The sequence below is a fragment of the Megalobrama amblycephala genome, linkage group LG18 (assembly GCF_018812025.1).
Source record: "Megalobrama amblycephala isolate DHTTF-2021 linkage group LG18, ASM1881202v1, whole genome shotgun sequence".
NCBI classification, from domain to species: Eukaryota; Metazoa; Chordata; class Actinopteri; order Cypriniformes; family Xenocyprididae; genus Megalobrama; species Megalobrama amblycephala.
Window position 1 is genome coordinate 3252373 of NC_063061.1, and position 288358 is coordinate 3540730.

General features: G+C 36.7%; 4 protein-coding genes across 11 annotated transcripts in view; 1 reads left to right on the forward strand and 3 right to left on the reverse strand.

Moving 5' to 3' along the window:
- Positions 1–5129: 5129 nt before the first annotated feature.
- fgf1b (fibroblast growth factor 1b) lies at positions 5130–9376 on the reverse strand. The gene is made up of 4 exons (XM_048167564.1): positions 8962–9376; positions 6130–6342; positions 5655–5758; positions 5130–5465 (listed from the first exon to the last, which is right to left on the reverse strand). The coding sequence occupies exons 2-4, from the start codon at positions 6296–6298 to the stop codon at positions 5262–5264; spliced, it is 477 nt and encodes a 158-aa protein (XP_048023521.1). The 5' UTR covers positions 6299–6342; positions 8962–9376; the 3' UTR covers positions 5130–5261.
- Positions 9377–16612: 7236 nt separating this feature from the next.
- Positions 16613–143340, forward strand: LOC125252902 (rho GTPase-activating protein 26-like). Of its 5 annotated transcripts, XM_048166562.1 has the most exons (25): positions 16613–17161; positions 66502–66597; positions 70927–70988; positions 74145–74216; positions 77600–77701; positions 77991–78101; positions 78322–78426; positions 78618–78747; positions 82388–82488; positions 86810–86904; positions 91182–91260; positions 93795–93831; positions 93973–94038; positions 94127–94201; positions 96194–96278; positions 102193–102251; positions 106349–106454; positions 111788–111947; positions 113764–113914; positions 120592–120745; positions 132097–132132; positions 132257–132323; positions 132708–132818; positions 140401–140492; positions 140961–143340. In XM_048166562.1, exons 1-24 carry the CDS (start codon positions 17008–17010, stop codon positions 140443–140445), a joined length of 2259 nt encoding a protein of 752 aa, XP_048022519.1. In that variant the 5' UTR covers positions 16613–17007; the 3' UTR covers positions 140446–140492; positions 140961–143340. The 5 variants fall into 5 exon arrangements, with proteins under 5 accessions (XP_048022519.1, XP_048022517.1, XP_048022518.1 ...); XM_048166560.1 differs by lacking the exon at positions 132257–132323 and having other exon boundaries at positions 16615–17161; XM_048166561.1 differs by lacking the exon at positions 132257–132323 and having other exon boundaries at positions 16616–17161; positions 120595–120745.
- Positions 143341–144869: 1529 nt separating this feature from the next.
- LOC125253381 (glucocorticoid receptor-like) lies at positions 144870–218070 on the reverse strand. Of its 4 annotated transcripts, none has more exons than XM_048167327.1 (11): positions 217020–218069; positions 214970–216027; positions 191537–191623; positions 170164–170330; positions 164943–164969; positions 159063–159179; positions 155315–155593; positions 154314–154458; positions 152571–152701; positions 148599–148756; positions 144870–146063 (listed from the first exon to the last, which is right to left on the reverse strand). In XM_048167327.1, the coding sequence occupies exons 2-11, from the start codon at positions 216016–216018 to the stop codon at positions 145911–145913; spliced, it is 2313 nt and encodes a 770-aa protein (XP_048023284.1). In that variant the 5' UTR covers positions 216019–216027; positions 217020–218069; the 3' UTR covers positions 144870–145910. The 4 variants fall into 4 exon arrangements, with proteins under 4 accessions (XP_048023284.1, XP_048023285.1, XP_048023286.1 ...); XM_048167328.1 differs by lacking the exon at positions 217020–218069 and adding an exon at positions 216262–216899; XM_048167329.1 differs by lacking the exon at positions 164943–164969 and having other exon boundaries at positions 217020–218070.
- Positions 218071–285840: 67770 nt separating this feature from the next.
- The window catches only part of yipf5 (Yip1 domain family, member 5), a 15459-nt gene continuing 12941 nt past the window's right edge, over positions 285841–288358 (reverse strand). The window contains exon 6 of the mRNA XM_048166011.1: positions 285841–287288. Coding sequence (XP_048021968.1) covers positions 287126–287288 — 163 coding nt within the window. The 3' untranslated portion in view covers positions 285841–287125. The remainder of the gene's footprint in view (positions 287289–288358) is intronic.

Below are 288358 nucleotides of genomic sequence, written 5' to 3' on the forward strand. Positions count from 1 at the left end.
TTAATTGAGTATTGTGAAACAAAGACAAAAGGTGTCATAATATTCAGACGCATATTTCGTGATTTAAATATACTGTATGTGTATGCGCTATAGAGTCTAATCAACTTATCAACTTTTTTCATGCATTTACTTTACGATGCAATCATCAATAATTAGATCACATTGAAACTGTTTAAATAAAGGAATATTTCCAGCCTATACACGATTATTCAATAATAATTGGTTTGATCATCTTAAAGGATCATATCCTCCATGTTTGAGTACAATGATTGGATAAGTGGTAATTTAATGCACAAATAAACAAAATAAAATTTAAATCAGTCCGATTATTCCTCTCTAACTTGAGCTGCACGCCCGTTAATCTCAGTCTAAGTAGGTAAAAAAAAAAAAAAAAATTGTTGTTAGCAACATTTTCTTCTAACAAATGTTAAAATAGCATGAATAAAGATTATTTGGGATGAGTCAGTTTATTATCTTGAGTTAACTAAGAAACATGTAGCTAACAAAAGTTGTTTTGTTGACCTTACTTAGATTCTAATGTATTTGTCCAAAACTTGTCCAAACTTTGTCTCAACTATCCAAATTGAGTTATCTGAACAAACAACTTTACATTCAACAATGCTGTGCCAGTTCCCAGCATGCATTGCAGCTTGAAAAAAAATTATCTAGTAACTATTATATAAAAATGATTATTGCTTTGCATTAACCGGCTTGATTTATGATGCTTCTGTTGTTGTCACTATTATTTATCTGTCATATGGTTCAGAGTTCATATTTTTATTGAATTACAATTGTTGATCATCACCATTGAGATTTCAGGCGTAACATCATGACCACCTTCCTAATATTGTGTTGGTCCCCCTTTTGCTGCAAAAACAGCCCTGACCTGTCAAGGCATGGACTCCTCTAGACCCCTGAAGGTGTGCTGTGGTATCTGCACAAAGATGTTGAGATAAAGCATTGAAATAAAGCTGAAATAAAATAAATATAAAAATTAAACTGGCAACTAACTGATGTACTAAAATGTACTGAAACTTAAATTAAAATATTACTTAAACTATTCATAGTATATAAACCATAAAGTAGACCATAACAGTAAATAAATAATGTTAAAATAACACTGTTTGTCTGATAACATGCAACCTAGCAGGATTGATAATCATATGAGAAACAATAGAAGAAGTTTCATCAATCTCAAAGAGCTCATTAATTTTTTTTTTTTTTTTTTTTATAATTTAAATCAATGTTATTTTCAACATTACCCTAGGCCAAAGAAAAATTATTTTGTTTTCCTTGGTTCATTTTGTGTTCTCATACTCCTACTTAAAATACATTCTAATTGATGGTGGAAACGATACAAAACCACTGTAAGGTGGGACGCACAATGCCAAAATAATTGGTAAAATTCCCAAAATTGTGCTGTTATTACATACCAAAAACTCATCAAAAGGAGCCATTGACAGGTCTAGTATTAAATGTATTGTTCAGTTGTCTAATACAGTCGGATGTTTTCCTTAAAAGTGTAATTTCACCTAATAATTGTAGTCTACATAACTGAACCTTTGCTCCAGGCCTGGTTTAAATATACAGTGCACAGCATAAATGAGTACACCCCCTCTGAACAAATACAAAAGATGTATTTTCTTTATGATCACTAATACAATTCATGGAAAGATGGCAAAACTAAAATGTATTATACATATACATAATATAAACTGAGAAATATATGTCATTAATAGCCATAAAATAAGTAAATTAGCCAATTTTGATTAAATAAAGGATTGCAGAAATGAGTACACCCTAGATTTAATTCAACAAATGTATAATATTCTAGTACTTCGTATGCCCTCCATAATTTTGAATATACTGCTCTGACCCCTCTTGGCACGGAGTGTACAAGTTCATGACGAATTGTCACATCTGTCCTCTTTAACTCCTGGATGATGAGCTCCTTAAATGCCCTGATCTTTAATGGGGAGTGTTGCTCAACTCGTCTCTGCAGAATCCCCCACAGGCGCTCAAGAGTGTTAAGATTGAGTGCAATACATGTCCACAGAAGGTTTTTCACCTTGGAAGAATGCATATCCACATTGTCTCATGTTGAAAAAAATGCCCAACAATGCAGGGAATGAGGAAAGGGTAACATCTTCTGTTTCAAGTTTGTGTATTAACTTACACAGTGGTGTGTGAATTCATGACAGCATTGATAAAGCACAACTCCCTCACACCTTCAGCACTCATACATCCCTATATAAGAGCTTTACTACCACTGAACTTTACTGTGGGAACCAGGGGCTTCTCACTGTACTCCTCCTCTAGCAACACCATAACATTTTGAATGCTGTTAGACCCAAATTGATTGATTTGGTCTCATGAGACCAGAGTATTGATTCCCAGAATCTATAGGTGCTGGTCATATAATTAGAATATCATCAAAAAGTTGATTTATTTCACTAATTCCATTCAAAAAGTGAAACTTGTATATTATATTCATTCATTACACACAGACTGATATATTTCAAATGTTTATTTCTTTTAATTTTGATGATTATAACTGACAACTAAGGGAAATCCCAAATTCAGTATCTCAGAAAATTAGAATACTGTGAAAAGGTTCAGTATTGAAGACACCTGGTGCCACACTCTAATCAGCTAATTAACTCAAAACACCTGCAAAGGCCTTTAAATGGTCTCTCAGTCTAGTTCTGTAGGCTACACAATCATGGGGAAGACTGCTGACTTGACAGTTGTCCAAAAGATGACCATTGACACCTTGCACAAGAAGGGCAAGACACAAAAGGTCATTGCAAAAGAGTCCAAGCACATTAATAGAGAGGCGAAGGGAAGGAAAAGATGTGGTAGAAAAAAGTGTACAAGCAATAGGGATAACTGCACCCTGGAGAGGATTGTGAAACAAAACCCATTCAAAAATGGAGATTCACAAAGAGTGGACTGCAGCTGGAGTCAGTGCTTCAAGAACCACTACGCACAGACGTATGCAAGACATGGGTTTCTGCTGTTGCATTCCTTGTGTCAAGCCACTATTGAACAACAGACAGCGTCAGAAGCGTCTTGACAAAAAGGACTGGACTGCTGCTGAGTGGTCCAAAGTTATGTTCTCTGATGAAAGTAAACATTTTGCATTTCCTTTGGAAATCAGGGTCCCAGAGTCTGGAGGAAGAGAGGAGAGGCACACAATCCACGTTGCTTGAGGTCCAGTGTAAAATTTCCACAGTCAGTGATGGTTTGGGGTGCCATGTCATCTGCTGGTGTTGGTCCACTGTGTTTTCTGAGGTCCAAGGTCAACGCAGCCGTATACCAGGAAGTTTTAGAGCACTTCATGCTTCCTGCTGCTGACCAACTTTATAGAGATGCAGATTTCATTTTCCAACAGGACTTGGCACCTGCACACAGTACCTGGTTTAAGGACCATGGTATCCCTGTTCTTAATTTGCCAGCAAACTCACCTGACCTTAACCCCATAGAAAATCTATGGGGTATTGTGAAGAGGAAGATGCGATATGCCAGACCCAACAATGCAGAAGAGCTGAAGGCCACTATCAGAGCAACCTGGGCTCTCATAACACCTGAGCAGTGCCACAGACTGATCGACTCCATGCCACACCGCATTGCTGCAGTAATTCATGCAAAAGGAGCCCCAACTAAGTATTGAGTGCTGTACATGCTCATACTTTTCATGTTCATACTTTTCAGTTGGCCAAGATTTCTAAAAATCCTTTCTTTGTATTGGTCTTAAGTAATATTCTAATTTTCTGAGATACTGAATTTGGGATTTTCCTTAGTTGTCAGTTATAATCATCAAAATTAAAAGAAATAAACATTTGAAATATATCAGTCTGTGTGTAATGAATGAATATAATATACAAGTTTCACTTTTCTGAATGGAATTAGTGAAATAAATCAACTTTTTGATGATATTCTAATTATATGACCAGCACCTGTATATTTTGTAAATATGGGCTTTGGAAATGGCTAACTGACTTTAGTTCCAGAGAGAACAACAACCATGAATGTCATTTCTGCAGGGTGCATCTTACTCTATGAGATAAACAGTCACTCTTTTCATAGCTTTTGCTGGCTCTGAGACACTCGCTTGGTATTTCTCCTGCTCTTTGTCTAGCAAAACAAACAAACAAACAAACAAACAAACAAAAAAATCCCTCATCACTAAATGAAAGCTTAAAATGAAGGCCTGATTATTTTCAGGTGCCTTTCAGGTGCCATTGTTTTTGAATTTCTGTCTTACTTTTACTACATTTTCACACATAAAACAATGATTTGGTAATCCTCTTGTACCACTGTCCTCTTTTGTGCTAAGAAATAAGTCTCCTGACAGTTCTCTCCCAGGTACTTCCATGATTCAGTGGGCTATATAACACTTTTAATTGTCAAGAAATGGCTTCTCTTTAAATGTTTTGGTTCAACATACTTACATTGCCTTAAACGTACACCAGAATATTTTTATTTTGTTTTATTTAGTAACTTTTAGGAGGGTGTACTCATTTTTGCTAAACAACATTTTATCACCTTTATAAGAAAATCTTATTTTCCTGAATAATATTGACTTTGGCTTCTTTGGTAATTGATTAAGCAGACTTGTTGGAACATTATATCTCTAAAGAACCCTAATATGTCTGACTTTCAGATGTTTCAGAGGGGGTGTTCTCATTTATGCTGTGCACTATACATGTATATATGCATGTATGTATTTTAATCATTTAAATATATGAGTTAACAGCGTGGAGTGAGGATATAATTTAAAATTCACAATTATTCTAAATAATAAAACCATTTGTTTCTAACGTGTTAACAAAAATATCAGTTTTATTGCCTTTTATTTGATGTTAAATGGTTAAAATGATTTATTGTTGCACTATTGAAAGTACTTTTCACAGTGACAGTGAAGCTAGAGATATATTTCAATCCCTTTGTAGAGCCTAAATATACAGTAGCCTATTTACACAGGAAAGGATCAGACATTATATTTTTTAAAACATTTCTATATCAAAGGCTCCAATGATATCAAAATACTTGTACTGGTTGAAAACAATACAATAGTAATATTTAAAAAAACGTTCTTTACATTCACCTGTACAGACAAAAGAATATAAATATAAAAAATAAATATGACTTTTATTTTTATATATAGTGATATTATAAATATATAATGGCTATCTAAGCATTGTCTTATAATTCTTAGAGTGCTCGGGTTGTTTTGAGGGCCTCGACAAGCCAAAACGTTACTGCATGCTGCCATCCACTGGAATAGGCAGGAAGTAGACTGCATTTTGGCCCTTGTGCGTTTTGGAGCCATTTTTTGTCCGTCCGTTCTTTTTGATCCCCACGTACCAGTCTCCATTCTCCTGATACCTCTGTGAACGGTATGTGTTGTAGTGGTTCTCCTCCATCTTCTCAATGAAGTAACACTCATCGTTCAGCATGGCCTGACACACACCGGACAGAGATCAGAGGGGTGTTACACAGTTCCTTACAAGCATCATTTTAATGAATCAGAGATCAGGAATTTAACAAGTTTAAACATCATGCTCCCGTTTAAAGAACTCCTATCAATAGAGGTGTTAGGAATGGAAATATTAGTTTTAAAAGTTATATGTGAATTTGTTCAGACTTACAGTGCCATAAAGTTTTCCACATTTATCCATTGCCAGGTATAGTCCAGTCTCGTGACCCCTGATGGCCACCAATCCTGCTTTCACAGCTTTTACCTTCAAAAGAGCTGTCATAAAACAATAGTAAAACATTTATATTGCTGTTACATTATGTGATTATTTTTACTGTATATGGTAAGGTAGCAATATGTATCGCAATTCACAGGCAGGCCTAACATTTTTCTATTCTTTTCCGTGAAATTAATTAGCCTACATTTTATCTGTTTAGTAATAGGTAGCTATTACATAAGTTCGCCTGAATTACACGCGTTTTTATCATTATTTCATAGATATTTTAGTCTTGAGTCTTCAGTGAACTCAGTATGCGGCCAGCTACCTTTTCTGATATTTATTACATTTTGCTCTGTGTTAGAAAATACGCAAGAGAATCTCAGGTAGTCAAGTATGCTTCAAACAGATATGTATACTGCATACTAACTGTAAACGTCGTTATCTTGTCGACTTGCGTCCACAGTCCCGTTGGGTTGGATCCGGAGATGGTATCCTCCATTCCTGCAGTAGAGTTTTTGCAGAGAATTGTGTTTAGGATCTTTCTGGTCGGTGGTCGTCGGTAGCAGTGTGAAAGCGGTGATATCCCGCTCGGTCATGGCGCAGAGTGCTGCTCTGAGACGCGCTGTGCGCGTGAACACCCCTGTGAATGAAATGGATCCGTCTTCCGAGCTCAACTACCACTTATAACGAGTATGTGTCATGCAACCTCCTTCACACGGTCTTATTATAAACAGCCAAAAAGGTTCTGCTATTCTGAAACATAATTATAATTATAGTCCTTATAATTTTGGTCCATAAGAAGTATTTTACAAATTTGTGTGTGTGTATATGTGTATAAATACATATTACAATATTATGTTACTTTTACGCAAGAGAATCCTTCGACAACAGAACGCTGAAACTGAAATCTACAAAAGATACATATATATATATATACAAAAGTTTCTTATAATAGAACAAACAGACATCATTTATATTTATGGGCCTTTCAACAACTTTGCTTAAAGGGATAGTTCACCCAAAAATGAAAATCATGTTGTTCCAAATCTATAAGACTTTTATTAACCATCGAAACACAAATTAAGATATTTTTAATATCTTACTTTCCACTGAAAGCCCAGGGATCCAAAACTGTTATAAAAATGTTATAAAAGGCATCATAAAATGAATCCATATGAATCTTGTTGAGATATATGATAACTTTATATGATGAACAGATTGAATTTAGGCTTTTATTCACATAAACACAACATATTCTATAAAATTGATGCAAACTGCTGTCCCACAACCAAAAAACACATTTAAAAAGCATTTAAGTATTTAAATTTTAGATGTTTACTAAGATCCTTCTATTATCTGTTGAATTACACTATAATATTTAAATATATATATTTAAATAATATATATATATATATATATATATATATATATATATATATATATATATATATATTTATATTTATAGGGTTGCATTGTTTAAAAAAAAATTAGATTTTATATATATATATATATATATATATATATATATATATATATTAAATCAGGAAACTGTAAATTGTAAAAAAAAGAAAAACAAAAAAAAGAAAGAAAGTGTCTCGTATTTTCATATCACTACCAAAACAGTGTATGTTTTATCCATTGTCTGAGACTGATTTTAACCACACCCCTACATTTTTGATCAGGAAATATTCTTGTGTCACTCCCTCTCATAGCCTCTCGTTCATAGTAGATAGGACCATCATTTTGAGTTAAATGTGTTCAAAAAGTCTGAAAATCTGTGTGTAACTTTAAGGAACGTCACTACCAAACACCTTTTTTTTTTCTGCAATTAAGCAAACTTTTTTGGGTGTTATTCCATGAAATTTAGTTTTTATGTGTACAACTGTTCAGACCTGTGGTAGCTAACCATGTGCTGATTATCATCTTTGAGCTAGGCTCAGAAGTATCGAAAATGGTCACTACCGAAACAGTCATGACCGAAACATGTGGTGAAGTTTCGGTAGTGACACTATTGTTTTTTTGAGTGTCACTACCGAAACAGTCATGACCGAAACGTGGTGAAGTTTTTTTGAGTGTTATTTGATAAAATTTAGTTTGTTTTCTGTGTAGAACTGTTCAGAACTGTTCTAGCTAACCTAGGCTCAAAAGTATCTAAAATTGTCACTACCATACGGAAACAGTCATGACCGAAACATGTCATCATTGTTTTGGTAGTGACAAAAGGGAACACATAATCATTTATTTGGGGGAAATAAACACAATTTTAGTACAGTTATGCAAATCATTAGTATTTTAGTATGTTTTAGTAGCGTTTTAGTATGTGAGTTAAAACAACACATTACTGTCACTACCGAAAATTATATTTTGTCAAAAATAAAGTATATTGAATTATCAACTAAGATGTTATTGTAGTGTTTGGTTCAATGTATATTCAAACTAATGAATCCTTAACTTTGAAATCTGTATGATTAACTTTATATGCCTTTTACAAAGCAAGAATGGGTTAAAAAAAAAACCCTCATAAATTACACTTGAAATATTGTTAAAATTGTAATTGTTAATGATTTACCTGTGAAAACTTTATTTTAAAAAATAGCAAAAAACATATTTACAAGGCAGATGTAAACAAAATCTTAATAGGTCAATGTAACCCTTGTTATTACATAATTTATTATTGTGTTTCGGTAGTGACATTTGGAGAGAGGAAAAATATTCCAAAACTTTATGAAAATACAATATGAGAATTAACTGCACAATTACTAGAAATGTATACCTTTGATATTATATAATTTGCATGCATACTAAATTTGTGGAAAAAGACGTTTCCAACTCTGACTTTGAACCAATTCTGTAGAATGGCCCGTATCTAAAACCACATCACATACGGTAAACATGGAGGCTACAATATGTGATGTGCTCTATGTATGCAATTTTTTTTTTTTTTTTGGGGTGAACTATCCCTTTAAGGCCAAGAGGTAGTTTGGTTTTTATTCACATCAAAAGGCCTCAGCCAGACAGCACATCTGAAGTGGTTTGGAAAGCTATCAGAGACATGTTCGGAAAGCAAGAGAGAACAAACAGCACAGGAATGTGTTCGGCCTACACCGAGCCTATTTTCCAAGCAGCCACTCCGTGGATACATTGTATTTATTGGAAATAGAGCTTTAGTGCCAGACAGTTTGTCGAGAACACCAGTGTGAATGACGGCCCTCAATGAAGTGCTAATGAACCGGGCTGACCAGCAACGTTTGAGACTTACCTGTGACTTTGTTTCAGAGCTGCAAAGAAACTCTGGAACAGAGTTTGTCCTTTTGGTGTTTTGACTCTGGATAACAAAGTTCTTCTTCTGTGGCCCGCAGTCTGTGGGCAGGTTTCTTCAAGTTCTGTTAAAGGATGACTAGTACGATATACTTCCCAGGGCAAAAAAGGCAGCTTTCGCAGTCTATCCAGGGGCATGCGTGTGACACGGACCCACGATATGCTCGGAAATGATGCCTGTGTAACATCATCTGTTCATCAACTGACCTGAACTCTGAACATCATGCGTTTTCACCGAGGCATTTAGTCAGTTTCTGTAACCAATCACCCAAAAATGATGAGGTCAGATCTGTTAGAAGATATGTGACCTCATCTGGCCCAGACAGTGAACCGTGTTCATTTCAGGACACTCTATATTTAGGTCTGTCTGTATCATTTCTATTTGTTGCACATTTGTTTACACACCCAGTTTTGCTGAACTTTTGACATATAGTAATTGTATAATTGTGTAACTGTGTAGTTACTAAATGTACGGATAAGTGACAAAGGTTCCCACACCATTTGACTTTTCATTACTTTTCCATTTATATGTTTCCATATGTGATTATTGGATAAGATATAATAATCATTTAGTAAAATAATTAGATTAAAAATGCAGTAAAAGCAGTAATATTGTGAAAAAAACAATGTAATCGTGGCGTGCACAGACCTCCGGTTGCCTATGTCAACTACCTGATTCTCAAATACGTGTTCTCAAATATGCTATTATTATTATTATATGTTATTATTATTCTCACGCTTCTACTCCTTCACTAAACTGAACAGCCAATCAGAGTTCTCTCTCTTGTCCGACGGCGATTCTACTCGGCCCAAAAAACCTTGACGGCGTCCAACTAGAGCCAATGGTGCAGAACTCACCGGGAGAATTTAGTCAGCCAGCGCTTATAAATGGTCCAATGTTGCCCGACGGCTTGGTGTTTCCTGGGCTTACGTGAATGTGTTTTGTCGTTTAAAAAAAGAGACCTTTATAATGATGATTTTAGTTGATCTGTAATGCGCGAGGGGCGCCGCCGCCATGTTAGTTTGCGCCGCAATTCAGAGAATTGTGTAGGTACAACGGGGCTAAAGGCACCTTTGATTTTATTTTCCTCTAAACCACTAGGTGGCACAAAAACTTGCCGTAGCACTTTCCTAAATATCCGCTTTTCAAAATGAACGTGCAAATTTGTCTGGTGGTCCTTGACTCGATCGCGGGCAGCAATGCAAAGTTGATTTTGAGGTAGTTTGATCTACTATTTGATGTTTTTTAAAATGTTGTTGATTTAAGTAGCAAATGAGAATCTATTTAATTAATGTTTATATTTTCAGACAAAGGTCTTCTTACTGATTTTCAGTTTTGTTCAAGGTAATTCAAGCAACAGATTTTCAATAACAGAAGAATATGTAAAAGTATGGTATTTGGGGTAAAAAGTGCATCTGCTGTTGAGGCAAAAACACAATAATTAACACGATAATAATGAATAGCTGGCTGACTTTTCCATTTGTTGACATGATATGGTTAGATTCAGATGCTAAATATCATATATATCAAATTGTGTATCCACCTTAGAGATAATACCCATATTTATAATGAAGCATTTAAAAATATATTAATCATATCATAATAAAATATCACTTGTTGTTACTACTGTAAATCTATATTAGTAAATATTATGGGATCTCCTTCAATGCTTTCAGAATCTTAACTTTTTAAAATAATTTTGTTTCTGTATTTTTAAAATATTTTTATATTAACATATTTTAATGACAGTAGCCTATAATTATTGAACGAAAATTAATTATTTTATTTATAAAAATAAACAGAAAATAGTACAAACTTTGCTAAAGTGATTCTTTTGAACAAGTATTAACCTAGACATTATTAAAAACATAATATTTTAGCTAAAGTATACTGTGTGTCTTTTACCCCGTGTGTGGGGTAAAAGGCCCCCTTGCCACCTTATACATTTATTATAAAGATTTTTAAACAAAATAAACCACTTTTATGAATTATTTTCTCACAAAATCTGTTTCTCCATCAATGTTCGATACAAACATACAGTACAGTCCAAAAGTTTGGAACCACTAAGATTTTTAATGTTTTTAAAAGAAGTTTCGTCTGCTCACCAAGGCTACATTTATTTTATTAAAAATACAGTAAAAAACAGTAATATTGTGAAATATTATTACAATTTAAAATAACTGTGTACTATTTAAATATATTTGACAAAGTAATTTATTCCTGTGATGCAAAGCTGAATTTTCAGCATCGTTACTCCAGTCTTCAGTGTCACATGATCCTTCAGAAATCATTCTAATATGCTGATCTGCTGCTCAATAAACATTTATGATTATTTTCAATGTTGAAAACAGTTGTGTACTTTTTTTTCAGGATTCCTTGATGAATAGAAAGTTCAAAAGAACAGCATTTATCTGAAATACAAAGCTTCTGTAGCATTATACACTACCGTTCAAAAGTTTGGGGTCAGTAAGAATTTTTATTTTTATTTTTTTGAAAAGAAATTAAAGAAATGAAAACTTTTATTCAGCAAGGATGCATTAAATCAATCAAAAGTGGCAGTAAAGACATTTATAATGTTACAAAAGATTCGATTTCAGATAAACACTGTTCTTTTGAACTTTCTATTCATCAAATAATCCTGAAAAAAAATATTGTACACAAATATTTTGTACAATTGTACACATTAAATGTTTCTTGAGCAGCAGATCAGCATATTAGAATGATTTCTGAAGGATCATGTGACACTGAAGACTGGAGTAATGATGCTGAAAATTCAGCTTTGCCATCACAGGAATAAATTACTTTGTGAAATATATTAAAATAGAAAACAGTTATTTTAAATTGTAATAATATTTCACAATATTACTGTTTTTTACTGTATTTTTAATTAAATAAATGTAGCCTTGGTGAGCAGACGAAACTTCTATTAAAACCATTAAAAATCTTAGTGGTTCCAAACTTTTGGACTGTACTGTATATATATATATATATATATATATATATATATATATATATATATATATATATATATATATATATATTCTGCAATCATATACTTTGAGAGTAGAGAAAAGCATATTTTTCTTCAGATTTACAACACATAAATTCATCCACTTTTCCCGAAATACATGAAAGTAAGTGGCCGGTGAAGTGGGAGAAGAATAGAGTCAACTATATAGTGAACTACACAATGTGTATCTGATATGAATAAAACACGTTGTCAATTTATAATTGAAAGGATTGTTATTGCCGCTTCCACAGACATCAGTGTGTATTTTACAATCTATAAACGTATTATAGTATTTATGTCTAAAAAAAACATTATGTGGTTGAAAACATAATGAACTGAACTAAAGCTATTTGGCATCTCTCTAGAGTTACTAATTTTGCAACTTTAAATAGATGATTCATTTGTAAACATTTTCTTTGAATCCAACCGCCAGCCAGCCACCAACAATGATTGAGTAACTTTCGGTAACTGTGTTGTAAACACACCATTGTGTTGACACCCCTCCTTTAAGATCAGCAATATAATAAAATATGCATAAATATAATAGAATATGCATAGAAATATGTAATATAATATTGCATAAACATATAATAAAATATGCATCTTTACCAACACATCTGTCAGTCATTACAAGAAGTGGCCCATGCAGTGCTGTTATTCAATCAGAGAAGCTTCAACAAAAAATAAATTGGGGGGATTTAAGACTTCCTTATATGTAATGTTTATTTTATATATTATTAATTATATTCATGTTATACTTATCTTGCTCATTTTCATGAAGGATGTCATTAATCCTGGAGCTGACATTAACAGTTCAAAAATCCTTCACAAAATTTAATGGACTGGGAAATGTTCTCATAGACATTTATTATTAGTACACTTAGGCTATGCGATTATATGGCAGTATTATAATCAATCTATATATATATATATATATATATATATATATATATATATATATATATATATATACCTGAATAATTTTTACACCACATATCCATGAATGCAAACACATTGGGTTGTTTTATGGGGACTTTCCATAGACATAATGATTTTTATACTGTACAGACTGTATCTTCTATCCCTTAACACTGAACCTACTGATCACAGAAATTTTTTGCATTTTTACATTTTCAAAAAATATCACTTAGTATGATTTATAATATCATATAATGTCCCCACAAGGACAATTACTTCAGCTATTACCATCTTTGTGGAGACATTCTGTCCCCATATATACCAAGCTCTGTCATGAAACTCTAGATGGCACAGGCTGATGGGTCTTTAATGCAACCCGATGATATTTATATCGTTAACTGCTGGCATAACCTGATTTGTGAATTTTCAGCATCATTACTCCAGTCTTCAGTGTCACATGATCCTTCAGAAATCACTCTAATATGATGATTTGCTGCTCAAGAAACATTTATTGTTATTATCAATTATTATGTTGAAAACAGTTTTTTTTTTTTTTTTTCAATTTTTTTTTCAGGATTCTTTTGATTAATAGAAAGTTCAAAAGAACAGCATTTAGTCTATCTGAAATACAAAGTAACGTATAACATTATACACTACTGTTCAAAAGTTTGGGGTCAGTAAGATTTTATTTATTTATTTATTTATTTGAAAGAAATTAATACTTTTATTCAGCAAGGATGCATTAAATTGATCAAAAGTGACAGTAAAGACATTTTAAATGTTACAAAAACTTTCTATTTCAGATAAATGCTGTTCTTTTGAACTTTCTATTCATCAAAGAATCCTGAAAAATTGTACACTAGTTTTCAACATTGATAATAAGAGTAAATGTTTCTTGAGCAGCAAATCATCATATTAGAATGATTTCTGAAGGATCATGTGACACTGAAGACTGGAGTAATGATGCTGAAAATTCAGCTTTGATCACAGGAATAAATTACATTTTAACATAAATTCAAATAGAAAACAGTTATTTTCAATTATAATAATATTTCACAATAATAAAAAAGGATGATAAAAATGGCCAGATGCTCATACTTTACAATATAATTTATGTCCCTTTTTGGTCACATGGTGGCAGTATACTCCACATCAGAGATGCAGACAGCTGTGTTGGACCAATACAATCATGATTAACAAGATCAGCAGGTATGAAAATGACATGAGGCAGTTCTTATGACACTGAGATACTCGTGCCCAGAGCAAAGTGTTCGTGTGATGCCTGAGTGAGTGATCCTGTGGAACCTTGAACATTTATCAGCCATAGAGACTCTTGAAACACAAAATTCAACAAGTTTCCTTTCTTTCTTAAAAAATATGTTCATACTTTCGGTATCTTCTGCATTGCTTTTCACTTGTTTAGACTTTTTTGAGGATGGCAATTGCTTAAGGACCCAGTGCAAACAAATGTCAAGTGTGTCTCATCTAAGCATGGAAATCCACATTGAATGTTCTCAGTACAAAATTGCTTCATTGTGCAGCCCTGTTTTGTGCAATTTCAACATTTAATTAGGCTATTAATGCAACCGTATCTTTCAGTTCCTCTGCAAATATAGCAACCCAAAAGTGAACTTCCTCAGCAGTGATGGCAATATGGTATCTGTTCTTCTTTCAGTTGATGTTATAAATATCTGTGCTTTTCATTAACATTTCCTCATATGGCTTCAGGAGACGCTGACAGGTTTGAACAAGATTCTGACTGAAATATATTTACAGCAAAAATCGGACAAACCCTGGAGCAAACTGGGAGCAAGGAATTCAGGGTGGTAAAAAAAAAAGAAAGAAAAAAAAAAGTGTTTCTAAACTGTCCTGGTGCTCATTAATTAATCTGTGCACTCTAATAATAATATTTTTTTTTATTTCTTTTTTTTTTTGAAGTTTGTTTTAACCTGTATGGTTACCTAAATTATTTCTGCAGATGCACTAAAGGGTTATAAATTAATAAAAAAAATTAACAATGGTGCATTTTTGGTCCTACATTTATCATTTATGGTGGGTATATTTTGTCAGTTTGGTTGTCATTTTTACCCCTGGATAGATAGATAGATAGATAGATAGATAGATAGATAGATAGATAGATAGATAGATAGATAGATAGATAGATAGATAGATAGATAGATCAAAAAAAAATGTCTTCCAGACATAAACACGCGCATCAAATATATGTCTCAGTGTGCTATCAGGATAGATAGATAGATAGATAGATAGCATACGTACGTCTGCAAGATGTCTGTTAAAGATCTCTTCATCTGGAAAGCATCTGCTGTTTAAAACATCTGATAGACGTCTTTAAGATGTCAGTTTAACATACATTCTAAATCATAAAGATCTTAAAGACATTTTCTAAAGGTCTATTTGACATCTGATAGGAAACGTCCGATACGTATTGCAGATGAGCAAACACTCTAAAAAAATACATCTTCCAGATATAAACACGCATCAAATATATGTCTGAGAGATGTACGTGTGCTATCAGGATAGATAGATAGATAGATAGATAGATAGCACACATAGATAGATAGACATTTTCTAAATGTCTATTTGACATCTGACAGTAAACGTCAGACGTATTGCAGATGAGCAATCACTCTAAAAATACGTCTAACAGATATAAACACGTGCATCAAATAGACGTCTCTGAGATGTACGTATGCTATCAGATCTATCTATCTATTTATCTTGCTATCTATCTGATAGCACACGGACATCTCAGAGACGTCTATTTGATGTGTGTGTTTACATCTGGAAGACGTATTTTTAGAGTGTTAGGTAGGTAGGTAGATAGATAGATAGATAGATAGATAGATAGATAGATAGATAGATAGATAGATAGCACACATACGTATGCAAGATGTTAAAGATGTCTTCATCTGGAAAACATCTTCTGTTTAAAAAACATCCGATAGATGTCTTTAAGATGCCAGTTTTATATACATTCTAAACCATAAACATCTTAAAGACATCTTCAAAACGTCTATTTGACATCTGACAGGAAATGTCAGATGTATTGCAGATGAGCAAACACTCTAAAAAACGTCTCTGAGATATGTGTGCTCTCAGATCTATCTATCTATCTATCTATCTATCAGCACGTACATCTCAGAGACGTCTATTTAATGTGCGTTTACATCTGTTAGACTTATTTTTGCTCATCTGCAATAGGTCTGACGTTTCCTCAACTAGACCTTTAGAAAATGTCTTTAAGATGTTTATGGTTTAGAATGTATGTAAAACTGACATCTTAAAGACGTCTATCAGATGATTGTAAACACCATGTTTCCAGATGAACTTGTGATCTTTAACAGACATATTGCAGACGTACATGCAAGATCGATCTATCTATCTATCTATCTATCTATCTATCTATCTATCTATCTATCTATCTATCTATCTATCTATCTATCCCCACTTTATAACCTATATTGTAAAATTCTATCTATCTATACAATAGGTTATAGAGAGAAATATGTGTGAACTGAACTAATATGAAATCCCCGCATCGTTGTGACATCATCGCTCTTGACCATCCAACCAATCACGTTGTTCTCCTGTCGCATACAAAGCGTGCGTACCGCGTTCACAGCCCGTTTCGGAATCCCGCGACACTATTGGCCGAAAGACATGACAATCACAGGATTATCCGCTTCATGGTAGGTTGGTACAAACGCGTTTAAAAACGCCCAAGCAGGAGTCCGCAATTACCGCGTTTTGTTTTATCATCACCCCACAGCGGAACATCATGACGTCGCCATGAGAAGCGCACGGGTATTCCGCGGATTCCCTTGATAGACAGATCGCTCCAAATATTTTACTTTTATTTTTTTCCAGCAGCGGATTTGTAGAAGAGATGCACTTGTGATTTTTGTCAGACAGCATCCGTTTCCGACTACAGCTATGTAGTTTCCACTTCTGTGCCTTTTATTATTAGTTAAAGTTGCGTTTAACTTGCATCTGCATCGCATTACACGATTGTCCTGGGCTGTGGAGCTGGAGCAAGTATGGGATTGCCTGCGTTAGAGTTCAGCGACTGCTATTTGGACAGCCCGCAATTCCGAGAGAGGCTGAAGTCTCACGAAATGGAATTAGAGAAGACCAATAAGTTCATCAAGGAGCTGATTAAGGATGGGAAAGCTTTAATTCAAGCCCTGAAAAGTAAGATGTTTGCTTGCATATTAATGTGTGGGGCATGTACTTTGCTTATTAACCTGTAACAGTTCGTTTATTACACAAGACAACGAAGCAAAGTTCGATTAATATGTAAGTAAGTCCTTAAAGAGTCAGTTATTGTTACTTTATGCCAAGACATTGCTAGTTAGAGAGCCTAACATTAGTAAACTACTTTTAAGTGTGTTTGGAGAAGTCATTTCCTTTGAATAATCTGCCACTTTTAAGACAATTGAATTAAAATCACATCCAGTGGCCCCAAAATGTATTTAGATTCTTAAGTCACACTAAAAAAATGTTCTCAAACCTTTTTTCCCCCAGAGCTTTGTTTTTTTCCAATTATTTTAATTACAATTAAGTGATTTCCCTTCAGGTTTACACTTGTTCTAGCACACTAGTACTTCATTACATTAACTTTGAACAGGTTCAGCTAACACTTCAGAAGTGAATCACACTGTCACACTGATCTCCCACAATCACATATCCGCCTGAAATTTCCACTCCACTCCCCATTACCTTTCAAAACAAACACACTGACCCTGCAGAACCAGCGCTTTCTAGAACTTACATCCAGTTGGAATTGATACCAAACCAGCTCTCTGTGTTGACCCAAGAGACATGTCCTAAGACGTAAGGTGTGGAATACAATGCTGAGGCGTGTCACAGCTCCAAAATTTGACAGCTGTAAATTCCTGAGGGTTTGTTATATAAAGTTGTATAGCTGAAAAAAGCCTCATTTTTGATGTGGTTTCTAATACTGGAATCATCAGTTTTAGTGACATTTGTCAGGGAAAATCCTGATTAAAGATGGAAAAAGTTTGCTTTCAAGCCCAGGAAATTAAGATGTTTGCATGTTAAGTTTCTCTTTTTTCTCTATTAATGCTTTTGCTAAAAATCAGCAATTTATTTGTAAAATAAGTCAGCTTGATATTTTACCAACCTGATCTCACAAGAAAATGCAATTTCGTACAAATTCAGAGAATGTATGAAAACCTATAATTAGGGATGCATCGATTAAAAAAAAAATAAAAAAAAATGGTACTTTATTTTACAGTGTTACGCATGTTTCTTGTAGTTACTGTAGTAATAATTATAAATTATGCATAATTACAATGCAATTAACCCTAAACCAAATCCTCACTCTAACCCTAAACCTATAGTAAGTACATGCAGTTAATTATTATTACTCAGTACTTAAATGTATAATCACACTGCAATACTGACACCTTAAAATAAAGTGTAACCGGAAATTTTGGCCAATATTGATAACCGATAATTCTTTATATTTGAAAGCTGATAACCGATATATCTGAAAACCGAAAATCCGAAATCCAAATTTTTATATGATGTTTGAGAGCCTGATTACAAGGACAAAAATTTCATCATTAAAAGCCATGTCCCAAACACACAATTATAATGTTCTCATTATAATTTTAATGTAGCTTTTATGACAGACTTGCGCTGCACATGTTGTACTGTATTTTCCTTTTTGAAGTGATTTCAGTCAAATTTCAAGCAATTCAAAACCATCATGGCAAACAGTGCACATCTGAAGTGTCTCAGCTGAATGAAATAATGCATTATTTATCGGCTTTAATATATCAGCCAAATTTTCTTATTGGGCTGAAAATGATAACTTTAAAAATGAACATCGGCCGATCCCTACCTATAATTTGTCGCTGGGGTGTGAGTTGGTTGTATGAAAATGTACTAATGACATTTGAGCGAATTTGCCATCAATTTGCCAAAACGTAAAATAATTACAAATTGTCAGTGTGTTGGATTCCACATGAGACCAATCCCCTCCTGTCCTCTTTATCCATTGCTGATGTTTTGACAGAGCCCTGATCCACTCAATAGCTTATGCCATGTGTGACCTGTCACTTGCTTTATAAATACTTAGCGCACTAACTTCATATTTTGTGTCAACATAGAGCTTCTTCCCACAGTCTGAGACCTGAAATCATGTTCAATACCCCACAAACACTAATTACAGGTCTTGTACTCCACACAGATGTATTTTGATATCCTAATTGACATTAAAAGACAGATGGTGAGTTGAGGTAGAGAATTTAAAGGTTATAAGCAAATGTTCTCACGACTCATGTTTTGGCAACACCCAAATAATGGCATGAGGAAGGACTGTTTCATAGGGGAAGCATGTCATTTTTTGACATGTATGGTATAGGGTAACAGTAATTGTTATTTGTCATTTTTTTTTTTTTTTTTTTTTTTTGCAGTTACTCTAAGTATGTTGTCTTTTGCTTGAAGTGTATATATATATATATAAGGTGCTGTGCATGGTGAAAACACTGCACCACATCTGCAGTGATGTGGATTGGTGCTTGAGCCTTGTTATGCAGAGGTGCTCTGATTGGTTGCTAGGATGTTCTTTTGGTTGTTAGGTGCTTCATTACGGTAACACTTTTCAATAAGGTTCTTTGTTACATTAAAGGGGACCTATTATGCAAAATTCACTTTTACATGATGGTGTGAACATAAATGTGTGTCAGCAGTGTGTGTACACAACCACCCTATAATTAAAAAAATTCACCAACTCCTCTTTTTAATCCTCATAAATCCTCAACAGTCTCATAGAACAAGCCTTTTTAATTTTCTGAGCAATATGACGTCACATTGTACAGGCACCGTCCACGACAGTTGATGGGCGCACTGCTGTATTAGCATAGACTCCGCCCTGAGCAAGTTGTACACAGTCCGCCATTTTCCCGACGCCGGAGCTGCTGTAGCAACAAGAATGTCTGGTAAGCGATTGAGGTGTTTTGTTGTTGGATGTAAGAGTGAACATAACAGTCTTCATTTTTTATTCCCGACATCTAAGAGACACAGTGGATTAGTTTTATTTTTGAAGGGAATGCGCCACAGATCTAATTTACACATGCGATTTCTGTCTCTGCTGTTTATGTTCACAGACATAACCGACTGGGTTTATGCGAACTGTGTGTATTTGATGGTTTAAACACAATAAAACATGAAAGAGAAGTTAGTTTAATACTCATGAGACGTGCGTCTGTGTGTGTGCTTCAGATGTGTAAAAAAACAATAAATTAGTAGTTTAAACTGATATAGCTTTAAAACGCATGCAGATAATACACTTTCATGATGAAGAACTGCACTGTCCGTGAGCGTGATCGCGATATATGTGATAATCTAAACCAAGCAAATGTCTTTTTAGTATTTGGCAGAGTATCTGATGCAGGCAGGAGCTGTGATCGTGGAAAGGGGGCGGGAGCAGCAGCTCATTTGCATTTAAAGGCACATGCACGAAAACAGCATGTTTTTGCTATAGCATTCGAAAATGGGTATTTACAACATGGTATAATAAATTATCTTTGGGGTATTTTGAGCTCTGTGGACACCTGAGACTTAAATTACATCTTGTATAAAGAGGCATTTAGGTCCCCTTTAAGTACTAACCCAATCAAAAGAGCCCAAAGTCACTAGAATATTCTGGTCTCTATGACTCAGGTCATAAGGCTATGAGATTTAAATACAATTGTGAAGCCAGTCAATAAACATAAAGTTAACTGTGTACGAATATCACTGAAGTCACATTTCTTCTGAATGATTATGGCTTGTAAAGTTGTGAACTGGAGTTTAATCACAATTGTTTGGATGCTACGTCCAAAGGGTAGATTCACACTTTTCATAACTTTGTTACACAGTACTCAGCATATCACAATTCCTGAATTCTCTGTCGGTCTGCCCTTCCTGTTTTTTTCACGTAAGTAAATGTGTGAATGAGATTGCCTTGCTTCATTCCACCAGTGACTCATTTGTGATTTCTCTTCACTTTTCTGCTTCTGTCCTGAGAGGGCCGATCACCTCTGAACCTCTGTAGAGCAGTGTGAATGGCTGCTCCATATCACTGCGTCACCGCTGTCAGCTGTCCTTGATCGATGAGCCCAGAGCTGCAGTACGTTTTGAGCTGTGACTAATTCACAGACATCAGGACACCATAACCTTTAATGGGCTTGTGCATTGCCGTCATACAGTTTTTAGCATGAAAATGTGGCCTTTCCCTGGAATCATTTTTATGTTTTTTTTTCTTCTTCTCGGAGTGACTAACATGAGATTGTGGCTCATGGATTGTTGGAAAGTCAGGGTGCAAATTTACTGTGGGGTCTGACCCCACAAATAAGATTTGAAGGAGTTATAAATAGTAGTTTTCAAATCAGTTTAGATCTCCAAAGCATTCTGCAAAGCTAGGACGCTCAAAGTTCAATGGAGAGGGAGATATTTTCTTTTACAGAATTCTCTTTTTAAGGACTAAAACAAACGGCTGGTAGGGACTACAACATGCTTCTTCCCAGGCTGGTGACATCACAAACCCCAAAATTTACATAAACCCTGCCCCCGAGAACACACAACAAAGGCCATGTTGGGCTGCTTTAGAGAAGAGGAGGAGTTGTTGTAGAGTGTTGTTGTCATGCCGTCATTTTACGCCGGACTGCTTCACAAACGAGGGTCAATTCAACACTGGATTTGAACAAAAGATTAACATGACGGCACATGCTAGTGGATGAGTTGAATCAACTCCACAGCAACTACATAAATTTATCCACTAACCATTCAGAAACGTTCAGTTTCATTCTAAAAGTTGTAACTTCTTCCTGAGTCTCTCCATCAGTGTCGACTTTGGTTTGAACAATGTAAGGCTGCATTTTGGCTGCGTGAGATTCTCCAGTTTTGTTGTTGTTGAGCTGTTAAAGCTCCGCCCTCTTCTGGAAAGGGGGCCGGGAGCAGCAGCTCATTTGCATTTAAAAGGACACACACAAAAACGGTGTGTTTTTGCTCACACCCAAATAGGGTCAAATTTGACAAGCTATAATAAATGATCTGTGGGGTATTTCACAGACATTCTGGGAACACCAGAGACTTATATTAGCGTACATCTTGTGAAAAAGGGCATAATATGTCCCCTTTAAAATAGCTTGAATGTAACTCTACACCCTTGCTTCATTTAGTATATGCGGATCCATGAATATGCAAATTAGTCCCCATGTATACTCAATCACACCAGCTCAGACTAACTGATCCACTCGGTCAACTGTAGTAAAAGTTACATAATGGCAAGTGGAAATATTGGTTTAATTCTACCATACTATAAACAAAAACTGATTCAGAAAAAGCCTGTTGTACAGGCAGGCCTGGTTCTAAGCTGGTGCTAAGCACCCTCAAACGAAAGCAAGAGCACACTCATTTAATACTGTAATAATATCATATTGACGAAACAGATTTGGTAAACGCTCCAGTGTGTATTTGTGTTTGTGTTCTGGAGAAATCTTTCTATTCACTGCATGTTTTTGCAGTGGTGAGCAATGTAGCCAATTACAGACATATCTGTTGATCTTTTGAACACAGTGACCAATCGGACGTGTTTAAGTTAGAATCCACTCACCGGTCGAAACACCAGAGTTTTTGTTCTGCTGTGATTTCTGCATGCTCATGAATCCTCTCATTAACAAAGTGTGGATGTATTGCGAGATTCATTGTGCAGTGTAGACAGCTTCATTGATTATAATGGAACTTTGTGAGATCACAATGAACTGAGTGACAGCTTTTTAGTCATTATAAAAGGGAGATGTCTTTGCTTGTTTTCCAGGCTATATATAATAAATTCAGAATTTGAATAAAAGTCGACATAACGGTAATTGATATGATTAGCCTTTGGCTTAACTACGTTATCAGACAGCTAAAAATGTGTTGATAATGTTACTCAAACCATGTTCCCGTTCACCATCTCAGAGTCAGACAGCTGCCTTATGAAAATCAGCATCTTTAGAAATAATGATAGGAAAAGCCCTGCCATTGATGGGATTGGTTACAAGTTTGTGACGGCAGGAGAGAAGGGCACGTTTTTGAGACTGCCTTTTGGTACACTGCAGTCTTAATGAGAAAGTACTGCATGCACACAGGCATATAAACAACATTAAAAACTTGATTTTCAATCACGGGGGGTCTTTACAAAGTTGAGTCACTGTTTCACACACTGCAGAGAGTTTCCACAGATTATGAACAGAAAGAGAACATATTACCTCCCGATGGATGAGGCTGTTTTCACACCGCACAGCTGTGAAAGGGGAGAAGATACATTCAGTAGTGCTTCCCTACAGAGATCAGGGCACATCCACGGATTAACGCATGAGAGGAGAACAAAGAAACAGCGTGTGTGTTTTGCTTGGTTTGTGCTCATTGAGGAGTGGGCTGGAAGGGAAATTAGGGCAGCCTCCTCTTGAAAATTACTGTCGCTCTATAATCTCAGCCCTCCGTGTCTGGAGGCAACCAGCGATAGCTGACGTGGGTTCAGTCTGTCGCGTTGAGCTTGAGTGAAGCAGGATTATCGTTAGTAGGATTATCCTCTTTAATAAAGTAACTCAGATATACTATGAGATTATAATTGCATGAGGTGTGCTTTTAAACTCAGGATTACATTCACTCATTATAAGTGATGGTGTTGCCTCCAGATGCATTAATAATGTATGGTTGGCATGTTCCTTCTCTTAAATGAATTTGTCCTCTGGTAATTGGAATACATAGTCATTTGCCTTAAAGGGATAGTTCACTATGAAAATTCTGTCATTAATTACTCTCCCTCATGTCGTTCCACACCTGTAAGACCTTCAGAACATAAATTAAAGGGGTCATGAACTGCGTTGTTTTATTGTTTTATAATGTTTCCTGGGGTGCACTTATGATGTTAGTATGTTTTTTACATCCAAAATTGTCATAATTCATGAATAAAAGGCATTTTTCCTACCCTGATTTTAGCCTCTGATTTGAACACTCCATTTTAAGGGGCGTGTCTGCTGTGAGACTTCAGTTTCAATCAGTGTGATTGGCTGACATATTTGCATATAAAAATATCCTATTTTTACTATTACAGCTCTAAGATGAACTAATCATGAAAAGTGTTGCATTACATTCAGATCTATGGCATTATATTTAGATCGTGGCATGAAAGGTTGCAGAGATGAACATTGTAGCCGATCACTGACATGTTGAGCGCATGAAAGCAGTGATCTCGTCATTGCAACTCAATTTCTGCACACTAACAAATGCTTAAATCTTCACTAGCAGTGAAAACGCGATATAACTAAAAGATTTGTTGAATAAAACGGGAGTTTTGCGCGTCAGTCAGTGATAAACTCGCGCTGTTTGATTGACAGCTTCAGCGTGCGCTGCTCCAGTGATTACAAAGGGGGCTTTCTTTATATAATTTAATCACCGTTAAATAACTGATTATTTTCATCCTACTAAGAGAAACAACGTGAAGTTCACTGTTTAGTCACTGGTTTGATTTTCTGACACAGGACAAAGATCATCTGACTGTACATGAATCATTAAAGGTCCCGTTCTTCGTGATCCCATGTTTCAAACTTTAGTTAGTGTGTAATGTTGTTGTTAGAGTATAAATAAAATCTGTAAAATTTTAAAGCTCAAAGTTCAATGCCAAGCGAGATATTTTATTTAACAGAAGTCGCCTACATCGAACGGCCAGTTTGGACTACATCCCTCTACTTCCTTCTTTAATGACGTCACTAAAACAGTTTTTTGACTAACTTCCGCCCACAGGAATACACAAGAGTTGCGTTTGTAGAGTGTGTTTGTCGCCATGTCGTCGAAACGCTGTTATTTTCATCCCGCGGTCCAATCACCGGGTCTGATTCCGGCTCAAATTGTTAGGGTAAAATTAAAGACATGTTTACAATAACACTGAGCGCGTGCATCTCCACGTTATGGTAAGAGGCGTGACCTTTCCGGGCAAGGTTCGCTAAGCTGCTGTCGAATCACAACACAGGAACTGCTGGCACAATCAGAACTCGTTACGTATTTCTGAAGGAGGGACTTCATAGAACAAGGAAGTCATCAGCCCGTTTTTATGACAGTGGAAACAGCGGTATACAGATAAGTAAATTATGTGAAAAATACTGTGTTTTTTTACACGCGAAACATGAACACATGTTATATTGCACACTATAAACACAATCAAAGCTTCAAAAAACCACGAAAAACAGGACCTTTAATATCAGATCAGGCATTAGAATTAACACAGTTACTTACATGTTGTTGCATTACTGTCGAGTCCAGGCACTGCACAATGTTTTGTAATCCTCAACGGCATGTTTATTGCTTGGTAGCTTGATCTGGTTTAGCACCACATAGGCCTATGTTACTATTGCATGTCATGCGTGAATCAGTGGGCGGGGCTAAACAGGCAAGGATGAAGTAGGCGTTGACCTTCTTCTGCGGAGGCGGTGCTTGCTGCCCTTTGACGTCATAGATCCCCACTTTGTAAATCCTGTCGTTTGCTGGGTCTGGTGTCAATTAAAGCTTTTATTGGACTGACAAGGAAGTTTTCAGCTCTAAAACTTACAGGATATTCTTATAGTATGATGACATCTTGTATGTCAAAAGCTCAAGGAAAATTTGATTTCTCATGTCATGACCCCTTTAAGATATTTTCTGAGAGATTTCTGTCCCTCCTTAGACAGCTACACAACTACCACTTTGACGCTTCAAAAAGACCATAAAGAGATTGTAAAACGAATCCATATGAATTGAGCAGTTTAGTCCAAATTTTCTGAAGAGACTCAATCGCTTTATATGATGAACAGATTGAATTTAGGCTTTTATTCACATGAATAATACATGTCAGTTGTGTAGCTGTCTATGGAGTGACAGAAATCTCTCAAATTTAATCAAAAAGATCTTAATTTGTGTTCTGAAGATGAATGAAGGTCGTACGGGTGTAGAACGACATGAGGGTGTGTAATTTTCACTTTTGGGTGAACTATCCCTTTAAATTGTATTGAAGCAGGAGCATTCCTGAATGTTTCGGCCTGATTCTCGGACAGAATTTAGCCTTTTATGTTCTGTAGAGTAGCAAAAAAAATTCATTCTTCTCTCAGCTTCTTTGAAGTGTCAAGAGGCATAAATTTGTGGAGTGGAGGCAATATATCGACTCATGGCTACTTGTAGTTTTAGGCCGTCTGCTCTGGGATAAGCAGTTTTTTCTTGTATTCTGTGAAGTACGAGGCCTTTAGCTAATGGGCGGTAATTCAGGAACGCTCATAAAGAGGAACCATTCCACACTTTTGATGCATTGGACTCGCACACACATTCTCATTGGTTTAGACTTCCTGTTTAGTTCAATGCTCCACAATTGAGTGGCCTCTGACCAAAACATCCTTCATGAATTCATAGCATGTGTCACAATCTCTCCACACTACAAATTGAGCTACCAATCTTGTCATGTCTGTCTTACATTTTAACATTTTTTTTTTTTTTTTTGCCTAACGAAATGGAATAGTCATACAAAGATAAAAAAATAAATAAAAATTACTCACTCTCGTTCCAAAAACCCAACCTGACTTTCTTTCTTCTGTCAAACACAAAAGGAGATATTTTGGAGAACGTTAAAGCTGTTAAAGTGATAGTTTACCCGAAAATGAAAATTAAGTCATCATTTACTAGGGGTGTGATGAGACAGCTCATGAGACGAGACGTGAAACGAGATTGAATTCACAAGAACGAGACGAGACAAGATTTTTACACAGGATTTTTAAGAAATCCTCAATGACGAAATACATGACTTGAAATATAGTCTGCAGGTGCACTTGAAATATTTTTAACTAATCATTTCAGAATGAATGTCATTTCAGTTCTACTTTCCGAGTATGAATTATCATATGCAGTAAAGGACAACAATGCTCAAGCACTGTAAAAGGCTTAACCACAAACTCAAATGACTGGATTCTCTTCTGTATGATTTCACATGAGTCTCTTAGAACTGTACATGATTTATGAGCTTCTACAACTCCTTTCCACAAATTGATGACAGAAATAATAAAAAAATATATATATATAAATAAAAATGAATATCAGTTTTCTCTTAGTCTCATTGTGCAAACAATAAGTGCAACAATAATCAAAGTACTCTCTCAATATTCAAAGTGCAAACAGAGACCACATTTTTCTTTAAGCATGATGCAGATCTAAGAGATGGTTACAACTTACAACTACACAGCCCAGCCTAAGATAGCTTTCATACTGGGAGATATTTGCATGCATCAGGGAGCTGCTTTCAAAATGCAGGGTATTGAAATCGCGTTTGAACGCGCGCTCGTGTTTTACTTTCTCTTTCAATTTCACGGTCATGCTCACTCTGTGAATAGGCAGTGGAGGTGCTGATCACAAATTCTACAAGATAAGACATTTATCAGACACTTAGGCTCTGTTGTGCATCTAATCCTCCACCACGGTCTTGTCAGTCATCTCGTCACATGATCAGTTAACTCTGATTCCTGCTGCACTTCGTATGACTCTGCAGCTTGTCTTGGATGGAAATGACTGTTATCCAACTGAATTAAATGGTTTTTATTTCTATAAAAAGCAAAACGACAGTGGAGGAGTAATGTAAACGTAGCGGTGGCATATTCTATCCTAATTTCACCCTCACACTCGGTCATGGCAATTTTGTGAGACAGCTTTTCACGTCGACGAGAAATCTTGTCACATTTTAATCTCGTCACACCCCATCATTTACTCACCCTGGTGTTGTTTTAAAGGTCCCCTAGAACTTTTTTTAAAAAGATGTAATATAATTCTAAGGTGTCCCTTGAATGTGTCTGTGAAGTTTCAGCTCAAAATACCCCATAGATGTTTTTAATTCATTTTTTTAACCGCCTATTTTGGGGCATTATTATAAATGAGCCGATTCAGGGCTACTGGCCCTTTAATTCTCGTGCTCCACGCCCACGGAGCTTGCGCTTGCCTTGAACAGTGCATAAACAAAGTTTACACAGCTAATATAACCCTCAAATGGATCTTTACAAAGTGTTCGTCATGCATGCGGCATGCATGCTTCGGATTATGTGAGTATTGTATACTGTTATATTGTTTACATTTGATTCTGAATGAGTTTGAGGCTGTGCTCCGTGGCTAACGGCTAATGCTACACTGTTGGAGAGATTTATAAAGAATGAAGTTGTGCTTATGCATTATACAGACTACAAGTGTTTAATAATGAAAATAGCGACGGCTCTTGTCTCCGTGAATACAGTAATAAATGATGGTAACTTTAACCACATTTAACAGTACATTAGCAACATGCTAATGAAACATTTAGAAAGACAGTTTACAAATATCACTAAAAATATCATGATATCAGGGATCATGTCAGTTATTATTGCTCCATCTGCCATTTTTCGCTATTGTTCTTGCTTTCTTGCCTAGTCTGTTGATTCAGCTGTGCAGATCCAGACGTTACTGGCTGCCCTTGTCTAATGCCTTTCATAATGTTGGGAACATGGGCTGGCATATGCAAATATTGGGGGCGTACATATTAATGATCCCGACTGTTACGTAACAGTCAGTGTTATGTTGAAATTCGCCTGTTCTTCGGAGGTCTTTTAAACAAATGAGATTTATATAAGAAGGAGGAAACAATGGAGTTTGAGACTCACTGTATGTCATTTCCATGTACTGAACTCTTGAACCATTGTTATTTGACTATGCCCAGATAAATTCAATTTTTCATTCGAGGGCACCTTTAATGCAGTATGCTGCAGCTCTAATAGAGTCTCACAAACACACAGTTGAGCATGAAAAAAAAAGGTCAGGATTTGCATTAAGTAATACATTAAATTTTACTTTGTTTTTCACTAAACCCTATTGTATACCCCCAAAACACTTGGAATATGTGTATTTTTTAAAAAGCGCGATCTGAAAAAGAAAGAAGGTCATAAGGCATTAGAACAACACCAGGGTGAGTAAATAATGACTTTATTAATGATTTTAGGGTGAACTATCCCTTTAATTTTCATACAATGACAAAAGTGCTGTCAAGCTGAAATAGATTTGTTAGATAAATAAACAATAAATAGAAATATTTATTAAATTTAAAAAAAAAAATCTATGTAAAATGTGAACTTATTCCTAAATGACAATGATTCAGCTATGTCTGTTAAACCTTTGACAAAATCAGAGCGAAACATTCAAACTGTCTCCGCTGAGCCGGAGAGAGCTGTTGTCATGTGATTCACAGTCTTTTCAACCACACAATATCATTATTTCTGTGTTACAAATATTAAAGTGATAACAGAAGTACTAGGATAGAATTTTGTATTTCGGATATAAACACTGATGCGATCAAAATAGAGCAAATCTCCTTTTGAATGTAACTTGGCGCTTCAATTAACGATTATCAGTTACATTGTTACACCAGTAGTTGGCGATAAGTGACTGTTGAAAATGTTTTTGTCATAAAATCATTCATTCAAGAGAGTTTGTTCAAAAACACTGGTTAATCCAGTAATGAAACAAGTGAAGTATTAATGAATGAGTCATTGAATCATTCATTCAAGAGACTTGTTCAAAAATGCTAATTCATCCAGTAATGAAACAAGTGAAGTCCTTATGAATGACTCATTGAATCATTCATTCAAACCAAAATTCTATAATTATAATTCTATAATTCTAACATTTTTAAATATACTGCATAATTAATATTTTGTCAGAATTACATGCTATTTTATTTTTTATTTTATTTTTTAGCTGTCTGTTCAGAATCGTGGGAGAATCGTGCAGCTCTATTAAAAAAAACAAAAACATTTATAACTCTACTTATGCTCTTCATTATAATGTTTAATAATGAGCAGCTTCAGCATTTTTCAAAATATCTTCTTTATGCTTCATGAAAGAAAGAAAGCCATACAGGTTTATAACAACATGAGAGTAAAGGATGACAGATTTTTTTTTGTTTTTGGATGAACTAATCCTTTAATGTTGAAACAGAACCCCAACAAAGGTAAATTGATTCAGGAGCTCTAGATTTATTGTTTTGAACCTGCTCTGTGGACTTAGATGAACTTTTGCTTGAACATGACCTGTGTTGACTCAGAGGCTTCTGCAGGTTTCATTAGTGAGCTTTGCCAGGGCTTTTTAATTAGAGAGCCACAGCACTCAGGGGTCGAGGAACCCAGTGTGGTTTGGAAACTAGCTCAGCTTGTGTGAGATTTTGTGAGCGTGTGCCACAGCTTATGTTCTGTTACACATTAAATTGATCTTATTTTAACATTCTCCTGCTGTACCATAAAAGTTAATGAGTTGGAGGGCAGAGAGAGGACACAGGAGATGTTTTCTTGGATTGCTTCATGAATGTGTCCTCATTGCTGTCCAGCTGGTTGTGAAATGCATTTAGGTACCTGCACAGGAAATTATTCCTGCAGTTCAGTGAGTTTAAAGGAATAAAAGAGCCAAAAGAAACTCTGGAAGCCTTTATATGAGAGATTCCTTTAAAAAAATCTCATATTCTACTATAATTCTAGTACTGCTAATATAATAGTAATGCTAAAACTTTAATTATAAAATGGATAGTCCCGGTCCCCTGATTGGTTGAGCCACATTCACAGTGAAGCCGTGGTTTACAGTGAATTTAGAACAGCTTGGTTAGGCACAAGTTGGGGCTTATTGTGGCTCATTTCTTTATTAATCAAATTTATTCAATAAACAGCACTCAAAAAAGAAAAAAAAGTTTTTTTTTCAACTTGTTCAACTTGTTGTTGAAATATAGACATTTAAACTGTGGCTGCAATAAAACTTCATGGCAGATTTATTCAAAGAAACATTAAACAATGAAGACAACAGGTTCAAAATATAATGAATATGTAATATATAGTGCATATTATCAAAATGCTCCTCTCTAGAGTTATTTTTTCTAAATGGGCAATGGACTTTGAATGGCTTCCCTAAGGTAAATGTTGCGTTACATATTGTTTACAAGCTGCTCTATTGACGTCTTTCCATGGTTGAAACACTGATTGAGTCATTAAGTGTTGTACTGTTTATTTCAACATACCTTCTGATGTTCATTTATGTTTATTTTGTGTGCTATAACTATGGGTGTGTGTCAATCAGCTCACTAGCTTCCAAGGTCGTGAATCAGTAGGCATATAATTAAATAATGGTTTGTATTATAAAAAAATCTATCGTGTGTCATTATGTGTAGTGAGTTGGCTCCTTAACTTCCGTTAAGGAAACATAGTGAGCATCGATGCTCCCTGGTTTTCACAGTGCATTTTGGGAATTTTTAGGGAGTGAATGTTTCAGTGCACTGATAGGATTTTGCTACTGAGACTCCCTGATCAGTGTCTACTGACTTAATATATGTTACTGTTCTTATTGTAATTGATTCATTGATTGTGCATACTTTTTAGTAACATTTGTTTGACCTTGCAATTTTTGATTAAACTTTTTTCTTGTAATATGACTCAGTCCTCTGATGTGCAATGCCATACTGCAGTAAATAGAATCACATTCAGATCTACCTTCAGTATACAACACTCCCTTTCCACATTCCAATCAACAACTGATTAATGAAACTCTTGAACATGAATCTGGCAATGTTTTATTATGTATACTGTATATTGCAACAGTTCGGAAATGAAATGTCCAGTGAGTGGCTCTAAAAGGTTAAAGGATTAGTTCACCTCAGAATTAAAATTTCAGAATTAATTTACTCACCTCCATGTCATCCAAGATGTTCATGTCTTTCTTTCTTCAGTCAAAAAGAAATTAAGATTTTTGAGGAAAACATTCTGGGGTTCAATGGGTTGAAGGTCCAAATTGCAGTTTCAGTGGAGCTTCAAAGGGCTCTACATGAACCTCACGGTCAAACGTCCTTTAAAAAAAAGTAAAACAATGATGTCGGACGATTTTGAATTTTAAGAAGAAAATGAGAGTTTTTCGCCTACCACTTTACTTCGACCTACGTCACATGTGACCTTTCCAATGTGATTACATAATGCATGGTGCACTGCAGAGCAGTGCAAGATGAGCATTTGTGGTTAAAAAGTATATCAATTTGTATTATTTTTAGAAAATGACCAATCGTTTTACTAGATAAGACCCTTATTCCTCGTCCGGGATCGTGTAGAGCCCCTTGAAGCTGCACTGAAACTGACCAATCTTCAACATGTTGGTAGCTGTTGAAGTCCACTATATGGAGAACAATCCTAGAATGTTTTCCTCAAAAACCTTAATTCCTTTTCGACTGAAGAAAACAAGACATAAACATCTTGGATGACATGGGGGTGAGTAAATTATCAGGAAATTTTAATTTGAAAGTGAACTAATCCTTTAATGCACTATCACGTTTAAACCCTACCCTAAACGTAAGCAATAGTGTTAGATAAAAAACACATTTGCTGAAACAGCCATGCCATTTTAGCTTTCTTCTACATTCGTCTTTGAGCTCTTTTATTGTGACGTGTTTCATACCTGAGCGCTCTGCATGCAAGCTCAATACTGAGCTACCGAGCAAGTTTACTACATCAGCAAACCATGTGCTGTGGTAAAGCGTTTTGATATCATAACATAGTATTGTTCAAGGAAAGTGTGAAAATAAGTCTTTATTTGATAATCTGCTCCATAATCATAATTTGTTTTTGAAAAGGAATAAAAGTTGTTGCCTTTTTACTGCCTCTAGTGTTCATTTCAACTATAAATTGCGGTCAATTGTGTGTATATATATATATAGGTGCGTTTTTGGAGTTCTGCAAACATGTAGGTAGAAGCATGTTTTTCCAAAGGGCCCGGGTTGTGGAAAAGAGTGTGTTGAAAATAAGCTTCCCTCAATGTACAGTTTACCAACACAATGGAAATTTAAAACCCAGGTTTTGGCCTCAAGCGGAACATATAATTCCATTCCATGAACTCTGACTTGATGAGTAACCACAGTAACTAATAGCATGGTATCATTATACCACAGGCTCTTTTTAAAATAACAAGTATCCAAATGGTTAAATGTTCTCTTATATGTAGAGCTGCAACAAGGCGTAGAACAAAAAAATCAGTTGGCAAAAGCACTTCTGTATTTTGCTCACAGCTCTAATTGCAACCTGCCGCATTTGAGCTTAATTAGCGTGTTGCTGAGACTTGCTGTAGGTGTCACGTTCAGCATTTTCCAGTATTTGCTGTCTCATCTGGAGAGGAAAGCAAAACGCAGGTGTTTTTTGACATGTAGGAAATTCAGACAGATGTTGTTAATAATGAATTTTCCCAGTCATTGAGCCAAATGCTCCACAGTCAGCCCCTTCACTGTCTGTTATACAGTAAAAACCTCTCTTTGGCCTGTTGACGGCACAGGAACAAAGGGGAAGTGGGCGTTCAGGCATGAGACAGTACTGAGTATTGCTAAGAACACAGGCCTTTGTTCCATCTGACAATCCCAGAAATTGCTGTAAGCACTTTGGAATTTCAGAACATATCTCTCAGAATTCTGCAGAACTTTGATAGAACTTTACTGTTTGTTCTGACTGTGATTTTTGCCTGCGTAATGTGTATATTCTTTCTCTTACTCATCAGTCATCCACTACAGTCACCATCCCAAATTCCTCTTTCCAAATCTGTAAAATGTGTGGGCTTCGGGTAAAGTCCCCTTTGGTTACTTAACTCTCTCTGTCTCTTTCTGAATGCTGATCATTGTGGCCAGGGGCTGCTCTCCCATGTCCTAACTCAATGTGTAGAACCAGTGAGTCCCCAGGAGGAGCGCAGTAAGACAATGGGCCAGTGTTCACAGGGCCTGGCTGGGCCGGACAGAACCGTTGAGGTCCAGATACTTGTTAGCAGGGACTTGAAATGTCCTGCTAACGTTCGATCGGTGATCAAGTTCTTCTCATGAACTTTTCAAATGAATGCTTGATATTTTCGTTCACCATAGACTGCAGGCTCAACCGTTAAAGCTACACTTTGAAAGCTAAATCTGAAAAGCTGCTGATGTTAGAAGAACTGTTTCAAACGGGTTCCAACTTGGTTAATTAGAGAGAGAGAGAGAGAAAAAAAGAATGTTTGAGAAATGTGTCTGTATCATTATAGCTTTTATATCAGATTGAAGCACTGTTTTCAAGTAGTTTATTGTCTTTTGATAGGTGCCTGAAAGTTTTCAGTTCTCACTAGAAGAGTTTCATTAATGAACTGCTGGCCCCTTTATTCTTACATTTTGCAGCCTTTGTATTGATATTGGGTGGATTTTTTTTAATGATAATTATAATATAGCGATATTCACATTTATATTTAGAGCATTAGCTTAGCCACAAAAACAGTAGGTTAGCCATAGCCCAAACTGCCTTGATGAAGGCAGACATTCCAGACGGCAAAAGTTATTTTGTCTACTTATGTTCCTTTCCAAAAATTTACCATGCTAATCACATACCCTGTTTCCACCTGGTATTGAGATGCATTTTGGTCGTTCGGATCACAAGTGGACGACGCTGAATACAGGTGTAAACAGGGTCTAAAGCCCTGGGTATACTTTGTTTTTTTTATGCGTAAGCGCACAGTGGAACACACAGCCTTGCAAAGTATACTTCACTTGACTCGTACCCGTACACAGGCGTTTGATGCATACGCAGTTTTGAGCAATCTCTCGCCATGAGTTACAACCCATGTAAATACATTTAAATTCTTTCATGCTAGAGTTGTACAAATGAGGGTACTTTCTAACCTCTAATCTGTCGTCTGTATAGGCCTCCATTGTCGCTGTAGCTTGCATGCGTTCCGGTCTGTTCAGTTTATGCAGTTTTTCTTTGACTACATTGTGAATCGGTTGCCACCTTGTGGATAAACTAATTACTGCAAAAAAATGAAATGCGCATGTGCGTACAAAATTTGCATCATGCACTGTACGCTTAAAAAGGGAAGTATACTTTGGGCTTAAAATGCTTGTCCTCTTTCAACCACTTTCAGAGGTAGTCGAAAACGCATTCGACTGGATTGCTTCCGTAGTGTAAACGCTCATGTGGTTGAATGCGTCAAACAGCCGCAAACGACCGCCTACTCTCCTCCTACTGACCTAATGCATAAACATGGGAAGTGTGCTAGCCAGATGGGATTTAAAGGTGCCCAAGAACGTTTTTTCACAAGATGTAATATAAGTCTAAGGTGTCCACTGAATGTGTCTGTGAAGTTTCAGCTCAAAATACCCCATAGATTTTTTTAAATTAATTTTTTTAACTGCCTATTTTGGGGCATCATTAACAATGCACTGATTTACACTCGGCGCCGCCCCTTTAAATGCTCACGCTCCCTGCCAAACGAGCTCTCGACTATATTACAGCGCATTTACAAAGTTCACACAGCTAATATAACCCTCAAATGGATCTTTACAAGATGTTCGTCATGCATGCTGCATGCATGCTTCGAATTATGTGAGTAAAGTATTTATTTGGATGTTAAAGTTTTATTCTGAGTGAATTTGAGGCTGTCCTCCGTGGCTAACGGCTAATGCTACACTGTTGGAGAGATTTATAAAGAATGAAGTTGTGTTTGTGCATTATACAGACTGCACGTGTTTAAAAAATGAAAATAGCAACCGCTCTTGTCTCCGTGAATACAGTAAGAAACGATGGTAACTTTAACCTCATTTAACAGTACATTAGCAACATGCTAACGAAACTTTTAGAAAGACAATTTACAAATATCAGTAAAAATATCATGCTATCATGGATTATGTCAGTTATTATTGCTCCATCTGACATTTTTCACTGTTGTTCTTGCTTACCTAGTCTGATGATTCGGCTGTGTGCAGCTCCAGACGTTAATACTGGCTGCCCTTGTCTAATGCCTTTTATAATGTTGGGAACATCATGGGCTGGCATTATGCAAATATTGGGGGTGTACACCCCGACTGTTACGTAACAGTCGTTGTTATGTTGAGATTCGCCTGTTCTTTGGAGGTTGTTTAAACAAATGAGATTTATATAAGAAGGAGGAAACAATGGGGTTTGAGACTCACTGTATGTCTTTTCCATGTACTGAACTCTTGTTATTTAACTATGCCAAGGTAAATTCAATTTTTGAATCAAGGGCACCTTTAAACTTTGTCGGCTGAAGGCCCAAGTTTGGTTTGAAGACGAAAAACATACCAAGCACAATGCTCTCTCGCCATTCTTGATTTCTAACATACACTTGCCACGTTCGGCCAGTCTTGCGGCTATCAGAGCTAACCGCTGCTCTCCGTATGTTTTCCGTCATCTCTGTGCGTGTTCATATGTAAATTGCGCAAGCTTGTTTTGTCCATTAGACTGAAAGTTCTGAAAAAAACCCATACATTTACCCGTCTGTAGATAGGGTTGGGAATCGAAAATCAATTCCAATTCTGGAATCGGATACTTAAGGTCAGGAATCAGATACGTGTTCCTCTTATTGATTCCTTTTGTGCATTTAAATATTAATTTAAACCGTTCAAGCACAAGAAGACCTGTGCGCTGATTTCTGTGCTGCACACACATCCAAAATGTGTCTCGTCTCGTCTACTTGTGATCCGATCGACCAAAACTCAGGTGTAAACAGGGCCATAGTTTACTCCATAATGCCATAGATATTACAGTTATTAGTAGTACCAAAATATATATTTAAAAAAAAACTTACTTGTGTTTTAAAAAGTGCTCTTTGTAATATTGCCAAATTAAAAGTTTTTACTTTTAAATCATTGTTTTAATAATCTTTAATAATCTTCTGTTGTGCTTTAAATACACTTATTTTGATGTGCTGACTAACATGCTAAAGCACATGTAAAGTGCTTGGTTATAATTTTAACTTTAGTTTGTTATTTTATATTACATTTAAAGGTAATATATTTTAAAAGTACCAAATTGCGACTTTATTACAATCATGTAATTACAAATATACATGACAAACAAGTTTCACTAGAAATTACACTGAAGTTTAGTTTAGTTTACCATAAATGCTTGTCAGTAGATTCAAAAGGACACTTAAAGCTAACCATATTTCAAAGAAAATAAGTGTCCAAAATCATTACATTTAGTTTGTGCCTAAATATATTCTTTCAAAACATATTATTTCCACAATAAGTACTCTTTTTAAAAGTATGCTAACATGCACTTCTTTATCACAAGGGTTCTCCTTGTCTCAGGTAAAAATTAATCCTGTTTTATAGTGAAGGAATTGATGATTTGCTGGACTGAGGCAGTGTGAAAAGGAATTCACTCTGCAGGTCATTCTGTGAGGGAAACGGATGAATAATTAACCAGGATCGTTGACTGGGCTGCAGAGGGTCTGTCATCGGCTCTTATCTTCTCTTACAGACTTTTACTGGCCAGGCCATCAGTTTGAACAAAAGCGCTGTGTCAGCAAGCAGTCACAAGGGCCGGCGATCAGATACCTGATCCCATTCAGCCACATCGCAACTGTCATTACTGTACAGACTAAAAGAATGCTTTCTATATTATATATTCAACATAGGTCAAAGGTCAGCTGTCCAAGGTATTTTCTACAAAGGAGTCTTTCTTGCTCAGAATCATACTGTAGGCAGCACCTAACTAAAATGGAATATATATATATATATATATATATATATATATATATATATATACATGTGTGTGTGTGTGTGTGTGTATATTTTATATATATATATATATATATATATATATATATATATATATATATAAAATATACACACACACACGCACACAAGGTAAAAAAAAAATCTAAATATCATTATGATTTTGGGTGCTTGCAACCACATGACATTTTACAAACTTGCTTTGTCATAAAAACTTAAAATTATCTGATATTCTTACGAAAAAGTGTGCTTAATTGTATTGAATGTGCTCTTGTAGTGTACTTCTAATCGTATAAGTGTATATATTTTTTTAAAAACTGTACATGCATATAATACAATATTAATGAAATAAAAGGCCTTTTAAGTGTAATGAAAGAAAGAATAATTTCATGACCAAGTTTAAAGTCTACTTTACACTTTAACCATATTTCAAAGACAATAGAAGTAATTATGAAATTACATATAACAATGTCCTTGTGTCCTACATAAGTGAGTCAAAAAAGCACTCAGTTCAACTAATTGCATTTAATATACATTTAAGCTTGAATACATTTCATTATAGATGGCATGCAATGATGTGTCCGAAAACATTACTTTCAGTTTGCACATAAGTATATATATTTTTTAATTATATTATTTCAATAATAAGTATTATTTTTAAAAGTATAAGTATGCTAAAGTGCACTTCTTTCTCCACAAGGGAAGATTACACTAGGTTTTAAAGAATTTCTATTTTAATTAGGCTTCTTTTCTTTGTTATTGTATCAGGGCAGCTAGTGTTACCCTGACATTTTTTGATTGGCTAAAAAGATAATTCAAATAATTATTTGCATTACACCTTGCTTTTTTAACGTCGCTCTAATCTAAAGCCAGAGATGACAGATGGGTGCCACCCCCACATTATCCCGGTGGTCTCTGGAGGAGGCAGACGAGCCCAGCTCTCTGGACTGTGAGCAGGGAGGCCCCAGGCTGCTGCTGGCACTCCACATGCCAACTCAAACAAACCACAACACACTGGCAATGAGAGGGAGAGCGCAGGCAAGCTCCTGGGCCATTTCCCTCTCGTGCAGCTCCAAAAATAACGCCTGCTGACAGTTTTTAATCTCCACACAACCCCCTCTAGGGGTTCGATGAATACTGTTGGGCAGAGAGATTTTCAAAATTCAACCCTTGTGCTTGCTTTTGAAAGAATCGGTGAGCTGCGAGTGAAATCTGGCAGCGATTTGTGGATCAGCACAGAGCACAGATTTGGTGATTAGCACCTGTGCTCTGATCCAAAACCTCAACAGCCAAGGCTGTAGTCTGAGACCGTGCCTAAGCTCAGTATTGACGGAGCTCCTCTTGATGCATAACCTTATTAAACAGTTTACAAGATGAGATACATTCTCAGATGCTTCATCTCGGTCAATTCACAGTATAAATAAACCAAAGCCAATTCATTGTATAAAAATTCAAAAATTTGAAGAATGTGCTGATATAAATCTTTGTTTAAAAGATCTAGTCAAATGTCAGTCTCCCGTGTATTATTGTCTCATAAACTTCATGGGATCATATGATTTTCACCTTATATAATTTCATTGTGAATACAATGAACAAAGGTTGAAACAGACAATGCCCATCACTACGGAAGAGGATTAGGGCCAAGCAATAATAAAAAAATAAAACCATCTCGAGATTAAAGTTGTTAAATTTCAAGAAAAAAGTCGAAATAAAATGTTGAGAATAAACTTGTTATATTACGAAAAAAAAACGTGTTAAATTTCGAGAAAAAAGTCGAGATAAAATGTTGAGAATAAAGTCATTAAATTATGAGAAAAAAGTTGTTAAATTACGAGAACAAATTCATTAAATTATGAGAAAAATGTTAAATTTCGAGAAAAAAGTCGAGATAAAATGTTGAGAATAAACTCATTAAATTATGAGAAAAAAATTGTTAAATTGAATTTGTTCTCATAATCTAACGACTTTTTTCTCGTAATTTAATGACTTTATTCTCAACATTATATCTCAACTTTTTTCTCGAAATTTAACGAGTTTTTTCTCGTAATTTAACGAGTTTATTCTCAACATTTTATCTCAACTTTTTTCTTGAAATTTAGCGAGTTTTTTCTCGTAATTTAATGAGTTTATTCTCAACATTCTATTTCGACTTTTTTCTTGAAATTTAACAAGTTTTTTCTCTAAATTTAACAACTTTAATCTCAAGATGGTTTTATTTTTTTATTATTGCTTGGCCCTAATCCTCTTCCGTACATCACAGCAATATTGACATAGCCAATGGCATGACTTTGTGGAGGGCCTACCTGATTGTTTGACTAATGCCAGCAGGATAAGTATGTAAGGGTATGTTTACATGACAAATGTGTATTAAAAATGGAAAAGATATCCTTTGCATTTTTCGCCTACAGACAACAATGTTTGTCAAAACCTATTAAGACCTATTATGCCCCTTTTCACAAGATGTAATATAAGTCTCTGGTGTTCCCAGAATATGTCTGTGAAGTTTCAGCTCAAAATACCCCACAGATAATTTATTATAGCTTGTCAAATTTGCCACTATTTGGGTGTGAGCAAAAACACACCGTTTTTGTGTGTGTCCCTTTAAATGCAAATGAGCTGCTGCTCAAAAGAGGGTGGAGCTTTAACAGCTCAACAACAACAAAGCTGGAGAATCTCACGCAGCCAAAATGAGGATTGTCAGTAACGGTGTTCAGCCTTACATTGTTCAAACCGGAGTCGACACTGATGGAGAGACTCAGGAAGAAGTTACAACTTTTAGAATGAAACTGGACGTTTCTGAACGGTTAGTGGATACATTTATGTAGTTGCCGTGGAGTTGATTCAACTCATCCACTAGCATGTGCCGTCATGTTAATGTTTTGTGCAAATCCAGCGTTGAATTGACCCTCATTTATGAAGCAGTCTGGCGTAAAATGACATCACATTAGTAACATTAGTCTAAGCTGTTTTGTGGGCGAGTCATAAGTAACACAGATACATTTCTGTCAAACACAACTAATGTTTGTGCTAGCATCTATAAGTAATAGAGCGCATGGAGGCTAAGGGAAAGCACACGGAAAGTGGAGCTGCCTGAAACAAAGAAACACATTGCATTACTTAAAAATACTTAAATTTTCTACATCTGCAGCTTTGCCTCACTTGCGAAAACAAAATGGCGGCGCAGTGGGTGGAAACGTGCAGATTAAGCGGCAAATATTATAATAAGATCCCCTTCCTATGTCACTAGGGGAGCGAAATCCGGACGGCTCGTTTTTTCACATGCTTGCAGAGAGAGGCTTACCAAAAGAAAGTTACTGGGTTGTCCTTTTTCACGTTTTCTGGGTTGGTAGATGCACCGGAGACCCAATTATAGCTCTTAAACATGGAAAAAGTCAGATTTTTATATGTCCCTTTTCATATGTTTTTAAATTATAAGTGTTTTTAATATGAACTTTAAGGAGCAATAGATGACGGTAAATGTAATCTTAAAAGTTTTTTTTAATAACGTGATGCTGCAGTTTCTGCATTTTTCTTTTCTTAATTTAAATATCTCAATATAAAAATGAAGTATATTTATTGGTTATTCAACATAATTATGGCCAATTATTCTAACGTATAGAGATGCTGCTTCTATACTTTTTGTTCATTTTAATAGCTCAGTATAAAAATGAAATATGTTCATTGATTTGCCGTACAGCAAACTTCTAAATATGGCCAAATCTTCTTATTATTATTCTAACGTATTTGAGAGATGCTTTCCAAAGCAATTTGGGACTCCAGTGAGGCATGAAGACAGCAGCTGACCTACTAAACCTTGTCTTCATTCATTATGTCATAAATGGTCTTATATGACCCAGAACAGAAGATGTTAAAAGTAAAAAATGAATGTAGATGCTTTTTGAAAAGAGTTTTGAAAGTGAGTTTCCAGTTATTTTCTTCATGTGACAGCAGCAGGCTCTGAAGGAGCCAGTGAAGTTACTGAAGCATGTGAGTTTGCTCTTCCGGCCTATTATTCCTGTGAACCATAGAGTGCCAACAACAGCACAACTCCAAGAGGATACAGTCCGTTTACCCTTGAACTTGAGCGCTTAGTCAGAAATTGCTGCTCTCACGTATATAATTATAAATGAGGAAGTGCAGGGTATTGCAGTGATCTCAGAGGTATATATTTCTCAGAAAGGAGAAGAAGCAACTTAGTTGTTAAATAGTTGCTATAAATGTAACTGTTTGTTCAGTGGCGTGACAATGGCTCAGCTGTTTCAAAATAGTGTGCCGCTGCAACCTTTCTAGTGAAGAAGTGCTATAGCAGGATAAAATATTGCATTGTTGTTAAAATTTTGCATTTTGCTGTTTTATATTAATGTGCGCAAGCCAGATGTTTTGATAATGAAACACTCTTTTAGAATGTCTTTCATTTTGAAGCAGTGTTGAGAGATGTTTGATTCATTTTAACCATACTGGTTCATTTTGTAAAAAAAAAGAAAAAAAAAAAAAAAAAAGGTCTGGGTTAGAGTTCCTGTAGTTCCTACAGTTAAATACATTTAGTTAAACACTAAAGATGACATATGATACTGTTATCAGTCAATATTAGAGATTATTTATTGGAATTAGATGTTATCAGTTGATAATGGATTATCAGAATTGAATATTGTGCAAGCTCATTTCCTCTATTTTTACATTTAAATACCTCTGCTTTCATTTAATGCTCAAAATTAATAAATAATAATAATAATAAATATAATCTTTATCAAATCTCAAAATGAATATCCACTTGTAGTACATATTATAGTCCTATGATGTCTTGCAGCATATATAGATTTTCGTATTTTTTTTTTATTATTATTTAGTTAAAATATTAGAATCATAATATTGGCTATCAACCATAATCTGCCAGAATGTTAATATTGGTGCATTCCGTTTAAATACTCCTCTTAGGGATGCACAATATATCAGCCACAATATCGGCATCGGCCGATGTATGTTCATTTTTAATGTCATCGTAATCAGCCCAATAAGAAAATTTGGCCAATATATTAAAGGGTTAGTTCACCCAAAAATGAAAATAATGTCATTTATTACTCACCCTCATGTCGTTCCACACCCGTAAGACCTTCGGAACACAAATTATGATATTTTTGTTGAAATCCAATGGCTCAGTGAGGCCTGCATAGCCAGCAATGACATTTCCTCTGGAAATGGGTGAGTAATAAATGACAGAATTTTCATTTTTGGGTGAACTTACCCTTTAAAGCCGATAAATAAGGGATTATTTCCTTCAGCTGAGACACTTCAGATATGCACTAGTGTTCACCATGATGGTTTTGAATTGCTTGAAATATGATTGAAATCACTTCACAAAGGAAAATACAGTTAAGTGCAACATGTACAGCACAAGTCTATCATATAGGCTACATAAAGTTATAATGGACATTATAATTGTGTGCTTGGTACATGCTTTTTTTGTAATCAGGCTTTCAAAAATTATATAAAAATTTGGATTTAGATTTTTTGGTCAATATGTTGGTTATCGGCTTTCAAATATAAAGAATTACCGGTTATCGGTATAAATACAAAGTTCTGGTATGAAACTCTAATGGACAGGCTAGTATGTCCTTTAACTCAACCTGGTCATATCACATCATTATCTATAGGACACAGATGATTGGTTCCTGCTGTATTAGTAGCCAATGAGCTGTGTGCTCAATCTTTAGTTTAAGCAGTTGCAGTATAGATTTTATGTTTTCACGATAAGTGAGAACTGTATTGTTTTTGAGAAAGTTTATGCTCTGATTTTATGATGTGATACATATGTAGTTATAACTAGATTTTATTTTTTTTACATTTTATAATGGAAATGTAAGTCATGTGACTCACAAAACTCACCACCATGATATAGCTGTTGTGGGTAGTTGCTAGGGCATTGCTATGCAGTTGCTAAGGTGTTGTTAGGGTGGTTGCTTACTGGTGCAAATCAGAATAGCCCACCATGAAGTCTATTCATTCTATTCTATTTTCTAGTGGGTCTACGAATGCTTGGAAAAGTAATAACATACCTCTCCATTTTATAAGTTACTTGTATCTTACTATTTCCCTGTAGTTGTACTACAAGTAGCTTGGAAACAGTTTAAAAGCAGTTTCCCCAGGACTTAATTTCAGGTCTCATAGCCTTTCATTGCATTCTCCTCAAATAGACAGACATTTGGGTTTCATGCAACCTTCCAAGTCCTTAGGTTTTTTCTTTTGGGGTGTCTGTTTGGCACAGTCACCTTCCCCAAGCCCTTCTGCCTCGTCCAGATAACAGCGATCACCCGCCGCCTGCTTACTGACTGGCAATCAATGCCAGCACATCCGTTGGACAGCACCAAGACAGGTGTTTTTTTTTACATTCTGATCAAGGATAAAGCAGCTCATGCAAACAAACATTCAGCCCCTGATGAACACAATTAAACACACTCTTCGAAGTGTTTGAACAGCACAAAGGCACACTAATACAAGTAAGCGCAAAAGCATATGCATGTAGGCTTAAAGTTATCCGTCACGGCTTTCCGTAATAATGGGATTTCCCTGCTGACCTAGAATCCTCTTCCTGGTGAGCAGAAGCGGAGATCCCAATGCCCCCGCCAGCATACACTGATCTCGAGACGTGGGCTGTCGGTTTTTGCCCTCCCTTCCTCCCTCAAACTTCACACACACACAAGTTCAGCATGTTGGCAAGCCGATCTCATGAATAATTTGAATGATTAATTTCTGCTTGGGGAAAGCAAGCGATGCTTGAAGGAGTTCTAAGAGGATCAAAGTGAATATTGATTATCCACTCCACTTTTTTGTATCATTATCTTCTTAGAGTCTAGTTTGTTGTTGTATCAATTAAAAGAACACAGAATGGGCCTGACTGATCATTAGCATAAACACTGTTTTCAAATTAAATAAAAATGACAAGCCAAACAATTACTTGCATTAAGCTGTAAACATGTAAAAGTCGACATGAAATCAAAAGTTCCTTATTTCTAAAATGTTACAATTTAAAAATATATATATATATATTTATTATTATTATTATTATTATTTATTTTATTTTTTTTTACAATTTTTTACTTCATCTAAATGATACGGAACTTGCTATGTGAACACAAAAAAAGGAGAAAAAAAATCATGGACATGATTCGAAAAATATAGTCACACGTGTGCTTGTGCATTGACAATGAATGGGAGATGAATTTCTTCTAGTGGAAACGTTTGGTACTGCGCCCAAACAAAATCTTACTGAAAGCTAATTTTTTGAGATATCAACCTCCAATTTGGAGCTCAACTTCTTTAGATTTATGGCTTTGATTTTTTTAGAGTAAAACATGTTTTGGAAGATAAATATATATTTAATATAAAATTGAAAATAGTATTTTAGAGCAATTTTCATACTAATAAACTTCTATAACCTTTTTGTTCAGGTATGTGTCTTTTTGCTGTGAAATCTTTACTGTTTTTTTTTTATTTTTTATGAAGTAAACATAAGAATACATTTTATATTGTTGGAAATATTTCAAGATGAACACTTTCTGGTCTGAAATAACTTAGGTTTATCCATAATTTTTTTGAAAAATCATGTTAAAATGTGAGTATCAAATATGGTACATCAGGCTTTTGAGGAACATTTATTTGTTCATTTCTCAATCATTGCATTGCATTATATTGTTTTGCACCCCATACAAAAACTTTGATCATAACACTAAGCATTTAAATATCATCTTACTAAGACACATTTTTGGCAGATATTGCATGACAGCTGATATTTATATACATTTTATGTAAGTAGTTTGCTACAAATATATCATTGAGTAACATTACAAACTATCAGAAATGTATGTTATTTTTCAGCCATATAAACATTTTTTTTACGATGTTCATGTTATTCTAATATTTCATCAAAGTATATCCTCATATGCATTTAAAAAGGAGTCAAACGTGAATATCCAGACATCCTTCAACTGCCTCTGTTTGCGAAGTTTACTCGGGCATATCCACAGTGCATTCATTGTTCACATGTAACGCTAAACTACTAACTGAAAATACTCCATGCGCATTTATGTTGAGCTCCTTTTCTGAAATTCGACACAGTTTCCCCATTCATAATGGGAGCTGAAGGAAAGAGGTCACCTCAGTAACCTGTCAGCCGGAATAACGGATGCAGTTAGTTCAGGTCAAGTGTCATACAGCTGTTTACACCCAATCATTTTATTGGATTAAATGACTCGTTTTAAATAGTTCATAATGGCTCTTTTGTAATCCAGCTGGGCCTGAATACTCTCCTGCCCTGTTGCAAACGCTGCCATAATGAGGTTACAGCAACGTTAGTTAGCAACATATGATGAGATTACACGCCTGCAGAAGCATAACTGATCTATATCACGTGTCAGAGAAATGATACGATGGTTCATTTAGCACTTCATTCAACATTTATCAACTGGGAAAACCAGCAGTTTGCATGCTTGTTTGTTGCTGCTTAGTGTTGTCCTACAGTTGAATCCATGTACATTTCTATTTATTTGTTTAATTCATTCAATATATTTACTTGAATCTTATATTAGATATTTACCCATAAAGGAAAAACATTGAGAAGTGAGAACAGACCTTGTAAACTTTTTAATGAAATCTGAGAGATTTCTGTCCCACCATTGATTGTCCACTCCACTACCACTTTGACGCTTCAAAAAGTTCATAAAGAGGTAATAGAGAGAGAACTAATCCGTACGAATTGAGTGGTTTAGTCCAAATTTTCTAAAGAGACTCGATCGCTTTATATGATGAACAGATGGAATTTAGGCTTTTATTCACACATAAACATTCATCAACGAACACATCATCTTCACAGGAACCAATGAGGTTCATTCTCGTGTTACGCATCACGTTTGAGCTTCCGCAAGAACCAATGAGGTTGATTCTCGTGTTACGCAGCACATTTGAGCTTCAGCAAGAACCAATGAGGTTCATTCTCGTGTTACGCAGCACGTTTGAGCTTCAGCAAGAACCAATGAGGTTCATTCTCGTGTTACGCAGCACTTCCGCAAGAACCAATAAGATTCATTCATGTGTGTTATGCAGGACGTTTGAGCTTCAGCAGGAGCCAGTGAGGTTTATTGTGATGTTTAATTTCCACAAGGCAACTTTAAATATCCCATGAACAGAATAATCTAGCTGTTCGATTATTATTCATGTGACAAATTTTTTTGCTATGTGTGTGATTAATCTGTTAGTGTGTGCTATATATGTGAGAATGGTGCTTAGAGACAGTACACTTTCATGACTATGTTTCTTAACACACTTAAGGTCAAGCAATGTCAAAACACTTTGATATTCTGGTCTCTATATATGGCTAATTTAATGTAAGTTAACAAGATTTTTATTGTTTATTGTTTCACAAGTTTTCCTCCACAAGCTGCATGATTTTATGTACAGTATCATTAACGTCCATAGGGTATAGTAATAGTTGCTAGTTGGCAACAGTGCTGTTAAATGATGTTTTATTAACAAAGTTCGGGAGGAGCACGTTCAAATGATCTATCCAATCAGCATAAGAGGAGGCCTATATATACGGAGCTGACTCACCTATGTTCCTCGACTGTTTTTTCTGCATCCCTCCACCACCTCGTCTCCGCACACTTGCCTGGTTACTATCCTAACCAAAGATACACTCGGTTCGGGCCACATTCAGAGTTTGGAGCCCTCCCCCAGACAGGACGCCAAATACGCATACTCTTTTACTCTTTTTTTTAAATACTTTTAAGATTTGATGTACAATTTGATACAATTAAGTGTACTTCTTTTTCACAGGGGTAAGATCATTTTAAATAAACTTTACTCGGTAAACCATGCATACATAACCAACTGATGCTCATGCTGTTTTGTGCACTTTATGGTTTTCCTGTTGCAGACCTGCATTCAGTTTCATTGTTGCAGCAGCGTGTTAAAAATGGCAGAAGTCAAAGCAGCATGCTGCACTACTGTACAGAACTTAGGAGTGCTTTCATTTTTTTTTTTTTTAGTGTGATCTTCCAAACCTCCTTGCAACTCTCTGGGTGCTGTGTCAGCATCAGCCATGGCAAAAGCCTGAATCCCTAAAGTAGGATTCCGTCAGAGGGGGGAAACAAGGAAGAAAGAAATCTTCCTGACTTTGTTTGAAACTTCTTTGTCGGGGTTGCTAGGAGACTGGAGCTATGTGGCCGAACACTGCAGCTAGAACAGGATGGGGAGGGTGGAGAAAAGAAAAGATATGGGACAGGCCGAAGGACAGAAGAGTAAAAAGAATGAAAAGATGGGGTGAAGGCTTGAAAGAAGAGACGCCATTGAGTCCAAACTCCTTATTTATTTGTTTTTGCGTCTTAACACAAAGAAAAGTTCTTTTAATGGCTCTTAAATGTCTTTTCTGCCAGAGACTGGACATGAATGCGTCCTCCTCTCTGCCATCATGCTTGAAGCATCAGGCTTCTGATAGGCCTTAGAAATGTCTGATGTGCTTAACTGTATTGAATGTACACTTATAGTGGACTTCAAATCTTAAAAGTTTGCTTTTTAAAAAACTGTACTTGCATTAATGAAATAAAAGGACATTTAAGTATACTTAAATATTACACACAGTCATGACTATTTTCTAATCACACTTAAGTGCACTTACATTCTTTTTAAATCGTTTTAATCTTTTGTTGTACTTTAAAGCAGTACATTTATTTTGATTTTGCTGACTAACATACTAAAGCACAAAGTGCTTGATTATAATTTCAGCTGTAGTGTTTTTTGATATTACATTTAAAGTTTATTTACACTTGGCCACTTCTAAGGCACACTTTGCTAGTACTGGGTTGGACCCACTTTTTCCTTCAAAACTGCCTTAAAGGGTTAGTTCACCCAAAAATGAATTTATTACATTTATTATACATTTATTACAAAAATATTCTCGTCGCTTTATAATATTAATATTGAACCACTGTACTCATATGTTTTAGTACCTTTATGGATCTTGAGAGAGGAAGTGTCATTGCTCCCTATGGAGGCCTCACGGAGCCATCAGATTTCAACTAAAATATCTTAATTTGTGTAAGTAATAAGTAAGGTAAGTAATAAATGACATTATTTTCATTTTTGGGTGAACTAACCCTTTAAATCTTAATGGCATAGACTCAACAAGGTGCTGGAAACATTCTTCAGAGATTTTGGTCCTCATTGACATGATCACATCACGCATGAGGCACATCCATGATGCGAATCTCTCATTCCACCACATCCCAAAGGCGCTCTATTGGATTGAGTTCCGGTGAATGTGGAGGCCGTTTGAGTATAGTGAACTCATTGACATGTTCAAGAAACTAGTTTGAGATGATTTGAGCTTTGTGACATCGAGACTCATCAGACCAGGCAACATTTTTCCAATCTTCTATTGTCCAATTTTGGTGAGCCTGTGTGAATTGTAGCCTCATATTGCTGTTCTCATGTAAACGGTCCCTAAATTCGTTGAATTCCTGCCATGTGATTGGCTGATTAGATACCTATTAGGCCCTGTCCACACGAACATGGGTATTTTGAAAACCGCAGCTTTTTCTATGCGGTTTGGCCGTTCGTCCACATGCAGACGCGGTATCAGGTCACTGAAACCGAACCTTTTTGAAAACTCCTGCCAGGGTGAAGATTTTCAGAAACTCTGGCTGCAGTGTTGTCGTGTAGCCGGTAAAACCGGAGATTTTGGCTTGTGACGTCAGAGTGCGCGCAGTTATCTCCTTTGTTTACATGAGGCGAGTCTGTGTAATGGCAGACGAAGGCTTCTGATTGGCGAACTTGGCTTTACGGTTGGTTTGGCATGCTCTTGACAGCGCTTCATAGCGTGTTTTTGCGCTTTCATGTGGACGAGATTATTTTTTTAATGGAGGAAAAACAGTTTATAAAAAATACCCATATACGTGTGGACTAGGCCTAGAATTGCAACTTTTTGTGATGTAAAAATTAAACAAAAATCATATCAGAATGTTTGCACGTTTAATGTGAAAAATGCAACCTAAGCAATGCTACTGAAAACCAAAGTGACACAGAGTCTTCAGGTCTCCCAACAGATGTTCTAAAGATTCAGGTCTGGGCTCTGGCTGGGCCATTCCAAAACATTGAACTTTCTTTGTTGAAGCCATTCTTCTGTTGATTTAGATGTGTGTTTTGGATCATCATTGTCATGTTGAAAAGGTGAAAGTTCTCTTTATCATGAACTGTTATTAATGATTTCCTCCACATTCACTAAAGCCCCAGTTCCAGTTGAAGAAAAACGTGATGCTGCCACCATGCTTTACCGTGGGTATGTTGTTCTTTTGCTGATGTGCTGTGTTGCGCCAAACTAAACCTTTACAATTTTGGACAAAAAAATTCAATCTTGGTCTCATCAGACCATAACACATTTTCTACATTTTCTTTAGAAAGACTGGATATGTTTTTGCAAAGTTTAGCCAGGCTTGGATGTTAGTCTTCCTTTAGTCAGAAAAGGCTTGTGTTTTGCCACCCTGCCCTATACCCCAGACAGATGGAGAATATGGGAAACAGCTCACTGAACACCTTTCTCTTCTGTTACAGATAGTTCCACCCCAAATGCATTTCTTTTTTTTTTGTGTAAAAGTGCATGACAGTCATGGCAACAGTAAATTCTATTTTAGACTGTCCAATGTCGTTCACATACAATTTGCTTTAGTTTTTTCATGCACACACAAACACACCTGCTCTCTGCTTTTCATGCTGACACTTGCTGGTTGAATGAAAAGCAGCTTTAGCCGAGACAAAGGGTGTGTATCCAGCACATGTTCGACTGCTCTCTTTTGTACACCACAAATGGATCCATGTCACGAGAACCCTCCTGTTTACCTATCCAGCACAAGCAAAAAGTGATGTTGTCTGTGTCCTCACTTATCACACTTTGAATACACAAAGCAGCTACATCTGTTTCATATACTGTTTTGTTTTGCTTCTTTATACTAATACGAAGAGCACAATTGCCAGATTTGACCTTAGAGCTTTACTCATTCTCCTTATCATACACATTTGTCCACTATGTTGAGGCTGTTTTATTTACTACACCTTTAAGACTAATATATGTAAATGGTCACTGTTATGATGTGCAATGTGGTGCAGTTCATCAGTGGCTCAATCTGAATAGCACTTGATTTATTAATGTGCACAGGTGTTTGTTAATGTTCATGGTTCTGATGTCATAAAATGAAGATTTTTGCAACTTGGTTCTAATAAATGATCATTTTAGATGAGCTCGGAGTAACAGACATTACATAGACAATAGACAGTTCTTTTGTTCAAAAGAGCAAGAAAATCCTGTTTTTCTTGATATGCCAAATTTAATCCCCATCTTTGTTCATTGTTTTCTCCATGTTTTTCACTCTTCTCTTCTCACAATTCACTGTTTATACAAGTGAAAGTAATTAACAGGATATTGAGGTATATAGAAAGTGTTGAGGTTACAGCCTTTTTCATTGTGTACAGTGGTGACGCCTGATGTTTATTTTTTCTGTATTTATTTACCTTTTTGGCCTCAGCTGCTGTGCATCTTTTTTTAAATGACGTACTGCCTGCATGCAATCCGGTGGGCCAATGTTTGGGTCTTAACATTTTCAGCCATATTGTTTGCCAATAAATGCATAATTTTTTCCCCCTATGACAGTCATGGCCAATCTTACAGACTTGTAACCCAAAGGTCGTGGATTTGAATCTCAATAACGGCAGGAAACAACTGAGGTGCCTTTGAGCTAGACCCAATAACGTGTTATTTAGTCCCTGGAATGCTATATTTACCAGGGGAACCTCACCAAAAAAACGCAGATTTTACCCCACAGGGCATGATTTTTACCAGAAGACCTTAATCAAAAAAGACATACTACAGTCGTTTTTGACTTAGATGAAGGTGGAGCCAGAGGAACGGAGGTTCAGAGTGACAGCATAGGCTCGGAGGACCAGTGTGGAGATGGAGGATTGGAGGAACGAGGTGAAGCCGGTGGGAGTGAGGACAGTGGTGGAGCAGAAGGGGATGAGGGCCCAAGTGCAGCCAAACGCCAGAAGTCCATGGTGGAGCCAGGGGGAGAACAGACCATTGCGGAGACAGTCGGACAAGGGAGCCTGGTGGAGCAAGAGGAAAGACGGACTACAGTGGAGCCGAGGGATCAACAAGCAGTCGAGCCGCAGGATCGGAGGGAGTCATGGGCTTGGGGTACCGAGGTGTAGTCAGAGGGTCAGATCTGTTCCCAATGCCACAACCCCCAAGACCGTGGTAGCCGGTAGAGCAGGAGAATGAGCCAGGGAACTGGACGGAACCAGGGAGTTCACATGGCTGGCAGAACCAGTGGAGGAGGAAGGGCCAAGGAACTGGACGAAATCACTCTAACAAGCCAGACTGGGCTGGCGGAGGAAGAAGATCTTAAGGGGGTGGTTCAGGGTAGGAACTAACTCCTGGGAGGACAGGTCAATGAGTGCTGGCTCCAAGACAGACATGGCGGCTGGCTGAAGTTTCATGGTTCACAGGTGTGGGCGAATTCCCGAATTCTCCTCCTTACCTACTGTGAAAGATCCACATTGAAAGAATACCCACTCGCGAAAGATCCCTTGAGGACATTCCTTGGGCAGTCATGCCTTTGTCGGTGGTTTGAGTTCAGCACAAAAAAAAACACACACAGAGGCAATCACTGGGGATCCTCGAGGGAACAATCTCCCTGGGTGAGGAGGAGGAGTTGCACCACTGCTAGATCCATTTTGTTTGGTTATTCTGTCATGTGTAGGCAGGAACAGTTGAGGTGAGGATCTAATAGAAAAAATAAGGCCTTTAAAAAGATGTCATGAACTGAGAAATCAAATTTTCTTTGATCTTTTGATATATAGGAGGTCATTGTGCTATAAAAATATCCTGTAAGTTTCAGAACGCAAAACTTCCTCTTTAGTCAAAAAACAGCTTTTATCAAAACCAATCTACCAAAATGAATCATTTTGGATTTTTCTCAGAATGATGTAATAGTACAAAGAAAGACTGCCACTTCAGAAGAAGACCAATGCCTTATTCTACATCAGTGCCTCTGTAGCCCCGCCCACCAATTTGCTCATTTTTTGTAGTAGTAAATACGAGAGAGACGCAAACACCGTATTACTTGAGCAACAAGAAATAAGAGAGATGCCAGATCGAGTTTGTTCTGTTTGTTCTGTGGATTAGATTCAAGACACAGTTCATCACAGGCTTTTCAGAGAGACTGAAAATAAAAGATCATACAGTGCTGAAATTGGATTCGACAGTAATTAATTAATTAAATAAACTTCTTTTTCAAAATGAGTCTCAGCTACCATTATGTTACCAACGTATGGTAGCATAACACACAAATCCTCCATATGAGCATTTGAAGTCTTCTTTGAATGTTTTCTTTCTGCTTTGGCTTCTTTTGTAACTTTTTTAATTTGTGGAGCAAAAATTAACCAAATAGCTAGCCATATTTTATCTAAAATCCAGGTTACTTAATTGTTGTATTGTCAAATTTGCTATTGTGTTGTATATGCATGTATTTTTAGAAATATGCTATACGCTATGTATATGCTATATACTGTAACTCCTTGGACATGTCATGTAAACCACTATTTCATGAGTAGACAGTTTATCTGCAGATCATCTGTCCACAGAGATTAAACAAAGAGGGCAAAAGAATGACACAGGACCAATAGGACCAAAGACAACCCAGAGACAGAGTTACTTGCTCTTGCTTTGCTAATTGGAATAATAATTTCCTTATGTATAATTTTGACTTGATGTTTGATCATATCTGATTACTGCCTTCTGAACAGTCATAATCTCTCCACTATGTGCTCTGTGCTGATTACAGTTTCATTTTAATACCATGAATTATTAATGTTGCACCAGCCATTCAGTGTTTGGTGGACAAAGGGATTATGCAAATGTAGGTTCATAATGTATGGCATGCAGAATAAAATGGTGAATCTGACTGTTCTGACTTTTGTGTGCAGATAACAAAAGGCTCATTGGAAAAACATGCTACCTACATTTTTGCAAAACTCCAAAAACATACATACAATTTGCTGCAGTTTCTGAAATGAACACTAGGAACAGTAAAACATGAACAGCGTTTGTTTGTTTTCATCCAAATTAAGATTACAGGGACAGATTACAGATTATTAAAGACTTAATTCTGCACTGTTCCTTGTACAATACTATGTTACACTTTTATCATAGTGCATGAAAACGAAGAAATTTTGAATATATTTTGCATCACATAAACAGCACCATCTGTATGGCTTTTCTGATGTAGTAAACTTGTACTCACAATGTGGAGTGATCAGGTACGAGTTCCGTGAAACACGAGTCACAAATAAAGTATGCAATAAAGTATGAACATTTTAGCGCCACTCATCAGACATTTCATTTTCAAACTGCCACTTTTAGCGCCACTCAGTGAAAGTGTTGAAAAAAAGTGCAAGAATTTAGGCTTTCGTTTGCAGAAATGTTGTTACAGGCAGATTTTTCCAACCAGCCTTACATTTTAGTATTTACCTCATTCTCTTCACTGACTGATACTACTTTTGAGATTTCTACATTTCTAGTGTAATTCTACTTCTATGATGTCACAATATTATTAATGGATAATTATGAATTATAAATAAATATTGCTTGTTCCTTTGTCACGTGTTCACAGTTCACTTGAGTAGATCAAAGTTATTTTCTTAAAGAGGACTTTTTCCATGTTTAAGTGCTAAAATCGGGTCCCCGGTGCATCTACCAACCCAGAAAATGTGAAAAAGGACAACCCAGTAACTTTGTTTTGGTAAGCCTTTCTCTGCAAGCATGTGAAAAAAATGACCCACTCAGATTTCGCTCCCCTAGTAACTTAAGAACGGGATCTTATTATAATATTACCGCCCCTTAATCTGCACGTATCCACTCATGGCACAGCCATTTTTATTTTTTCGCAAGCGACAACAGTGTATATCAGTTCTAAGGCCATTGCAAAAGTTTGAGAAAAGCATACTAAGTTTTCTCTTGTTGGCTGCACAGACGAGCACAGAACACTATTTAGAGTCTCGTTAACTTGGATAGCCTGCAAGTTGACCCTGGCAATCTTGATTGCTAAAAAGGTTTGCGTTGCGTTGATTGCGTTTCTGTCCGAGCGATGTTTGGGGAAAATATTAGACCATTCACAGCATTTAATAGCAATCATAAATGTTAGCCTGGTGTGTATGGCTCTGTTTAGCAAACAGGCACGCTATGTACAGTGGACGTCCATATCGGTTTTTCACAAAAGATGAACATGACGACAAATGCTAGTGGATGAGTTGAATCAACTCCACAGCAACTACATAAATTTATCCACTAACCATTCAGAAACGTCCAGTTTCATTCTAATAGTTGTAACTTCTTCCTGAGTCTCTCCATCAGTGTCGACTCCGGTTTGAACAATGTAAGGCTGAACACCGTTACTGACAATCCTCATTTTGGCTGCGTGAGATTCTCCAGCTTTGTTGTTGTTCGGCAACTGAAGCGTGAGCTGTTAAAGCTCCACCCTCTTCTGAAAAGGGGGCCGGGAGCAGCAGCTCATTTGCATTTAAAGGGACACAAAAATGGCATGTTTTTGCTCACACCCAAAAGGGGCAGATTTGACAAGCTATATATGATCTGTATAATAATAATAATAAATGTTTAATAATAAATGATCTGTGGGGTATTTTGAGCTGAAACTTCACAGACACATTCTGGAGACACCAGAGACTGATATTATAGGGGCATAATAGGTCCCCTTTAAAGTTCTTCTGGTATAGGAATAACTGCACTTCCAGTTAAACTAACAGAACACCTCATTTTGCACTTAACATACAAAAAAATAAACATATACAATGTACAAATAGTGTTGGTTTGAATTAATCTACTAGTGGGACGTTGCTTTTAATGAGTTTGTTGTAGTGAATAATATGTATTTGCTGACATTACAGGGATTAAGTATCCGGTTGTAACTCACTTCCTACCATATTACTCATTTCCTTTTCCTGTGGCATACCATCATCCTCCTCTCTGAAGGACGTGTGCATCAGTGTCGGAAATCCACTTTCATGGCTGATCGGTACTCCATCAAAATCCACTTCCTCTTTGCATGTTACTACAGCAGAGAACACACAAGCTTTCATTTCACTGGTATTTAAATGTTCTGACAATTTCACTTTTTTTTTGCCTTGAGGGCTGCAAATGGAGGAAATGTATTCCAGCGGCCGTTTCTGGAAGGTTAACAAGTCATTTCATGCTCATTGAGTTGCTAACACTGCTGTAACTGTACTTCAGCTGCAAGCACCAGCAGTGTCAGTCAGCACAGCCACCACACAAATCCCAGCTGGCTGCAGCTTTCATCTTATCTTGCTGACTAAACTAAATGAGCAGAAATTGTAGTGCCCTGAAATTGACCCAAAAACAACAAGAGTCAGTTCCACAGAGGTCAATTAGAGGATGTGGAGTGAAACTGCAGGCCTTCATTCCTTGTCTCCATCTGTCTCCTTCATGTTTGTTGACTGTGTTGTCAGCAAAGGTGTTGATCTTAAAAATGCATAATTGACCTTGTTTCAAAAAGATATGCCATTTTGTGTGCTAAAACAATAAAACATACAAAAGCTAAAACTGTATAATCTTTGTATCAACCCTCTACAATGGGAGTAAATCACTCGTATATGCAACTAAATTTTCATGCTAGGCAACTAAAAAGTGTCTATCATTAGCCATTGGCTAATAAAGTGTTAGATTTCACTGGCCAGTTTTTGAGTTAGATAAGTACCGTATTAGCACAATTCATTTCACAATTCATTCATTTCACTTCATCTCAATGGATGTGCAGAGTATTTGACGTACTGTAAACTCTAGTGTGAAGATGCACGACTTCCTGTCACTTAGAGAGCGCTTCACAGAGTCTTACATACTACGTAGAATTGACACTCTACATGTAAATGATATTCTCTGTTGTATTTGTCAAAAAAACTGAGTTCATTTGGAATTATTCAGAGTTTAAGAACAAGCAGAAGCCATTGCCGGTTTCTCTTGTTGTGGGTGGAACTAATGCGCAAATGGCAATCTGATTGGCTAGCGTTCACCTGTTATCGTCCCTGTTTTGATTTCAGCAAATCAGTTCAAGCGAATGCAGATAACATGATTAATATTCATTAACCCAGAGGCTCATCAAGCCTTAGTGTGTTTTATACTGTTATTAGTAGTAGAATTAGTAGTATTATCTTATTAGTATTATTGTTGCCAGGTTTTCACAACAAAATCCACCAAGTTGCTCCTCAAAACTAGCCCAATCGTGTTTCCCCCAGTAAAAATGGCACTCCGGGGGTAAAATCCGCATTTCTGGAAGGGTTTCCCTGGTAAAATTCGCATTCCATGTTATTTAGGGTCGCTTTAACCTGCAGACATGAAAAACAACCCGCAGCAACAGTGTTAAAATAGCCCAATTCTGCTGGAAAACCATGGACTTGGCAATACTGACACTGACCAACAATGTCTCAAGAACCACCACCAGTTCTAAGTTCAGTTAAAATGATAAATATGCATTCATTTACATTTTCATTCATAATGGTTACCACATTTTAGTTCTAATTTCTGAAGTTCTATAAAAAATGCTTGATTGACTGACATAAATATGTACTTTCTGATCATATCAGATATATATGTATCTTAATGGAAAAAGATGGGCCATTTTACAAGGATAAGCTGTTTTGGTGGAATCATTCATATATATTTTGGCGAGTAAACTAGAAAATTTACTAGCCAATGGTGATTCTGTTGCCAAGGTGTGCAAAGAGGGTTGAATGTGCACACTGAGGAGGCCAGTGTCTCATGAAAACTGTCAATAAATATTTTTTCACCTTAAAAGCAAAAGAAAAATCCCCTTAATTCTCAATAGCCCTCTGTAAAAAATGACATATGTTGGTAATTCTTTATTTCAGGGTTCAATTCTCACTTTTAACTAGTTGCCTATTAGCTTGCATATTACTAGAATATAGGCTGTTTATTAGTATTTATAAAGCTCATACTAATGCCTTATTCTGCATGACCATATTCTACATCCCTAATTCTACCCAATACCTAAACACATTCTAAAAAAAGCTGGGTTTAAAACAACCCAAGTTGGGTTGAAAATGGACAAACCCAGTGGTTGGGTTTTAATGTTTGCCCAACTTGCTGGGCAGTTTTATTTAACTCAACTATTGCTTAAAAAATAGGTAACACTTTATTTTAAGGTCTTTTAACTAGTTGCTATTTAGCATGCATATTACTAGAATATTGGCTGTTTATTAGTACTTATAAAGCACATATAAATGCCTTATTTTGCATGACCTTATTCTACATTCTTAATCCTACCCAATACCTTAACAACTACCTTACTAACTATTAAAAAGCAGTAATTAAGAGTTTATTGAGGACAGTGGATATTTGTTCCCCACACTGAAGTGTTACCCAATTGTTGTTGCAAGATCTTATGCTGTCGGGTTTTTTTGTTGTTGTTGTTTTGTAGATTTGAAATATAAATGTATTTTTATATGTATACACCCTGCCTTATCAGTGTGATCTATCGCAATGACATCATTATAAGTATGACAATGTTTATTTCTCCATAGTTTATGCGAATTCCCATTCGTATGTGCAACATGTTTGGTCAACCCTGTTATGGCCCATATGTCAGAAAGTGTTTGTTTTGTTTTGAATGAATGAACTTGAATGCATATCTTCATCTTCTTCTAATTATATCTTAATTGATTTGCACCTACCAGCGTTCCAAGTAAAATGTCTCACTGGACATTATAATGTATGTGTCCAACAGTGATGCGGTTGTGTTTTGCTGAGTAGACTTTGGCTTCTGACTAGCTCTTACTGTGTGGCCCTGTACAGCTTCCTGCTGGTAAAGTGCTGTGGTAATGGAAGCTCTGCCGTTTGGACCATCTGGAGAGATATGTCTTCCAGGTCTTCACTGGCATCCATCGCAAAGGCTTTTATCAGCTGTACTGCTCTAGATGTGACTTTTTACCTCTATAATGAGTATCAGAAAGAATGCAGAAAAATAGGTGGAAAAAAAAAAATACCCACAAAATTAAATTGTATATTATTATATGAAAAGAGTTCACTCAAAAATGAAAATTCTGTCATCATTTACCCTCATGTCATGCTCTGTAAAGAGAAGGCTGAGAAGTTAAAAATAACAATAATTAAAAAAAAAATAATTCCGCCATCTGTATTTATACAATAGTGTTACAACATATAGACAGATCTCCTTCAGACAGTTTGTGATTTTTTAGGTTTGTGATGCATAACACTCATAGAGTATGTTTAACAGTTCTAATGGGTTGTACAAAGTGACTGCTAAGTGTCTTTGGTAATCATCTTTAGAAACAAATTACACTCCTTCACTTGGCTGAGGCTGAGTTATGTGCTCCTGGACTTCAACCAATGGCTCTGCTCATGACATCTTTCTGTTAGCATTCCAAAACACTTCCAGGTTACGATGCAGACTGTTGCTTTGCAGAAATTTTGGGTTGCATGAGAAATACTGTATGTTGGGAAGAAACTGCAGTTCACTGAGCTACAAGATACTCATAATTTAATGTATTTAAACCACAAGCTAGTAAGCTACCCTTTTGATAAAGCACTACTAGCAAAAACCTAGCCACACTGAAGCTAACGGCAGAAGGTCTGGATTCCATCGTAGTTTTGATTGGCCAAGGGCCGCCCAAGAGGAGGTCTGACTGACATGTAAAGCAACCAATCACAGTTGGTTTTGTTCATGTTTAGGGGCGTGAAAATGTAAAGTCGATGTCCCTACGATAACAGACCAGAGTGCTAAGTTTACTGCAACAATGGTGCCTCGAACTTTCCATACTTTTGAACATCCAGTGTTCAGTTGACACACACGACTCCAGGAAATCCTGTAGAATTCAACCAATCAGATGACAACTTCAAAACTCCCGAAGTGTTTCCCATTTTGTGTGCCATATGTGTCAGATGTTCAACCAATGGTTTGTCTGAGGCTGAGACTACACTGAAGCGAGTTAATGGTGGGAAAAACAAAGAAACCAAATGATTCAGTAAAATGGATCACACCTCCATACACTACAGGAGAGAGATTCTTGGGAAGCTAAGTTTTGTCAGCTATATGGGATGCAGCATTTTTCCAGGCACTACTACTTGTTTGACAAAGTTCTTACTGGGAAAAAAATATATATTTTATAACAGCCAAGCTTCTGTCATGGTGCTTAAAGGTGCCCAAGAATGCTTTTTCACAAGATGTAATATAAGTCTAAGGTGTCTCCTGAATGTGTCTGTGAAGTTTTAGCTCAAAATACCCCATATTTTGGGGCATCATTAACAATGCACTGATTTTTTTCAGCGCGCCGCCCCTTTAATTCGCGTGCTCCCTGCCACACGAGCTCTCGATTATATTACAGCACATTTACAAAGTTCACACAGCTGATATAACCCTCAAATGGATCTTTACAAGATGTTCATCATGCATGCTGTATGCATGCTTCGAATTATGTGAGTAAAGTATTTATATTTGATTCTCTATGAGTTTGAGGCTATATACTCTGTGGCTAACGGCTAATGCTACACTGTTGGAGAGATTTATAAAGAATGAAGTTGTGTTTGTGCATTATACAGACTGCAAGTGTTTAAAAAATGAAAATAGCGACGGCTCTTGTCTCCGTGAATTCAGTAAGAAACGATGGTAACTTCAACCACATTTAACAGTACATTAGCAACATGCTAACGAAACATTTAGAAAGACAATTTACAAATATCACTAAAAATATCATGTTATCATGGATCATGTCAGTTATTATTGCTCCATCTGCCATTTTTCGCTGTTGTTCTTGCTTGCTTACCTAGTCTGTTGATTCACCTGTGCAGATCCAGACGTTAACTGGCTGCCCTTGTCTAATGCCTTTCATAATGTTGGGAACATGGGCTAGCATATGCAAATATTGGGGCGTACACCCCGACTGTTACGCGTGTTTTCCAGAAGTCTTTTAAACAAATGAGATTTACATAAGAAAGAGAAAGCAATGGAGTTTGAAACTCAATGTATGTCTTTTCCATGTACTGAACTCTTGTTATTCAACTATGCCAAGGTAAATTCAAATTTTGAATCTAGGGCACCTTTAAAGGGGATAGTTCACCCCAAAATGAAAATTATCCCATAATTTACTCACCCTCAAGCCATCCTAGGTGTATATGACTTTCTTCTTTCAGTCAAACACAATCAGAGTTATATATAAAAAATATCATGTTTCTTCCAAGCTTTATAATGGTAGTGAAGCCCATATATATATATATATATATATATATATATATAAAACTATAATCACTGGCTTCCGGTAACAGCCGTACGCATTGAGTTACGGTGGAAGAGTGACCTCTGACCCGACCATGACGTAGGATGTAGGAGTATCGTAAGCTTGTGGTTCAAACAAATAGGGCTGTGCAAACTCAAGTTCCTCTTCTCTTATATTGAAATCCTCTGATATTTCTGTTTAAAAAGTCTTATTTTAGACTTCTAATTCGTGACCGGTGTTTTGCTTTGCTCTATCCTCTGTTCTTCTGTGTTCAGCAATATGTCATGCATCGGGTCAGAGGTCACTCTTCTGCCGGGTCAGAGGTCACTCTTCACTCTTCCCGCCCCCTCCTACACTATAAACAGACACTGAAGCTGCAGCTAAAATCAGTCATTTATTCACACATTTACTAGTTTCTACATGGTGAATGGCACATAGTGCACTATATAGAGAATAGGGAACAATTCAGACAGTGTAAATATGCTTTTGAACCGTCGCAGCGGGAGCACAGTCTGAAAAAAAAAGGGGCGAGGCTGTTTCAGTTGAAGTTACGTCAAACATTGAATAATGCTGCACGTTCCAAGACACTTCAGTGGGCCTTTAAAAATGTTGATCCTTTTGTACTGTCGCTGGTTTTAGTCAGATACCGTGAGCTCGTCTGTCTTTGCACGATTTATTCAATAGCAAAAGTGCCGATACCGAAATTGGATCTCATTTGAGCCGTTGAGCCAAAAAAAATGTACATGTTCAGGAACATCCGAAAAAGTTGATGAATGATGATGAAGTATTTGGGAGGGCCGATCCTCCCTCACATAAATGGGAGCTCCCTGCAGACAGCAGCTGGTATCCGTTCCACACCAGCAGTGCTCCGTCTCATCCCAGAGCAGGAAACTTTCGAAACAAGGCCATTACATACTTCAAGTGTTTCCATTTTCTCACTTCACTATCAAAGTTTTAGGGGTGACAACCCATTTAAATGCATGTTATTTTTCTTTGTGTGTACAGTATACAGGAATCACTCCAACTATTTTTTTTTATTATTATTATTATTACAAAGAATGCAATTCAGGAAAATAAAATTTTTGTTTGGAGTAATCTATTAATAATATTTAGAGAAAAAAAATAGCAGTTTTGTTAAAGGGATAGTTCACCCAAAAATGAACATTCTGTCATCATTTGCTCACCCTCAAGCTGTTCAAAACCTGTATGAGTTTCTTTCTTCTGTTGAGCACAAAAGAAGATATTTTGAAGAATGTTGGTAACCAGACAGTTGATGGACCCCATTGACTTCCATAGTAGTCAGTGGGATCCATCAATATTCCATATTCCTCAAAACATCTTCTTCTGTGTTGAACAGAAGAAAGAAACTCAGACAGGTTTGGAACAACTTGAAGGTGAGTAAATGATGACAGAATTTTCATTTTTGGGTGAAATATTTGAAAAACTTTAATGTGGTGTGACCAAAAAAGCCATGTGGTGCACCAAACATGAAGGGAAAAAAACAGAAAAAGGTTTCATTGAGAGGACTAAGAAGTCTCATAATATCAGAAAATGAAACTGAAAATGGCATGGTTGGTTTAGATTAAAAATGCCCCTAAAACGTAGAGGAAATTTACTGTGCAAGCAAGCAGCATGTTAACTAAAGTTTTCGGGTGCACTCAGACGTCACATAATGGAGCGTCAGCAGCATTCCACTGGAAACAAAAATCCTGCATCTTTTTATTTGATTTCCTGTCTTGTTGGTTTGTATTTGTGAGTGTTTGAGCACACATACACAAATGTATGTGTACATTCCTTCCGGGCGCTTGGACGGCACCATTGTGTCGCTGGGCAGAAGGCAGGAAGCAGGGCACACTGGAGGAGAAAAATTGTGGGGAATTCTGTGTTTTTAGAGGACATGTGGAGGACAAAGCTTGTGGATGTCAATTCAAGCTGATTATTTTTAGTGCTGGTTGTTAGTTAACAATCCATTCTTAGATTCCAGACTGCTAAAATAACTGTGATTTAGTCTTCAGACAAAAATTCTCCTTAGTCTTAGTCACATTTTAGTCATTTTAGTCTTTCATATTTTAGTCTAGTTTTAGTCGACGAAAAGTCATCACATTTTTGTCAATTACTTTTAGTCAAACTACAGTTACCAACATTAATTTTGATAGCTATTTTATATGTAGTCTTTAGTAGACAAAATAGTCATTATAATTTTTTCTCTTTAGACCAATTCATATAAGCGTATGAAAAATTTGAATCAAGGTAACAGGCTGTATTGACATTGCACTCTTGGCAGTAACACTTGTGCAATTGTACAGCTTTCAGTGGCTCTCAAACTTTTTAGAATGTCGTACCGCCTGTGGGATTTAACATTCTTCTGTGTACCCTCTCTTTTCCACTTAGACTGCAGTTACACTTTTCCATTAAGGGACAATATTTTTACCTTTATAAATACCTTTGTAAAATAAATAATGCCTTAAATCAAATTTAAAAATAAATAAATACAATAATGATAAAAATGAAATGATACTTTTAAATATTACATTAAAAATGCCAGTAGGTGGCGGTAAATCACTGTTTTTATGAGTGAATCATCGAGTCATTCATTCTTTCAGTATCAAAGCAAGCGGCTGTATTTATGAATGGATCACTGAATCATTGACGATTCGTTCAAAACCACAGATTCATTCACGAAACACAGCTTGTGTGCTGCAGTTCTGCTGTGGCTTTCGTTGCAAAATAGAACAAAAATACTGACAATACTGTTAATCACTTAATATCACCCTTTTGTTTGTTGAACTGTTGTATAAAATCAATATTCGGGATATTATATATTATATTCGGGCAATATGATCAACATTAAAAACAGTAACTCACAGAAGGGTATGTTTTTGTATCGAAGAGAGTTTTAATCTTAAATCTACATGCAGTCTAAGTGCTAAATCCCCACTTTCACAAATGTAACGTTATATTGTCGAGAACAGCACTAATGTAGCGCGATGCTGGCTTGTGTGGGTGCAGTCAGTTTTGACCGCAAAAGATGAGGTAATTTGATTGAATGTCGTGTATTTACGATATTTTACCTCCTAGAAATACATGTTCAGTTTTCATGTTATTTAACGGTGGAGTAGAATAAAATGAATGGCACTTTTCGCGTACGTCAGTTTGAGAGCCACTGCTGGATATCAGCCTGCACTTTGGTCCCAGATTTAGTCAGTAAACGAGCAGCGCAATATAGAGCTCTGATAGGGGTTTAAATTCTGGAAATCTGGCAACTGTAAGTGGACCGCTAGTAAAGACAGTCTGTAATGTTTTGTCTCCTTTATTCGACAAAAACAAAAAGTGATTTCAAAAAAGTGATTTTGTTAAAGTGTTTAGTCTTTTAGCCACATTTCAGTCTAGTCTTTTTTCGTCAACGATATTGCACATGTAGTTTTAGTCACATTATCGTTAAATGACATTGGTGTCGTCTCTCATCGCCTCGTCTTAGTCATGGAAAAAAAGGTCGTCAACGAACATTTTTCGTCATAGTTTTCGTTAATGAAATTAACACTGGTCCGTAGATACCAAGTGGAAAGTAGTGTTGTCACTTTACCAAAATATCAGCAGTTAATCCCAATACTAGTAAAATTAAATGATTATTGATGCCACAGCAAAAACTACTATGCTTTTGAACATACCCATGAGATGGTTGTTGTATTTTCTCTGTCATAACTGCACTGGTAATTGGTGTGAATTTTGTTAGTAGAGATGGATGCAGATTTAACAATTTCACAGTTTTGTTCATGCATTTTAAAACGTCTTGTAACCTTGGTAAGCCAAAGCAAGCCATTGCCAAACAGAGTGGTATTTCTTTCCGTGAAGAACTGGGTCAGTTTGTTTCACAAGAAGTTAAATGCATGTCCTAATGAATTTGTATGCTGGCAAACTTTCCACTGAGTTGATTATCACTTGTGTCATTTGAATTCAAGAGAGATTACACACACAGTTTGGGCAAATTTAAGTTTGCCCAAAATGTGCTTTTGATTTTGACACTTTGACAATCACATACAGAATGTTTGGCTCATATCGATCCATTCTTTTGAAAAGCGCTGCCATGCCAAATCCCATAGCGGAGCTCTGGGAATTTTATTTATTTTTTATTTTTATTGGCTTGGAACCACAAGCAAATAGTACATATTCAAAAATGTTATTACTAATCTCAGAACTATGGAAAGCCCATTCCCACCACTAAATAAAAAAATAAATAAAAATAAAAACAGTAATTGCGACTTTTTATCTCACAATTCTGACTTTTTTTCTCACAATTCTGACTTTATAACTCGCAATTGTGAGAAAAAAACTGTCAGAATTCTGAGATATAAACTCGCAGTTGTGATATAAAGTCACAATTCTGAATTTTTTCTTGCAATTCTGACTTTTTTCTCACAATCGCGAGTTATAAAGTCACAATTCTGATATAAACACAATTCACAATTGTGAGTTTATATCTCACAATTGTGAGAAAAAAAGTCAGAATTGCAAGAAAAAAATTCAGAATTGTGAATTTATATCACACAATTGAGTTTATATCTCACAATTCTGACTTTATAACTTGCAATTGTGAGAAAAAAAACAGAATTCTGAGACATAAACTTGCAATTGTGTGATATAGTCACAATTCAGAATTTTTTTCTTGCAATTCTGACTTTTTTTCTCGCAATTCTGACTATTTTTCTTGCAATTGCGAGTTTATATCTCAGAATTGTGACTTTATAACTCGCAATTGCGAGATAAAAAGTCATAATTTTGAGATAAAAAGTCACAATCACTGTTTTTAATTTTTTTATTTAGTGGCAATGTTTTACAAACATTTCAGCATATTTTCAGTTGTTAGTATGATACACAAAATCCTTTTCTCTAAAATATGTTTCATCTATATAAACATTTCATAGTGTTAATACTATCAACATTTTTATTTGCATCTCTTCTTGTTCAGTTTAATACATTTGTCTGTCATTTAATTCAAGTGATTAATCTTAATGATTAGTGGAACATCTATAGATTATAGATCTGGTCTGAAATTTCTAAAACAGATAACCAAACATAATGAACTACTGTTAAAGCATATGGAATTTACCTCAAGTGATATCTAAAAAGTGCTACTGAGGTTAACGTCTAGCTCGGCTTATTTGCGTGCAAGTTTTTCATTTGTTTGCTATTTTGAAGAAGAATTTTTCCATAGTTATGACAATCTAAAACCAAGGGGCCTGTCTTCGATTTATAAGCTGATCTGACCAGCCAAATTCTCATTCCATGACAAACACTATTTATTTTTAGGGTCTTTTGGGCTCATTCTCTCTCTTCTTGGCTTTCTTTTTTGGACATTTTCCGCTTGTAGTCTCTTTTTCTTATTCCCTCACCAAACTCTCACTCACTTTGTCAGTCTTATGTCTTGAAAAACCCAGACACCACAAAGTTTCCAAAGTGCAGTGCATGTTCTAAGTCTCTCAGTTTCTGACTGACAATTTGTGGTTTTGTCACCTTGTGTTATTCTCGCCTCGTGTACTTTTAACACATCTTGTCACATCTTTTACAGATTTGTCCACTGCAAAAAGAAAGTTTGCAGAGTCGCTGAACGAGTTTAAATTCCAGTGCATTGGCGATGCGGAAACAGATGATGAGATATGCATTGGTAAGATCACACTTTACCAACTTTACTTCTTTTGAATGTTTGATGTTAAAGTCAGTGTAATGAAAGAAAACTTCAGCACGAAACCAAAGTATCATCAGGATTATACTTCAGTTTTAACCCCAAAAATATTTTTCAATGTATACAAAGCATATGAGATCTATGAACACAACCTTAAAAACACCAGCTTCATTATTGTTACTTTGAAGAGAGAACAAATTGATCCACGGCCATCTGAATCCACTCCAGTTCTTACACAATGTACATTACAAGCTTTTAACTCAGATAGACAGATTTTACTGAGCACCGTCCACATGGCCATTTCATTGAGCATCTACTATGCCGCAATTAAACTAAGGTTTCAACTCAGCTTTTATGTATTTGCCATGATTCCTCTTGACAGTGTGGCATCAAGTGTTGGAACCTGTGGGAATTTTTGTGGCTTTCTGTAAGTCCTGGCACCTTACATGGAAACTTGCTGAAATCCTGCTTGGCTGAATCCGAAGAAGGAACAAGTATTGACTTGCCTTTCTTCTGATCTCATCTTCAATTGCAGCCTTGCAGTCTCTTACTTTCTGTTGACATTGTTCTTTATGAAGTTGAACATTAAAACCATAGGCCACAGCAGAGCCCGCTTTATTATATCTGGACTATGGAGTTTCTTAGTAAATGCATCCAGTGCATGTCTGAGGTTGAGTATCGGGAGAGATTTGATGAGTTAGCTGCTTTAGTTGTGATTATACTAGTGCCAAGCAGTGAAAGGCAAGCAACACTGTTACTTTTGCACATTGTTAGACATACGTGCACATGTTTGCTGCAGACATGAATGGCATATAATGCATCAGTTCTATATGGAGGTGTTTTATAACAATTTGATTTATGTTTTGCCTGGTGGACAATTAAAACAGGCAAAAAAAAGAAAGAAAAAATCCTCAAGACTTGCACTAAATAAAGACCTATCTAGGGACCACAATATCATTTTGATGATGGGTTTTCTTTTTGACTTAGCATAGCAAATACCATCCTAAAACCTTAGCAACACCCTGGCAACAGTCCAACCCTTGTGAAAAAGAAGTGCACTTAATCGTATCGAATGTGCAAATGCAATGTACTTCAGATCTTAAAAAAAAAAAAAAAACTACTTGAAGATAATATAATATTCATGAAATAAAAAGCCACAGACTACACTTTCATAAGCAGACTTTTAAAAACTGCACAGTAATAATGTCATATTAAATGTTTTACTATAAAGTAGGGCTGGGTATTGACACTCGAAATTTCATGATTCGATTTGATTACGATTCACAAGATTGTGATTCGATTATGATTCAATTTGATTTGATTATTTTAGATATATATCAGGTACTGTACATGGCAAATTTTCTCAACTTATCCTGTAAACTATCCAGGGGAGTCAGCTGGTACTACATTACTATAATATTGAAGGTTAAAATTAACTGATTTGTATACAAACTCTTAAATTACACTCAAGAAAGTTTTTAATAATAATAAAGTTATAACACTAACTATACAATTACATAATTATATTTCTACTCCGATTCATTTTTTGAAATATAAACATGGGGGCTGTCGTAAAAACTTGACGGACATTAAAAATTACAATGAATATGGTACACATATTTAACAATATGCTTGAGTTTTCTAGCTGACTAATGAGTTTATGGTCAATGAATATGGTTTTCCTGAGGTAGGCCTAAATGTGACGTTACGTGACATTGTTTACAAGCTGTTTTATTGACGTCTTCCCACGGTTGAAACACTGATTACATGAGCGATTACATGAGAATCAGATATTATATGGATTTCGGTAAATTGAAAAGTTACTCTATCATCTTTTAAAATACTTTCAGATGTTCATTCATATTTATTTCACGCTATAACTGGTATTAAAGCAGAGGAGATGATCAGTTACTGATATGTAACTGAAGCGCTACAGCGATCGTCAGGCCACATTAAACAGCGCCAAAACGGTTAATTTTTTAAAATTTCGTAATAAAATGAAACTTTGTTTCATATTAAAAGTATCAAAGCACAAAGCTTATTGCGATGTATTGGATGGGAGGCACATTACATCAATTATTCAACTGAAAACATAATCTTTTCTTGGGATTTAAGAATCGATATAGGTTCGTAAAAATGAGAATCGATTAAAATCAAGAAATCAATATTTTTTTTTTATTTTTATCCAGCCATACTTTAAAGTACATTTTAATTCATAGTTTTAATAAAGAAGTACACTTATTTTGATGTGTTGACTAACATACCAAAGCACATGTAAAGTAGGGGAGAGTGGGGTAAGATGAGCCACTGGGTAAATTGACCCACCCCTGTATCTTGGCAACCGTACCATTTTATTGTAATGCAACCATATATTTTAGAACCACCCATCATTTCTGCCAGACTGTGAAAAGGATAAGCACATGGGAGGAGTGGAAGTCGCTTATTTACTTTAAAAACTTTTTTTTTTTTGGCTTGTCAAAGCAAAATTTTAACATAACAGATGTAATGGCTGTTTCATCAATGCAAATTTATCCAGGTCTAAAAATATTTATGATGCATATTAGTGATTTAACAACGTATAAAACCATCCAAGTCATTTAGCTAAATATTATTCTGAATTGGTAAGCTAGCTAGCTTTTCCTAAAATGGCAGCTATGGGGCAAAGTGAGCCAAATGCTGTGGGGTAAATTGAGCCAGCGTTTTAACTGACCCCACGATAAGGCAATGAATTTAAGCTAAATCTGAAGTAAATACTGGTGTCATTTCAATGTAATATTACACAACTGGTTTAGTTTATCTTTATTTTCGAGTTTATTTGATAGGAACAGTGTACAAGTACACCAAATCCTTCTTCGATACGAACCAGAGGATGTTTAATCATATATATCTTTCCACCTGTAGTCCCTAATGGCCTAACATGGTCGACATTGTAGAAAAACTACCATGTCAAGAACCTTTTGATTAAAATGTTTATTAGTTTCAGTGACATTTATTCATTCTTATATAGTTTGTATTGAATTTTACTCAACAAACTCTCTGTTTAGTCTGTTTATGGGAAGGTTACAACTTTGATGTTCAACATATTGTTTCAGAAATGCAAACAATTAAACATACTGAAATTTCAACTTCATTTGGTTGGTTTTATGTTGTTTAATTTAGCTTTAAACAAAATAAATATTTTTACAAAGAATTTTGTAAAAAAAGGAAATTTGATTATTAAATTAGTTTTTAAAATAGGTACATTATCTTTAAAATTTCACATGGGTTTGATTCAGATTCAGTTAGATGGTCAGTTTACACCCACCTACTGACTCGGCTCAACTTACCCCTAACCTGGGGTAAGTTGAGCCATAGGAACACTTTTTTATAAGAAGCCATATTTTTAGAACCCTTTGACATAGATGTATTCTGATCATTTAAAATGATAGGAAACATCCTGAAATTACTTTAAATACTTTCATTGTACTTCTACCTCATTTTCCCTTATCTTGAGGACCACTTAAGTAAAAAATGGCTCATCTTACCCCACTCTCCCCTAGTTGATTATATTTTTAACTAGTGTGTTCTTTGATATTACGTTTATAGTTTATAGATTTTAAATCTGCTAAATTGCAACATCTTCATTACAAATCTGTAATTACAAATATATTCAGATACACGAAATTAAGTATATTTTAGTTTACCATAAATGCCTGTAGCTACATTCGGCTGTACACTTTAACCATATTTAAAAGAGAATAGTAGTAATTATAAACTGACACATAAAGATGTACTCTAAAAGTATGTTGAAGTGTAAGGGACAACACATTATCGTTGTGTTTTACATGGGCAAGCACATTTTCTTCAGAAAAAATACAGAATCTAGTTGTATTTTTTAAAACCATAGGCACGGATACAAACATTTGGTTAATTTTAGTTTTTTTTTTTTTTTCTCCCCTTTGTTTTTCTAGTCATATGTGTTAAACACAGTCTATGTAGAAGTTGGTATTTGGCCACTGGTATTTTGTAACAGCACTAAACACATGGTAGATCTGTGCTGTCACCTTCTCATGGTTGTCACACGGACATATTATGCTTGTTGAACAAACATGAAGTCTGGGTTTCCGTGGTGAATTATAAAATGACAAATGTCTGACTTCAGTGCTTGTAGATGCAAATTTTAAGTGACGTGAAGGCCGAGTATGGTACTCAGAATTTGTCCTCTGTATTTAAGTTAGTGCACACACATTAGGAGCAGTGACACACACAAATTAAAGTAATATGGTTAAGATGTTGTGTGTGACCACAAGTCTCATATTTTTTCTTTCTAAGCTAAATCACTTCAGGAGTTTGCTGGAGTCTTACAGAACCTGGAAGATGAGAGGACACGAATGGTGAGTTGGTTTCTTCTTCATCATCATTATCATTATGTGTATCACTAACAGTTTAAAGGAAGAGTTCACTCAAAAATGAAACTTATTGTTCCAAACCTGTATGACTTCCATAAAGAACCTGTTGGACAGTATGATATATACTTTGGAAATCTGTCAGCTGGTAGAGATTCTGCTATAGCATTAATACCATGGTGCTACTGACAAAATCAAGCAGAAAACCACTGCTAACTGTCACATTGTAGGGCTTTGTGAGCTCATGAGTGTGATTTTGTTTTTCACACTTGTCCGGTGTAGATACTGTGTAACTGCAGGTGGTTAATATATGCAAAGATGCAACTTGCTGCAACTTGCTGATGCACGCTCACGCCATCAGATATATCAGGTATCAATATCTATATCCAACAGTCCAGGATTTATGTATGTGTAACGCATTATAAGTAATGCGAGTTACGTAATCAGATTACTTTTTTAAAGTAACTGGTAAAGTAACACTCATGCATTACTTTTAAATTTACAAATATCTGAGTTACTTTTTCAATTACGTTACTTAGTTTTCCCATTTATTGACTGATAGCTATTCTGTCCTCTTGTTGAGAGAAATAGGAGTAAGTGCAGAGACGTTGTGTGCGCTGTGTGAACATGATGGGTATTGAAGTGTCTTTGCTGCTGTCTTTTGATGGCAAGGCAAGGCAATTTTATTTGTATAGCACATTTCATACACAATGGTAATTCAAAGTGCTTTACATAAAGAAGAAGAATAAAAATAGAACATAAGGAATAGAAATAACAGTAAAAACAGAGAATTTTACTATCTGGATGGATGAGCTAGGAAGTCTTAGGGAGTTTTTGTTGTTGTTGTTGTTGTCCGTCAGAGTGGATCTAAACAGATCTATCCATCAGAGCAGATCTAAATGGATCTTCCTCACACGACAGGACTGCTATGGTCTTTTCTGCTATAGGCTGTCTTATGGTCTTTTTGGGAAGACCAGTGAGGAGCCCATTACAATAATCCACCTCTGCTGGTGATGAAAGCATGAACAAGTTTCTCTAAGTCTTGACTGGAGACAAAACATCTAATTCTTGTAATATTTTTGAGATGATAATATGCTGATTTAGTTATTGTCTTTACATGGCTACTGAAACTCAGGTCTGACTACAAAATCACACCAAGATTCCTGACTTGATTTTTAGCTGTTTGACCCCTAGAGTGAAGGTACATGTTCACTTTGAGAACTTCATCTTCGTTTCCAAACACAATGACTTCAGTTTTGTCTTTGTTTAAAGGTGCCATTGAACGTTTTATTATAAGATGTAATATAAGTCTAAGGTGTCCCCTGAATGTGTCTGTGAAGTTTCAACTCAAAATACCCCATAGATTTTTTTTTTAATACATTTTAACTGCCTATTTTGGGGCATCATTAGAAATGCACCGATTTAGGCTGCGGCCCCTTTAATTCCTCACGCTCCCCGCCCCCGGAGCTCGCGCTTGCCTTAAACAGCATAAACAAAGTTCACACAGCTAATATAACCCTCAAAATGGATCTTTGCAAAGTGTTCGTCATGCATGCTGCATGCATACATCAGATCATGTGAGTATAGTATTTATTTGGATGTTTACATTTGATTCTGAATGAGTTTGATAGTGCTCCGTGGCTAAAGCTAACATTACACACTGTTGGAGAGATTTATAAAGAATGAAGTTGTGTTTATGAATTATACAGACTGCAAGTGTTTAAAAATGAAAATAGCGATGGCTCTTGTCTCCGTGAATACAGTAAGCAAATGATGGTAACTTTAACCACATTTAACAGTACATTATCAACATGCTAACGAAACATTTAGAAAGACAAATTACAATTATCACTAAAAATATCATGATATCATGGATCATGTCAGTTATTATTGCTCCATCTGCCATTTTTCACTATTGTTCTTGCTTGCTTACCTAGTCTGATGATTCAGCTGTGCACATGCAGACGTTTTGCCCTTGTGTAATGCCTTGAACATGAGCTGGCATATGCAAATATTGGGGGTGTACATATTAATGATCCCGACTGTTACGTAACAGTCGGTGTTATGTTGAGATTCGCCTGTTCCTCTGAGGTCTTTTAACAAATGAGATTTACATAAGAAGGAGGAAATAATGGTGTTTGAGACTCACTGTATGTCATTTCCATGTACTGAACTCTTGTTATTCAACTATGCCAAGGTAAATTCAAATTTTCCATTCGATGGCACCTTTAACTGAAGGAAGTTTAGGCACATCCAATTTTTAATTTCGTCAATGCACTGGCACAGGGAGTCAATGGGGCTGTAGTCATTAGGTGATAGGGCTAGGTAAATTTGGGTGTCATCTGCATAGCTGTGAAATGCAATTTGTTTTTTCTCATTATTTGGCTCAGTGGCAGCATATATAGGTTGAACAGGAGGGGTGCAAGTATTGAACCTTGAGGGACTAATAACCTCTCCCTTCTCCCTTCCCTTCTCCCTTCTTGATAATCCAATTCAACCATTCACTAAAAATGCTGGGTTAAAAACAACCCAAGTTGGGTTGAAAATGGACAAACCCAAGTGATTGGGTTGTTTTAACCCAGCGGTTGGGTTAAATGTTTGACCAACGTGCTGGGCAGTTTTATTAACCCAGCTATTGTTTAAACATTACTAAATGGCTGGATGCCATAAAATGAACCCAAAAATAGGTTGGAAATTAAAAATCAGACACATAATTACTAGAGGCAACAATAATAATCAAAAGGTGAACATTTATTAATAAGAAATTTAATAAATGTTTATTGTTTAATTATTATTCATTAAACTTATTATAAATGTTAATTTATTAAACATATTTTGGGTTCATTTTAAGCAAGCAATACAGTAATTTTTAAACAATAGTTGCGATAAATAAAACTACCCAGCAGGTTAAACCACTGGGTTAAAACAACCCAGTTGCTGGGTTTGTCCATTTTCCACCCAACTTCATCATTTTTCAGTGTACGAATAAGCAAAAATGACTTAGATAAACATCACATTTGTGTTTCAGTTTTATTTTTATTGCTATTTATGGACCATATAATAACTGTGATTACACAGTTTTGTCAGTTTTGTCAGTTTTGGATCTAAGTAATTAAAGGAACTCTGCGACTTTTGTCTCCTCAGATAGAAAATGCCAGTGATGTGTTGATCACACCGCTGGAGCGCTTCAGGAAGGAGCAGATTGCCGCTGCGAAGGTGAGTAGAAGTTCCTGTTTAAACCGCTTTATGCTGTTATGGTATTCATAGTAGAAAGAGGCCTCCAGGCATCACGTAACAGTTTTCAGTTATCAGTGGCATTGAAGAAGTACCCTGTTCAAAGGCAAATTTGTCTCTATTGATTAATGTTACAGAGTCAAAATGTGCAGATTCCATATATGCAGAGCAATTACAGATCAAAGTGTTTCTAAGAAACTGCCTTAACTTTTTGAACAGCACTGCCATCTGTTGGTTATGTTGTGTAAGCACTCGTGTGTTCATTATAAAAATAAACAGATGTAATTAATCTGCTAACTTGATACAGTACATATAACAGGTTGTGCATTTATTAAAGAAAAAAAAAAAAAAAAGATTAAAATTTAATGCCAAACAGTGTTGAAATTTTACAGCTCATTCACTGCTTGCAGGTGATTGATTCCTGAGTGACAAATCTGATTCTTGCACACCCTAATGGCATTTGTCTATTGCTGCGGATGTGCATCTGGTTATTAGGCTATTACGGGTGTCTGGAGTTCAGACAAGGCCCTTAAGAGTTTTTAAAGTACATAGCAACAAATAAAAAGAATGAGCCCTTGTTCCTATTCTATATTGTGCCCTTGTGAACAATCAGTACACTTTAGCATACTTTTAAAAAGAGTACTTATTATGGACATAATATATTTTTTAAAAAAGAACTTAAATGTAAACTGAATATAATTTTTTAGACACTTAAAGGGGACCTACTGTGCTATTTTAATTTGAACTTTTCTTTTAAAGAGTTAGTTCATTCTGTTAAAACTTTCATTCATCTTTGAACACAAATGAAGATATTTTTAATGAAATCTGAGATATTTCTGTCCCTCTATTAACAGACATCGCAACTACCACTTTGATGCTTCAAAAAGTTCATAAAGAGATCTTAAAGGTCCCGTTTTTCGTGGTTTTTTGAAGCTTTGATTGTGTTTATAGTGTGCAATATAACATGTGTTCCTGTTTCGCGTGTAAAAAAACACAGTATTTTTCACATAATTTACTTATCTGTATACCGCTGTTTCCACTGTCATAAAAACGGGCTGATGACTTCCTTGTTCTATGAAGTCTCTCCTTCAGAAATACATAACGAGTTCTGATTGTGCCAGCGGTTCCTGTGTTGTGATTCGACAGCAGCTTAGCGAACCTTGCCCGGAAAGGTCACGCCTCTTACCATAACGTGGAGATGCACGCGCTCAGTGTTATTGTAAACATGTCTTTAATTTTACCCTATCAATTTGAGCCGGAATCAGACCCGGTGATTGGACTGCGGGATGAAAATAACAGCGTTTCGACGACATGGCGACAAACACACTCTACAAACGCAACTCTTGTGTATTCCTGTGGGCGGAGGTTAGTCAAAAAACTGTTTTAGTGACGTCATTAAAGAAGGAAGTAGAGGGATGTAGTCCAAACTGGCCGTTCGATGTAGGCGACTTCTGTTAAATAAAATATCTCGCTTGGCATTGAACTTTGAGCTTTAAAATTTTACAGATTTTATTTATACTCTAACAACAACATTACACACTAACTAAAGTTTGAAACATGGGATCACGAAGAACGGGACCTTTAAAACGAATCCATATGAATTGAGTGGTTTAGTCCACATTTTCTGAAAAGACACGATTGCTTTATATGATGAAGAGTTAATTTAGGCTTATATTCACCTACAAAAATGATCAGTGCACACATCAGTTATGGCAAACAGAAGCTCGAGCATGATGTGCGAGAACCAATGAGGTTCATTCTCGTGTTACGCAGCACGTTTGAGCTTCAGCAAGAACCAATGAGGTTCATTCTCGTGTTATGCAGCACGTTCGAGCTTCAGCAAGAACCAATGAGGTTCATTCTCGTGTTACGCAACACGTTTGAGCTTCAGCAAGAACCAATGAGGTTCCATTCTCGTGTTACACAACACGTTTGAGCTTCAGCAAGAACCAATGACTTTAATTCTCATGTTATGCAGCACGTTTGAGCTTCAGCAAGAAATAATGAGGTTCATTCTCGTGTTACATAGCATGTTTGAGCTTCAGCAAGAACCAATGAGGTTCATTCTTGTGTTATGCAGCACGTTCGAGTTTCAGCAAGAACCAATGAGGTTCATTCTCGTGTTACACAGCACGTTTGAGCTTCAGCAAGAAATAATGAGGTTCATTCCCGTGTTACATAGCATCTTTGAGCTTCAGCAAGAACCAATGAGGTTCATTCTCGTGTTACGCAGCACGTTTGAGCTTCAGCAAGAACCAATGAGATTCATTCTCGTGTTACGCAGGACGTTTGAGCTTCCGCGAGATCTGATGAGATTTGTTCTTGTGTGTCAAGCTGTACATTTGAGGTTTTGTTTATGTTCACTGATTAATGTTTATATGTTTTTCTTAACCTGCTTGAAATGACCATAAACATTACAGATAATGTCCGAAGTAACAATTAATTTACATACAGTACATATATCATAAAAAACGAATCCTGTCCCACTAATGCAAATCAGGTAATTTTAGGTCAAGGTTTTGGCTGTAAGTCAATGATGTCCTCTGTCGGTTGGGAATAGCAATATGGCCGCTAAAAACCTCTGGTGGTCTTCACCACCTGCTGGTAGTTTAACACAATGAGCAATCCATTCATTTATACAGACCAGTGCTCTCAATGCTTTTTCCAGTCTGCTGTCAATCCCACAAATCACTGTATGAGCGTCAAGCTCAACTCCCATAGAAATGAACTGAAAATGCTTGCTCTGCTCTGCTCACTCCGTGTCAGTAGACAAGCACTGTTTGGAAAAAGGAGTATGTCCCAAAGCTTGTTTACTATTCTGCTACACACTCAAAGGTACTTTTTCTTCTCAAAAAATTGGGATTTGGGATGCAGCTATGGTTTTCTTTGTCACTGTTTTGCCTGTGTTTTATTCTAGTTCATCATTAGTTGTCATGGTTTCTGATTAGATACACACCTGTTTCTTGTTCTGTTGATCATTCCCTCTGTGTGTTTAAGCTTTCAGTTTTCTCAGTTCTGTGTTTCGAGTTAACATTAATGGTTCTCCATCACGCATATCTCTGGTGGATTTAATATACGCTCACCAAAAGAGTATTTAAACATAATGATTTAAAATGTTAAAAAGTAAACCATTTAATTTTATATTAAATGCACATTAGTGCACATTCACTGCAAGCACACTTTGTTTCCACAAGGGTGGAATAACAGACATTTAGATGTTTCATTCAAAATGTAAAATATATTCAATTTAAAATTGAATTTACATGCACCCATACAGTACATACATGGCAAGTCTCCTCACATAGGCTAACTTCATGGCTGTTGTCTGTTTGAGTTGACTCAGAGTTTGCATTTTTATCCCATAGGAGGCCAAAAAGAAATATGATAAAGAGACGGAGAAGTACTGTACAGTGTTGGAGAAACATCTCAGTCTGTCCGCCAAGAAGAAGGAAGCACACCTTCATGAAGTATGTTCTGCTCTCTGTGCCAATTCATGTTGACATAATGACTATTTTGCATGCTGTGGTACTTAAAGACTGGCAATTGTTTGATTTGACAAATGTTATGTTGATGCACAATATTTCTTATTAAAACACGAAACTGGGGGGGCAGACATATCATAAGGCTTGTCTTAATTTGTAATAGCCAATGCCTTTGGTTTACACACTGCCATTTTACACAGGGACTAAAAGCCACAAACCCCAAATTTGATCTCATGTGGATTGTTGCTTGATTTTCTAAACAAATTTCCCCCAGGCGGATAACCAGGTGGACCATGTGAGGCAACACTTCTATGAGGTCTCGCTGGAATATGTCTTCAAAGTGCAGGAAGTTCAGGAAAGGAAAATGTTCGAATTTGTGGAGCCGGTAAAACCTCATCACATTTTATTGCAGTGGTTCTTCAAAAATACAATAGCACTACCAAAAAACATGGTATCCCATGGTAGTGTCTGGTACTTTTTTGTTAAAGTGCTTATAATTTTCAATGAAATTAAATTTACTAAATATAATTACAATTATACATCTTTAAAATGATATTGTGTTTCCTCTTCACAACAGCTGCTTTCCTCTTTGTTGTTGTGTGTAGTTGCTGGCTTTTCTACAGGGTCTATTTACATATTACCATCATGGGTACGAACTCGCCAAAGACTTCAACCATTTCAAGACAGACCTCACTATCAGCATTCAAAATGTGAGTCTATTTCTTACAACAGACCCTCACAGATATCGATGCTTCATTTCTAATGAAGTCATATACAGCTACGAGTACGAGCACACGTAAGAATTTTGCAGTGTAGAATTTTTTTTTTTACAGTAAGCGGCAAGTTTTCACAAGCATTGTCCAATCATCCTTCTCCTTAAATTGTCTTTGCGGTCTTTCAGACGCGGAACCGGTTTGAGAGCACGCGTTCAGAGGTGGAATGTTTGATGAAGAAGATGAAGGAAAACCCACACGAACACAAGAGCATCAGTCCACACACAATGGAGGGATACCTGTTTGTGCAGGAGAAACGTAAGTGAAAAGTGTGGAGCTTCTCTCTTGTTTCAAGACAAGAGAGTTTCATTTCCAGTTACTAATACTAATAGAGCCCCAACATTCAGAGACATATCTGTTTGCATGGACACAGAAATTGCGGCAAAACAGCTCTACTATGAAGCATTGCGAATGATGTCATTAAAGGGTTAGTTCATCCAAAAATTAAACTTCTGTCATTAATTACTCACCCTCATGTCATTCTTTTGAAAACAAATGAAGATCTTTTTATAACTTCCACTTTGATGCTTCAAAAAGTTCATAAAGAGATCATAAAACTAATTCATATGAATTGAGCAGTTTAGTCTAAATTTTCTGAAGCGACTCGATCGCTTTATATAATGAATAGATTTAATTTAGGCTTTTATTCACAATTAGGGCTGCACAACGATTAATCGCGATTAATCGTTTGCAAAATAAAAGTCTGTGTTAACGTAATAAATGTGTGTGTCCTGTGTATAATAATTATGTATATATAAATACACACACATACATATGTATATTTAAGAAAAATTTTATATTTATATCTAAAATATTTATATTTATATATAATATAAAATATATTTAATATATATATATTTATTTATACATGCATATATTTCTTACATTTATACATGTATGTGTGTGTATTTACATAATTATTATACACAGGACACACACATTTTTACGTAAACAGACTTTTATTTTTCAAATGATTAATCGCGATTAATCGTTGTGCAGCCCTATTCACAATAAACATTGATCAGCGAACAAACAGAAGCTCAATCGTGCTGCGTTACACCAGAATGAACCTCATTGGTTCTCGAACATGCTTGAGTTTCCGTTTACCACGACTGATGTGTGAGTTGATGAATGTTTATATGGTAAATATTAGGGCTGGGTAAAAAATATCGATTTCTTGATTTTAATCGATTCTTATTTTTACGAAGCAATATCGATTCTTAAATCCCAAGAATGGATTAGTCTAGTATGTTTTCAGTTGATGAATGAACAGAACATGTAGCGCCTCCCATACAATAAATCACAATAATCTTTATGCTTGTTACTTTTTATATGAAGCAAAGTCTCCGATTTCAAATCACATCCATCTTTGTTATGAAATTAAAAAAATAAATACCGTTTTGGCGCTGTTTAATGTGGCGTGACAGATCGATTAAAGAGTTAGTTAAAGAGAAGCGGCAGCACGAAGTGCATGTGAACATCCTCTCCTCCACTTAATTAATACCAGTAACAGCGCGAAATAAACATGCATGAACATCTGAAAGTATGTTAAAAGATACAGTACAACTTACCGAAATCTGTATCATGTCCCGTGTAATTGCTCAATCAGTGTTTCAACCGCAGAAAGACGTCAGTAAAACAGCTTATAAACAATGTCACATAACGTCACATTTACCTCAGAAAAACATTCAGTGACCATAAACTCATTAGTCAGATAGAAAAATGAACTCTAGAGAGGAGCATTCTGATAAATATATGCACCGTTACATATTCATTATATTTTTTAATGTTCTTCAATATTTAATGCATGTTTGAATAAATCAGTTATGACAGCCACGATTTAAATGTTTAAATGTGTAATTTAAGTGTTTGTATATAAATAAGTTACTTTTAACCTTCAATATTATAATAAAGACTCCCATGTATAGTTTACAGCATTAGTTGAGAGATTTATTTTTCCTCTAGAACATTTGCCATGTATTGTATCTGATACATCCAAAATAATTGAATTGAATCGCAAGCATGTGAATAGAAATCGAACTGAATAGTGAAATTGTGTCAATACCCAGCCCTAGTAAATATACAGTAATTAGGTTTTTCATCTGAGATATATATTTTATTTATTTATATTTATTCAGTAACTGAAAACATTTGTTTAAAGGGCAAGTAACAGAATTGATGATGCAAACATAAGACTTAAAAGTTCTGCTGTACAGCAGCTGTAGCAAAATAATAATTTTAGCTGAAGTTCATTAAATATTAAACCAGTTCAAGAGTCGTTATACTCAGTTCAACTCAAGGTTTGTTCTCACCCTATTGCGTCAGTGCAGTTAAATCAGAAATATTGCTTAATATTAAGGGTACGCTTACACGACAATGATGTACTAAAAACAGAAAAGCTTTTCTTGGTAAAAATAAGTTAGTCCCTAATCCTGTCCTTCGGCTCAATTTGGCCCGTCATAGGAAATGAATAGGAAGTACAAAAGAATTCTATTTATTTGCTCTATTTAGAATCTTCATAGAGTCCCTATTGGCCACAATGACTAAATAAATACATGATCCATTATGATGTTTTCATTAGAATTGGACTGAAAGGATGTCCTTTTTTTGTGAAATAATGTACAATGCATTTGAAGAGCTGATTTGCAAAAACAGATAAATCCATTTTTATTAATTCTCACAAATCATGTTTTTTTTTATTTATTTTTTTTTTATTGTGCATTTCAAGTAATATCAATCAAGCTGCAGTTGGGTTGTTTTGATTAAGTAATAACTTCAAAGTACAGGTAACTTACAAAATTAAAGTTCATTGAAAGTATGTTATATATATATATATATATATATATATATATATATATATATATATATATATATATATATATATATATATAAGTTTGTTTCTTAGCAAAAGCAGATAACTCCACATTTCATGTTTAAAAAAAAACAAAACAAGTAATTGCTTTGTAATTGCATTTAAAACACTCAAATACATGTGTGCACACAAACGCACTAACAGATCGGCACACGAGCAGGCACACACACACACACACACACACACACGCACAAGGACAACCAAGGGTTCAGCATGTAAGAAGTGTATGGTGTACAAGGACTTGCAGGAGTCAAAATTCTAAATCCTCGATTACTTTTAGTCAGCTTTGACGAAACTTCCTTCAGCTAGCGCGTCTTTTTGAAGTGACTAGACCTGAATACTGCACGCTGATTCGCTAAAGCTGACTTATCGGTTTCTGTACACAAACAACAAGGGCGCTTGTCGGTTTCTGCTGTAAAACGTGAACTCGCAATGCCTTGACAGTGGACAATACCGGCTTTTCTGACAAAATGTATCTAGGGTTCAGAATGTGCTATATGTGGAGAATAACGTTCAGCAGTCCATTAATTTTTTTTGTTTTTTTTATCGTTTTTGCAAATTAACTTTAACTCTTCATAAGTGAAAGCGATGTGACGTGTAGCCAAGTATGGTGTTTCATACTCAGAATTTGTGCTTTGCATTTCACCCATCCAAGTGCACACACACACCGTGAACACACAGCCAGAGCAGTGGCAGCCATTTTTGCTGCGCCGCCCGGTGAATGATTGGGGCTTAGGTTGCTTGCTCAAGGGCACCTCGCTACTGAGACTCAAACCCACGACCTTCGGTTTACAAGTCCTTTCTAACCATTAGGCCACAACTGCATGAATATAAAGCTAAAATTTTATCATAATAGACTGATAAAAAGATTTTAAAAAATAAAATTTTTAGGCTCCGGGTCATTTTGACCCCCTCAAGGAGATGTTTTGTTACCCTCTGGGGAGGAGAGCTTTGTGATTTACTGTACTGTATCTTGTGGTCTAACTGTCTTTTTCTCACGTGGCTCCCTGCTTTATACCAAATCAGGTTCCTTCGTGTCCACATGGGTGAAGTACTACTGCTCCTATCACCGAGAGCCCAAACGTATGACCTTGATGCTGTTCGATCAGAAGTCTGGGGGCAAAGTTGTAAGTTGTTTTTTTTCTCTCTCTCTCTTTCTCTCTCTCACTCTCTCTCATACAAACACTCTTGCACCACTTTCACTCAACAGCATGTGTAACCTTTGGATTGGAGAGTGAGTTCTGGCACAGGCCACGTGCTTGTTCCCCATGCTGGCACTGACACGACTCTTAGCCTGCACAAAAAGCTGTGTATCGCATGGTTGAGCTGGCACTAGTGTCTGCACCTGGTGCTGTGCCCGTCCCACTCTCCCCTGCCACACACACAGGGTCAATAGCACGAATCTCACACCAGGGACTGCATGCGGCCTGATTACATTCTGACCACACACAAACAAGCTAAACACACAGACTTGCCAACTGCAAGAGAAAAACAAACAGAAAACTTGTTTTATTGTGATTATAAATTCAATACAGAATCAGATTGTCTCTTGATTTATATGGTTTGTGTTACTGCTGACATATTTACTTAGAAATGCATGAAATTTGTCTACGTTCAATTGAAAGGTTTCTGTCTGTTGCACCATGTAAACGCCCATGTGTGTGTGTGTGTATATATATATATATATATATAGTACAGTCCAAAAGTTTGGAACCTCTAAGATTTTTAATGTTTTTAAAAGAAGTTTCGTCTGCTCACCAATGCTACATTTATTTAATTAAAAATACAGTAAAAACAGTAATATTGTGAAATATTAATACAATTTAAAATAACTGTGTACTATTTAAATATATTTGACAAAGTAATTTATTCCTGTGATGGCAAAGCTGAATTTTCAGCATCGTTACTCCAGTCTTCAGTGTCACATGATCCTTCAGAAATCATTCTAATATGCTGATTTGCTGCTCAATAAACATTTATGATTATTTTCAATGTTGAAAACAGTTGTGTACTTTTTTTTCAGGATTCCTTGATGAATAGAAAGTTCAAAAGAACAGCATTTATCTGAAATACAAAGCTTCTGTAGCATTATACACTACCGTTCAAAAGTTTGGGGTCAGTAAGAATTTTTATTTTTATTTTTTTTTAAAGAAATTAAAGAAATGAATACTTTTATTCAGCAAGGATGCATTAAATCAATCAAAAGTGGCAGTAAAGACATTTATAATGTTACAAAAGATTAGATTTCAGATAAGCACTGTTCTTTTGAACTTTCTATTCATCAAATAATCCTGAAAAAAAATATTGTACACAAATATTTTGTACAATTGTACACATTAAATGTTTCTTGAGCAGCAGATCAGCATATTAGAATGATTTCTGAAGGATCATGTGACACTGAAGACTGGAGTAATGATGCTGAAAATTCAGCTTTGCATCACAGGAATAAATTACTTTGTGAAATATATTCAAATAGTCAAACAGTTATTTTAAATTGTAATAATATTTCACAATATAACTGTTTTTTACTGTATTTTTAATTAAATAAATGTAGCCTTGGTGAGCAGACGAAACTTCTTTTAAAAACATTAAAAATCTTAGTGGTTCCAAACTTTTGGACTGTACTGTATATATATATATATATATATATATATATATGTATATGTATATATGTATGTATGTATATATGTGTGTGTGTGTGTGTATATATATATATATATATATATAATATAATATAATATAATATTCTGTATATATGGTCACATTTTAGTTTAGGGTCAAATTCTCACTATTAACTAACTATTAACTATGATTTTTGCCTCAATAAACTAAAAGTTTATAGTTCGGATATAAACACTGATGTCTACGGTATTGATCATAATAGAGCAAATCCCCTTTTGAAAGTAACTTGGCTCTTCAAATAACGATTGTATCAATTACATTGTTATTGTTTTGAATAAACAACCTCTAGCAGTGAAATTACGTAACAGGCATAGCTTGATGATGCCATGAATGAGTGTGGAATCATGGGAGTTGTCATTGTCACCTCCACAGCCGACGGAAAGCAATCCAACGGGACTCAATGCAGAAATCGTGATCATGGATGAGTTAATGGATTAGTTCACTTTAAAACTAAAATGACCAGATAATTTACTTGCCCTCAAGCCATCCTAGGTGTAAATGACTTTCGTCTTTCAGACGAATACAGTTGCTTGCAAGCTTTATAATGGCAATGAACGGGATGAAGCTCAAGAAAGTGCATCCATCCATCATTAACATACTCCTTATGGCTCGGGGGGTTAATAAATGCCTTCTGAAGCGAAGCGATGCGTTTGTGTAAGAAAAAATATCCACGTTTAAAGGGTTAGTTCACCCAAAAATGAAAATAATGTCATTTATTACTTACCCTCCTGCCGTTCCACACCCGTAAGACCTTTGTTAAACACAAATTAAGATATTTTAGTTGAAATCCGGTGGCTCAGTGAGGCCTCCATAGGGAGCAATGACATTTCCTCTCTCAAGATCCATTAATGTACTAAAAACATATTTAAATCAGTTCATGTGAGTACAGTGGTTCAATATTAATATTATAAAGTGACGAGAATATTTTTGGTGCGGCAAAAAAAAAAAACAAAACAAAAAAACGACTTCTATAGTGATTGCCGATTTCAAAACACTGCTTCAGGAAGCTTCGGAGAGGTATGAATCTTTTGTGTCGAATCATGATTCGGATCGCGTGTCAATCCGCCAAACTGCTGAAATCACGTGACTTTGGCGCTCCGAACCGCTGATTCGACACGCTGATTCATAACACTCCGAAGCTTCATGAAAGCTTTGTTAAAGCTATATTTAAAATGCTTATTTTAAATATAGATTAAATATACCAATCTATAGCTGACATTTCAAACATTGATCTTTAATATCATCTAATATACATCATGTTGTGTATATAATAACATATTTATGGGTATTTCATACTGAATATAATAATAATAAATAAATAAAAATGTTATTAAAACACAGTTACAGCAGATACTTTACTTTTTTCAAGTTTCCTTCTATTTTAATTGAATTTGAAGTTGAATTATGTTTGCTGTATCAGTTCAATATAGCTCATATTCAGTACACATTACAGAAGCTTGTGTAGCCTTTATCTTTCACGCCAACACCAAATATAAATAGAATTAAATGACTGAAATTGTAATGAATGTAGATTCAATGTATATTCCAGTAAATAATAGAGTAATGTTTATGTATTGCATCTGCGACGGTGACATTTACAACAATCATTGCAGCTAATCCTTCAGTTGGTTAAAACGAACATGTTTACAGTAAGTATACTTATAATGGAGGCTTAGCAGGCAAAACAGCCAGAGGGATTACAAGCAGGAATTACAAACTCATATTTTTAAGCACTTTGTGTGGAAACCAGCTGACTGCCTGTCCGCTAATCGTCAACATATTTGGCATGATATTTTAGTACGCTATAATGAAAAAATTGTTTTAGAAGAGAAGTCAAGACTGGCAAAAAACATATATTGAATTAAACATGCAATGTGATGAGATAAAAATATTACTTTACACAGTCAAAGGTTGGTAAGCAGTTCTGTCACACTAGTGACAGGATGTTTTGCTAAGGTGTTGTGGGTGGTTACTAGGGAGTTGCTAGGGTGTTCGGTGGCTACTTACCGGTCCAAGTCAAGTATTTCTGTAATGAAAATCGTAAAATGTTATCAATTCTAGTAGTAATAGCACACTGCAGCTCAACGAGCCACAGAATTTGATAATGAATGTTTGCAGCACGAACGGTGTGGTTGAATTATGGACCAAAGTGTAATACTTTAGGTTAAGGGTTCAAATACTAATGCTTGCCATAGGAAACACAATAACCTAGAATGACTTTGTCCCTAATTGTGCACTTAAAGTCTTGCAGACTTATTGTAGACTAGACCGCAAAGTGTCCCATTTGTCATTTTTAGTTTCAGATGTTTCACCTCTCCATTACATCCTCAGTTTGTTTAGTCTGCAGTCGTTACGCTAGCATTACCTTGGCACCTTTTCCGGTATGAGATGAGAGAAAGAAAACTAAAGAGAAGTCATTCAGTAGAGTGGACTGGTAGAAACAATTAGACTGTAAGTGGAGAGGTCACTGAAAAAGAGAGCATCAGCGGCATGTGTGTAATGTGTCGCTAGTCTCTACAGGAGTTGTGAAGTGTTGGAATAAAAATAGCTCACCACATTTAAACACCCATTCCTTGGCCAGACTTTGCAAGAAGATACTGAGTAACCTTACACTTTATCATACATTTATATAATCATTTTTGTGATGACAGTGTTGTCTGTAAATATAGAACATCTGCTCACATTTTCCTGTCAACTGTCCAGGCTCACATAAAATTCAAAGTCAAATAGTGAAAAATTATATTTAACCATATGTGTCTCTTTCAGGGAGATGAGGACAGCTTTACGCTCAAATCTTGCACCAGAAGGAAAACAGACTCCATCGAGAAGAGGTTCTGCTTTGACATTGAAGCCGTAGACCGGTGAGTTGATGGCCCACATACCCGCCACCAGATGGCGCTTTAGTCCACATAACACCCAGTGGGAGTCATACTTCCTGAAAGGGGGTGGAGAGTATAAAAAGAGTACACTGCAGATAGCTTCAACCTGTCATAACTGTTGCAGTAACTAGGAATGGAGAGTTAAAGTGGCCATCTAGGAAGGAGATTACTTTACATTTAACCTTTAGGCCAAACGATGTCCTCAGCCCTCCTCAAAGTGGTGACACAATGTTGGACTGTTGGGAAGTAGCCCACACCATTATTTGCACACTCATTTTCTTAATATTTTAGTCTTGTTTCCCAGCAAAATCGTGTCAGATAATAAGATTTATTTCCACAGAATATACACCGATCAGGCATAACATTATGACCACCTTCCTAATATTGTGTTGGTCCCACTTTTCCTGCCAAAACAGCCCTGACCCATCAAGGCATGGACTCCTCTAGACCCCTGAAGGTGTGCTGTGGTATCTGCACCAAGATGTTAGCAGAAGATCCTTTAAGTCCTGTAAGTTGTGAGGTGGAGCCTCCATGGATCGGACTTGTTTGTTCAGCACATCCCACAGATGCTCGGTTGGATTGAGATCTGGGGAATTTGGAGGCCAAGTCAACACCTCAAACTCGTTGTTGTGCTCCTCAAACCATTCCTGAACCATTTTTGCTTTGCGGCAGGGCACATTATCCTGCTGAAAGAGCCACAGCCACCAGGGAATACCGTTTCTATGAAAGGGTGTACATGGTCTCAACAATGCTTAGGTATGTGGTATGTGTCAAAGGAACATCCGCATGGACGGCAGGACCCAAGGTTTCCCAGCAGAACATTACCCAAAGCATCACACTGCCTCCGCCGGCTTGCCTTCTTCCCATAGTGCATCCTGGTGCCATGTGTTTCCCAGGTAAGCGACGCACACGCACCCGTCCATCCACGTGATGTAAAAGAAAATGTGATTCATCAGACCAGGCCACCTTCTTCCATTGCTTCGTGGTCCAGTTCTGATGCTCACGTGTCCACTGTTGGTGCTTTCGACAGTGGACAGGGGTCAGCATGGTCACCCTGACTGGTTTGCGGCTATGCAGCTCCATACACAACAAACTGTGATGCACTGTGTATTCTGACACCTTTCTATCAGAACCAGCATTAACTTCTTGAGCAATTTGAGCTACAGTAGCTCATCTGTTGGATCGGACCACACGGGCCAGTCTTCGCTCTCCACGTGCATCAATGAGCCTTGGCCGCCCATGACCCTGTTGCCGGTTCACCACTGTTCCTTCCTTGGACACTTTTGATAGATACTGACCACTGCAGACCGGGAACACCCCACGTCTAGCCATCACAATTTGGCCCTTGTCAAACTCACTCAAATCCTTACGCTTGCCCATTTTTCCTCCTTCTAACACAGAGGGCTTGACATTAACTTTTTTGCTCACCAGCCACTGTGGCTAATGGTTTTCCAAAGTTATTATCCACTCAGCATGTTCACTGGCCACAATTTTGACATCAATAGCATGGGGAAAAACTGCCATATAGATTAGAGCTGCAACAATAAATCGATGCTTCGCGATTCGTGGATCGTTTCTGAGATTTTCCGAATGCATCACGATTCTTTCTCGAATAGATTCTGAGATTAGTTTTTAACAGCAGATGGCACTCTAGGCTAGTTTTTAACCACATGCTCAAATGCTCATGAAGAATTCATCGTTTCTACGGTGCAGACATGGACGATCCTGCATCGTTGCAGTAATTAGACCATAATCGATTATAGCTCAATCCAATAGAGCAGCTTTGGGATGTGGTGGAATGGGAGATTCTCATCATGGATGTGCAGCTGACAAATCTGCAGCAACTGTGTGATACGATCATGTCAATATGAACCAAAATCTCTGAGGAATGTTTCCAGCACCTTGTTGAGTCTATGCCACAAAGTGGAAAAGTGGGTCCAACCTGGTACTAGCAAGGTCTGCCTAATAAAGTGGCTCTTACTGTGGCCATTTAGTAAGCAAACACACAGTCTGTGCATGAATGTGTATATTACAGTAATGCCTTTGTGCTGAATCATAAAGTAACGTAAGCAGAAGTGTCGATGTGTCATTTTCCATCTTCTCTTTCCACACCGACTGCTACTGGAAAAAAATAAAATCTCATTACTATGGTAACCAATATAGCTATCACGGATATTGACAACATTATTTGGACAAACAGATCAGATTTGAGGATTTGCAAAATCAGAGTACGAACAGTCCTTTTACAAGTCCAACCAGTGCCTTGATAATGTTCTTTTGCCAAGAGAAAACCTTTCTCTGATTTAGCATACGACAGTAAAAGTAAAAGCCAGTGTACTGTGCCATGTGCTGGAAAACCTCTTAATATTTCAGTATGGCAGCTCTATCAGTAAATCAGTAGCGCACACACTCACACACCATTAACCCATGTGACAACTGAAGGTTAGGTCATGTCAGGTCAGGCAGAGTTATGGTTATAGAAGTGGGCCTGTTTAAACGAGTTTGTGGGCAGAAGCCCCTAGATTTACAATGTGTTAGTGCAGTGGTGGTGTGGAAAACAAGGACTTTTTGTGTATGTGATGATCTTTTTTTTTTTATTAGCTTGAGCCGACATATAGGAAGGTGTTTGAATAGTGTTTTTGTGGGTTTGCAATCAGAAAAGCAGGAGGATTTTGAAAAATTGCAATGTGGTTTGTATAAAATACATTTGTGAATAGTTAACGGATGTTTCTTCAACTATCAATGCTTTTGTCCTTGTGAAAAAGTACACTTTAGCATTCATTTAAAAAGAAATAATAGACTTTAAAAGAATATACTACATATGAATTTAATATTTTATGTAAATGAAAATGTATTATAGTTTAAATTATGTTCAATGCATTTAATTGAACTTAAGAGGGCTTTTTTGACCCACTTAAGTACATCTTTATATGCAATTTAATAATTACTTGTGTTTGAAATATGGTTAAAGTGTACTGTCAAATGTGCTGACAAGCATTTACAACTTGTCATGTATTTAAATATATTTGTAATTACATTTCTGAAGATGCCGTTACTCCATTTAAAATATTTTTACTTTAAAGGTGCAGTAAACGATTTCTGAGAAATGCTGTTGAAAATTTGAATCAACACCTAAACAAATAAGTTTGCCAATGTTTGCTAGATGTCTGTTCTGTGTGTGTGTGTGTGTGTGTGTGTGTACTGTCCTGGCTGTGTAAATATGAGAAAAACAAAGTGGATCGGACCAAAACACTCTTGTAGTCAACACAGAGATTGCTTTGTTTCTGCTCGATACGTGAGTAACATTGGTTTTCGCTGTTTCACAGAACCAGCGTTTGCTGTCGTTGTAGCTGAATCACAGCTGATTCATCCATACTTGCACCAGCTGTCTGATGCGATTAGTCGTCGCCTGAGCGTCTTCGTTATTTTGGGGGTGGATCAGTGAAGGGGGAGGGCTGTTTCTTTTGGGTAGGGGTGTTTGTGTGTCCATTTCAACAGTGTTTCTCAGAAATCGCTTACTGCACCTTTAAATATAATATCAGATAACACACTATTAATTTACGTATGATATCGAACCCATTAAAATAAGTGTACTTATTTAAAGCATGACCGATTATTAAAACACAATGATTTAAAATGTACTCTAAACTTCTCTTTAAGTACACTTAAGTGGCTTTTATTTCATTAATATTATATTATCTGCAAGTACAGATTTTTTAAAAATATACTTTTAATATTTGATGTACACTACAAGTGCACATTTACTACAATTAAGCGCACTTCTTTTTTTTTTACAAGGGTTGCCGTGTATACTTTTAAGAAAACAAATTGTCATAGAACACGCACGTTCACTAGTTTATTTTACTTGTCTACTAACAGTGTCCAACTGTAATAAATATACATGCATCACATACATGTGGTTATCCCCACAAAGATATTATTCGAAATCCTTGTCCTTGTGGGGACATTTTTTTAGTCCCCATGAGGAAAACAGCTTATAAATTATACTGAGTTATGTTTTTTGAAAGTCTAATAATGCAGAAAGTTTTCTGTGCTGGGTAGGTTTGGGGTTAGAGGATAAAATATACAGCTTGTACAGTTCAAAAAAAAAAAAAAGTTTATGGAAAGTCCCCATAAAATAAGAAAACCCAACGTGTGTGTGTGTGTGTGTGTGTGTGTGTGTGTGTGTGTGTGTGCGTGCATGCATGTGGACTGTACCCCTGTGCATGCCTACGTGTGGACCTGTGTGCATGTTTCAGGCCTGGCGTGATCACCATGCAGGCGCTGTCAGAAGAAGACCGCAGACTCTGGATGGAAGCCATGGACGGAAGAGAACCGGTACTATATCTGAGAGATCGTAAATTTGTTTCACTCACAAATCTGATAGGCTTCATCTTAAGAGTGTTTCACATGCTTGGCACTGCTGTGCATCAGATAAAGTGTATTCTCGTTTTGAATGCATATTCATGGGACTCATTGAGTCTCATAAATATGCATTGTTAAGGCCTTTCGCCTGTTCTTTTTGGATCTGAATTCAGATACAGTGGTTTAGTTGAGTGTTGGCTTCATAATTGAATCCGCAATGTATTGTAGGATGTTTTATGCTCTTGTTTTATTATCTAGTGAGCTACCTTGCTAGTCTGCTACCTACATAGACTGCTATCCTTAAAGGGTTATTTCACCCAAAAATGAAAATTCTGTAATTTATTACTCACCCTCATGTCGTTCCACACCCGTAAAACCTTCGTTAATCTTCGGAACACAAATTAAGATATTTTAATTGAAATCCGATGGCTCAGTGAGGCCTCCATAGGAAGCAATGACACTTCCTCTCTCAAGATCCATAAAGGTACTAAAAACATATTTAAATCAGTTCATGTGAGTACAGTGGTTCAATATTAATATTATAAAGTGACGAGAATATTTTTGGTGTGCCAAAAAAAACAAACAAAATAACAACTTATTTAGTGATGGCCGATTTCAAAACACTGCTTCATGAAGATTCGGAGCACAAATGAATCAGTGTATCGAATCATGATTCAGATCGCGTGTCAAACTGCCAACGGCTGAAATCACGTGACTTTGGCACTCCGAACAGCCGATTCGATACACTGATTCATTTGTGCTCCAAATCTTCCTGAAGCAGTGTTTTGAAATCGGCCGTCACTATATAAGTCGTTATTTTGGGTTTTTTTGGCGCTCCAAAAATATTCTCGTCACTTTATAATATTAATATTGAACCACTGTACTCACATGAACTGATTTAAATATGTTTTTAGTACCTTTATGGATCTTGAGAGAGGAAGTGTCATTGCTTCCTATGCAGGCCTCACTGAGCCATCGGATTTCAACTAAAATATCTTAATTTGTGTTCCGAAGATTAACGAAGGTCTTACGGGTGTGGAACGACATGAGGGTGAGTAATAGATGACATAATTTTAATTTTTGGGTGAACTAACCCTTTAAGGGCAGCATGCTAACTTGAACAGAACCAGAATCAGTGACTGACGAAACACTCTTTAGGCAACAATTCAAATAGTGCTTATCACACACATACGCATACACACACACACACACACACACACACACACACACACAAATATAAAACAATAAATAAAAATACACACAGGACAAAAAACATTCGACAGTTAATTTTAATAGAGTTAGCTGTCCCAGATAGCACAGATAGCATATCTCTAATATGTCTGCTAAAGAGATTTTCACCTGGAAAGCATCTGCTGTGTACAAACATCTGATAAACATCTCAGAAAAAGCAGTTTTACATACATTCTAGGGGCCCTATCATACACCCGGCGCAATGCAATGCCAGGCGCGACACAAGTGTTTTTTGCTAGTTTCAGCCCGACACAGTTATCATTTTTATGTCCTGCGGCACGTTGTTTAAATAGCAAATGCACTCACGCCTGTCTGTTCGCCCTTGAGCGTGCTGGTCTGAAAACAAGGAGTGTTTAGGTGCATTGTTGGCGTGTTGCTATTTTGAGGCAACTGAAAACGACTGCGCCATTGACCAACTGAAACCTGCTCTAATGGTGCAATATTTGTTTTGTTATTTAAAGAGCGCGTTAGTTATATGAGCCTATAGGCGGGGGTGCACAACACGCATACAAATGAAATTGGCTAATTATTTGACCAATCGTGGTCAAAATGTATTTAAACTGATTCCGCCATAAATCGTCATGGTGGTCGCACCTGACTTTTAAAGGGTGTCTATATTCCGCCATTAAGAGAATATAAATTTTGGACGATGCGCCTGGTGCACCAACCATTTATTCTGTCCTTAAACTAGCAAAAGTGGATTCAGACACGCCCTAAGTGCTTAGATCGTTAAAATAGGGCCCTAAATCATAAACATCTTAAAGACAAAAATGTCTATTTAACGTCTGACAGGAAATGTCATTGCAGATGAGCAAACACTCCAAAAAATACAATATGTAAATGCAGATATCAAATAGACGTCTCCGTGACGTACATGTGCTATCACGGGTTAGCATGCTGCTAAGCTAAGCAGTATGAAAATTAAACTTTGTATTTATTTTTATCAATATTGTTTGTTTTTGAATTAATTATACATTTATAATCCACGTGTCAGTCGTCCTCCATGCCTATGCAGGCGGCTCACTAGGTTTTGAAACAGATAATGTGTTAGCATGCTAAATGACTCGAAGCCTGCTTTCAAAAGCACTCAACAAAGAGATTATGCATGTAAAATAGTGCAAATGAGCTGTCTGTACTGTGTGCTACAGTATGAAGGCTTCTCAACTGATAGCACAAAATTGTACTTGCTGAGCAGGAGATGATTTTTGCTGCTTTGTGTTGACAGCCACAAACCTAACCACAATGTCTTCTCACAGGTGTACACCCTGAATCGTGATAGCCAGAATGAAGGCAGTAAGTAAATTTGAAAATCATAATTCAGTTGAATTACAGAGTTGTTGCACACTCTTGTTGTATATTACTAAAAGTGGTAGGTTTGTTTTACCATGAAGTTGTACTGGTGTTTAATTTGCCCTAATGTACTTTCTATTTAAGTGGCCCAATTAGATGTCATCGGCTTCAACGTTGTCAAAAAATTCATCTATGCCGTAGAGACCAGAGGTACGCCTCTTTTATTTCTCCTGTTTAGATGTAAAGGTCAGATGGTGACCAGAACATAAGTGTGACAGTCTGTGGTTTTCTATAACAGGGATTGATGAGCAGGGGCTATACAGGATCGTTGGTGTCAACTCCAGAGTGCAGAAACTACTCAGCCTGGCCATGGGTGAGAATCAGCATCCCGCTGCTGGTCATTTTGCTTTAGTGAATTCTGGAGATTAAAATGAAATGAATTTGAGTCATAAATGCCACCTATGCAATTTCTCAGCCTTAAAATGGTTTTGAGTAACACATAATTCTCTGGTACGAGCAGTTATATCATAAATCATAACGCTCTGTTGGAGCTGCTTACAGTAAGAGTCACTGTTTTTATTTATTTATTTATTTATTTATTTATTTATGTTTTTGGCCTTTTTGTGACTTTATTAGATAGAACAGTGCAGATGAGACAGGAAAGCATGGGGCAGAGAGAGAGGAGAACGGGATTGGCAAAGGACCTTGAGCCGGTTATCGAACTCTGGTCGCTGGAGGTGCTACATACAAGGCTATTGGCTCACTTTTTAGTAGTTTTTCCTATGCAAACATATGCTAGACAGGCGTCTGACCCTCTTTAGACCCTGCCTTCTTGTCCATTCATCAGCACTGCCGCTCTGCTGTTACTATTGTGTACTATAGTAACTATAGTGTTACGCCTGTCACTCAGAAGCAGTGTTGGGGAAGTAATGCATCACAATATTGCGTTTCTCCCTGAAAAAGTAACTAATTGTGTTACTTTTTATGAAAAGTAATGTGTTACATTACTTTTGTGTTCCTTTTTCTTACCTGGGCTGGGCTTGCTTATTTGTTTTTTAATAACAACAAAAAAAGTTCTATTTTTGGTTAATGTAAAGGCCCTTTCACACCAAAAGTGAAATGAATAAGCCTCAGGCTGAAGGAAATGCAAATTTACACCTGTACAGTAGAGGGCGCAGCTCAAACAAACCTTTCAGCTGTGCTGCCATTCTGGATTAATGAAGAATAGGATACAAGAAAAGAAAGTTCAACGTTCTTATTTCTAAATCCAATCAAAGTAATTTTTGCTTATTAGTATGGTTAATTTAGATCATTGAAGGTCAGTAGTAATAAAGTGAGATTAAATACATAAAGTATATTTGTGTCATTTAATATATATAATTATTACAGGTTTGCGTTAAATTCTGAGATTGCATTTCACTGTTTTTATTCATTTTGAGGAATACTGAATGTTTTCGTGCAAGTGACTAGATACCATTGACCGTGGAATCTAGTTTTATCGCAACGCTCACTTGTAGTTTTTAGACAGTTTTGTTTAATTGTAACACGAGTGGTCTAGTTGTCACGTTGCGTCATTGATTTACACTGTAGACAGCTTTGTTGATTATAATGGAACATATCTAGGTTTACCGCATTACTCCCTTGCAGTGTAGACAGATGTATTGATTACAAAGTGTGCGCCCTAGTTTCTTCATGATGCATTGCTCTTGTACAGACAGATATGCTAATTACAATAGTGATGATTTTTCTTGTGGAGTTGGACCTTTTGCATATTAGAGACATTTTTTTTTTGCAATTCATCTAGTCGAATTGAATGAAAATTAGTATAATAGCGTATTTAAATCCTAACCTGCAGTGTCAAATGCATTGACCTTGTTCTTTGCCACCATGCTGAAATCCATGTTTGTGTCCCTCCCATATTACAGTATTTTTTACTGTACTTTCAAAGCACATCTGCTTCATTTGTGTATAAAGCTTCACTTAGCAAGGAACTATAATTATCATCTGCTTAAGAACAAATGCACTCTTCACACGCAAAAGTAATAGGAATCCCGTCACACCCTGTGGTGAAAGGAGGATGAACAGACTTTCATGTTGTTGTGATAATCACTAGATCACCATTCTTTAACTGCCTGGTTCAGAGGTAATGATATACTTTGACAGTTTTGCTTAAGGAAATGGCTTGCGATTTTGATACTAATTAACCCTCACGCATATGCATAGTTTACTGGCACACACAGTACATGTGCTGGCACAATGGTTGTGCTGAGTTGGTATGCATTTTTTTTTTTTTTTTTTTGCAGTTGGTAATTCCATACAAATGTTGAGCCAAAGTAATCATAAGATACTTTAATCCCTCTTCTAGACCCTAAAACCTGTGCAGATGTGGAACTGGACAGCACAGAATGGGAGATCAAGACCATCACCAGTGCAATAAAGCACTACCTCAGGTACCAACCTACCCCATCACACAATGACCAGAGGTGCATCAGTCCAATTTTAACAGTCTTTAGCCTGACCTGTTGCTGTTTGTGTTTCCATCACGGTCCAAATTACAGTGAAGATTAAGCAAAATAGCTTAAAGGGTTAGTTCACCCAAAAATGTTATTTATTACTCACCCTCATGTCGTTCCACACCCGTAAGACCTTCGTTAATCTTCGGAACGCAAATTAAGATATTTTTGTTGAAATCCGATGGCTCCGTGAGGCCTGCATAACCAGCAATGACATTTCCTCTCTCAAAATCCATAAAGGTACTAAAAACATATATAAATCAGTTCAAGTGAGTACAGTGGTTCAATATTAATATTATAAAGTTACGAGAATATTTTTGGTGCGCCAAAAAAAACAAAATAATGACTTATATAGTGATGGCTGATTTCAAAACACTGCTTTAGGAAGCTTTGGAGTGTTATGAATCAGCGTGTCGAATCAGCGAATTCGAATCGCCAAAGTCAGGTGATTTCAGCAGTTTGGCGGTTTGACACACGATCCGAATCATGATTCGAAACGCTGATTCATAACACTCCGAAGCTTCCTGAAGCAGTGTTTTGAAATCGGCCATCACTATATAAGTCGTTATTTTGGTTTTTTTGGTGCACCAAAAATATTCTCGTAACTTTATAATTTTAATATTGAACCACTGTACTCACATGAACTGATTTAAATATGTTTTTAGTACGTTAATGGATCTTGAGACAGGAAATGTCATTGCTGGCTATGGAGGCCTCACGGAGCCATCGGATTTCAACTAAAATATCTTAATTTGTGTTCTGAAGATTAACGAAGTTCTTACGGGTGTGGAACTTCATAGGGGTTAGTAATAAATGACATTATTTTCATTTTTGGGTGAACTGACCCTTTAATAAAGCCTGAACCTCGTAGTTTGTCCAATCTGTCATATTTTTTTTAAACTTCATTGTTGATTTCAAACTCTTACTACACGCACCTCAATAGACTTTTAAAAATGGTGGTTGAAATAAAATTCTCAACCAATCAGCATGTTCAGCGCCCAAGTCCCACCACCGAAAGTTCCTGAACTTTGAAAACGTATTACCTCACGAGCAGGGACTTTCTGAGGGGGAAATTTTTACCCAGAACTTCATTTAGACCCTGGTCCCTGCGGTCGAAAGTCACCGAGTACCACCCCAAAGTCCCTCGTTCCTGGGGAAAGTTCCTGCGGTGGAAATGCAAATAATGCAACACAAAATGTATTTTACCTACCTCGATTTGACTAGCCCCTGTAAAACACCCTGGCAAATACAAAACAAGGAAATACACTAGAAAACTAGAAAATACAATAGAGGATAGCTCTCTGTAATTGTATGGCTTAGTATGCTGTCAGTTCTGTTACAGCCTGATGGACTATACAACAGGTGATCTTATTAAACATATTTTAAATTAAGTATAATAATTTAAAATATTGAACTATATAAAAACTTTGTTTAATTATTTACATGTTATTAAAGGGATAGTTCACCCAAAAATGAAAATTTGCTGTTAAAGGTGCCATAGAATTGAAAATTTGAATTTATCTTGGCACAGTTGAATAACAAGAGTTCAGTACATGGAAATGACATACAGTGAGTCTCAAACACCATCGTTTCCTCCTTCTTATGTAAATCTCATTTGTTTAAAAGACCTCAGAACGAACAGGCAAATCTCAACATAACACTGACTGTTATGTAACAGTCGGGATCATTAATATGTATGACCCCAATATTTGCATATGCCAGCTCATGTTCAAGGCATTAGACAAGGGCAGGCCAGTATTAACGTCTGGATGTGCACAGCTGAATCATCAGACTAGGTAAGCAAGCAAGGAACAATAGTGAAAAATGGCAGATGGAGCAATAATAACTGACATGATCCATGATATCATGATATTTTTAGTGATATTTGTAAATTGTCTTTATAAATGTTTCATTAGCATGTTGCTAATGTACTGTTAAATGCGGTTAAAGTTACCATCGTTTCTTACTGTATTCACGGAGACCAAGAGCCATCGTTATTTTCATTATTAAACACTTGCAGTCTGTATAATTCATAAACACAACTTCATTCTTTATAAATCTCTCCAACAGTGTGTAATGTTAGCTTTAGCCACGGAGCACCATCAAACTCATTCAGAATCAAATGTAAACATCCAAATAAATACTATACTCACATGATCCTGAAGCATGCATGCAGCATGCATGAAGAACATTTTGTAAAGATCCATTTGAGGGTTATATTAGCTGTGTGAACTTTGTTTATGCACTGTTTTATAGTCAAGAGCTCGGGGGCAGGGAGCGCAAGGATTTAAAGGGGCCGCAGCCTGAATCGGCGCATATTTAATGATGCCCCAAAATTAATTAAAAAAAATCTATGGGGTATTTTGAGCTGAAACTTCACAGACACATTCAGGGGACACCTTAGACTTATACATCTTGTGAAAAAACGTTCTAGGGCACCTTTAATTTAGCTTCAGGCCATCCAAGATGTAGATCTAGACTTTTTTTCTTCAGTAGAGCAGTAAAGAAGATCTTTAGCTGAAACTGTGATCCTCTATGATTCATATAATGAAAGTCAACGGGTGCCGTCACTTTGGGATTAAAAAAAAAACACGCAGACAAAACAAAACTTAATACCCGCGGATTCCTGATGGTACATTGAACGTCTCAAGAAGCAAAACAATTGGTCTGTGCAGGAAACTGCAAGAAACATTATTTACAATATTATTACCTCTAATCCACAGCCTTGGCAAAAGGTCCTGAGCACATTCACAAGCAGTCTGCAGCGCGATCTTCCTGTCGCATAATGACATATGCACGGGAGCTCAAACGTTGAGAATCTATGAAAAGTCAATCTTCCCAATTGAGATCACGCATATACAGGTTGCGGCATCCAGAGTAAAAACAAGTAAGTACGATTTTGATGTACAATACGACACGCGTGTCTTCCCTCTCTGTTGTAAACAAACACAGCATCAGCTCACATGTGAGATTCTCTTTCACATACGTCATTATGCCAAGGCTGTGGATTAGAGGTAAAAAAAAAAATGTTGTAAATAATGTTCAGTTTCTTGCACAGACCGATCGTTTCACTTCTAAAGACCTCAATGTATCGTCAGGAGCTGCGGGTATTCATTTTGTTTTGTCTGCATGTGTTTTTTTGAATATCAAAGTGACGGCACCCATTGACTTCCATTATATGAATCACAGAGGACCACAGTTTCAGCTTAAAGGTGCCCTAGAACCAGTTTTTACAAGTTGTAATATAAGTCTAAGGTGTCCCCTGAATGTGTCTGTGAGGTTTCAGCTCAAAATACCCCATAGATTTTTTTTTTTTTTATTAATTTTTTTAACTGCCTATTTTGGGGCATCATTAACTATGCACCGATTCAGCGTGTGGCCCCTTTAAATCACACGCTCCCTGACCCCGAGCTCTCGACTATAATACAGTGCATTTACAAAGTTCACACAGCTAATATAACCCTCAAATGGACCTTTACAAGATGTTCGTCATGCAAGCTGCATGCATGCTTCGGATCATGTGAGTATAGTATTTATTTGGATGTTTACATTTGATTCTGAATGAGTTTGATGGTGCTTAGTGGCTAAAGCTAACATTACACACTGTTGGAGAGATTTATAAAGAATGAAGTTGTGTTTATGAATTATACAGACTGCAAGTGTTTAAAAAATGAAAATAGCGACGGCTCTTGTCTCCGTGAATACAGTAAGAAACGATGGTAACTTTAACCACATTTAACAGTACATTAGCAACATGCTAACGAAACATTTAGAAAGAAAATTTTACAAATATCACTAAAAATATCATGTAATCATGGATCATGTCAGTTATTATTGCTCCATCTGCCAATTTTTGCTATTGTTCTTGCTTGCTTACCTAGTCTGATGATTCAGCTGTGCACATCCAGACGTCCTGCCCTTGTTTAATGCCTTGAACATGAGCTGGCATATGGAAATATTGGGGGCGTACATATTAATGATCCCGACTGTTACGTAACAGTCGGTGTTATGTTGAGATTCGCCTGTTCTTTGGAGGTCTTTTAAACAAATGAGATTTATATAAGAAGGAGGAAACAATAGAGTTTGAGACTCACTGTATGTCATTTCCATGTACTGAACTCTTGTTATTCAACTATGCCAAGGTAAATTTAAAATATTCACCTTTAAAATATTCTTAACTGTTCTACTGAAGAAAAAGTCACCTACTTCTTGGATTGCCTGAGGATCAGTAAATGTAAAATGTAAAAATCAATAAACTTTCCCTTTAACTTGCATTTATGCAAGTTTTCTCTTTAAAGCGTGACAAAATATTATTTAAACAATGATTTTAAAGTACTTTAACTAAAACTTTTTATTTGTCATCATTTTAAAGTGCATTTAAAGGGTTAGTGTCATTAATTACTCACCCTCATGTCGTTCCACACCCATAAGACCTTCGTTCATCTTCAGAACACATTAAGATATTTTAAGATATTTAAGATATTTTTGATGAAATACAAGAGATTTCTGACTCCTCCATAGACAGTAATTTAATGACCACTTTCAAGGCCCAGAAAGGTAGTAAAGACATTGTTAAAATAGTCCATGTGACTACAGTGTTTCAACCTTAATTTTATGAAGCATAGGAGAGAAGAAATTGTTGAATAAAGTCATTATTTTTGGTTCCTGTGTTGTGATTCGACAGCAGCTTAGCGCACCTTGCCCGGAAAGGTCACGCCTCTTACCATAACGTGGAGATGCACGCGCTCAGTGTTATTGTAAACATGTCTTTAATTTTACCCTATCAATTTGAGCCGGAATCAGACCCGGTGATTGGACTGCGGGATGAAAATAACAGCGTTTCGACGACATGGCGACAAACACACTCTACAAACGCAACTCTTGTGTATTCCTGTGGGCGGAGGTTAGTCAAAAAACTGTTTTAGTGACGTCATTAAAGAAGGAAGTAGAGGGATGTAGTCCAAACTGGCCGTTCGATGTAGGCGACTTCTGTTAAATAAAATATCTCGCTTGGCATTGAACTTTGAGCTTTAAAATTTTACAGATTTTATTTATACTCTAACAACAACATTACACACTAACTAAAGTTTGAAACATGGGATCACGAAGAACGGGACCTTTAACAATGTCTTTACTACCTTTCCGGGCCTTGACAATGGTGATTATATTTCTGTCGATGGAGGAGTCAGAGAGCTCTCAGATTTTATCAAAAATATCTTAATTTGTGTTCCGAAGATTAACAAAGGTCTTACAGGTGTGGAACGACATGAGGGTGAGTAATTAATGACAGAATTTTCATTTTTGGGTGAACTAACCCTTTAAGTGGCCTTTTATTTCATTAATATAATATTATCTGCAAGTACAGAAAACTTTTAAGATTTGAAGTACACTACAAGTTTTTACAACAAACGTTTTTAGTAGGAGGAACATGGGGGACCTATTTGTTCATGACACCGGCCTGGAACCACCCACAACATGCCAGCACCGTGGCATCAAGTTTTGCATGGGCAATTACCACTCATATTTTTGTTGGAAAGTGTAAAAAAAATATAGTCAGTAATGTTCTAAACATTAAAATATTTTCTAACAAACCATTTGATCATTCATATTATTCAACAGCATTGTTATTACACTACAAATTAGCCTGCAGTCTAAAAATAAAACCTCCGGAAGTTAGTGAATAAGTAGTGTACAACTTTAAAAACGGTAAAGGAAGACATATCACCCTCATGTCTCCAAACACTCTCTGTTTATTCTCTCTGGACGGCATGATTCCTTTTGTCTTTGAGTCTCACAGTCTATTCGGTCTGTTATCTAATCGCTAATCTTTTCTGTTCTTCTCTGCTATCAGGATGCTGCCGGCCCCTCTCATGACATACCAGTACCAGAGGAGCTTCATCAAAGCAGCCAGTGAGTTTCTTTCCATCTGTCTGGTTGGACCGGTCTGGCTTTATTTCCACTGATCTATTTTGATTGCGTGATACTATTTGACTACAGTTCGACAATTTGATAAGACACAGTACAGAGCAGGAGTGCTCAGGCTAGTAAGACTCAGTCCAAAGCAGGAAACCGGGGTGTAGAGAGGAAAGAAAATGGATTTACAGTGTGGCGGCTGTTGTCTGAGACCTCAAGGGATGATGTCCCTCCTCCAGATCTTCTTTTTGTAGACCATAAACTTCAATTTTCACACTGCAAAAAAGTGAATTCAATCAGAAATGTCATACTTTAGCTTTAAACACAAACGTTAACATTTTGTTTGATTTTTGCTTTATTTTCTTGATCAGTTTTTTTTGTGTGTAAGATAATAAGACTGGTTTTCAGACAATATAATCTTGTCTTAAGCATAAGTGTACAACATTTAGTGAAGTTTGTTCTTAAAAAAACACATATAAAACATATTTAAATATAATATAATATAGTATAATATAATTTAAAATCAGTGCTGTCAAACAATTAATCGCGATTAATCGCATCCAAAATAAAAGCTTGTGTTTACATATGTATATTTAAATACACCCACATATGTATTTATTTAAGAAATATTTATATGTATACATGTATATTTATATATTTATATTTATAAATAATTTATATTATATACAAATATAAATATTTTATATATAAATATAATATATTTTTTTTTAAATGTAAACACAAACCTTTATTTTGGATGCGATTAATCGGTTGATAGCAATATAAAATCAGTGCTGTCAAACAATTAATCGCGATTAATCGCATCCAAAATAAAAGTTTGTGTTTACATATGTATATTTAAATACACCCACATATGTATTTATTTAAGAAATATTTATATGTATACATGTATATTTATATATTTATATTTATAAATAATTTATATTATATAATATATATATAATATATTTTTTTTAAATGTAAACACAAACCTTTATTTTGGATGCGATTAATCGGTTGATAGCAATAATATAATATAATATAATATAATATAATATAATATAATATAATATAATATAATATAATATAAAATCAGTGCTGTCAAACAATTAATCGCGATTAATCGCATCCAAAATAAAAGTTTGTGTTTACATATGTATATATAAATACACCCACATATGTATTTATTTAAGAAATATTTATATGTATACATGTATATTTGTATATTTATATTTATAAATAATTTATATTATATACAAATATAAATATTTTACGTATAAATATAATATATTTTTGTTAAATGTAAACACAAACCTTTATTTTGGATGCGATTAATCGGTTGATAGCATTAAATGTAATGTAATGTAATGTAATATAATATAATATAATATAATATAATATAATATAATATAATATAATATAATATAATATAATATAATATAATATAATATAATATAAACACATTTATAATTAAATACTTTTTATTCTATTTTATAATTAAATAAAGCTGTGGTGTTTTTGAATTTGGGTTGTGCCAATTCCTATAAAGCAATGAAGTTTAAGCTACAGAAATATAATATATTATAAATACAATATGAAGAGTTTGGTTCCAAAACGCAATAACTCCATTTTGATTATTTTGAGTAAAAAGGTGTTTTCTTTACCAAAAAATTGGCAAGATGAAAACCCCTATTTTCTGTTTCAAACTTTCACATAGCATCTTTTGGATATAAAAACATTAAAAATTCAAATCTACATTTTGATTTTAAAAAGTTTATTATAAAAACGTATTATTTTTTTCCCAAAATGCAATTAATCCATCAATATAAAAGTTATTTTTCAAACTGAAAATACACAACAAAGTAAGTTGATTCACATATATGACAGAGTCTAAACTTTGCCAATATTTATCTTATATTCAGCCATTTTACTAAAAATACATTCAGCCGTCACTCCCAAAATGGTCATCTTGTTAATGTTATGAATTATTTGTCATTACCGATTAAAGAGTATCTGGCGCCACCGCACGGTTAAATAAACACATTTGCCGAGTACATTGGTATTAAAAACGGCTTTTGTAAAAGGCTTTAATGTTTACAGTGTGTGGAATGGTGCGCTGTGATTGGTTGAGAGCGGATATATCGCGTTCTGCAGAAAAAGGAGACTGGCGTTTGTCGCGTTTTGGGAAGAAAGGGAGAAAACATGACAGAATAACACGACGGATATCTCATTTTGCGCAAAATTAATAAATGACTTTTCAATACCGACCGACAGATACAATACTGATTTTGGTGGAAACTCAATTTTTTTGAAAATGGCGTTTATCGCGTTTTGGAACCAAACTCTTCATATATTTTCCCCCCTTGTCATGTCTAAAACATCCTCTTTTATACCTCTCCTCTCTCACTATATTCTTGTTACTGAGGATTATTAGTTTATCATGGCAGCCAGACAGATTAATATTTTAGTGACCTTCAGTCAGAAATTTCACACTTCAACTTTAAGCACCAACTTCATTCAATTTTATTAGATTTTTTATTAATACAACTGTTTGCTAAAATTATTGTAGTTATTATGTAAAATATGATTCATTAATTAAAGTAATTTTTTTTGTATATAATTATATACAAAATAATTATAAATATATTAAAGTATGTATGCTCTGAAAAAAAATATTTAAATGTAAGTTTGCTTCTCAAGTAAATTTATCTTGATCTTTGAATATTTTTGTACCGTAAAACAACACACACACACACACACACACAAAAACTGATTAACAAGATATTTTTTTTTAATTTGTATCTCATCTTATCTCATTTTGCTCTCTATCATTGTTCCCTTTTTAGTCTCTGTTTTTCTCTCTGCTCTTTTTTTCCAGCCCTTAAGGGTGACGTTAGGCCCTTGTCCTCATATGAACTCGTTTTTTGGAGTGCTCCGCCCCTCCCTTTCAGCCTTTCATATTCTCTCTTTTTTCCACCCCTCCCCTCGTTCATTCCTGTCTATGTGAGCCGTTTATGTGATAAAGAGCAAGGTACCATCTGGAGTTTGCCCTTCATCAGAGAGAGAGAGAGAGAGATGGGAATATGGGAGTGAGAGATGATGTGAATGTGTATGTAACTGGAGAAGACTAAATCAAGAGAGACAAGAAAGTGTGAAAATGTTTGTGTACAGTCTAGTGCTTGAATTTCTGTTCAACACAAAGAAATACGTGTCTGGTCTGGTCATGTGCTATCCATAAAACTGGGACTTGCAGTTTAATATACGGTTTGTTTTTGCAGGAAATGCTATTCTTTATCTGTATTTTGTGTGTAAAACAACCTTTGGCTAAAACGATTAAAACAATTTCTTAAATTATTAACTAATTAAAAGCATTTTTAAAAAAATAATAATGATAGATATACAGTATTAAATATACAATCTCTGAAAACATTACTAATTGCTTTGTTATACTATTTTATACATGCATAAAGCTGCGGTGCTCACGCAGGCGTTGTGTGTTCGAATCCAGGTTGCAGCATAAAGCAATGAATGTGAGGCTGCAGAAATATTATAATCAACAATATACTTTTCTCCCTTGTTATATCTTTTATACCTCACATATACTCTTGTTACTGCGGATTATTAGGATATCGAGGCAGCCGGATAGATTACTCTAATATTTCAGTGACCTTTAAGAGCCTGTGTCTGGTGGCTTAGCCTTGCCCTTAATGGACACTGCTGCAGCCGTCACCTACACTAGGTGGCAGAGTTCCTTGCTTTTTTACAGCCAGACAGACACAAACACACAAACACGTGAGCATTAATGTCATTTTAATTGGAATAATGTGTCTGTGTTGGTGCAGGTCGTGTCAGGAAGTGATCTCAGAGAGTGGGGGACATGATTTTTGTTCAGCGGCAACAGATGCAATTTTTCAGAGCTGAAATGTGTCTGTTGAAACTATGCATCAAGACTTAATGAGTCTGGGCTCTATCATAATGCACTCCAGTTAAATACAACAATAAAACGGCTACAGTTCATGCGGAACAAAAGGAAATGTGCGTGTTTTCCTTTGCAGCCGCTCACTCTCTCGCTTCCTCTTTCTCTGTCTTCCTAGAACTGGACAATCCCGAGGCGAGGGTGGCGGAGATCCACTCCATAGTGCACCGTCTCCCGGAGAAGAACCGCCAGATGCTGGAACTTCTTATGAAACATTTGGCCAAGTAAGTTTTGGTGTTGACGCCCATTTATACTGGGTTACAAATCCAGCAGAGCTAAAGACCTAAGAGGATTGCCATTGTAAAAACCTCAACCCTGCTGATGGCAATAAAGGCCTTAACTTCCCCTTTGTGTTTGTCTAGCTGAAAAGAGCGGCTTGTTTTCCTTCACCTGTCCTTTCCTCGGTCTCCTTCCCTCCCTTTCCCAGCTCCGTTTTCTTTTGTGCGAGTCTAATTTGACACCCTGACTGCTGAGCTCCGCAGAGCCGTTTCTCAGTGATGCCGGCAGACTGGGGAGTATTTGAGTTTTACGTAAAACTTCTAAGGGAAAATATAGAAGAAAAGGTTTTGTAGAAGAAATGATTCTGTTGACACACACACACACACTCCACCCTACAGCTGTTTGATTAATTTGTCACAATCCAGTGTTTCCCATACATTGATTTAATTTTGGCCGTCTGCCACAATATCAACATTGCCCCTAGAGCAGGGGTCGGGAACCTTTTTTGACCAAAGAGCCAATTTTTTTTTTTTTTTTTTTTTTTTTTTGTTAATGAATTTTTCTAAAAGAGTCAAAGTAATAATAATAATATAGTCTAATATTATATATATAAAAAAAAAAAAGAAAATTCAATAACATTTTAATAATAGTAACTTTATTAGGTCCATATACAACTAAAATACACAAATATGCAACAAACAATAAAAAACAATATACAATTAAAGGTGCAATATGTAAGAATTTTGCAGTAAAATTTCCAAAAACCACTAGGCCAGTGTTATATATTTTGTTCACTTGAGTATTTACAATATCCAAAATGTTTCCAACTATTTGTAAATCGTGAGAAAATTGCAATTTTAATCAAGGCTCCGGGACGTGTGAGGAGTCGCCTGTCAATTGCGTCATACCCGCGTTATCTTCAGTTTCCAAAACCATGGAAACACCAAAGATGCTTTAATATTTACATGTTTTAATAGACAAGGGAACAACTATTTTGATACATTTATAGACAGAAAATGAATTATTGTTATATAGCTCAACACGTTTAGTCTTATTGTTTAAATGTAATTTTCTTGATTTTTTTGCGAGTACCATGCTTTACCATGGTAAAACACTATTTTGTGAAGTAGCTAACATAGCATAATCAGATGCAGCTCTATTTTTAGTAACAGTAATACAGCATTTTAGCCATCATACAATACGTTTTAAAATGAATTGCATGCCATTTATCAACACAAGCCATCCAGTATTTAATGTGATATTGTAAAATCGATCTATCTTACTGCAGTGTGCAACAGTGTCTCACAGCAGCCGCCGAGCGAACGCACAGAGTAACTTTATAACATCATTTTCAACACACTCAAATGTATCTAATATGATAAACAGAGCTGCGTTACCTCATACTCATGACCGGAATAACGGAAGTCCCGCTGCTCGCGGCGTGTGTTGCACAATCGCTCCAGCTCCTCGTTCAGCTCCACAACACTCACTCCTGCTCTGCTTCATACTACAGTAACGTTAATAATCACATCCATGAACATGATTTCTTCCCGAGTCCTATCCCAATTCTTTTGCACCATTCGCTGAGGTGAAGACCACATGTCCCAAGATTCTGTGCTCAAACTTGGCGTCATCAAGCAACGCCTTTGTTTTGAATAGGCCTCTAGCGACCTCTAGCGGACAGAATTCTTACATACTGCACCTTTAATTGCGCTGGGCTTTCACTATGAGGTTGATTTACCACCTGAGGAGCATAAATTCTCATAAGTTCTCTCTGTGTGTGTATAAGTGAGTGAGTGAAGAACAATGCAGACACACAGTGATTACATCGACTTGTTTATGTGAATACTCACCAATGCGGGCATTTTGACAATGTGTGTATTTGACTGTTTCGGCGCGCAACCGAAGACCAAGGCTGCTATACTAGTCCGTGTTCCACCCGGAGCGTGCGCACAGAAACATCCTGTCAGTAGCGGATTCAGTTCTCTTTCGCAGCTTTGAGTTTCCTTTTTAATATCAAGCACATCCTCCTTTTTACTTTCTCAATTATTCATGTTTCTTTATTAATAACGCCAACAGTCCCGCCCACTGAAAGCTGTGCGGATTATCATACAGATAAAGGTCTTTGCAGCAAAAGCGAAAGTAACTGGTGAAATGTTTCAAAATGTCAAATTTTTTATCGATCGTTAAAGGGTGAGAGCCACATGATTTTTGTGAGCCATAGGTTCCTGACCACTGCCCTAGATGGAACGAGGTCCACCCACCACAGTTTCACAAAATCCTGTGGGAAACATTGCAATCAGTAGAAAAACAAGCAAAACACCCATATTACTCAACAAAACAATATCAAATTTAGTTATAACTGTGTAACTACAAGGGTGATAAATGGGCTATGATATGCAATGGTAAAAGGTCATTTTTTGCATTGGTTTTTCAAGAACGTGAACACGCTTTAATTTTCAAAAAACGCAATTTTTTACATTATGTACATTATTGCAGCTCCTCTATTCCCAGTCTGTCGGAAAATACATTGACGTCTACAAAGCCCCTCCTTCTGAAAAGCCCAGATGGTTCTGATTGGCTAGCTGACCATAATTGCGAGTTTCATCTTCCAAAGCTTCTAAAGTTAATAATGTTGTCGGCTTTAGCATGTCAGTTCAAGGCCGAGCCAAACTCTGGAAAATGCAGATTATCACGTAGATGTCACAGTGCTGTGTAATCCAATAACAATGACTCAGAATGACAAAAGAAATAGTCTTTAATCCACAAAATCCAAAACACACAGGGGAATCTTCAGGAACTACTAATGTACACAACACATCTAACAAAGACAAGAACTGACTAGCAACAAAACCAAACAGGGAACAGATTGTTCAGTTTTGCATATTTGAACCCTTTCCAGCAGTGACTGTATGATTTTGAGATTCATCTTTTCACACTGAGGACAACTGAGGGACTCAAACTCAACTATTAAAAAAGGTTCAAACATTCACTGATGCTCCAGAAGGAGCAGATGCATTAAGGGCTGGGGGTGAAAACTTTTGGAATTTGAAGATCAAGGTAAATTGTACTTAATTTGTCTTCCGGGAAACATGTAAGTATCTTCTGTTGCTTCCGAAAGGCAGTACTAAATGAAAAAAAAAAAAATGATATTTAAACCAAATAAGAAAAACTGGACATCTTCATCCTTTTCAAAAGTTTTCACCCCCCGGCCCTTAATGCATCGTGTTTCCTTCTGGAGCATCAGTGAATGTTTGAACCTTTTTTAATAGTTGTGTTTGAGTCCCTCAGTCATCCTCAGTGTGAAAAGATGGATCTCAAAATCATACAGTCACTGCTGGAAAGGGTTCAAATATGCAGAAGATGCTGGAAAACTGATGAATCTGCAGGAGCTGGAGGATTTTTCTGAAGAACAGAGCTCAGTTTAACTGCTCAGGACAAACAAGAGACTCATGAACAACCATCACAAAACAAACAAAAAAAAAAAAAAACAGTCGTGGATCATCCAGGTAACCACACACAGTATTGAGAATCAATGGTTCACAAACTTTTGAATAGGGTCATTTTAATAAAATTCAGCTATTATTTTGTCTTGTGGACTATATGTAAACATATTTATGTAAAATATCTTACTCAGGACAGTACTAAATAAAAAATAACATGCATTTTGTATGATCCCTCTTATTAAAATTATTCACATTTTCAAAGATTCTGCAACTGTATATATATATATATATATATATATATATATATATATATATATATATATATATATATATATATATATATATATATATATATAGGGAAAACTAAATGAGACATACATAGGGCCAATCAGAAACCAAGGCAACTAACACAGTCCAATTAAGTTCAACCTGAACTGAAAAAAAAAGACGCAGGAAACAAAAGATTTTATCCATGCAAAATGGGGAACAAAAATGCAATTTGGTGCAGTTTCATATATATATATGTATATGGCCAAAAAGTAAGATGGAATTCTGATAGCTTGTAGTGTAAATCAATGAGATCTTTGGAACAGTAGCAGATATTTTTGGAGAATATAAATATTAGCTATCTCTCTATATCTCCAAATAATATGTCTTAGATGATATTTAAATGCTTAGTTTTATTATCAAAGCTCTGTAGATTTTATTGTGGGGGGCAAAACATTTAATGCAATGCAATACAATGATGATTGAGAGATGAACAAATAAGCATTCCTCAAAAAACATATTTGATACATTGTATTGATTTTTTTTTTTTTTTCTAAAACATGATGTATGGATAATCAAGTGAACCTTAAGTTGCTTCAGTCCAGTAAGAGTTCATCTTGAAATATTACCAGCAATATAAAATGTATTTTTATGTTTACTTTACACATTAAAAATACATCACAACTTGAAGGGTTGTATTAATGTTGTTGTAATGTTTTAGGAATTATAAAAAATAAAAAACGTTTTTGCTTGCTAAAAAGTATCAGATTAAAGAAGACAGTAGATTTAGTACAGGTTTTAATCATGTTGATAATTTAGAGGACTTTTGCATATCAGGAAATTTGCATATAAAATGTAATAAAATAGGCTTTATAGGGTTAAGTGAAATCTTGGGTAAAAGCCAAGACAAACTGCACGTCATCAATGGTCTTGTATGTCAGTTATTGTGTGTGTGTGTGTGTGTGTGTGTGTGTGTGTGTGTGTGTGTGTGTGTGTGTGTGCTTGTGTGTGTGTGTTAAGATTTCAGTAAATAACATAAATTTAATGTTTAGGAATGAGTAATATTACATCAAGTTTAAAAACAACGGAAACATTTACTTGTGCTGTTTTGTAGAATGACAGCATCAGATCCCATTATAAGAATAAAAGAGTAAGGTAACACTTTAGTATGGGTAACGCATTTAAACTATTAACTACAATTCTTACTCTTTACTGCTTATTAATAGTTAGTAAGGCAGTTGTTAAGTTTAGGTATTGGGTAGGGTTAAGAATGTAGAATAAGGTCATGCAGAATAAGGCATTAATATGTGCTTAATAAGTACTAATAAACAGACAATATTCTAGTAATATCCATGCTAATAAGCAACTAGTTAAAAGACCCTAAAATAAAGTGTTACTATGAGTAAATAATAAGTAAATATTTTTTTCTTACGTTAAATGGCATCATGAAATAAATTTTTTTATTAAAATTTGTATTTTTCCATAACACATTTTTATTGATTTTATTGTTTAGTTATTGCAGCAAAATCGTTTGTTATACTGTAAATAAAGCTAAACACCAGAGAAAAGCACTACACTAAAATAAGGAATACATGACTGAAGGAGATATTTTACTCTCTCAACAGAGTGGCCAGTCACCACCAGCAGAATTTGATGACGGTTGCTAACCTTGGCGTAGTGTTCGGCCCTACGCTGTTGAGGCCTCAGGAAGAGACTGTTGCAGCGATCATGGACATCAAGTTCCAGAATATTGTGGTAGAAATCCTGATCGAGAACCACGAACGGGTATGTTTCTATTGCTTGTAAGAAATCCTAGATGCGTTTCCCTAAAGCAACTGTGGTCGCAAGTTCTGTTGTTATCAGCATCGTTCAACGAGTCTGTGTTTCCTGAAACCATAGTTCCAGCGAACATTCACAAACGGCATCGCTCTCGACCTGTGGTTAGAAGGTCTCTAGTTTCTTGTTTGCATGACATGACTTAATAAATCCTTATCTTGGAGCAAAATAAGCAAGGTCATCATATAATCAGGGTCATCTTATATTCGGAACAATACGGTACTAAAGTTGTTTTTTTCCCTTTTCCTGATGATCTGCACAGCTGATGAGTTAAATGCCTCATTAAGTTGTTTTTGTCAATTGGTCACTTTGTTTCAGGCCATATTCACCCTAAAAGCACACAATCTGTGTTGCTTACGACAAGGTGTAAATTGAAGGATGTAATTCCTCTATTAAAGGGGGCGACACTGATTCAGCAGCTTATCCAGCAGCGAGACCCTTTTTAAGGGACACACTCAGCCCATGTTTGCTGTAACAGGTAACTTCAAAGCCAGCAGGAGCTTATGGGTAAAGCAGCTTAGAGTAGTTACCATGGTAACATGCAAATCGGCTCAAGGCTGATTCCTCAAGCTGACCCCACTGTCACATGACAAATAGCCACTCCCTCCTGCATGAAGGGGTGAAGTGGGCTGGGTAAGTTTTAAGATCAAGGCTGTCACTACGTCCTGTACAATTAACCTACCCGTGTCTCATCCCCGTAAAGATGTACGTTATGTTACTCTGTGAATGAGGTTAACCTGGAATCAATCCTTCAAGTTCAGCTCAAAGGCATTGTAGTCTGGCTACCTATCCTATATCTGTTAGCATATACGCACCGTTATGTACAGCAGTAAACTGACTGTAACATAAACCTGAAAGAAGCTTCTTATTTACAAACACGTAATAGACTCTTTGCATAGAGACTTGTGACCTCCATACATTTTGTCACAAGAGAAAGTCCCCCCCCAGCACTCTTAAAGGGATAGTTCACCCAGTTCAGCAAAAAATGAATATTTAGCCTCTTTTACTTAATCTCATGCTGTTCCACACTCCAGTGACCCATAAAAGAAAAATTGTACAGAATGATGTCCAAAAAAAAATGTTGTGTTTTGGTTAATCTTGCTTTCTCACAACTTGTGTGCTTTTGCAGATGTTCCCACCCTGCCCGTGCCTAGATCCTGCCACGATTGATAATAATTATTTAGTTTGAAGTCACCATTGTTATCAGAGTTATTTTAAGTTGGGAACTTCATCCTTTTGTAATTATAATTAAGTCTCGTTCAGCTATCAAGCAAACTTGGCAGAGTAAAATAAGGTTATTGGCTGAGTTTTACTCAACTTCCAATTCATGATTAATATGACAGTGTTGAATAACTGTCACAATTAACAATTTTCTATTTTAAATTTCTGACTGTTTGCAAATGGAGCCCTGACAATAGTTCAGAAAGGACACTGAAACACAAATCACATCTTTGAAGGATGTGATGATATCTTGCAACATAGAACCCTGTGTTTTAAGACATTATCTAGTCATTCACAGACATCAACACTTGAACACAAAACTGCTAAATCACAATAATTGCATAGTCAGTTTCTCCAAATTCATATTTTAATGCTTTAGTAGTATTTTGACCGAATTTTCATATTTTATGTCCAGACACAGGTTATATTCTCCTAGGATAAGTATGAGCATTTCAGTCTGTTCTATTTTTGTGCAGACACTCATCCCATCATTGTGGCACTCTGACATCTTCATGCTGATTTGAATTTCCTCTTGGCTCTGCAGATATTCAAAGACATGCCAGTGTCTGGAGGAGGGCAGGGCAACTCCCAGCTCAACCTGCCCAGGCGGAGAAGTGCAGACAGCAAGGCCCCGTCCTGCAGCGAGAGACCCCTCACTCTTTTCCACACCCCCACATTCTCAGAAAAAGACAAAGGTAAGTGCTAAGTGCTTTCTTTAAAATATTTAGTTTTTTATGACTGAAAGTAATGCTGAAATACAAACTCCCTAACTGTGTCCTTCATGACTCTGTAGCCAGTTCTATTTCAGCATGGTCAACATGCCACCATATGGGTCATCCTCGCCAGAGGGCGAGCTGTCAGGAGACTGTATTTCAAATTAAACGCACTCCACCTGTGTGCAGTAAATACTAAAAATATATTCTTGAAAATTTAAAATAGAAATCCACATTGAATGCAAAAACGGTGCCTTCAAAGTTTAGGTGTCCGTCAGGTAGCCTTATCAGTGGTGCATGAGATGTGATGATGATGATGTAAGACATTGTTGATGATGATGATGTAGACATTGTTGCATTTTATTGTTTTTGTTAACCTATCCAGTTGAACTCACTAGATGTGGCGCTGATGCGTGCTTTTTTCAAAATATTTGCAGAAACATTGAAACTTAATGCAAACTTAATCTTGGTTACATCAAAACTGAAACCAAGCCTTTCATTGTTCACACATAATGCATATTCTGTGCTGCTTTTGAATAAACAAGTTTAATGCAGTGCATTACAATTTTGCTCATTTGCACCCTCTTGGCCATCCAGTGATAGAAACAGAGGATCTTTCAGATTCTGAGCTGGATAAAGATGCTTCCAGGCCTCAGATCCAGCACCTCTTGATCCATCAGATAAAGCTTTGATTTGCAGGGGAACTGAGCGAGCTCAAGTGCCATTTCGGCAGTACCAACGACATCTGTTTTTGATAGAGGCTTCCATTGTCAGAAATCTGAAGGACTTCACATCCTTTCTGGTTTTGTGGCAGAGCTACAGTCTTCCTGGAAAGCACCACTAGCGCTAGAACCTTACCCAAGACACAGTTAGTTAATATGTCGGGGGTGGACAGCTGTGGCCTTGCCGCAGTGCCTCTAGTGTGGCCTACATTTGCTGTGTTTGCTGGAGCAACAGCAAGAGCAGGTAGAGATGCAAACAAGCGTGGCAGGGCTGTGGATGTTCACCTTAGTAAATCTTATCAGGCATCGGATGTGGCAGCAAAGCTTTCTGGAATGTTTCCTCTTGTTGGTCTATTAACAGGGCTTGTTACAGGATGTGCTGAGAGTGGTTGACATGCTGATTTGGGGGGCTTGTGCACATACTCCGGGCTGGGTCAGTCTATAGCTTCAGTGGTCCAAGCACGCCGCCAGGTTTGATTATCAGAACCAAATGTTTCTGACCATGATTGTGCAGCATTGGTAGCTGCCCCAGTTGTACCAGGGGAGGTTTTTGGCCCGTCATCAGAAGCAGCCCTGGAACAGACATGCAAGGTAAGGGAGCTAACTTGTACAGTGCAACAGACGGGCTGAATGGGAGGGTCTTTGCTGTCAAGGGCTGGGGTGGTTCACAACGTACTTGACCCAGAGTTCCTTGGCAAACCTGAATCAGGGCAATCATCACTCCTTTCGCCAGCAGCAGCAGCAGCAGCAGCAGCAGCAGCCAACAAAGCAGACAGGCATGTGATTGTCAGGACCCCAGGGTACACAATACCTTAAAATCAAGATACAGGAAAAGAGCAATAACACTCCTGCCCTCAAAATGAGTTGGGCAAGGGTTTTATTCGACTTACTTTCTAATTCCAAAGAAGGATGGGGGCTGGCGTTCCATCTTTAATCTGAAAAGGTATAGTTGGTCTTTAAAATGTCTGCCTTTTCGAATGTTGAACCTGTCAACCCTCTTCATGAGCATAAGGCACGGGGACTGATTAACTATAGTGGACATTCCTGTTGCATATTTTCACATTCCCATCCACAGAGATCACAGAAAGAACCTCCATTTTTTCTTTCAAGACAGCATTTAAGAGTACAAGTTTCTTCCCTTTGGCCTGTCTCTGGATCCTCAAACTTTTATCAAGTACATGGATGCATCACTTATTCCTCTCCATCAACAGGGAATTCGCATCATGAATTACATGGACAATTGGCTGTTATGTGCCCCAACCAAACAACAAGTGAGGAGCAATACAGAGGACGTGTTGTTGCACCTTCTCAGTCTAGGCTTGATGTTGAACAAGGAGAAAAGCTGCCTTACTCCATGCAGAATGGTATTGTATCTGGGCTTGGTTCTTGACTCAATGGCCATGAGAGCCTGTCTTAACCCCCAGAGGATTCTGATGCTGAGGGAGCAGAAATCCTATTTGATGGGAAAATCTCAGATATCAGTGAAGTGTGGACACTCCTCAGTCCGATGGCAGCAGCCTCTCAGGTTGTGCCACTAGGTTTACTTCACATGCGGTGGTTACAGCAGTGGTTAATCCACACAAGGACAGTCAGATAATTTTGTCAGTGGATCCAGAGTGTGTCCCATCCATGAGGTGGTGGTTATCAATGCTAGGCCGCCAGCAAGGGTTCCCTCTGGGTCAGGTTTCTTCAAGGGAAACAATAACTACTGATGCATACAAACCCGGCTGGGGTGACATGTGGAAAAACTGTCCAGTTCGAGACAGCTGGCAGTTCATATAACCCGCTGGAAATGGAGGCTGTGCATCAAGCTTGGAAGCATTTTCTCCCGGACTTGGGGAGAAAACATGTCATTGTGTGGCATTGTGTGAGACAGTTCCAAGATGGTGTACTACATAAACCACCAGGGGGGACCATCTCCATCTCTTCATGGCAAGGCCCGAGAGCTCCTCTTATGGATGCATGCACATGGTCTTTCCCCTTACATCTTCCAGGGGTGGACAATGTGGCAGTCGATCTCCTATCTTGCCTTCATTTCCAGCAGCCAATCTCCTAGGTTGAGGAACTAAGCCAGGAGAATGGTAGCTGCACCCAGAGATTGTGCAAGTCATTCGGGCTTGATTCGGAAGGGCTGAGGTGGACCTCTTCGCCTTTCAGGAGACTACTCACTGTCCCTTATGGTACTCAATGGTGGAACCGAAAGGGGATGCTGGGGTTAGATGCCCTAGCACACGAGTGGCCTCAGGGCCTTCTATACTTTTTTCACCCTTTTCCTCTTTTACCAGTAGTATTGACCAAGATTCAAGACTCACCAGCCATAGCCCTGCGCAATGCTTTCAATTGGACCAACCAGATATGGATGCCAGATCCGGTTGCATTGCTCAGGGGGGCCCCATGGCATCTCCTATTCAGGCAGGATATGCTCTCTCAGGCTCAGGGGCAGCTTTGGAACCCCATCCCTGAGCTATTCAACATGCATGTTTGGCCTCTGGATGGGAGCCGTCAGGGATTCTGGGGCAAGGGGTCCTGACAACATTGCAAGCAGCTAGAGCCCCTTCCACAGTAGTGATCTATCAATCTAAATGTATCAACCCAGTTTCATGTGATGTCCTCAGTCTAATCTTTTTTTTTCCAGTTCCTTTTGGAAGGGGGGCTTAAGGAATCAACTTTGAGGGGGTATGTGGCAGCCATCTCTGATTGCCATGACCACACTGAGGGCTTGTCAGCAAGCTGGACCTTCTTACTTACATTTGGTTGGTTTTGCCTGAATGCGGCTTCTTCTTTAGCTACATCTGTCCTGCAAGCAGGGGAAATATAAGTCCCTAAACACTTTTTTTTACATGCTGGCTTGGTTTACTGCTTAACCTTTAGTTTCAAAGACATGGTATACATGTTGGAATATCATAATGTTAGACTGTTTAATAAAACAATTTAACTCAAGTCAGTCTCCTGTGGTTATAGCCCCACCACATTTATCTCCTGACTTTATTCAGTATATTGTTAACCGTATGGTGGGGTGTTGACCAGGATGAAATAGAACGGGGGTTATGTAGGTAACCGAGGTTCTATGAGTAAGGACAAAATGGCACCCAACATGGTCACTCTGGGACTAGGTGGTGCCAGTTGGCAAAATAAGAGAATGTGTTACGTTTTATGTTAAAGCCTGTTTAGATTAATTGTTTTGGTTTTGTTTTCATTCTGTTTTCAGTTATGTTTGTTAGTTAGTTTCCTTAGTGACTGATTACTTTCACCTGAGGTTCGTTTAGTTCCCTTATTAACTGTGTATTTAAGCCCTTAGTTTCCTCAGTTCTTGGTCCAGTATCATTTATGCTTGTGTGGTAATTTTATACGAGTTTGATTTCTGTATTCTACTGCATGTTTCCAAGTAAATAATTTCCTGCATCGTTCATTCATTGCAGCCACCAATGACGCTGGTGGTATTGCACCTATATTTTTAGAGGATGATTGTGTGCAGGTAGAGCACGTTTAATTTGAAATACAATCTCCTGACAGCTCACCCTCTAGCGAGGCTGACCAATATGGTGGCATGTTGACCTTATTTGTAGGACCTTGGTTACCTACGTAACCCCCTGTTTTTGTCATGTTTGTTCTCTTAATAGGACATTTGTTTGGAATTTTTCTGAGACCATACATGACCATTTTGATGTATCTTAAAAAGGATTAGAGATTGTGGATGTTTGGGGGTTAGGTAGAGTCAACTTCCTATGTTTCTTTTTTTTTTCACAAACTTAAAAGGTTAAGTTTAGGCTATAAACTAAAATGAATGTCTAAGAAAAATAAACCAAAATATATTCTCTGAAAACAAATTATTTTACACAGTTTGAAATAAATCCTGTTTTAATCATGTTTAGATTTTTACTGGGAACAAGACAAAAAATAAATAATAAAAAATAATAAATAATATTTTTGCTGTACATGCAAAATTTAGGGAGTTTTCAAATTAGAGAGATTTATTTGTTAATAAAAACATAACGGTAACACTTTACAATATGGTCTTGTTTTTTTAACATTAATTAATGGATTAAGTAACATGAACTAACAATGGGCAAAATATTCCAACAGAATTGATAACCTTTGTTAATATTAATAAAATGTTCATGTTAGTTAACAGTGCATTAGCTAATGTCACAGATAAAACTTGATTTTAAAAATGTTTTGGTAAATGTTGAGATTTACATTAACTAAGATGAATAAATGCTGTAGAATTATTGTTCATGTTAACTAGTGTAGTTAAATAACGTTAACAAGTGAAACCTTATTGTAAAAAAGAAATCCCAAAGATTGTTTTGCATTCTCCCAGTGTCAGGGTTGGAGGCTGTAATAAAGCGCACGATGAAGGAGATATCTTCTGGAGACTTTTAATACAGTAATTCAAACAATAAACAGGAGAATAAACCAGGAGAAACACACTACATAACACTTGACATTAACAAAGCTAGACCAAGAACAGACAGAAACAGAGGGCTTATATTCAAGGTGAACAGAGGACTAAACGAGACTAATTAACTAGGCACACCTGAACTGAGGACACTAATCGAATCGGTAACCTAAGATACAAACAAGTGGAGAACGGAGGAGAACTGAACAAATAAACCTAGATGGTTCCCAACTATGTTCCTGGAGGCCCCACAACACTGCATATTTTGTATCTCTCCTTTGTCTGACACACCCATTTCAGTTCTTGGAGTCTCTACTAATGAGCTGATGATCTGAATCAGGTGTGTTTGATAAAGGAGACATGGAAAACATGCAGTGTTGGGGGGCGTCCAGGAATGTGGTAGGGAACCACTCATCTAGATGATTAACAAAGAACACTAAAGCCTGGGATACACTGCACGATTTTTGGCTGCCCCAGACGAAAGATTGCCATTGTGAAACAATCGTGGCGATTTCTGTGATCGTGGCTCGTAATCGGTGGTCCTATGTCATACAATGAGAATGGTACAAAGATGGGCGTTTTCCCGGTCTTGCGACCAAAGATAGTCTACGATCATTTTCTGACAGTGTCAGAAATTCAGCATGATCATCGCACAGTGTGTTTGCTGCTACGACCTACGTATACTGACCAGCCAATAAAAATGCGACACGAAATCAACGCGATATGGCGCTAAAATTTAAAACTGCTTACCTCAAGCTCTTTTCCCTTCTTCTTTCACCGCTTCCTTTTTTTCAGCAAAACAATTCAACATGGTCTTTTTGTTAACCAACAGCGCATGCTGATGATGTTTTATTCTTCTATAGAAACTTGCATCGTAGCTCACGAGTCAACAGGTGTCATCATCGTACAGTCTACATGCATGTCGTACCCAAGTTTAATAGATCCGTGTCACACAGTGTGATTTGTAATGATCTTATAGGATTGCTAAAATCATGAGGTGTATCCTGGGCTTAACACATGAACTGAACAGAGAAATAAGTAGCAGAAAGATCAAAAAACAAACTCTAAACATGAACAAGTAAACCAAACATGTGACACCCAGGAGATTGTCTACATGTGAACAGTTTTACATTGCTAAGCTCTGTGCTTCCTGTCAAGGAAATTTAGTTTCAGGTCTATCAATTGTTGTGCTACTAATAACAATGGAATTAATTATTAAAATAGTTTAAGGTTTCAAGTTGGCACACCTACATTATGACCAGACACCACCCTGTTCCTAATTACTATAAAAATATTTTGCTGCCATCCCCTTCTGGGCATGTGACGAATGAACTAGTCACCAATATTAGATGCCATTTAGTTATTGTCTAAAGACAGGAGTCACTAAAAGTGTGACTTGAATTGTTCATTGAAATACAAACCACTATTCAAAAAAGATTGAGATCCATTCAGACCATGGTTTAGCCACAGGCTGGAGTAATTACATTAGCATACCATTAACTCTTCATTAGGATAGCAACATTTTGCTTTTCCATCAGCAGTGGAGAAGAGGAACAGCGTAGTTGTAAACTCCAGTGCAGACTCAGTAAATTGCAACAGCACACACAACTGGACTCGACTCAACAACCTGCCCACTGGAGACGGAGACCATGATGGGCTTCAGCTGGCCAAACTGAGTCAGCCTAATTCACTGTAAGTATACAGTACATGCTTTAAAGCTAAAGTTTGTTAAAATACTGTCTCCCATTCTCCGTGTTGCCTCTGTTTATACAACAGCAGTTAGCGGGAGTGTTCAAGAAACTTATTTAAAAACCATTTTCTATCACCAAACCAAGCAGCGTTTTGTTGGTCAGTGCTTGTGACCAACTTGAGCATGAGTGAAATCTGTGTGTGGAACTTTTTCGCCCTCGTGCAAAACTCCAGATTGTGCGGATTCCTTTTGGAATGACTGGATTTCGATAAACTAATTCATAATTGGTTTTCAACTTGATTTTCCTGTGTAGACAAAAAGAATATGCTGTTTCTCCACACACAAACACATTTTTAATGCATTCTGTTTATCAACATCATTATTCCAGTATCAGGGGCAATAATCGACAATAATGATTTTGTCATAATATTGCAGCCCTAGCTTTTAATGAGCTTCTGTTTTTACTTATTATTTAGGATATTAAAAATTGCATTCTGTGCAACCTTGTATGCACACAGTGTAAAGATGTCTTTTGTTGATGTTGATCAAATTTTGTTGTTGACAGACTATAGTATTCTGATTGAATTAATTGGCTAAATTTTAATATTTTACACAAAAAAACAACACAGATACATTTAATAAGGTAATTATAAAACAATACCCTTACAAAGTTAAAAATGCCCCAGAAAATCACTTGCCCCTTAATAGACAAGTTAATTTCTGACCCTGGTACATGGTTTCTTACACCAAAAAGTTGCTTTTCTCTCTGTACCTTTAAGACTTCTTTATGTAGATGACTTAACTTCTTCACAATGAGGTGCAGCTAAAATGCAGAATGTCAATGTGCAAAACATAACTGAGATGTATTTTCTGAGTAGATTTGGCACAAGTTGCAGGCCAGACTTAAACCTCTGTTGCCCCTATTTAAGCGCGGTAGCTCGTGTCTAAAGCGTATGTACTAATTGCTTTGTGGTTGATTCAATATTAGAGCATATCTACAAAATAGATAAAACATAATAGATCATCTTTTATTTCCAAAGTTCAAGAATAATCCTGTTTTCCATGATACATCTCCTTCAAAGCAAACACAAACAGAAATACACCCTCTCACATGGCCTGCAGTAATGATTTTCCCTGTAACCTTTCCAATCTCCTACAGCCCTTTTCCGCCGTTTTTTAAGACACACTGTTTGATGTACACATCTCACATGTCTCTGATAGGCAATGGGCTGGTAATGGATTTTTGAACCACTATCCTGGTCCCATTTTGAGAGCTCTTAGCTGTGCACAGCTATGGGATAAGATGAGGGTAGATTTTTGATGCTATTTCTCTACAGCATAAGTAGCAGACAGAGCAGATGTTTACTTCCCTCCGAATGACAGAGACAAACATACAAAATGGCCACCCAGTCCCCATGTTCTCAGTGAAACACACTTATTGCTTTACTTTTTCTCTCTTTCTTTTTGGAAACCTATTAGAAATCTGAATGCAAGCCATTTTCTCAAAAAATGTACTCTGCTGACCATGCTGAGGTCAGTTTAAACTTTTTAAAAAGTTTGTATTTTGTTAGTGGTGTTTAATAAGGAAAGCATTTTTATTACTAATGCACATTTTTTGGATTTGAACAAATCCTTAATTCTAAGTATTACATTTTGGTGCGTATCTTATACTGCACTGTTTGTGCTACAGAAATATCACAAAATCATGTGGCTTGTTGGCGAAAGGTTTGCCATTTTCTAAGCAATGAGACTTGTGATTATTATTATTATTATTATTATTAGATTTTTTATGGATATAAGACAGGTGAAAAAAATCCCCAAGACTGACATTGAAGGAGGGTTTCGAGCCATAACTACAGACTAGAATGTCATATGACCAGAAACTCATATTTAGAGTCTTGAAAGCAGTGAAAGATGGCAAGGTTCTCTTATCAAAGTACTGAAATGGGTGTTCCTCAAGGGTCAATATTGGAACCACTTCTTTTTACATTATATATTATGTTATAGTTTTGAAAATTATATACATTTTTGCCCCTAAGGTTATTTGTCATTTAAATACAAAACAAAAAGAAAGTATCAGCACTGGTTGAAAGGCTGGATTTATTCGCAAGCAGTGAATGTTTAAAGGTGCCATTGAATGTAATATAAGTCTAAGGTGTCCCCTGAATGTGTCTGTGAAGTTTCAGCTCAAAATACCCCATAGATTTTTTTTAATTCATTTTTTTAACTGCCTATTTTGGGGCATCATTAAATATGCGCCGATTCAGCGTGCTTCCCCTTTAAATCCTCGCACTCCCCGCCCCCGAGCTCGCGACTATAATACACTGCATAAACAAAGTTAACACAGCTAATATAACCCTAAAAATAGATCTTTACAATGTGTTCGTCATGCAGCATACCCGATTATGTAATTATGGTATTTATTTTGATGTTTATATTTGATTCTGAATGAGTTTGAGGCTGTGCTCCGTGGCTATCGGGCTACAGCTAACATTACACACTGTTGGAGAGATTTATAAAGAATGAAGTTGTGTTTATGAATTATACAGACTGCAAGTGTTTAATAATGAACATAACGACGGCTCTTGTCTCCGTGAATACAGTAAGAAACGATGGTAACTTTAACCACATTTAACAGTACATTAGCAACATGCTAACGAAACATTTAGAAAGACAATTTACATGATGATCATGTCAGTTATTATCGCTCCATCTGCCATTTTTCGCTATTGTTCTTGCTTGCTTACCTAGTCTGATGATTTGGTTGTGCACAGATCCAGATGTTAATACTGGCTGCCCTTGTGTAATGCCTTGAACATGAGCTGGCATATGCAAATATTGGGGGCGTACATATTAATGATCCCGACTGTTACGTAACAGTTGGTGTTATGTTGAGATTCGTCTGTTTTTTGGAGGTCTTTTAAATAAATGAGATTTATATAAGAAGGAGGAAACGATGTTGTTTGAGACTCACTGTATGTCATTTCCATGTACTGAACTCTTGTTATTCAACTATGCCAAGGTAAATTCAATTTTCAATTCTATGGCACCTTTAATGAAAACAAACTTAAAGTAACACTTCTTAGAATACAGAATAAACCAATAAAAAAAAACAAAAACACCCAACATAATGTAGACAAGAAAGCACAGTGAACTGAACAAACTCAGGGTTTAAATAACACCTGAAATAAAGTCAAACTAATCAATGAAATAGAGAACAGATCAATCAATGAAAAACCAAGGAAACCTAACTCAAACACAGGAAACTGAATTAAAACAAGTGCAGATCCCACCCAAAACAGACATTAAACCTTTGCATAATTGTTTAAATTATTATTCTTCTTATTATTATTTTTCACATACATTATATTGTATTAATGTGTTTGGAATTTGGTTGTTGGCTGTTACATTTCTTAAGTGCTGCAAATCATCAACATTTGTTGCTCAACACAGTGCAATAATGTTATATGTATTGTACTTGTCAAATAAACAATCAAATATAATAAATAGAAAAATAGAGACATCATAAAGCAACCACCAAGAGCATCCTAGCAACCACATAAAGTAGCAATGCCCTAGCAACCTCATAACAATACATTAGCAAGAACAAGAACATAAAAACAGCACCCTTGCTACCATCATCTGTTTTATCAGTTTGAATTAGTGTGTGGAGGAGAACAATGATTTCGCTTTGAAGTAGACAGCATCTTTATTACATTTCAGAGATCTTTGTCTTGCACATAGTTTTTAGTTTTTGCTTCTTTTTTTTTTCAGGGTCAAAAGGGCAGATTGTTTTATCAGACTGAGCAATGTTTTGATACAATCTGTGTTTCATTTCATTACCTTGCATTGGCTTCAGTCTTTGCTTGCTTTGAGGTTTTATTATGTGAACGGAAATTATGAAAACCAGCACAGCCCTCAGATTCTCGAAATTTCCTGCCAACATATTTACCGTTGAGAGCCATGACTGCCGACGTCTTGCTTTTAACCGGTGCTCCCCAAGACTCCGTCCTCGGCCCTTTCCCAATCTCACCCTCCTCCCAGTAGGAGGTCACGTTCTTCAGTTTCACATCATAAAAACATTTTTTGTATAAAACTTTGAGGTATATTCTCACACAGATACCAAGATTAGTGTGAAACAAGCAACCGTCCAGTGATTGTGGGCCTTCAGACATTTTCATGGAATAGTGTCATAGAAATATTTCCCTCTGCACATCATACACAAAGTCATTAATCATCCTCGGGGCAAGTCAAGACATGCTTTGCTCTGGCTTGGCTAAAGTAGCAGGCAGTCTCATGGTGTTGCCCTTTTCCCTCACTTATAAATATGAGCAGTTGTAAGTTGCAGTTTTGGGCTTATTTCCAAAATACAGATACGTACATTATTTACAGTATAGTTTATTTTGTCGTCCTCCTGATTAATATGTTTCATGCTGATTTATGTTAGGTGAAATCAACATATTCTTCATCTTTAAACTATACTGATGGGCTTGTTTTGTCTGTCCATGTTCCTTGTATTTCTGGTAATTGGCAACACTCTCTCTTTTTTTATTTGGTTAACAATATCTTTTTGCAAACCATGCAAACAATGCATCCAAATTTACCACATTTAACAGAGCAAGCAACCCAAAGGTTGCACAAGCCAAAAACATGAGCACGAGAACATACATAATTAGAAGTAAACAGAGAGCTGAGTATCAAATGTGAATGCATAATTGATAAGCATGTATAATTTAGATTTTATTGATCTAATGTGTGATTTCTGAGTATTCTGTTAAGCAAGTGCTAATGCTTTTTATTATCTTTGTGATATTTCACTATGACTCAGTTTTACAGGAAAATAAGAAAGCCAGCTGCTACAAGTGATTGATAGCGTTGCATTTCTCTCACTGATATGAAAGTTCATATGAGATCAGTTATGTGGAGAGCAAGAACGTTTTGTTCGTAGAGGCATCTGAGGCGGTTCTTTTTCAAAAAAGTGTGTAAGATAAAAAAGAAACCAAAGAAATGTTACCAAATATTAGATCAAATAGTGTGTAATAAAACTCAGTTTTATTAAGTAACGCTGTCAATAGCGTTTCAGAGGGAGGCTACTCTCCTGACTCCCTCGAGCTTATTGTGTTCTCATTGAGCTCCTGAAGCTTGGCGTGAATGTGAGCAGAGTAACTGCAAAATGAAGGTAAAAAAAGTTATGTGAATGTTCATTGATTGGCTGATTATTACCGTCAATGATATAATGCCTGTCTATCATGCTTGAAACCAGTCCACAAATTGGCCTAGATGGGCCAAACTGGTTGAAATGTACAAACCAACGTACTGCCAACACAATATCATGGAGTTTCGTAACTATTCTATGTTTTGACAAATGGGTGGCTAATTCATACGAATTCGTAGAATCTCATTCATACGTTTCCGCACAATCTGCTTATGCCTTAGTGACATATTATGGATTCCAGTAAGATTAGGTTTTTCTGTTGTTACTGCAGATTTGTTGAAAAATGCTTGAAAAGAAGGTGAAGAAAAAGAAGGCCAAACAACTTTTGTTTTTTGTAGCAAAATCTACACAAAATATTGCTTTATCAAATTTAATGTAGCTATTGTTAAATAAAAAAATGCATGATCAAAATCAAAATTAATTTGAAAAATAGTGTATTAATATAAATATTATAGTTGTATGAAACAAACACAAATTTATATTAGACAAAAAAAACAAAAAAAACATTTTTAGAAGTATTAATAGTATAGATAGTTCAGATAGTTGTTTATATAACTTTAGAGGAACCAATTGAAGGTTATTTAACTTAACCAACTTTAGATTATTGGATTAAAATGCCAAAAAAAAAAAAAAAAAAGCTATGAAATGGAGACATTGAGCAAAATATGATTTTGCAGTTTATACAAACATACATGATATCTACATATTTTCATGGATTTAGGAGAAAGAGTCCTGCGTTTGCAACCTCAGCAACATTGAAATCTGTTTGTTTTGTAGTCATTGAAGGTTAATCCAGATAAGCGTCTGTGATATTATGAGATTAATAGTCACGGCACTGGTGTGTGTGTGCGTGCGTGGTTCAGGTATTCCCTGCGTTGTCGGGACACAACAACCCTTCAAAGATAGTAATACCAGAAATCTTTTATCTTGTATTTTGTCCCTATGATGCAGACAGTTTATAAATATTTTTTTTCTTCTTTTTTTTATTCAAAAATGTAAAAATGTAGAACATTTTTGTCCTTTGTATGTTTAGGGGTAGAGTTAGGGTTAGAGCAGCGGTTCACAAACTTTTTAGGCTGGCGTACCCCCTGAGGCATTTAACATCCTTCTGCATACCCCCTCTCCTCCACTTAGACTGAAGTCACACCTTTTCCATTAAGATACAATATTTGCCCCCTTAAATTGATTTTCAGGTGCATTTTTTTTACCTTTATAAATGCAAAGTTTTTCTAACCCTTATTAAATGTATTCTTAAATTCCATTAAATTGATGTACTAAATAAATAAATAAATTAAACTAAATCATTTCATTCAAATGAAATCAGAATCAACAAAAGCCATCTTTGCTCTGCAGGGGCACAACCTGCATCTAGATATATTTACACTGTTTAATGCTGCTCAGAGGTAGCATGAATGGCATACATAATGTTGAGATAATGTTTTAAATAAAAATCTTAAACTAAAACCATGAGTAGGTGGCAGCAAGTCCCTGTCTTAATAAGTGAGTCATTGAATCATTCATTCAGTAACTAAGAAAGTGGCTGTATTTATGAATGTGTCATTGAATCATTTTCTCTCCCGATTCGTTCAAAGTCGCAGATTTGTTCACTAACCAAACGCTGAAGTGTGTTGCTTGAAGACATAACAGTTCTGTTTTCGTTGCAAAATTGAGCAAACAATATTGACAATACACTAAAATCAATGTCACATTTGCAAAATTGCATTCTTGCTCTAAATACAGTACAGTCCAAAAGTTTGGAACCACTAAGATTTTTAATGTTTTTAAAAGAAGTTTCGTCTGCTCACCAAGACTACATTTATTTAATTAAAAATACAGTAAAAAACAGTAATATTTTGAAATATTATTACAATTTAAAATAACTGTTTTCTATTTGAATATATTTCACAAAGTAATTTATTCTTGTGATGCAAAGCTGAATTTTCAGCATCATTACTCCAGTCTTCAGTGTCACATGATCCTTCAGAAATCATTCTAATATGCTGATCTGCTGCTCAAGAAACATTTAATGTGTACAATTGTACAAAATATTTGTGTATAATATTTTTTTCAGGATTATTTGATGAATAGAAAGTTCAAAAGAACAGTGTTTATCTGAAATCTAATCTTTTGTAACATTATAAATGTCTTTACTGCCACTTTTGACTGATTTAATGCATCCTTGCTGAATAAAAGTATTCATTTCTTTAATTTCTTTTCAAAAAAATAAAAATAAAAATTCGTACTGACCCCAAACTTTTGAACGGTAGTGTATAATGCTACAGAAGCTTTGTATTTCAGATAAATGCTGTTCTTTTGAACTTTCTATTCATCAAGGAATCCTGAAAAAAAAAGTACACAACTGTTTTCAACATTGAAAATAATCATAAATGTTTATTGAGCAGCAAATCAGCATATTAGAATGATTTCTGAAGGATCATGTGACACTGAAGACTGGAGTAACGATGCTGAAAATTCAGCTTTGCATCACAGGAATAAATTACTTTATCAAATATATTTAAATAGTACACAGTTATTTTAAATTGTAATAATATTTCACAATATTACTGTTTTTTACTGTATTTTTAATTAAATAAATGTAGCCTTGGTGAGCAGACGAAACTTCTTTTAAAAACATTAAAAATCTTAGTGGTTCCAAACTTTTGGACTGTACTGTACATCATCAACATTAAAAACAAGAACTCGTACAAGCTGTTTCTGTATTGAAGAGAGTTCGAGTCCTATCAGTGCACAGTTTGTCTATATTTGTTCTTCATGCTAGGAAGTGCTGAATCCCCACTTTTTCAAAGGTACACTGTCGAGACCGGCAGTAATGTAGCGTGATTCGCTAAGGCAGCATGCTCTGCATCATATGCTCGCTGCTTGTGTGTGCATGCAGTCAGTGACCACAAAAGATGAGGTCATTTGATTGGCTTTTACCTGCACTACCGTTTTCCTGTTTTTATGCTAGAGGTGGCATATTTCCTCTTAGAAATACATGCTCTGTTTCAATGTTATTTTAAGGTGCGGCAAAATTAAATGAATGGCATAAATGGCGGTTTGTACAGTATAAAAATCATTAATATCTCTATGGAAAGTCCCCATAAAACATGAAAACCCAACGTGTGTGTGTGTTCTGTGGTATATCAGCTGTGAGGATCAGCGGTCCAAAGCCACAGGATTGAGAAGAATGCTGAGAAGAAAAGTGGCAGTGCTGATATACCCATCTCAAAGGCCCCAGAGGACCCGGCAGGCTGTGAATCAATGGTGGCCTGGAGATTGATAAACTACTTGAGAAAACGTGTGATCAGTTGAATTATGTTGGCTGAGGCAGCCACTGTCACATTCTAGAAAACATAGATCTTATACAAAATATAATACTGAATCTGCTATGACTTTGCCACAAAGAAATCAATGCAAATATTGTTACTAAAAAATCGATTCACTAACATTTATTTTAGTGTTAAATTTAAAAGAAATATTTGAAAGGAAATGCCCATATCAACATTTTTTTTTTTTTTTTTTTTTTCATTTGGTTTTATCCTTCTGCTGGAAGAAATAGTCTGTGGCACATTTATAGGCTTCTGTAGGTGTTGCACAGTGATACAAAAAGATCTAGATAAACAGATATTTAGCGACATAACTGTATATTGCACCGGAACTTTCCATTGTTTAAACAGGAAATACAGAATGCTACAGACTAAATCTGACAGTACAGTGTATTTCACTGAGTGAGAGTCCATTAACACTGCTAATGTATGGACTTTAGATTATTCAAGTTAACTCGCCACTTGTGGTCACACTGTTCCCATGACAACCCCATTATCTACTGCGAGTAGATGCTCATCTGTTTAGTGATGAGTGCGATGGATGCTTGGCTACAAATTCCAGTGTGTCAAATAAGCAGCTTCATTTGCTCCTGTGCAATTAAAAGACTGATTATGATGATATCCACTTACTTATTTATCTATCGCTTGAGATTTTATTTCATTTTGAGCAACCACCTATGACCTTAACATCATTGTCTGATGTGTTCGATTGTAAGTTCGGTCTCACTTTATATTAGGTGTCTTTAACTACTATGCACTTACATCAAAATAATCTAGATTTTAGTAAATGTTAGGTACAATGTACTTATTGGGTTCATGTTGATGCTATTGTGATGGGCTATGGCTAATGTTAGGGTTAATTTAAAGGGATAGTTCACCCAAAAATGAAAAGTCTATCATCATTTACTCACCCTCAAATTGTTCAAAATCTGAATAATTAGGGCCCGAGCACCGATGGTGTGAGGACCCTATTGGAATTGCTCAGCCAATTCTTCTTCTTCTCCAAAATGAATTGCATTTTTGAGGGCCAAAGGAAGATATGAAACTTTGCACACGCGTCAGAATGTGAAAATTTAAACTGAATGGGTTTCAGAATTAGGTTGGCAAAATGGTTCGATAGCGCCATTGACAAAATTTCCATAGTATTGTTTACGTTTCCTTCAGTTATGGAATTCGGTAGACAATGGTAACAGCCCAATACCTACAAAAAAGCCCATGGCCTAGTTTTAAACCCAACAGGAAGTGAGATAAACTTTCTTCAAAATATCTTCCTTTGTGTTCAACAGAACAAAGAAATTTATACAGGTTTGGAATTGAAATTTGATTACATTGTAGTTAAATGTCCGATCTGCTCCAAACTTAAAGGGATAGTTCACCAAAATCTAATGCCAAAATTCAGTTATCATAGCGCCACCTGCTGGCAACAGGAAATGATGCTTTACATTTTAGCCCTCAAGCCATGATATCCTGGAAATATGTAAACATGACTTTCTTCTTTTAGACAAACACGATCAGAGTTATACTGAAAAAAATATCCTGGCTCTTCCAAGTTTATAATGGGAGTGAATGGGGCTTGAGATTTTGAAGCCCAAAAAAGCGCATCCATCCATTATAAAAGTAATCCATACGGCTCCAGGGGGTTAATAAAGGCCTTCTGAAGCGAAGCGATGGTTTTTTGTAAGAAAAAATATCCATACTTATAACTTTATAAACTACAATTAACTGGCTTTCAGCAACAGGTGTACGCAAGTCGAGTTCTGGCAGAAGAGTGACCTCTGACCCGACATATGATGTCGGACGTAGGCATAGCGTGAGCTTAGGTGAGAGTAGACGCCTCTCGCGGTTCAAACAAACTCAAGCTCCTCTGTCATTTCTCTTTAATTCTTTTAATTCTCATTTTAAACTTCTAATTCGTGACCGGTGTTTTGTTTTGCTTTATCCTCAATATGTCATGTGTCGGGTCAGAGGTCATTCTTCCGCCAGAGCTATACCTGCGTACGGCCATTGCCGGAAGCCAGTTATTATCTTTTTTAAGTTTAAATATGGATATTTTTCTTATAAAAACCCATCGCTTCACTTTCGAAGTTCTTTATTAACCCTCTGGAGCCATATGGATTACTTTTATGATGGATGGATGCACTTTCTTGGAGTTCAAAATCTTGATCTCCATTCACTCCCATTATAAAGCTAGGAAGAGCCAGGATATTTTATAATATAACTCAGATTGTGTTCGTCTGAAAGAAGATAGTCATATTCACCTAGGATGGCTTGAGGGTGAGTAAAGCTTGGGATAATTGTCATTTTTGGGTGAACTATCCCTTTCATATAAAATGGGACTGTAAGTTCATAAATGTTTACAAAAGGTTGCTTCTGTCTTGCTGAATGTTTAAGACGTGTAAAAACAGTCCATATATCCTGTTTCATTCTGCGCTGCTAATTTCACCAAATGGAACTGGGAAAAAATGAATGTTTCTAGGTTTCCCATCTTACATTGGATGGACAAACAGATCCCAAACTCATGCTATTGGTTGAGCCAGTGTTGGAGGTCAGAATGGCTCCTCAACATTTAAGAAGGCACTTAAGCTTTTTTTTGTATTAATTGGCAAATTATCTTTATCTTTATATAAAACGATCAAACTGAATAACATATATTATTTGAGGTTTTGTCGAAGCTTGAAGAATGATTTGAGATCTTGTAGCATCAGTTTTGCCATGTGTGCCATCATTACACCTGTCTAATTTCCTGCAATTGTTGGACATTTTCATTCTGAGATAGCAAAAATCATTTAAATTTTTTTTCTGTAATTTACAGTCAAAATCCAAAGGTTCGCAGCAGTATGTCAACAAGGTAAGTTTATCAAGTTTTGCAGCCAGCATTGAAGTTTTGTTGTACAATTTTGAGAGAGAGAGAGAAACCTCACTCGTTTTGCTACATTAACACAAATTAATTTATCACTAATGTTTTTCCTCAGCATGTTTAACTCAGGAACAGTTCCACTAAATATGAAAATTCAGTCATCATTTACTCGCCAAATGACGGTATGTCTTTCTTTGTTCAGTAGATGACAAAAAGAGATTTTTGGCAAATATTTACACTGATACAGTATTTGTATGCGATAAAAACATACGGTAACAAAGGATTGTCCTTTCTGCACTGCGTGCGTTTGTTGCGTGAACATTTGTCAACAGATCTTTTGCGTTCACACATTGGAAAGACGTGTTGAGTAAACGATGACACAATTATCATTTTTGACTGAATTGTTCCTGTAAGCATGAAACTCTCAAGCATGTGTAACCGTGTTTATGTCTATTTCTTTATGCCGACTTCCTCTTAGAGTCTCTTGTGAAAGTTCTAACTCAGCAGCTGCTATAACATAAATGTTGGTGCTGGCGTGTGTGTGTGTATGTGTGTGTTTGTCACAGCCCAGCTTCACCCAGTCCCACTTCACCGCGCTCCCCCTCGTGGCCGATGTTCTCTGCCCCCTCCAGCCCCCAGCTGGCCTCCAGCCCCTCCAGCGAATCCTCCCCCATCAGGTGTGTGTCCTGCTCTGGCCTGCTTAGAACACTATCTATAGCAGTGCAGTTTTCTAATCATTCAGTGTTATGCTTCAGCTTCGCAAATTCACACCTTCCCCCTCAAGTCTGAGCATACATCAACTCCACTAATATCCATTTTTAGTGCTTTTTTTATTTTTATTTTTTTTTATTTAGACAAAACGGAATCAAAGTTTAAAAACCATTTATCGGTTATCAGCCATAAGATGAAAATCATTATTGGCTTATTGGCATCGGCCCATATTTTCATAAAGGGGCATTCCTATTATATAATGTGGTACAGAATAATTACTGCATTCATGTACTATAGTATTTATAGTACTCAGCATAAATGACTGCACCTCCTCTGAAAGTTAATAAAGTCAGTAATTATTATTAGGGTTCCTTGAAGATTAAATGTTCCAGCAAGTCTGCTTGATCAGATTTTATTGTCAAAGTGATACAATGTTATGTTGCAAACATCCTGAAAGTTACAAAAAAAAACTCTTTTTGCTAGTTGAAGGCACGATATGTAAGATTTCACAATATGCAAGCAACTATTAAAAGTGTTAAATAGCCTGTTGAATCATTCTCACACTTAAAGGTGCAATAGGAGATTGTCTTTAGAAGCATTTTTTGTTATGCTGGTTGAAAGTTTCCTCATATTCTGATAGCAATCACTATGTTAAGCGGTCTAAATGTATTTTTATAAATGTATATCAACTGTGGAAGGCGTAGGACCATGAGGGCCATTCCACTGAATGGGTGACATTTGCTTGTTGAAACTCTTCAAAATTAAACTTTATTTTTTTATATTTTTTTCAACACTGAATCTAATACTACACATATTTAACTATTCAGAATGTGTATTGGTCAATCTCAGGCGTCTTTATTTAAAGGTTCCCTAGAATTAAAAATTGAATTTACCTCTTGGCATAGTTGAATAACAAGAGTTCAGTACATGGAAATGACATACAGTGAGTCTCAAACTCCATTGTTTCCTCCTTCTTATATAAATCTCATTTTCTTAAAAGACCTCCGATGAACAGGCGAATCTCAACATTACACAGACTGTTATGTAACAGTCAGGATCATTAATATGTACGCCCCCAATATTTGCATATGCCAGCTCATGTTCGAGGCATTACACAAGGGCAGCCAGTATTAACATCTGGATCTGTGCACAGCTGAATCATCAGACTAGGTAAGCAAGCAAGAACAATAGCGAAAAATGGCAGCAATGGAGCGATAGCTGACATGATCCATGACATGATCATCATTTGTAAATTGTCTTTCTAAATGTTTCGTTAGCATGTTGCTAATGTACTGTTAAATGTGGTTAAAGTTACCATCGTTTCTTACTGTATTCACGGAGACAAGACTGTCGTCATTTTCATTTTTTAAACACTTGCAGTCTGTATAATTCATAAACACAACTTCATTCTTTATAAATTTCTCCAACAGTGTGTAATGTTAGCTTTAGCCACGGAGCATAGCCTCAAACTCATTCAGAATCAAATGTAAACATCCAAATAAATACCATACTTACGCGATTAGACATGCTGCATGATGAACACTTTGTAAAGAACAATTTTGAGGGTTATATTAGCTGTGTGAACTTTGTAAATGCACTGTATTAGGCAAGTCGAGAGCTCAGGGGGCAGGGAGCGTGAGCATTTAAAGAGGCCGCAGCCTAAATCGGCGCTCATATTTAATAATGCCCCAACATAGGCAGTTAAAAAAAATAACTAAAAGAAAATCTATGGGGTATTTTGAGCTGAAACTTCACAGACACATTCAGGGGACACCTTAGACTTATAATTACATCTTTTAAAAAGACGTTCTACGGCACCTTTAATTTTTAACAAGGTTTCAAAGCAGAAGATGGATGCATGTTTCCTCAGTCCTGTTACCAAAACTCGTGCCGTTTAAAAAGCATGTTTAAAAGCATGTCAATTAATTCCTTTGCATTCACCTCAAGAAAGTGTTTATTTTGAAGAAATGGTTGGTTGTTTGTTCAAATAAATGATATTTGTGACAAAAAAAAAAAAAAAAAAAAATCACTTTAAGGTGTATTTTAATAAAAAACACAAAATATATATTTTTTCATTTAAAAGAAGACAGAAGCCTCAAGTACAGTATAACAGTTTTTTAATAATTTAATTTATTTAACAATTGTATAAATGATGGACCAAACAAAACCGATAAAAACAGTGGTTTAACATTGTTTTTTTTAGAAAAAATAAATACATTTAGTAACAGGACTGAGCACTTTGTAACAGGAATGAACACTGGGTAACAGGACTGAGTGTCCATATGTGTGTGTATGTGTGTGAGAAAGAGAGTGTGTACACGGCCGTGTGTGCATGTGTGTGAGTGAGATTTCTGTGTTGAAGGGAGTGTGTCTGTGTGCTAGTAGTACTTCACAGTGAAGGAGGTGGAAAGAGAAAGAAGGAGAGAGAGGAGAAGAGAGAGAGGGAAGGACAGACAAAAAGGGTGAAAAGAGAGGGTTGTGGCTGTGTTTCACTCCTTCCCTTGCAGCATGCCATGGGTGTGTGTTTCTGGCAACTGCATAGTATAGGTTCTCTCCATCTTCTACAAAAGATAAGAAAGAGAAAGATGAAGTCACGTCGTGGTGGACTGGCTCCCTGCAAGTATGGAATTCACACTGTAAAACTAATCCTAAAAGTCTACAATTTGAGTCATTTCAACTGTAAAACTCGTGATGCAGGTGAATATTATTATATCAACTAATATTCACACAATTAAATCAACAAAACAGAGGACTCTACTCATTCATGTTACTTTTACTCACTCCTGTTATTTTTCATATGAGTAACAGGACTGAAAATAACAGGATTGAGTTTTTAAGCAAAAATGATCAAATACATGACATATGACCACATGGAGTACATGCTAATAGCATGAGGACACTGAACAAATTCTAGTGACTTACCTAAAGTTAATATTTGTAAAATAAACAAATAACATCTAAGAAATAATTTAGGTAACAGGACAGTACGTTGAGATTGACTTTCTCAATCACAGTTACAAATTTCATCAAATATACAGCAATTAAAATGAGAGGACTTACTTTTGGTCTACTCACGGCCTGCATAAGATCCGGATGATGCAACTTCCTGTTGAAAATGTGTCTTGTGGGATGTTCCAAGTTTTTTAGAGGGGGAAATGTGTGAGGGTAACAGGACTGAGTGAAAACCTGGGGACACGACTAAAATGTGTATTTTATATAACATATTATGGATTTCTTATGAAATTTCTTTTTGTTTAGCATAGATTGTATATGGAGTCACACAACGATGCAAAAATAATACGATTTCTAAAAGATTTTAATGATTATATTTCATGATAAAGTTTAGGTTTATATAGCGGGGACATGCAACAAATGCTATTTTTTAGTGTTCTGACTAGTTTAATAATGTTTTAAATTATAAAAGGATTCTATAAATATCGCAATATATTGATATTGTGATATTTTTTGGCCACAATAACCGTGGTGTGAAAAATCTAATATCATGACAGCCCTATACATGGTATGATACGATTCTGATGTAATGCATAACATAGTATATGTAGTTTGTGCACCTTTACGAATTAGCTCAGCAACAGCAGCATCAGCGTCTAATTGAGAACTATTATGTTTTCAAAGTTACGAGCAAACTACAAAATCCACACCTTTGGTGGACTATATGGATTGTTAAGCCACCACCATCAGATGTTTCGAGCATTTGTTTTTGAGTCTTTCTACAAACAATGAGTAAAATGTCTTGTTTTCTCCTTCAGTGAAAATACCCTCAGCGTCCCTGCGGGTATTATGCGTGTTGTTCTTATCGGTTTTGTGTTGTTCCTTCGCTTGATATTCTGACAATGTTTACATTGTATTTTTGCTGAAATACTATAACCCTTCTGGTTATATAGACCATGATGTGGTTTATTTTGTGCTCAATGCTGCTAGTTTTTCATCAGCTGTCACATTAGAAATGTCCAGCATTTCCATTTGCTGCACCTGATTCGTTTTTAAAACATTGTTTACGTTCGTTATTGTAGCACTGTTACTGTAAAGTTATTGTAGCACTGTTACTGTTACTGTAAAGTTTTCTCACCGGTGAATGACACATGATGTAAACCAATGACGTTGTCTGGTCGTCTTGCTTATGGTCTGTGCGCGTTCATGTTTTGGAGGAGGCGTGGCTTTGTACGGCGATTTGCAGGGAGGGTGGGACGTACGCTTTCAATGCTAGCAGGCTAAAGTTAGCATTTCCCAGAACTCCTACAGAACCTTAATGCTGACAACAATGGAACCACTTGGGATAGAATTATATACTTATTTCATTGCATAAAAGAGGACAATTGTACCAAAAGAGGATTACCAAAGTAATGTTTTACATGTGAAAATATAGCTACAGTAACAAAGAAACTCTAAAAGAGGCCTTGTTTACATATGCTATAATAGGAGCTTTTGTACCGAATAGTTCTTGGAACTATTAATAATCTTTCATTGCATATAAGTATTATAATATGAAAGGCTCCAATACAGAGCAGCAATGCACTTGAAGCAACATTGAAGCAACATTGAAAAGTTCAAAGCTCAAAGGGAAAACATATAGATTCTTAGTGTATTATATCTATGCAACAGTTTTACATTTCAGTTACTGTGCGCATGAAGTACAATTCCTAGTGCTCTCTACTCCAGTGGTGTTATCGGACAGACACCCAGAAGATGACAAGATTTAGAAACTAAAATAAAGTCTTTTTATGCAGAACCATAACCCTTTCTCTACAAATAAAGGGAACATTGATCTTGGAGTGAGTTTCAATGTGTTACTGTCGTAACCGAACTTGACGTGCTGTTTGAATGCTGATAGAGAATGACTGAGGACAGATGAGTTTCCATTGACTTTAACAACTTAAATGTTAATTTGTACCTCACCTTCATTTGCACCTCACATTAAACTATCGAATGGCTTCAGAAGTCTTGGAATATAGTGCAAAAAACTGTTTTATGCCTTTAGTGGGGCTTAACATTAACACAGAATAGTAGTACAATATCAGATGTCACTGAGAAGCTGCAGACGTGGTGGGGAGGATTTTTGGGGGATGAATCTCCCAAGCGCTGTCATTTTTGGGACATATACTAATGAAAATGATGAATTAATAACTTGAAGAATAGGACTTCTGGAATCATCTCTTTCAGTAGCTTACTCGGTATAGGGTCTAACATACATGTTGATTTAGATGATTTACCAAGTTTAGACAATTCTTCCTCTCCAATGGCAAAGAATGTATGGAATTGTTCCTCAGGGGATCTATAGTGAACTGTTTGAACCAATACTGTAGCAGACAGTTGCATGGTTATAATTTTCTCTCTGATAGTATCAATCTTGTAAGTAAAGAAATGCATAAAGTCATTACTGTTGGGAAATGTTGAACTTGTTAATGCTATATTTCTCATTAATTTAGCCACTGTATCAAATAAATACCCAAGTTTGTGTTCGTTTTCTTCGAAAAGAGTTGAAAAGTAAGTACATATAGCAGTTTTTAGGGCCTTTCTGTAGGCGAAACACTGTCCTTCCACGTAATGCAAAATACCTCTAGTTTTGTTTGCTTCCAGCTGCCCTCCATTTTCTGGGCTGCTCTCTTCAGGTGCGAGTGTGCTCGTTATACCACAGTTGTTGGACTGTTCTCCTTAATCTTCTTTAAGTGCAAAGGAGCAACCATGTCTAAAGTGCTAGGAAAGAGAGAGTCCATAGTTTGTTGCAATATCAAGTTTTTCTAAAACTAATGCGTATATTTGTAACAAGGAGTTGATTTTGCAGCCTTGGCTAAGTTGAGGATACATGATATATATATTGTATAATGATAGGAGATGTCATCGCTGTGCTGCAGAATTTCAACACCATCAACACTGATTTCAATATTAAATCTATAGTATGATTACGACAATAAGTGGGTCTTGACATATTTTGTCTAACTCCAGTAGAGTTTAGAATGTCTATAAATGCCAATCTCAATGCATCTTTTTCACTATCTATGTGAACATTAAAATCACCAACAACTAAGACTTTATCAGCAGCCAGTACTAACTACTGAAAGAAAATCAGCAAAGTTCTTTGATATTCTATGTTGTGCCCTGGTGGCCTGTATATAATAGCCACTACAAATGTCAAAATTAATTTGACACTTGATAATGTTATATAAAGCACCATCGCTTCAAAAAAAAATTATACACTAATAGACATGGGCAAAGCACCGAAGGTGTGTAGGCACCTACTGTAATCGCTGGCATTCCTGTATTTTTTATTCTTCTGTTTCCTGCTCTGGAAGTCCTATGGCAGCCCATAGAACCGCTTGTGGGAAAGTTATGAAATTTGGCACACAGATAGAGGACAGTCTGATTTTTTACATTTTTTTCCCCCCTGTGATTCATTGGCTCAAAAACATTTGATTATCCAGATTGACGTCATTTTCTCGCAATTTTGAATTTTCAGATTCAACTTTTTTTTCAAACTCCTAGGCCGTTGCTAACGATTTTCACGAAAATTGAACCGGATCATCTTCAGACCATGTCGACAAAAAGTTATGGAATTCAAGTCGATTTGTCAAACTGTTCTCGAATAAAGAATTTTATGTAGCATTTGCAAAAATAGACATAAGGCTTTTATCTCTGCAACGCTTTATCGTATTCATTCAAACTTGGTACGTCATCACAAGCATGATTTAAGGCTACATGCTGCATTTCGGTGCAGCGCCATCTACTGGTCTGGAGAATATGAAAAATGGATTTTTTGCTTACATCTTCTGAACAGTTTGCCCAAAAATCACAGGAGTCATCATCTTAGATTCCTGAATCCTTGGCTGAATCCTATAATAATAAAGTATAACATTATTATGGCACCATTTTGAACAATCTATAATAATACCATGGCATTTTTTTTTTTTTTTTTTTGTCTTTGAGTTGCTGATGTCAAAGCACTGAACATTTGAACTTATAAATGTCCAGACCAATATTAAAAAGATATATATATATATATATATATATATATATATATATATATATATATATATATGCTGTCAAGTACAATGTAATCGGAATTAATCGCATAGAAAATAAAACTTTGTGGTAACATAATATGTATGTGTAATATATATATATACATACACACACACACACACACACACACACACACACATGCATGGATATATTTAACAAAAATATATTTATATAAAAAATTGTAATATTTACATAAATTATATATTTATATTATAGAAATATACATGTAAATATTTCTTCAACAAGTATGTGTGGATTTATATATAAATAATATACACAGTACACACATATTATGTAAACGCAAACTTTATATATATATATATATATATATATTATTATTATTATTATACACACCACCTTCATGTTTTTGCAAGTCTGCACACTTAATGTCTTTGAATTGTCTTCATGTGGGTATTTTTCTGAGCAGATATTGATATTTGCAAGTAAATCAATCTCCATTAAAATGTTGAATTCATTAATAGCCCTAATATATGTTCTTTTTTTTCCCAGTACTCCGCTACGAAAAGCACGTGCACTATACGCCTGCAAGGCTGAACATGACTCTGAGCTGTCCTTTATCGCGGGGACCATATTCGACAATGGTGAGTCTCCGTTTTTAACCCGCAGTGGGTGTACCATATTTGGTTAGTTAGGCAGGTCTGAGCCTTGAGCGTTGGCGTAAGAGCAGCAAATCGATATATCTGCTTTGTTCCACCTCCTGCCCCTTAACGGGTATCAGAGCTCGAACCTTCCACAGTTTGACATTTGACACTGTTGAGCAGCAGATTAGATTATTGTTTAATGAAACCTCAGGCGTGTTCTACTGCAAGATTAAATAGAGGCTTCAAATGCTCGAGATTATTTGTTGGGCCTCTTTGGGGGATGGAGTCGACTTCTATTAGAACTGAGGGATGAGTAGAAATTGTTTTTGGTGGTAACGTTCAGCAACAGATGCTGCACATAGAGCTTAGCTTGAATTTGGAACAGTTCTTTGGTCACTGACGATAACTAAAGGATAAAGTTGTCAGTGCGTGCCAAAACCATCTTCCTTTTGCATCTTTGTCTCATAGTTCATCCATCAAGAGAACCAGGATGGCTGGAGGGGACCTTGGATGGGAAGACGGGGTTAATTCCAGAGAACTACGTGGAGTTTCTTTAGAAGGTTCGAGTCGATGGGAGTGTCGAGGTTTTGAAAGAACTGAACTTCGACAGAAAAGCCGAGTTAGTATGCCTGAGCGTATCTCTGTGATCTTATGGGTTTTTGGCAACTGTGGCATTCCCCTAGCATCTTTGTCCCACATATCCCACAATGCACTGCAGCTGTGAAAAAAAAAAAAAGGGAAGAAGAAGAAAAAACAAACCCTGGGACCAAGTTGTTGCTGCCTTGGCCACAATCAAGAAACTCTTTTTTAGATTTTCAAACAGGGGCTTATCATGAATTATGGATTTGTTTTTATATATATATATACATTTACATTTTTTTTTTTTATATGTGAGCACTTCCTGGTTCACCACAATGTAATATGTGTGCTGTTTCTATGCAGTCTGGGGCTTTTTGAATGTTTTTTGTGTCTTTCAGGTCCTCGTATGTGTTTTGTTTAGAACTACTAAGAGATAACTGTTAATTATGGGGAAAAAAACAAAACTCTTGCACTCTTTTGTATATCAGGAAGCAATTAAAAAAAAAAAATTGATTTTTTTTTTTTCCTCCTCCTCAGCATGTAAGTGGAAAAGTGTAAATTATTTCTTAATGTGAATTAACGTCATGTAAACCACTCTTATTTAAGCATTATCTCTGATGAGATTTGTGTTCTTTTGGAGTGTATTAACATTGTAAATAAGTGACAATTGATAAGGTATAATTTTTTTTGTAAAATGTGAATTATATATATATTTTATTGTAGCATACTAACTTAATTTTTTGATAGCCCAACTGATCTTTTTACCAAAAAAAAAAAAAAAAAAAAATCATGTAAAATTTTCTGAGCCTTAATATTCTTTAGGATATTGAATAAATAAAAGCATGGTTCAGCTGTTTAGATTTTATTTTTCTTCTACTCAATAAAAATGTTTATCAAATTTTCATTTAAATCCACTGATGTCGATTTTTCAGTTAGAAAACTGCTTGGTTTAAACTGGTTTAATCCGAGTATTACTGGTACAGATTCCACACATTTCTTCTTTTTCTGAACTTTATCAACCAGATGTAGCATTGAGAAGAAAATAAACCACGTCCAAGTGTAGAGTTGTGTCAACATTCAGATCCAATGGAAAAATAGCAAATTAGCACATTGATTTCACAGTATAAAAAGACACAATCTTCCCTCTGAACAAATTTTATCCAACATTTAATCAAATATGTGTAAAGATCGACATTGACTACAGGAGAGGTGTAATACAGAAATCATACAAAACTATTTTTTCAAACAAAGACATTTTATATCCTTTACATTGGATTACTTTTACATATAACTGAAATGCAAAAAAAAAAAAAAAAAAGACTTTAATAATGAAAGCCATATACCAGTGAAATATGATTTGCCCTTAATCTTTAAAGATAGTATTTGCATGAATTTTTGTACAAAATATACTATGTCAAGCCAGTATTAGGGTAGTGCAAATTCTCAGGCTCTGATACATTACTTTACACACAGCTTTATTATTATTTTTTTTTTTTACTAGTTAATTTTACAGCATTATGTATGAGACCAAAGCCTAAATCTTTATAAAAGAAATAGAAAAGGATAAAATAAAGTACTAGAGTTGGGTAGTAAGTGCTACTGTAAAATGTAACTGCTTTAAATATTTTCCTTTTTTTTTTTTTTTTTTTTTTTTTTTTTTTTTTTTTAAATCTGCGTTGCTTTGGTCACTCTGTTGCACTATTCAAACTACACTCACATCCCTGACTTCTATCTTCAAGCAGTCATTCTTTAAAACAGTGATTCAGTGACTCATATATTCCCTATAGATTTATAGAATTTACATTTACATATAACATAACACTTTTTCAAAAGTGCACCTGCAATACAGTTCTCGACAAAAAAGATAGCAATACAACTTTATGTATTAAAATTTTGTTGTAAAATGATGTGTATATCAAAGAGTATCTGTGTAATTATATTTTAGCTTTAGTTACTTTTAAAAATGATCAATGATTACCAAACAAAAAATATTTTTTTTTTTTTTAGACATTTCAGCATTTTTTTTGAATTTATACAACCTATGGTTTATGGCTCACAAACTCCCTTTGCAAGGCCTATTGTGAAACAATTAGAAAACGTGACATCTCACAAACCTAGCGAGGAATTTGTAAAAAAAATAGTCTCATATAATACGCTAAAATATTTGAGGAATCTGTCAGGAGGATTGGGATATTTACTGCGTACATTTTAATGTGGCTTGCTAACACTCCGAAAGCTACAACAGACACCGGATTCGATTACATACTGTCTGCTGCAGGACGTCAGGCGACTGGAAATTAACCTTTAACCCTCTGGTCACCATGAGAGTTTTAATACTGTACATGGCCATAGTGGCAAAATGAATGGCTGAATATTGTCACATGACCAAATTCAGTTGATTTTTTTTTTTTTTTTTTTTTTAAATAACATTGTTAGTTCAATGTTTAAATGTTCAATCGTCTTTTACACTCAATGGGAATTCCAGAAATGTGCAGGATACTCAAAATATAAGGAAACTCTGATTAGGAATTAGGAATATTTCACCCCCAAATTTAAAATCCTGTCATCATTTACTCACCCTCGTGTCATTCCGACCCAGCATGTTCAAAGAAGTCATTATGAAGAATCTTCACACAGCACTTTTCCATACAACATTGTTCATAGGGACAGAAAAACAACAGCACGAGTTTGTAACATCATGATGTTGATGAGTGAATAACGACAGAATAATAACCATTTCTCAATTGTGGGTGAATTATTCCTTTACACTGGTAATGAAGTGTAGCTGGTGCAGAAACCCTGAAGCACAGACATGAATGTCGGTTGACACGTAACAACGAGCAAACGCATACCCGAGCACGAGAACAACAAATGTTCCTTTTGTTCTGATGTTACCATCAGAGAGAGAGAAAAGAAAAGTGGGTCAGAAGAACTCATATGGGTCACCAGATTTAGAATATGCAGAGAATATTCCAAAAACATTTCAATTAAAATGGTTTTCAAGGATGACAGAAAATAAAAAGCATGAACACAGAGATGCACTTCAAGCACGCACAAACATTCACAGAAAGACATGAACACACTGCAGTGGACAGGAGGGGAATGCTGGGATATGCTAATGTGAATATGGCCAGAATGGATGGAAATTTGACAAAATAACCCTGAATTCATCCATTGATTTCAGACTTACATCAGACTTCCAAATGCATGCAAGTGTAAATGGTCATTTATTTTATGTGAACCTGAGCTAATAATTAACATAAAAAAAACTCAATTAAATAATGTTTACATTTCAGTTAAATAGTTCACCCAAAGAAAAAGAAAATTCTATCATTTTGATTTGTCAGTGTTATTTTAGTATCATTGATATACTATTATGTATTTCATTTTAATTGTAGTTTTATATAGGTTTTTTTTTTATTTTTGTATATCTTCAAATTGAAATCTTGAAACAAATAAATTTTTTAATATTTCATTTTATTTAAAATGACCAAAAAAAAGTTTCTCACCCTCATGTTACACTGCAAAAAATGCTTTTCTTAGTATTTTTGTCTTGTTTCCAGTCCAAATATCTAAATATTCTTCAATTCAGATGCTTTTACTAGATAAGTAGAATTTGTTTCTGAAAAAAAAAAAAAAAAAAATCAAACCAAGCAAAATTATCTGCCAATTGTGTAAGAAAAATAATCTTGTTTCTGTTTTGGACAGAGAAACAAAATACAAGATTTCAAACAGAAACAAGATTATTTTTCTTACCCCATTGGCAGATCATTTTGCTTGTTTTAAGCAAAGACTCAATTTATTTAGATTTTTTTTTTTTTTTTTTTTTAAGAATTTTTCGATATTTGGACAGGAAACAAGACAAAAATACTAAGTAAGAAAAACATTATTATTTATTTATTTATTTATTTGTATGTTTTTGCAGTGTATTCCTGTATGAATTGCTTTTTCTCGTGGAACACATAAACTTTCTTTTCGAAATAATGGAAGAGAATGAGAGCTGACAAAAACTCATGATCTTGTACATTTTCAGTGAATAAAGACTTCACTTTAGGTTTAGATTTTTTTTTTTTTCTCTTTTGTGTATTTTTTTTGACGCTTGAAAGCTTCAGCCACTGCAGCTTAATTGAAAACTGCAACCAGGAAATTATTCAGAATTCCATTTCGTGTTCCACGGAATAAAGAAAGGCATACAAGTTTGGAACAACATGAGGGTAAAATGCTGGAAGAATTTTCATTTTTGGGTGAGCTATTTTAAAAACAAAGAAACAACTTAGAATTTGCTGCCAGTCACGGAACAGATCTTGATTTGAGCCGAATTATCACACGGCATTTCCACGGGGTCTCAGGTTTCATGGGCTGCTTCAAAATGTTGAGCACCTCAGGGGACCGCTGAGCTGCCACCTACAGAGAACCGCCGCGGCAGGTTTAGACAAGAGCAGAAACAGACGTGAGTCGCCGACATAAATTGCGTATGCCAAGTCATTGCGTTAGCCTGAGAAATGTCTGAAATTGATTCGCAAAGCGCAAAAAAGGCACATTTCCCTTTTTTGATATACCTTTGTAAACATTTCAGCAGTGTACATGCAAAAAAAGAGAAAATATCACTCAAAATATGTCTTTCTAAAAGTCATATTTCGTCTGCTCCAAGTACATGACTCTGCTTTGTCCTGCTCCACAAACATTTGCGAAGAGCGAACTTCACCTCTTTCCTCTGAGAATCGAGCAGAAGCGATTGTATCCCTCGATTCGTTCAGGATGTTTGGGGGCAAGCGGGCAGGTTGGACTAGCGCTGGTAAGGGAAGGGTGGTGTTAAGGCATTGTTATGATCTAAGGCAGTCATTTCTGATGGAACAGGAGAGGCTTGACACTCCCGTCTTTAAATTTTGGTAGCTGATGGCTGATGATCTCTGCCAACATCTCAGGAAAATCCACGCTCAGAGATTTATTCACAAACGTGTAGAAACAGAAGCTGAGAAGTCCCTCCACCATCTGTGGACAAAAGTAGCATTTCAATAGAGCTTTTACATACATGACACCAACAATGCAACCCCAGGACAGCCATGCGCACAAACTCAAAAATGTTAGTGTGGTGCAACTGTCCTGATATCATAATGAAGAAAAAAAGGATTTGAAAGAGAGAAAACCAATAAAATTGAAAGACTTTTGCCCACCAAATCAAGCCATGTGGTGTAACTGACATTAAACATGAAATAATATCATAGGGAGGACCACTGCAGACCCTCCTGTCAAGGTCAACAAGTCTTAAAATTTCTGATCATTTAAAGAACATTTTATATGAGCTTTTTATTAAAGTTTTGATTTGTTCAGGCAGTACAATTTAATGAGGTACAACCTCCAAAAATAATATAATTCATAAAAAAGGTGTATTCACAAGTAGTGAATGGGGGACTTTTATTTTGATAGTGCTGAGAACCCAGCGCCCATTCTCCATCTTCTTTAGTTTACTGTCTTTGTTTAACAGTTCTGTCCAATAATAATAAAAAGGCAAACACTATAATACTTTTTGAATGTACTTTCGGCATTCAGTTACCCCGGAGGTGCATTGCTCATTGGTTGAGTCATGTAAGGAGGTGTTCAAAAGTTCAGATAATTACAGCACCATAGTTTCGTTCCTGAATGAATCACTGTTTTTTTGTTGTTGTTTTTTTAATTAATTGGTCGAATGAAAAGTTTTTGGTCATACCACCCAGGACTAGTTCAGCTTCAACCCTAATCAAACACATCTGAGCCAGCTAATTAAAGGGATAATTCACCCAAAAATTTAAATTCTGTCATTAATTACTCACCCTCATGTCGTTTCACACTGGTCAGACTTTCGTTCATCTTCGGAACACAAATTAAGAAATTAATTTGGCCTCCATTGCCAGTAAGATAATTAACACTTTCAGATGCCCAGAGAGGTACTAAAGACATATTTAAAACAGTTCATGTGACTACATGAATCAGTGGTTCGGAGCGTGTATCAAACTGCCAAAATTACGCCCCCCAGTGGTGAACCATTGAAATTTCGAAAAACACTTATGGCGTGACGAAGCCTCGTTTACTGAAATCACGTGACTTTGGCAGTTTGATACGCGCTCAAAACCACTGATTCGAAACAAAAGATTCGTAAAGCTTCATGAAGCAGTGTTATGAAATCACTAGATATTGTTGAAGAAAGTCGTTATTTTGTGTTTTTGGCGCACAAGAAGTATTCTCGTCGCTTCTTAACATTAAGGTTGAACCACTGTAGTCACATGAACTGTTTTAAATATATGTATTACACGGCTCTGTGGAATACTTGATTCTGATTGGTCAATGGCGCCATACAGCGTTATGTTATTCCCTGATAACAACCGCTGAAAACAGATAACACAGGCTCATCCGGGTAACTGCAGCCCTATACGCTTGCTAGGAACGTTTTTTCCTCGTGGAAGTTTTGCCTTTGGTGAGCAAATAAAATATTAAAAAGCCGTCAAATCGATATTTTGTCTACAGTTATTTAATTATGTCATCCAGCATCGCGGACTCGCTCTCTCATTTCATACTAATGCAGCTGCTGCCATTTTGTTCACTGTAATGGATTAAGATAACAACCAGGTACAATATTAAATCAGTTTAATCCCATATCTATATCTCATATCCCCATAATTATTTGTTTGGCGAAATGCCGTGTAATATGTGGTATCCCTTACAAAAAAGAACTGCAGTATATTAAAGTACAACTGCAGTAAAACTACAGTTGTATTGCAGTTATTTCATGTCCAAAAAACTGCAGTTTTTACATATAGAATCTTTTGTAAGGGGTGACTGTACCATATCTTAAATGTCTGTTTCCATCTAGTTTGAACTTGCCGCGCTAGCAACTGCTCTCTCCGCGGAAGAGGACTCGGATCAATATTTCGTGTCTAATTATTTACTTATGTGGCAAGTAGCCATGCAATACGCAGGATAATGTACATCCAGGTGGTTGTTATCTCAGAATAAACCCCTTCGGGCTGATGCTTCGCGTCGGGGTCCTGATCACCCTGCTGGGGTTTATTCCGAGATAACAACCAGCTGGATGTACATTATCCCTTACTTTCTGTAAGTGTTAATTATCTTGCTGTCAATGCAGGCCTCACTGAGCCATCGGAATTTATCAAAAATATCTTAATTTGTGTTCTGAAGATGAACGAAGGTCTTACGGGTGTGGAACGACATGAGGGTGAGTAATTAATGACAGAATTTTCATTTTTGGGTGAACTAACCCTTTAAGATCCTCAGGAACGTAATAATTGGAGCAGTGCTGGAACGAAACTCTGCAGAAAGGAAGATCTCTAGGAACAGGATTGGGCACTCCTGCTTTAATGAAATATGTGCAATAAGTATGTAGGCCAAACTTTTACGATGTGCTAAACACACGGTTACATACTCGCATAAAGTCTTTCTGGCCTAGCACGTTTTTCTCTTTTGTATAAGCAATACCACCACCAGTGCCAATAATGTCTCTTGTTTGTGTTTGTGTAAGAGATGCCCACTTACCTCCTGCATGGAGTCCAAAAGCTTAGTGAGCTGGTAGAACCTCTGCCAGTTCTGGCTGGAGTTCTCCTCTCGTTTAACAATGGCTTTTCCCAGCTCCTTGATGTACGACATGCGGATTTCATCAAACACAGCTTGGCTTTTAAGGCCATCCTTTGGTACTGCGAAAACAGATGGGGTCAGGATGAGATGTTAACATTACATTATTGCCTTTTAATCAAGAAAATACTCCAAGGAGTAGCAAAGTATGTATGTCAAACAAATGCCTCATACGAATACTAAGAGTTACTATATATACGAATACTATATCCGTTTTCTTTTTAAACTCTTTACATTCACTTAAGACATAACTGATTGTGTTTACAAGGATGCTTACCGAGATGGATACTTTGAGAATGTATGTGTCCGTTTAATCACAAAAAGATGCAAAATAGAATTCAATTCGGTATTTGCACACTATCTGAAACACGGCTCTGTCTGTGCGCACAGAAAACGGCATGCAAATACAAATTGAGTTCTCTTTTGCATCTTATTGTGCATGAATGGTTTAAAATTGCTTGAATGTTTAAACTGGCAGGACTTAAAAATATGCGCGAATAACATGTGCCGAACCATGGCGCTGGGTCCATACGGATCACGAATCAACTACAATCCCTTACATACCTATCAATTACTAATAATGGCTCTTATTATCAATGTTGAAAACAATTTTTGCTGCTTAATATTTTTGTGGAAACCATGATATATATACATATACGTATATATGTATATGTATATATATGTATGAGCAAAAACATTATGAACAGTCACAGGTGAAGCGAATATTGTTGATTATCCTCTAACAAAGCCACATATTAAGGTCTGGATAGATTAGATGGTAAGCAAACAATCACTTCTTGTAATCAGCGTGTTGGATAGAAATGGCCAGGCATTAAGATCTGAGCAACTTGGACAAGAGCCAAAATGTTATGGCAAGATGACTGGGTCAGAGTATCTATAAAACGGCAAGGCTTGTGGGTTGCTCTGAGTCAGCAGTGGTGAGAATTTACCAACAAACCACAAACTGGCAACAGGGTGCTTGGCGCCCAAGATTCATTGACGTACGAGGACAATGAAGGCTATTCCGTCTGGTCCGAGCCAACAGAAGGTCTACTGTGGCACAGCTGATCAATCAGAGTGCCTATGATAACCCCTGTCCACCATCGAAAGCACCTACAATGTGCTTCAGAGCGTCGGAACTGGACCTTAGTGCAGTGGAAGAAGGTCATCTGGTCCAATTTTTTCGTTTTGTGCCATTTACCTGAGGAAGTGATGGCACCAGGATGCACTGCGGGACGAAGACCAGCCGGCAGAGGGAGTGTGACGCTCTGGGCAATGTTCTGCTGGGAATCTCTGGGTCCGGCCATTCACGTGGACGTAAATTTGACATGTGCCACCTACCTAAAGACTCTTGCAGACCAGGTACACCCCTTCATGACAATGGTGATCCCTGGTGAAAGTGGCCTCTTTCAGCAGGATAATGTCACACTGCAGAGGTTGGTTTGAGGGATGTTTTGAGGACCATGATAAAGAGTTAAAGATGTTGCCCTGGCCTCCAAATTCCCCAGATCTCAATCCAATTTAGCATCTGTTGAATGTGCTGGACCAACAGGTTCAATCCATGGCAGCTCCACCTCACAAACTACAGGACTTGAAAGATCTGCTGCTAACGTCTTGGTGCCAGAAACAACAGGGCACCTTCTAGTGGAGTCCATGCCTCGGCAGGTAGGTGCTATTTTGGCAGCACACGGAGGACCATTTTAGTATATTAGGCAGATGGTCATAATGTTTAGCCTGTCGGTTCGCATACGACTCAAAGGAAAGTATGCAAAACTGAAGTAAATATGAATGTTTCATGTAACGGCTGTCGTCTCTGAGGCATTCAGATCAGTGACGTATCAGCCAGGGATTTGAGGCCCAGAGATGCTGGATTCCAGCCCAGGCAAACACAACTGAACCTGTGCAAAACGCAACAGGTTGGTAGTCTTGGTGGAATTAAATCCTGATCTCTTATCAGATGAGACAGCAGGACTTTAACACAGAGAGATCTGATGCACAAACGCTGTGGATATTTACTGAATTCTGCACAGTATAAAGTATTGACAGATATTATCTGGGTTATTTTGCATATTTAAAGGAATATTCTGGGTTCAATACAAGTTAGGGTCAAATGACTGCATTTGTGGAATAAAGTTGTGGCAAAAACGTTTCCTTCCCTCCTTTAAAAAAAAAACAATGGAAGTGGAAAGTTACAACAGTAGTTTTAATATGCACTGTTTTAATTGTATATCCACAAGATGTAAACCCTAAAACGACTGTAAATATGATTTAAAGGGGTAGTGAAGTGCATTTTTTTTGTTTCACAATGTTAGTAGGATTTTTACATCAAAAACTGTCAATTTAGAAATAAAAATACAATTTTCTACCCTGATTTTAGGCCTTTGATTTGAGCACTCTGATTCAATGGGCGTGTCTCAAGACTTTAATGTAAATCACCACTGCTGTGATTGGGTAACATTTGCATATGAAATAAGTATTGTATATTGTATACTTATTGTATACTTGTACTAGTTTTTAACGAATCATGAAAACTCTTGATTACAGCATTATATATATAAGTGAGTAAATACAGGAGAATTATGGCAAAGTCATTTCAAAGTGCCACACTTCCTGCTGCCAACAGGTGGTGCTTTGACTGTAACTGAATATTGCCATGAAGATGTCTTTAGGCCAGGACTATTATCAAACATGTGAAGTTTGGAGCAGATCCGACACTGTATGCCCGAGATACAACAACTTCCTTATTCATGGCGAAACATTAAAATTTGTCAGGCCGCCACGGACACACCCTTCAGTGAAAACACTAGATCTTCACAATTTAACGTCACAAAGGCCATAAGATTAGACTGACCAAATATAATGTTGATCTGTTTAAAGCTCTAGGAGGAGTTTGTTAAAGTACAACGTCTGGAAATGGCAAAAACTGCAAAAAATTTGCAGAGAAAACTCAAAATATCTCACTTCCTGTTGGGTTTTCAGATTTTGTACCCAGGAGCTTTTTTGTTGGTATTGGGCTGTTACATGTGTCTACCAGATTTCATACCTGTGCGTGAATCGTAGCGCGAAGGGCGCTTAATTGTAATAATATTGTAGGTGGTGCTATCGAGCACACTTAATTCTGAAACCCATATCAGACGTAAATTTTCACCACTTCTGACATGTGTGCAAAGTTTCATGAATTTTCGAGCATGTTTAGGCCCTCAAAAATGTGATTCATTTTGGAGGAGAAGAATAACTGACAGAGCAATTACAATAGGGTCCTCACACCACCGGTGCTCGGGCCCCATTAAGATATATTCATTGATCAGTATAGACAGCATCAGTGATTATAACCCGAGTTTTGGCGAGTGAGAGTTTTGTAAAGGACAGGATAAAGGGAGTGTTCCCATTCAGTCAGTCATGTCCAATGTTACGTTGATACCGACATATTGGGGTTTCACTTGGGAGCCCAATCACCTGCGAGTGGTAAAAAAAACGGAGTCAATGGAAATTGGCCAGTGAGATTTGCATGCCAAGCCACTCCTACCCAGATATACGGGTATATAAGGCCAGCTCGCACTTATTCATGTTTTGATAAGGAGCCGAAACAGGGATCCCGGGCATTGAGCAAAGTATCCACAGGTGTAGTTCATCACATTATATATGAACATGTTCCACTATTGTCTGATAAAGTCTCCAAATACATAAATTATTTATTGTTTTATCATTTGAAACCACAAAATTGTGAAATTTGTGCTGTCTTCTTTAAAATAAATACCACTTGACATTCATGCATTTTTCAATATGAATTGGGTGTCAAAATACTTTTTTGAGGTCATCGTAAGTGCACACATACTGTAATATACTTATGTATTCTGATGACTGCTGGTACAGTACCTGTGCTGAGGAGGAGGAGCACTTTCATGCAGAGATACTCGTCATAGGACACCTGCAGCCTGACCAGCTCACTGGCAATCTTCAGCATCTGGTTACACTGGTCATTCATGTAGGGCAGTTTCATCCTCTCTCTATAACACACACACACATTAATATTCTATAAGTATTTCATAGCAATAAATGCTGCTGCTGCAGAGCAAGTATGTACTTGCAACTGTTAATAGATACAGAGACACTGCTGTGAGCATGCAAGATATGCTGCTGCTGCATAAAGAGACATACAAAAATCCCATAGCAGATCTAGGCAGGTGGAGCTGGGAGAGGTGGAGGGTTTCAGAGAAACTTTGATCGTGCACTGCAGGACTATCTTACAGCAAACACTGAACCAGACTATTTAAATGTTAAAATCGCATTGGCTGCAGGATCAGCAGAAGCCAATCAGCTTGAGTCATGCGGTAATGATGTGAGTTCTTGCAGATTGCATCAGCCTCTGCCATCTAGAGTTTCATGACTGAATAACATATTTATTCTAACATCAAATAATATTATCTTTGACATGGACATGGACACAAGGGGCCTGTGAAATTATCCAGCTTTAATTGGATTTATTGACGATGGGACGATATATTGACAGAAAAGAGTATGTGATATAATGTGCAATTTCCAAACTGACAAACGTAAAGTCTATTAAAGCAAATTCATGTAGCATTTGCATTTCCTGGTTGTGCATTAAATGTTTCAATACCCAGAAGCTGTCATTTCTCACACAGCATTGCATGCAATACTTAATACTAAATAATATAAATATAACATCCTGTGTAATTCATGAAATGTATTCTGTCCTGTGTTTGATATTTTTAAGACATTTACAAAAACAACACAGACTCATTTGGAATAGATAATATTCCACTGAACATGCATTACTGAATTGCTTTTACATTATACAGTTGAAAAATATATTTTTAAATATTGTAATCTTTTAAAAGTTGTTGGAGATGTTATTTTAGTAATGCAAATTGCACTTACAATAAATGTTATATTTATTATTATATTAAATGTAATATAATTATATAATTAAGTATTATTATTATTAAAATTACATTGTAATACATTCACTCATATTAAACAATATTAATCAAATTTGTTCAAAATTTGTTTAGCTATTTTAAAGTTTAAAAGATCTATGGTTTTTCAGCATTAAACAAAAGTCTATTAAAAAACTATATGTGTGTGTGTGTGTGTGTGTGTGTGTGTGTGTATGTGTATATATATATATATATATATATATATATATATATACACACACAGTCCAGGACACTACAGGTCATTTATGTAAGTGAGGATAGCAAAATAAAGTTAACTGTGACATATTATACCCAGACATTCTTCAGTAAAATTGATAAAAATTTGGAACCAAAAATTGTTCAGACACTTTGACCTGACCATGTTTTGATAAAGTGTTATCTGACATAATTAAGATTAATTTTTTTCTGACACAGTTTAACTATGAGATCTTGTCATATTTTATTAGCAATTTTTAAACTATAGTGAATAAACTGTATTAATGAATGAAATGTTCAAGGTGTCTGAATAAATTTTGGTTTGACTGTATGTATGTATGTATATATATAACGAATGGAGAAAGATATTTGACTTATGGTACCGGTCTGGAAGTTTAAAAACCACATAATCTGCCATTTAAGGCCAAAACATTCCAATTGTGGGTAGTAAAGCTGGGCTCACTCATTGATGACGAGGTCTGGAGCGAAACACAGCATGCCTCCATCACACTGCTGGTAGGATCTCCAGCCCAAGCTGAATGACATGAGGAAGAGCCAGGAGCACTGCAACAGCGTCATCTGGTCATCCAAGTGCAGGTTTCTGAAGCCTTAATATGACAGGGACGTTAACTCAACAGGAAGTATAAACTCTTTAAAACACCATAGCCAACGCAAGAGTCCCACACAAGCAAAACAGTTCATGATATAAAGAACTTTCTTTGCTGAACCAAAGACCTGTAAAGAATCAATGAAGGGCCCTGCTACAAAATGTAAAATGGTTTGAATTACAGTTTGTTTTTGAGTTTGTTATGTAGTTTTAGCCAATAAAATATTATATGATCGCCGTTTCTTCAGATCTCTCTGACGCAACTTCATAATGACATCTCTCTGTTCTGATTTTGACACGATTTTGATGTCACTAAACTCTTTGGCTCATGTAAATAATCATAATCATCTTTCCTGACTTCAAAACCTTCCAAAGACACTGGGCTTTATTCATGAAACTGGAGCAGAACAAATTTGGGTAAATCGTTCATGAAACCATTGTTACATAAAATGTCAGATTCAATTGAATGAAATAATCATTAGGGCCAGATACATACACATCACTTAAGGAAAAAGAGAGCAATCGATTCATCTTTAAACTTTCACATGCTTGTCAAGTTGTCAAATCTCTGAAAATAGTTACTTGTGTTGTCAGAATGCGAAATTGGCTATAGTATAATGTTTTCTAATGTATGTGTCTTTAAAGGGGATGTACAGCTCGAAGCATGTGGTTCTTACATAACCCTCCTCCACAAGCATTTTTGCCCAGTATGCTACCACAGCAGAGAATATCATGTGCTTCTTTTCTCATGCCACTGGTTCGGTGATGGCCACAGTTTCTAATAGCGCATTCATTTCAAAGTAAAGTAGTTCTGGCATGATATAAGGTATAAGGTATGGATAATTATGAGGGCTCACCAGGAAGGGCTTTGGCCCACTTGACTGCGGAGACGACTTGGCGGCCGCCTAGGCGGTTAAGCGTCGTCATGAGGCGGGTGGACGTGTCCGGGATGGTGCTGTCGTAGCCCGAGTAAATGATCTCTGGCTCAATGGCTTTGAGCAGGGACAGCATGGTGGGCACCAGCTGGGGCATGGCCTTGGGCACCAGCGAGCACATGCGCTCATCAGGCAGAGCGGGCGCCTGCTCACTTGAGGACGAATGACCCCGTAACCGCATTAGTTTCTTGTTTTTTCGAGCTGAAATAAAAAGGAGAAATGTGAATATTAATTATTCCACGAAGACCATTGATCTAAACAAACTTCATCTGAATGTTTAATAGGGCTGGGCATTGACACAAACTTCACGATTCGACTTGATTTCAATTTCAATTCACAAGCTTGCGATTCAATTCGATTTCAGTACATGTGCAGTACATGGAAAACAAAATATCTCTCAACTAATGCTGTAAACTATACATTGAACCACGGTTGGTACATCATTATAAAATTAAAGGTTAAAATTAAGTAATTTGTAGGATACTTACATTTACACATTAATATGTTTTTATAATAACTTTTAATAATACTTTTTTAATGACATAATTATGTTTCTACTTGTTTGTTTTTTAAGGTGACCTATTATGGCCCATTTTTACAAGATATTAATATGTCCCCAGAATGTGTCTGTGAAGTTTCAGCTCAAAATACCCCACAGATCATTTATTATAGCTTGTCAATTTTGACCCTATTTTGTGTCCCTTTAAATGCAAATGAGCTGCTGCTCCCGGCCCCCTTTCCAGAAGAGGGCGGAGCTTTAACAGCTCACGCTTCGGTTGCTCAACAACAACAAAGCTGGAGAATCTCACGCAGCCAAAATGAGGATTGTCAGTAACGGTGTTCAGCCTTACATTGTTCAAACCGGAGTCGCCACTGATGGAGAGACTCAGGGAGAAGTTACAACTTTTAAGAATGAATGGTTAGTGGATAAATGTATGTAGTTGCTGTGGAGTTGATTCAACTAGCATGTGCCGTCATGTAAATCTTTTGTGCAAATCCAGCGTTGAATTGACCCTTATTTGTGAAGCAGTCCGGCCTAAAATGACATCACATTAGTAGTCCAAGCTGTTTTGTGGGCGAGTCATAAGTAACACCGATACATTTCCGTCAAACACAACTTCTGTTTGTGCTAGCATAAAGTAATAAAGCGCATGGAGGCTAAGGGAAAGTACACGGAAAGTGGAGCTGCCTGAACTGGAGAAACACATTACTTAAAGATACTTGCATTTGTTTTTTGTTTTTGCCGCACTTTTGCTGCACTTGCACTGATTAAACGATTACATGAGACATGATACATATTTTGGCCAGTTGTACTGTATCTTTAAACATACCTTCTGATGTTCATTCATGCTGTATGAATAGCAATCTGTCACTAAAACATTATTTATTGTTTGAATTTCATAATAAATCTGACAGGATTTCAAAGCTGAGACCTGTTTCATATCAAAAGTAACAATGCACAAAGATGACTAAAATATATTGGATGGGAGGCACGATACAAAGCTTTGTTCATTCATCAGCTGAAAACAGCATAGACTGAAATATCAATTTTTGGGATTTAAGAATCGATATCAGTGCAGACAGATACGTGACTAAATAGACTTTGATCTTCGTATCTTGATACAGCCTTTGGAAAATTCATTTTCATAGCTTTTGTTGCTGTTCATGTTTTGTAAATGATTCAGTGACAAGGATCTCAAAGATGAATAACAAAGAAGTCTAGTTTAAAACACATGTGCCAAGTTCTAAAAACATAATTGATGAATTAACTTAAAAACGAACGTTAATATTATAAATCACCGAGAACATTTTTTGTGCGCCAAAAAACAAAACAAAAAACAAAATAATGACTTTTTAACAATATCCAGATGTTTTGAAATCTGCCATATATTGATATTGTTAAAAAGTTCGTTATTTAGCTTTTTTGGCGCACAAAAAATATTCTCGTCACTTCATAATATTAAGGTAGAACCACTCACATGAACTGATTTAAATATGTTTTAGTACATTAATGGATCTTGAGAGAGGAAATGTCATTGCTGTCCATGCAGGCCTCATTGAGCCATTGGATTTCATCAAAAATATCTTAATTTGTGTTCTGAAGATGAAGGTCTTACAGGTGTAAAACGACATGAGGGTGAGTAATTAATGACATTATTTTCATTTTTGGTGGAACTAACCCTTTAATGCTTTAACAATAATATAGAATATGGCTGTGATTTCAATACATTGAACACATCAGCACACAGAAAATACATTTATTATTATTATTATTTTTTTTTTTTTGGTTAATATTAACAAAAATCAATTACTGAACATTCAGATTCACAGTGGTAAGCTTATAATACTTTATAATTTGTAAGTGAAATTCAGTTTGATAAAATGACCGACTGCAACCACAGGAAAATAAATAAATAATAATGATAATAACAATAATAAAAACTACTGCACAAACTGTTCTTGGTCTAACTACTGAATACTCTCATGACTGTTGGACATACTGGACCACAAAAAATATTATAATAATTGATCATTTAAATTCAGAACATATTTATCACAGAAAATAAGTATTCAAGTTATAGTATGGATGTTTTTTTTTGTTTGTTTGTTTTAAAAAAAAAATATATATATATATATATATATATATATATATATATATATATATATATATATATATATATATATATATATATATATATATATATATATATATATATATATAATGAATGAATCCAAATCCATAATATAGAACAAAAATGTTCTATATTAAAGACAATGTTCTTAAGTGACGTAGACTACAGATTAAGAATTAGCATGTGCTTTTTAGTCATTTATTGTGAATTCATACAATTACTGAGTTCCTATATGAAGGAATATTCCAGTGAATCTTTCGAATTTTAGCACATACACTATATGAATGAAGCTTATGGTGATGTGTGTGTTTTTTATGTGCGAACCGTCTCTTGAAGGCTTTCTCTCATAAAATCACTGTTCTGTTGATTGAGAGCTTACCATCAAACAAAGTCATTTTGTCCCAGTCTCTTAATTTTCTGCCATAAATGTTTCTATGGCAACTAAAAGCCTCTCTGGTACAACCCCAGATTTAGTTAGCAGCTACTGCATCAAGGTCTTTTTTTTCCTGTTTGGTGCTTCACGCAAATAAATCATCCACGATTTTAAAGCCTTGCAAAGAGATGGATGAATTCTGTCCAATATCTGTGAAGTACATCAGCACGCTGTCAATGAGGCACTGCTGCCTTCTTAACACTTTTGGCCATTTTATACCTTCCTTCATCTTTTGTGCATGAGAGAAAAAAATCTGCAAAAAAACAGTCCTTGGTCTCACTGTGTTTCCACCACCTACTTAAGGACGTGTACTGGAAAAAATGCATGCAGCACAAGGAAAAAAAAATCCATATTCATTTGAAAAAAAAAAAAAAAAAAAAAAAATTATGGATCTGAATTATTTGATGACTTTTGGTTCCGTTAACATTTTTCGATCATTGATGCGAGAAGTGTAGCATATTAAAACTGAGTTTTTTCCTTCAAAGTTATTTACCTCGAAATCTATAATTCTGGTTGCTTACTGGTTTGCGCCCCTGTGCCGTGGCATATAAAGGTCATATAAATCACTCAAGTGAGCCAAATGACAACTGCTCATCATCCTCACCTTCCAGATTCATGCCGGCCTGAAGACACTTGCGGAAGCGGCATGCCGGGCAGTTTTTCCTCCTTATCTTGTCGATGATGCAATCATTTCTTCCGGCGCAGAGATAGTTGTGCTGCCCTGGAAAAAAAGATTTACAATTGCAATGAGCACCTCTGATGTTTGGGGTTAAAGCATGACACCACAAAAAACCCTGATAGATTTGAACTATGCTTTGCTGTATTTACAGCAGTAAAGCTCTGTTAGTAGAATGAATTTATTTCATCAACAATCAGGAAAAGTGACAAACCAATTAAGGACCAGATTTACTAAAAAGGGCAAATTTGCATGCGAGCGCAATTCCAAAAATAAAAGCGCTGATGAGAGTGGAAAGTTCTGCGCATGATTTACTGACGATGTGCAAATAAAATAACAGACGCAGTCGGATCATTTCCATAATGAACAACGCAAATCTATCAGGAGCAGCGCAAATTAGCATCTGGTTTAATAGTGCTTTTTTGGGCGGTAAATAATGGCGCAAATACCAGTAAATTGACTAGCGCAAACCTTAGTAAAAATAATTTTGCGTCTATGTCGGCGCCGATGGCCTCAAGGGCAGCGCGCCGACATGTAGCGCCAATGCGATTCGGGCAACCCGAGTTCGAGTCCCGGCTCGTGGTCCTTTCCCGATCCCATCCCCCTCTCTCTCTCTCCCACTTTGCTTCCTGTCTAACCACTGTCTTATCATAATAAAGGCAAAAACGGCAAAAATAAATCTTTTTTAAAAAGCTAATTTTTCACTGCGTGTCCTTAGTAAATCCTGATAATAAGTTTTTAACTAGGGCTGGACAATAATTCAATATCAATATATTTCGCGATATAATTTTTTTTCGATAACGGTGATATGATTTTTAAACACATTTCCGGTATTTCGATATATACATTACAGCATTTCTCACTGACTTGAGGCGCAGCCGTTAGAAAGAGCAGAACGCGATTGGCTATTTGTGTGATGACGTACACCACAGAGACACGCAGCCACCAGCCAGTGCTCAACACAGCAGTTGGATCAAACACGAACGCGGCAAGTTTTACAAATGAGTGCACCTGATGCAAATGCGACGGAACAAGCTTCCACAACTTGATGAAAATATGTGTGCATACCTACACCGTGCTGGTTCATGTTTGGTGCAGGAGAATGTGTGAAATAAAAACTTTAAACACGGATACTTTATTCTGTATGAGCTATGTGTCACGTGGCTAGTGTTATTAAACTCATCGCGGAGCTCCGCGCTGAAACCGAGCATATGCGCGCTCCGCCTGTATATCATAAAAACAATCGTATTTTTCATGTGTTCGTATTCAAACTCCAGTTCTGACCGCATCGCGAGCAAAATACAAACAACACGTGCTGCTGTGCTGAGGTAAACAGCCTACGGCTCGCGTGTTTGAACGCAGCTAGAGCAGGCAGAGGTGAATGAACAGCACTTGTGATATTTGAATTCTTCGCTGTAATGCGATCTCATGCGAACATATTTTCCAGTTGTGCTGTAGATTACAGCAAAACAATCCACATGCACACAAACCTCTGCTCTGGTCGCGTCTCAGGAAAACATATTGTGTTGTAGCACTGAGGAAACGAACACCAACGATATGTCTCTGAATGACAAGAGACCGAGGCGAGAGAAGTGACACTTCCTCATGCATAATACCGCAATTATAATCTTATGCATACTACAGCGCAGTGATTTGATTAAATGAGCTTTATGTCATGAATAGATGTCGAGAATCGCTCGAAACGGTCTACGTCAGCATGTTCGACCATGCCCATACTTGGGCCTAAAGTACACGATTAGGTCAGATTTTGTGACGTTGCTCTGACTCAGCTTTTCAAACAGGAAGACAGAAATCGCTCTGAAAAATGCAAAAATAACTATTTTTCACTTATTAATAACATTGAGTACCTTTAGTGTTTTCAATGATGTGCAGCCTATACCTGTTTACATCTCAAAAAAAGTGTTTTGGGGTTTCATGACCCTTTAAGAATAATAAAATCAGCCTACGTTATAGTTTAATGTTAAAGATATTAATATTACTAAAGTGAGTGAGTCTTATGTTTATTTTTATGTTTGTATGAAGGCTAAATACAAATAAAAGCTGAACATAAATTTATTTCTACTGTTTTTATTTCTAAAATATTATATAGTTTTATAGGAAGAGATTTCATAGATTTGGCAAATACATTTTTCAGACAGTTGTAGGTACAGACATCCGTTGTGGCCGTTCTTGGCAGTTTTTCTGAAGCTATTATATAGTTCATATCGATATCGGAATTATATCGTATCGACCGAAATTAAGAATTATATCGTGATATAAATTTTGGCCATATCGTCCAGTCCTATTTTTAATGTCAAAAGAGGTTTGCGCTGGCACAAGCTGTTAGTAAATCTGGCCCTAAGACTCTGTTTCCACCTGGTATTAAGATGCATTTTAGTCAATCAGATCATGATTTTCTTCAAGGGGAGGGTCTATGGGTGGGTAAATGTATGAGTTTTTTTTTTCAAATCTTTAGATCTAATGGACAAAGTAAGTTTGCACACTACAAAAGCAATCCGGTCAAATGTGTTTTCAAATTTGTGTAGCAATGAGGATGCCGAAGCTGAGATCGTTCGCCAGCTTGTGGAACGGCACACGATGCACAAGAGTGGTTTTGGAAATAATACAAAATAATACAAAATGATCGAACGCACTGGCTTTGTGAATGAACCAAAATCAAATGATACCCTGGACACATTATCCGTGTATTTTCTGGAATCTCTGTGTGAAAGGAGCTTTAATACCAGGTGTAAACAGGGCCTTAGTGTCTTAAAGGTAAAAGTAACTAAAGGTAGCTTGAGCGGTAATATAATGGTCTATTCAAAGTTGCAAGTCTTGCATCACATCTCTCTTAAATGCAGTACTGACATTGACATAATCAAACAAGAGTATGTAACACTATGAAACTGAAACCTGATTAACAAAAGTTCTTGCTGTAATGATTTTAACCTTTAGGGTGAAAATATTTGAATGAAAATGACATTTCCTGTTGTGTTTCATAGACATAATAAAACTAATACAATTCTTGTTAAAGGTAAAAAATATATATAATACAATTCTCATTACAGGGTTGGATGACATGAAGGTGTCGATGATATAATAATGGTGTTATGACACAAATTTTAGTTTTAGGTGAAGCGTCCCTGTAAAAAGCCATTCCAGCTCCATGCTGTACACATTATGAGAGCAAAACCGTCACATCTTTATTCATTTCTACAAGTCAAGAGGAGCCGAAACTTCTGAAAGCTCTGAGCCAGAACTGCTTGGAATTATTACAGACTATAAAGCCAAAACAGATGAATAATCAAACGCCACCTCAACCAAACTACTGCCAACCACTCAGACCTTTGAGGATCCTCCATTTGGTGTGGAGAACATGCCAGTCTGTAGAGACCCAACTTGCAGAATTGTTCATTTTGAAGCATATCAAAGCATCCAGTTGGCAAGTATACGCTGTAGTTTAGAAACGGTTTCCGTGACTCTTTGTTCAATTTCTCTGTAACTATAACACTGTAAGGAGGTTTTTGTGTGAAGCTATACAGAATGTTCTCTAATTGTTATTTTTACATTATATTTAATAAAAACTAACATTCCCAAAACATTTTGGGAACCATGCATTAAAGGGTTAGTTCATCCAAAAATAAAAATTCTGTCATTAATTCCAAACCCGCAAGACTTTTGTTCATCTTCAGAACGCAAATGGAGATCTTTTTGATGAAAACTAATCCATATGAATTGAGTGGTTTAGTCTAAATTTGTTTTGGATTGTTCTCATGCGTCATTCAGGTTCTTTTGAACTTCTGCTTATGTTCGCTGATCAAAGTTTATATGTGAGAAAAAGCCTTTATGAACTTTTTGAAGCATCTGTCTATGGAGGGACAGAAAGCTCTCAGATTTCATCAAAAAGATCTTAATTTGTGTTCCAAAGATGAACGAAAGCCTTACGGGTTTGGAACGACATGAGGGTGAGTAATTAATGACAGAATTTTCATTTTTGGGTGAACTAACCCTTTAAAGGTGCTCTATGTAAGAATGAAAGCTAGTGGTTGAAATGGGTACTGCAGTCCAAATTCAAACTATTGTTTTCCCCGCCCCCTCCTCCTCAGACTCGTCGCTCTCGCGGGTTGCCAGTTTGAAGACACAAGCTCAATTGACATTGGAATGCGAGGAGACTTACACACTGTAAGATAATTAGTTGATTTATTGATTTATGATGAGTTGATATCGCATTTTAATATGCTCCTGTTCGATGGATGCTGAGGCTTTTTAGGTCGGGTAGAATCTGCGATCTCTGACCCAGTTTGTTTGCTGGCTTCAATGGCTGCAATTCGCAAGCCAGGGTGGCGAAATACTACTGGGTAAATTGGAAACCTGCGGTCTTGCACAGACCGAAACAAAAACAGAAATTCCGACACGGAACGCAAATTTCAAAGTAAAATAACTGGCTGTAGCCATGTCAACTCAGCATGTTTAATAAATATCTGCAAACATATTATGGTATTTTTATGCTTTAGTACAGTCAAAAACTTACATAGAGCACCTTTAAGGTAGTGACAATTGTATGTACACCACATCTGCATAGAGAAGATCAGAACTTCAGATAATATATCTTCAGTTAAGCTTATTTTTCACTTCTTTTTTTTCCTAGATTCACTTCATGTCCAGTGTAACCACACACTCTGCAGGAGAATACTCTCAATCATCAATCAACTCCTTCCTGTCTGATGCTGCTTTGACAGTGGCCAGTAACTAGATTACACCTTAATTAGCCTGGCTATATTATACTTTACATCCATCGCCGACATAGCTGGTTCTCTGATAAATAGAGCTTAGAAATCCATTTCTGTCTGCCTTTCAACTAGGCTTGAAGCAAATTCAAGGAAAAGTGCACAAAAGACAATTTAGCTTTATCTTCATCCTCCAGACCACTGCTTGGCACCCTAAGCCTTCTTTTCATTAAACGTTCAAATAAAACAATAATGTCACGCTCAAACATGTTCAGCAGGCCTGAAGCACTCTGACTCAAGTGCCTTCCCATTAGTCAAGGTAAAAACACATCAACAAAACCGATCAATTGCAAATGCAGTCATACAGCAACTAACTGTGGTGCAAGCAAAATCAAGTGAAGTGCAACTATGATGATTATCTGAATGCAAACTAGTGACTAATAACTAGTGACTAATAACCGTTAACATGCCTGTGAGCAGAGTCAGAAATCAACTTGTCATCAAAAGTCCTACATATTTATTTAAAATAAATATTTACTGTAGAGGCGAGTGCTGTTACAGCTAATATAAAGTGGTTTTTTGATGAAAAACATAATCAGCTTTAAAAACAAAAACATAAAGAAAACACTTAAGCCAAAGGTTAGTAGATCGATGTAATCAAACACATGTGCCCGCCAATTATTTCCAATATACTGTATATTTTAGCAGAGTGTTTGTGTTATGATATCTTGTGTACTGAATTTGATGCTAATTTTACTTATAATGGCCATAACTGAGCCATCATTTAAACCGATTAAAATTAGAACATGGTTTTGTGTTTTTATTTGGTTAGAATGAAAAAATGCCCATATAAAGGTAAAAAATGCCCCTGAAAATCAAGTCCAGTATTCATAAACAAGTCCAGCTAACAATTAATTTCTGACAGTGCCAGTGGGTGATTTCTTTTCCCGCTCTAATGATTGTGTTTCATTGTGCCAGTGATACTACTATAAATTATTAAACAAAAGCATTTTATCACAGGTGCATTGTGGGGCGACTGAAACGGTTAGAAAAAAGCATTATTTAAGGTGAATTTATTTACCATCTGTGTTTTGCCGTGCTCTCCATCCTTCACCATTGCCAGAGCAACCGAAGAAATCAGGGAAGAAAAACAAAATAACAGATAAAAATGTTTCAAGTGCTGAAAACACAGCTCAGTTCATGCTGACACTTTGTTGGCAAAGATGACGTTGCTTAGCGGAAGCTATTCATTTTTGTTTAGCTATGAATTTGACAATATGAAGAATCCTCTATGCAGGACACATTCATATCTGTTATTTTTGCATAAAGAAGCCATATTCTTTTTTCCCCCTGAAGTTCAATGTCAAGGCTTCTTGCCACAAAAACAGTCATTTTAAAAAAAGCAATTAGTCTTTTAGTCACACTAAATGCTACAATACTGTGCAACATGACAAATAATATTTGATGATTACTATCAGAACTATAATTCCAAGTAATCTGACATTCATCAGTTGGTTCTTTACCTTGTTCTTTTCTTCATAAAGGCAAAGCCAAGTTGGCTGATTACTACATGTATTGTTATTAAAAAACTTGGGTGGTCGTGCGTTAATAAGCTAACGGTTAATTATGCAAATCTTTATGTAAATGACTTAATGACCACCAGCAAACCACTAATGGGACTAAATAGAGCATACCCCAGGGGTTATATCAACAACAAAGTTAATCTGACCATGGACATGGGTATTACACCTTACAGAATAAGATCATGTCTAGCCTCTATGTAGCTCAAAAGTTTCTGTACAAATAGAAAGGCATATTTTTATTAAATTAGGATTACTTTTTTTTTTTTTTTTTACAAATGTACTTGGCACTATAAAGAAATGCAGTCCAATTTTAGCAGCCTCAGTTCTCAAGTATTCATTTAAAAATCTTCAGTTAAGCATTTGAAGGCATGACTCAAAATCAATCAGCTTCAAAATTAATTTGAAGCAAAAAAAGACAAAGACTGTTTACTTAAAGGATTAGTTCACTTCAGAATTAACATTTTTCCTGATAATTTACTCATCCCTATGTCATCCAAGATGTTTATATTTTTCTTTCTTTAGTAGAAAAGAAATTAAGGTTTTTGAGGAAAACATTCCAGGATTCTTTCTCCATATAGTGGACTTCACTGGCTACCGTAGACGGAAGTACCATTCCAGTGTTTACAAAGTGAACCTACAAAGACTAAGTCAAATGCCCTTTACAAAAAAAAAAAAAAAAAAAAAAGATAAAACAACGATATCAGATGATTTTGAAGTTGGAGGAGAAAATGAGTTTTTCGCCCTACCGTGGAAATTCCACCTACGTCACGTGTGACCTTTCCAACGTGATTATTTAATGCATGGAGCATCTCAGAGCAGTGCAAGATGAGCATTTGTGGTTAAAAAGTATATAATTTGTAATGTTTTTAGAAAATGACTGATCGTTTTCGCTAGATAAGACCCTTATTCCTCATCTGGGATCGTGTAGAGCTCTTTGAAGCTGCACTGAAACTGACATTTGGACCTTCAACCCGTTGAACCCCAGTGAAGTCCATTATATGGAGAAAAAAACCTTCATTTCTTTTCAACTGAAGAAAGAAAGACAAACATCTTGCATGACATGGGGGCGAGTAAATTATCAGGAAATTCTAATTCTGAAGTGAACTAATCCTTTAAAAATCTTCAGTTAAGCATTTGAAGGCATGACTCAAAATCAATCATCTTCAAAATTAATTTGAAGCATAAAAAGAAAAAAAAAAAGAAAAAAGAAAAAAGACAAGACTTAAATTATTTTATGAAGCAATGAACTACACATCCCATGAAGCATCAGTACAACAAGGAACTACTGACTTAGAATCACTGATTTTTTTCATTTGCAAAGTCAAAATATTCAGATGCAAATACTTTTCTTAGTGGTGGGTCTTTCTTCAGTATCATGGGTAATGTAGTTCTCCACTAGGGCTTTGGCTATTAACCACGGTTTCTCATTAATACTTCTGAAATGATAATAGCTTCTCCAGAAACACCATCTCTTCAACCTCTGAGTGCATGGAAGGTCTGTTCTGAAAGGTTTATACATAATCTAATTAGTCTGTGGAGAAAATGAATTGGATTTTACTTTTGTAATCCTATTTTTGTGCTCTTCAGAGAATGGATGGTGGATGAAGCCAACGGAGTAGATATTACAGTGAATATTATACAGGTGCCCTGTAGTTCATTTTTCGGATGGAGCATGTGTTAAAACAGGAGGGTAGTTTGTCAGGGAGCCAAGCACACATGATTCATTGCCGCATGCTCTTTTTCTGTGCAACAACTCTAAAGAAACGTCTCATTTCAAGGTAGAACCTCCTGCAGGAAACCACACTTTGACTTTTTTTCTGTGATTAATTGAGGCAAACCTGATCATGTGTTTACTGAGGTTTACAGAGAACTGTGATTGATGGAGTAGATCACACAGAAATTACTCAAAGGATATAGATTAAGGTCACAATCAGTACACAGTGTTGATGTACGTGAGGTTCAGAAGTCTGAGTAACTGAGGAATATTTCAGATTCTGCACTGTTTCTGGGTCACTAACTCTGACACTGACCATGTGAACTACATTTTACAAAACGTCACATGTTCTTTCTTTCTTTGAAGCGTGAAAAAGCCCTTGGGAACCTTCTGAAATCATGCTGAATGACATCAGATTCCACTTGTGGAATTGTCCCCCCCCCAACTTTTCACTTTATTTTTTTCACTAATGTTTTTGAACTTCTGGGTTGCTTTCAAGCACAAGCTGGAAATGGCTACTTATGTCCACATATTGAGTGATTTACAAAATGATCGCAATAATAAATCCACACCTGTGGATATCAGAATACATTCACTGGGCAATATACAACAATACCATAAATGATTATTAGGGCTGGGTATTGACACAAATTTCACAATTCTATTATTTTGGATATATATCAGGTACTGTACATGGCAAATTTTCTCAATGAAATAAATTTCTCAACTAATGCTGCAAACTATACAGGGGAGTCAGTTGGTGCTACATTACTATAATATTGAAGGTTAAAATTAATTGATTTGTATACAAACTCTTAAATTACACTTAAGGAAGTTTTTAATAATAATACAGTTTATAATACTAACTTTAAAATTCCATAATTATATTTCTACTCCAATTCGTTTTTTGAAATATAAATTTAAATTTAAATGGTGGCTGTCATAAAAACTTGACAGATTTATTCAAACATACATTAAATATTGAAGAACATCAAAAATGATAATGAATATGGTGCACCTATTTAGCAAAATGCTCCTCTCTAGCTGACTAACGAGTTTATGGTCACTGAATATGGTTTCTGAGGTAAATGTGATATTAAGTGACATTGTTTACAAGCTCTTTTACTGACGTCTTTCCGTGGTTGAAACACTGATTGAGCGATTACATGAGATATGATCCCTTCAGATGTTCATTCATATTTATTTTGTGCTTTAAAGGTGCTAAAGAGGATGTTTTGTTTTATACATTTTTGCAATATTACTTGAAACTGTCTTTACTAACTGATAAAAGACTATTTATTTTAGGTGCACTGAAAGGTAATAATATTAATATACATCATCTGTGCACGAGGTAGGGCCTTAAAAACATCAGCCAATCGTTTACGCGATGATCGGCCCTCTGGCCCTCTGGCTTGTCAATCACTGCCGTCACGTTCCTTGTGAGAGACGTGCGGCTGCGCGCTCCAGTAACTTTCCACACTCCACAGGCGCCGCATGCAATGTTTTTGTCAGGAGTCAGGAGTAACAACAGCAGATTATGAGTTACCTGCGGTGAGTCCGACATAATGAATCCACTAACACGACACAGCGAATGCCGGTGGTAAACACTCGTGTTCCAATACTCGTGCACGAGTTTTGGGAGGCGTTCCCTCGAAATTCTTACGCATGCGCTCATTTCAAAAACTCAGTAATAGTCTTTGGTTTCTCAGTCGACGAAAAGATCCTCTTTAGCACCTTTAAAGGTCCCGTTCTTCGTGATCCCATGTTTCAAACTGTAGTTAGTGTGTAATGTTGTTGTTAGAGTATAAATAAAATCTGTAAAATTTTAAAGCTCAAAGTTCAATGCCAAGCGAGATATTTTATTTAACAGAAGTCGCCTACATCGAACGGCCAGTTTGGACTACATCCCTCTACTTCCTTCTTTAATGACGTCACTAAAACAGTTTTTTGACTAACCTCCGCCCACAGGAATACACAAGAGTTGCGTTTGTAGAGTGTGTTTGTCGCCATGTCGTCGAAACGCTGTTATTTTCATCCCGCAGTCCAATCACCGGGTCTGATTCCGGCTCAAATTGATAGGGTAAAATTAAAGACGTTTACAATAACACTGAGCGCGTGCATCTCCACGTTATGGTAAGAGGCGTGACCAAGGAGCGCTAAGCTGCTGTCGAATCACAACACAGGAACCGCTGGCACAATCAGAACTCGTTACGTATTTCTGAAGGAGGGACTTCATAGAACAAGGAAGTCATCAGCCCGTTTTTATGACAGTGGAAACAGCAGTATACAGATAAGTAAATTATGTGAAAAATACTGTGTTTTTTTACACGCGAAACATGAACACATGCTATAAACACAATCAAAGCTTAAAAAAAAACACGAAAAACGGGACCTTTAACTGGTATTAAAGCAGAGGAGATGATCAGTTAGCTTGAACAGCGATCGTCAGGCCACATTAAACAGTGCCAAAAAAATGTCTTAATAAAATGGACAGAATTTGAAATCTGAGACTTTGTTTCATATTAAAAGTAACAAAGCACAAAGTTTATTGTGATTTATTGGATGGGAGGCATGCTACATCCATTCATTCATCAACTGAAAACAGGAAAGACTATACTTGGGATTTAAGAATTGATATTGGTTCGTTAAAATGAGAATCGATTAAAATCGAGAAAGTAATATTTTTACCCAGCCCTAATTGATTATATTATGTAACTTTCATTAAAAATTGTATAAAATAAATGCTCAATTAAAATGTAAATTTGAATTTTGTATACATTTAAAAAACTTTTAACATGGATGCCCTAACAGACATGGACTAAAATCAACAAAACTCAATTCTGAGTGTGTATATGCCATCATATGCCATCAAATGCTTTTAAATTGATTCAACAGGACAACCTGACACTACATGCAATTCCTTTGTTATTCACTGGATAATAAAATGAGCCCACTGACTCAACCCAAGGAAGACGAAGTAGTATGTGTACATCCTGCAGGCTCACCCTCTACGGCTCTTTTGAAGAAAACCTTGCAGCTGCCACAGGTGAGCACACCATAATGACATCCAGAGGCCTCGTCTGAGCACACCAGGCAGATCTTATGGCCGTTTCCGCTGGGCTTGACCGATCCGGATGAACTGGAACTGCTCAGTTCAGGCCTGGCCAAAGAGCTAGAATACAAAGAAAAAAAGTTTAATGAAATGAAATTGGATAGCTTTAGATAACTTATATACAACCAACCCAAGATCCAGATTTCACATTGGACATCAAGTGGCCACCCAACAAAGAATTTGGTTTTCAGGTACATTTGCCAGATTGGCCGAAACAAGAAATGGGAAGTGTTTTCTCCTTCCGCTGTATAGTTGAGCCTAATTATTTTGCCATCCTAAATATGCACATATTTTGTCGACAAACAAAAACCAGCAGGGCTCTACAGTGCGACCATTTCATTCGCATTTGCGAGTATAAATAACTGTGCATGAGTGTGAAAAAATATTTAGGCGCACTGATGCAAGTGACCCGATCGATTCTCAGGAATAGGTCTATAATAAAATCAGTACAACTCCCAAAATGCATCTGAACAACAGTTATGTTTCATACTGCAATTGGCTGCTTTTCATGCCTTCATTCAAAGACTTTGCTTCAGTCAGCAGAGCAAGTACAAAAGATTGTTTACAAGGTGAAACAGGTGATGCGCACTTACCGTCTCATGATGCTGATGTTTCAACCAAATTAAATAGAAATACTACATTTGGATTATCATAAACAAGGTTGGAAATTAATGGGGGCTTGAGGCAAAAATTCCTTAAAAAAAACACACGAACCATTATGAATGCCCATGCTCATATTACTTTCACTTCTGGCAATTTGAAGGCGGCAATTGCTTGAATGGTTGGTGTGTTCATCATTATTCTTTATAAAAAAACACAACAACAAAACAGTACAATGACAAACTCACTTAAATATTCACTTTTACATTTCGCTTTGCAATCAAATCTTCATCCATTGTCTTATCATTCAGAAAGTGAGGCGAAATCTGACTCCTGCTGCTGATCTGTGCCGCGACTCGTTCGGCTCACTGAATTGAGCAGACGTGTTCAGTTTTTAACTGTAGTGATTTTAAGGACTATAAAAAAATCAAAACTACGGTGGGGGCCACGGTGCCACGGTCACGGTGGGCAAGTGAAGTGTTGAAGTGATATTACCGGTGTTGAGGCTGAACACCGATAACGTCTATCGCAGCAAGCCTAAGATGTAAGTTAAGTAATATCACATGAGTAGACTCCAGTTTCTCAGAGTATTGGTATGACTGCAAATGTGATACTGATCTGATTGAAGTCCAATAAACAAGTTGACTAAACATTAGCCAACAATACTGTCAGTTTTGCTTTATTTTGTGAAAATAGTTTCAAACAAAGCCACATCTATGAGCAACGGTGATTCCTGAATGAATCTGCAGTTTGAACGACTGAATGAATGACTCGCACATTAAGATTTACCGCCACCTACTGGCGGATTTATTTTCATATTTACACTTTACATAGATTGTATTTACTTAAAATATCAAACTTAAAATATCAAACTAAATTCAAAAAATTAGATCTAAAAACATTCATACAACATTATTTATCAATGAGCTGCATTAAGCATGTGTAAATAATACCACTTCAGATTCTGTGCCACTTCTGCAGTGCAAAGATGGATGTTTTGATTATTTCTTTTGATTGGTAACAGTCTGATTGGGTCTTATTGTTCTAACTGAATTTATTGTATAACTTTTAAAAACCAATTTTCTATTTTAATTTAAGAAATTGATGAAATATGATGCATACATTTAATAAGATTAGAAAAAAAAAAAAATGCTCTTATAATGGTAAAAATGCCTCTGAAAATTAATTTAAAGGGGCAAATATCACCCTGTAATGGGAAAGTTAATGTCTGTTATTGATTAGAAAGTGCTCCTAAATTTCTGACTGTGCTCCTAAATTTTTTATTAGGAGCACAAGTGCTCCTAAAGAAAAATGTTAGCGTAGAGCCCTGACCACCATCATTTCAAAAGCAACAACTGAATAAGAACTGTAAGGTCATTTGCATTTGAGTAATGTTGGCGGAATAAAATAAAAGAATCCTTCATCATCACTTTAAAATGATTAATTAACTTAATTAATTCAATCGTTTTAAATTTGTATTAAATCCTAAATCCAGAAAAGTTAAAGCAGACAGCACAAACTATCTGAAAAGCTAAACCATTTCATTGTAATATATATATACAAAGTCAGCAAGCGTATGATGATTAAAAGCTATATTCTAGCCTTCCACATGACGCCATCTGAGGGTTAATACCACTAATTAGCTGGCAGGAGATGCTCGGGACAGCTAATAATCATTGCCGGAATAGTGCCACTGGTCATCAACAACTGTTGGAGCAATTTCACTCTCCCGATAGAGCTTCATTTGTGCTGCTTTACCTCTTTGATGTTCTGCTTTTTGGTATTACAAATCCCTGACACCTTCTCATGTAACCAGAACTGTCTGGCAGGTTAGCCAACATGCCACATGCTGCCATATTTAGCTCCCATCTGCATGAACACATTAAGCCATATGTCAGCTGATCGACAAGCTATTCGGAGCAGAGAAATACATTGTTACAAGTGAGTAATAGCTTCACACCCATTTAAAAACCGATACCAATTGGAATAAGGGTTTCAGGTTTCAGAATGCTGTAATACCAGGCCCCATGTTTAGCTCCCAAGAATGCTTGTATTCTCAAGCCCAACAAGTCTGACCTAAAGTTAGGTCTGCGGTTAGACCAGAGGGGTCACTAGAAAGATGACACTGGTTATAAAACAGCGAGGCACCCTGGACATTTCATGTCAGCCAAAATCACTCACAATGTACTGCAATTCAGTTCAACTGATATGTATGTGTAATCATTTCCACTAATGCTTATCAGTCAGAGGACTGTGTCTAACCAGAAGTATTCAATTAGAGTTCAAAGAGGTCCAGTCGCCACGTTATTTCCCAGCAAAGGTCTGGATAAACTTGTGTATGGCTATGAAATATTGGTTTCCAAATCGGCAGCAATAGTAAGAAAAATAATAAGCCCTAATAAATCCTACAATAAATCTTAAAGGCACAATATGTAAGATTTTTGCATTTAAATGTCCACTAGAACAATGTTATATATTTTGCTGAGTTGTGTACTTACATTACCCCAAATGTTTCCATCAATGTTTAAATTTTCAAATTTTGTCCAGTGTAACACTACGTTGTCTGTCAATGACGTCATGTCCGCGTTCCCTTCGATTTCCAGTTTTACTTCCGTAGAAACCATGGAAACACCAAAGACGCTTTTGTGTTTTATTCGACAGGTGAGAAACTGTTTGGATACCTTAATCGACAGAAAACTAATCATTGTTGTATAATGCAACACGGTCAGTCTGATAGTTTGAATCTCTTATTTTCTTGATTTACCGCGAATAACACGTTTGAACCATGCCTCATAGACAACACTGTTTTTCAGGTGGCTAACAGAAAGAGCTTTATTTGTATTAACAGAAATACAGTATTTTCTCCACCATACAATATATTTAAAATGAACTGCATGCCATTTATCAACACAAGTCATCCAGCTTTTATTAAAGGTATTCTAATATTGATGTAGCTTACTGCGATGTGCAACAAGTGTCTCATACCAGCCACTGAGCGAACGCACAACTTTATAACATGACTTTCAACACCCTCAAATGTATTTTTAGTGTGATTGTTTTGACAGAGTAAAATAGAGCTGAGTTTACACACAACTTTAAAGGTGCCCTAGAACTTTTTTTGAAAAGATGTAATATAAGTCTAAGGTGTCCCCTGAATGTGTCTGTGAAGTTTCAGCTCAAAATACCCCATAGATTTTTTTTTTTAATTCATTTTTTTAACTGCCTATTTTGGGGCATCATTAGAAATGAGCCGATTCAGGGTGTGTGGCCCTTTAAATCTCATCCTCCACGCCCCAAGAGCTCGCGCTTGCCTTAAACATAAAAAAAAAAGTTCAAACAGCTTATATAACCCTCTTTACAAAGCGTTCGTCATGCAGCATGTCTAATCGCATAAGTACAGTGTTTATTTTGATGTTTACATTTGATTCTGAATGAGTTTGAGGCTGTGCTCCGTGGCTAATGGCTAATGCTACACTGTTGGAGAGATTTATAAAGAATGAAGTTGTGTTTATGCATTATACAGACTGCAAGTGTTTAAAAATGAAAATAGCGACGGCTCTTGTCTCTGTGAATACAGTAAGAAACGATGGTAACTTTAACCACATTTAACAGTACATTAGCAACATGCTAACAAAACATTTAGAAAGACAATTTACAAATATCACTAAAAATATCATGTTATCATGATCATGTCAGTTATTATCGCTCCATCTGCCATTTTTTGCTATTGTCCTTGCTTGCTTACCTAGTCTGATGATTCAGCTGTGCACATCCAGATGTTCTGCCCTTGGCTAATGCCTTTCATAATGTTGGGAACATGGGCTGGCATATGCAAATATTGGGGGCGTACATATTAATGATCCCGACTGTTACGTAACAGTCGGTGTTATGTTGAGATTCGCCTGTTCTTCGGAGGTCTTTTAAACAAATTAGATTTACATAAGAAGGAGGAAACAATGGAGTTTGAGACTCACTGTATGTCTTTTCCATGTACTGAACTCTTGTTATTTAACTATGCCGAGGTAAATTCAATTTTTGAATCTAGGGCACCTTTAATTCGTCAAATAACGTGACCTGTACGAGTAGTAATTTAGCAGTTTCATTAGAATTAAATATAAAAAAAAGTGAATTTAATTGATCAAACATAAAAGTAACAAAGTTCAAGTTCAGGGAAGAAGGAAGTGGATGCTAAATGTAACTTTAAAATGTCCCGTCAGATTGCTTTCCATTGGCTGTGGAGGAAAAGACGAAAACTCCCATGATTCCACACTCAGTCACTGTGTCATCAAGCTTCGCCTTTGTTATTGTTTTGAATAAGCAACCTCTAGTGTTGAAACTTTCATACTGTGCCTTGAAATTAATCCCAAATAGTAAAAAAAAATAAAAATAAAATGTCACTCCAAAATGGTAGCTTTTCCCAACAAAGTGTGCCGTTCTTTTAAGTGTGAACAATTGTATATGTACTTTATGTACTTTTTTATTATTATCTATTAATGTTATAAATTCAATAAATCATTAAAGGTATTAAAATTTAAACAATTAATGGCAGTATTAAAGCCAGTTTTGCTACATAATGACAGAAACAAAATTAGAGTTAAATTAACCAGAAAAACAGTAGTTTTCAAAAGGTACTATTATGAAAACGCCACAACCATAATTAGCACTTTATTGTAAAGTGAATGTTCAGTTTTGGTTTAATTTCACTGTGTTCTGTTCCTGTTTTACTAGTTAGTTGCCTTGATAGTTAATTAGTCCCTCACACCTGTTTCTGTTCAGTTTGATTACCCTCTCCATGTATTTAAGCCCTGAGATTCATTCTGTTCCACTGTCTGGTATTGTCTTCATGTAACATGGATATGTTATGTTTTCTCTTGCGATCTCCTGAGTGTTCCTTGTTTGTTTTTGTTTTTTTAAAGACTGTTTTTGTTCTCTATCTCTTCCGTTGTGCACTTCATCACAGCCACACATGACATTTATGCACACTACTAATATTATTAGCTCAAATTTTAAACAAAGTTATGTCACCAGTAACATAAAACTAATAAACAAGGACTGCAATGCTTACGGTGCATGTTTTTGCACTGATGCAAGACTTATTAGGAATCAGATTTTTAGGTTTGCATCAATCAAGCTCCAAATAAAAAAGAGAAAATAATCAAATTAGATTAATTACTTTTCATTTGCAAATTATTTAATTCACTGGATTATAAAATTACCAAAACATGGCATAACATTTCTTACTTTATTAAGATAAATAAGTTTTAAGATTTTGGTTATTCCACCCACCTATATATACATATTTTAACAGCAGAATACATTCTGTATAAGGAATAGCTCATCCAATGGTGTTGCTTTTGATGTGATGCTTTAGCAGGTGTCATACAATAAGAATAGTGTTTAAGGTATCCTGACAACCCTAGTTTAGTACGACAAGCGTTTGTACCAGGTCTGTCATTTTCTAAATTGCGTAGTATACATTTGTTGGATTGCACGCGGTAATATTGTACTGCGTCACAATCAAGAAATGCCTCTAATACCAAGAGTTATAGTCAGACGCTGCCAAATCGAGGTTGTGCCTGCAGGGTTTGTTGATTTTCCCCTGCAGGATTTCTGGGATGTCGATTTGAGCTCCATCCAGCAGGTGGTGTGTGACTGTCTGTCTTCTTCTTGCTATATTTCCTTCTGCTCTCTGCTTGCACAACAGTCCTTTGAGAATCTGAGATCTTCTCGGCACTAACACACACAGCCCCACATCATGAGAATGCAGTTCAGTGACCTCAGCAATTAGTTGCCGCCTACTTGTTTGCAGGCCGAGCAGAAAAATTATACGATCATAACATAGTACTGAGCTAACTGAACACTTCAAATCTTTAACTACAAACTACTGAAGTGTTTTGGCACCAGTGACGGTGAAAAATGCATATTCACTTGTACCTCCGTAAAGCTCTGAAGCACTTTCCAGACTGAACGCTTCATTGCGTTCTAATAGTAAGGCTCTGAGGGCTGAACTTATGCCACTATGACAGTATATGTGTTTCTTCAATGGACACTTTATGTGTAGAATTTTAGAAAATAAACTCCCTTAAAACACTTTCACACTCTCACTAGTTCATTTAATTTGTAGCAGTGTAAATGATGTATTGAGTTTGTAGTTTTCGGTGGTGGAAATGACAGAAACATTTTCAAAGAAAATGCTAATTTCATAGCAAACATTGTATGTATCCTAAATAAACAAAATTAAATAATGTTTTCACACTTTTTGAATAAATTACAGCTTGATTAGGAATGATGTTAAGAAAATATTCTGCTAACAATTATTATTTACCTTTATCTTTGTTTTCCTTCAAGAATGCTAATAACTGTTGCTAATGCTAATAATGCTAATAACTAGGTAAACATTGCAACTTGCTGTATTAATATAGGCTAGAATTCAATGGATGTGATCATGGGATTGTATATCAATATCTTGTGATCTAATCGCTTTATTAGGGCTTGGTAAACTTGGTAAACAAACGGATTCAATTTCGATTTCGAATGTATTTGTTTCAATACAGATTTTTGTGGATTTGTATTGATTGGTATATAATTTGTCAGTTTTTCTTAATGAAATTAATCTCTTAACTACATTACTATAATATTAAAGGTTAAAATTAACAACAGTTCAAATCCAATTGCTATTTATATTAATAAAAACAGTTGTATACAAACATTTAAATGGCACATAAGGCTGTTATTAAATCAACTTTTTAATGATGCAGTTATGTTTCTATTCCAATTAATTTTTGATTAAATGAGATGAAGTACATTTAAATTGTAAAGCATTAATCATCTATGGTATGGTACCTTAACTTTGAAATATATGATGGTATATATACAATGGACATTGTACTATATAGTTTATAGCATGGTATATCTGTAGTACAAATTTAAATAAATAAATAAATAAAATGTCACCAAGCAAAAAGTTTGCTGATTTAGACTATTGCTATTTGAGTCTTCTTTATAATTTAAGCGTTACAGTGTAATGTGCAACTCTATACTACACTGTAAAAAGTAATATGCTATATCTACTATGCAAAATTTTGGCAACAGATTACAAGCAATATTATTAATTAAATTCAACAAATAGAATTGAGTTAGAATTAATCAAATTAATTCCTTAAATGTCAACCATTTAAAACAAGTAAAATTTAAACAAAATTTCTGAACAACAGACAGACGTCAAAGATGAATTAAGAACTCTTTATTTTGTATTGCCAACATTGAAGACACCTGATGACAACAAGCAGAATCACTTAAGGAACGAGAAACACAAGAATTAACTGAGTTTTAGATGTTAATGTTGATTTTATTGAACATGTTTGGTCGTCATTATGGTGATCAGTGTTTCATTTGGTTTGGCAGTTTCACTCTGCTTTTTATGTCAGTTTGTGGTTTTTGTAATGGTGTATTTTACACATTTTAAATGGTTGAATTTTAAGGAATTCATTTGATTAATTCTAACTCAATTCTTATATGTTGAATTTAATTAATCACATTGCTTGTAATCTGTTGCCACAATTTTGAGTAGCAGAGTGTATTACTTTTTACCGTGTATATGATTTTGTACTGATTTAAGGCTCATCATTTATGTCTATAACCATCTGAGAATAATCTTATCTTTTGTTTGTGTCCCACTTCTGATCATGAATATCTGAGTTTAATGAAAAATGCAAACTATATTTACCTCAAATGCTAGAGAGTAACAAGGTTGCATTACATGCGATCCCCAGTTCCTTTTCCTTCACTATTTATTTTTGGAGCTGTTCCTCACGGCAAGACGTTAAAAGATACTCTTCTCCCAGAACCAAGTACACACTAACAGATACAGAAGCGTACACATGCTCCTCGGCAACCTGAGACATCCTGAGATCCTTTGAAGAGGAACGTTTTGAAACATCTTCCCAGGTTAAACATTTACCAAAACTGCCAAATGATTATTTGAGAAATTGGATCCGACATGTGGCATACAGTTGCTGCATTCACAGAAACGTGCCTCTCCTCTCAAACACAATGCTCTGAAGTATTAGACACATGTAGGAGGCATGAGTTCAATGAAGTTTATAATAACATTAGCCATTTTGCCTGAGGCAAAGTGTCTGATCCAAGCAATCCCTTAACCAACAAAGTGTCTGATCCAAGCACCCCTTAACCAACTTGCCAATGTGCAAAAAAAAAAAAACTATTTTTCTAAATCAATATGAGCAGATTTTACAACTATTAAACACAAAACTACAATTCCAAACCCTTTTACAATTTGAGAATCCTTCAGCAGGACTCCTTTATCTTCATTCTCGAAAGCAAGTCCATAAATAATGTGGGTAAATAAAATATGCTAACAATACAAATGAGAAACGGAGGGGCTGTTATCGCTGAGAATGCTCGTCCAACAGGAAAGGCTAGTTTCATAACAGTCATGTTGCTACACAAAATTCCAGATACGTCCCATTAATCACAGCTCCAATGGCTGTAAAGTGCAAAGATGCAGTGCAAGCATTTCACATTTGCAAGTGGAAATGTGTGCAAATGTGGAATATTATTGGGCAGACATGACACCCAGATCAAAACGCATGAATTTATGTAGTACGATTAGAATTAAAAGCTTCCCAATGAAGCAGTTTTTCACTGTCTTACACCATAAGCATTGCATTTTAAAGGCGGTATGTCAAGATAAAAATCTTTGAACTTTTAAAAACATTTTCATGGTTTGACTTTCAACAGCCCTGATATCTACAAGGTTTGAAAATCAAATGTAAGGCTTTTTTAAAACCTGCACTGTGAAGAAGTGAACCTTGTGGCCCACACTGTAAAAAAATGAAGTAAAAAAAACTCTGACCGTATCATACCTGTTTTCTATTAAAATGAGTAATTGTACTCATATGGGCAATATTCAACATGGTAAGGAACAGCTGTTAATTTACAGGCCATTTTCAACACCGATCTACTATATTTATGTATTACGGTTTTGTACTGTAGTACGCAACGCATTGTGGCGTGCATTTGAAGCAACAGGTGTTTCACGGTGAATGTAGGAGTTTGAGTACAAGCAAGTCTTCGCCAATATACGTTCACGACAAGAATATGTGTGGAAACTTGAAGCGGAAAGGAGAGAGAACTTTGAAACTGAACACAGCGAGGAGCGGTTCTTAAAAAAAACTGGACCGGTGACTGTAGTGAGTGGGAACTGAAACCAAAAAAGCCTGACAACTAACTTGTTTGTGGCACTTATGACACTTTGAATCCCATAAGAGAAAACTTGACTGCAGCGAGGAACACGTTCTTTTAAAACTGAAGGTGTTTTCCCTCACATCCACTTGAACGGTGACTGGTGAGCTGGAACTGAACAAACCAGAATGACGCTTAGAAGACCTTATTAGTGAGTGATTATAAACGCATTAATCATGATTCACTGTAATACATAATTTATTCCCAAATTTCAGTGTTTATTACAGGCTTGCAGACTGTATTTCCTGTTGGCACTCAGCCTGATGGTTTTGGCAGTCTAGTGTTCATTGGCGGGAGAAAAAAAGAAATGAAATGACTGGTCAACTTTTTTTCTTAAACATTATTGATTATTACAATTTTAAAACACAGTTTTATTTAACTGTATAAGCTGTATGAATGAGTTTGAGTTTTCATTCATTTCTGCAGTCTTAAAAAATGAACTCTGACTATGCCTTTAAAAATTGGTCATGAATGCTCCTTGAATGAATGCTCCTACAAAAATGTAGAGCCCTGGGTACAATGTTCACTGAAGTCTAGCCGATGTCACATACATATCACATGTGTCCTGATAGAGCGAAGGGCCAAGCATTTGACTTCCCCTGAGGAGAAGACATCAGTTCTTTGGCTCTTTGAGTGAAAAGAGTTCTCACGGGTCTCACTGAAAGAGTGTATCGGAGACACTGTTTTCTTCAGCTGCAGAGCCCTGCCCTCTCTTCCTCCCTTTACTCTCTCTGCAGCTCTGAGGTGCTTATATAATATCTAAACTGCCACTATGGCTGTGCTTGCAAAGCTTGAGCTCGGCCAATCCTGCTACACACGAAAAATAAAAAGGAGGTCGTACAGATCATGGGATTATCCAATTCATCCACCCACAGAAAGTCAAAAACACACATGCAGATTTTTCTTTCATTCCTCTTTGCACTCTTATGGTATTTAAAGGAATAGTTAATCCACAATAAAAGTGTACTATATACCCTTATGTCGTTTTAAACCTATATGCTGTTACTTTTTCAGTGGAATACAAAAGGAGGATTTTTAATAAAACAACTATACAGAGTACATCTGTCAAGCTCCATAATGGACTTTTTTCTTTTTTTTGGGATTAATTATTCCTTTACATTATATTTGACAGACAACAAATGCTGAAAATCTACAATATTCTAAGTAAATAAAAAAATAAAGTACTAAAGACTACAATCAAGTAATTGTAAATGTTGACTTTTAATTTTGATATTTGCTAAATATTACATGTGTAATGAAATTATTTGTGTTGTTAAAGATTAACTGGTAACACTTTACAAAAAGGTCCCTAAAATTAACAAAAACAAGAAATACATTTGTTACAGTATTTATTAATGAGTCAAAATCTGGAGTAATAATAGAAATTTAGATTTTTTCACTATTTATAACATGATCTGCATTTTCATGAGCTTAATTTTTTTGTTATAAGAGACAATAAAAACAACTTTGCGCATTAAAACCACTCCTTTTACTGGAAAAAATGAACTTGGTTTTCAAAAGTCAACACATTATTGACGTTAGCTCAGGGCCATTAAATAATATTAACATATACCACCTTTGATTTTAATAATGTATTGGTAATAATAATAAAGTATTTTCAATTGTTAGTTCATGTTATCCAATGTAGTTAACTGATGTTAAAGCGGAACTCAGTAAGATTTGCGAAGCTCCCCCTACAGGTTCCTTCAGTGAATCACACTGTCGTAAATACTCCAAGCGCAGCTCTGGACTACAACGACTACAACGCTCACCAGCGCAGTAGTTTTGCAAATACAGTACAAGAAATCTCGATGGAGGTGGGTAATTTTCGAAATTGTCTTATAAAGTCATAATATATACATTGTTTTTGAATTACCGTAAAGCATTTTGTCACTCTCGCGTGAACGTGAACATGAGGCGAGATTGTGTCGGGTCGATGCAGCTCAACTTGCAAGTGCTGTTTTCTGGCGTAGACGTGCCAGAGGGGGTTAGTTCTCGCCTCAAACACACCACTACAAGTCAATTAACCATCGTAAGGACTTAGAAAACTATTTATGAAGGTAAAAAAAAGGTAAAGTTAGTTCTGCTTTAAGAAATGGAACATTATTGTGAAGTGTTACCGATCAACTTTAAGTGAGCATTAGATGATGGCAAAGATAATCTAAATCAGGGAAATGAGAATTCTCAAATTAATATACAATACTGTTCAGTAGATATCCAATATTGACTGATACAGTACATTAATAACTCTAATACCAGCCGATAATCAATATTTACGTTTCTGCATTGGCAGATGCTTTTATCCAAAGCAACTTTGCATTCAAAGTATGCCTTCTATCAGTACATGCATTCCCTTGTGAATAAAACCCACAACCTTGCCATTGCAAGCACCATGATCTACTGTTTGAGCTACAGGAATGCTAGATATAGTACCAATATATTATGCTTCAATACTGTAGCTAGCTAAACAAATAGCCAATAACAGCAGCCAATATAGAACTCTCCAGAGAAAAGAACTTCTACTTCTGCTCATGTTGATGTTTGCATGTTTTATGTTAATCTCCTTGGCCAATAAAGCATGATTAGCCAAAACTTGCTATGTTTCTCATTACCACTAATTTCCACAAAGACTGCCAACAAAACACTGAGCGCTCATGCTGGAAAAAGAATGGCTAAATTTGACACCAGTTTACTTATAAAAACTATTACTGCATGTTTAAGTTGAGAAAACTTAAAATTTTGATTTCTTCATTCAAATGTTTATCTTCCTGTCATTGCGCATGTGCAGTCTGTTGTTGCCCCATCTTGGACTGGGTTTCCTTCTTCAACCACGCTGTCAAAGGGACTGTATTCCTTCTGATTGAGGTACGTTTTCTTTCAGCGAAATAAATTGCACACCTAGATTGTAAAGTGTAGACAGCATCACTGATCATAATGGGTTTTATTGTCTTTGGTCATGTTGCTCACGTTTGGTGAGTGCGCTGTGAATTGTCGTTGTTACTTTCTGATCTAAATAGACATACAGATGTACAGCATAACACATCTAGTCTAAGGCCCCGTGCCCACCAAAGCATTTTTCCAGCGGCTAGCGTACTTTTCCAATTGTTCTCAATGGGAGTGCCACGTTTTTGAAACGGCAGAAGCGTAACGAGGCGCTGAGCGTCTTTTTCACGCCCAAGAACTCAGAGCTCGGCGTTTTTTACCAGTCGCCTGCAAAATGCATCTTTTTACCAGTCGCCTGCATCTGCAAAATGAGTTACAAGTAACAGTGCCGTGGATATTCTGTATCATAGCAACAAAGCGTCTCGACTGAAAAAAAAAAAAAAACGCTGGGCTGCCGAAGCTCTCTCAAGCGCTCACATATAGGTGTTTTCAGCAGGCTAAAAACGCTTTGGTGGACACGTGGCCTAAAACACTGAAAATATATAAACATGCTCAATTGTTATAATGTCTAGTATTTCAGGAAGCCACTGTTTATTCATTTATCATTGATATTTTATGTTGTGTTAAAACATTCAATGACAATTTAGTGGAAATTTAACATTGCAAACATCTCAAACCATTTTTTTTTCATAGGTTTGGAATGCATTGTAAGCTTTGCAAATTTGCCCACAGTAGCAGAGAGGTTCTCTTGAAACAGTACAGGTTTCAGCACTATCAAGGGCAATCCAGCCTTGCTTGTTTTTCTAACTAACATATCAAAAAATCATTTGAGGAGACATGACACAGTCAAATGTCCATTTAAAGATTGTGAGCTGAACAACCAATGTCCTTACAACGTTTAGTAGTCGCATATCTCGTAAAAGTAAGTCTCAAAGCAGTTCTGTTACATTTCAAATGGACAATTTGGAAAGCAATGAAGAGGCATGGATGGAAGAGACAGGAGATCCTATGCCAAATCCACAGTCAAATGTTACAGATCGCACTGTTCCTGTAATTTCTCCTGGACCTGAAACAAACTCGCATTCAGAGCATGTAGACTATACAGGGCGATATTCATGAGATATTAAGTTGGATGAGTGATATCATTTCGTTGTCTAGGTATACAGCAAAACAATCGATCAGGGATATTTTAAGAAAATACAAAATACAAAAGCCACATTGAGTCATTGGCAGAGGAGTTTGCTGAACTGTTATCAGCTGAAGTGCTTAAAACAAATCCTGTTTTTACAGCCACTACAAAAAAGGGCACACTCTCAACAGACTATAGAAGAAATGCTTATTTTAAAGAGCATTTTTAATTGATCCCGTGGAGCACCGGTTTGATAGGCTACACCAAAATACCCTTGTATGTATCAGGGTCGAGAGTTCTTGAAGTGTTACTCAACAGCGCAGATGTCTTGGCAAAAGCCGTTTTTGTTGAGGAGAGTTAACACGACAGTACACATCTACTCGTAGTGGGCAGTATTACAAAGAAAACCAACTTTTAGTTGTTTAAAGTGATTGCATTTCAGTGGGTGTCTACACTGATGATTTTGTGGTTTGCAATCCCCTGGGCACTTCGAGACAGATTCACAAGATCACAGCTGCTTCTAAATTTACCCGCTCAATTCGGTTGTACTCTTCCCTCAATTCAACTTGCTCTACTCGGAAAAAGCAGTGATGAAAAAAGGCTATAACTGTTGAAAGACCTGGAGCAGCAAGGTGTGTTTATTGAAGCACTGAATGCACATCTTAGAGGGACGTGTATAGTGTATTTGCTGGCAATCATGGGGTTCACAGTCCTGCTGGCTTTCAAGAAAGCTTTCAAGCTGAGAACCTGCGTAGATTTTGCCAAGTCAGCAAAGATGACATACAGACATGAGATGCTGGTTGTTTTCAGCCTCGAACTGTACCTCGAACAGCCCACCTCCATTACAGATAAAAAAAAAAGAATGTGTCCTCGGTAAGCTGCTTTCTTTATTTCACCCTGGGTTTCTACCAGATGTTCTACATATGACACATTGGAGGGAATTGTTCCATTTGAGCTATCAAACTCAACACAAAGGGACATGTTATTGTTCTTACTCTGAACAACTGTATTAAGTCCTTTCCTAAACAGACCTCAAGCAACTTCCCAGTCCAGCTTTTCAAAAGAAACCCATATGTGGGAATGGGCATGAGAATCGGGCATTGCTACACTTATTACCATTAATGATTGGTAACCTTGTACCCAATTCTGTGGCTGCTTGGGAACTTTTTATAGACTTGAGAGAGATAGTGGAGTTGGTCATGTCAGTCCAGTTCCCAGAAGCAACCTTATGCTTTTTAGAATGAAAAATTTTAGAACACCGACAACTACTTTCAAGACACATTCCCAAACATGAAATTGTGATCAAAACACCACTATGTGAAGCACTATCCGCACTTGACTCGCTGCTTTGGGCCATTACGCCGAGCTCTGAACAATCACATTCGAGGCCAAGCACGGACTTGGTAAGTGACGTCCACAATTTCAAAAAAATTCCACTCACCTTGGCAACAAAATCAGAAATTTTTGTTTGTACAGAATATGAGGCTATGTGTTGTGTTGGCCCCTGATAATATTAGGAGGTTGAATATTTTGAAAACTCACACTCTAAAAACTGCTGGGTTAAATATGGACAAAACCAGGGATTGGGTTGTTTTTACCCAGCCATTTTTTTTTTCAAACAAATTTGGATTTATCTTTTTAGCCAGCAATATAGTAATATAGTAAAAGGCATGTTTTTGCTCACCCCCAAATAGGAGCAAATTTTTGGGGTATTTTAAGCTGAAACTTGACCAGACCTGAGACTTATATTACATCTTGTGAAAGACGGCCTAAAAGGTACCTTTTAACCCAACCTGCTGGGTTTGTCCATATTTTACCCAGCTTGGGTTTTTTTAACCCAGCATTTTTTAGAGTGCACTTCAGTCGAACACTTGAAAAGAATTCTTCAATAAAGGCTCGAAATCAATGATGACTTTCTGATACAATGTGAGTTCATAAATGATCCTTCGTAACCTTCGTAATCTGAACAATATAACAGAGCTTCCACCAAATAGAGCAGTGCTCAAGATACTCCAGACAGTAACTAAAGAATCAGAATCAGAGGTCTCCATTTCCTCTTTAGACACTGCCAGTATATCATCCCCATCCAACAGCTCAAACCAAGTGACTGTTAGCGTGAAAATTCTCATTGGTCCTCTACTTTCCAGATTCCTCTTCTCTTATGATGTTACGGCTTGCCAAAGGGAATAAGAGTTTTAAAGAAGATAGTTTAAGGAGATAGTTGTGATGAAGAACCTCTTTTGGCTGATGTCCTAAAACAATGGCCATCATTGTTTTTGGAAGATCAGGTGAGTTTTGAAAAAATGAATTAACTTGCGGGGTTATTTTAAACATGAATCAACTTGTTTACACTTGTTAAGGCTTTTTAAAAGGTATGCGCTGAGATTTACAGGATCACTCAAACTAACCCGAAGAGTACTTTTTTCTTTTCTTTGGATGAATACTACAAAGCCCCGGACATGACATGCAGGAAAAAAAATAGTAGGCTAAATCGTGCGCACGATTTACTATTTCGTTCTCTCGATTTACTAAAACTTGCGCACAATTTAGTAAATCGAGGGAACAAATTACTATATCGTGCGCACAAATTAGTAAATCGAGAGAACGAATTAGTAAATCGTGCGCATGATTTATTATTTTTTTTCTTGCATGTCATGTGCGGGGCTCCGTAGAATATGCAAAAAAAAAAAAAAAAAAAAAAAAAAAAAAAGCAAAAAATAAATAAATAAAATTGCAAATCTTTTTTCTCAGATTTGTAAGATATAAACTTGCAGTTACAAAGTCCATTTCTGAGGGGACTTTTTTCTCAGAATTGTGAGTTCATATCAGAATCAGAATTATCAGAATTATCTCGCAATTCTGATGTTTTTTTCCTCAGAATTGTGAGATAAAAAGTCACAATTACCTAATTTATTTTTTCTTCAGTGGTGGAAACAAACTTCCATAAGACCCTTTTAGACCAACTAGATAATCAAGTATGGTTATTATGATTTTTTGGACTTTACCTTTCTTTTAGTATGCAATGTAGGTATCTGTGAATGCAATCGATCTGCAAAGTTACAAAGCACAAAGTCCATTTCATGATCTCTCCAAAAGAAAACACCTGCCTGAAATGCCTCATTTGAAGTTCCTAGCATTATTTCACACATTTACATAATACACACCTACTACCACTTAATACATTACTTTTTATTTTTTACACTGCAAGTAAGTTTAATAAATGTGTCCATTAGATTTCCACAACTCTTGATCGAGAATTTAAAAGAATTTAAATGCGGAGGGCATGACAACAATCCCACAGTGTCCCTTTTGTGCATCCAATTTATGTCTGGAACGCTGAAGAATGAGCTTTCTGTTTCCTTCACAGCCTTTATGTTCATGAATATAATTTGGACTCATCACTGAGTACCATCTGACCTTGCACTTGCTAAACTATTTTAGACCTACCATAGATGCATCAATGTCTTAAAGCAATGGCGGCATAGTGTCCTTTGCATATGTAATGCTACGTGAAAGATCTACATTAAGTGAACAGTCATGCTCTCATCAAAGTGAATCATACATATGCAATGTAGAAAAGAGTAAAATGCTATTTTCTTGTAAAACATACTCCAATAATTTTTCATGAGTCCGCACTTATATATAATCAGGTATAGATATAAAATATGCATATTTCATTTGCCCAAACCCAGAGTTTTTGACAATTTGGAGTTAATTTAGTTTAATCCACTGTGCCATTTCTAAGTGCCGTATTTGAATCTTCATCTGAAAAATACACTTTAAATTTTCATTTTTAGAAAATACTGTGCCAAAATTAATAAGCAGCACACTTCTCTGAAAAACCTAGTCATCGAAAGGTTAAAATACTATGCTTTACACATTTAAACATGGAAGATTTACTGCACTTTTATAGCCAAGCAGCATGTTGAATACAGCAGTGGGCCTGTGCTTATGTCATCATTAGCCTGTCACTGCACTGCACCGCTATCACTATAGAAAGTCCACAGTTCCATGTGAGTCATCAATCATTCAGCACATCTGTAGAATCATGTCAGAACGATAAAATGAATGAACACCGTAAGAGATAAACAAGAGGCAAAGACAGCACATGGCTCCTTTGTAAAATGGCTTCGGCTTCCATTTTAGTGTCTTGACACAGACACAAATATCTGCAGTACGGCACGAGGCAGGCCAAGGGCAGCGCGACGGGCCAGCCGACAGCTAGTCTTGATGGAATTTTACCTCCCAAAGAGCTTTCTAAAACCTCAAGGTTATACCTAGCAAAGCAGAGCTCCTAAACATGCCCGTTTTCTCACATTCCCCATTTAAAAAGAAAAAAAAAAGCTCTGGCATTTTCAAGGACACTTCTGTGGGTTGCGGTGACACTTCTATTATTCCAGTTTGCAGGGTGAATGTTCAAATGATGCTGCTTTTCAGTCCCACAGGGCAGCAATAAAAGAACTCATGGATTGGGTGCAAATAAGCCAATTCGATTAACACCTGACACGTCCTCACAGTTAAAGCAGACGGATGGCTACGGAGTCAGTGGACGCTGCCATTTCCTTGTCCGTTTTATGCGATTAGCCTTCATTTGGAACATTACAGCTACAGCGAAGCTAATGGTAACACATTGTTTGTACACATCTGACAAATTAAAGCAGCCCGGCTCAGACTTCTGTTCACTTTTATTATTATTATTTCAGAGATTTCCGTAGCTGTTGGTTTCTGGCTTGGACAAATTAAAGAAAGTAAACATGCTGCGGTGCTCTTCAAATCCTAAGCTAAAGAACAAATCAATGTTCAAAGCTTTCAATCTAGGTTAGGTAAACAAAAAGGGTGAGTGGAGAGCAGAAACACTTTTTCAGAGAACAGTCATGTTAGTAAACAATTCAAGGAAAATACTAGTCTGAACAGCAAATTGTGCAGAACAAATGTGTGAGATAAAAGAACAGAAAAATAAATTATTTCAAAAAACACGTTAAACACATGTCTTTTGGAAGATTTCAGTGAATTGGTAAAACTGAAAGTTTGTTATTCCAAACGTAATTCCAAAAGATTTTAAACAGGTTTTCCAAACATTCCATCTGCCATTGGTTTAGCAACAGACACAAACTCACACCATTAGTTGAGTCACTGTTGCTGTGCGGCGCGAGAGTGTTTCCTGCACAATGACGTAACCCACTGATTAACCACCATAGTCACTGCATTGTGGATAAATTAACTAGTTAAGACTGTTTCCTAAAACTTTACTAACATGCGTTTGAACCACATTGGTTCAACATTATCTGTTGTTAATGACGTCATGCGCAGGTGGTGGAGAAATAACTTCTGCTAATGAATCGATTCAAGATTGCAATTAATGTCAGATTATTAAAGTTCATTCCAATAAGAACAGAAAGCAGTTCTTTTTAAATCATGCTGCTGTAACGAACATGGCATCTGAGAACTATTTCACTATTTTTGTGCCCTGTTGTTTTGCTTTATTTGATGTTTGATTCATCGAGATACATCCGTGCATGCAGTATGAACTAACAACAAAATAGTGTTTGTATTTATTTAAAAGTATTTTTGTTAAATATCGATCCAATCAAAATCCATGTGAAAACAGCTCATATTTAATAAAAGAACATTACGTGTTTAGGTAGCTCAACTCTATAGGGGTTATGTGCAATCTAACTTCCGTTTTTTTGTAAAACAGATTAGATCGCTTCTGGTTTAGGTCTTTTGTATGTGTATGTGCTTCATGAAAAATGAGCTGTTTATTCAAGATAACCTAAAAGGAACGAGCCAAGATGAGCATAACTGATGTCCCCCACATATGCAGATTGATATTTAAAAGTTTTAATTTTTCTTATTCACACTAACGTTTAGATATTTAATAGAATAAAACACCTATAACAATGTGAACTAGGTAGTTTTGCTGATGATTACCTTAAAAGTCCATAGATATGCTGTCAGTTCATACTGCTAAAGGGTTAGTTCACCCAAAAATGAAAATTCGGTCATTTATTACTCACCCTCATGTCGTTCCACACCTGTAAGACCTTCACAAATTAAGATATTTTTAATGAAATCCGATGGCTCAGTGAGGCCTCCATAGCCAGCAATGACATTTCCTCTCTCAAGATCCATTAATGTACTAAAAACATATTTAAATCAGTTCATGTGAGTACAGTGGTTCAATATTAATATTATAAAGTGACGAGAATATTTTTGGTGCGCCAAAAAAAACAAAATACCGATTAAAGTGATGGCCGATTTCAAAACACTGCTTTAGGAAGCTTCGGAGCACAAATGAATCAGTGTATTCAGTGCTTTATAATATTAATATTGAACAACTGTACTCACATGAACTGATTTAAATATGTTTATAGTACCTTTATGGATCTTGGGAGAGGAAATGTCATTGCTGGCTATGCAGGCCTCACGGAGCCATCGGATTTCAAATAAAATATCTTAATTTGTGTTCCGAAGATTAACGAAGGTCTTACGGGTGTGGAACGACATGAGGGTGAGTAATAATTGACAGAATTTTCATTTCTCTGACAAACTGATGCAATGAGCCCAGTTTTCCGGTTTGGTCATGTGACGTTTGACATATACCCCATTAACTGTATAAGCTCCGCCCCTCACTTCTGTCATGTGGCTGCAGGTGTGTGTGTGTATATACTGTATATATAGTTTTTATATGCACTTTTTTTTTTTTTACTGAATCAACCTACGAATGAATTACTTATATTTGTCTCTGCAAATTAAGCTGAGATACACCTTTAGATCACCTTTAAACTGTAAAATGTGTAATCTGCTGCTACTGAGAAATCAGGAAGAGCATAAATCCCTAGCAACAATTACATGCTTGAAAGGAAGTGTCTGCAATGTATAAATTGTTGGACACCTGCCATGGTTAAATAAAGTGCACCCAAAAGGGGAGTGGCATCTTACAGACAAAACAGCTCAGAAGCCTCTAAGCCTACAAGGTCCAGCAAGTGCCCAGAGTTTTCAATGCCAACAATGCTTGAAAACAAAGGAGCAGAATACAGTGATATGGAGGAGGAGTGTGAAGACTTTTCACAACTTTTCTGACACCTGTTAGGTGACATAGGGATTTTTGTTCTGCTGCATGACATGCTATTCTCACATTTGAAATTAATTTATAAATTAACAGACAGACAGACCGACCGACAGATAGATAGATCCGTGTCATAAGGTCCGTTTTAGTTTTGGTCTGTGTGATCCCGCCCACTGCCAATTTACCCAACAGTATTTCAAAACACTGGGTTGCCAGTTGGCAGAAAACACAGAGATCACAGATTTTATTCGACCTAAAAAGCTAAAAATCCCAATGAACAGGAGTATATTAAAGTGCGGATAAATCAACTCATCAACTTACAGTGTGTAAATCTCCTCGCCTTCCATTGTCAATTGCTCTCGTTCCTGTTGCGTGTCCTCAATCTGGCAACCAGCGTGAGCATCGAATCTGAGGAGGAGGGGATGTGAGAAACAACGCTCTGCAAGTAGAGCTCACCGCATCCTGCGGTGGACATCCAACCCCGCCCACGTACAAAGTTTGAGCCACACCCATACCCAATACGTCACCTTGAGCCTCCCCATCCTTGTTCCACCCCGGAAACCTGATTTGTTGTATGTAGGTTTCTAATTGAAAGGGTTTTTAGGCATAAGAGTAGGTTTTGAGTGGGTTTCAAAGCGTAAGGGTAGGTTTTAGGTGAGTTTCAGTATGTAAGTTCTCGATTAAAAGGGTTTTCAAGCATAAAGGTTTTGAGTGGGTTTCAGGCATAACGGTAAAGTTTAGGTGGATTTCAGTATGTAGGTTCCAGATTGAAAGTTTTTTTTTTTTTTTTTTTTTTTTCCCCGGCATAAACGCATTAATTCTAACTGTTTCAAAGTTAAAGAGGAAGCTCAATTCATTGGTTAAGGTTACAGTGACGGGTAGGTTTAGTGTTTGGTGTAGGCAATCAGTACTGTGATTGACATGAACAATAAAATCCTTATAACACTTTATAGCACATAAAATCTTTAAAACACAAGTAAAACACCTGTGAAAAATTAATATGGATAATTCCTTCATATTGTGCCCTATTTTTACGGAATTTTCTTAAAGTGTAGCACACGACTAATCAATACTGCTTAATCTGTAGTTTTCCTATTTAATAAGAAAATACATCAAATGTAATTGTTCAAAAATGTGTAACTGTTCAATAATTCAATGTTGAATTTATAAATACAAATATCTGAACATAAAGATGTTGTTTGTATTACTTTTACAAATAAAATGTATTTTTATATTATTTTTTATGAACAAATCTAAATGAATATATTACAAAATCATTTTTTTTTACGTGTATACTACGCAAAAACGCAACTTTTAGCAACAAATCGACTCGCCTTTAGCAACTTCCTCTGAAAAGTAGTTGGCAACACTGATTAAATGTTTCACCTCTTCATATGTTTCCATTAGAAGCTGTTGCTCACGGGTTGTATCCATTTTTGCATCATTGATTCTGTGATCGATCCTGTGGTCTGTTTAAGAATGCCATGAACGTGCACTTATCCCAACTACCTAAACCTGGCTTGACATAGCTGCACGTACTAATCCTGCTTCAGCAAACGTGCAACGGACTAAGCCAGAATGCACTGATTAAACTAGGTCAAGCCACGCTTTTTCTGTTATCCTGGCTTTCTTAATTCTACTTTTGTGCAATACCCTTCAGATCTACAGAAACTTAAAACAAAAACAAAAAATAAAAAAATAAAAAAAATTTTCAAAACTCTAATAACCCGGACTACTCCAACTTTCATACCACAACTGGACAAGTACCGGTTCTTACTTGAAAGACACAAATGAAAAAGGTTCTTCACCACCATTTGTCTTTTATTAGCATTTTTTATTTGTTAGGATTTGCCTGCTGTAAACAACCCGAGCATCATCATCAGTCCCAAGCAGCCCACCTGGCACGCCCTCAGGAAGGGCAGTAAAATGCAGGAAGTCTATGTCCTCAGCTGCCCTGAAAGTGGCTGGAAGCATTTACACACCTGTAGTCAACATGTGTTTGTGCAGGCACAACAACACGCTGATAAACCTCAAAATGCTATTAATGAAATATTGCAGCATTCCACCTCAGTGAAACATTTAATGTTTGAAGTCTTTGTTTGATCTAACAGTCATGAAAAGGATTTTAAGTGACAGGTCAGTGCGAGAGGAAATGGAAAAGAGGTCACCTCAGTGGAGGATGCATCGCTCTTCATGCGTGCATGGCATGCTTTACATCCACCCACCATCTCTACCCATGAGGCGGCATGTTCAAATGAAACCGAAAGGATAAAAAAAAGAGTCAAAGATTCTTCTGGAACAAGCTTGCAAAACAGTTAGTATAAATGTACTTTGTTGGCATGGCAGATTACAATACTCTGTGACAAAGCAATTTGTGATTACGTTTATTTCTCATATTTCTTCCTGCTTGTTATGCCAATGTGCCCAGATCACCAATGGATAACGTTGTGGTTTTAAACAGTTAGTTCGCCCAAAAAATTCTGTCATCTTTTACTCACCCTCATGTCGTTCAAAACCCATCAGACTGACATTCACCTTTCAAACACAAATATATATTATATTAAATGTGCTAAGGTCTGGCAAGCTGATGGGCTCATGACTATTAATCAGGTTGCCTGCGTTCACTGCATTGCTGAAAATAAACTGGATGGTGATCATTCCAAAGTCCATCATTTTAACAAGAAATATTTTATTTATATATATATATATATATATATATATATATATATATATATATATATATATATATATATATATATATATATATATATATATACACATACATACATACATACATACACACACACAGTACAGTCCAAAAGTTTGGAACCACTAAGATTTTTAATGTTTTTAAAAGAAGTTTCGTCTGCTCACCAAGGCTACATTTATTTAATTAAAAATACAGTAAAAAACAGTAATATTGTGAAATATTATTACAATTTAAAATAACTGTGTACTATTTCAATATATTTGACAAAGTAATTTATTCATGTGATGCAAAGCTGAATTTTCAGCATCATTACTCCAGTCTTCAGTGTCACATGATCCTTCAGAAATCATTCTAATATGCTGATTTGCTGCTCAGTAAACATTTATGATTATTTTCAATATTGAAAACAGTTGTGTACTTTTTTTTTTTTCAGGATTCCTTGATGAATAGAAAGTTCAAAAGAACAGCATTTATCTGAAATACAAAGCTTCTGTAGCATTATACACTACCGTTCAAAAGTTTGGGGTCAGTAAGAATTGTTATTTTTTTTTTTTTGAAAAGAAATTAAAGAAATGAATACTTTTATTCAGCAAGGATGCATTAAATCAATCAAAAGTGGCAGTAAAGACATTTATAATGTTACAAAAGATTAGATTTCAGATAAACACTGTTCTTTTGAACTTTCTATTCATCAAATAATCCTGAAAAAAAATATTGTACACAAATATTTTGTACAAGTGTACACATTAAATGTTTCTTGAGCAGCAGATCAGCATATTAGAATGATTTCTGAAGGATCATGTGACACTGAAGACTGGAGTAATGATGCTGAAAATTCAGCTTTGCATCACAGGAATAAATTACTTTGTGAAATATATTCAAATAGAAAACAGTTATTTTAAATTGTAATAATATTTCACAATATAACTGTTTTTACTGTATTTTTAATTAAATAAATGTAGCCTTGGTGAGCAGACGAAACTTCTTTTAAAAACATTAAAAATCTTAGTGGTTCCAAACTTTTGGACTGTACTGTATATATATATATATAATCTCATTTACATGTAGTGCATCAATTCTACCTGGTAAGTTTCTTGCTTTCTCTCTCTGCACATTTGAATTTACAGTGTGTCAGAGAACACTGAGAATCACAGCTGTCTGTTGTCCAACTCTGTGTATTTCCGTTTTATTTATATTTAGAATGGTTCTAAATGAGCTTATGCATTCCTTCTTGTCAAAGTGTTCTAGTGTGTAGGCGAACTAAAGAGGTTATTGGACAAAACGCAGTGAAAATACATCTGTGCTAAACTTATTCTTTACTAACTCAATCACTAATTATTAGCTGACGACTAATGAAGGGCATTATTTAGTCACCTGAAGTGAAATTTAGTCACATATGCGAGTGATTTAATCCCAACGTAGAAGTCAATTCCACCAAAATTTCCAACTTCAAAACAATAATAATTTGTTGCATTTATATAGCGCTTTTCTGGGTACTCAAAGCGCTTTACATATGGAAGGGGGAATCTCCTCAACCACCACCAATGTGCAGAATCCACCTGGATGGTGCGACGGCAGCCATTTTGCCTGAGGAAAACCGCTGGTATGGAGAATTCAAATGCGTATTCGCAGCAGAGCGAGCGGAGCCGAACCAGCCGGTGCTGAAGATTAGGGTTGCCAGGTCTGCACAACAAAAGTAGCCCAATGGCCAGTCAAAAGTCATCAAAAAATAGCCCAATGCTATTTGCTCCATCGGGCGGTCGAATTCTCCACTGAATTTGTACGTCTGGGGGGTGTTTTGGGGGTGTTGGAGTGCCAACCCGAAATCAACCCAATTTTCTTATTAATCCATTCTTTTTTCTTTTTTTTGCTCATGTCAGTAACTTTAAGCAGTCCTGAAAGATGGATAGTTTTACATACAACAAAATAAACGATAAAGCAAAATCTACATCGACTGACACAAGACTCATCCTCGTAACTTCTGTTCTGTCACTTGCCAGATGTGATGTAGGGGAACTTTTGTTAGTTTTTATTTTTAACGTATGCAGTGCCACTTTTGAAGGTCTTCTTCACCACATCCTATTATGCAGAAGACTTCTTGAATGTATTCAGTGTTTTTCCTTATTTAAAATGAGGTATTTTCACCAAATATCCTGTGTTGGAATTGACTTGTTAATAAAGAGATGTGATGAATGTCAACCCTGTTGTCTGTGTTCTGTATTTTGCTTAATGTATGTTTAATGTATGTTTTTCATATTTTTTTTCTTTTGGGACAGTGAGAAATAAACAATTGCTACTACAATTTAAAATATTTCAAATATTAAATGTTTGGTAAACATTTTTCCATTAAATCAACATATTATTTCTGATTGAGTCCATGTAATCAGACTGTTGCCACAATTGATACACAGAAATTCAATTAGGCCAACTGAAAAATGTAGATGTGACCATTCGCTGTAATCCTGAATAAAAGCTTCAGTGAGCGACATCTTCCGTTTTTTCATCAGTAAGACATTACAACACGTTTCATTTTATTTAATACACGACACTGCACTTTATTCACCACAACAAAGACTTGTATTATGCATAAATGCCTCACATTGTTGGCAAATTGTTTCAACCATGTAACAAGATATTTTTCAACACTGAAAGTTTTAAAACAATTCCACACATGTAATGGCCAGGACTTTGAAAATATTTTTTAATATACAAAACTGTTACCCAGTCATAGCGGTGGGTGTTTACTTCCAAGTCTTAAATGTGGCATGTCCCAGTGTGTCTTGTCAAAAACAAGATAGAAAATAGCCTATTACTTCTACATTAGGATGTTTTTGATGAAAAATATAAGTGAAATAAATATAAAAATATAAGTGGACCTCAGAGAACATTATAAAAAAAAAAAAAAAAATGCAGTTCATGACCCCTTTAATGAAGATCAATGAAATCTTCAACAGAAAGAGGCAGCAACAGGAAATAATCTCTACCACGAAACACTTAAAAATAGCGCAATACTTTCCAGCTTGCACACAATGGGGTTTCAGAAGATCTGATGTAATGTTTTTGCCATTGCATTACATTTAGTCATATCATGAAGTTGATTTGCCTTCCATACAGCAAAAAAAAAAAAAAACATAAATTATGAAATGGGAAATGAAGTCAAGACAGTGGCTATGTTTACATGAACACATTTTGATTTAATTAATGAATCTGAACATAGTGTTTACATGAACGCAAAATAAAGTGATCAGGTTGATGTGTGTGTTTATATGTCACAAGCTTTTTCAATTCGATCAAGTGTTTACATGTCCTCTCGATCAGATTAGAAAAGGAATAAACCACCCCTTCCAATCCAATTGAAATTTCATTCGGATTGAGCTCAACCCTAACCCTAACCCTAACCTTGGGTCAATCGGATCGATTACGGTGTTTAGATAAAGGTTTTTCAGTCCGATTGAGCAGTCAATCCGATTATTTATTAACGGATTATTTGGTTGCACCAGTGGTGGAAAAGGAACTGTTGGCACATTATTTAATTTCACAATTTAAGATGATTTTTTTTATCCTTCCTTTGTTTGTCAAACCAATGGTGGATGGGGAGAATGTTTGAGGATACCTGTTTAAAAACTCAACAAATCGACCGGAAACTAAAGCAAAAACTGAATATAAAAATCAAAGTTAAGCAAACTTAAGAATAACAAACACTGAACTAGTGATGTAAATAAGATCAAATAATGTGCATTTCAAGGTTTGCGTTCTTAAACATGTCTACACCGGATGCGAGTGGTGCAACATGACAAAAAACAATAGAACCCATTATAATCAATGATATTGTCTACGCTGGATGTGGCGCGACGCATTCCTGACAGTAAACGGATTCCCTGTTCTATTTCTGACGTAATCCAAGTGATTTCCAATGGTCGTCTTGTCGCGTTCAGTGGAGACGGCTTTTAGCTGTTGCGGTGCGATAAAAGTCGCGTCTGGTGTAGAAACGGTGTTACAATTTCAATGCAGCATGTCTGTGTGTTTCACAAAACTGAAATATGAATAGAAAAATCAATTCTGCATCAAAGACGAGAAAAACTGCACCAGCTCCATTATCAAACAGAAGACTCTCACGTATACGGTCGATGCTTATCGTGGTATGAAACAGACTGAGGTGATAGTGTGGCATTCATGGGAGTTTCACACCAGCTAGAGTGATGACCACATAAAAGCTGAGAACAGACAGGAAGTCATCAGAGGTAAACATGAACATTCACAAGACCCTGAGCTTCACCATGGCAACCAATGCATCAGTGGAGGAGACCTGCATTAAAATCAGTAACTGGTGCTCTTGCACTTATAGTTCTACAGCTTATAGATCTGTTTTCAGGTTTTCAAATATTTAATTTTTATTATTTTATATATTTTATATTTTTCAAATATTTAATCAAATTTTTTTTTTTTATTATCCACATTATTTTCTCAATTTGCAATTTGTCTTTTTTTTTTTTTTTTTTTTTTTTTTTGTAAAAATAAAAATATAGATATCCATTAAATAAGACAGGTTTACTTGAGAAGCACAGTAGCCTACTCAAGTGTAAAAAAATATTTTATCATAAATTTATCTTATTTCCTTGTTGAAAATTATTTCTCAACAAAAGCTTTATTAGTTTTATGCTTTAAACAAGCACAAATCAGGCAATGTGGTAAAATAATAATAATAATAATAATAATAATAATATATTCTTTAAAAAGCACTACATTTACAATTACCCCAAAAATTACAGTTTTGTTTCTCAATTGCTCTATTTTAAGGTTGTTTAAATATTTTAATAATAATAATAATAATAATAATAAAAACAAGACAAAAATGCTGATTAAGAAAATTATTATTTTTGCAGTGCAACAGAAGAAATGGGTCAATGGCGTCGTGACAGGTCATTTTTTTGTCTAAAAGCCTAAATAATAATTAAAAAGAAAGATACACTATATTGCCGAAAGTATTGGGACACCCTTCCAAATCATTGAATTCAGGTGTTCCAATCACTTCCATGGTCACAGGTGTATAAATCAAGCACCTAGGCATGCAGACTGCTTCTCGCTCTCAGGAGCTCAGTGAATTCAAGCGTGGTACAGTGATAGGTTGCCACCTGTGCAATAAGTCCATTCGTGAAATTTCCTCACTACTAAATATTCCACGGTCAACTGTTAGTGGTATCATAACAAAGTGGAAGCAATTGGGAACAACAGCAACTCAGCCATCAAGTGATAGGCCACGTAAAATCACAGAGCGGGGTCAGCGCATGTTGAGGCACACCATGCGCAGAAGTCGCCAACTTTCTGCAGAGTCAATAGCTACAGACCTCCAAACTTCATGTGGCCTTCAGATTAGCTCAAGAACAGTGCGTAGAGAGCTTCATGGAATGGGTTTCCATGGCCGAGCAGCTGCATCCAAGCCTTACATCACCAAGTACAATGCAAAGCGTCGGATGCAGTGGTGTAAAGCACGCCGCCACTGGACTCTAGAGCAGTGGATACGTGTTCTCTGGAGTGACAAATCACGCTTCTCTCTCTGGCAATCCGATGGACGAGTCTGGGTTTAGCGGTTGCCAGGAGAACAGTACTTGCCTGACTGCATTGTGTCAAGTGTAAAGTTTGGTGGAGGGGGATTATGGTGTGGGGTTGTTTTTCAGGGGTTGGGCTTGGCCCCTTAGTTCCAGTGAAAGGAACTCTTAATGCTTCAGCATACCAAGACATTTTGGACAATTTCATGCTCCCAACTTTGTGGGAACAGTTTGGGGATGGCCCCTTCCTGTTCCAACATGACTGCGCACCAGTGCACAAAGCAAGGTCCATAAAGACATGGATGAGTGAGTTTGGTGTGGAGGAACTTGACTGCCTGCACAGAGTCCTGACCTCAACCCGATAGATCACCTTTGGGATAAATTAGAGAGGAGACTGTGAGCCAGGCCTTCTTGCCAACATCACTGCCTGACCTCACAAATGAGCTTCTAGAAGAATGGTCAAAAATTCCCATAAACACACTCCTAAACCTTGTGGAAAGCCTTCCCAGAGGAGTTGAGGCTGTTATAGCTGCAAAGGGTGGGCCAACTCCATATTAAACCCTACGGATTAAGAATGGGATGTCATTAAAGTTCATGTGAACGTAAAGGCAGGCGTCCCAAAACTTTTGGCAATATAGTGTATGACATCCAAAGTATGTAACGTAGTTCAACTAGATCTCTTTTATTGAATCCAAAAGGATAATTAAACCTTTTGGATTCAATAAAAGAGATCTAGTTGAACTACATTACATACTTTTTTTAAAGATTTATTTATTTATTTTTTAAAGATTTATTTTTTAAAGATTTATTTTAAAGATTTTGAAGTGTCAAAAGGTCATTTGGTTAACCATACAAAGGCCAATACAGCCATTTCATTTGTGATTAAAATATCTTAAAATGTAATAAATGTATTTGTTTTTTTTGTTTTTTTTATTCTTGCAATAATTTATATCATCATATATAAACAGTGCAAAAGGGTATCAAATTATGTGTAGAAGTCATTGCTTTGTTATGAGAAAGAATGTCCGGAAAAAATAATTTCATTGATGTCATTTTTGGAGTAACCAATATAAAAGGGACCATTTTGGATCAAGTCATGCGGTCAATATCATGTGACAGGATGTGACATCATTCAGACACCTGAAAAGGACCACATGGTCATGAAGCAAAGTAACTAAATCTCTCTTAACTATTTGAAAAAATCATGTTTTCACTTGCTCATACGCATGTCCCGAAACATCAGGTCATTCGGTACAACCGCTATAAAGCATGGAAAATGTTGTAATATTTTAAAAACTTGAACTAAATATAAAATGTTTGATTGTGCTTTTGCTAGATAGCTAGCAAGCTAACTAACTAGCTAGAGAGATCTCAGCCTGTTAGCATTGTTTCAAAATATATTCATTTGGTATAACCAAAAATGTCATTCAGTAAAACCGAAAGTTTGGTTAAACCAAATGACTTTTTTGGTGACAAATTCTGACCATCTATTAAAAAATGACAAAAGCAGTGTTTATTGATTATAAAAACCACATAATCTCTTTCTTAACATGTATTAAAACTTCAAAATGTATTATTACATCTCCATTATGTTTTTTTTCTTACACTTTTAAGAACCTTATTCGTCAATGACCCACATGTATAATTGTGTCATTTGTGCTAAAAATATTATTATTATTATTATTATTATTATTATTATAATATCACACTAGGCCAAAATAAGCTTTGTGGCTGCATAAAGTGGATTTTTTTTTTTTTTTTTAAGGCAAAAAAAAAGAAATTGTCATATTACTTTTCTCTTTTCAGTCAAATATGTAGTTTTTCTGATGCAGGTAATTTAGTTTCTACTTTTGATCCAAACGAGGAAAACTAATTTTGCAGAGAAAAAACAGCTCTCATTTAGCGCTGAGAAAAACAAAGCTAAGTGGAGTGTAATTAGGGGCTAAATGTTGCTCTTTACAGTCACAGGTCAAGAACACGACAGAGATGTTCATAAAAAGCACTGTAGCAGTGCAAAAATCCATTAATTCACCTTTGCCAGGACAGAACAGAACCTTGACAATAATTACATGTGAAAGAGGCCACAAAATGCGCAGAGGCCTGAAAGACAAATGGATAGAGAACAAGAGAAATAACATTCTGTATTAGAGAGATAGATTGCGTTAGCTGCTTATTAAGAGAGGTTTCTGCAATTTAAAGTCCCTGTAAAGTCAATTCTGAGAATTCTTTCTAAACACTTTATAAATGTTACAAATGTATTGCTGAAACACATTACAAAGACTTTGAATTGTGTAATGCTTAATTGTGAAGTTAGAGCGTTAAACAGTTTTTCACCAAGTCTCTGTTCAGGATTTTTTGGGCGGAGCTAAAACGGGGGTCTGATGACGCACTTGGGCCCCCGAGCATGGCCCCGCCCCTAACACTATATAACTGTCGATGACGCACCGAGCGTGGCGCCGCCCTTAACGCTACAGCGGTTCACTCGCTCAATCTCGAGTGTCATTGCAGTTATACAGCCCTTTGCACATTTAGCTAGTAATGCCATCCTCACGCAAATGCATATTACATGGTTGTTATAATATACAATACAGCTCGGTCTCCTTATTTATATTTCCTAAAACGATGATATGAAGGGGTGGATTAATTTTGTCTCTAAAGTGATCGTTCTACACCGGATAGTTTTACAAACTTTCATCAGACAGCTGGGATTCACAGATAATCCGCTGTTTTTGGTGAATGTAACTGAACAGACCTCGGCCTTAATTCCTTCCGTCCCACCGACAACCGATGATATGATACGGACCCGGACAGAGTCTCTCGCGTCCCGGCCTTCATCCTCCCGTCTCGCGGCGCCGTCATTTGTCGACCCGACAACAGTCGGCAGTACGTGCCCACCAATGAGTGTAAGTTGCTGTGTGTGCTTATGTTATAATTAGTAGGTAGTCCACAGTAACTACTAAAATTAGCAACCCTCTAAAGTGATTCTTTTGTTTATATGCATCAGTATGTTTGACTCATTAGACTCAAGTCAGTCGACAACACCCACTCTCGCGAGTGGGTGTTGTTTCAGCGCCAACAGCGGACACGCCCCCAGCGTTTGAGAGCAGAGAGCGCTGCCTATTTTTTCGAGATTTTGATAACTTATTTCATTTACTTGCAGATTTTTTTTAATCATTCAAATTTGGCTGGTTGGTTAATAACAAATTTTTCTGTGGTGTGACAAACTCAGAATACATACTTTAAAATGACTTTACAGGGACTTTAATAATTCAATATTCATTATGTGTTCCTAACAAAGTAGATAGTAAAGATTTTTCAACCAGTATAATTCTGTGTAATATTTCTTTCAAGGTTGTGCAACACATTGTGCAAAGTGTTCCAATGATTTTGCAAATCCCCCTGAAAGGAAAGCATCTCTTTATAATGTGTCCTCCTCTGCTAAGCCCTGCCCTCCTTAGTAACTGTTGCTATCTCTATCTTGCTTTACTTCTAGCTTTTGTTCTGCTTCTAGCAAGCATTGAGAAGAAGAATCAGATTCTGTGAATTACCTTTGCCATAATTAAGTACCATATAACCATGCGGTTTTATCTAGTAAAGATGCCAAAAGAGCTCAAAGGGCCGCCTTGGAAGGTCATATTCAAAATGTGAAATTAGGGAAATGCATGATGGACAAGGCAAATGCTTGTTTTTTGTTTATTAATACAAAAACAATGACTAGATATATTATTATTATTTATTGTTGTTGCTTCATTGCCATTTAAATGATAGAAAGATAATAAAAAAATAGTCATATTTCAAACGTTGGTAATAAGTTATAAAGACTTTTCATTATTTTGTTTTTTTCTTAGTGTTTTCTCTTTTTAAGTTCTGAAGTCTAACAATCTTCTGTGTTAAATATAACAGTATTACAATGTTAAGTGTGCTCTTTTTAAATTGTTGCCACTATGATATTTTCTTTATAAGGGAAAGACATTCTTCTGACTTAATTGTACACACACACACACACATATATAATTGTATATGTTATCACTGTGTATCATAATGGCAATATATTAGCCACCAGACACACCGCTCTCTAGATATGAGCTTTAAAAAAAACTAACCATAGTATGCTATGCCTCAAATATCAAGTTTGTTAGCAAGAGTATAATTTGTCATTTTGAATATACTGGACAGCATTTTATGCTGATATTAATAAGGTTTACTGGACCACTTTTCCTGAAAAAAAAAAATAATAATAATAAATAATTAAGAGGTTAATTAAAATTCAAATTAAACTTTAAGAGTTTGATCTTTGTGAGGCAATACAGTCCAAAGGATAGTATTCTTCCATTCTCTGTAAAAGATGTTCTCTCTAACACAACCATATCCTGCTGTACATTTCATTATTAAGAGCAGAGGACATCTGTCTGAGCACCAATCTTTAGATTGGGTTTTAAGTCTGGGAAAAAAACAAAACAGTTAGTGTGTATAACAAACACCAATAATTCAATCAATTTCCAATGAAAAGTGCTGAAGTGCCAATGAGATATCCACAGGATTCAGGTACTGCATTCCACAGAGTGCAATAACTCGGCACCCCAGAGCAAATCCATCTCAAGCTTCTGGAAATCTCAAAACAAACAGAGAGAGGGGAGGAATTCACTAAGCTTGAGGGTGAAGTTGCAACTTTAGTCCAGCTGGCTCCAAGCCCACTTACAGTACAGCCCGACTCCTCCTCCAATGATATTGAGGGGAGGGCAGATGCTTTTACTGGAGCCAGGAAATCAGGCCAAGGACTCCCACTTGAAGAGCAGAGCGAGACCGTAGATCTTAAAGGAATAGTTCACCCAGAAATGAAAATTCATCATTTACTCATCTTCATGTTTACCTTTAATCCAAACCAACGTGACTTTCTCTCCATTTCGTGGAATACCAATTCCACTTTTTTGTGGAAAGTGGAGTTTTATTTGAATATTCTGGCTACTCTTTTCACAACCAAAAACACCATGTATAGCTAAGGGCTATCAATAGATTGTCAAAGTAAACCATCAGATTGAAGGGTGATTCTCACAAAACTGTATTTTCTGCAAGCTTTTTTCAAGGTAAATTTAGGCGTCTTTCTAAAAAAAAAAGTAGTATGTGTATAGTGCAACAGCAAAGAGCTTGTTTACATTTTAGAAAAATTGTGATAGCGAACACATGGGGCCCTATCATACACCCGGCGCAATGCGGCGGCAGGCGCGACACAAGTGTGTTTTGCTAGTTTCAGCCCAACGCAGTTATCATTTTCATGTCCTGCGCCACATTGTTTAAATAGCAAATACATTTGCGCCCATTTGTTCACCCATGAGCGTGCTGGTCTGAAAACAAGGAGTATTTAGGTACATTGTTGGCGTGTTGCTATTTTGAGGCAACTGAAAACGACTGCGCCATTGACCAACTGAAACCTGCTCTAAAGTCAAGCTAGAGCTAGAGAAGCATTCAGTATTTCTGCTTGCAAAGTCCGCCATGTAAATAGCGAATCCACCATGGCACAAACGCAACTGGCTTTTAAAAGGAATGGGAGATGAGTCTCTGATTGGTTTATTGCACATTACGGTCAAAACACACCCATTACTCATTAAGAGAATAGAGACAACACTTTTGGACCACGCACCTGGCGCGCCGACCCTTTTTCACATCATTAAACTAGCAAAAGTGGATTCGGACATGCCCTAAGTGCACTTGTGCCATGCGCTTTAGACTATCCACTTAGATCGTTAAAATAGGGCCCATGGAGAGGCCAAAAAAACCCTAAACCGCAGCACATAATGTGAGGGTCTCGAGACACACTTTTGAGACGTGATGCAATAATGGCAATAACAGAAGGCAAACAGCAGAATAGATAGATACTATTTTTGACATAGAAAAAAAGAAAATAACTGCACTGGCTATGGCCTCCTCCGCCATGTTGCCGTTAAATAAAACCGTTGCCATGCTAACTTGCTACTGTAAACAGAAGCTCACAACACTTGCCCCGCCTCCGAGTTTTTCTGATTGGTCCACTGTTTTGGGACTGACATTAATGACTGGCACTGCATGTAAAAGTTGCAATTCTTTTAACTTCACATAGCGTCTTAAAAACATGCCGCGCATGTGCGAGGCACAGCAAAAGACGTGAGCATAATGGTCATTCACGTCCGTCTAGCACGTTTACATAGAAAAACAAAGGAAAAGCAGCACATTACAATAGAAAAAACATTCTGTGTGAACGGCCCTAAGGCTGTTCTTTGTAAAACTGCTTAAAACAATATGCATTGTAAAAACAAATACACTGACTTGAAATTCGCAAACATTTTTAATTTCTATTAAAAAATATGTCTAAAAATACAAGGGAAAAAGCAATGAATTAGAAATGGACTAAGGACATAGATATGACGATGTAAAATGAACAGTCTGAGAACTTTGTTATTAGATAAAAAAAATAATAATAATTATAATAATATGTGGATAAAGTTTTACTTTGGGTACATTTGCAGTTGAAAAAAAGCTAATATCACAATATGTTATCCCAATATTCTGCATATCGCAAAATGTTTCAAATCGCAATGATAATTGTATCTTGCCTTAAGTACCATGATAAAATCATATATGTTGCATCACATATTATATCGTATAACATAACATATGATACCCTCGATATAACAAACATCATATAAATGTGGGATTCACTCTCAAAATTGCAATGGTTGACATAGTGATACCCATAGCATAGGACAAAAATATGATGTCAAAACAGTGTATAATGCATTAAGCAATGTAAATGCAGACGAACAGGTTATTAGAAAATATTCTAATTTTCATATCAAATTCTTCTGAAATACTGTTTAACTATTTGTAAAAGTAATGACTTCTATCTTCTTGAATATATCTAGAATAAATATTGTAAATCTCTCACTGTACATTGCTATTGTTGTTTTGGTGGTACTTATGCATTATATCACAGACTGCACATTGCATCTGCAGAAATTGAAGTGCATGTTGTGCACAAGACACTACTGACATCTCTGTTCCTGCTGAACAAGTACTGCATTGCATAAATGGAGTGAGAAAAGCAGTCAAAAACAGATGCATGATTGCAGGTGGCCCCAATGTCACGCACATTCCACTGCTCAGAAAACTGTACCATTTCCCTTTGTCATGTTCTACTGTACAACAGGCTTTTTTGAAAGCTTTGCATCAAACAATCTGTTCCTAGAAATAAGATTTACAGGAAAATTTTGCCCCACTAACCGCTATTAGACAGGGCCATGTACAAGCTATTCAGACTCAAACAGCATGCATCATTATTAAATAAAAACTACTGAAGCTACTGAAGTTTCTTTAAAACTCTAAAAGGAGAAAATCAAATAATATATATTAAAAAAAAAAAAAAAAACTTTATTTTAACCAGACGCACAACAGTGTTTTGAAATATCAAGAAGTTTACTCCTTTTAAATTAAGATACACTGGTAAGTATGTATCATTATATGTTAGAGCTGCACAACTTTGGATAAACTGAGAACTATAAGCTTTTCTCCCTTTACTTCTGTGATAATTAGAATTATTTTAACACAGAAATAATGATTCTGTGTGGTTGAAAAGACGGTTTGTGAAACTGTTTCAAACCTATACAGGACAACTGCTCTCTCTGGGTCAGCAGCAGCACTAACACAGATTTGAATATGCTGTGATTGTACTTGGCAAAGGTTTAATAGACATAGCCGAATCATTATCATTTAGGAATAAGATTGCGTGGTTGTTTGAATCGAGATAGTGATCTTTTATTGACTACTAGTGCAGCTCTATTATACGTGTTAAAAAAATTTTTTATCAATAATTGTTTAAATGCTCTTGTCTAAATACAGACTAAAATGGACTAAAAATCACCAGAATTTAATACAAGTACCCATTTTTTATGTCGTAAAAAATGGTGGAACACGGATATTTCACAGAGTGCGTAAAATAATGAGTAATGAATAAAGAATGAGGTGTCTGAAAGGACTTGTTTTTCTCTGATCAGTTACACAGACACTTTTACAAATTATATATTCAAGAGCAGTGGCTTAGTTAGGTTGCTCATGCGACCCTGCAAGTTTGAATCTGGCTCATTTTCTGATCCCATAATGGATGTCACCTTTCCACACAGTTTCCATCCAGTAGAAATAAAAAAGGCCAAAAAAGTTAAATAATAATAATAAAATAATTGAAAAGCACTACTGTCGACAGAGAACACTGCTTGAAAAATAGCCTGAAAATCAGAATTATCAGAAAAATAATGGCAAAATATCTTTTCATTAGTCCCACCACAGCAGAAAAGTAAGAGCGATCTGCTGGAAAGTGTAAAGTCGCGGCTTCAGAAGAAACACTAATTATTCACCGTTCGCCTGACTCATGCATTATGCATTTGGGCAGTGTTTGGAGGAATGAGTCTCATTTCCAAGCAGAAATATTCTTCAGTTCATAGAGACATCTGCTTTCCAAGCAAACCTTTTCTGTCATTCTATGACATACACTGGATTATAGGAGTAGATTACATCACTATAATCCTTTGAGCATTGGTGAATAATAAAATGAGAGACAGAAAACTATTAAAACATATTTTACCATATATTATATATAAAATAAAATTAACAAGTGACATACACAAAAATGAGAATATCAAAAAAGGTAGATTCAAAAATGTGCTAAAATAAATACTAAGACATGAACACTGCAAAAGACACTAAAGGCTATTTATAAATTATACACTTTTCAGAATGATCAAATACTGGTATATTGAATGCATATAATTGAATTAGAAATCCCATGGGTTGTCCTGGAGGGTTCTGTATGTGACTTTATTGACTGCCGTCTGCCAATGAATATTGGTGTGTTTACTAGTGTTGTAGTACTTGAGACTGGTCTTGGTCTTAAGACCATTTTTTGAAGGTCTTGTTCTTGTCTTGGTCTCGCCCGCATTTGTACTCAGTCTCGTCTCTGTCTCAGACTAACAGGACTCAGGATATTGTTTCAAGACTGATCAAGACCACAACTGCGGGGATATCACTAAATTGCCAGTATGCTTCAAATGCAATCAATAACTTGTTTCTAATTTGATTTATTTATACTGATGTGCTGGGTCAGAAATTACTGAGGGATTGTATCAAAAATGTCACCAAAAATTATACAAATGCCCACAAAATTCAAGATATGATAGCAAAAAAAAGTACTGGATTTTTATATTATACTATATGATATAATTAAGCAATATCACAAGGGCAAGAGAGCTGTTTTCACAAATTTGAGCACGACTGCAAACATGATATTGCTTTTATATAAACATTCAATAAACAAAATGTTAACATTTTTAAAACATTATTCTCAACATTATTTATGCATTTATAATTTTACCAGCTCAGATGCAGCTTCTGTGTAACCTCCACTGTGCAAAGATGAATTTTGTTGTTAGTGATTTTGTTTGATTGGTGACGGCTCTATATAGTGTATTCTAATTGTATTTAATGATTAAAAATAAGACATTTCTCAGGCAGTAAATGTGGATCTTTCAGATGAATTTGAGGAGTGCTAGTGTGGTCTTGGTCTTGACTTGATCTCAGTCTTGTCTTGATCTTAACCCCTTAATGATACACGGGGCAACTTTTTGAGCGATGCTGCCGGGCAATGTTGCCGAGCGATGCTGCTTGGGCACTTTCCAAGTTGAAAATGGGCAGTAAATTGTGTTGGTCTTAACACACATTGGTCTCAGATTAGGTGGTCTTGACTACAACACTAGTGTTTACACATGCTTCAGACACCGGTCACGCTTATGGCATTCCCCATAGCATCAACACCAAAATGCAGCATTTCCTTCCCCTTCTCAGGGAACCGTGTTGCATACGCAACCTGAGACTGGTTTTGTAATAACTAGTATTTGATTAATTAAAAATAAATTAATTTTTTTTTCTGTCAATACATTGATTTAAAAATTGTTTGTCTTAGTTTTCAGTATTGGTAAATGAAAAGATTGATATTGGCAGACCACTAATGTATACCCTATAATATTCTATGAAGGGTTTATAACCCTGTCAAGTTCAACTAATTATTATTAGATGCAGAGATATCATTTACACTGATTTATTCCAAGATATTTATTAGAATTTCAACAGCTATAAACTACTGTTTGACTCCTTTGCAGAAGACCTAGACTGTCTTTGACCTTTCCAGAGAACATCCATCTGGGGAGAATTAATATCCAAATTAAATGCAGTTTGAGACTGTCGACGTGAAGGGAAGCAACAAACATGCCGGTATGTTGCCCACAGGAAAGAGAGCAGAACCGACCGGTATGGACAAGATATTTCTTTCTGCTGAAGTATGAGACGGCTACTAGTATTAAGGCCCGCTGTTGGAAATGCCATTGATTCAGACTGGAAAACAAGTTGAAACAAACCTGAGAACTGAGATGTTGGCATTAAAGATTATCAAAGGTGTGATTTAGGAAACAGCTAAAGTTAATAAAGCTAAGTCGAAGTCAAACATTACTCACTGGCACTGTTTAAAGTGATTAAACTGCCACGTTTTCTAGCTGCACTGCATAAGTACACTAAAGGACTGCTGTCATTAATAATAAATTATTATTATGACTGTTTAAGTACTATTATTAGAGACTTTTGTTAGCTTTGAAGCCACTTATGCGTATACACTCAAGAAAGTTTGTAAAATTACTTTTTGGCAGATATACACATTTAAAATGTACTAGGGCAGTCAAAAGGGGTGAAAAAAGTAAGTTCAATTTTTTACTTGAATATTACTTATGGTCAAATTAAATAGTTTTAGGCACAATGTAATGCAAAAAAACCTTACTAGTCACAAAAGTGCATATAAGCCTGCTTTAATATATCAAATCATATCAGTAATATGAGGAAAACAGAGCTGCCAACTCTCGCAAGACAAATAAGCAAACACAGATTCAAAAACAAGCCCAATATTATTATTGTATTTATTATCACCAACATTATTTGTAATAAATTATTTATTATCAATAAATGAGCCTGAAACATATTCAATTAAATTATAAAAAATTAGGTCCCTCTCCTCCCAGCATCATCCATCATCTCCCATGTTTTTTTAAAAAATAAGCCCAAAAAAACAAAACAAAAAAACACAAAAAAAAAACGTGACCTGTGATTTCTTAATGCGACTTACCATAAAAAGAAGCCCATTATAAGCTTGGCAACTCTTCAACAGACAGTGTTATGTACAGTATTATGTAAACACGAAAACTGTCAGCAATTTCAACATCGACACTCCAAAAATCAAAGTCCCAGGCAGCACTTTTTAAGAGGCCATTCACACAGAATGCATTTTTGCATTTAAAAATGTGAAACACAAGGAAGTGGAATAAAAAACGCATTCCGTGTGAACTATCCATTATGTTTTTTTTTTTTTTTTGTGTGTGTGTGTAACCAATTTACTCTGTACTGGGGTTCATGTTCTGAAAGAACAATGCAGTCTTGATGCATTGAATTGAACTGGATAGGCAAAAAAAAAAAAAAAAAAAATATTAACCACTTCACCTACGTCACCAACATGTCTCATGTTATAACTGGTACTGTACGTCTGCCCAACACACACCTAACATTCAAATTGCATTCAAATGTGAATTTTTCATTTAAATTTTATGAATATTCAAAGTTTTAATTTTAATGTACAGTCTTACTCTTCGAGGAAAATGGACCAAAAATGTTGATGACTCATCTTGAATTCAGGGAAGTCAAATGAATTTTGTCCCACTAATTGCAAGTGTCAAATTACCTCTAATTCAAACGAGCAAATAATGATTCATGGCTGTGATGTGAACTAAAGGCCACTGGATATTTAAGCTGTACCATTGTGTGCCACTGTGTGTAAAACCTGATCAACAGATCAGTATGGCCCACCTCTTATCTGACCTGTTACATGTGAATGAGAATTTATAACATGCTTGATTTATCATCACTTTTCAGCAGCAAATCACAATCCTGAGAATGACTGGTAAATCTTTTGAAGCAAACTGGTCAAAAAAAATATATCTAAAAAGACTAAAAAAGTAGAAATGTTTATAAAATCAAAAATTGTCTTGGTGGGTTTTTTTAAGGTAACATGGGTAAAAATAGATATGCATTTCCTCAACAAAAAAAATACTAGTGCTTGCAAGACTGAAAGAATAGTTTAAGTTTTTTCTTTGCTGTTGTCAGAGCATGTCTACTTTCTGTTGCTGCACACAAAATGCGCAGTGTAAAAAAAAACAGCTATAAATGGTTAAATATGCAACGAAGACGACCAATAACAATTCAGGACACAAACTGGTGTAACAATGAAGACCAATCGTAATTCAGTATGCAAATATAATGATGCAGGCATCACTGCCGTTTACATTTTGAGTGCATTTAATCAGTGTAGGTCAGGGAGATTTTCAGACTTTAATCTTAAATGTCTTCATAAGAAAGTCTATGAAAAACAACAGCAAAATAGCACACCTAAGGCAGATATTACTTAAAAGTTTAAACTGGAATATTTGCAGTGTTAGAGAATGTTTGAGGAACATTAATACAGTGCTGCCAACATCAAAGACGTGTCCATAAAAAAAAAAAAAAAGAGTCAGGTGAGATGTCAGGTAACTAACACTGATAAGTTTCCCCTAACACAGCACTAAACAGAATCACGCTGACCCAGATATCTCTAATTTGGCTTTCTAAGTAGACTGCGAGATTAACATTCAGGACGGCCAATGGGAAAAGTTTAAAGGTTTTTCTTGCACAAATGACACAGTGGATCAAGTTAGATGGGAAAAATGAGTCACTTTTTCATGCTTTACCTTGGCAGTTATCGTTATTAAACATGCAGATCAGAAACATGAACAAAAAGCATAAGCGGGAGGTCAAGAAAATCCATATCTTTTAGGATCTCCCAGAGCGTATAAATTTACATCTAAGCCAAGGAGGCTGGCCATAAAACGCCAATATTCATTTCACCTGAAAACTAAACCCCAAAGAGCCAAGTAATATTGCTCAAGAGTCAAGACACACTTGTATATAATTTCCAGTACTCAGGGAATTTTAAGACATAATGACTCATAGCTTCTAGTCCTCTCCACACTCACCGAAAAACAATATTGCAAACTCCAGCAACAGCAATAGCGGTCAAGAGTTCCACTCGGTGATTTTATTAATGCTTAAAGCCTCCTGAAACAAGGCTCAAAGAGGAGCGAGTGTGTGCCGTTCAGGGCCAACGGGAGCTCCACGAGGCCCATGTGTTTGCTTTGGACAGGCATCGCACCAATACAGATCAGCACACGTGGGCTCCTGGGAGAAGAAGCCGACCAGCACATGCTCTGTTCAACTAATTAAAGCTGCAAACAACAGCTTTATCAAATATCATGCAGTTATGAGATGTTTGGTGGCCAGTTTTTCAAAGAATACTACAAGGCAAATGAGTCTGGTAGACAGAGAATCACTCCACCAGTGTTATCACAACATTTTTCTGTTGTCAAATCAACTTCAGTGGTTCAGATAGCATAATATTTTGAGTTTCTGTTGATTAAACCAATCGCCTTCATTGTATTAACTGAAATTTTTTACTTAAATTAACTCTAAAATTTTAAGGCAACCAGGTAACTTACTTTAAGTTAAACCAACAATTCTTTTTACAGTATAGTTACATGTAATGGAGTTATGTAATTTAAAGGGTTAGTTCACCCAAAAATTAAAATAATGTAATTTATTACCCTTATGCCGTTCCACACCCGTAAGACCTTCGGAACACAAATTGACATTTCCTCTCTCAAGAGGAATGTATGTACTAATACATTAATGTACTAAAAACATATTTAAATCAGTTCATGTGAGTACAGTGGTTCAATATTAATATTATAAAGCAACGAGAATATTTTTGGTGCACCAAAAAAAACAAAATAACGACTCATATAGTGATGGCAGATTTCAAAACACTGCTTCAGGAAGATTTGGAGCATTATGAATCAGCGTGTCGAATCAGCGGTTCAGAGCGCCAAAGTCACGTGATTTCAGCAGTTTGACACGCAATTCAAATCATGATTCGACACAAAAGATTCAAAATGCTCCGAAGCTTCCTGAAACAGTGTTTTGAAATCGGTCATCACTATATAAGTCGTTATTTTGTTTTTTTGGCACACCAAAAATATTCTCGTCGCTTTATAATATTAACATTGAACCACTGTACTCACATGAACTAATTTAAATATGTTTTTAGTAAGTTTATGGATCTTGAGAGAGGAAATGTCATTGCTGGCTATGCAGGCCTCACCGAGCCATCGGATTTCAACAAAAATATCTTAATTTGTGTTCTGAAGATTAATGAAGGTTTTACGGGTGTGGAACGGCACGAGGGCGAGTAATAAATGACATTATTTTCATTTTGGGGTGAACTAACCCTTTAACAAAGCTGGGTAGGTTACTTTTAAAATGTATTTCACAACAGATTACATAAAACACAACTTTTTTTCATTAGATTACCCAAGTTTTGTAACTTAATCTAAATACTTAATAAGTATGTAACACAAAAACAAGGTAATTGCACATTTTTATCTCACAATTCTGACTTCATAACTTGCAATTGCAACTTTATAGCCCGCTATTCTAAGAAAAAATAAGAATTGTGAGATAAAAATTTGCAATTATCTTGTTTTTGTGCTACAATCTGTCTGAGAGTTACCACCATGGCGAGTGATAAAAATTTGTTCCAGTGCTGGAGATCAAAACGTAATCAAATGTAATTAGTTACATTGCTTTAATAAAGTAATTGAAATAGTTACACTACTTATTACATTTTAAATAGGGTAACTTCTAACCTGTAACCTACTACATTTCCAAAGTAACCTTTCCAACACTGCACTACACACTGCCATCATGACTTCCACGCTTGTCTGGATAATGATTTTTAATGTCATTTTTATTGAAATTAAACCCACAAAATGCTATTTTTTGCCAGTTTTATTTTATAAAACATTTTGGACTTCTTAAAAGTGTATTAATTTTCATAACTTTTCCAAGTCTGGAAATTACAATTTAAAATTCCCTAGTAAGTTGTGCATGATGTAGAAATCTCATTCCCACAATTGGCATGTCTTTCAAAATTCAAATTAGCATTTTGTCGATATGACCCACATTCAGCAGGATAATGCCCAAAATTTTCCATAATGTTCATCAGCTGATGAAATATTATACAGCTCAGCATAACTACAAAACTTACATTCACTACAGAAAAGATTCGATTCATTTCCATTACTTTTTCCGGCCTGGAAATCACAATTTTAAAATTTGCATAAGTTCCATGACCAGTAGGAACCTTGTGTTAAAACAGGCAATTATGCAAAATGATCTGCACGACCTTAGCCTCATTTCATTTTAGATGAAATTATTCACTGTTTATCCATATCACCATCATAATAATCATAAAGCTGCTCATTCAACAGCTTTAAAAAAAAAAGTCAGTCCTACCTGCTGTATGGATAGGTGGACGGAAGTACTGTCTCATTGGCTCTCTGCATCCCAGATGAATCTCCATATCCATTTCCTCTACCCCAGCCGTCACTCATGGTGGGTAGGGGAGGAAACAGGCCGAACGGAGGTTTCTGATCTGGTAAATTCACAGCTGAGGCGGTGTTCGCTCCATAGTGGTATCCCTGGCCACCCATATCGCCCAACGTGGTGGGCCCACCGTGAGACCCACCCATCCCTGACATCTGACAGTAGCTCCGCCTCTCACTTTCCTGTTTGATGACACCCGGTGTACACAGCTGGATAAAGTCTGTCTCTTTCTCCGTCTTTATGACCGGCATGTTGACACTGGCTTCCACCATCTGCTGCCGTTTCCTCGTGCCGTTCACATTTGTGCAGGCTGCACTGTTGCCAGTGACAACAGGGCTGGTATCCTTCAGCAAGTTGCCTTCTCCCAGCAGGGCATCATCCACTGCCAGCGAGGAGAGAAAGGCAGCCTCGTCGGCAACGTAGATCTCATTCAGGTCAGTGAGTGAGTCGGGTAAGTCCAGATCCTTTAGGATGTCCATGGTGTTGTCTCCAATAACCCTCTCGTGGCCATCCATTTCCTTCTCCAGCTGGCCATAGGGTGGAAAGTCCAGCCTATCTTTCTCCATGGGGGACAGTTCTTCCATTTTCATTGTAAAAGTGTCCTGCGACTGGATGCCAGAACCACGATTTAAGTCTGCAATGCTCTCGTCCAAGAGTGAAAAGTTCTCCCCAATGTTGAGACTAAGGGGCTCTTTTCCCTTTTGCTGGTGCTCCTGCTGCATTCTGAAGTGTTTAAATACTTTAACATCTGGTTCTTGTATGTTACTTCCCATTAAGGATGGATCCACCATAGACAGACCTCTTTGAGCGTCACTACCGCTCAGTCCGTTTGAGAAATCTTTTGATGTATTTAAAGTGGGCACACTGACACCAATTTCCGGTATGAGGCCTCTCTCGATACATTCCCCAAAAGTTAAATTCTCAGCATTGTTACTGCTGCGTTTTAGTCCACGGTCCATATCTCAGTCCTGTTGTGTAGACAGAAAGAAGACAAAGGCAATTAATTTTATGAAAACATGACATTGTTTACATATAAAACGAAGCAGGAGTTGCTATTAAGTTATAGTATTTTACATGGCACTTATGTTGAAATAAAGCAGGTGTAAACCTAACTAAGTTTTTAATATTCTACATTACTTCATGATGCCGAGTTATTCAGAAAATATTACACATGCAGACTTTGAATAGAGTACGTCTCCCACCTGAAGTTCCTCTCAGCTCCAAACAGAATGAAACAATATTATACGAAACTACATTTCTATACATTTGCTGCCACCAAAGCTCTCTTGAGGTGATACAATGATTTGGCCATGCAAATCTTAAACACTTTACAGCTGAACAATCCTTTTAAGTTGTCTTTGACCCTTGTACGAGCTTTTGTTTTTTCCTCCTGACAACTTATTTGAATCAATAGTCTGCATATAGCAGTAATAAATTCTGTCGTTTTATAAAACTACAGCAAAGCATACGAACTCATCCCACAAAATGGAGCTTGATGAGGCGATTGTTTGCTCAGATAATGAAGGCTTGAGGCACGTAGAGACATTAAAACTCATACAAATCCTCCAAACGCATTAGTCGATGCACCGCAGTGCTGCCACCTGTCGGTTGAACTTGGCTACTGCGTCCAAAATAAACTTCAGTCTGACAAACCGCTTTAATGTACTTGCTAAACATACATAAACATCAGACAGAATGCCAATAAACACTAAATTACTTAACGAGAATTAAAAACAATTATGGTTTAAAAGTTAAAAAAGGCCAGGAGTGCCTAAATGACGCATTTAAAAAAAAAAAAAAAAATTAAGCTATATAGGAGCAGCTATATGGGTTGTTATTCGAAATTTCAAGGCATGTAAACATTAAAACAAGAAAAAATATATGCAGATTGTATGTGATTTTAAATGCTATTCAACACGCATGGAAAGCTAATGACCCCAAGTACATGAGACAGACTTACCTTTACAAGATTTAAGACGAAAAATGCATTTCTACACAAGTCCAAAGCTGTTCATGCGTTTAGATGGTGTTCACAATAGTTTCTCGTTTAACTTCCCGCATGGTAAATAGATTTGACAAGACGCGCTGCAGCTTCGACAGTGTTTCAACAGCAGCGAGTCGCAAACGCAACAAAATGCGCCGTAATGACGACGCATACAAGTCGTGTCACGAAATAAACTTAGCCGCGCTCTGAATACTCGTTGTTATTCGTCTTTTGAGGTCGAGCGGGGAATCGCCAGCATTACATAAGCTGCTTGTCAAACTCCCGACAGCCCGTGATCTACCCGTCAAAAAGCTTCTGCTAGCTTCAACACGGTAAACGCCCCTCCAACAACAACGAAAAAAAAAGGAAAAACAAACTCCAGTACAAGTTACCCTCGAGCCATGCGAATACAAATCACAATGAAAGCTTAATCCGAATCGACAAACGAGCTGACACTGATGCTAATGTCAAAAGTGTCACCGAACACACAAACACCGCCGCTTCATTTGGATGCGGTCGAAACAGAAACGGTCACTCCGTGTGTAGCCTGCACTGCTTATGTCATTCGCTCTATGTCATTTTAAACCGACGACACGGTATACAGACTGTCCACAAGCGGTTTGTACTTCAGAGTTTGATTAGACGGACTCGTTTGCGACCTCGAGCGCGCTAGCTAATGCACATTAGCAGTCGCGAGCGCTGCAACTTTCATACATCATAACGCAACTTTTGCACGCGCCTCACAACGAACTCTGTTATCTCAGACATATACAAGACCTGAAGAGTGTACGAGAAAAGATTTCAGGATGGCGCAGTTAAGTCCGTTGGCTAAATAAAGGGGCAAAGGGCACATTCGCGGAATTAATGCGAATCGAGAAAGAATAGCCTTTGGTTATTCCGTCTCTATCTTAGGATAAAACGAGTAACAGCTGTCCAGTATTGCATCATGTCCGCTTGTTAGTCCACATCTGCTCAATAAAGATAAATGTAAAAGGTGAGACTTTAGACTGTTGAGTAAAGAGAAAGCGACATGCGCACAAGGGGTCAGTTTAATGTCAATATTCGTACCCTCGTGTCACGTGTAAAATATTGCATGTTGCATACGATGCATTTAGAGGCTATTGAACTATTCCAGTAAATGTGCGACTATCGTGTAGGATATGATGATAGAAACAAAGTTCCCAAATTGCTGAATGGTTTACAGCAGAACATCAACTTTGCTTCAGGATTCAGAATTTAGATTGTCAACTGATGACTGTAGACTGTACCAAAGTGTCCTAAAATTATATATTGAATTACAATGCGATTTTTTTGTTTTTAAATAACAAGCTGAAAAGGAAGATTATCACTTTGCTAGCTAAAACCAATTGACTGGATGCACAGCATGTCAACAACAAAAATGAAACAAAAAGCATTTTCTCATTCATTTTATTGCCATTAAGCCCATTTATAACCCTGATTATAGTTTTTAAAGTATTTAATCATTGATAGATAAAAGACAAAATTTGAGATAAAATGGGCTGACATGGTGTGCAACATATATTGCTTGTAATAAATCAACAACTAATTGGTTCTGTAAACGGGAAAAAAAAGGAGTGTCTGTAGTCACAAGCTGTTTGCTCAGACATTACAGCAATGTTGCTCCTATACCGTTCTTACTATTTCTGTATGCTATGCATTCTGTGCATAGTAAGCACATTTTCTGAATGTAAATCATCTACAGAATATCTGTCAAAATGAGCATAAGAGCTTAAAGGTGCAATATGTACGATTTTTGCAGTAAAATATCCAAAAAGCACTAGGCCAGTGTTAAATATTTTGTTCACTTGAGTACTATTAGCAACTATTTGTAAATCGTGAGAAAATTGCAATTTTAACCAAGGCTCCGGGACGTGTGAGGAGTCGCCTGTCAATCGCGTCATACCCGCATTATCCTCAGTTTCCGTTTTTATTTTGTAAAAACCAAAGATTTTTTGCGAGTACCATACCATGCCTCAGAGAAAAACACTATTTTGTGAAGTAGCTATCATAGCATAATCAGATGCAACTTTATTTTTAGTAACAGTAATACAGCTTTTTCTCCATCATACAATACGTTTTAAAATGAATTGCATGCCATTTATCAACACAAGCCATCCAGCATTTAATATGATATTCTAAAATCGATCTATCTTACTGCAGTGTGTAACAGTGTCTCACAGCAGCCGCCGAGCGAATGCACAGAGTAACGTTATAACATCATTTTAACACACTCAAATGTATCTAATATGATAAACAGAGCTGCGTTACCTCATTCTCATGACCGGAAAAGCGGAAGCAGCGCCGGCGACTGTGTCATAATAAAAGTTCTGCTGCTCGTGAGGCGTGTGTTGCGCAATCGCTCCAGCTCCTCGTTCAGCTCCACAACACTCGCTCCTGCTCTGCTTCATACTACAGTAACGTTAATAATCACATCCATGAACATGATTTCTTCTCGAGTCCTATCCCAATTCTTTTGCACCGTCCGTTGAGGTGAAGACCACATGTCCCAAGATTCCGCGCTCAAACTTGGCGTCATCAAGCTGCGCCTTTGTTTTGAATAGGTCTCTAGCGACCTCTAGTGGACAGAAAATATTACATATTGCACCTTTAATGTATGCATGGAATAATGTATCCCACAATGCAATGTTCTCACTTTGACCCGCAATTTCTCGTGTTTGTCAAATGAACCATTGCATAATTACTTCCGATTCATCCATCACACAGGAAATGGAGGGTCATGTCAAGAGCATTGCATTGTGGTATAGGGGCCGTTCTAAAAACATGTGGAAAGTGTGGCCGTGCCGCTTTCTCCTTCTTGCCAGAGCGCTTGCACTCCCGTGGCGACTGTCATTGCTATGTAACCATGAACTGCGCTCTCCACGACGACGAGGACGTTTCAGCAAAGGATAAACTGATTTCTAGCCATTAGCTTTACTACTAGATATATTTATGGAGATGAGATATAAAAACCACCCTGTACAGCTACGATCAGCTGTTCGGCTGAGCTTTTGATGTTTTGTTACGGAAAGGCCGAAGCTGATCGGTTGGTTCTTGTCACATGACCTGCGGTGCGCTTGCAGCATTTTGAAAAGTTACGAATTTTTCATCTCAATGCGCCTGGAAAACGCACTGCATGCGTGTTGTGACCACATCGCTTCCGTTATGATTGAACGCGCCTGCATTTGAAATAACGAATTTGAGCATGCAAAAGACACAATATCTGAACAGCCCCTTACAGGTTTCTATGTTGTGCACACTTGTTGTAAACTGCGATAGTAAGTCATTTGAATATTTGACCACCATTAACATTATGACCACCTTCCTAATATTGTGTTGGTCCCCCTTTTGCTGCCAAAACAGCCCTGACCCGTCGAGGCATGGACTCCTCTAGACCCCTGAAGGTGTGCTGTGGTATCTGCACCAAGATGTTAGCAGCAGATCCTTTAAGTCGTGTAAGTTGTGAGGTGGAGCCTCCATGGATCGGACTTGTTTGTTCAGCACATCCTACAGATGCTCGATTGGATTGAGATCTGGGGAATTTGGAGGCCAAGTCAACACCTCAAACTCGTTGTTGTGCTCCTCAAACCATTTCTAAACCATTTTTGCTTTGTGGCAGGACACATTATCCTGCTGAAAGAGGCCACAGCCACCAGGGAATACCGTTTTCATGAAAGGATGAACATGGTCTCAACAATGCTTAAGTAGGTGGTACTTGTCAAAGGAACATCCGCATGGATGACAGGACCCAAGGTTTTCCAGCAGAACATTGCCCAAAGCATCACACTGCCTTCGCCGGCTTGCCTTCTTCCCATAGTGCATCCTGGTGCCATGTGTTCCCCAGGTAAGAGGCGCACACGCACCCGGCCATCCACGTGATGTAAAAGAAAATGTGATTAATTATACTAGGCCACCTTCTTCCATTGCTCCGTGGTCCAGTTCTGATGCTCACGTGTCCACTGTTTGCTCTTTCGGCAGTGGACAGGGGTCAGCATGGGCACCCTGACTGGTCTGCAGCTATGCAACTCCATACGCAACAAACTGTGATGCACTGTGTATTCTGACACCTTTCTATCAAAACCAGCATTAACTTCTTGAGCAATTTGAGCTACAGTAGCTCATCTGTTGGATCGGACCACACGGGCCAGCCTTCGCTCCCCATGTGCATCAATGAGCTTTGTCCACTTATGACCCTGTTCACCACTGTTCCTTCTTTGGACCAATTTTGATAGATACTGACCACTGCAGACCGGGAACACCCCACAAGAGCTGCAGTTTTGGAGATGCTCTGACCCTGTCATCCAACCATCACAATTTGGCCCTTGTCAAACTCGCTCAAATCCTTACTCTTGCCCATTTTTCCTGCTTCTAACACATCAACTTTGAGGACAAAATGTTCACTAGCTGCCTAATATATCGAACCCACTTACAGGTGCCGTGATGAAGAGATGATCAGTGTTATTCACTTCACCTGTCAGTGCTTATAATGTTTTGCCTGATCGGTGTATATGGCATGCTATTCGAAACATAGGTAGAGTACAGATGTCTGTTGTTAGTAAGCCACTACTTTTCAAACATGTCAATGTATCAATTACAAAATTTCACATATACTGAGTTTGGTGACACTTTAGGGTCCAATTCTCACTATTAACTAGTTGCTTATTAGCATGCATATTACTAGGATATTGGCTGTTTATTAGTACTTATAAAGCACATATTAATGCCTTATTCTGCATAACCATATTCTACATCCCTAATCCTACCCAATACATAATCTTAACAACCACTAACTATAAATAAGCAGTAATAAAGAGAGTTTACTGAGGCAAAAGTCAAGTTAATAGTTAGTTAAAAGTGAGAAATGGACCTTAAACTAAAGCGTGACTGAAAGATTTCAACAGAATTCAACAACCATACTGTTGCTTGGCTAATAATGTGTCTCCTGTTATTTCATACTATGGCTGCATCTGAAAACCTTCTGACCTCTAGGTTATCATTGAATGTCATGTTGAATTTATTTGCTATGTAAGCAGTCCACTTGTAGCAAGGAATTCTACACGTGTATCTCTTTCCTGACTTTTACAAGCCGTGACAGATGGACTAGATCAGACCCTGCATACTCCAATATAAAGGGTATACAATGCTGAGGTAAAGAAGGGAGAGTCTAATGTAGAGAAAATGGGAAGGTGTTCTAAGCTGTTAGAGAGTGAAGAGACGAGGCAGATTCACTCCCCCATGCAAACAAGTTCATTATGGGGTAACGGGTGTGGCGTAGACATGTGGATGTTTAATTATGCCAGGGGAGAGAAAAAGCATACAAACTATCTCCAGGGGCCAACTAGAAGAAACCACACTGTTCTTTGACTCTGTAAAGTAGCTCCAGGGAACACAGAGACTCCAGGATGTTGTGTGAGACGTGATCATTACTGATCCAACAATACCCTTCCCTAACTGCAATCATGGGTCATTAATAAATACAGCCACTTCAAAAAAATCAGCAGATATTGTTAGGTTTGGGCAGGCAGCTGTTCAACAATTGCAAAATGGTCTTCAGTAGTGGATTGATGGTGTGCTGGAAGAAAGATATTTTCCTAATGTCTAAGGAATAGTTCACCCAAAAGTGATAATTCTGTCATTATTTACACACCCTGCAGTTCCAAATGCATATGACTTTATTATATAGCATAAAGTGAAAAATGTGACGTAATACATACAACCTTCCTAATCTCAAAATAAATAAATAAAAAAAACTTAATTAAAAAGACGAAATAGTAAAAAAGAAAACCTTAAAGTTTGGCATAACCTTTTTAATTATTACTTCTTACGAAATCAAAGGCATGTGGTGCCAACATGAGGAAAAATGCAGGGGAGGGTAAAAAAACCAAATTGATATCATAGAGGGCCCTGGAGACCCTAATGACTGTTTGCCAAGGTCATTAAAGGGTTAGTTCACCCCAAAAATGAAAATTCTGTCATTTATTACTCACCCTCGTGCCGTTCCACACCCGTAAGACCTTTGTTAATCTTCGGAACACAAATTAAGATATTTTTGTTGAAATCCGATGGCTTCGTGAGGCCTTCATAGGGAGCAATGACACTTCCTCTCTCAAGATCCATTAATGTACTAAAAACATATTTAAATCAGTTCATGTGAGTACAGTGGTTCAATATTAATATTATAAAGCGATGAGAATATTTTTGGTGTGCCAAAAGAAAAACAAAATAACGACTTATTTCAAAACACTGCTTCAGGAAGCATTGGAGCACAAATGAATCAGTGTATCGAATCTGTTCGGAGCGCCAAAGTCACGTGATTTCAGCCGTTGGCAGTTTGACACGTGTTCTGAATCATGATTCGATACACTGATTCATTTGTGCTCCGAATCTTCCTGAGGCAGTGTTTTGAAATCGGTCATCACTAAATAAGTCGTTATTTTGTTTGTTTTTTGGCACACCAAAAATATTCTCATAGCTTTATAATATTAATATTGAACCACATTTAGATTCACAAGCATTTCTACAGTCGTACATTTTTATTTCAATGTTGTAATTCCCAATTCATTTAATTTTATCTTTGAAGCAGATTTGTTACATGACAGCATTAATTAAAGTTTAATTAAAAAGTAATTAAAGTCAAGATCAATTTATCTGCATCTTCTGCGCTGCATCAAGCCACTCCCATAAATAGCGTCACCATTCAAATTAATGCACGGCTCAGAATAACTGTACAAGCATGTGTGTAAGACTCAATACAATTGTAAAGTAATTATTCCATCACGAATAAATCTTTCAATGAGTAAAACTGGCTGTGCCTATAGTATTATAGACTACACAACATTTATAATATTATTTTCAAATTAATAAGTAAATTATTATCATTTTAATTATTGTCCCTGGATAAGTAGAGTACTCTTGAAATAAAGTAGCAGTGACTAAGCATCAATTCCACTTAAAAAGATGCAATCTAATCCTGTTTACATTGAAATAAGCCTGCTCAAGAGCAGGTTTAAGCTTACGGACCTGTTGCTATGGCAACAAGTCCAGGATGAGCGTTGAAGAACCGAACAATCCAAGATCATGCCAAATCGTCATCAATCAAATCCAGCTAATTGAGTGAGCGACGTACAAAGAACGAGCCCCTGGGCTGGGCTTGCTTGTTTTTTTGTTTTTTAATGACAACAAAATCATTCTATTTTTGGCAAATGAAAAGGCCCTTTCACACCAAGCATGAAATTAATAAGCTTCAGGCTGATCACAAATGTGATGTTTAACTAAAGTAATTTTTGCATATTAGTATGGTTGAATTGGATAATTGAAAGTCAGCAGGAAAGAAACTGGTGAATAAAGTGAAATTAAATACATAAAGTACATTTGTTTAATTCAATATATTTAATTATTGCAGGTTTGTGCAATATTCTGAGATTGCATTTCACTGTTTTATTCATTTTGAGGAATACGGTGCAAGTGAGATGAGTAAATGCCTACATTTAGTCGAGGACTACAATATCCATCATGTTTACACTCAACACCTCTGCACTTACTCATAACATCGAGACAGGAGAGCTGTCAGTCAATACATGGGAAAGCAAAGTAACTTGCATTACTCATTTTAAAAAGTAACTCAGATATTTTGTTGTAAATTTAAAAGTAATGCGTTACTTTACTAGTTACTTGAAAAAAGTAATCTGATTATGTAACTCAAGTTACTTGTAATGCATTACCCCCAACACTGGATAAGACAATAAACCAATGAAAACGTGACACATGAACAAGAGGGCAACAGGAAGTCACATGACATGAATAGGAAACACATGGCTATGACTTATTTCAAAATAAGACATGAAAATGAAACAAAACCTAAAACAGATGTGACAGCTAGGTTAAAATTTCCCTGAAGCCTTAATGGTAATTGTGAATTAATAATAATAATAATAATAATAATAATAATAATGGTGTTTGTATAAACACTGGTGTGGTTGATGGAAAGTAAGGAAACTCAACTGGCAGAGATCACAGGTGAACAGTGAATGCTAACTGGGAGAATGGTAGTCAATGGTTAATAATCCACAATGAAAGGAGGACAATAAAGGCAGAGAGTAATCAACCATAGGAATAACCTTATGGTTGACTACTTACTTATCCACTCACTAATCAACCATAGGAGGTGAGTTACCTCTTTAGGAAAGGTCAGTAAAGATCAATAGTCCTTTGTGAGACTTGACAATGTTAATGTGAGAGTGAAGAACAAGCAGACACCTGACATCATTAACAATCTGTCCACACTGATTTGGGTGGTTGACGACCCCAGAACATATACTGGGTCATCCTCAAGCAGCAGAGTTGGAGGGGGGATCACCAAAATTACCAGCCTCTGTGGAACAAGACAGAGAGATTGTGAGGTTTGAGATGTGAGATGGGAAATGTGGATGCAATTATTTATTTGGGTGGCATTTAGAGGCAATAAATGACAGGGTTCACTTAACTGGGTTAACTTTTTGCAGGGCAGCCAAAGCTGAATGTATTGTGAAAAGCCAAACCTTCTGCCCGGGCTAGTTCGTGCAGAGTGCCGAGCATGAGCCTGGCTCTTCTGATGATGAACTGGCCTCTGCCCTATAGAACCAGTGGTCGATGGCAGGTACATCTGATGGTTCTCCAGACCATGGGGATAAGGGAAGTCGTAAGCTGAGTATGTGTTGGAAGGGGGTAAATCCAGTGGCAGGATTACAGAGGGAATTCTATAGGCCCAAGGGTGAAAATGGTTCCAGATGTTTTGGTGGTGATAGCAGTGTGCCCTCAGGAAATGGCTGATCTCTTGGATCTTCTGTTCTGTCTGCCTATTTTGTTTTTTGAGGATGATGGTTGTAGTTTGTGAACATGATTGAACTGCTTCGACTTTTCCTGGGTCCACCTGCACGTCCTCTGGACTAATGTTATACCCAAAGAACTTGACAGAGGGTTGTTGTAACAAGCACTTTTCTGCCTTGAGGAGCAACTGGTGTTCAATGAGTGTTTGAAGGACATGCTGAAGATGTTCCATCAGGGTTTTGGAGAAGATTAGAATATTGTCAATATAAATGAGTACAAAATGATGTGAAGATTGTGTTTATAATTCCTTAAAACTCAGAAACGCTGGTCAGCTCATATAGCATCACTCGATATCCTTAGTGATATTCCACTTATCTCCTCTGCGTATTCAGATGAGATCACTTTGCAGGTCGAGCTTGGTGAACAATGCTGGCCTGCATCTTTCTTGGCCACAAAAAAAAAAAGAAGCTGGAAGCTATGTTGTGGGATATATAAATTCCTGGTCGAGTTCCTCCTCCACATACTCCTTCATGTCCTTCTGTTCTAGAAGCAAGAGAGGATATATATAAGGCCATGGGGTAGAGGATTGCCAGGTAGCCGCTCACTGGTGCACCAGGGTTGGAGCAGGAGTAACTGAGTGGCCTGCTGAGGGCTAAAGATATCACAATGGGCCTCATTTTCCTGAGAAAAATAGATACTTTGGCACATTTTTGATGGATATGGCACCAAGGTTAGCAGTGACTGGTGGCTCAGAAGAGGAAGCATGCATATGGCTGCAATAAGGAAGTGAAAGGCACTCTAGGAAGCATTAGTCGTCCTCAATGGTTGGCCCACTACAGCTTGGAGTAATCCACCATAGAAGGCGGGTAACACTGCATTCATATATTACACATTATTTTTGTATATAACTATCTATATCACAGGTGTAAAGCTTATTTTATAACTGCCAATCGTGTGACAAGCTTGATGCATCACCATGAAAATGGGAATGCAATACATTCTATAACACATCTATACTATTGCTCACAGAGCAGCAAGTTCTTAAAGTTATTATGCTGTTTAAAGGTTCCTAATAGGTTTCTTATTTTGTTTTGGATGTCTCCTACAAAAGGTTTACATGCATCCAAGATCAAAAAGCACTTGCAATGTGCAATTTTCTCATAATTGCACATTGCAGCATCAACTCTTTTCTCACAATGTCTGAAACGGTTCAACTCCGGAAACGGTTCAACTCATCCTTTAGAAGTGCATGCAAAGTAGACTTGCTTCTTCTCGACATGATGACAACACAATCCAAATTCTTCCAGTGTCAGCTACACCTACAGTGTTTGACGGTGGGTCAAAGTAGACGCTGTTCATGGGCAGCCAGTAAAGACCATAGGCTTGCATTATGCAATTTTTTTTTACAATCCTACTTATGGTCATGCATGAAGTAAGATTGGAATTACTGACAGCTTGTTTCAGGCAGTTGAGTTCTTTCTTTTGGGAGACAATAACTCCATTTATCATGCACTTTGATCTTTGAAACTTTGCATACATTTTACAGTCACAAACAGCTATAACACACTACATGAAAGGTAATATATACAGAAAGCTTAACAAGGGTACTTTAATACAAACAATAGTCTGTATATAATTAGTAAAAATAAATCACAGATTTGTGGCCCAGGCAGAAAGTTTGACACCCATGATCTTTATTATTTTATATTACATAATTTTAGACGTTTGAATCATTTTAAAGGTTCAAAACTCTTGAACTCCTGCTGCTCATTTCATTGGAGCAACAAGTCCTGGCTTATTTTAGCAGTGAGCCATGATTTCCTTTACCTCACAGTCATTCTGGCCACCATGCAGACATGCTCATGAGCTTCCTAGTGCAATTGTTTGCTTAGCAGAAGTGGTTGCCTTTTTGGTTTTTTTTCCAACGAGTTAAAAAATTGCACAAGCGGGAAGAAATAAAGAAGCCCTGAAGAGCATGTTCATTTCCCACAGTTGTTTGCTTTCCATCACTGCCTTGTAAAAACACCAGCTAGAGGGTGTTAAAAATTGTATCACTATTTGGAACCATGTGGGGCTTTTTGCTTTGGCTCATCTAGCAAGCTTTCTACAGCGGCAGCTGTTAAGCATGAATATGATCTGCCTGACAGGGAAGCATTCCCCAAAAATCCCAAGAACTCCACTGACCCAAATAATCAAGCTATCCACCTGGTTAGTTAGTAGACTAAATTAAAAGCTTGTCATAATAATGCAACATGCAGCATGTCCTGTCTATTTTGTCAAGAAAAACAAAAGCGAGAGTAACTGTATTTTAAGTACCTGTGTAAGAGTAGGCCAGATGAAAAGAGCTCAGCAAATTGCTTAGTAATTGTTAAGCAAGATTAACACATGTTGACATATTTGGTTATGCTTTTACTTTGTACTTGTGCAATTAAAATGGATGTGTTCCTACATGTAGCACGATGATGTGAAGTCCCTGGTGCTGTGTATGCTTTCAGATAAATGAATCCGATTGACTCACAAACCTATTTTGCAAGCACAATAGCGGTGTAACACAACACATTTTGATGAGCAGATCAATACAAGAATGAAGGAAGATTAGGACTGCAGAAAGTGGTTTCCTCCTTCCTTGTGCAGAATTTTGTGCACTGCAAGATTTCTTTCTAATTTATGCCATATGCCCATAAACATCAAAACATTCAACATCAAAATTACAGGTCAAAAGTTATGTGTATAAGGGAAGTTGTGTATTTTAGGTTTTGCGTTTGTGGTTAGGTTATTTCCTATTTTTGGCTTCAGGATGCAGATTTTATATTGGACATCAAGTGGCAACCCAAAACAATGCAGCCTGACTTGTGTTACCTTGTGAAGTTTTGTTCATGGCATGCCACCCAAACTTGTCCATGTTGGCATCTGCCTACTGTCACACCATAGACGAAAACTGTCAAGATATAGTTCTAAAAATCATTCTAAATATAAAAAAAGAATAGCAGAGTCCACAACACAACTATAACAATAACAGCACAGAGAAAAGATATTAGTAGCAATCACTTTCAGAACAATGATTTCTAATTGATGAACAATAAAAACATTGCCAACATTTAAAGTGACAGACGACAAAACTGCAGCATGCGCTTAGAATAAACAGATTGATATCTGGTGTGGACGCTAATGTAGTTATTGTTATCATTATCTTTATAGTTATAGATTTTTTGTTTTCGCAGTGTTCCAGTTCTAAGGCCATGGCAAAAGTTCGAGCAAAGAATGCTAACTGTTTTGTCGTTGGCTGCACAGACGAGCGCAGAACACTATTTAGAGTCTTGTTAGCTTGTATAGCCTGCAAGTTGACCCTGGCAAGCTCGATTGCTAAAAAAGGAGCATTTCTGAGCGATATTTTGGAAAAAATATTTGACCATTCACAGCATTTGATAGCAATCATAAACGTTAGTCTGGTGTGTATGGTTCTGTTTGGCAAACAGGTATAGTGGGCGTCCATACGGGATTTGCACAAAAAATAAACATGGCGGCACATGCTAGCAACTACATAAATGTATCCACTAACCATTCAGAAGCATCCAGTTTCATTCTAAAAGTTGTAACTTCTTCCTGAGTCTCTCCATCAGTGTTGACTCCGGTTTGAACAATGTAAGGCTGAACACCGTTACTGACAATCCTCATTTTGGCTGCGTGAGATTCTCCAGCTTTGTTGCTGTTGAGCAACCGAAGCATGAGCTGTTAAAGCTCCGCCCTCTTCTGGAAAGCAGGCAGAGAGCAGCAGCTCATTTGCATTTAAAGGGACACACACAAAAACAGTGTGTTTTTGCTCACACCCAAATAGGGGCAAATTTGACAAGCTATAATAAATGATCTGTGGGGTATTTTCAGCTGAAACTTCACAGACACATTCTGGGGACACCAGAGACTTATTTTACATCTTGTGAAAAGGGACATAATACGTAGGTCCCCTTTAATTCAGCTAGCTTCTAACAAGTGATGGATGTAGTTTAACTGGATGCACAGCCTTTCTTATCTGTGTAACAAATATTGTCATTGTGTTTCTTTTGCAGGATAAGTTAGACATGGGTCGACTTGTCATTCAATCTCTGATAAAAGAAATATAGTAGTCTTTTAAACTGTGTGAATTTGCCCCTTTCATCCCTCTCCCATACACACACAATGCCTAAAAGGGCCAAAGTGGAGAAAAATTCAAGCAAATCAAATTACTTTACAAAGATTTGACAACAAGACAATAACATACAGTACCTGATAAAAGAAATAAAGCAGTCTTTTGTGTGCGTTTGCCATTTTTATTACTGTAAAATAAATATCATGTGCAATAAAATGAGCACGTGCTTTAAGTTTCTGACAAGAAAGAAAATGAATAATAACCTAAAACATGTAAAAACAAGAAAAAAATCATAAAGGGAAAATAACATAAATAATGAACAGGAATTGAAAGAAAATGTATATAAAAATATTTTTAAAACTAAGATTAAACTAGAGCTTAATATAAGCCATCCTCTCTCATACAGACACACTGACAAAAGGGAAGAGGAGGAGCTAAGGCAGGAAATGAATAAGATTAACACATTGCAGTCAGAAAATTAAAGGGGAAGACACATGCATATACAGACAGGTGCATCAGGTATACCTTTGAACATTGTGTGTAATTCTACATATGAAAGATGTATAATACTGCAAACTTTCCATACATGTTATCTGCAACAAAAAATATAGCAAGAATGTTGTTGGTTTGGAGGTTTATTAATCATTTTAAATCATAACCATTTTATATATATATTTATATATAAATCTTTTCTTCGAAGTTTACTTAAAAAGTCCTGTGGTGTAACAATTTTAAATTTCAAAATATCTGGAGTTATACAAGAATATGTAAATATCTGGTAAGCTGCCATACAAAATCATCCCAGTGTACTGGATTATTAGAATGAAAAGAAAAAAAAAAGAAAAAATGTTAAAATTAACATTGGTAAAATTTGGTCTTTCTGATTCATAAGTGCATATATATCTATTGGCACAAGAATCACATACAGTCATTGCCATTCTCAGGAAAAGAATATAAAATAGATTAGTCTAGCAAATCTATAACAAAATAAAATTAGATATTTCAACAAGCACAAAAAACAACATACTTTCTTCCTGTTACAGTATGTAAAATCAATACACAGAACCACAGCTGATGTGCTCTATACACCACAGCTTCTGATACAGAGTGCTGTATAACCACAAACACACTGTTAGAAGAGAGAAACTTGATGGACTCTATTGTTGGCAGTAGCAATTTAAGGTACACAGAGATCTTGTCCTGCTAATTTATTATGTTCTCTTCTTTTTTTTTTCTTTCTTTCTTTCTTTTTTTTTTTTTTTTTTGCTTACTCAGCCCTAAATTCGATTAGCATTTCTCTCTTTATCAGAGATGAGAGAACCTTGTGGCTATACAGAATGATGCATCTCAGGTTATTAAAAGCAACCCAACCAGGCCAAAAAGAAAAAAGAAAAAAGGCAGCACACCAACCAAGCTTCAAGATGCTATAGAAAATGATAGATTTGCAGATTTAGGCTATATATGTATAAGTGTTATGCTAAAGATATTGTTATGGTTTGAGTTGTGTTTTGTTCTGTTTAGTTCATGTCTAGAGTTTAGGCTTGTTCGAGATGCATCGGCGCTGCGCAGACCGATCGGTGTATGACATCAAAGTACCGCGAGAGCGATTCAAAGGCATAAGGAGTCGTCTGGTCTCCAATTGCTCTCGCGGTACTTTGATGTCATTCGCCGATCGGTCTGCGCAGCACCGATGCATCTCGAATGGGTGTGTCTCATACATAGACAGTAAAAGAAATGGACACAGCGACCCCCATTGGAACTCAATTGAGACAAGTGAAGCCCATTTTTAGCGATTTTTAGCACTTCCGTTTCTGACGCGCAGACTCAAACTAAGCTTGATGACGTCAGCAACCTGTCTGACAGATGTAAATCTTCTAGTAGCTGTGCGTGCAAACTGCCATCGTTAATCTTGCAGAGACGGCGAGCTTGAGCGGGGAGTTCTTTGGCGTGAGTGAGCAGGAGTAATTATTCTGATTAATTATTTTGTATAGTATTTTAAAAGTAACGCCAGTACGCCATATTAAGTTAATGCACACTATTGCCTGCGAGCTTCTCCTCCTGTCTGTACGGTAATTTCTCTACTGTGTGACAGAGAGTCGAGTGGTTATGACGCAATCGTTAGCCTATTTTTACAAAAACTGTATCTACGGGGCCATAATGTAACATAGAAGGTAATGGAGCCCTTTATACATTGTCATGTATCTTTAGAAATAAATAATGGACAAATGGAGTCTTTAAACGCCTCAGATGTAAAGTTATTCACTGTCAAAGTGACGCCAAAATGAATGGGAGTCAATGGGGATGCTAACGCAAGTGAAGTTCTGCTACAAGATGGCGGCACCCGGCCGACTTCAACTTCCGGTCGACTTCCTTGGGCACTGGTCTCATACGTCCTGAAAAGTGAAGCTGCGGGCTCTTTGATCGCCCCCTGGAGGCTGGATGCAGTACAGGTCATAAACCCCGCCCTCTCAATGCAGAAGAATGAGACTTCAGTGAAAATGGGAAAACTTAAAAATAAATTCTGCTTCAAATAAAACTTTCTGAAAGATGGTTTTGGTCATTTAAGGTAGGCTAGTTGTTATCACGCTGATATATATTCAATTGTTCGTTTTTGTGATGATTTAGATTTTAGCTAGCAATTTGATGCTATAAAAACGGGGCGTGTCGTCATGATTTCGAAGTTGATTGACAGCTTGTCTGAGGACTGTCGGAGCTTCGAGGGGAGATTGAAGATGTATTAACTAACTGTTAATTTTCGATTTCTTTGTTATTTTACACCAACAAAATGAGTTGTTCAGCAGTAAACTGTACTAACCGACCTACAGGATCTGACGGATCACTGAACTTTTTTTCTGTAACATTAAATGTGGGCGCTATAAGCTAATGTTAACCATGTCGGGAAAAAGCAGGTGATCGTTATCTGGCAGTTACTTATTATTTTTATGGGTATAAAATAATAATTAGCAGGACAAAACTAATGATAGTTTACTCTAATTACAGCAATCGATCTCCTGTAACGTTAGTTGAACTTGATTTAAAATGGCAGGACTGTTTCTGACGATTTCTAGTGGCATATCTACAGTTTATCTACTGAATTTGCTGTTTCAAAAATATTATTGCTCTAGAAACAGAATAGCCTATTATTTTATAGGTAGAATTTTAAATTGTGTATAATTTTTATAGTCTATTTAAAATACATGAATGATGACGCAGTCGTCTGGGCGGAAGTTTGATATCGCGACTCCGCCTCCGGGCTCCACTGACGATTACTTCTGCGCATGCCCAGGCTCCAAACTTTTTTTTTTTGACGTATTGCGTAACGTGTCAGCGCCCATTCATCGGCCCATTTTGGCTTCAGTTCAATACAATGGAAGGTCGCGGCGTCGCGTCATCCATCTTTTTTTACAGTCTATCAGTGCGTTGTACGGTGCGTTCCAAACGGGATATATCGCCCTCCGAAGGGCACTTCGGAGTGAAAACAATCATTGCCGCCATATTGAAGGGTCGTTCCAAACCGAAGTGCTCAAAACGGCCACTTCAAAGGGCCCTTCGGAATGAAGGATTTCGAAGGGTACAACTGATGGACACTTCGGGCCCCCATGATCCTTTAAACAGGGAAGTTGTTTGTCGTCACAGAATGGGTACAGGAGGCTCAGAGTTCGCTTTTAACTATAAATGTATGTATAGTATTTTTCTATACTACTGTAATATTTATACGAGTTAGATTTAGTACATTTATGGTCAAAACGACATTGTACTTCAACAAATATACTTTACAGCTCCTTTTAACAGTCCATACAAATGTTTAAAATACATAGACACAATACACATTATGGTGCGATAAACCAAAAATAACTAAATATATAAACTAACGTTAAACAAAGGGCGCAGCTTGTACAATCTACTCCTCCTTGATTGTCTCGTTAAGATGACGCAGAAGTGCGTTCCAAAAAAGGAGTATTTTTGACCCCTACACCCTTCATCCCTTCGAAGCTCTCACTCCAGAGGGTAAACCCTTTGAAGGGATTAGGGCATAGGGATGAGCCCTTCCGAATGGAACGCAGGGCCAAACGGGATATATCGCCCTCCGAAGGGCACTTAATCATAAAATAATCATGGCCGCCATATTGAAGGGTCGTTCCAAACCGAAGTGCTCAAAACTGGCCACTTCAAAGGGCCCTTCGGAATTAAGGATTTCGAAGGGAACAACTGATGGACACTTCAGGCCCCCATGATCCTTTGCACAGGGAAGTTTGATGTCACAGAATGGGTACAGGAGGCTCAGAGTTCGATTAACTATAAAGGTAGGCCTATGTATAATATTTTATACATATTTTAAATATATAATATTTTTCTGTAATATAATTTGATGCTATAAAAACGGGGCGTGTCGTCATGATTCGAAGTTGATTGACAGCTTGTCTGAGGACTGTCGGAGCTTCGAGGGGAGATTGAAGATGTATTAACTAACTGTTAATTTTCGATTTCTTTGTTATTTTACACCAACAAAATGAGTTGTTCAGCAGTAAACTGTACTAACCGACCTACAGGATCTGACGGATCACTGAACTTTTTTTCTGTAACATTAAATGTGGGCGCTATAAGCTAATGTTAACCATGTCGGGAAAAAGCAGGTGATCGTTATCTGGCAGTTACTTATTATTTTTATGGGTATAAAATAATAATTAGCAGGACAAAACTAATGATAGTTTACTCTAATTACAGCAATCGAAGCTCTATGGCCTATGTATAATAGCTCTATGGCCTATGTATAATATTTTATACATATTTTAAATATATAATATTTTTCTGTACTACTGTAGCCTAATATTTATATGAGTTAGGTTTGGTACATTATTATGGTCAAAACGACTTTCTACTTCAACAAAAATACTTTACAGCTCCCTTATCAGTCCATTCAAATGTTTAAAATACATAAATACAATATAGCCTACATGCGATAAACCTAAAATAAATAAATAAATAAATAAATAAACTAACGTTAAATAAAGGCCGCAGCTTGCACAATCTACTCCTCTTTGATTGTCTTGTTAAGATGACGCAGAAGTGCGTTCCAAAAGAAGTGTTTTTTTGATCCCTTCACCCTTCATCCCTTCGAAGCTCTCACTCCGGAGGGTAAACCCTTTTGAAGGGATTAGGGCATAGGGATGAGCCCTTCTGAATGGAACGCAGGGTATGATCTCGAACAAGCCTTTTGTTTTTCATTGGTCAGTCACATGTTCTCCTTTGTTCTCAGTTTCCCGCCACTTGTTTGTCTCCTTGGTTACAGATTTAATTAGTGTTTGAGTTCAGCTGTGTCTTGTTAATTAGTCTTGTTAGATCTTTTGTTCACTGTATATTTAAGCCCTGTGTTTGTTCTGTTCAGTTGTCAGTTCTTTGTTACGCCTACGTTGTTGTTCTGTTGCTCCTGTATTTTAGAGTTTTGTTCATTAAATTCTTGCTGCATTTAGATCCTACTTCCTCCTTGTTTTCAACAATGTGTGACAGTTATGTTATAGTTGAAGTTAAGGCAAAATATCCCTAATGATTCAGGATATTCCTTATTGTATTATAACTTTTTTAAATATACTTTTCAAGGTAAAAAGTATTTCCCCCTATGAATTATTAATTCAGAAATATAATCAGCTTTTTGGGAGAGTCTTACCACATTTTACAACCTGAACTAACGTTTCATAAAATGGTCAAATTATCTGGTATTTTTAGAGGCCTTCATACACAGTGATGAGAATCTCCATTGATCCTCTCTATAACATTTATGTTTAAAAAAAAAAAAAAAAAAAAAAAAACATGAATTTGATTTGGTGGACAAAAGCTTTTAAAACATTAATAAGCAGTTTTATTAAATATTATTTATAATGCAATATTTTTTTTATTTTGAATAATTTAGACATCAAAAAAGTGCCACATTCTTAGGTTATGCAATGAAGGTCAGAACATGCTGCTCTTCGTAGTTCATTTGATACAGTCAGCCTGACATTTTTCATTATGTATTCAGGGAGCTTGTGCGTTTTTGCCAGTTGATACTATGTCTGAATGGTTGTGGGAGGAAGACTGTTTCTCTATGAGTGTATGAGTGTATGAAGATATGACTCAGCTAGGGATGGTGGGAGGAGAAGAGAGGTAGGCACACAATTAAAGGCACATAACCATTTTAGAGAACAGCAGGCAAACAGGATGACAACCTTCCACATATGTGGATGTTAGATTCTGTGGACAACATAAACAGAAGATGCTTTTGACAATGCCACCTCTTGTGGAGAGAGCAAACTATTATTTTTCAACAATCTTCCTGGATTGTACATCACTGTCAAGGTGGAACTCCTTGGCTGGTACCCCGCAAACAAAGCATCATCTGACACTCTCACACTCACCTAATGGGCCAGATTTACTAACAGCTTGTGCCAGCGCAAATCTTCTTTTGGTGTTAAAAAAACTACTGTCGGGATTTACTAAAGACACACAGTGCAAAATTAGCACTGAAAAGGCGTGAGCTGAGTTATTTTTGTGTCTGACCTTATTGCATTTGTAGGAGTTTCCCTTTCAGATGCAAAATTTATGGGAGGAGAGTATTTAAATGAATCATGCAATGCCATTTACTAATGTTTGTGCTCGTCAATTTACTGATATATGCACCGTTATTTAATGCCCCCAAAAAGCATGTCTTAACCCATTTTGCGACATGGCTGCAATTGTTGCTGCTAGGAGGAAACACCGCAGAGAACAAAGAGCGCGCGGTAGAAGGGAGAAAATATTTTTCACTCGTATTAATGTCTTTGGAATGCCAGAAGTAGACGTTATCTGAACATATCGTTTGCCAAGCCGTGTTGGACAGCTCTGGAAAAAATTAAGAGACCACTGCAATTTTTTCTTAAATCAGCATCTCTACAAGTATGGAACCCATTCCATTCCAATGTCTGTGAATTCCAACACAGGCACACCTCATTCAATGAATGAGATCCTGATTAGGTGATCACCTGAACCAAATCTTATTTAATAAGGAAAAGTATAAAAAAAACACTTCTGTGCTCATCACTATCCTCTTGCAGTGGGACCAGCTGGATGGCAAAAACAGTGCTAGTAGTACCTCAAAAGTAATTGGAATCAAAAAATAACTATTGACCATGCCAAAAAAGTTGAAAAGGAAAGTTTTGAGTGAGGAAAAGAAGGGTTCAATTCTGGCTTTACTGGCAGAGGGATACAGTGAGCGTCGGGTTGCTTCCATCCTTAAAGGTGCCCTCGAATGAAAAATTTAATTTATCTTGGCATAGTCAAATAACAAGAGTTCAGTACATGGAAATGACATACATTGAGTCTCAAACTCCATTGTTTCCTCCTTCTTACATAAATCTCATTTGTTTAAAAGACCTCAGAAGAACAGGCGAATCTCAACATAACACCGACTGTTACGTAACAGTCGGGGTGTACGCCCCAATATTTGCATATGCCAGCCCATGTTCCCAACATTATGAAAGGCATTAGAAAAGGGCAGCCAGTAACGTCTGGATCTGCACAGGTGAATCAACAGACTAGGTAAGCAAGCAAGAGCAATAGCGAAAAATGGCAGATGGAGCGATAATAACTGACATGATCCATGATATCATGATATTTTTAGTGATATTTGTAAATTGTCTTTCTAAATGTTTCGTTAGCATGTTGCTAATGTACTGTTAAATGTGGTTAAAGTTACCATCGTTTCTTACTGTATTCACGGAGACAAGAGCCGTCGCTATTTTCATTATTAAACACTTGCAGTCTGTATAATTCATAACACAACTTCATTCTTTATAAATCTCTGCAACAGTGTAGCATTAGCCGTTAGCCATGGAGCACAGCCTCAAATTAATTCAAAATCAAATGTAAACAATATAACAGTATACAATACTCACATAATCTGACTCATGCATGCCGCATGCACGACGAACACTTTGTAAAGATCCATTTGAGGGTTATATTAGCTGTGTAAACTTTGTTTATGCACTGTTCAAGGCAAGCGCAAGCCTCGTGGGCTTGGAGCACGAGAATTAAAGGGCCAGTAGCCCTGAATCGGCTCATTTATAACGATGCCCCAAAATAGGCAGTTAAAAAAATTAATAAAAAAAAAATCTATGGGGTATTTTGAGCTGAAACTTCACAGACACATTCAGGGGACACCGTAGACTTATATTCCATCTTTTTAAAAAAAGTTCTAGGGCACCTTTAAAATTTCAAAGACGGCGGTTCATAAGAACACGGTCAAGCAGCAGACATTGGGGACAACAAAGCTACAGACCACAGAGGGCGAAAACGACTCTCCACTGACCGGAATGACCGCCAACTCATTCGAATGTCACTCAGCAACCTTAGGATGACAACAAGTGACCTACAAAAAGAATGGCAAAAGGCAGCTGGGGTGAAGTGCACGGCGAGGACGGTTCGTGCAATGCTATAAAAAAAAACCTTCATCAATGAGAAGCAAAGAAGAGCCAGGCTGAGGTTTGCAAGCGACCATAAGGATTGGACTGTAGAGGACTGGAGTAAGGTCATCTTCTCTGATGGGTCCAATTTTCAGCTTTGTCCAACACCTGGTCGCCTAATGGTTAGACGGAGGCCTGGAGAGGCCTACAAGCCACAGTGTCTCGCACCCACTGTGAAATTTGGTGGAGGATCAGTGATGATCTGGGGGTGCTTCAGCAAGGCTGGAATCGGGCAGATTTGTCTTTGTGAAGGACGCATGAATCAATGACAATGTTCCCCAACTCTGAGGACTGTTTTTTCCAGCAGGACAATGCTCCATGCCACACAGCCATGTCAATCAAGGTGTGGATGGAGGACCACCAGATCAAGACCCTGTCATGGCCAGCCCAATCTCCAGACCTGAACCCCATTGAAAACCTCTGGAATGTGATCAAGAGGAAGATGGATGGTCACAAGCCATCAAACAAATCCGAGCTGCGTGAATTTTTGCACCAGGAGTGGCATAAAGTCACCCAACATCAATGTGAAAGACTGGTGGAGAGCATGCCAAGACGCATGAAAGCTGTGATTCAAAATCAGGGTTATTCCACCAAATATTGATTTCTGAACTCTTCCTAAGTTAAAACATTAGTATTGTGTTGTTTAAAAATGAATATGAACTTATTTTCTTTCCATTATTTGAGGTCTGACAACACTGTATCTTTTTTGTTATTTTGACCAGTTGTTGCTTTCGGCAAATAAATGCTCTAAATTACAATATTTTTATTTGGAATTTGGGAAAAATGTTGTCAGTTGTTTATAGAATAAAACAAAAATGTTAATTTTACCCAAACACATACCTATAAATAGTAAAACCAGAGAAACTGATCATTTTGCAGTGGTCTCTTAATTTTTTCCAAACTATGTATATATATATATATATATATATATATATATATATATAAAAACAGATAACTCTGTTTTTATTAATTCTCAAAAAACATGTTTTTTTTTATTGTGCATTCCAAGTAATATCAATCAAACTGCAGTTGGGTTGTTTTGATTAAGTAATAATACTCCAAAAAATACAGGTAACTTACAAAATTAAAGTTCACTGAAAGTAGTTTTATATATATATATATATATATATATATATATATATATATATATATAATAAAAGTTTGTTTCTTAGCAAAAGCAGATAACTCCAACTGCCGTTTTTAGCAAAAGCAGATAACTCCACATTTCATTTATGGTGTCTTATTGGTAAAAAATATTTTATCAATTATTAGGCTTAAATGAAAATATCATCACAGTGAGACTTGGTTTAAAACCATACATGGCCACTCGCTACCACTGTCAAATGATATTATATTATGATATGTTATATAGGCCTATAAACAACACCTAAACACAGGTAAAATACACCTTAACAAAAACATGAATTATATTTCCCTACCCATCTAATAAATATTTTGCAATATAAATGGCAATAACATAGTTTTCAATATAAATATTCAACATTTCCACAAACCATGGTAATTTACTACAGTTCATTCATGGTAAAAGTTTGTGTTAATGTGGTGATTTTGGGATTTAAAAGTCTTTTAACTTCATTCATGGCATGTTTCTTGTTGGGAATGTTAACTAGTTTAATCATCAAGTGATTTGTGGTTTGTAACAGAGAGGTGTGTGTCGAATTGAAAGGCTTCTCACTTGATGTCGCAACACAGCTCCTTTAAGCTTCCGTTCCGTTATCCACTGGGCCGTGCTGCGTGGTTCAAAGTAAACTAGTGAAACACATGAAAACAGCACTATTTGTTCTGTATTTGTTGTTACTGACCGAGAAACCAATTCAGATGATTCAGTGACAGAGTGATCCAAACAAATCCAAATCTATTCAGATCTTTATGCAAGCACTTTCGGCCAATTCACGGAAAAGAATCGAGACAAGAATGATTAATTCACAAAAGACTGATATCGCTGGTTCAGTCGACAGAAATACGGAACACATAATAACTGCTGAAATATTTGTACGGAAAACATTTCTCAGGTCAGTCGGAGGAGCGTGCATGGTACGAACAGCTGCATGCGCTGCTGCGGCCAAGTATCTAACCAAATTTAACCGCGCCGCCAGGAAAAGAGTAGGAGGGAGATTGGGTGCCGTGGGCCAGATGAAGATGATTGCAGTATGGAAGTTCATTTTATGGAAGTCAATGGGGCCTATCAACTGTTTGGTTACCCATATTTATATATCTACTTTTGTGTTCACCAGAAGAAAGAAATTCATACAGGTTTGGAATAACTTGAGGGTGAGTAAATGATGGCAGAATTTTAATTTTTGGTTTAATTGTCCCTTTAATTGTCCCAGGTAAACGTACCCTTAATTTCTTCTTCTTTGTCAGTTTATGGTTTTAAAGGGGAATCTACTGTTTCATTTCACCCTTGACACTAGAATAATTGTATCCACTACCAGTGTCAAAACACTGGTGCTGTACTGTGTGCATTTCCACAGGGGATACTGGAGAGGGAATTGGAGAGGAATCACTAGTTTACACACACAGGCAGGATACTACAACCAGTTACACACTCAGAACAGGGCACAGATAAATGTTATCTTAACTAGAAATATGACAACTGTTGGTGAAATATTCTTGGTCTTTCATAACAGACTGATGTGGATCTGAAGTGCTGTGAATGGCAAAGGTTGGTTCTGAATAGCATGCAAATACACAAAAGGCCTATCTTTGAGGAGCCTTGAGGAAAATATCAGCTTCTTTAGAGAAAATCTACAGTATATATAGCCATAAGGACTGTCCTCTTCCTCAGATGCTGCCATGTCAACCCTATGCATTTCACCAACACCCAGCAAAAAAAAATGACTGTGTACAGTTGTCACAGACACGCCAGGCTCTACACTCACCCAATCACAACGCACTCCCTCTCTTGAGTATTAACTAGCCACATCTGACACGCATCAGCACTCATCACCACAGCAGCATAAAAGACACTCCAGAGCACTCAGTCACTGTCCGGTCTCATTAACGCATACCTACCTGTGATGCTTACCTCAAGGACTCCGCTAACTTCTAATTGCCTGTATCCAGCGTTCCATGTGACTCCTAGTGTCTCCTAGTGTCTCCTCGTCTCCTGTGAGTGTCTTCGTGTCTCTTCTGCTCCACGCCTGCCTGCTTCCACGATCCCTGGGAAAGGTAAAGACAAGTATCAGATCCAGTATCATCTTCAGTCACAAACTTAACCTGCTTCTACTCACCTCCACTCTGCCATCGACCTCTGGTTGTTCAATAAACTGTATATTATCTACCTGTGTCTCCGTCCCTTTCTGTAAGAGGAGTCATCCAGATCCATTTCAAGACCTCGTTGATGCGCTTCGCCACACGCTCACCAACACTTCCATGCCAGCACATCCAGCACCTTCAGCGACCACTTCCGCATTCAACGCTGCATCTCCTTCGCCATCTGCGGTCGCCAGTCCCATGGCCAAACTGGCGCCCTTCACTGGACTGGCGGAGGACTGCAACAGATTCATCCTGCAGTGTTCGTTGGTCCTGGAGATGCAACTGCACTTGTATCCCGACGACAACGCAAAGGTGGCTTTCATCATTTCTCTACTGGAAGGAAGAGCTCTCCGCTGGGCTGAACCACTTTGGACACAGAAAAATCTGGTGGTTAAATTGCTATCAAGTTTCATTTCCCACTTCAGGGAAGTTTTTGGGAAACCAGCCTGGGATTCATCCATCGGTGAGAGATTATGCAAACTGAAACAAGGTCTCATGTCTGTGTCTGATTATGCCATTCAGTTCCGTACCCTGGCTGCAGCAAGTGGTTGGAATGAACAAGCCCTTATAACCACCTATCGGCAAGGCCTCGATCCACGTGTGCAGTTGCATCTCGCTGCATACGAGGACTCCATCGGGCTCGAGTAGTTCATTCAGCTATCCATCAGATTCGCCACTCGTATACAGCTGTGTCTCGAAGAGTACCAGGGCCAGCCGTTATTTCCATCCATCCTCTGCCAGCCAGAATCTGTCAGCCATCCAGAACCAGCCATCGGACCCATGCAAATAGAACACTCACGTCTTTCATCTGCTGAGCAACAGAGGAGACTGACCCAGAATCTCTGTCTTTACTGTGGCCGTGCTGGGCATTATATCTCTGAATGCCCCACTCGTCCAGTACGACCCATGGTGAGTGTTATCATGCCTACGTTGAATAAGATTCACTATTGTTGTAACCCTTACTGCTGCTGATTTCTGTCTTCCAGTCAATGCCCTCCTTGATTCTGGGTCAGCTGGAAACTTCATCTCCGGTGCCCTCTGTCACCAGCTCCAGCTCAAAACTACTGCTATGCCGAAAGTTTACCAGATCTACTCGGTAACTGGAAAACCACTCCGTCAAGTTCGTCACTGTGTTGGACCTCTTCACCTCCAAATCGATATCCTCCACACGGAAGAGATTCATCTGCTGGTTCTGGAGGAATCAATGGCTGACGTGATTCTAGGGTGCCCCTGGCTTGAGCAGCATGATCCCATCATCTCCTGGAGGACAGGAGAGATCCTGAAGTGGGGTAACCAATGCTTTCCTGACTGTTTCCCTGAGTTCCCGATTCCAAGTCGTCCAAGTTCCAAAGAAATCCAAGTCTCTGCTCCTGAGTTTCCTGCTCCAAGTCATCCAAGTTCCAGGAAGCCCTGAGTTTCTGTTCCTGAGTTTTCTGCTCCAAGTCGTCTAAGTTCCAAAGAAATTCAAGTCTCTGCTTCCGAGTTTCCTGTGTCAAGTCTTCTAAGCTCTGAGAAAATCCAAGTCTACACTACTTCTGTGGAAGGTCCACTCGAGAAACATTCTACAGACATCCCTGCATGTTACTCCCACTTCAGCGATGTCTTCTGTCCAAAAGAAGCCTCCAAGCTGCCTCCCCATCAGCCATTGGACTGCGCAATCGACCTCATCCCCGGTGAGCCAGTGCCCAGAGGGAAAATCTACTCCCTTTCCCTCCTGGAGGAGAAGGCCATGGAGGAGTACATAAACGAAGCTCTGTCACAGGGCTACATACGCCTGTCTACTTCCCCTGCTGCTTCAAGCTTTTTCTTCGTGGCGAAGGACGGAGGCTTGCGGCCCTGCATCGACTACAGAGCTTTGAACAAGATCACCATTAAATTCCGCTATCCACTTCCTCTCGTCCCATCAGCGCTGGAACATCTACGCGGCGCCACTGTGTTCACTGTGTTCCGCAGCGCGTATAATGAATGGAAGACAGCCTTCGTGACTCCTACCGGCCACTATGAGTACCTGGTAATGCCGTATGGACTTGTCAACGACCCCTCCGTATTCCAGGACTCCATGCATGAGGTGCTCCGGGAGTTCCTGCACAAATCAGTCCTGGTCTACATAGACAATATTTTGATTTACTCCCGGAGCATGGCCGACCATCGCCACCACATTGCGGAGGTCCTCCAACACCTGAGGGACTTTCAACTCTACCTCAAAGCCGAGAAATGCAGTTTCCATCAGCCCTCAGTGCAGTTCTTAGGATATAACATCGACCACAGTGGCGACCGCATGGACGAGAGGAAGGTAACTGCTGTCCAAGACTGGCCCGTTCCCACATCCGTGAAAGAGTTACAAAGGTTCCTAGGTTTTGCAAATTTCTACCGCAGATTCATCCAAGGTTACAGCTCCATCACCAGCTCACTCACAAACCTTCTCAGAAACAAGCCCAAGTCTCTGTCCTGGACTCCAGCCACTACACAAGCCTTTAACACCCTGGAAACCGCGTTTACAACTGCTCCCCTCCTGGCCCACCCAGATCCAGATCTCCCTTTCGTCGTCGAAGTCGACGCCTAACCACAGGAGTGGGAACAGTGTTATCCCAGCAGCAGGGGAATCCCCGTAAACTCCATCCATGTGCCGCCTTCTCCCGCAAACTCAACCCGGCAGAGGTCAACTATGACATCGGGAACCGGGAGCTGTTGGCCATCAAGCTCGCCCTGGAAGAGTGGAGGCATTGGCTCGAGGGAGCTAAACATCCATTCACAGTGCTGACAGACCATAAAAATTTGGAGTATTTACGGGACGCAAAACGACTGAATCCACGCCAAGCCAGATGGGCTCTGTTCTTCACCAGATTCCACTTTACCATCTCCTATCGTCCTGGGTCAAAGAATGTAAAGGCCATTGCTCTGTCCCGTATTCATAGTCCTGAAGAAAGCACCGATGATCCAGAGCCCATCATCCCTGAGTAACTGTTTGTCAGCCCCTTTACCTGGTCCGCTGAGACACTCCCTGAGCCGAATGCCTCCGTCAACGCCCCGCCGGGTTGTCCCCAAGGTTTGCAGTATGTTTCATGGACATGGCGCACTCCACTAATTCATTCCGCGCACTGGTCTCCAATGGTTGTACCTGTGTTCTGGTGGTAGTGGACCGATTCTCCAAGTCTTGTTGATTAATTCCCTTACCTGGGCTACCAACAGCAATGGAGACCGCAGAACTCATGTTTAACTATGTATTCCGATACTATGGACTGCCTGAGGATATCGTGTCTGACCGTGGATCACAATTCACCTCCAGAGTTCTTCAAGCTCCTAGGTGTGACCATCAGTCTCTCTTCTGGATACCATACCCAGACGAACGGGCAGATGGAGAGGAAGGTTCAGAAGATCAGCCGTTTCTTACGTACCTTCTGTCACGGCCACCAGGACTCCTGGAACCAGTTTCAGGGTTGGGCCGAGTACGCCTAGAACTCTCTCTGTTAGTCCACCACCGGTCTCACTCCCTTCCAATGCGTACTCGGCTACTGTTCCCCTGGGATGGGGAACCATCGGACATCCCTGCAGTGGATTACTGGTTCCGGGAGAGCAAGAGGGTCTGGGACTCGGCTCATCTGCAACTCCAGCGAGCTCTACGCAGGCGCAGGACGACAGCTGACCTTCGGCGCTCCCAAGCACCCAACTTCCAGCCAGGCGAGAAGGTTTGGCTGTCGGGACATCAGGATGCGCCTGCCCTGTAGGAAGCTGAGTCCCAGATTCATTGGCCCCTTTACCATCACCTGACAGATAAACCCCGTCACCTTCCACTCACCTGCACTCTGCCATCGATCTCTGGTTGTTCAATAAACTGTATATTAACTATACCTGTGTCTCCGTCCCCTTCTGTACGTAACAACAGTTTTTATTTTCTTTGTTGCAGATAGCCTCATTTAGTTTAATATGCTTTTATTGCCATTCAGTCTTAGCCATGCTTCAATTATTAATCCTTTTTTTGTTGTTTTTCTTTTTTTGACATGTCTTTATCACATTTCAAATCACATCAGCACGGCTTAAATTTAGAAAGTCATAAGACTAGTAGTAAATATACAATCTGCTTTCAGTGATTTACATGAACATAAGAAATAAATTCACGACAATGGTTTTGTTTCCTATTGCATGTTGACCTATTTTCTATTCAGTTATAAATATATATATTTCGAGAAATGATGACTGTTTATGATTAAGCCACAATGCATATCATGCATGTTTTCTTATGAAACATACTAAATACTTCCTTGAGGTTTTTCTGGCAGCTTCAGTGTATCTTAGATCTTAGATTTTTACTTAATATGATACAAGATGTGAAGAACCTGCCATGCATGCTTTGGTTCACTTAACACTACCTGAACTAAAGTAAAATGTACAGAAGCATAAAGTTTAACTTCTCCAAAGCAAAAGGTTTATGTGAATAACACAATTTAATTTTAAAATCACTATATAACTCATGATTATGAGGAAATGGAATTTAAAATATGGTGGATTTTCATAACCTTCAAATGGTTTTGTATCCTGGAAGGAATCTGGGCTGTGACCGAAATTGCCCCCTATAGGGCACTATTTGTGGGGACACCAATTTGTAGTGTTGTCTGAAAACATAGTGGACGTTATCGAGTGGACTCACTCGATTCAATCATTCAAGAGAATACCCATAATGCACTGTGAGAGTCGCACGTCAAAATTAATTTCCATGTCTGATCAGAAGATGGCGCCCACAGCTGATCCGTTTTCCAAACCACTGGTCCAATGTGGGTACAGCGTAATGTCATACAGATATAAATTCCTTTTAAAGTTTAGTTTCCATGACAGAGTTTAAGATAAATCTTTTCATCTTACTACTGGAGCTGCCAGTTTGTAAGTTTCAAATAATTTTTAAACAGCAAGTACAAACTATGTAAAAGCAGCACTCGGTGTCCAAATTTGCTCACTATTACTGGACTAATATAGGGAGTAGTGAATGAGGGTAAAGGGGGTGATTTCGGACACAGCCCTGGTAAGTTATAGCATTGTTGAGTAGTGATGTTTGTCTTAGCAAATACCACTATTGATTCAGAATCAGTATTAAAAATGTACTTGCGTATGAATATTAACAGTATAACAGCAGGAGTGTTGGATTCAGGCCCTGTTCACACGAACACAAACACAAACACTTTTTCTGTGTGGTTCGGCCATTCGTCCACATGCAAACGCAGTATCCGGTCACTGAAACAAACTTTTTTGAAAACCCAGGGTGAAGATTTTTAGAAACTCCGGTTACAGCGTTATCGTGTAGATGGTGAAACCGGTGATTTTGTTCAGTCACGTCGGAGTGCACGCTGTTATCTCATTTGTTTGATGTCATATTGTGCGCCGCAATCTCCTTTGTTTACATGAGGCGAGTCTGTAAAATGATGGACATAGCCAAAATATTGCTGCTAATAACAGGGCTTATAACATATATACAGATACATGCGCAGTTCTCCCATTATATTGAGCAACAGAGGTGTCAGAATGCAATACTACACAGGTGACTGCTTATGACAATGTTTTTTTTTACTTTGAATGAATATGTCACATTGTCATAAGCATTTTATTATTAATGCCATAAACCAGAAAAATACAATGTTGTTAGCCTACTGGAACCGGTAATAAACTTTTTTCCAGGCTTCTGATTGGCCAACATGGCTTTTGACAGCGCTTTATAGCATGTTTTTGTGTTTTCGTGTGGATGGAAATTTTCTTTTAAACTGTGCTTGTGTGGATGCGTGTATATGTGGACTGGCCTCATAAAAAACAAACAAAAAAAAAACACTGGCTCAGGAAAAATGTCTGATTTTGATAAAGCATTAATCATTTAGTATGAGAAGTATGTGGTAGGCCTATGACAAAACCGGGGAAAAAAAAAAAACTGCAGTCTGACCAACAGTGAAGCATGAGTCACACCTATGGTATACCCCTGAGATATGTGTTAACCATAACGGCTTACAGCCGTAGTCATTTCTAGTAAACAAAGTCAGAACCTGGCAAGCAACGAACTGGAAAGATGCAGTCATGCTCAGAGGAACGATACGATAGAAGACAGAAATCAATTATAAACATATATCAGAAACATGGTTGCATCAATTATAATTCTAGATATCTGCTTTCATGATCATTGTAATCATGATTATTGAAGTATAACTGTTGGATTATAATTTAAAATCTTTAAAATATATAATTACTACTAGTACTATAACTACAGTACTAGTGCTATAATCGTATAAGTTAAAAATAGAACCTAACCTAGATTAATTGCCAACATGAAGGCCTTTTAAGATGTAATATAATACTACATATTAAATATTTGAATGCATTCATAAAAGTAGACTTTTTTTACAAAGGCTGTTAGGCTAAAACATATCCGGTAAAACAGGAACAGGCTTCATCTTAAATTACTGCACAAAACGAATTATAGGATTACTATTAAAAAAATCCCTTAATCTGTTTTTATGATCAAATCTTAAGTAATGAGACAAAATTATGTGTATTTTAAAAAGAATTTTAGAGCTTAAAATTTATGCTTTTAAGAAGTAATTAAATGTTTCTTTGCCTTCTTTTATCTTTGCGTCTAAAATGCAAGCATTTCATTACCTTTGTTCTTGGTCTCCTAATAGAATTCTTGTTTATTTGTTGAGGCAATTTGATGCTATTAGGAAGAGGCCATTTTAATTAGCTATTAGAATGCTCTGTGGGTGATGTTCCCTTACCCACTCTCCGATGGACGCAGCTGTTCACAATGCCTTGTTCATATCAACAATTTTCTCTTATTTAAACAGCGCCGTACATGTGGCTGGACACTGAGAGACCATGGAAGTGAACACAACCAAATATTAACAGATGTGAAAACAAGGGGGGTACGGGGATGCATTAAACCGTCATTAGGGAAAGCAACCTGTACGTGGGGGTGAACGTTCCTCAAAAATTAGGCCTGGAAATAAAAATATGGAGAATTATCTCTTGGGTTTAATTTGTGAAAGATGTGTGTTTCACTATATATTGACAGGGTGCAGAAAACAAAAACGAGAAACAACAATTTCTACAATATTTTGGAAAGATAGACATGAAACCATCAGGTTAGGAATGTGGAAATACCTGAATCAAAAAAAGAGAAAAAGAGGAAGAAGATGGAAATGTATGATATATATATATATATATAAAAAAAACATGAACACAAACACACATTCAAATTATTTTCTGAGAACTCCGATAAACTGTACATTCCCAAAGAACAATTGTATTGCCAAGAAGTTGCTTTTTCATAGTTCAGGTTATTTTATTTTATTTATTTTTAAATACACTGAAGGTCATTTGGTCCAGAGTTGTTTTGGATCCCATTGACTTTCATTATGTGAAAAAAAAAAACAAAGAAAAAAAAAAAATTCTAATTCTTTCCTCTTGGCTCTTATGCCACAAACAGCAGATGGACGGAAACACTGTGGTGTGTTTTACATACTGTAGATCTTATGCTCCATCTGTCATGGGGACAAGCAGGTTTTTCTTCTCTGGCACTGGCCGTAGGACTGGGAATGACAAGAGATTTATGACTTGACATCATGTGATGCACGACAGTAATTTAACTTGAAGGATGCTGATCCGGCTGCTGCCTGTGATTGCCACTGGACATCAAAAACGGTCAGTCCTCAGAAAACAGCATAGTCTGTTTTGACTGTTTCTACTGTAATGCACATATTACTGATTTAATTTGTCATGTCAGAAAAAGATTTGGTCACACTTTCATTTAGGGTCCAATTTTTACTATTAACGATGACTTTTCCCTCAATAAACTCCTTGTTTACTGCTTGTTAATAGTTAGTAAAGTGGTTGTTAAGTTTAGGTATTGGGTAAGATTATGGGATGTAGAATAAGTTCATGCAGAATAAGGCATTAATATGTGCTTTATAAGTACTAATAAACAGCCAATATTGTAGTAATATGCATGCTAATAAGCAACTAGTTAATAGTGAAAACTGGACCCTAAACTGAAGTGTTACATGAAGATTTAATAATCAACATGTTCAGATGTTTTAGAGAAGATAAAAAGTTAGGCTTATCAGACTGTCCAAATTTACACATAGTAAGCAATATGTTAAGTCTCAAAAGTATCTCTTTAGGGAACTCCTCTACCTGTCATTTTGTGGTTGAAAGCAAGAAGAAAAGAGACTTTATTACCAAAAACACAGAGCTGGTGGAGGAGGAGAAAGTGCCAAAGCTCAGTGCCTTTAAAGGGTTATTTCACCCCAAAATTAAATTTCAGTCATTAATTACTCACTCTCATGTCGTTCACCCTCATGTTTACGAATCTTTTGTTTCGAGTCAGTGTATGAAACTGCCAAAGTCACGTGAACCACTGAAATTTTGAAATGTTTTGAAACACTTATGATGTAATGAAGCCTCTTTTACTGAAATCACGTAACTTTGACAGTTTGATACACGCTCCGAACCACTGACTCTAAACAAAAGATTCATAAAGCTTTGAAGCTTCATGAAGCACTGTTATGAAATCGCTAGATATTGTTGAATAAAGTCATTTTTGGGTTTTTTTTGGCACACAAAAAGGTTGAACCACTGTAGTCGCATGAACTGTTTTAAATATGTCTTTAGTAGCTTTCTGGGCATTTGAAAGTGTTAATTATCTTACTGGCAATGGAGGCCTCACTGATCCATCAGATTTGATCAAAAATATCTTAATTTGTGTTCTGAAGATGAACGAAGGTTTCTGGGTGAACTAACCCTTTAACGCACACTAAATCCACACTATCTCAAACTTTTTTTTTCAAATCACAAGGAACTCAGGAGCACAGGAAAACTCTGAGAAGAACATACACCAACACTACTCATAGATGACATCATAAAAGAGGGAACTCAAACTTTATAACTTATATATATATATATATATATATATATATATATATATATATATATATATATATATATATATATAATATACAGTGCCCTCCACAATTATTGGCACCCTTAGTAAATATGAGCAAAGGTGGCTGTGAAAATAAATCTGCATTGTTTATCCTTTTGATCTTTCTTTCAAAAAATTCACAAAATTATAACCTTTCATTGAAGTAAAACAATTGAAAGTGGGGGAAACTCACATTATGAAATAAATGTTTTTCTCCAATACATGTTGGCCACAATTATTGGCACCCCTAGAAATTCTTATGAGTAAAATATTTCTGAAGTATATTCCCATTCAAATTTACATGTTTTAGCACACCAGGGTGACTAGGAGCATGAAATTGTCCAGCCATGACTTCCTGTTCCACAGGAGTATAAACATGAGGAAACACAAAGGCCAAATTCCCTTAAGCATTCATCACAAAGAGAAAAACCAAAGAATATAGTTCTGATGAGCAGAAAAAGATTGTTGAGCTTCACAAAATAGAAAGTGGCTGTAAGAAAATAGCTAAAGCATTGAAAATCCCCATTTCCACTATCAGGGCAATAATTGAGAAGTTCCAATCAACTAAAAATGTTACAAATCTGCATGGAAGAGGACATGTGTCTAAATCATCCTAATGCACATTGAGGAGGAAAGTTTGAGTAGCCAGAGACTCTCCAAGGATCACAGCTGGAGAATTGCAGAGATTAGTTGAGTCTTGAGTCTCAGAAAGCCTAAAAAAATTGATCAAACAGCACCTACATCCCCACAAGTTGTTCAGGAGGGTTTCAAGAAAAATCCTCTGCTCTCATCCAGAAACAATCTCCAGCATATTCAGTTGTCAGACACTGGGACTTCAAACGGGACCGGCTTCTATAGTCAGATGTAACAAAAAAAGAGCTTTTTGGCAGCAAACTCACCAGATGGGTTTGGTGCACACGTGGATAAAAAGTACCCCATGTCCGCGGTTAAATATACTGCTGGATTTTTAATGTTGTGGGCCTATTTTTCTGCTGGAGGTCCTGGACATCTTGTTCAGATACATTGTATCATGGATTCTAACAAATACCAACAGATAAAAAATAAAAACCTGTTTCTGTTAGAAATCTTGTAATGGGCCGTGGTTGGATCTTCCATCAGGACAATGATCCAAAACAAACATCAAAACCAACACAAAAATGTGTCACTGAGCACAAAATGAAGCTTCTGCCATGGTCGTCCCAGTTCCCTGACCTGAACCCTAAAGAAAATGAGTGAAGTGAACTGAAGAGAAGAAGCACCAACATGGAGCTGGGAATCTGAAGGATCTGGAGAGATTCTGCATGAAGGAATGGTCTCTGATCTCTTGTCAGGTGTTCTCCAAACTCATCAGGCATTATAGAAGATGACTCAGAGCTGTTTTCTTGACAAAAGGAGGTTGCAAAAAGTTTTGAATAAAAGGGTGCCAATAATTGTGGCCAACGTGTTTTGGAGAAAAACATTTATTTCATAATGTGAGTTTCCCCCACTTTCAATTGTTTTACTTCAATGATAGGTTATAATTTTGTGAATTTTTTGAATGAAAGATCAGAAGGATAAATGCAGATTTATTTTTACAGCCGCCTTTACTCATAATTACTAAAGGTGCCAATAATTGTGGAGGGCACTGTATATATATATATATATTTCTAATTAGATTCTCATCATTATGATACATTGATGTTTTATTGTATTACACTCAAAATTACTGTAATACAATTTTTATGAACAAAAACACATTTATACCCTGATTCATACATACATTAAAAAAGGATATATTAGTTTTTCACATTAAGGTGAACGAGAATGAGAGTGGGAATGAGAGTGTTTGATTGACAAAACTAGTTTGTTAAAAGTAGCATTTGCTTAGCATTTTTTTTCTGAACAAAACTGGAAGTAATTGGAGCTCTGTAGGCATGGGGGAATGTGGTATGGAAGCAGTATAGTACACAAAGCACTCATCTATGTAACACGCTATGACAGCGCCTTAGATGAACTCTCCATTCTACATTATTTAATGAGTGGCCCTCTGTCACACATGGTTGCCCTGCCTGCCCAGGCAAGGATGCTAACCTGCACGATGCAGAGCCAACGCGCTCCCTGCTGAGAAAGAAAGAAAAGAGAAGAAGTGTAAGAATGCAGAGGGACCCCTCGCTCATTGTTTCGTCAGGTTTAAATTCAACACTAAGTGTTTCACCAATGCTTGATGAACATATACACTTTCATTGGGACCACACCTGCTCACAAAAGTAAAATTATGTAACTGGCATCACGCTGTAAACAAACACTGCCTTAATCAGAGTCATTCAGTTCTGTTAATTCATGTAGTTGTAGTTCATGGATGGTTATTATGGTAATTTAGTGTCCATGGTACTTCAACCACCAACTGTGTATTTTACCCAGAAATGGGTAACATGTCAGTTAAGATTAAATCAGATCTTTGTGGTCAGTTTGTTCAGACAGTCTACATAATACATAAGGAGAAGAGAAGAGAAGAGAAGAGAAGAGAAGGTGTTCAAAAATGTATTTACCTGGCAGCTGAATGTACATTTTTGAGAAGAGAAAGAATGTGATACGTTCTTGAGCAGAATGAAGAACTTTATGAGAATGAGAATTATGAGGAAAAAAACCTCTAAATAAGACCTAGCTTTCTTTAAGAATGTTGCTGTAAAGAGACCTACAGCAACATTAAAAGTGTTTCAGCTCTTTCCAGCAAGTCTTGTGTATTTAACAGGTTTATGCTTTTATACTTCTGTAAAATATCATAATTTATTCATGCTTTCCAAGAAACTGGGTATAAAGCATTTGTAAAGTAGCTGAACTTTAAATGTGTCGATTACGAGTATACTAAAATGTTACTGAAAAGCCTTTCAATGATGCTTCTGAAATGTCAAACACTAGGATGTGGCCCATTTGCATCTGCTGGAAAGTCTTAAAGGACCTTCTCTGGCTCAAAATACTACACAAATAAGTGAATACCAACCCCTGTGGCTACATATTGTGCATGTAGTTCACACTTAATTATTTGGCGGATACTTTCATCCAAAGCAATTTACACTGCATTCAAGGTATGTTTTATCAGTTTATCCATTCCATGGGAATCGAACCCATGATATTGCTGACCACTCTATTCACGATGCATTCTCAGCATTGCCACAAGGGGTGCTATAGCGTAAATTAGTGTAAACTTAGGCTGCGTTTACATTGGCACAAAAAATCAGAATTCTTTTACTCACATCTGACACAGATTAGAATTTGTTGCACACGTGTAAACGCAAATCCGCACAAGATCCGATTTTTTCACATCTGACCTGAGCCACTTTGTGTGGGTTTTAAATCAGATACATATCCAATATCTGCACATCTGACCTATGTCTAAACACGTATATCCAATTCCCCTTGGAATTCCAAGCCATCACAAGGCGAGGGCGACACGTTTGGCCGCAAAGATAGCTTTTTAATATCGCATTATGAAAGACATGCCTGTATGTGCTCGCACTAAAACTTTTTTTCTGAGGTGGAAACTTAATAGTTATAGGATAAGTTCACTTCTGAATGAAAATTTCCTGATAATTTACCCATGTCATCCAAGATGTTTATGTCTTTCTTTCTTCAATCGAAAAGAAATTAAGGTTTTTGATGAAAACATTCCAGGATTATTCTCCTCATAGTGGACTTTTTTTTGAAAGTGGACTAATCCTTTAAGAAATTGCGCACACAGTGAAACATTCAAGAGCAGAAACTGTTTTTCAATCTCCACCCTGTGATTTTTTTTTTAAATAAAACCGCTTTGCTACTAAAAGCTACATTATAGGCTATTTCGCAGCAATGAGGTGATAACTTTGCTGTTTTTGTAAATAAACTAACAAGCTGCTTCTCTATTACATACAAAAGCATGCATGTAATCCACACCCAAAATCTCTCGTTAATTCCATTGAATTCATTCAAATAAATGAAATCTTACTGCACTTTTAAAATAGCAAACGAAAATTACCATTAAACTGGTCTCAGTTTTCTGCTGCAAACATCCATGACAGTTTTTAACTTATCCATCCTGGGAAATAATCATGGCCACCAAACATGAATTATAAAATTATTTTAGTATGGCCATTCAAAACCCGAGGATTAACCATGTCGCTGTCAGGATCACCATTCACCAGTCTCCATGCCTGTTTCCTCTATGCACTACATTAATCACCTGCACACACTTCTCAATCACACACCTGTCTGCCATCATCCTCATCAACTATCCATGAAAGCCAACACCAAGCACAGGCCTTGTCTCGCCCTTACACATTATTGGACTGCTTGTATTACTAAACGCTTCTTTCACTGTAAAAAAAAAAAAAAAAAAATATATATATATATATATATATATATATATATATATATATATATATATATATATATATATTCATGATTTGTTATCACAACATTTTTTCGTTTGTCAAATTAACTTTAATAATTAATGTGGTTCAAATAGCATGATATTTTGAGTTTGTGTTGATTAAACCAATCGCCCTCATTGTATGAACTCAAAATTTTAAGGCAACCAGGTAACTGTTACGTGTAGGTGTTGAAGAGATGAGGCATACACGGAAATCCACAATTAAGGGTAATTTACTAAACGAAGGAGCAGAAATACAACACAAACACATTTAGCATAACTTTAAGAACAGACAAGGAGTGAAGGGAGTGAGCCCATTATAAAGGGAGTGCAGATGATGAAGTCCAGGTGCAGGTGACGAGTGATGATGGGGAGATGATGAGGAAGTGAGTGCAGGTGTGGAAACATGAAGGATCATGCGAGATGGAGTCCAGGAAACAAGGGAACTGTGACATTACCTCCGCCTCCCGGTAGGCGCGGCCTTGCGCCATAGATGGAACAACCGGGGAGGTGGGTTGGGTGCCCTGGAGACCTCACACAGGTGCAGGGAGAAGAGCGGATGGGAACGGAGGTCTCCAGGGCAGGTCCAGGAGTTCAGGCAGCCATGGCGGTTCAGAGGCCGTGGGCGGCCATGGCGGTTCAGGTGCCGTGGGAAAGCCATGGCGGGTCAGGGGCCGTGGGCAGGCCATGGCGGGACTGGAGTCTTGGAAGGCCATGGCAGGTCTGGAGTCCCAGAAGGCCATGATGGGTCAGGGGCCTTGGCAGGCCATGGTGGGTCTGGAGTCCCGGAAGGCCATTCATTTCTTTAATTTCTTTAAAAAAAAATAAAAATAAAAATTCTTACTGACCCCAAACTTTTGAACGGTAGTGTATAATGCTACAGAAGCTTTGTATTTCAGATAAATGCTGTTCTTTTGAACTTTCTATTCATCAAGGAATCCTGAAAAAAAAAGTACACAACTGTTTTCAACATTGAAAATAATCATAAATGTTTATTGAGCAGCAAATCAGCATATTAGAATGATTTCTGAAGGATCATGTGACACTGAAGACTGGAGTAACGATGCTGAAAATTCAGCTTTGCATCACAGGAATAAATTACTTTGTCAAATATATTTAAATAGTACACAGTTATTTTAAATTCTAATAATATTTCACAATATTACTGTTTTTTACTGTATTTTTAATTAAATAAATGTAGCTTTGGTGAGCAGGCGAAACCTCTTTTAAAAACATTAAAAATCTTAGTGGTTCCAAACTTTTGGACTGTACTGTATATCCTCGTGGGAGGCTGGAGTAGGTCCGTGGAGTATAGGATCTGGCTCAAGGAGAATTAGAGCGGGCTCGGGGAAGGCTGGGACTGCTGGTTCCGCCCAAAAGTCTATTAGCCATCCGTCCTTCTTAGCTGAAGGTTCATTCGTGGAGACAGGTTCAAATGGAGGCTCAGGTGAGGTAGCAACCACTCTCTTGGGCCGCCTGCACCTTTTAGAGGACTTCCTTTTGGACGGCTTGGGCGCATAGGATCAGGCTGGAACCCCGGGGGAATGCCCACTGGAGTGGTAGGTGGAGGAAATCGGCGGCTGGTGAACTGGCCAGGCCGCCCGTGTTTCTGAGAGGGCTGGATGAGGATATTACGACTCCTTTTGAACCTCTTGAATTTCGAACTCGGAACCATTAAGAAAGAGAATCAGATTAATAGACTCGACTAGGGAAAAGAGGCATTCAGGTTTAAAATATCGGATCGTGTCCTCGTCCAGACCACAGGAGTTCAAAATTGCATCTGGCCAGCTCACCTTACTAGAAAGAAATTCCTCCACATATCTCTTCAGTGGACGGCCGTCCTGTCTGGCAGTCCACGTCGGTAGGGTTGGTTCACGTCGGTAGCGTCTGACACACCAAACCAACGCTCGACACCCGACGGCCAAGTAGCACGTCTGTTCTGCGCCTGCGTAAGATGAAATGCCTTTCCGTACCAGCAAGTGGCAGTAGCTGAACAGCCAATCAGAATGATCAGATGGCCCGATGGACCAACGAGCTCCGACGCCGATTCAACATGTCGAATTGGCCGAAAAAAAGCAGACGAAGACCAACTTCAGCCGACGGTGTGAAACACACTGAGAAAACTTAGTCGGCCGACAAACAAAAACTGGCTGACGGCCGACTGTTGGCTTGGTGTGTTCCTGCCTTTACGCACCCAAAATCGGCGAATCTCACAGCCAAATCAGAAACACAATAGAACATTTCTCAAATTTAGTAAATTTTATGACACCTACAGTAATTGTCTTAGCCTATATATGTTTTATGTTATCAACTGTGGAATCCAACAGTTACACATTTGAGGTAACGTAGTTAGCCTACTTTGAGTATTTCCATTTTATGCAACTTTACATATTTACTATTAATAGCAAATTAATAAATTGAAAATAAAGTTAAGATCATCATGTTTGTAGAGTGATCCAGGGGATTAAAATGTACAATATATATTTCAGTCCTAATGGAGTAATAGTAATAGTAAATTACTCCACTAGGTCTGAAATATATAGGTTTTAATCACCTGGATCACGCTACAAACATAACGACCTTATAGAACATGATGCATTGCTGTGTCTGTTATCCCATAATTCCCACTTTTTGACACGGATGTGTTTTTTTGTTTACATAGTCTTGCTTTAACGGACATTAAAGGGATAGTTCACCCAAAAATGAAAATTTTGTCATCATTTACTCACCCTCAAGTTGTTCCAAAATTGTATAAATTTATTTGTTTTGTTGAGCACAAAGAAAGTTATTTTGATGAACTTTTGTAACTAGGCCACTTTGGGTCACCATCAACTTCCATAGTAGGAAAAAAACTACTATGGAATTCAATGGTGCCCCAAAACTGTTCAGTTCAACACATTCTTCAAAATATCTTCCTTTGTGTTCAATAGAACAAAGAAATGTATACAGGTTTGGAACAACATGAGGGTGAGTAAATGATGGTAGAATTTTCATTTTTGGGTGAACTATCCCTTTAAAGACAACACTGCAAAAACAGTTTACTGTCAAGCTGTTATATATTTGTTGTCCAACATTCCCAATTTTAATTTAATTTCATATGTTGGTATTAATTCAGTGTTTCTAATGCTAATACTTGAACTTCAAAGAATTTGAACCCTTTTTTCCCTTGTTTCTAGAGAGCGAAGGTTTTGTGAAAAAAGTGGAAGACTTAAACACAAAGGGTGTAAAATAAACTGTTAAAAGGATCTGATGATCACTAGTATTTTATTCTGTTGTCACTTTTTTTTTTTTTTTTTTTTTTTTAACAAAGCAGCATTCAGGTTGGATTTTAGCTTTAATGTACAATTTTTTTGCAAACAGCGATTTTTTTTTGGGCGGAGCCTACCTGGTTGCAGAAAATGACAGTTGAGCAGTAGCAGTCTATGGAACCACGAAATAAAAGAATTAAAAAAGTTAATTTTGAGTTTATTTCACAATTCTGACTTTTATTTCTCGCAAACCTGTTTATATCTCACATTTCTTACCAGAATTGTGAGATATGCTCGTTATCCTGTAACTCGTTATACTCGTTTTCTGAATTGCAATTTATCCCGCAATTCTGACTTTTTTCCCCTCAGAATTGTGAAATAAACTCACAATTGCGATTTATAATGGCCGAACTGGGAGTCATAAACACGCAAATGCAAGAAAAAAAGTCAGAATTGTGAAATAAAAATTGTATAGACCTATGTAAAATGTTATAGGTTTAAATATTATTTCATGCTGTAACTGCTATGTATGTATGTCCTCTGAACTGTATCACCCCAATATTATGTAGACTTACTGTTTACATCAAATTCCTGCTTTAATAGTAGACTAATCCTTGCAGGTGTCATCAGTCCAGTCTGTGAAACGTCTCCGTTTAGCTTCAAAGGACGTTTTCAACGATGGCTTTAAAAATGACTATATTTTTTTGCATTCCGATTCCAACATCCAGAGGCACAACAAAACGCAGTGGATTTTGCACATTCTATTGATTTTTCTGCAACCACTTGCGCGCGCAGCTCACTTCTTGTCAGTATAAGTTCTTTGCTGTCAGGGTGGGGTAAGAGTTAAAGAGAGTCCTGCTGAGCAGGTTAGTTAATGTTAATTAAACTGACCGTGGACAGCTACGTGGAATGAATAACTCATTTTTAATTTGTCAATCATGTTAATTCATTAAAACACATCTTGTCAACCTCATCATCATCTTCTATATTGTCGAACCAGTTCTTCTCTATGGTGTCATTTGTTTTGTGTTTTTTTAAATATGCTTTCAGACACTAAGAGCAAACTTGTAAAGATAACCTAGTTAGCCAGCAAAATGAATGGTGTTTCAACTCCCAATTTATCCGACAAAAATGAAATAAGACATGAGACGATGGAAAGTTTTTGAAAAAGCCTCTTTGGTGTTGTCGAAACAAGAATTTAGCAATGATGATGCTATGATTAATCCAGGGACGGTTGATCTGCAACTCATGCAAAGATCAGGTCTGTAGATAATTATCTATCTAGTCTGTTTTGTTATTGAAAGTACCCAATCACAAGCCAGCACACGTCCCTGGGATTACTCTCACATCTGAGACGTTATCATGACTGCAAAACTGACTCATCGATCAAACCACGCCATTTGAACAAATTCTTTGAAAGTTTTACTTTGAAGTCTGGACCTTAAATTAACATTTAACTTTTCCACTTTTATTTATTTTTTTAAATAAAAACAATATCTATCATTCACCCAGTTAGTTAGTTTCAAAGGAAAGATTTAAAGGGACAGTTCATCCAAAGTAGGTATAAAGTGACCAAATGGCCAAACTGTAGTTAATAGTTTTGTCTTATAGTTAAAATCATTTCAGTGCACTCAAACATTTTATTGTATGCTCTTATAATGTTTTGTACTTCTGTAATCTGTATCCATACAGTATATTTTGTTTTGTATACCCCTGGTCATTTTGCATTTAATAAAGTCAGAATTCAGAAGTGGAGTTCCTATTTCATAATACCATTGCACTTTTGCTCCAGTGGAAATGCACAATATATGAAACCAATGATTGATATCGCAAGAGTATATGAAGTGTGCCATTTGGGACAGGGCCTGTTTCACTTAGATGTACATCACAACAGGGAGGATAGTCTTTTATAATTGTAAATATAATTAGTCGTTTCCTCCCTATTGTGATGTAAATCCAAGTGAAATGGCACACTTCATATGCTCGACTTGCCAGGCGAAAGTATAAACAAGGCTTTACAATGGCCACCGTGTGTCCATTAAGACCACAAGTATGTAGGGTGTCCCATTTGTCATTTTAGATGTCCAAAGGGTGCTCATAAGAGCCCCCTTTGTGTCTGATATGCTCCCTCAATGTGCCCTTTTGCTGAACCCGCACTGAAGCGAGCTCTGCAGCAGATTTCTTTCCGACAGTCAAAGCGGCATTACGTCACGAAAGTGTGGACTCTGAGAAAGACTGCAAGGGCTTAGGGTTCCATTTGGGATGGGGCCATAGCTTCTAGAACAAGGAAAAATATAGGGCGGGACTTGATTTTTGTCAGGGAATTGATTGGATGGTTGTGGTTTTCTGTTGGTGGATCTCATGTGACAGTTTGCCCCGCCCTCATTCCAGTAAACAAGTCATCAGAGAAGAGACATTACTGAGGGGAAGTTATTTTGATTAAAGATTACAATGATGTTCACAGAGAAATCATTTATAATAAACTATGCAGTATTCAATAAAAATCATGATGACTTTAAAATATCAGATCATTTGACTTTTTTAATGACTTATAGGCCCGGTTTCACAGACAGGGCTCAGTCTAAGCAAGGATTGGGCCTTAGTTCAACGTACACTAGAAAAAAACATTGCTGGTGTGCATCTTGAGACAAAACAATGGCACTGACATATTTTCAGATATGTCAGTGCAAGTTGCTTTCAGTTAAAACAGCTCAAACATGCATTTTAGTCTGGGACTATACTTAAGCCTTGTGAAACCGGGGGATAAAATCTCAAATGTAAAGATATTTAAGAATTAATAATTGAGTGGGCGGCATGGTGGCTCACAGCAAACTGGTTTGAGCTCTTTGTGGAGTTTGCATGTTCTCAGAAGTGAGTGTGAGTTGCATCCGGACAGGCATTCAGCATAAAATATGTGCCAAATCCAATATACAGTATATATCAACAATTGCTGCACCTCTTGGTGGAAATAACATGACAACATTTATTTCCAACAAGAGGTGCATCAATTTTTGGTCAAGATCTTGTATTGACAATGCAAGAGGTGAGCACTCTGTAAAGTCTCCTCCAGCACATCCCAAAGACTTTCAATGAATTTAAGGTCTGAACTCAGAGGCACCAATTCATGTGTGAAAATGATTCTTCATGCTCTCTGAATCATTCTTTCAAAATTTTAACCCTGGTGAATCTTGACATTGTCATACTAGAATATGGTCATGATGTGTTTTCCTATATGGTTAAGGAATGAAAAGCTACACACTCAATCTTGAAGGGTTAAAAGAACTGTTGCCAAACATATAACATGCTAGAAACATAATAATCACTGTAATAGTGTAATAACACTGTAATAACACTGAAATAATGATCCATTTATAGATTCTTAAGTATTTGCCTATTAAAATCCAAACAGCGACTTTTTTTTGGGCCAGGAAGTGTATGTGTGTGTATGTGTCTATATATATATATATATATATATATATATATATATATATATATATATATATATATATTTATACACTGATTAAAAATCTGATATATCAGATTAAAATCTGATCAGATTTAGCAAGTGTGGATGGCAAAAAAAAAAAATAAAAAAAATGAAATGCATATGAAATGCAATTTTATAAATCTATTTTCAGCTACATTCATATGGTTTGAAATCCTATTCAAATCACATTTCTGGAAATCCATTTCAGTCTGACTGCTCTGATTGCATTTTGCATGGTTTACGTGACTTTCTCACGCCACGTAAAACAAAACCGCCAGGCGCTGTTATGCTGAAAGTCGCTGCAGAAACAAGGTTGTGTTGTTGCAAAGTGCCAGACGAGCAGAAAATGACAATATAATGGAGACATGTTTTGAAACCGGCGGAGACGACAGCACGGAATGAAGCCTCGTACCAGCCTACGGTTCTGCCGCTGCCTCAGAAGAAGCAGTAGTCCAGTGAGCGCCTACACATTGTCATGATGTAAATAAGACAACATCTCTATTGCAAAGCCCTCCATGCTGCGGTTGTTGTTGTTTTTTTGGCATATACCTACCAACACAATGTTATTGCCATAGAAACCAATGCAGATATTCCGGAAACAAAAAGAGTGCCATGGGACACACGAATCAGATCTGAACAGTTGCGATACACAGTGTGGACAGTCGATAATTTAGATCAGATTCCAATCGGATACACAAATAATCGTATTTGAACGTAGCCATAGTTTCATTGTGTTTTTGTTCTGTTTTCCTTGTTCTGGTTTGCCTGTGCCTAGTTACTTTCCTTGGTTGTCAGTTAGTTCTACGCACCTGTTTCTGTTCTGTTACTCTGCCTTGAATTTAAGCCCTCGGTTTCCTTTGTTTCATTATCCAGTATTGTCTGTAAATCTTAATGATTATGTGGTTGTGTTTATATGACTTCTCCAGCGATCTTCAGTGTATTATTAAAAATAAAGACTGTTTCTGTTTATTCTTCATTTCTCATTTCAGCCACAGTATCATAATACATTTTTCATTTATTTATTTTTTTTCTCTCAAATGCGTCACTTTGGTTTTCAGTGGCATTGCATAGGTTGTAATTTTTACATTAAACGTGCAACAGTTCTGCTGTGATTTATCTTTGTTTTACATCACAAAAGCCAGCTGTTTTAACAAGGCTGTGTATTTATATCCACTGTATAATACTGACAGTATAAGTATGTTTTTGTAATCTAATTTTATTATAATGAATGCTGAAATATGTTGAGGCGTCACACTGCAAGACTGAATAAATGAATATGTGAACACAACTATTACAAACTGAATTAATTGTGTATGAGGTAAAAACTTTTACAAGTCTGAAACCCCTTGTTGCGGTCCTGATTTGCAACATTTTCAAGGATTTCCAAGAGATTACACAATTCTAAATAGAAATAGTGAGTCATTGCCATTAGGTAAAAGTTTTGCAGGTTAACATGACCCCATTAGACCATCCTGCTGATTTCGTAATTATTTGGATGGAGAGAATGTCTCCATTGATTGCCAAAAGTAGACATGTATTCTGACAAAATTCAACTTTTTGCAAGCAACATATTTATCTCTAATAATTTATAAAATTATTGTAAATGTTTTACTACACTGTAAAAAATGACCGTGATTTTAACAGTAAAAGACTGTAAAAATGCTGCGGTGAAAAACTGTCAATTGGTTTACAGAAAGTTTCTGTACTATATACGGTGAATAACTGTAATAGATCTAACGGTACATTTAATGTAATTTTACGGTAAAATACCGTTAAATTCACAGTTTTTGGAAGTGAAAAATAACAATTCATTGTAAAATTTACAGTGAAAAACCGTAAATTGACATTCCCACAATTCCCTGCGTGACACTTCACATTTGATATATTTTCGTTGAAATAACTCTGTTTCTTCTTAGTTTTTCTCATTTTTTTCTAATCAGTTATGTACATTAGGGTTTTATGTTACATCTAATGTTGTTAAATTAATGTTTATTGCATTTTTAAAATGTCATGCATGTTACCATGATGGTGTTTAGTGTGTGTGTGAATGACACTGTGTGCACCTTCTATATATTAGTATTGTGCTTCTCAGCTTGTGGAAAAGCTGCTTGTGATGAACTTTGATTCATCATGTGACTCTCATCACCACTGTGTTTGGTGACTGTCAGTGTATTATAAAGGTACAAAACAGATATTAGTACTTCATTAGGTTGGTAAATTAACATTATATCAGTTAATGAAATACGTTATTTTACCGTAAATTTTACTGGGATTTTTTTTTTACAGTGTGTAACAATGATGTTAATATTACTGAAATCCAATGTTAAATATACATATTTAAAATGTAAAATTCACATGTAACTCCGTAAGTATGTTTACGGTTTGATGTCATTTTTACAGTATTGTTCTGGTAACCAGAGCTGCCGGTATTTTTCCGTAGAAACAACGGGATTTTTTTTACAGTGTAGTCACAAATTAGTTTATTGAGGGCTCTTAAAAGCATGGACTTTTTATTTTTCCACATCCATGTTTTATATGTCATACTTCTTTTCAACTTCAATCAACTTCGGTCCAGGAGGGCCATGCCCTGCAAAGTTTAGCTGCAACCCTAATCAAAAACACACAAACAATCTAAATCAATATCTTCTGGATTACTAGAAAGCTACATGCAGGTGAGTTTTTATCAGGGTTGGAGCTAAACTCTCAATAATTTAACTGGCAGGACAAATCAACTAAAAAAAAACTGAATAAAAAAACTGAGCCAAAACTGAATAAAGTTGTAGTTTTTGTTATTTTTGGACCAAAATGTATTTTTGATGCTTCAAAAACTTCTAACTAACCCAACTGATGTCACATGGACTACTTTGATGATGTTTTTATTACCTTTCTGGACATGGACAGTCTACCGTAAATACATTTTCAATGGAGGGACAGAAAAGCTCTCGGACTAAATCTAAAATATCTTAAACTTTGTTCCGAAGATGAACGGAGGTCTTATGGGTTTGGAACGACATGAGGGTGAGTCATTAATGACATCATTTTCATTTTTGGTTGAACTAACCCTTTAATTAAAACATTTAAAGCTTATCGTATTTTTCAATCAAATTGGCTATAATTACATAATGCTAAATATGATCCTCTAAAGTGTTCACACAAAACAAACAGCCTCTAAAATGACTTGCGGGGTATAGCCCTTGTCAATGATAACTTCCAATTATTCGTTATTTGCTAATTAGCAAATGGCTGTTACGCAAGGCTACTTACAGCACATTCACTGCAAAAACAGTCCCTCTGGAGCAATCTTGGTTTGTTAAGTGCCTTGCTTGTAGCACAATAACGACAGGCGTTGAATCTAGGACATTTTGGTAATACGTAATAATAAGTTTCCATTTGTTAAGTTAAACTGGGTTGTGTACTCTGAGGTGGGAAGGGACGCAGTGCCTCCTCATAAACTTAGATGACAAAATATTCCACAGTACAAAAATAAAACAAAGGTTAGAGTGGAGGTGGGAGGTAAATGAGAATGAACGGAGAAAAGTCATGTGATTCGGTAAGATTGGCTGTTCACGAGATAAATCCCGCCTCTTGTTTTTAGTGTGCGTGTCCATGAATCAGTCTGAATGAACAAATGGTCCCAAAGGGAAGACTAAATAAAAAGGAAAAAAAAAAAAAACTAAACTCACTCACTTGGATATCACCGCTTTATGACACGTCAAAATCAACTGAAATGACTTAGTGAACCAATGTAAAAATGCTTAACTTGAGAATATATACAGTGCACAGCATAAATGAGTACACCCCCTCTGAACAAATACAAAAGATGTATTTTCTTTATGACCACTAATACAATTCATGGAAAGATGGCAAAACTAAAATGTATTAAACATATCCATAATAAAAACTGAGAAATATATGTCATTAATAGCCATAAAATAAGTAAATTAGCCAATTTTGTTTCAATTAAGGATTGCAGAAATGAGTACACCCTAGATTTAGTTCAACAAATGTATAATATTCTAGTTACTTAGTATGCCCTCCATAATTTTGAATATGCTGCTCTGACCCCTCTTGGCACGGAGTGTACAAGTTCATGACGAATTGTCACATCTGTCCTGTTTAACTCCTGGATGATGAGCTCCTTAAATGCCCTGATCTTTAATGGGGAGTGTTGCTCAACTCATCTCTACAGAATCCCCCACAGGCGCTCAAGAGTGTTAAGATTGAGTGCAATACAGAAGGTTTTTCACCTTGGGAGAATGCATACCCTCATTGTCATGTTAAAAAAATGCCCAACAATGCAGGGAATGAGGAAAGGGTAACATCTTCTGTTTCAAGTTTGTGTATTAACTTACACAGTGGTGTGTGAATTCATGACAGCATTGATAAAGCACAACTCCCTCACACCTTCAGCACTCATACATCCCTATATAAGAGCTTTACTACCACTGAACTTTACTGTGGGAACCAGGCACTTCTCACTGTACTCCTCCTCTAGCAACACCAGAACATTTTGAATGCTGTTAGACTCAAATTGATTGATTTGGTCTCATGAGACCAGAGTATTGATTCCCAGAATCTATATTTTGTGGGCTTTGGAAATGGCTAACTGACTTTATTGTGCTTTGGCTACAGTAGGTAGTTCCAGAGAGAACAACAACCATGAATGTCATTTCTGCAGGCTGCATCTTACATTGTAACAAATTTCTGTAGTTTTCACAGCATTTTTACTGTAAAATGAACAAGTCCTTACTGTAGAACCTGTATACAGCATGTTGCTGTAAATCTGCAAAGCCTCATGGTTAAATTTCAATGGCGGGTAAATTCGACAGTAAATATATTTTTTACTGTGAATCACAATGAAGAAATTTTGAGCAGGACATTTTCAGCAGCAGAAACAGAGGAGATTCCACACTTTCTCTAGGATTTGACTTCAGCAAGGTAACTTTGCTCATATTTTGCCATGTTTCCTCATGTAAATTTACCTGTGTTTAGGAGTGTGCCAGGAGAGAGATGCAGAGAGCGGCACTATAAGCTATATCATTACAAAGATAACTGTTTACTCACATAAATTTGATAGATTTTATCTGTCAATGTTTGATAACGTCATCAGTTTGGTGGAGTAACATTGTTGGATAAAAGTAAACTGGAACTCTATGCATGTGCATGTGTGTTAGCAAAGTGTGCTAGCCGTTTCTCAGTGTTTTTCTAACTATGGCATGATGAATCAAATATTAAAGCAGGCTGAATTGAGAGGAAATGTAGCAACCGGTAAGAATTTTAAACAGCACAACAATTTTTACAGCATCATGTTTTTCTGAGCTTCTTTGCTGGGGAAACTACAGCAGCTACATAGAATAGATGCGTGCCTTTTTAAGAGAATTCCTGCCTCGTGGAAGCATGATACAGACATGCCATTGTACATGCATTAACAGTATTTTTTGTATTTCTTCAACAATTTTTCGAATGTTGCCACAGACACAAGGTAGTCTACATTGTGGGGAATATATATGTTTAGTTGGTTTTGTCATGCACAGACTTTTAGAATGTATTTCATTAGTTCCTGTTTTTCTTTGTTTAATTTCCCACTTCTCATTTGTTTCTATAGTAACTGTCATTAGTTCGTGTGGTTTCAGCTGTTTGATTAATTAGTCTCATTTGTATTTACTACTTAAGTTGTGCCTTTGCCTTCATTTTCTGTTCAGTGTTACTCGTGATTATGTTAAGGTGTGTTACTCTGCCTGTTTTGTGGATTATCTTGCCAGAATTTATTTAACTTCATATGGATTTATATTCATCTGAGTTTTCTTGTGTCTGCCTGACTTGCGTGACTATAATATAATAAAATATAATATAACTGTTAAAATACGTGGTTAGAAAAGTAAGACTTTAATGATGAATGCGTAGAAAGTTAAATATTTAATTGCTTTTTAATGAGCAAATATTTCAGTGCACAGGAAGAATTCTATGATCGAGGCAGCCCTTAAAATGACTGACTCCCTGATCACTACTGAACTAGGGAGCTGACTGAGGCCATTATCATGCAGTCACACTAGTTAATATGGTCACCAATAGTAATACGCTGTAAACCCAGATATTACTACTAACTTAAAAAGATTGAGTATGCTGCAATTAAAGTCTGTTAAATCATTGATGCAACTTAAAACAATTACATTTTCTGAACAAGGAGTTTAGTTTTATTTTTGTGTAGCTTAACATTTTTGAGTAAACCCTTATACTTAAATTATTATTTTTAAGTTTAATGAGCGATATAAAGTGACGTCATCCATGTCACGATGTTGCCGATGTTACCAACATAACTGATGTTTTCAGAAGAGTCCATTCAACATTAAACTGAGTTGCAGCAGATTTCAAGTTCCCAGATTGCTTTGCGTCACACTCTATAAGGGGAATAAATGTTGGAATTGAGTGTTATTTTGTGTGTTTTTGCACAAGATTAATACAGGGGAAGATGTGTTATTGTTTCATTTTCTGTGTTTTGGTATGTAAAGGTATTTCTGTGATGTTGAAGTTTTTAGGGTTACCATCTTGGTGAAGAGTAGTGCCTGCGGTAAGGTCGAGAATGGGTTGTCAAACATCAAGGCTGTATATACTGCATGCTTGTTGATTAACAGTTCATGCAAGTAAATAGTGATAAGTTGCATCCCAAATGGCGCACTATACACTATGCACTTATACAATGTACTCTTCCATACATTTATTTTGTCATTAAACATCGGAGTGTTGGGCTCCAGTGAAGTCCACTATATGGAGAAAAAGCCTGGAATGTTTTCATCAAAAACCTTAATTTTTTTTCAACTGAAGAAAGAAAGACATGAACATCTTGGATGACATGGGGGTGAGTAAATTATCAGGAAATTTTAATTTGAAAGTGAACTAATCCTTTAAGTACAGTGAACTTAAACATTAAATAAAACTAAAAATGTTTAAAAAATTCAGTTTGACTTAATTGTTAATTATAATTATTCTTTACTAAAGATTTGAGCTGCTTAAATTTTTTAAGGTAATCGGTGTCTACAATAATTTTGAGTATTCTGAACTTATCAAGTTTTACAGTGTACTAATAATGACTGGATAATTTAATTTAGCCAGTCCAACTTGGATTCATTGTCATCAAGCCATCAGTCTTGCCTTCTTAGTAATCTACATTAATGACTTATTAATGATTATTATACAGTAATATTACTGTAATAATAAACAGTAAAAAAAAATAGTTACTGTGATTATAATTACGGTAACTATTGTGTTACTGTGTTTATTATTACAGTAATATTACTGTATAATAATAAACAGTAACAAAATAGTTACTGTGATTAAATTTACAGTAAGCATACTGTGGAATAGAACACATCAACTTGCTTGCTAATTTCTGCCAGCAAGTTACCGTACACTTCACAGTGTTCTTTTTACAATGTACTCTGTGAGATAAACAGTCACTCTTTTCATAGCTTTTGCTGGCTCTGAGACACTCGCTTGGTATTTCTCCTGCTCTTTGTCTAGCAAAAAAAATCCCTCATCACTAAATGAAAGCTTAAAATAAAGGCCTGATTATTTCAGGTGCCTTTCACAAGTCCATTGGTTTTGAATTTCTGTGTTACTTTTGCTATATTTTCTCACTTAAAACAACGATTTGGTAATCCTCTTTTACCACTGTCTTCTTTTGTGCTAAGAAATAAGTCTCCTCACAGTTCTCTCCCAAGTGCTTCTATTGTTGTCTGAATTAAGTCTGAGAATGATTCAGTGGGCTATATAACACTTTTAATTGTCAAGAAATGACTTCTCTTTAAATGCTTTGGTTCAACATACTTACCTGTTGATCAAACATTGCCTTAAACTTACACCAGAAAATTTTAATTTTGTTTTATTTAGTAACTTTTAGGAGGGTGTACTCATTTTTGCTAAACCACACTTTATCACCTTGATAAGAAAATCTTATTTTCCTGAATAATTTTGACATGCTTCTTTGGTAATTGATTAAGCAGACTTGCTGGAACATTATATCTCTAAAGAACACTAACATATCTTCTAAGTAAATGAGTAATTGCTGACTTTCAGAAGTTTCAGAGGGGGTGTACTCATTTATGCTGTGCACTGTACATGACTTTACAGAAATCACACCCTGCAAAAACTAATTTGAGGGAGGTAGCATAAAATAAAAAAATAATAATAATAAAAAAAAATATTAATATAAACTTATGATTAATAAAGTGATTTATCTTGCTCCTAATCACCTAGAGGCTAATCAAAAAATGTGTGAGGATTTTTTTTTTTTTTTAAATAAAGTTGATAATCTTTGGAAACAGATTATCTCAGTACAAACTATTTCCTCACAGTTAATTCATTTACGTTTATTTAGTAGTTTTGAACCTATTTCTTTATCACAGTTGGAACATCAGTGACACACCTGTTTGATCCAATTCCTCCTCAGCTGTTGTTAAATTTGTTTGATCTTTTAGGTACTATTCGATCTCTTCTGAATAGTAGCTTGATCAGTGGAAATGTTCCTGTCTGTTTTAAACACGCAGTAGTGTAGACACTTCTTAAGAAATCTAATTTAGATTGTACAGTCTTAAAGCAGAACTCAGTAAGATTTGCGAAGCTCCCCCTACAGGTTCCTTCAGTGAATCACACTGTCGTAAATACTCCAAGCGCAGCTCTGGACTACAACGACTACAACGCTCACCAACGCAGTAGTTTTGCAAATACAGTACAAGAAATCTCGATGGAGGTGGGTAATTTTCGAAATTGTCTTATAAAGTCATAATATATACATTGTTTTTGAATTACCGTAAAGCATTTTGTCACTCTCACGTGAATGTGAACATGAGGCGAGATTGTGTCGGGTCAGCAAAGCTCAACTTGCAAGTGTTGTTTTCTGGCGTAGACGTGCCAGAGGGGGTTAGTTCACGCCTCAAACACACCACTACAAGTCAATTAACCATCGTAAGGACTTAGAAAACTATTTATGAAGGTAAAAAAAGTTACTTAGTTCTGCTTTAAGTACCTACTGACCTATATTGAAATTACCTTTTTTATCGAAAATTTTAGAAAAGTTTGTTTTATCACAACTTGTTCCGTACTTAGATGTGAATGCTGTTGTGGTCAGGTTTTAGGTCCCTTCATAGTACAGAATCTACTCTCCTTAAGGTTTTTAATAATATTTTATTAGCAGTTGATTCTGGAAAGGAATTATTACAGGAAATATTACTGTAATAATAAACACAGTACAAAATAGTTACTGTGATTATAATTATGGTAACTATTGTGTTACTGTGTTTATTATTACAGTAATATTACTGTATAATAATAAACAGTAACAAAATAGTTACCATGATTAAATTTACAGTAAGCATACTGTGGAATAGAACACATCAACTTGCTTGCTAATTTCTGCCAGCAAGTTACCGTACACTTCACAGTGTTCTTTTTACAATGTACTCTGTGAGATAAACAGTCACTCTTTTCATAGCTTTTGCTGGCTCTGAGACACTCGCTTGGTATTTCTCCTGCTCTTTGTCTAGCAAAAAAAATCCCTCATCACTAAATGAAAGCTTAAAATGAAGGCCTGATTATTTCAGGGGCCTTGTCACGAGTCCATTGTTTTTGAATTTCTGTGTTACTTTTGCTATATTTTCTCACTTAAAACAATGATTTGGTAATCCTCTTTTACCACTGTCTTCTTTTGTGCTAAGAAATAAGTCTCCTGACAGTTCTCTCCCAAGTGCTTCTATTGTTATCAGTATTAAGCCTGAGAATGATTCAGTGGGCTATATAACACTTTTAATTGTCAAGAAATGACTTCTCTTTAAATGTTTAAATGTACTTAAAGCAGAACTAAGTAACATTTTTTACCTTCATAAATAGTTTTCTAAGTCCTTACGATGGTTAATTGACTTGTAGTGGTGTGTTTGAGGCGAGCACTAACCCCCTCTGTAAGGTCATTTTATTACGGTGTTTGGAAGATGTTGGGCTCTGTAAGGGCACTGCCTTGGACTGGTTTAAATTATACTAGAAGGATCGATCATTTTCAGTTTGTATTGGAAATTTGTGTTAAACATTAGCTAATTTACATAGTGGTGTGCCACAAGGTTATAATAATTTTATAATAATTTTATTTTCATTGTATGTGTGACAATTTTTCGCAAATACAATATTATGTATCATCTGCACGCAGATGACACTCAGTTATATATAGGGCTAAAGCTAAAGTGAAGAGAACAAAGACACAGTTAGGAAGTTTTATTCGTCCACATTCTTCACAACTTCCCATTCTTTTCTCCTCTTATCGCTAGTAAAGCAGTGAAGACTTACATCGCTTCTCTTGTTGCCCATCGACTGAAAATTACAACCAAAGCTGCATAATGTGGCATCGTATATTATAATCCGAGTTGTGTTGCAGTAAAAATAGCAATAGGACAGTGTCAGTAGCTCACCGAGTGCAACCATTTGATGTCATCGACGTAGAACACACTGTGCACCTACACAAAATGGCGCCGCCCATTGTCCAAATCGGTCCAAATGTGTCATGAATTTTTTAAATAACGTAAATCTTTCATGGGTTTTCTACTACATATTTCAGTAAGAGACATCATTTACGTTATAGTAAGCCATACAAGTCTTAACACCAGGGGTTCCCTTTAAGATGGATGCACTGCCCCAGCATGCAATGCGCAGTGATGTCACATTCTCTATAGTAGCACCTTAACAGATAGTCAGCTAATTATTTAAATTAATGTTTAATCTTGATCGCTCGTAAACCGTGTTAGCTGGGTTGGTTAATTCAATAGAATTTGTGTGTATAGAGTGCTGCAGGGAATGGTGTATTTTTGTAGGCCAAAACTGGAAAAGAGTTAGCATTTTAGCACATCTGGTTCCATCGTCCTGAAGTCAATGGATTATTTTTTTGAATGGCTCTTTGGTTAAATGTCTAAAATAAAGTCTGTGGTCAACACAAGCTCAAGATATTTTCACATTTTATTCTATGACATAAAATACATCACCCTTGTGATTTTTATAAGCTTTTACTTGTCTTGTGAAAGGCGGAAGCTAACAAGTAGCTAAATGGGACTACAGAGGTTGTCAAGGACATCATATATCATTTTGTTTATAATTTCGCTCTTGTATACTATTATATATATTATATTATATAACCCATTTGTGCCCAAATTTTTCTGAATGGTTTCATGCATGTAGTCATGTTAATAGTGTCCTATGTGAACATGTTCTGCATTTATTTTCCCCAGGTTTTTTTTTTTTTTTCTTTTCTTAAAAATTGCATTTGAATGTGCAGCAACTATGCACCCCTTCAATGTCAAATTTGAATAGGAGGAGAATGTTTGGCATCTAACTCAAAATAACTGCTTTCAACAGATCAATCTTTATTCATAAACAAATTTATTATGTATAAAAGTCTAAGAAACATTCGATGCAAACCCAAAAAAGCTGCATCATGCTTATAATCTGTTGAATATGAAAACACAACAACCAACAAATCCATTTGTCTTAAAGTGGTGGAACATAGTGCAGAACAAAGTGCAGCCATTAAGTTGCCCCAACAGGGCATTGTGAATCAAAAAGTTAAATGAAAATAAATAAATAAAAATATATTTGACCCTGGACCACAAAACCAGCCATAAGTTGCAAAAGCCAACAATAAATTGTATAGTTCAAAATGATCGATTTTTCTTTTATGCCAAAAATCATTAGGATATTAAGTAAAGATCATGTTCCATGAAGATATTTTGTAAATTTCCTACCGTAAATATATCAAAAAAATATTTTTGTGAGTGGATATGCATTGTTAAGGACTTCATCTGCACAAATTTAAAGGCGTTTTTCTCGTTCCCTAACCCTAACAGTGCATAGACATTTTCTTTCAAAAGACATTCATAAGGGGAAGTTTGTGTCATACGTGTCCTCCCCCCCCAGCCAACATTTCCATGTGGGCCCCATGTGGGTTTTTGATGGGCTGTCAGTTGGGCCCTGCATGGGCAACCCAAGTGGGGCCCATAGAATTTTGTCCATCGGCTCCACACAGGCCCCATGTGTGTTAGCCCATGGGGCACATGATGGGTCCATAGTGGGCTCTAAGTGGGGCCCATTTGTGTGTTCATTATAGGGGCCCACATGGGTTCTAATAAATGGGGCCAATGTGGGCCACATACAGAAAATGGGGCCTTATTGGGCCCAAAAGGGTGATAACACTGGACCCACAAATGGCCCCTCTAGTGAAGTGTGAAGTGAAGTGAAGTGAAGTGAAGTGACCCATACTCGGAATTTGTGCTCTGCGTTTAACCCATCCAAGTGCACACACACAGCAGTGAACACACACACACCGTGAACACACACCCGGAGCAGTGGGCAGCCATTGCTGCGGCGCCCGGGGAGCAGTTGGGGGTACGGTGCCTTGCTCAAGGGTCTCACCTCAGTCGTGGTATTGAAGGTGGGGAGAGCGCTGGATATTCACTCCCCTCACCGACAATCCCTGCCGGACCTGAGACTCGAACCCATGACCTTTGGGTTACAAGTCCGACTCTCTATCCATTAAGCCACGACTGCCCCTAAAACCTCTATAGGGTTTTTGTGGGACCACAGTGGGTGAGAACTGGACCCCATTTATATTTCTTTTTTATTCCTGTAGGTGAAATTAATGTGCTTTAATGTGCTCATTTGCAAAAGAAACGTTCAAACCCTGCCAGTTATGTTTTAGTAAACCTGTACCTGACCTAATATAATTTAAATTACAAGACAAAATATTTGTACTGTGAAGAAAATGACTTTCAACTTGTAAACCACCTTTACACGATTGCTCCGATAAACCAGCAGTCGGGGTTTTTAGCAATGCGGGTTGTTTTGAACGAGCTATAAAACTGGGACATTCTCGGGGCAGCTCCAGTCGGGGACAGAACACCAAAAACCGGGACTGTCCCCGGAACACGGGGACGTCTGGTCATCCTATTATTTTGTCCATATTGCACAGCCCTAGCACGTAACTTAGTGCTTTTATGCTGCAATGTTTTCGAAAAAGAGGTGCAAAAATCCATTTCTGTTCCAAAAAATAATGTTGTGTGAATGTGACATCCAAGCACTACGACAGATTAAATAGTTATTCGCTGTCTCTGCCAACTCTGGTGGACTAATTTAAAATGCCGCTCTCCCACCATCACTCCCTCGGCTATTTTGAGGGAGTAATAACGTAGAAAATTACGATGAGACAGTTAAAATAATAAAAAGTCGTATAATTAATTGCAGACTATGCCAAAATTAACATATTTTACTTTTTATACTTGAGCTGCGTAGTTTAATTGCGGTTGGCTTCGCTAAGTTTGTTCAAATTCGACTGAATTAAAAGTTATTGAATTAAAAAATTATACAATTATATAAAGACAACATTACTGGTTAAAGGTGCCCTAGAATTAAAAATTGTGATGCAGAGATAAAGAAAAAAATGAAAAAACTATTTACAAATGCTTTACTCTGCGTACACTTAGTTCGATCTTACGAAGAACAAAGTAAATTTGCTTAAACAGCACAAATGACAATTCAGCTTAACAACTCACTGACCCCTCATCTCTCCACAAAGGCTGAGAGGGTCTGACTTAAATAAACTAAATTCCCACTAGAATAGGCACTGGGCTCCCCCCACTCAAAAAACTGGTCACAGGGAGACTCCCTGAAAGAAAAAAAAGCCAGTGAGGACTTTGCCTCCTCATTTCAGAACACCACTGCATGCCACTGGTAGTGAAAAATCAAATTTTAATGTTTAAATGTCCATGTTGTGTTTTTAATATGCTTTATGATGAACCATGTGCAAATTCATCAGTCAACACCATTGCTGAGTATTTTCTCTTTAAAGTGAACCTAAGACGCAGTTTGAAATCGCCCTTGTTCTCTAAATCAGAAATATGTTGTAACCAATCACGTCAACAGGTGCATGGGGCGGGCTTTAGCATATCATTAACTATGTTGTGAAGCAGGGGGGGTCTCAAGATAAGCCAGGTTATCCCGGTATATTTTTCTGTTTATATGAAAAATCGGGGTACATTTAGCAATATAGCATGTGAATTATGTATACAATGTATATTACAATGTTACGATCCTTTCTCCACTGATGTTCTGAATTAAGCGTTTCTAATGCTATGCTGATTTTCAGAAGGCAGATGCTGACTCCGAGATGGCAAACAGGAACATGGTTTGTGTAACAGTACATGTGTAACATTGTGTAACATACTGCAGTAAAATTGGAGTGAGTGGATCAGGTATTCTGAGCTAGTGGGAATACGTGGAGGCAGGGCTAATTTGCATATTCATATTCAAGTTACATTCAAGCTATTTTAAGGCATGAAGAATTCATTTTCCCAGGGAAGAAAACATTTAAAAATGTCATTTTGGTGATCAAAGATGAGTTTTAAGGGATACAATTATTGACTACAGGGGGACTTTAAAGGGTTAGTTCACCCAAAAATGAAAATGATGTCATTAATGACTCACCCTCATGTCGTTCCAAACCCGTAAGACCTCCGTTCATCTTCGGAACACAGTTTAAGATATTTTAGATTTAGTCCGAGAGCTTTCTGTCCCTCCATTGAAAATGTATGTACGGTAGACTGTCCATGTCCAGAAAGGTAATAAAAACATCATCAAAGTAGTCCATGTGACATCAGAGGGTCAGTTAGAAGTTTTTGAAGAATCGAAAATACATTTTGGTCCAAAAATAACAAAAACTACGACTTTATTCAGAATTGTATTCTCTTCCGGAATCCTTTCCATTGAATTGATTCCATTGAATCCTTTCATCTGTCGGCGTTGGTAATGCACTTTTACATCATTGTTTTTGGCGATTAGGACATCCGCGACATGCACACTTACACACCATTTTAAAAAATATAGCAATACCAAAATACAAACAATGTAGAATAGCTTGAATACAGCGTGCGTCTCCCTCAGACTGTAAACGAAGCTCGGGCGCACCGGATAACACGTCAGCAGCGTCACTGCGGAGTCGTGAACCACACTCCGGAGCAGAAGGGGGCGGTAATGCACCAATAAGCTGGATGCCAACCGCCGTAAAACAGGAAAGAAGAAGAAGAAGCGGAGTCGTGAACGCGAATTGACAACAGACCCGGAAGAGAATACAATGCTGAATAAAGTTGTAGTTTTTGTTATTTTTGGACCAAAATGTATTTTAGATGCTTCAAAACGTTGCGGATGTCCTAATCGCCAAAAACAACCACGGCGACGTAAAAGTGCATTACCAACGCCGAAAGATGAAAGGATTCAATGGAATCAATTCAATGGAAAGGATTCCGGAAGAGAAGACAATGCTGAATAAAGTCGTAGTTTTTGTTATTTTTGGACCAAAATGTATTTTTGATGCTTCAACAAATTCTAACTAACCCTCTGATATCACATGGACTACTTTGATGTTTTTATTACCTTTCTGGACATGGACAGTATACCGTACATACATTTTCAATGGAAGGACAGAAAGCTCTCGGACTAAATCTAAAATATCTTAAACTGTGTTCCGAAGATTAACGGAGGTCTTACGGGTTTGGAACGACATGAGGGTGAGTCATTAATGACATCATTTTCATTTTTGGGTGAACTAACCCTTTAACTTCAATGAGAAATATATCTAAACTAACCAAAAGTTGTATCTGTTAATATTATTTAATGGACCTGAGCTAACATGGACTTACAATTAACAGTTTATATTTTTATTAACTTATGTTCATAAAAATTAATAAACATTGTAACAATATATGTATTGCTCATTTTTAGATATTGCATTACCTAATGTCAACAAATAGGACCTTACTGTTCATTGGAATATTGAAAGAAATTTTTTTTACAAAATAAATCAATAAATAACTAAATAATGATTAACACAGAAACATATGTTATTACTTTTTACTGGAAACTTTTTACTTTTCTTGAAACAGGTTTAAATGTTTTCAAAACCATATAAAACTTGAACGCAGAGAGTAGCCTACATTTCTGAGAACATGGTACGGCAGGCAGCAAGAAAAGCGAAAAACAAACAAAAAAACACAGAAGTCTGTTGAGGTTACTTTAATTTTGGCAAGGCATGGACAAAGTAAAGAAAAGAAAACAAAAGAAAGAAACAATAAAGATAACACTTAATACATAAAGAAAAGCACAATGGTGGCTACAAGTCCAACAAACCCCCTTTATTCCCTAGCCACCAAACATTTTGGCCTCTCTTTATAGATTCAAACAGTCCAATGACAATCCTCTGTCAATTACAAATTTGCTAGTCTAAGTTAACATGGATAATAGAACCATTTCCACATCATTCTACACACATTAATAATAGCATCTTGTTTAACATATACCCCATTTAATTATAAAAACCTGCAAGCTTTTGAAAGCACATTCAATCAATGCAATGACATTCTCAATAATTCAACTCCTCCCCGTCAGGATGATACATAGCTGGCTTCCTCCTATTCAGGGTTGCCAGGTCTGTGCAACAAAAGTAGCCCAATGGCCAGTCAAAAGTAGCCCAAAAATAGCCCAATGCGATGTTCTCCATCTGGCGGCCGAATTCTCCACTAAATTTGTACGTCGGGGGTGTTTTGGGGGTGTTGGAGCACCAAAATCATATGTAGGAGGGTGCAAATCTTGTGGAATTTTTTTTTACCCACAGCAAGAAACTTAAAAGTAGCCCAATTCCTTCAGGAAAACAGCAGAATTGGCAACACTACTCCTATTAGAATGCTCAGAGGAAAAGTTAAAGGATTAGTTCACTTCTGAATTAGAATTTCCTGATAATTTACTCACCCCCATATCATCCAAGATGTTTTTCTTTCTTCAGTCGAGAAGAAATGAAGGTTTTTGAGGAAAACATTCCAGGATTTTTCTCCATATAGTGGACTTCACTGGGGTTCAACGGGTTGAAGCTCCAAATGTCAGTTTCAATGCAGCTTCAAAGAGCTCTACACGATCCCAGACGAGGAATAAGAGTCTTATCTAGAGAAACCATCGGTCATTTTCTAAAATAAAAAAATAAAAACAAATTTTTATGCTTTTTAGCCACAAATGCTCGTCTTGCACTGCTCTGCGATGTGCCACGCATGACGTAATCATGTTGGAAAGGTCACACGTGATGTAGGCTGAAGTACTGATCCAGTGTCTACAAACTGAATATGCAAAGACTAAGTCAAACAACCTTTACAAAAAAAAAAAGCTAAAACAACGATATCGGGCGATTTTGAAAATGGAGGAGAAAAGTTTTTTTTGTTCTACCACAGTACTTCCACCTATGTCACATTCGTGGTTTCTCTAGATGAGACTCTTATTCCTCGTCTGAAACAGAGAATAACAAGTTGGAAATCAAAAACAAATCAGTCACACTGGAGTGTCCACCTTCCATGTGACTTTCATTTGTGGAAAAATAACAATGAATAAACTTATCTTTTACAAGACAGTGTTGTGTGGTTCTTTAAATTGAATTATTTGTATCCTAAACTCTTCTCTCTTTGACCGCTGAAGTGTGCATCTCATTTGAGTTCACATAAACAATCACATTTATTCACATAACACCTTAGCTGGCCGACATGAACACGATGGATGACGATCTCACTAAAGCAGTGGCTCATTGAGTTCTGAATCCACTTGGAGTCTATGCAACGAGTTCAACAATTAACTTAATGAAGAGCGGACGCATTAGGAAGTCACACTTAGTGCTCAAGTAACACTGATGCCTTGAATATTCATGTGCTGGCAGCTCACATATTCATAATGCCTCGCGCCGCTGAATACCAATAGCTGCATTTCCCGCCAAACACAATATCAGCCTGTGCACGCTCACACTCTAATCGTGCTCATTGAGTTCATTATTTTTGGTTCGCTCTTCTCACAGACATAACATCTGCCATTTTGAAAAGGCACAAAGCAAGCCATATTTTTTCTTAAACAAGTCACATAAGAGATCTAATTGTACATATATATATATATATATATATATATATATATATATATATATATATATATATATATATATATATATACATTTTCTTGTGCAGCTAATTAAACCATGCTAATAGCATTATTAAAGGGGTCCTTTATTATGAATTCACTTTTTTAACTTTAGTTAGTGTGTAAAGTTGCTGTTTGAGCATAAACAACATCTGCAAAGTTACGACACTCAAAGTTCAATGCAAAGGGAGATATTTTCTTTTACAGAAATCACTTTTTAAGGACTACAAGTGAGCTTCTTCCCAGGTTGGTGACAACACTAACCCCAAAATTTACATAAACCCTGCCCCCGAGAACACACATCAAATTGGGGGTGAGGGTGTTGGGCTGCTTTAGAGAAGAGGAAGAGTTGTTGTAGTAGAGTGTTGTTATCATGCCATCATTTTACGCCGGACTGCTTCACAAACGAGGGTCAATTCAACGTTGGATTTGCAACAAATGATGAACATGACGGCACATGCTAGTCGATGAGTTGAATCAACTCCACAGCAACTACATAAATTTATCCACTAACCATTCAGAAATGTCCAGTTTCATTCTAAAAGTTGTAACTTCTTCCTGAGTCTCTCCATCAGTGTCGACTCCGGTTTGAACAATGTAAGGCTGAACACCGTTACTGACAATCCTCATTTTGGCTGTGTGAGATTCTCCAGTTTTGTTGTTGTTGAGCAACCGAAGCGTGAGCTGTTAAAGCTCCGCCCTCTTTTGGAAAGGGGGCCGGGAGCAGCAGCTCATTTGCATTTAAAGGGACACAGACAAAAACAACGTGTTTTTGCTCATACCCAAATAGAGGCAAATTTGACAAGCTATAATAAATGATCTGTGGGGTATTTTGAGCTGAAACTTCACATACACATTCTGGGAACACCAGAGACTTATATTACATCTTGGTGAAAAGGGGCATAAAAGGTCCCTTTAAAAAAAGAGTAATGCAAAAATCATAGCTGGATTAGGCCAAATCCAAATTTTGCACAACAACAACAGGAACAACAATGGTAGCATTTTAAAACCTAGCTTGTTGGTAGAGTTAGCATAATGCTCTCAGGGCTAATGTAATAAACTTAACGCTACATGAGAAAAAAATGTCTAACACTTAATTTACCATTAGTAAATATGTAATCCAACTTATTCTTCTTTGAATTATCTAGTATTAGTAGCTTCAAATCAGCATTAACCTTCAAACAATAGCATGATTATAGTACCCAGTTTTACATAATCAAGCCAAGTTAAAATCCATTCTGCAGATTTCCCTCCAAAACTGAAGACAGTGCTATATCTTGTGTAAACCTAGTCAAATACAGTCACATAGGCCTAAGATAAGATGTGATATGTCTATTGTATGAATTGCTTTGCTCTCAAATGGCACAAAAATGTTTTAATGTTATACACAGGACATTAATACATTAGGAAACCCTGTTGATATACAAAACAAACAAACAACAACAAAAAAACAGTCTGTCCCTCAAATGATTCAGTCTTGTATAAATATAGCAATTATGATAAATACGTGCAAATTAATGCTGCATATATTTATATATGATGATATCATCTTGACGTTGACGTCAATGCTGAATGACTAATAACTTAGTATGTGAAGTTTGTCTGCATCACTTAATGTGGTTATTCACAGAAGTATATGGTGTGGTTTACATATTTGGGCTGCTCTCTGAAGAGGTTGTAGGTTGATCACTATTGTGCCCTCTAGCAAGAAAAAAAATAACTGGGCTTACCTTATGTAACCTTTGGTGGTGACAGAATTGATTAGGATAACTCAACACTGCCATCTGCTGTCTTACAAATGAACTGAGTTGGCTTTACAAGAGGAAATGGCTCAGGCAGGAAGACGCCCGTGACATCAGCTGGAATTTCCTTCCAGCTGTCTTTAGTGAGAGCAGATGTGAACTTCATCTATCTGTATGTCTGTTATCTATCTATGTGACAGTAGATTGTTGCTATGAGGCTATGAACTTTTTGAAGAATCAAAGTGGTAAAGAGATTGTAAAACTAATCCATTATGAATTAAAGCGGTTTTGAAGAGACTGAATTACTTTACATAATGAACAGATTTAATTTAGGCTTTTATTTACATATAAACATTCAACTCCTACATCAGTTGGAAACTCAAACATATTTGCTTGACACGTGCAAGAAACAATGAGGTTCATTCTCATGTTACCCAACAAGTTTGAGCTTCAGCAAGAACCAGTGAGATTCATTCTCGTGTTACGCAGAGCGTTTGAGCTTCAGCAAGAACCAATGACTTTCATTCTTGTGTTTCTCAGCAAGAACCAATGTTTGAGCTTCTTCAAGAACCAATGCATTCTTGTGTTCAGCTTCAGCAAGAACCTTCATGTTACGCAGAACGTTTGAGCTTCAGCAAGAACCAATGAGGTTCATTTTCATGTTACGCAGAACGTTTGAGCTTCAGCAAGAACCAATGATTCTTGGTTCATTCTCAGCAAGAACCAATGTTCATTCTTGTTACGCAGAACGTTTGAGCTTCAGCAAGAACCAATGAGGTTACGTTTGAGCTTCAGCAAGAACCAATGAGGTTCATTCTTGTGTTACGCAGAACGTTTGAGCTTCAGCAAGAACCAATGTTCATTCTTGTGTTGCATCACGTTTGAGAATCTTCAAGAACCAGTGACGTTCATTCTCGTGTTACGCAGAACGTTTGAGCTTCAGCAAGAACCAATGAGGTTCATTCTTGTGTTCAGAATGTTTGAGCTTCAGCAAGAACCAATGAGGTTCATTCTTGTGTTACGCAGAACGTTTGAGCTTCTTCAAGAACCAATGAGGTTCATTCTCGTGTTACGCAGAACGTTTGAGCTTCAGCAAGAACCAATACGTTCATTCTTTGGTTCACGTTTTGAGAATCTTCAAGAACCAGTGAGGTTCATTCTTGTGTTACGCAGCACGTTTGAGCTTCAGCAAGAACCAATGATGTTCATTCTTGTGTTACGCAGAATGTTTGAGCTTCAGCAAGAACCAATGAGGTTCATTCTTGTTACGCAGAACGTTTGAGCTTCAAGAACCAATGAGGTTCATTTCGTGTTACGCAGAACGTTTGAGCTTTGAGCTTCAGCAAGAACCAATGAGGTTCATTCTTGTTACGCAGCACGTTTGAGCTTCAGCAAGAACGTTTGAGCGTTTGAGCTTCAGCAAGAACCAATGAGGTTCATTCTTGTGTTACGCAGAACGTTTGAGCTTCAGCAAGAACCAATGAGGTTAATTTTCATGTTACGCAGAACGTTTGAGCTTCAGCAAGAACCAATGAGGTTAATTTTCATGTTACGCAGAACGTTTGAGCTTCAGCAAGAACCAATGACGTTCATTCTTGTATTTTCAGAACGTTTGAGCTTTCAGCAAGATGCATCAATGAGGTTAATTTTCATGTTACGCAGAACGTTTGAGCTTCAGCAAGAACCAATGACGTTCATTCTTGTATTACACAGAACGTTTGAGCTTCAGCAAGAACCAATGAGGTTAATTTTCATGTTACGCAGAACGTTTGAGCTTCAGCAAGAACCAATGACGTTCATTCTTGTATTACACAGAACGTTTGAGCTTCAGCAAGAACCAATGAGGTTAATTTTCATGTTACGCAGCACGTTTGAGCTTCAGCAAGAACCAATGATGCTCATTCTTGCGTTACGCAGAACGTTTGAGCTTCAGCAAGAACCAATGAGGTTCATTTTCATGTTACGCAGAACGTTTGAGCTTCAGCAAGAACCAATGAGGTTCATTTTCATGTTACGCAGAACGTTTGAGCTTCATCAAGAACCAATGAGGTTCATTTTCATGTTACGCAGAACGTTTGAGCTTCTTCAAGAACCAATGAGGTTCATTCTTGTGTTATGCAGAACATTTGAGCTTCAGCAAGAACCAATGAGGTTCATTCTTGTGTTACACAGAACGTTTGAGCTTCAGCAAGAACCAATGAGGTTCATTCTCGTGTTACGCAGCACGTTTGAGCCAGAACCAATTAAGTTTGTTCTAGCGTGTCACACAAATATGGTTGAGAGTCTGTTTATGTTCACTTATCAAGATTTATATGTGAATAACATAAATTAATCATCATATTAAGCGACTGAGTCTCTTAAGAAAATTTGTTAATTAACTAAACCACCTGATTCATACAGATTCGTTTTACAATCTCTTTATGAAAATTTTTAAGCATCAAATTGGTAGTTGTGTAGAGTAGACGGTCAATGGGAGGGACAGATTTAATTAAAAAATATCTTCATTTGTGTCTTACAGGTTTTTCACCTGTAAAAAAAAAACCTGGCAAAATGACACCTGTCATTTTTGGGTGAACTAACCCTTTGAAGCAGTGTCTTAAACTTTACACTGTGTGCAGAATTATTAGGCAAGCTAACTTTCTGATCATATTTTTTTTCCAAACACATTTTACCAATTTCAATCCACATCAATCTTAATAACTACTATTAATAATGTTTTTAATCATTTATAAGTGATATATAATTGTTCATGAAGGCTGGAAATGAAAAATGCCTTATATTCAGGTGTGCAGAATTATTAGGCAGGTTTGCTTTTACAGGCAAAATGAGCCAAACAAGAGATTTAACTTAGACTGAAAAGTCAAAAATGATTAAATACTCATGAGAAAGACGCAATACTAATGCAATACTAGAAATTGCAAAGTTAAAGCATGACCAATGGACAGCAAAATGCTCATTGGGTCAGCGGGGTCAGACAAAAACAGGTGGAAAAGAAAAGACACATGTTAACTGCAAAATAATTAAGAATTAAGTGTGAAACCATTAGGAACCCTTTAGTCTCCAGCGCCACCATTTTCCAGAACTGCAACCTACCTGGAGTCTCCAGAAGTGCAAGGTCTCAGGATCTCAGAGACTTAGTTAGGTTAGCTAAAGAATCCTAAAAAATGACCCGCTCTTAATAAGAATCACAAGCTGAAGTGTTATAAAATACATGAAGACTGGGTTTTTATAGGCCTTATAGACAGACAGATTGAGAGTGACTCCTGAAGGACCAGCACCACATCCTCTTTTACCACTGTTTGAAGAATTTATCTTCCAGAATCTGGCAGTAAGTTTTGGAAGATCATTTTTAGTCCATCTCTGCAAGACGGAATTTCAGGATAAGAGAGGGACTAAAAGTAAACTCCCACACCTTATGCCAGATTTTGGAAGATAAATTCTTCAAACAGTGGTACAAGAGGAGTGGTGTGTCCTTCAGGAGTCACTCTCAAGCTGTCTGTCTATAAAGCCTATAAAAACCCGTCTTCATGTATTTCACAACATTTCAGCTTGGGATTATTATTAAGAGCGGGTCATTTTTTAGGATTCTTTAGCTAACCTAAGTCTCTGAGATCCTGACACCTTGCACTTCTGGAGACTCCAGGTAGGTTGCAGTTCTGGAAAATGGTGGCGCTGGAGACTAAAGGGTTCCTGATGGTTTCACACTTAATTCTTCACCTTAATTCTTCAATCTTTTGCAGTTAACAGGTCTTTTCTTTTCCACCTGATTTTGTATGACCCCGCTGACCCCATGAGCATTTTGCTTTCCCTTGGTCATGCTTTCACTTTGCAAATTCTAGTATTGCATTAGTATTGCGTCCTTCTCGTGAGTATTTAATAATTTTTGACTTTTCAGTCTGAGTTAAATCTCTTTTTTTGGCTCATTTTGCCTGTAAAAGCAAACCTGCCTAATAATTCTGCACACCTGAATATAAGGCATTTTTCATTTCCAGCCTTCATGAACAATTATATATCACTTATAAATGATTAAAAACAATATTAATAGTAGTTATTAAGATTGATGTGGATTGGAATTGGTAAAATGTGCTTGGAAAAAAAATAGGATCAGAAAATCAGCTTGCCTAATAATTCTGCACACAGTGTATACAGTACATCACAAACAACTGCAAAGGTCATGGGGCATTGAAATATCATGGACAATGAGGAGTTAAAAGACTGAACCACTGCTTTAAAGAATGAAGGATAAGGACAATTCAAACAAAAGTCTTCAAACAAAAGTTGTACTTTTATTTAATTAAAACAGCCTGTGAAACAGCACAAGTGTAACACCCTACCAGTTGGCCACGGATTTTCCACAAGACAGGATTGATATAAACATTTGTACTCTTCTGGACATACAAAACAAAGTTACATTGTATATAAATATACCCATCCATCTGAGAGGACAAGTCGTGGCCCCTTAAAATGAACAAAGAGCCTATAGATATTCAGAAAGATTTGCTCTGTAAATTTGACTCTTTAAGCTTTAAGAGTTATTTGGAATGGTGCTAAACCTTGGCTCAAAAGATAAATGTGTGGAAGAAAATAAATCAGAAATGGAAACAAAATTCAGCTGGAGTTCACCTGTAATCTGCAGACATGAGATTGTGTTAGTGGGTGAAATGCATTTGGAAACACATAATATACTTTAAAACCTGCAGCAGTCTGAAATAAAGTCTTAAAGGGAAAGTTCACAAATTTCACCATCAATTACTCATTTCAAACAAGTATGACTTACTTTCTCCAATGGAATACACAAAGTTTTACATGCTTTTTTCCATCCAAATACAATGAATGGGGTAGTTGAACAACCAGTGAAATTCTTCAGACATTATCCTTATATGATTCATAAAAGAAAGTCATACAGGTTTGAACCATATGTAGGTGAGTAAATGAAAGCATTTTTATTTATGGCCAAACTATTCCTTTAAATCGGCTTGCAAAAGATGCACAAAAGAGTGATTTTTTTTTTTGTTCGTTCTATTTAATTTGCCAAGTACATGATGGAAATGGTGTGAAAATGTCTTTGAACATGTAGGCACTCTCACTGACCCAAGTGTATGAATGAACACAGGCAGAATAAATCGACAGCATTTCAGGAATGTAAAAGAAAACAATTCCAAGAAAGAAAATTACTACTGTACTTTGCAAACTCTGTTCTGGAGGGAAAAGCATTGTTGTGTAGGAGGAGAGTTGTGCCCTTTGCATCGATTACACATTCTTCTCTTCGATAAACACACTTCATTTTCTGGCTTTGAACAAAAGAATTCAGTGAACGCATTAAAGAAAAAGAACGAGTTTTAACCTGCATTATGCAAGCAAGAACATTTCTCAGAGTAGGTGGGCAGGTAAGAATAAAGCAGAAGAAATTAATGCCACATTCTCACAGAACAATGATAAACACTGGACACACTCGGTGAGCAGGTGTGTGGTGGGTGTTATCAAAAGCAGTCCTCAAATAAAAGGTGTTGCGTATTGGAGGTCATTTTGTCCATTAAAAGAGGCTGAGAGTTCAAAAAACAGAGATGAGGGCAAAGACTCCATACAGCAGGGCGCAGGGATACGCCACCAGCAGCTGCTGCCCGTCCATGGCCAAAGCAGAGATGAAGATCTTAGAAGCCGAAAAACTACACCAACCAATGATGGCGGCTGTTAAAATGATACCCATCATACCCCTGAAAGACACAGGAAAACACCAGGTTAGCAAGGATCTATTATAAACTAGCTAGCTATATATAGGGGATAGCCGTAATGAACACTTAAAGGGATAGTTCACCTAAAAATGAAAATATCCCATGATTTACTCACCCTCAAGCCATCCTAAGTGTATATCTTCTTTCAGACGTACAAAATCGGAGTTACATTAAAAAAATATCCTGGCTCTTCCAAGCTTTATAATGGTAGTGAATGGGGGGTGAGATTTTGAAGCCCAAAAAAGCGCATCCATCCATCCATCCATCCATCCAAGCGAATGGGTATTTTTCTAACAAAAACCCAATTTAAAACTTTACAAACTATAATAACTGGCTTCCAGCGAATGGCCATACATGGGTAGAGTTCCGGCGGAAGCGTGAACTTTGACCTGACATGACCTTTTGACAAAAATGGAAGCGCAGAGGAAAACAAAACATGAATTAGAAGTCTAAAATGAGAAATGTCAGAGGATTTCGATACAACTAACTCGTAACTCGATGCCGGAAGCCAGTTATTATAGTTTATAAAGTTTTAAATATGAATATTTTTCTTACAAAAAATCCATCTCTTCACTTCAGACAGCCTATTAACCCCCTGGATCCGTGTGGATGGATGGATGGATGGATGGATGGATGGATGGATGGATGGATGGATGGATGGATGGATGGATGGATGGATGGATGGATGGATGGATGGATGGATGGATGGATGGATGGATGGATGGATGGATGGATGGATGGATGGATGGATGGATGGATGGATGGATGGATGGATTTTTTTGGGCTTCAAAATCTCAAGCCCCCTTCACTCCCATTATAAAGATTGGAAGAGCCAGAATATTTTTAAATATATCTCTGATTGTGTTAGTCTGAAAGAAGATAGTCATATACATCTAGGATGGCTTGAGGGTGAGTAAATTATGGGATAATTTTCATTTTTGGGTGAACTATCCCTTTAAGGCCCCAATATACTTCCAGTGAAATCGAAGAACGAACTGGTGTGACATCATTTCGAACAAAATCAGGACAAAACAAATATTGTTGTGTCCGAA

Excerpts from the sequence above, each read along its gene's own strand:
- fgf1b (XM_048167564.1), bottom strand. The coding sequence starts at position 6,298 with ATGACCGAGCGGGATATCACCGCTTTCACACTGCTACCGACGACCACC. Across the intron at positions 5,759-6,129 it reads ACAAGATAACGACGTTTACA|CTCTTTTGAAGGTAAAAGCT; the intron begins GTTAGTATGCAG and ends GTTTTATGACAG. Across the intron at positions 5,466-5,654 it reads GTGGAAAACTTTATGGCACT|GCCATGCTGAACGATGAGTG; the intron begins GTAAGTCTGAAC and ends GGTGTGTGTCAG.
- LOC125252902 (XM_048166560.1), top strand. The coding sequence starts at position 17,008 with ATGGGATTGCCTGCGTTAGAGTTCAGCGACTGCTATTTGGACAGCCCG. Across the intron at positions 94,039-94,126 it reads CTATGCCGTAGAGACCAGAG|GGATTGATGAGCAGGGGCTA; the intron begins GTACGCCTCTTT and ends TTTCTATAACAG. Across the intron at positions 120,746-132,096 it reads CTGAGTCAGCCTAATTCACT|TCAAAATCCAAAGGTTCGCA; the intron begins GTAAGTATACAG and ends TGTAATTTACAG.
- LOC125253381 (XM_048167327.1), bottom strand. The coding sequence starts at position 216,018 with ATGGACCGTGGACTAAAACGCAGCAGTAACAATGCTGAGAATTTAACT. Across the intron at positions 154,459-155,314 it reads GTGGGCCAAAGCCCTTCCTG|GCTTCAGAAACCTGCACTTG; the intron begins GTGAGCCCTCAT and ends TGTCATATTAAG. Across the intron at positions 152,702-154,313 it reads CCAGACCTCGTCATCAATGA|AGAGAGGATGAAACTGCCCT; the intron begins GTGAGCCCAGCT and ends TGTGTGTTATAG.